This window comes from Microtus pennsylvanicus, chromosome 3, assembly GCF_037038515.1.
Source record: "Microtus pennsylvanicus isolate mMicPen1 chromosome 3, mMicPen1.hap1, whole genome shotgun sequence".
Classification (NCBI taxonomy): Eukaryota; Metazoa; Chordata; class Mammalia; order Rodentia; family Cricetidae; genus Microtus; species Microtus pennsylvanicus.
The window spans coordinates 792052-1080409 of NC_134581.1; the positions used below are offsets into that span (position 1 = coordinate 792052).

General features: G+C 45.7%; 3 protein-coding genes across 6 annotated transcripts; 1 reads left to right on the plus strand and 2 right to left on the minus strand.

Moving 5' to 3' along the window:
- Positions 1 to 2531: 2531 nt before the first annotated feature.
- Positions 2532 to 57084, minus strand: Limd1 (LIM domain containing 1). Of its 2 annotated transcripts, none has more exons than XM_075964028.1 (9): positions 56969 to 57084; positions 55226 to 56883; positions 31957 to 32058; positions 15530 to 15597; positions 14825 to 14887; positions 7333 to 7463; positions 6840 to 6891; positions 6156 to 6224; positions 2532 to 4723 (listed from the first exon to the last, which is right to left on the minus strand). In XM_075964028.1, the coding sequence occupies exons 2-9, from the start codon at positions 56604 to 56606 to the stop codon at positions 4586 to 4588; spliced, it is 2004 nt and encodes a 667-aa protein (XP_075820143.1). In that variant the 5' UTR covers positions 56607 to 56883; positions 56969 to 57084; the 3' UTR covers positions 2532 to 4585. The 2 variants fall into 2 exon arrangements, with proteins under 2 accessions (XP_075820143.1, XP_075820144.1); XM_075964029.1 differs by lacking the exon at positions 56969 to 57084 and having other exon boundaries at positions 55226 to 56670; positions 56774 to 56855.
- A 12682-nt stretch (positions 57085 to 69766) lies between these two features.
- Lars2 (leucyl-tRNA synthetase 2, mitochondrial) lies at positions 69767 to 180602 on the minus strand. 3 transcript variants are annotated; one of them, XM_075964033.1, is made up of 21 exons: positions 180428 to 180593; positions 175446 to 175697; positions 168124 to 168252; positions 153352 to 153443; positions 151597 to 151657; positions 127292 to 127381; positions 125795 to 125938; positions 120157 to 120264; positions 119635 to 119794; positions 107592 to 107696; positions 102617 to 102732; positions 98786 to 99069; positions 97205 to 97303; positions 94815 to 94952; positions 83232 to 83332; positions 82657 to 82839; positions 81241 to 81410; positions 79756 to 79833; positions 78592 to 78703; positions 74632 to 74759; positions 69767 to 72765 (listed from the first exon to the last, which is right to left on the minus strand). In XM_075964033.1, the coding sequence occupies exons 2-21, from the start codon at positions 175677 to 175679 to the stop codon at positions 72586 to 72588; spliced, it is 2712 nt and encodes a 903-aa protein (XP_075820148.1). In that variant the 5' UTR covers positions 175680 to 175697; positions 180428 to 180593; the 3' UTR covers positions 69767 to 72585. The 3 variants fall into 3 exon arrangements, with proteins under 3 accessions (XP_075820148.1, XP_075820146.1, XP_075820145.1); XM_075964031.1 differs by having other exon boundaries at positions 69771 to 72765; positions 180496 to 180590; XM_075964030.1 differs by having other exon boundaries at positions 70984 to 72765; positions 180019 to 180602.
- An 82024-nt stretch (positions 180603 to 262626) lies between these two features.
- On the plus strand, positions 262627 to 264447 carry Tmem158 (transmembrane protein 158). The gene has a single exon (XM_075964034.1). The coding sequence runs from the start codon at positions 262928 to 262930 to the stop codon at positions 263789 to 263791; it is 864 nt and encodes a 287-aa protein (XP_075820149.1). The 5' UTR covers positions 262627 to 262927; the 3' UTR covers positions 263792 to 264447.
- Positions 264448 to 288358: the final 23911 nt, after the last annotated feature.

The following is a 288358-nucleotide window of genomic DNA, read 5'->3' on the forward strand; positions in this document are numbered from 1 at the left end:
GGGCAGATGACATCCACCAAGGCAGGTGCTTGGGATAGAACTTGGGTACCCTGCAAAAGTATAGTAGCTCTTTTGTTGTTTACAGTCTTTCTGCCAGTTTATCCTTGTTTAACTTAATTTTCACTCATATAATATTCACTCATATATAGGTGCTTTTTAAATTGTTTTGTGCTTGTATTACTTTTACCATAATCTGCTTATACTTTATCTTGATCATTTTGATGTAACTAAGTCTCTCAGTCTTAAAACCTGTCAAACTGATCAATCACTCAGTGTTTCTCTAAGCATTTTATTTAGGAGGTGGTAGCGCATCTCTTTAGCCCCAGAACTAGGGAGGCAGACACAGGTGGATCTCTGTGAGTTCAAGGCCAGCCTGGTCTACAGACCGAGTTCTAGGACAGCCAGGGTCACACAGAGAAACCCTGTCTTGAAAAACAAACAAACAAACAAACAAACAAAGTCAACCCATACAGTGTTACCCTATTTTTCCAGAAAAAGAAACTAAACTTAAAGTCATGAGCTCTTGATTCCAAAGCCAGCCAGTCAAGAGCTGAGTGAACCCCCAGAGGTCCGAGGTCACAGCTGTTCAGTATGTCACCTCATTTCTATCCCTGATTATCCCTCAACTCACCAGCTCTGGGCTCACTGGTCATTTCCTCTTTTAATAAAATGGGAATTTAGTTTGTATCCTGCTTCATAAGGCTTTAGAAAGAATCCTTCCAGTTGCTTAGCCACTGCCCTGGCCTGCAGAGCTCCTTCTCAGCCTCTCTAACAGGTACAGACTCAAAGTCTGGCCTTTCTTTACCAGCTAGGATTATAAATTAAGGCCTTTGTGAACATGCAATGAGACTGAAGGACGGGAGAGTAGTTCATACAGAATTAGGCATTTTTCTGTATGCATGTGTACATATGTACATATGCATGTGAGGTCAGCGATCAGCCTCAGGTGGTCTTGTCAGTTGCTGTCCACCTTATTTTCTCTTCTGCAGTGAGATGTTCATCATACATTCTGGCGAGACTGGCCATATCTGTGCCTGTTTACACTTGGAACAAAGGATCACTTAGTACAATTTTTTCCATTACAAAGTTACTTCAGAGGCTACCTGAAAACAAAATTAGGACTGATTCTTAGCCAAAAAATAAATAAATAAATACAAAAAAAAGAAACTGATTTTCTGGCAGATTTTTTTTTTCTTTTTTTGGGAGGTGGGGTTCAAGACATGGTTTCTCTGAGTAGTTTGGAGCCTGTCCTGGAACTCACTCTGTACACCAGGCTGGCCTCAAACTCAGAGATCCACCTGTCTCTGCCTCCCCAGCTGGGATTAAAGGCGTGAGCCACCACTTCCCAGCCCTGGCAGTTTTCATGTATGTGCAGGTATGTATGTATGCATGTAGAACCCAAAGGACAACCTCTGTATCCACCTCCTTTCAAACAAGGTCTTTCAGCCTGGGCTCACTAACTGGGCTAGACTAGTAGGCCATCAAGCCCCAGATATCTGCTTGTCATTGTCTCCCCAGAACTGGGACTAGAGAGAACACCACTGCATCTGACATTCTTAAACAAATTATGAGAATTGGCCTCAACTCTTCATGAAAACACTTTACTGAGTTATCTCTCCTCCTAAGACAGTTTTGTTTTTGTTATTTTGGTTGAGACAGGGTTTCTCTGTGTAGACCTGGCTGTCCTGGAACTCACTCTGTAGACCAGGCTGGCCTCAAACTCACAGAAATTCACCTTCCTCTGCTTCCAGAGTGCTGGGATTAAAGGTGCATACCGCCACCGCTCAGTCCTGAGGGTTTTTACAAGTGTATTGTACAGCCAACCATAATTTGCAGTCAAGTCTAACAGTGTTGTTTGCAAGGAATCTGTCTGGTAGACAGCACTTTCACTGAGTGAGAAAAGGGTACTACAGAACAGTATCTAATACATGCAAAGGACTGTAGATTCTGAATCTTCTTAACAATCCTGTTTTGTATTTTGTGTGTCTGAAGGCCATGCAAACCAAGCCATGACAGTATTTTAAGGTGTTCAGAATGCTTTTGAATGTTTTGATCCTTCTGCCCGCCACCTGGATTCAGCATTGTATCCTCACAGGACTCAGCTGAGAGGAAGCTCACTTAGGCACTAGCCAGGAGAATGGAAGGTCCTGTTATGCTGTTAACAGGTAGCCAATAAGTCAGTCAGGGCTGAAGGTTCTTCTGAAACCTAAGGGCAGAATGAGAAAAGGGAGGGCAGAGTCTAGCCTGGGTCTGAGATCAGTCTCCATCTCCTTAGTTTTATCCAAAGTACAAGCATTGTACAGGAGTCTTGAAAAAGCTATTTCTCTAACTTTCAAGCCAGAGTATCCCAAGTTCCTGTGTTTTCTTCCTACATGCTTATAAATATAATCTCCCTACAGCTCTATGTGGCCAAAATTTATAGTACATTTAAAATCCCAGATAAGTGGACATCTCTTCATGTTTTCTGTGCATGGACCTGAGATGGAGAAAAACAACGAATAAAAGACCCCTAGAGAAAACAGTCCTAGGGCTTCTAGAAAGTCTGCAAATTCCTTTATTGTTCTTTTTCAGTAATATAAAATGTGTTTGCAAATACATCTGTATCACCTCAATCAGGAATTTCATTTAAAAAATCAACCACAGAGTTTTAAACTGATTATTCAATTTGACAACAAATACCCTATACTTCTGACATTGATTCCAATGAAATTTTCTTCAGTCATGTTGACTCAAAACCAGCACCTCAAGGATGGCAAAGATATACTGACTCATTTCCTTTCCCTGCCAGCTTTGCCAAAGACAAACTAGATAAGTTGAAGGGAAGAAAGGGGCCTGGCTTCAGGGTCTATCTCCTTAGCCCCATATATTCCTAATTTTGTTGTTGTTGTTGTTTGTTTGTTTTAAAGGGGGTATTTCTAGAACAGGAAACAAGGAAGTAACATCTGGCTAAAAGATACCAAGAGAATGAACCTTATAAAAAAAATAAAGATTGTCCTGGTCTCCCGCGCCAGTTCTGAACTTCTCACAGGCAACGGAGGCCAGCAGGATCAAAACAGCCTACATGTAGAGCTGGGGCCCAGTCAAGAGTCCACATTCACCTGTGGCGGGGCTCCACTGGCCATGCTTCATCACCCACGCCAGCTGCTGGGTGCCCAGCCTGACTGGCAGATGTGAGATACTGCAGCCCTTCCTGCCACGAGTTGTGGGGCACTCCTTGAAGATACAAGGACAACTGGAAAACCATTTTGTTTTTGTTTTTCCAGTTTCTCCCATTTGAACTGCCAAGAAGACACTGGCCTCTGGCCGCAGGAAGTGATAGGCAGGGTTAATAATGTTCTTTAGTGCTGGGTGGATTTTTATTTTTTTCTCTTTAAAGTTTTTCGAGTGGGGCCAGGGCCTCCGGTGTTGAGGATAGTCTTGAACTCCTGCTTTACAAACCAGTCTCCCAAATGGCGGAAGGACAGGCGCCCACACATCTAGCCTAGAAGTGGTCTTAACATTTTGTCAGTGTGTGGTCTCCCTCTTTGCGCGGCTACCCCAGGAGCCAGCATGTAGAGGCGCATGGGGCCGGAGTGCTGATTTCAGCTGCATCTAGTCTTGAAAGGCCTTGCTGTGCAACTATACTGCTTAGCTGCAGTAAAGAGTGGAAATCAGCCACTGCTGATACACCAACAGTCTCCAATATGATGGGCGGATTCCACCTAGATCCATGATTTAGTGAAAACTATCTGTGAGGTATGTTTTGTGTGTGGAAAAAAAAAGTGGAGAGAAATAATGAAGGGGGAAAAAAACAGTAAAAAGCAGTGTACCTTATATTGGTTTCTTCAAACCGTATGAAGGTGCTGAGAAGTGGGCAGGAGAGAGAACCCTGAAACAAGCTCAGGAACATCCTCAGGCACTCCCTCCCTCTGGTGCTAGCTTTGAGAACTCACACATGAAACCCTCCTTTCAAAAGGAGCTCTCTTCCAGGATGTGGAGCTCATGAGAGGCTGAGGCTCACCTCAAGACAGCAACTGCAATGTCAGACTAGAGGAAGTAAACACAGCACCAAGAAGTATACAGGAGCTGGTGCCTGCACCAATTCTCTCAGAGCTGGCTGTGTGAGACAGGGCAGGCTTCTGCCACAGCTCAGCTGCCTAAGAAGTAGGAGGAAAGGCAGAGGCACACCGGGGAGACCCAGCCTCCCGGATGTCAAAGCTTGGCTCTGGTTTACCAAGCTAACTCCAAGAATACAAAGCTGCTCATCCCATCACTGCCTCTTTCTAGCAACACTGTGAAATGTGCTCAATCCAAAAGCCTGTCCCCAGGAAACACGAACCATTTCCAGGGAGTAGGATGTGTCCAGTTTACACGGGCCCGGCCTTGTGTCATATGCCACGTGCAAGCAGAGCATCTTCCTGAGTGGTTTAGTGAGGGTACAGCAACGGGGAAAAGCACTGGAAAAACACACAGACTTGATGGGGAGTGCACACTGCTGTGGTTGAAAGTCCCTCCTCTTCCTGTGCCCCAGCTCTGGGGAACCCCCAGAAATACCCCCAGACCCTCCATGGGCAGCCCTGGCCCTGCATCCCCACTGTGTCTCTGGCTAGAAGTGGTGCTGGTGGACAGCCGCAGGTGAGGGTCCTTTCTCCAGCCTCTTGACGTGGCAGGAGTGACAGAACAGGTGGTCCTCCAGCGGGTAGCAGCGGTGTCCATCCTCATCATTGAGCTCTAGACCACAGTCCTGCAAGGAGGCAGGAATGTCATGAGAGGAAAACAGACTGCAAGGGTAACACGAAACCACAGCCCACCAACTCAACTCAGCAAAGGATGCTTCACAGCTGTGGGCAGCGGCCATCCAATGCTGCCATCTAGTGGACTGACTGGAACTAAGATGTGGCTTCACAACAAATACACACCAGGCTTCCAAGACAGAAGACACAACGAAGACTGAAAAATATCTTATAGTTTTTATATGGACTACAGGTTGAAATAATAACATTGTGCATCTTATGGGCTGGTTAACTTATCCCACACTCCCCCTTCTGTTGAGTTAATAGTGTCTCATGTAGTCCAGGCTTGCTGTGTCGTCTGTAGTCAAGGAAGACCTTGAACTTTAGACCCTCCCGTCCCAGCATCCTAAGTGATGGAGTTACAGGTATGAACCACCACTCCTAGTTTTTGAGATGCTTCATTCTGAACCCATGGTAGGCAAGCACTCTACCAATAGAATCACATCACCAGCATCCCCAACCTGTTTCTTCCAACTATTCAACTATGGCTACTAGAAAAGGAAGAGACACACATAATTTCAATTGTGGCACTCATTTTTTGTTGTTGTTTTGCTTTTTTGAGACAAGTTTTCTCTTTGTAGCCCTGGCCATCCTGGAACTTGCTCTGTAAACCAGGCTGGCCTTGACCTCAAGAGATTTGCCTGCCTCTGCCATCACTGCTGGGCGAGGCACTTGTATTTGTAATGGTCAACCAGGGTCATGAGTGTACAGAGAAGATTGTTAAGTCTTCACTGTCTTCTCCAGACTCATGATGTACCACCAGCATGAGCCCTTCTGCTTCTTCAGTGCTAGCATCCACTGAAGACCCATCCACATGCTACCAATACTCGCTGCTCTCCCTACCTACAAGACCACAAGTGAATGGAGTCTAATTGTAAGGATGAATCCACTCGGTGTGGCTGGAACTGGTGCAGTGACCTCTAGCTTTTCTTGCAGTCATGCAGCACCTACGGATATCACACGGGGCACAGAGAGCAGCCCCTCCCCCACCTTTATACCCACCTTGGGTATAATCTCCTGGATTTCCAGGGCTCGGTTCAGACAGAAGCTTCTGACAGACAGAGCATTCGGTACCCAGGATGGAAGATCATCTCCCCCACCCTCACCATCCTCATTATACCCCTAAGTGATGGTCTGACTCTGAGCCCCACACTACACAAAATTCCGAGTTCTGTAGCTTCAGGGATGACAACTGCAAGCTTCAGAACTTTCTAGTTTTGAATTTGCAGAAAATGACATAGACCTCCACCCAAAACATCTGTTATTACCCCCATAAAACAGCTCCTGGAGAACAGACCTCAGAGAGATTTGGTGACCACACTAGTCCCATGACACAGGAGGCCTTTAAAGGTAGGCTCTGGGGATGGAGATGGGGGGGCCTACCTCACAGTGGTAGCACTCCACGTGGTAGTCTCTGTCCATGGACACAACACGGATGGTCTCATCTGAGCCCTGGGACAAAAGAAAGGCAAGACATGCAAAGAGACCAGTTAGAATTCCATGGAATACCACCAGCAATGGGAAAGGGTAGGAGAGATTGTGGGGTAATAGAGAAGGCCTTTGGGGAGGGATATAAATCAAGAGTGAATACTAAACACTTCTAGAAAAAAAGACCAGATTCAGTCGATGTGAGAGTCAGGCCAGGGTGGTGTCAGAGGCACTACCAAAAGAAACACCAATGGCGATGTACCTTTCTCTTTTCTTTTGTTTTTTTTGCATGTGTGTATATATATATACATGACTGCATGTGCACAGGCACACACAGGTGTGCACATGCATGTAAAAGTCAGAGGCTTATGTTTGGTGTCTTCTTCCTCCATTCTCTATTTTATTCACTGAGACACGGTTTCAGGGATATTTATTTTTAAAAGGTGAATAAAAGACAAGTATTCTCTTGCTCTAATCTAAGACAAACAGGCACAAGAAGCACACAGAGCTAGGAAGCCAGTGCAAGACAAAGGGATAGTACTGGGCACTGGAGGGTTACCCTGAAAGGTGTAAGAACAGGTTACAGGTCTTCTGAGTGAGTCAAGAAGACCTAGGAGCAGATCGAGAAAAGCATCTCACCTCTGGTGGAAGGATGGGAAGCCCACAGGCTGCGCACTTTGGGGCCAGCACCCTGCAGGAGCAAAAGAGGGAACACAGTACACACTTGTTATCAGAATATGAATGCCAACAAGGGCCTGCCAGGGCCCTCCATGGCTAGCACTCAGGATTATGTGGCCCTGGACTCACTTTTTGGAATATGAACATTATTCCTGGCTGCTACAAGGCCATCTGGCTGCTTCCTGTTCCCCTAAGAATAAAGATGAAGCTGGCTGTTTGCTCCCGTCACAGCTGGGATGGTCAAATAAGCAGAGTGGTAGGAGCTAAGCCTGATTTGGTGCCTGGGGAAATTGGTCAAAGCTGGAGTCATGGGCTTGCTGGATTCCTCTGATTACAGTTTTGTGTTCTGCTTTATCACCAAACAAACTTTTAAAGAGTTTCTACAACCTTCCATTCTGCTGAGCTCAGTGGGGCCTGTGTAAGGTTGCCATCTACTCCCTTCCTCTCTTCTTACTTGTGGTAATCCCGGACACAGTAGATCTTGTTCTCGGAGTCCACGGTGAAAGGCACCCCATCCAGACACTCATTACAGATGACACAGCGGAAACAGCCAGGGTGATAGGACTTCCCTAGGGCCTGCAGGATCTGAGGACACAAAGGAAAAAAACTCACAGAGATGAAGGGAAGGAAGGAGCAGGAAGAAAGAGGAACACGTAAGTTGAGGAGCCACACGCACAGCTGCACCATAGCACAGGCTCCACCTAGCCCAGAGTTTCGCCTGAACAGACCAAGAGAGGGCTGGTCTGCTCAGCCGTGTGGATAGGAGAGGATCAAACAGGGACCTTCGCAAAGTCTCAGCTGCCGAAGGGGAGGAGATGCAAAGCTCCTGTCTGATTCCCACTCATAGCAGAAACTCGTTCCTTCCTAAAAAACCATGCTAGGCAGGGCTAACCCTGTCCTGGGATGAAAACTTCTGGGTAAACCAGCTAAAAAGAATCTATCCTGATATGGAAAGCAGCAAGCATTCCAGATGGAACTTGGAAAACTTGGACAAAACCTCCTAACACTGACTCCTGGGACCCCTTCCATTCAGCTTTGATTCTACAGTGTGACAATCTAGACACCTGGCCGGAGCCCTGATCATCTCAGATCCAAGTGTAGCAGACTAAGTCCCTTTGCTGGGTTGTTTTTGTTTGTTTGTGGGGTTTTTGTTGTTGTTGTTGTTGGTTGATTTTCGAGACAGGATTTCTCTGTAGCTTTGGAGCCTGTTCTGGAACTAACTCTTGTAGACCAGGTTGGCCTCAAACTCACAGAGATCCACCTGCCTCTGCCTCCTCAGTGCTGGGATTAAAGGCATGCACCACCACCTGGCTCGTGTGCTACCACCGCCCAGTGTTGTCCTTGTTTTTAAAACAAAATGAAGGAAAAGACCAAAGGGCTTTCCCTTCCTCTCTGTGTCATTTGATTTGGGTGTGATGCCTTGAACTACCAGAGCCTTTCCGAAACAAAATACTAAGACACAGAGGAGAGGAGGGCAAACAGAGAAAAGAGAAGTCCAGGGGAGGGGAAGTGAGGAGAGGGGAGGAGAGATGAGAAGGGGAGGAGGAGAGGAGGGCAAACAGAGAAAAGAGAAGTCCAGGAGAGGGGAAGTGAGGAGAGGGGAGGAGAGATGAGAAGGGAGGAGGAGAGGAGAGCAAACAGAGAAAAGGGAAGTCCAGGGGAGGGGAAGGGAAGAGAGGGGAGGAGGGCAAACAGAGAAAAGGGAAGTCCAGGGGAGGGGAAGTGAGGAGAGGGGAGGAGGGATGAGAAGGGAGGAGGGATAAGAAGGGAGGAGGAGAGGAGGGCAAACAGAGAAAAGAGAAGTCCAGGGGAGGGGAAGTGAGGAGAGGGGAGGAGGGATGAGAAGGGGAGGAGAGGAGGGCAAACAGAGAAAAGAGAAGTCCAGGGGAGGGGAAGTGAGGAGAGGGGAGGAGGGATGAGAAGGGAGGAGGGATGAGAAGGGGAGGAGAGGAGGGCAAACAGAGAAAAGGGAAGTCCAGGGGAGGGGAAGTGAGGAGAGGGGAGGAGGGCAAACAGAGAAAAGGGAAGTCCAGGGGAGGGGAAGTGAGGAGAGGGGAGGAGGGATGAGAAGGGAGGAGGGATAAGAAGGGAGGAGGAGAGGAGGGCAAACAGAGAAAAGAGAAGTCCAGGGGAGGGGAAGTGAGGAGAGGGGAGGAGGGATGAGAAGGGGAGGAGAGGAGGGCAAACAGAGAAAAGAGAAGTCCAGGGGAGGGGAAGTGAGGAGAGGGGAGGAGGGATGAGAAGGGAGGAGGGATGAGAAGGGGAGGAGAGGAGGGCAAACAGAGAAAAGGAAAGTCCAGGGGAGGGGAAGGGAGGAAAGGGGAGGAGAGATGAGAAGGGAGGAGGAGAGGAGAGCAAACAGAGAAAAGGGAAGTCCAGGGGAGGGGAAGGGAAGAGAGGAGAGGAAAGGAAGCAGTAAGGTGGGGGGAAAGGACAGGATATGGGGAGGAGAAGGGAGGAGAGGGGAGGGGAGGGAAAAGGGAGTTGAGGGGAAGAGACAAAGGAAGAAAGAGGGTAAGAGGGTGTTGAGGAGAAAGGAGAGGGGAGGGAGGAAAGAGAAGGGGAGCAGAGGAGAGAAGAAGAGGGAAGAGGAGCAGGAAGGGGGACAGGGTGGAGGAGAGAGAGGAGGAGAGCAGGGGAGGGAAGAAGGAGAAAGAGGGAGAAGAGGCATTGAGAGGAGAGAGGAAATAGAAGAAAAGAAAGAGGGGAAACGGAAAGGAGAACAAGGAAGGAAGGGGCATCTTTGGCGAGGTCAGTGGGTCAGTAACAGAACTTACCGGCAATGGCTGACTTATCGCCTAGTCCTATAAAGTCCTATTCACAAAGTGTGGTTCCTGCATCTGCAACTTTAGCACTACCTGGGAGCTTGGTTTTAAAAAAAAAAAAAGCAGCACATTCTCAGACCCCACCCCAGATCTCCTCATTCAGAATCACCAGGTGTAATGTCTAGCAGGTAGGTGTCTTAAGATGGTGAGATGCCCCTGGTGGTGGTGGCGCACGCCTTTAATCCTAGCACTCAGGAGGCAGAGGCAGACGGATCTCTTTGAGTTCCAGGCCAGTCTGATCTACAGATCATGTTCTAGGACAGCCAGGGCTACACAGAGAAATCCTGTCTAAAAAAGAAGAAAGAAAGAAAAAAGGAAAGGAAGAAAGAAGAAAGGACGGAAGGAAGGAAGGAAGGAAGAAGGAAGGAAGGAAGGAAGGAGGGAGGGAGGGAGGGAGGGAGGGAGGGAGGGAGGGAGGGAGGGAGGGAGGGAAGGAAGGAAGGAAGGAAGGAAGGAAGGAAGGAAGGAAGGAAGACTAGATGCATGCTATAGGAGTCTGAGTTTTCTGTAATCTGCAGTGGAAAGCATCTTTGCTGATTCAGTGAGAGATTTACCTCTGCAATTGTCTGGGCCATAAAACAGCAAAAATAACAAAACTACGGCATCACCATGAACAGGAGCACCCAATCCCAGTCTGCAGGGAACACAAGGAGCAGTAACCAACAGCAGGTATTAAGCCATGCAGAGAACCATCCATCAGGTCTAAGGAAGGGGACCTGGAACCTGGAAACGCTCTGAGAGATGCGCTAGGATTCAGGTCCTTCCACTGGAAGTCTGAGTAGATAACTCCACAACACACTCCACAGCCAGCACAAGAGGACTCTGTTGTCTCAGCTTGGCTCTCACACTTCCTCCTTCCCTCCTGGGTTTTACTGCCTCTAAAACCCTTCACCTGCAGCAAACTGCCAACGAGGAACACTTGCCAGGCTTCCAAAGTCCACTTGGCAATTGGAATGCACTTCCTCTCAAAGGCGAAAAGAGATTCTTAGATTGACATAGTCCACTGCTTCTAAAGTCAGATTGAAAGAAGATACCATTTTGCTACATCCTGGCGAGCTTTTCAAATTCTGGCATTGAAGAATGGAGCCTATTTCAGAATATAACACATTTTTTTTAAAAAAAAACACAGTATTTTCAAACAGACATTTTATACAGAGTTGGATAGCTGGGGCTCTGCTTTAGAGCTAAGTGGGTGTCTGCAAGATTCTTTATGGGGAAGAGATGTCTCACTAGTTAAGACAGAGGACCTGAGTTCAGTTCCTAGCACCCACATCTCGTCACTCACAACCACCTATAACTCCAGCTCCAGGGATCCTGATACCCTCCTCTGATCTCTGTGAACACTCATATACATGTGCACATACTAACGCAGACATATATACATACAAGGACAATGGAATTTACACATATCACCTCACAGACACACATGCATACATACAATTTTTAAAAAAATAAAAATATTTTTCAAAAAAATGTTTTAAAGTACTCTACATTATTAGAATTCTTGGGAGCAGATGAGAATTATTTTTTATTTGTTCTTTTCAGATGAGAATTCTTAAAGCTGGGAGTCACTCTTAGGCAGACAGGTATATGGATATGGCACGTCTGCACACACACACACAGAGAGAGAGAGAGAGAGAGAGAGAGAGAGAGAGAGAGAGAGAGAGAGAGAGAGAGAGAGAGAGAGAGAATGGGCAAAAACGTCACCTTCCTCAGTGTGGTGGTTTGAATGAAAATGACTCCCATAGACTCATATATTTGGATGCTTGATCTCTAGTTGATGAAACAGTTTTGGAGGGATTTGGGAGGTGTGTCACTGGGGGTGTCTTTGAGGCTTCTAAAGCCAGGGTCAGTCCCAGTTAGCTCTCTCTCCCTCCTACTTTTAGACAAAGATGTAAGTAAATAAACTTTTAGTTACTGCTTCAGTACCAATCTGCCTGCCTACTGTCATGGTCCTTGCAAAGATTCACTATGTAGTCTTGGCCTCGTGTATAGACCAGGCTGAACTGGTCTATATTCATGAATTCATCCTCTGGAATTGTAAGGCTCCAGTAAACTGTTTCTTCTATAAGTTTGCTTGTTCATGGTGTTTTTTCATAACAATAAAAAAGTCATTAAGATGCTCAGGGAGGCTTTGGCTAGCAGTGAGGCCACAGCTGTCACAGGCTAAGCTGGGCTACGTTCAAGGCCTAGATGACAGCGGGTTCTCCTCATCAGCAGGAGGGTTCTGTTCACTGTTGCTTCATAAATGTTAGTTATAACCAGAAAGAAAGCACATCCACCAAAGACATGTATAAGGACTGAGAATGTAGCTCAGTTGGTAGAGTGCTTGCCTAGCATGCATGAGGTCCAGGGTTCAATACCCAGCAACCCAGCACCAGACCAGACATTGTAGGGCATTCCTTTAATCCCAGCACTCAGGAGGCAGATGCAGGTGTATCTCTATGAGTTTGATACTAGCCTGGTCTATAATAGCGAGGCCAAGACTACATAGTGTTTCAAAAAATCAAAATAACACACACACACACCACCACCACCAACAACAACAACAACAACAAAACTAGCACCACATATAGCCAGCGGTGATACATGCCTGTAATCCTATCATTCAGAAGCAGAGGCAGGAAAATCAGAAGTTTAAAGTAATCTAAGCCGCTTAGCAAGTTTGAGATCAGCCTGGGCTACATAAAACCATCTCAAAACAAAACAAACAAAACAAAGGGAAAAACAAAAACCACATGCACAAGAGTGCTCTGAAGTGGTAGAAGCTTTATGTACAAGTAACTCAAAAATAGTAAACACCCAATTTCATGCCATACAATAAAATCTACTTAGAAATAAAAACAAGAGATGGCTCAGCTGTTAAGAGCACTAGCTGCTCTTCCAGAATCCTGAGTTCAATTCCTAATAACAACATGGTGGCTCACAACCATCTATAATGAGATCTTGTGGCCTCTTCTGGCCTGTAGGCATACACACAGGCAGAACACTATACATAATAAATTTTTTAAAAAAGGAAAGAAAAACAAAGAAACTATTTCTATAGAGACCAATGTGTGTGAAATCTCATTATGACTTTTTTTTTTTTTAGACGGGTTTCTCTGTGTAGCCTTGACCATCCTGGAACTCACTAGGTAGACCAGGCTGGCCTCAAATTCAGAGATTTGCCTGCTTCTGCCTGCTAAGTGTTGGGATTAAAGGATTACATCATCACTATCCAGCTCATGACATATAGGGATATTTTATTTATGTTTTAATAAATAAAGCTTGCCTGGAATTCAGAGGGCAAAACTAAGCCACTAGAGGCCAGGCAGTGGTGGCACACACCTTTAATCTCAGTACTAGAGTCACATGCCTTTAATGCCAGCACTGGAGGGGAATATAAAATGGGGGAGAGGGGAGACAGAGGCCCAGGGTCTGCAGTCCCCAGTCCTGGTAGAGGTAAGACTTCTCTAGTGGCTTGAATGTTTCCCTTGCTGCTCTTCAGCTTAAACCCCAGTATCTGTCTCTGGGTTTTTATTATTCGTGGTACAGAGACACATTTCTAAGTGAGGAATGACAAACCCTAGAATGGCTCTCCAGTTCAACTTGTGTGATGTTCTGAAACCAGCAAACACAGATGGCAATGGATCCAGGAACAGTATTGGCCTCTGTGGATAAGGATTTCAAGTGGAAAGAAGCAACGGGGTATCTTATGAGGTTCAGACAATGTCTTGCATCTTAATTTGGGATATGGTTACATGGGTAGGTACACATGTAAAACTTCACTTAAGATTTGTGCCTTTTATTCTGAGTTATTTCATTTTATCTTTTTCTTTTTTTCTGAGACAGGGCTTCTCTGTGTAGCTTTGGCTCCTGTCCTGGAACTCGCTCTGTAGACCAGGCTGACCTCCAACTCACAGAGATCTGCCTGCCTCTGCGCGCCCCCCCCCCAAGTGCTGGGATTAAAGGCACACACCACCACCACCTGGCTCTGAGTTTTTTCTTAATAAAAAAAGTAAAAGAAAAAAATAACAATGATTGGCAGTTCCCTTCTCCAGAATGGAATTAAGTCATAAGCACAAAAGGGAGCGAATGTTTCCAGCTGAAATTATGTCAGACCACCATTTGCTATGACCAGAATTTTTTCCTACCACTAGGACTGAACTCAGAGCCTTGGGCTTGCTCTGCAAGCACAGCGCTACTTCCCAGTCCAGAAAAGACTGGCTGCCATAACCTGAACACTCCCCAGAGGAATCCTCCACTAGGGCCAAACTGCACATAAGCCAAGGGCTGGGTGGTGGTGGCACACGCCTTTAGTCCCAGCACTCGGAAGGCAGAGGCAGGCGGATCTCTGAGTTTGAGGCCAGCCTGGTCTACAAGAGCTAGCTCCAGGACAGGCTCCAAAGCTACAGAGAAACCCTGTCTTGAAACACAAAAACAAAAACAAACAAACAAAGACATAAGTCAAGAACCCAGGGAATGACTTCAACCAGTTGTTGGCCTCTGAGCAACCAATATAGCTGACCATTTTTTGTTTTTGTTTTTCTCCCAGTATTAAGGATGGAGCCCAGAGGCATATGCATAGTAGATCATAATTCTGACAATGAATTATATCCCCAGCTCTTAAATTCTTAAAAGGCCAGTTTCCAATGGTAAACAATTTGTTGCTATTCTTACTTATGAAACAAAGACTGAGACCCAGACAATCTAAAAGAGCCAGCGGCTAAGCACAGAATGGGATATTGAAAACCTGGATCCTGTCTATCTAATGCCAAAAGTTTTCTTAGGAATGGCTTGTGCTGGAAGGAAAAAACACATTCATCTGACTGTATCCAGTTCCAATGTAGCTGAGATTTCTGCAAGTACAGCCAGATGCTCCCAGCACCTCACTGGGAAAGGCGAGGATCACAGAGAAATCAAAGGAAGGCCAGTGTGGGCAGAATCACTCCAGCGAGCATGGTTAAAATTGCATTGTCCAAGCCAACAACAGCTTCTGTTAGAGAAGTGGCTGCCCCGGGCAAGGACTTCTTTAAATAAAACCAGCAGTGACCACAAACCAGAAAGAAAACATTGTGTTCAATTATTAGCTTGTTTTTAGCCTCCTTCCAAGGTGCTACGATCTTGCTGAGCAACACTCACCATGTCCATGATCAGATGGCCACAAAGGAAACACCTGTCAGCAGACTGCTGAAAGCCAGAGTACTACAGAGAAGAGAAAAGAAAGATGATTCAGCTGCCTCCCCTCCAGCAGCGAATGGTGAGGGATTTCTGAGAAAACTGTGGTTCCCCTGAGGGTGTGCTGCTGAGTCACAGGCAATCCTGGGCTACCCACCCCAGTGACTGCATCTGGGCCCCACATTGTGTCATGCTTGGTATGACAGATGACCTCAGAGAGGCTTAAATCTGTCATCTCAAAGAGTCACAAAACAAGATCCTTAGACTCACTTGGAAATGTGGAATAAATTAAGTTTACGGACTCCACCTCAGACTTACTAAGCTGGATATAGGGCTAGGGCTTGGCATCTGTATCCTAACATGCTTTTTCAGGGCTCTGAAGACAGCACATGGTCTCATACACACACACTCTCTCTCTCCCCCACACACACACATGGGGGTGGGGTGGGGCAGGCAGCGATGGGGTGGGGAGGGCACATTTGTACATGCATAAAGCTTTGGGGCTTGTCTTCTACTTCAGGACTCAAGTTACCCAGGCATCCACCAGGAGGAAATGGCCTCTCCCAGTCCTACCAGGAGTGCAGAGGAACTAACCCCTGCCATCTGGGCCTCTCAGGCTCCTCCTGTCCTAACCACCCTCACCCTACGCAGTCTGGGTTATATACTCACCAAAAAGTCTTCCTCGCAGAATACTTTGCCATTGACAAAATAGAAAGCTTTTCCTCTTAACTTCCGGCCTGAAGTAAAAACAGGAAGATGGGGTAAAAGGAAAAAGGTTAATTCATAATAAAGACAGTTTTAAAGAGAGGGCCCCTAGCTCTAACCACACAAGAGATGCCGACTGTTGATAGTTTGTTATTAAAGGATAATATTAGTTGGATGTGGTGCTGGACACCTATATCCTAGCATTTTGAGAGGCAAAGACAGGAGGATCACAAGTTTGCCAGCCTACGTACATAATGCGTGACAGTGTGGCCCTCAGCAAAGAACAGACCAAGTCCAGGAAGAAGGGTCCCCTGACTGGTGCTGTTTAACAGAAAGACTTGAAACCAACTTGGGGTTCACCATACATCTCCTTCTAGAACTTCCTTTCTGCTTAGAAAATGTCAGTGAACCTTGGTGACAGGACAGAGGAGACACACGCCAGCACAGGGCACTGGCAGCAGCCTCTCCTGAGGTACTAAGGACTATAGTGGTATATTATTTATGTTTTTTATTTTTTATTTATTTATTTATTATTATTATTATTTTGGTTTTTCGAGACAGGGTTTCTCTGTGGCTTTGGAGCCTGTCCTGGAACTAGCTCTGTATTTTTTGTGTTTTAATAAATAAAGCTTGCCTGAAGATCAGAGGGCAAAGCAGCCACACCAGTCAATCATACAGACCAGGCAGTGGTGGTGCATGCCTTTAATCCCAGCACTAGAGAGGAATTAAGATGGGAAAAGACAGCTCTCAGCTCAGTCTCAGTCTGAGGATTCGTGGAGGCAGGATCACCATTTCAGTCTGAGGCAGAGGTAAGAGCTAGTGGTTGGCTGCTTTGCTTTTCTGATCTTCAGCTTGAACCCCAAAATCTGTCTCTGGGTTTTTATTATTTATGCTACGAAGGACAGTTACCCAGGACAGCCTACCAGAGTGCTATAAAATGGTTAAGTATAAAAAGCCATAAGGGCTGGGGGGGAGGTGGCACACACCTTTAATCCCAGCACCAGGGAGGCAGAGGCAGGCAGATCACTGAGTTCGAGGCCAGCGTGGTCTACAAGAGCTAGTTCCAGGGTAGGCTCTAAAGCTACAGAGAAACCCTGTCTTAAAAAAAAAAAAGCCACAAGGGAAGGATGTGTTGTGTTTTCTCTTGATAGGAGTGGTGTATGGGACTTCAAAGCATCAACTCTTAGATTAGACTTCTGATTCTACAAAACTGAAACACTGATTAGAAAAACATTCTCAGTTGGGCATAGTGGTGCCCGCCTTTAATCCCAGCCCTTGGGAGGCAGAGGCAGGAGGATCTCTTTGAGTTAGAGGTCAGCCTGGTCTACAAAGCAAGGTCCAGGACAGTCAGGGATGTTACACAGAGAAACCTTGTCTCGAAAAACAAACAAACATACAAAAGGAAAACATCCTCCTCAATCAACGCTTTTTTGTATGATATGCCTCTAGTGTCCAACTATAGACAGACCACAGGCTCCTGGAAGTCCCAAAAGCCTAAGGACTTCTTGCCCTGGATAGAATCAAGATCCTGAGGTCAAGGAGCTACCCTGACAGCAAAATCACCAATGTCACAAGGCATGGTGGCAGGCCTGTCGCCCCAGCATTGAGGAGGCTAAAGAGGGAGAAGTATTGAGTTCGAAGGAGGGCGAAAAGCAGCAGCAGAAAGAGAAGCTGTTACACTATCTTCACAATAATCTCATATTAATAGCAACCTAATATTATCACATAATAGAAAGAAGTCAATTCCATCTGTACTCAAGAGAATGTAAATTAGAACCAGAATAAAATTCTATCTTTATCTCAAAAATTGGCAAAGTAATAAATCTGGCTGGGTGAAACCTACCTTTAATCCCAGCACCCAGTAGGAAGGAAGAGGCAGGAGGATCCGAAGTTCAAATTCAGTCCAAGCTACCTAGCAAAATCTTCATAAAAATCACATCAAAAGAAGAAAGGAAAATTGAGACAAGGTCTTACCATGTAGCCCCAGCTAGTCTGGCCTAGCTTACCATGTAGCCCCAGCTAGCCTGGAGCTAAGTTTGTAGACTAGGTTGGTCGCCAACTCATATTCTCCAGACTGTATCCCAGGTGCTGGGATTAAAGTAGTGGGCCAACATACCCAGCAAAAAAAAAAAAAACCCACTTTACCAAATCTGGTAACCACTGCAAGAGTAATCAAGGAAGTAGCCACTCCGAGAGCCACCTGCCAGGAGCCAAAAGCCCTGAGATCCACGTGCACAAGGACACATGCTCTACAGATAAAACCAAAGCACCTTCAATGCCCTGCAGATGGAAAAACTATAAACCCAAGAAGGACCTATAATTATATTGAATGGATGTGACACTAAACATTGATCAAAGCTAAAAAACTGGATCTATACATATCATTAATTAAACATGCAGTATCCAGAGGCTGACACTTGTCCTCCATCAAGTCACACACTGTTCACTAAGTCCTAGTCCAAGCTGGTCTATGGAGTACTCCTCTTTCCCTGATTTGTACTTGACTTCCCAGAGAATGAACCAGTTAGAGATGGAACCAAAGGTCACAGGAGCTGTGGTTGCAGGTGGAACACTAGAGGGAGCAAGGAAATAGGACTTCATCTCAAACACCGCTCTGCCTGAGCTAGAAACCAATACTTGGTTTGAATAGGTGTAGAGGAGCTGGGGCGATGGCTCAGCAGTTAAGAGAACTTAATGCTCTTGGGGAGGACTCAGGTTCCATTCCCAGGCTCACAGCAAGTAGTAACTCCAGTTCCTCTTCCGGCCTCCATGCATGAAGGTAGTACACATACTTACATACATGTAGGCAAAACACCCATATACATAAAAAAAATAGAGGAAAGAGTAGTTCTTTCCTAAAACCCATAAAAACCATTAATATGCAAAAGTATTAAATCTCCTAGTGTGCAAACAAACAGAAATGGGGGGGGTGGTTGTAACATCATCAAAGATTATGAAGTGTTCATGATCCCTGTCACTGTATATTTTCCTAAGCTACTGAATAAAGTGTAAAGTGACAAACTCTTCCTGGAAAGGAAACTTTAAGATGTTTATCTTGACTCTATGAGGCTGAGACTTGGCTCTTGGACAGAATAAAAAAATGTCGATAAATATTTACTCAAAGGAAGGATTACATAAAACAGAGTGTATCTAACTGATGAGCTGTTATGTAGCCTTTTAAAATACCAGATGAATAATGTTTTAATGGCACCAGAAGATGTTTGTGCTATAAAAAGACAGAATACATCAGTGAGTGAAGACAGCAAGCTGGACCTGTGTATTCATAGCACGATTCCTTTCTGTGAGCACTCCACTGATACACAGCAGGAAGAAGGGGAACAGTGGCCAGCGGTGGTGGAAATTAATATGGAAATGCTACTTGATGTATTTCTAAAGTACTTGACAATTGGTATTAGAAAGTTCACTTTTGGCCTGGCGGTGGTGGCGCACGCCTCCAATCCCAAGCACTCGAGAGGCAGAGGCAGGCAGATCACGGTGAGTTTGAGGCCAGCCTGGTTTACAAAGCGAGTTCCAGGACAGCCAACCAGGGCTACACAGAGAAACCCTGTCTCAAAAAACAAAAAAAAAAAACAAAAAAAAAGTTTTATTTTTAGAATTATGTATAAAAATACTTATTTAATTTTTAAAAGACCATGTTATTTATTTTTAAAAACATACTGTGATGTGAAGAGAAAAAGAAAAGTAAGATTTAAATGTTCCAACCATGTAAAGAATCAATCCCTGAGCACCTGCAGAATGGATGGGTTTGTACTTTCTTCTTTCCTACGTTTCACCAAATGATTAACAACAGGCAGGCATTACTTTGATTTCTTTTTTTAAGACAAGGTCTTGCCATGTAGCTCAGGTTGGTCCTGAACTCACTAGGTGGTAGCCCTGGATAGTCTTGAATATTAAGTACTGATCATCTAAATCACCAGCTGGCAGCCAGGTGGTGGTGCATGCCTTTAATCCCAGCACTTGGAAGGCAGAGGCAGGTGGATTTCTGTGAGTTCAGGGCAAGCCTGGTCTATAAGAGCTCGTTCCAGGATGGGTTCCAATATAATAAAACCCCATCTCAAAAAACAAAACAACAGGGGCTGGAGAGATGGCTCAGTGGTTAAGAGCACTGCCTGCTCTTCCAAAGGTCCTGAGTTCTATTCCCGGCAACCACATGGTGGCTCACAACCATCTGTAATGAAGTCTGGTGCCCTCTTCTGGCCTGCAGACATACATGCAGACAGAATATTGTACACATAATAAATAAATATTAAAAACAAAACAACAACAATAAAAAGGAACCAACCAACCAATAAACAAACAAAACAGCTGACTAGACAATTGCTTTTCCTGCCAGCCCTGGGCTGAAACATCTTGTGCCCAGACAGGAAGGGTCAGGGAAAAGCTCAGAGCTAGTTTTCTCCATGTCTGGTTTTTCTCTATTGTCAATTTAAACGTTAAGCACTCCAGAGACCTAAGAGGGTAGAAATGGGTCCTCACTTCAGTTTAGAAACCAGATACAACCTTCAAATTTATTTGCTTGTTTTTTGTCAGAGGGAGGAAAAAAAAATACCACCTGCCTATTGTCTTTTATGTGTCAAGGTTTTTCTGGAGCCTTTGTATAGTTTTTCTAATTTTTAAAGATTTTTTTATTTTTAAAAATTTTGTGTACATGTGTGTGCCTGTGTGTATATGTATATATGTGTATACATATATAAACATATGCCATGCATTAAGGGCCCAGGGAGGTCGATGGATATTACAGCCACTGGAATCAGAGGTGCAGGCAGTTGTGAGCTGCCTAAAATGTGTGCTAGGACTGAACTCAGGTCCTTTGCCCAAGCTTTGTACATCTTAAGGCGCAGCTGTGAGCCTCGTTGCACGTGTCCACTGCTGACTCTGTCTTGTCACCTGCCTTCCAGGGAACTAATAGTCCTTTTCTGCTCACACTCATCTTCTACTCCAGATTCCGGGTTGGGGGGAGGATTCACTAGACTGAAGCAGAAATAAAATGCATGCCTATTACTATCCATGAACACAGCGGCAGTACCAGAATGGATCCCTTCTGGGAGTAGCATGAAGCCACACCTCAAGATCACTCTCAACGCTGGGGGTTTCCTTTTGTTCTTAAAAACACACTTTCCCTCAACACAGCGCCTCGTATATGACTGCTGAGCTATACCCCAACCCAAAATATGGTGATTTAGTTAAATGCTATGATCTTTATGTCATAAATGAGGGATTCTAGGTTCATCCAAGTAGCAAGTGGGCAGCTTTAACCGATTCCGAAGGTGCCTGATCAGCGGCTTCTTTAGGCCACCCCACACTCCTAATTCTTGTAGAACACAAATCCACATTCTCCCATCCTCAGTGAAAGCAAATGAAGCTTTCACTATTTACAGTATTTTTTACTCAATTCTGTCACAGGTAAATGTAATCAGAATTTTCCAATAATACATACTTGCATAGAGAAAGACTGCCTCTAACTCACCCGTGAAGGCAAGCTAAAACTGCTACCTGTTTAGAGAAGAGAGGGATAAAAGGAGACAGGCAAGTCAGGAAACAGCAAACAGCCAGTCTTGAGGGCAAGGAGAAGAGAAAGCTTGATCCAGCTCATATATATACTCACAGTTAGAGCACAGAGCTACCACTAGGTGGTACTAAACCCAGGCAGGAGCAGGACAGACTGGGGAAATCCACCGAGGAGAGCCCCAGCCTGGCAGGGGTAACAGGAGGTAACATGGATTATTTTACCAATCTTGCAATAATGCGACCCCCTTTAGGCATCTGCGTCTAACTTACTACATGTTTACTGTGTCTTTCTTTGATGGGTAAACAAATACTAAAGAAGTCCAACTTAAAGCCTCCAGCTCAAAATATTAGAGCTGATATTCAAATACAGATCTCCCCAGGGCAAAAACAGTCTCTTCACTCGACACAATCTCTCATTTCTGTTCCGTAGGGATTATCTCTCAGAGTGTGGGACGTGGGGGAGGAGCAGGTACCTATATCCATGCATGGCTGTCTACACATGAATTTAATTAAAGTAACTTTAACAGTTAAAAGTATAACAAGTACTTGATGGGCCCTGAGACCACAAGGCTGTAGGACATCTGTATTGTCAAGCAGCCTTTGCCAGGGACATTTTCCCCAGCTCTACATCAGCAGGGTTGGGCTCTCAGCTGTCTTTTTGTTTGGTCCTCACGTGGTTCCAAGAAAACTACCTATCTCTCTATTCTCATCTAAGGGCACAACCTCCCCAATATACTACCCCGAAACACCATCACACTGGGATTAGGGGTGCAACATAAAGTTTGGGAGATCACACACTTTATTCCATTACAGGGAAGATGTTGGATCTCTTGGTATCAACAGAGAAATCTCATCTCCACTCTGCTCTTCTAGGCAGTGAGATGGGCCAGTTTTTCCTCCTATAGCGGCTCATCCTTAGAGGCCTGCCATCAAGGAGCTGTGACTGCTGACAGACAGAGGACAGAGCAAACACACGGTGAGCCAGCTTCAGGACGCTTTAAAACAGCCTGTGTGTGGGCTATGGAGGTGACCAGGAGAGAAAGACTACTTGCCGTACAGGCACAAAGACGTGAGTTCCCGTCTCCAGAACTCAGGTTAAAAGCTGGGTGCTGCTATGCACACACTGGTAATACAAGGTCTGAGGTATGGTAAAGACAGGAGGAATAGCAGGGCTTGTTGGCTACCAACCTAGCTTCAGGTTCAGTGAGAGACCCTGTCTGAAGAAAACAAGGCAGGACACAACAGAAAGAATATCAACTGTCCTCTTCACAGGCACACAGAGTCACATCTGTAAACATACATGTGCATATACCCTCCCACCCCACATACCACCTATGGATCCGTTAGTGCCAGCCCCATTCCAGAATTTCTGTTTCTGTAAGTTCCAGCTACCAATGACGGACCAATCCAAGGACCACTGAGAACCACTGGGCCAGAATGTCTCTGACCTTCCTCTGAGCCAGGATTTCACCAGGTGTAATGTGCACTGTGGTCACAATCATAATATTGGATGATGAGCATCAATCACACACGTCAGGATGGAGATCAGTGCCACAGCCTTGGAATTCTAGACTCAGAGTCCCCTGTTTTCCAGCTGGGTGTGGTGATGCATTCCTGCAATCCAAGCACTTAGGAGATTGAGACAGAAAGATTAGGAATTCAAGGCCAGTCTCGGCTATTTCAAAAGTTTAGGGTCAGCTTGGACTAAGTGAGACTCTGTCTTAAAAAAGAAAAAAAGCTCTCATAACAGGACTCCTCCTCCCAGAAGGACATAGCTGGAGATATAAACACTAGCAGTGCCCCAAATAATGACTTCCCTGAGTTAGGGAATATAAGTTAAAGGGGGTCTTAATTTTTCTATTACTACATAGTTTATAAAATATTTACTGATAAATGCACAGAAAAACCATTCCAAACTACTTCCTGTACATAAAGTGAATAAATATTTCACATTTGTCTTCAGATTACTTTAATAGAAAAGCAGTATGGATGAGTGACAGGGACGCCATTGACGGTGTCACACAGAGGCCATCTCGTGAAAAGCAAAACAAGGCTTGCAGTGACACCAGAGTCTGACAAAGCGTTTGGTCGTTAGCTAAGGCTTCACTACAAATATCTCCTTGATGGGGAAAAATGCAAAGGTTCCCCAGCAAGGAGATGAGTTCCTGAGAAAAGGAAGTAAAAATTAGCAGTCATCTAGATTAGCTTATGTCTGTTGTCCACAGTGGCTAATAGACACGTGGCTATTTCCATTAAAACGTAATCAAAATAAAGTAACAATAAAAGTTCAGTTCTGTGTGGGGCGTGGTGGCACACGCCTTTCATCCCAGCACTCGGGAGGCAGAGGCAGGTGGATCTGAGTTCAAGACCAGCCTGGTCTACAAAGCGAGTTTCAGGACAACCAAGGCTGCTAAACAGAGAAACACGAGAGAGAGAGAGAGAGAGAGAGAGAGAGAGAGAGAGAGAGAGAGAGAGAGAGAGAGAGAGAGAAATACATGAATAAATTTTAAAACAACTCAGTTCCAAGACAAGTGTGGTGGTCCACACCTATAATCCCAGCATCCAGGAGGCTGAGAGAGAAGGATTGCCACAACCTTACACAGCAAATTCAATTCAAGCTCAGCCTGGGCTAAGAGAAAGACTTGTCTCAAACATGGACATTCCAAGGACTTACAGTCAACTGTAAGGAGAGCATTGTGTCAGCACAAAACTCAGATGATCTGCTTCAAACAGCTTTTCCCAGAATAGCTGAGTTCTTAAGCATACTGCTAATAACAAAGTAAGTTGTTGCTACTGTTGGAGACAGCAAGTTACTCTAGCTCAGCTAGCCTGGAACCCTCAATCTTCCTGCCTAAGCCTTCTGATCGCTGGGATAACAGGTGTGAGCCATGATGCCTGGCCAATCAACCGTATTGATTAAGCTCAGATAAGCAGGTCTCACTTGCACTTCACAGTCTCCCCTGGCCCTGGTAAGCCAAGATCTAGGGCAGAAAGGTGGAAACCCCTTGCCTGGAGTTGTCTTGCCTTTGTCCTTGTCTTTTTCCAAGAAAGAGATGCTAGCTCTTTCTCTAGCAACTGGAAATGACAAAACTAGGAAAGCTGGCAGAGAGAAAGCCCAGCACAGTGCCAGCTCCTGTTAGGTCACTGCCATAAGTTACCAAGGTCAGGTCCCTTAGTGACTTTCCGCTTCTGCAAATGAAACCTACTGAAGGAAAATAATCAGACCCGCCACTATTTTCTTCTTTGTCCATAGGTTCCATGTCTCTAATCCCTTCTCAGTGTCCAGTGGTACAGGGCTGGGCAGTGGCCACTGCAGGGAGTGTTGTGGTGTGGAGTGGCCTTGCTCTGGCCACTCCTATGGGCTCTGCATTTGCCAGGGCTGCTCAGTGCCCTGAAAGCCTAGCCGGTTCCTGGATGCTGAGCCCCGCCCCTTCCTGGACTACACAGGAAGATCTCTTCCCCTCTAGTTTCTAACTGGCCACAAGGCTGTGCTGGTTTTGAGTCATCAGGTTGACAGGATCTAATGCAGCAGGAGGCTCTGAGGATGGTGAAGTAAGAGTCAGGATGTCAGGCATCCTTCTAAGTGAAAAAAAAAATGGGTATAAAAGCGAGCACATATCAGGATTTTCACAGGGGAAAAACAACGTCCCCACAAGTACAGGTGTTTTCTGTCTATTCCTGGTACTGAGCTACATGGAGTCTGCTTCCATGTGCATTTTTCTTTTTTACAATGTAACTATACTAAATTTGTGATGTAGAAAACATAAAATATGATAATAAACTTCAATGATAATTTCTCATTAACAAATGAACTCTGATTTTAAAAGGTGCAAAAAACGGAGGTTTTAACATGCACTCTTCAATACAGTAGCCACTGACTGCATGTTACAGTTTGAGTTAGATGAAAGATTCAGTGCCTCGGTCACCTTAGCCTCATTTCAGGGGCTCTGAAGCCACAAGTGGCTAATGGCTGCTGCTGTGAACAGTGCAGGTCTGCAGTGGAGGAGGAGCCGGAGGGCTGGAAGTCTACAAGATAGACGATAAGTAAGGCCAACTCCGTGGACACAGACCAAGTTACTAGGAGCCTGAGGTGAGCCCTCGGGATGCTGACCATGGATGTGAGCCTTTGGGCATGTGTCAAGAATCATCTCTGCAGGGGAGCCAGGAAGCCTGTGTTATAACAGGCTCCTTGAGGCTGTAAGCCACTCACAGAGGAGGTCAGGACCACAAATGCAGTAAGTAGTAACAACATGAGCTGTGGGCCACCTAAACTTGAGCATTTCCCAACTCCTCGCTCACGCTGAGGCCCCACATCCCCTTGTATGAAATGAGTATGGCTGGGAGGCAGCAGACAGGCACGATGGGGTGAGGACTTCACGGCGACACACGTTACAACAGCACTAAGGAGACAGATATCCCCACGAGCAGGTGCAGAGATGTCAATGAAGGTGCCAGGAAAGGGAAAAGGAAAAGAGCCAGAGGAAGAACAAATATTTAAGAGGACATCTCAGACACCGAGAGGGGAAGGACACTTGGACAACTGAGAGAGCCAAGGACACCCAAGAGTGGAACTCCAGGACCTGACGTGATATCTGAGGCATGAGAGACTCCCCTTAAAGTCAAAGAGGCAGGGGACACACGGGGGCACACAAGGTGCCACCTCTGGTCTGAGCCGACAGGGAAAAGATGACTATTTCCACACAACTGTTTAATAGGAGGTTCTTAAAACGGAGACACAGCAGCAAGTAGAGGTTTCACCAAAGCAACTTCTGGATGTATTTCCGAAGCCCCCAGACTAAATTACACGTAGCAAGCATGAAGAACAGGATCATCTCTCACAGTTAAGGACTTCACGGTCTCTGGGTCATCCAAGTCTAGCCTAGAGAACCATGGCTGGTCCTAGCCTCATCTGTGCCCCTGAGATGAACACGGGGACCCTGAAAACACACCAGGTCCTGGTCGCCCATCTTGTGTCTCCTGCCCAGCCCTCACTCACCGCTTCCTCACCCTGCCTGCCTACTCTCCCCTTCTCACATTCTTGACCTTCAGTGCTCTAAAATCTGTCTGACTCACTCAGCTCACACGTAAGTGCTGAACACAGTGAAGAATGCTGGGACAAGTGGGGACTCAAAGGCCACAAAGACCAGACCTGCGTCCTTCTGTCTCCTACAGGAAGAGCTTCTCATTCCTGAGGACCACTGCCTTAGCTCTAGTCTAGGCCACTTTCCTCACCCCCTTCAGAGGGGCTGCACACCAAGCCTGTTGTCTGACTGAATCAATGGCTTGACCAGAAAGTCAAGGCACAATGGTTACCCAGTGCCAGCCTCCTCCTTTGGTTGGTATATTCTCTCAGCAAAGGGAGCTGAGCTCAGGAGGGAGGAAGAAGGGTTGAGGATCCACAGGGTTCTGGATGAAGAGACGATCAAGCTGTCTGGGATGACATAATTAACAAGCCAGGCTGGGCTGTAAAATGAGGGCAAGAGCAGAACTCCCTGGCCTATGACAAGGATTTGGTGAGGCATCCCACCCAAGGTAAGCTAGAAGTGACAGCTTGGAATTACCTAGGAATGTTACAGGAAGGGCCTCCTGTGAGGCTTATGGGCTTGCCACAAATTTGTTGGTTCAACCTCCACAAACTCAGAATATGTGAGTGTTTCCAAAGCTGTGTTGGCAAGCACTTAAAAAGTCAAGGAAAAGGGTCCCAGAGGGGCCGTTTGAGAATTTGTAAGGAAAAGAAAATGGATAACAAGAACCTTCTTGGACTCGGGAGATGATTCATTTGGGAAGGTTCTTGCTGTGTCAACATTAAGACCTGAGTCTGATCTCCAAATTCACATTAAAAAACAAACAAACAAACAAATAAATAAATAAATAAAAATCAGGCACTGTAGAGTGCTATAACCCCAATACCAGGGATTTGGGGACAGACAATCCAGGGGACTCACTGGCCAGCAGCCTAACCTAATTGAAGGCTAATGAGAAATCTTGTCTCAAAAGACAAGATGGATGGACCACTGAAAAAGCTCAGTTTAGTGGTTAAACTATGCTGGCCACTAAGCTTGATGACTCAAGTCTGATCTCCAGAAGTCACATGGTGAAAAAGGAGAACCAACTCCTACACGTTATTCTACAAGTGTGCTGTGGTATGTGCAGCCCCACCCACTCACCCACACAAAATAAATGTAGAAGGAGAAAAAAATCAAGGTGGACATCTACCACACAAACATGCACATACACTCCAACCCTGGCAACAACAACAACTTACTTTTTCTGACCCTAACTGGCTGGGGTGATCATATAAGGCCTTGCCCACATTCCCCCTTTGTAGCCTATTGCAGAAACTGCTAAAGGGGATCCACATGATCCCCACAAGTCAGCACACTCCTGTCTTCTCACCCAAGCCCACCACTACCACAGATGAGTGCTAGCACCCCACTAGCCAAGTTTCTAGATAGTGTGAGCCAGCACTGCCTAGAACACTCTCACTTTCGTGAACCAACAGCTTCCCAAGAGCCTCCTGTTAGGGCCACAGCAACCATGGGCGGGTAGGGCATGAGGAAAGAGAAGTAAAACTGCGGTACATATCTCCATGGCAACCGAACCCTCAAGGGCTAAGGAGCTCATCAAGAAACAACAGAACTTGAACAACCCACGCAGATGCTCACATGTCCACTCCCTGAATGCCGACTTCTGGGAAGGAACTCCAAGGAAACAGCTCAGTGAGGGGAAAAAACGCAATAACTCATACGCCAAAAGGAGCTAAATGCCGTAAGGCTGTGGTGTGACTAAGTGGATTACCACGTGAGTACAATTGCAGCTGCTAAATAAAAAGAGGATGCACTATGGGTATATTTTGGTCACAACTCTGAAAAATGTGCAAATGTGGATAAAAATTGGAAGGGAAACACCCAAGTGAAGACAGATGCACTATAAGGCTAAAGCAGCAGGCATCTTCTGTCTTTAAATTGTTCTCTGTAGTTAGTTACCATGTGGTTCTCAGATCTAAAAATGAACTAAACACAGTAATTCATCAAGAGGTGGGTGAATGTGCAAGTTTGTGCATGAGGATCGGCCATGGCGCTCAGTCCTAGAAAGGCAAAGGTCTGCCTGAGTCTTGGTGGAATGCCTTGTGTGTAGCTCCCCAAACACAGAGTGGGCAAGAGGGAGCCTGCTGACAGCCTCTCATTTCTACGAAGATACGAGACCTTCTGACCAATGCTCAGAATAGAGCGTGCGCACTGTGGCTCCCTGACCACAAGATTGCTGTGCAGGGTCTTCCAACTAGCACTGTGGTCATCTGACTCCTCCTTTAATGCTGGGACAAGGACCCAGCAAGGAGGCAACGTGGCCATACTCTTTTAAGTTGTCATTTTGTCTTAGTCTGTTTTCTATGCTATAACTAAATTCCCCAGAGTGGATAATTTATAAAGAAAAAAGTTTATTCGGTTCACAGTTCACAGCCAATTGGAAAGGCTACACTTAAAGAAGGTTTTCTTGCTAAAGGGGATTTAGAGATAGTACAAAGTAAAGGTAGTACAAGGCATTTCAGAATGACAGAGATCTGTCCTCTTCTTATAAAGCATTTGGGGAGCTCCATCCTCATAAGCCCAACAAAGCCTAATCACTACCCAAAGGCCCTCACCTCTGAATGCTGTCAACAATAACTCTGGCCATTGCACGTCAACTTGAATTTTGGAGGAGAAAGACACCCAAGGCAGAATACAATGTAAGTTATATTCAAAACTTAAAAAGAGCCCGGGTTCACCTACGTCCACAAGTGTCTGTCTATGTGCCACCATTTGAGGCAGTCTAAAAAGTCCACTAAGGAATAGATGCTATTCAAATGGCCACAGGTAAAAATGGCTGGATGTCTGTGTTCCCCTATTATATGCAAATCTCCAAGGTGCTCATACTAGGAGACAGGCATTGGGAGATGAAACCTTGTGAAGGAGGCCAGAGCTCTGGGATGACTCAGAGAATCTCCTTCTGAGAGCTTTCATCCCTCTTCTGTGAGGACTCCAGGAAGGCCATCTGTGAACCAGGAAGCAGGTCCCACCAAACCAAATATGCCGGTGCCTGACCTTGGCTTCCCAGTCTCCACTGTGAGCAGTCAACGCAGCCACTTGGTCCATGGTGGCTTTGTTACAGCAGACCCCCATAGTCCTTTCCTAGTTCAAACAGTAACTGCCTGAGATTAAGAAAAAGAAAAAAAAAGGGAAGAAAGGGGAGGGAAAATCTCTACTTGGTATGTTTCTTTTCTCTGGTAAACAGAGCAAATATTAAGAAACGGTTATTAGTTTTCTCAGGGAAGAGCACACCAATTGGTCACTCAACAGCAAACGGTCAGTCCTAAAAACAAAAATACGAAATAGAAGTAACATTATACAAACTAAATACCGTAGGAATACACACCCACACTGGCAGGCATATGTAACAGCATTTAATGAAAAACAGAAGCCATGAATTTGAAAGATTGCAAGGAGGGGTATATGAAAGGGTTTGGGGAGAGGAAAGGGAAGGGAGAAATAATGTAAATAAATATAAACTGTAAAAAGTAAAGGTAATAAAATGATTATATTATAATTTCAAAAATAAAAGAAAAACACTTGGAAAAGCCAAAGACCAAAGATAATTTTTCTTTTGAACGTGCTGCCCAGGTTATCCCTGAACTCACTATATAGCTAAGGATGACCTTGAACTCTTGATCTGCCTGATAGGACTGATTATAGGTGTTCGCATCACACCTAATTTTTGTGGTACTGGGACTTGAACCCAGGACTTCAATACATGCTAGGCAAGAACTCTACCAACTGAACTATATCCTCAGCCCCTTAAAAATAAATTTTAAAGAGACTCGGTGACAATGTCCATATAGACAAACAACAGTCACAGGTCAAATAATAATTCAACTAATGAGCGCACTGGTATATGCTACTGTGAGAATGCAAACACCATGTATATCATGGACATCAGGCGTGCTGAAGGAAAAAAGTCGCTTAGTAGATGCAAAACCGGTCAGTCTCCACAGCAGTAAGTAATATCTGCATCTCTAGCAGACACAGCTCACATTGTTGTCTAGCAGTCACATGCTCAACCTCAGACACAAGACAGCCTGGAGACTGAGAGATCCCATGACTCTAGAAACACAGGAGATTGCCTGCCCCATCTCAGAGTGCAACAGAGCCCAGAGACAAAGAAGGAAGGGAGAGTCAGAGACCTGACAACTCAGGACATGCAGAATTGCTGATCCATCTCAGGTTTTCCGAATTTTCCCCTAAAAACTAAACAATGATAAATGCACAGACCTTGAGCTTGCAAGCATGTTTTAGGAGAAACTGCAGTGGAATGGAAGAGTGAGGGTTAGAAATCTTGGGGACTGTCGGTATAGTGGCAGGCTAGTGTGTCTTAACCAGCATTAGCCCGGGAACCTGAGGGAAGTCTGCCAGGTCAAGCAGTGGTAAGCAGGCCCACCTGGCCTTCGCCCTGACCCACCTCACCCCAGAAGCTTCTGAAATGAAACACACAGTATTTATAATGATTATTTTTGGTTATCAATTTGACAAGATGTAGAATCACCTGGGATGCAAACCTCTTAGCGCATCAGTGAGGGAGTTCCTAGATCAGGTTAACTGAGGTGGGGAGACACAGTGTGAAGAGCAGCATTCCGTGTGCTGGGGACTGAACAAACAGAGCTTCTTACCCATGTCTTCTCTCTGCTTCCTGGGTATAGAAGCAATGTGACCAGCTGACCTATTATGGACAATACTCTCCGACTTCACGCCCAAATAAGCCTTTCCTCCTGAGAGGCTGCCTCGTCAAGTGTTTTGTTACAACAATGATGAGACAAATAATGAGGCACTGAATCGGTGCTTTAGGTTTAAACCGCATCTTTAAGCCTTATAAATTATATCCTTTGAGCAAAGTAACTTAACTATAAGTTCATTATACACATGTACACACACATACATATGAGGTGGGGGAAGGAGAGAAAGAGGGCAGTCAGTGTTCTAGGAGTGACTCTCTTAGGAAGCCCACATGTCTTAAGTATCTCTCTCTCTCTCTCTCTCTCTCTCTCTCTCTCTCTCTCTCTCTCTCTCTCTGTGTAGACCAGGTTGGCTGAACTGAGATCCACCCCCATGTCCCCAACCCAAGTGCTGAGGGCCGGGATTAAAGGAATTCTGTGCACCACCAGGGCCCAGGCTAAGAAACGACTCTCAGAGCAGAAAGGAAAGATGGGGAAAGGGGAGAGAGAAAGAGGGGGGAACTGCTTTAACAAAAACCTCCTTTAATCCTCAGCAGACGCCAGAATCAAATATAATCCACGACTCAGTCAGATGTGCGAACACCCTGCTGGCAGACTCCACAGTGACCAGATGCCGCCAGCTCAACGCAGTCAGTGTCTGCTCTTACAAACACTGGACACAGTGATGGCCTCGGGTGTATCGAAGGCCCCCGTGTGTCCGTGTGATGTAGGCACAATCACAGCTCATGCTCAAGCAATGTTCTTCAAATCAAAGCGGAGGGACACAGTAGGTGCAGTGACCTGGGTAGGTGTCTGTGAGCTGGGTGACCCCCTAGGGGTGATAACTGACAAGGCACTGAGCATCTCTTCCTGAGGTCTCCACTGTACATTACAAACCTAATGTTATTAGGACTAGTCTGAAACCACCCAGCTTACCATCACCATCTTAAATACTTAGAGGTAAGTCACCTTGCTTCATTAGCCTTGTGTCAGAGGTTGAGAATCCTTGTTCTAAGGATTCTGTCCAGGTGGAGTGTGACTCTACTGCCTGGGGTGCAGGAAGCTCTGGGTTCCATCCCTACAGTCTCACCTCTCCCCACCCCCACGGCTGCACACTTACTGCAGGCTGCACAGGTGAAACACGCGTCATGGTAGAGGTCCCCCATGGCCTGACAGGCCTGGCCAGCTCCAAACACGCCTTTGCCGCATTTCACGCAGGCTCCTATGAGGTAAGAAGAAAACACCAAGTCAGGAGAAAACTGGGATTTGAGTCATGAAAAAGCCAAGGAATAAAGCAGAATACCTTCCACAATACCACATCCATGGATTTCTCAGTGCTCAGTCCTTACAAGTGCAGGAAACAGCCACCATCAACACCCTTCACAAACACACACACCATCCCCACACCTGTCCAGAACTTTCAAAGGCTCCGACTATTCAAAAAACCAAATTCTAACCAAACCATGACTATAACATAGCTCAGTAAAAATAAATGACTAAATCTAATCTCAAAAGTGTTTGGAATATGTTTAAGTATACTGAGACAGGATCTTACTCTGTAGTTCAACCTGGCCTGGAATTCACTATATAACCTACAGTGACCTCAAACTCATAGCAATCCTCCGACCTCAGCCTCCAGAGTACTGGGATTACAAGTATGTGTCAGCATAACTGACTGAAGTTTTAATTTTATGTGAATTATATGTATGTGTTTCAGAGATCTGCCAGCACTTGGCAGATAACCAACTTATTGGATTGTATCAGAGTCCCTATTTTGATTGATTGATTGACTCTTTGTCTCTTCCTCCTGCCTGCTGATCTGAGCACTAAACTCTCAACTACTCTAGGGCACCATGACTGACTGACTGACTGACTGATTGACTGATTGAGGTAAAGTCTCTCTATATAGCCCTGGACGTCCTGGAACTCACTATGTAGATGAGGCTGGCCTTGAACTCACAGAAATCTACCTGTCTCTGCTGTACACATGCTGGGATAAAAGATTTGTGTTACTATGCCCAGCCAGAGTTCCTATTTTAAGTTAACAAACCAATTACTACCAAGAAAGTCTAAGCTACTACATTCTTTATAAAATGTCCCCCATACCAACCCCTCAGGCAAAGAGGAAACATTACATATACACAGGTATCACACATTACCTACATCTGCCAGCCTAGACCCAAGAAGTGAACCTGTCTCATTAAAACTCTGGGGGGTGGGGGGAAGGCCAGAGCTGTCAAATCTTACTCATTGGATGGCATCTCCAAGGGGACCCTCATGCCCACCAGCCTCCCAGGACGAGCCAGACAGCAGGATTTCCCGACTCTCTGTACCCTGCCCAGAAATGTTCTCCTCTAATTCTTCCTCATCGGAGGCCCGCTACCTACTGCCTCCAGACGCCTCCACCTCTCAGGTCCTGACCTCATTTCTTTGAGCGGCAAGCATCGTTCCTCACCATGTGGACTGCCAAGCACAGACACAAAGCAAGGAAGGAAACTACATGTTCAAACTGTTGCTCGTGGAGTAGGGAATATACCATACAAAGACACATCAGTAGGACAGATATGTGGTGTGGATAATGAGAGATAAATGGATAGTAAAGTTCCTCCTGGAGAGAAAAGATAGAGGAAAAGAACACGCAAATTGTGATTCACACCCTGGAAATCATGTGCCTATCATACAGACCTTCATAAAACAGGCCCTACTATCTCCTCCCCACAAGCCGGTTTCTAGAAAGGTCACCCTGCTAGTAGGTTTGAAATATGGAATCTGAGCCCATCTTATCTCTGTGTAGCTACTCACGATATGCATGTGGGCATCTCATGAAGAGACACGGCTCCTTCCTCACCTTGATCATCTGTCCTGCTCAGGATTCAGACCTAAGAACCATGCCCCTGCCCTCCCAGTGCCAGCCTGGATCACCTCTCATTTTGCCTTGCTGCCCCACGCCCACCCCAAAAGTCATCTCTGCTCAAAACCTCAACCACAAGGCCCTTTCCATAAAAACGCACCCTTCTGCAGTGTAGCAATGTGACCTGTCCTTTTGCTCAGTAATCTGGACAGCATTGTTTCAGCTATAAACACTTCTCTCTCTTGGAGACAGACTTTCCAGAAGCTGCAATGGGATGAGGACAAAAGGGACTGATTCAGCCTACCCTGAGGGAAACTATTCTCCCACAGTGGGCAAAGGGCCCCACCTTACCTGAGGTCCTGTTTGGGGCTTACTAATTGGCCCGTGCTGGAGCTCAAGAGAAGAGAAAAAGAGCAAGCTGTTGACATTCCTCTGACTTACTCAATCTGAGGCCACCGGAGATGCACAAACCCCCAAAATGAAGGGAAGTGTCGACAGCTATCACTGAGTCAACAGGAAGGTGAGTAAGACACACGCTTTTAGGGGACGAGAGGGGAAGGTGGATGCTTTCCCTGCAAACTAGCCTCCCTTAGTCCGGTCTCCAAACTGAGACACTGACTAATTTACTAATGTATTTCTTTCTGTTCTTTGAGAAAAATCTCTCTATAGCCTGGCTGACCCCAAACTCTTATCAACTATTCTGTCTCAGCCTCCTGAGTGTTAGGGTCACAGGTATGAACCATAACTGTCCTGCATAGTTTTTGTGAAGTGTGCTATTCAGTAAACTGTCCACATTTTTTACATCACTTGTGTGTGTGTGTGCGCATGCGTGCGCGTGCGTGCGTGTGTGTGCACGTACATAGCATGGTACACATAGAGAGGTCAGAGAAGAACTTTGGGAGTCTGTGCTCTGCTTTCCTTAGGGTTAGATCTTCAGGTCACAGGACTTTAGTGGTAAATGCTGTCAGTCTAACTGTCTGCATTTAAAGTGTGATCTGATACATGTTGACACTGATACAGCATCAGCAAAATGAAGAAAGCCAGCACACCTGCCATCCCAATGAGTCCTGTCCTCCCCTTATGTAATCCACTCTCGCGCTCCCTTCCACAGGCAACCATGGGTCTGGTTACTATCATCACAGATTAGTTTGTGTCAAGAGTTTATATAAATGACACCTGGACGGTACCTCTTTATCTGGTTTCTGTCACTGCATAAGTATTTTGGGATTTACTCTTGTCCTGGTGGATGTCGATAGCTCCTGTTTGCTCCTATCTGCTGCCATGCAGTATCCAGGCGTGGGGCAGACCACAGGCCATCCAGGCGTGGGGCAGACTACACTGCACTTGCCCTCTCGTCCAGTCATGGAGCTATGTCCCCCCTTGGGGGCTTTCCCACACTGCTGCTGTCCACATTTAGGCATGAGTTTCTGTACAGACCTAGACCCAGACTTCTTTTTCACTGGAGTGAAGCCCTAGAAGTAGACCGGCCAGGCCGCACAGCTGATGTAAAAAACAAAAAGCAAGACGAGAAACGGGGTCTCACATAGCCCAGGCAAGCCTCAGACTATATATACGTGTACCCAAGAATGACTTTGAATGCCTGCACTTCCTGTTTCCACTGTTCCACATACTGCGATTACATATTTATGTGTGCTAGGGATGGAACGCAGGGCCTCTCGGGAATTCCAGCATGCTAGGCAAGCACTCTATCAACAGAACCACATCCTCAATCCCTGGCCAACTGTCTCCTGAAGAAGGGAGATCATCCCACCAGCATTTCGGGAGACTTAGTTTCTCCACACACTCGGCGATACTTGGTGTAGATAACTTTTAATGTATTCATTCTAACAGGTGCAGGGTGGAACCTCATTGTGGCTTCCAGCTGCATTTCTCTAGCAACTACTGTTGTGCCTGAGTCTCTTGAAAACCTTTGGTTCCTATGATTTATCGATTTATTTTCTTTTCTAAATTTTGGGTTGTTTTAAGCCAAAGATCAATCCAGTCTCTGGTGCTCCAGCCTCTGAATGAGAATCCACTAAACATGTGCCAACCTCTGCACTATTTTTAATATTAGTATTAAATACACTATTTAAACATAGTGTTAAGTATATATTTAATAATAACCTGACACCCCAATACAATCACCATTTGACAAACAAAGAACTGAAGTTCAAAGATGAAGCAAAAAGCTCCAAAACCAGGCTCACTCAACATCTGTGACTTTTCTGGTTCACTGTACAGTGCTCATAAGGGCTGAGGAAGTAAGAGATAAGAAAAGATTGCTGTGTGGGTTTCCTCCACGATTGAAACATACCATCCTGTAAGGAAGCTCTGTAATTAGGGAGATAAACAACTCAAAATAGCTTTGGGAAGTGCCTGAAACTGACCAGATTTACCAGGTCCCTCCCTGCCAGAGTAAAGCTGTAAATACTCTCAGACAAGCCAAGCTAGCTGTAAAGAGGGCTCTTAGATCAGACCCTGAATAAAATCTGTCTTCAGGCCCCTGCTTCATGGGGCCATCTAGGAGTTTGAGCACTGAATAAGTTGTTGAAAGAGCATTAGTTCAGCCAGTGGACATTAATATGCCATTCATCATTTTGGTTTATTTTCTTCTAGGATCTTGGTAATAGAATGTGTCGTTTAGCTAAGAAGACTCCAGAGGATGAGGCTTCCCTAGGAGACTACACAACCTGTCACAGACTGGGGAGGCCTAGGCCTGCTGGGGTAATCCACTCACTGAACTCTGCAAAACAGGGACCTATCCTGTGTCACCCTGCATGCACCTCTTATGTGAGAGGCCACAGTTGATGGCCAGGGCCTTGGGCAGCTAGTGGTCAGAAGTTTCCACATGATGAACAAAAACTGAGTGCCAAGCGAAAGGACCACTAGCACTTGGATTTGTTATACCATAATGTCTTTTGAGAGGCTAAAGCAATGTCACAGGCCTCCCAGGGAGCCTCTCGACTCAAGTTCTCCCATTAAGGAAACCTGATATTTGGCGATCACTGTTGTTATAATTGCTGATGGCATGTTTGGGTTCCACGTTAGTGGTTATGATGATTAATATTGTCAATGTGACAAGACTTAGAATCCCCCAGGGGACAAACATCTGGACATGGCTGTAGGGGAAGAATAGGTAAATCAAGCTAAGAAGATTCATGCTAACTGTAGACAGCATCATCCTGTATGCTGGAGTCCCAGATGAATGAAAAGGAGAAAGGGAGCTAAGCACCCTCACCTCTGCTTCCTGAGGGTGGACGCGATGTGAACAGCTGCCTCAAGTTCCTACGGCTGTGACGTCTCCACCATGATAAACTGTACCCTCAAACTGAGCTGAAATAAGCCCTCCTTCCTTAAACTGCTTCTGTCAGGCATGTTGTCATGGCAACAGGAAAAGGAACTAATACAACAGCTTTGAGATACACAGGTCCCAGGGGCCTAACGCTCTTCATACACAGCAATGCTTCCCAGATTGCTTACATGTGTAGAAATTTTTCTGGAAATAAGAAAGTATTAGTGGATCCTCAAAAATACTTAACAGGCTGGAAAGATCGCTCAGCACTTAAGAGCATTTACTGCTCTTGCAGAGGACCTGGGTTTGGTTCCCAGCACCCACATGGCAGCTCACAACCATCTGTAACTCCAGTTCCAAGGGATCTAACCGCTCTTCTGACCTCCTTGGACTCCTATATACATGTGGTACACATACAAATACTCAAGCACAAATACATAGAGTAAAATAAACAAATACTTCTTAAAGTCATAACTGACAAAATTTATAGATATGGCTTATAGTAGGATAGTGTCTCGGCCCCTGCAGCAGCTCCAGGAAGAGTAGCTGAAAGTCAATAACACAGTAAAATGGACCACTGTCTTAAATAGATCCTAAAAGTTCCCATGGCCCACATCAGGTCCAAGTTGGATGGCAACTTGTGATGGAAAGGCTTTAAATAAGATGATGTCATCAGGAGAAGCTAAGGTCTTGAACTCGTGGCCAAGCTGGGCTGGCTGTATAGTGAGACCATCCTCAAAAGAAGCAAGCTTAAGCCAAACCAAAACAAACCAAAACAAAAACCTGCAGGTGCCCTCAGTCTAGCTCACTGGTTTGTCACACCTTGGCTTCCTGGTCAATGAGGAAGGGCAACTCCCTGCTCCTACCGCTGGATGTCACACAGCCATGAACCCTATCGTGTGCTCAAAGGGACAATGTGAGGTCAGGGCACCCAGTCAAGGATGGTGTGGTGGTCTGAACAGGAACAGTCTCTAGATTACTACATTACTACATCTGAATGTCTGGTCATTAGGGACTGGTTCTATCTGACAGGTACAAGGAGGTATGGCCTTGTTGGAATAGTGTGACCTCGTTGGAGGAAGTGTGTCACTTGGGGTGGGCTTTGGGGTTTCAGATGCCCAAGCCAGGGCCGGTGGCTCTTTGTCTCTTCCTGCTGCCTGCTGATCTGAGCACTGAACTCTCACCTACTCTCGGGCACCATGTCTGCTTGTATGCCGCCATGCTTCCCGCCGTGACTAAACCTCTGAACTATTAAGCCAGCACCGATTAAACACTCTCTTCTATAAGAGTTGCTGCGGTCATGGCGTCTCTCACAGCAATAGAATATTGACTAATACAGATGAGACATAAGAATGCCAGAAGAGGATACAAATCCGAGAATGGATTTTCACAAAGCTTTTTCTCAGCTAAAAGCTGTCGCCTGCAGTCCTGGGCAGCTCTGCAAGTTCTGGATGTCAACAGGTTCCAGAAATGGGCCACACCATTGGATCAAGGCTGGCCCTCCTTCCCACCGTACTTACGGTCATGAAATACCTCAGAGGCAGCTGGCACTGGGTGTCTACCTAACACGACAAGTATATCACCTCCTCTCAATGTCAGCGGTTCAGGCAAAGTGTCAATGATGTCCAATATCACCCCCAGAGAGTCAAAATCAAAGTTTATCAGCCGATCCTCCGAATATCCAGGCAACACAACATAGCATCACCTGCTTCTATGGGTGTCCCTGCTTCTGCCCTCTCCCAAGCACTCTGCAGTCCCTGAGTCAATTGGTGAGGCCATCATTAACCCACAAAGGAAGTACTTAAGGCCACTTGGGGCTACAGCCATTGCACCAGCCTGCTTTCTTCAGCTGCCACCAAACACATGGCCTCAAACCCAGCAGAGGCCTCACTTCACAGTGGGAAAGGAAGTTCGGAGGGCAACTTCTCAATCACTGTGAACTTGTCCTTGCTCTCCAGGTACCGGTCTCAAAGTTCTCCCACTCAAAGGAAAACGGCTTTAAGACATTCCACCTTGCTTCTTCCACTAAGCCCCCTCACAGCCAGGCAAGCCCTCCAACTTCTGCACACAGGCTTTCAAGGGAGCAAAAAAGGTAAATAACATTTCTAGAGGGCAATTTGATACATTGTTTTCTTTTAAACTCACACTCTATGTGACCCAATAACTTCACTGACTTCTTCCTGAGGAGGAAAGACACACAAGATGCTCACAGAATCATAACAAGGCTGGAGAGGGAGCTCAGAGGTGAAGAGCATACACTGCTCTTGCAGAGGACCAGAGTTCCAGTCCCAGCACCCGCATCTGGAAGCTCACAACTGCCTGTAGCTCCTGTGCCAAGGGGACCCATTGAATTCCTCAGGCATCTGCACTCACATGCATGAAGGAGACCCCACCCCTACCTTGCACAGCAGGGCACCCTCCTGGACCCGCAGACTATGCACAAACCATACCGAAACACCTGTTTTCACAGAGAGATCCTTTATTAAGCAGGGAAGAAAAGTTAAAGTGGCTACTTCCTGACTCGGGCAAAAAAACCACACCAGCAAATGACTTTTTAGGTGTAATTTTTAAGAGAAAAAGGGGCAGTCTGTGTTAGAATAGGCCAGGATACCAGGATGCCGTGGTATACTTTGATTGAACATGTTAATTAGGTGAACCAAAGGGTGGTTTTGATTGCTGTATTAATACTTGAATAGCTGGACCATTAATACTTGGATAGTCAGCCTCAGGAGGAGGAAGTGGTCAAATAAGGGAACAGACCTTGGTGGGTAGTTTTAGGAATGTAATCTAACAGTTTTAGGCAAGGCAGAGGGAATGGGGGAGAAGGGCAAGGCCTGCCAGAGCCACGCTTGCCACATTAAAGCTAGTTAGAGTCCCTTCAACGTGCATGTGCACACATGCATACATGCACACACACACATAACTTAAAATAAAATAAACCTTTAAAAAATTACAAAGACTGCTGGACAGTGGTGGCGCACACCTTTAATCCCATCGTTTTGGAGGCAGAGGCAGGCGGATCTCTGTGTGTTGGAAGCCAGCCTGATCCACAGAGTGAGTTCCAGGACAGCTACACCATGGCTACACAGGGAAACCCTGTCTCAAAAACAATAACAACAACAATTAAAAAAAAACTATAGGGACAGAAGAAGATTCATGGATGCAAATCTGAGGACACATTAACATTGTTAATCAATAATAAAATAATAAATAACGTTGTTAATAAAATCAAATAACATGGGTCTCTCCCTAAGTTTCTTCTTAGAGCAAAGAGTCCTGCTGCTTAGACCCCGCTGGACCAGTTTCTGTGCAAAGCATGGGAGGTCCAAGGCTGACACTGGAATCATCCTGCATTTCTCTTCCCCCTTACTCATTGGGATAAAGTCTCATCAAACCCAGAGGCTACCGATATGGCTAGTCTTGCTCTGGGGATCCCTCTACACCTTCCAAAGCTAGAATTAGAGGCAGACCACCACTCCTACTCGGGATTTATATGAATTCTGCAGAACCAAACTCCAATCCTTACACTTGCCTGTGGGGCAAGCACTTTAATCACCGAGCCATTTACCCAGCCCCCATGATTATGAGACTTTAAGATCGGTTTTTATGCAACCTAGGTTAGAATAGAGGGCAAATCATTCAAGCATTTTTCCTTAGGGAAATACTGCTTACTAAGACCGCCTGGCTTAAAGACAGCAGAGCAAATGAGCCGTACACAGTGCACAGACATGTCAAGCCATCTTTCAGAAGCGCCTGGAGCAGCAACCCTGTCCAGGAAAAAAACTGGAAACAGAGATGGGTTCCCAGGCACAAACGTCCCAGGAGGAAGGGACAAGGGTCTCAAGGCAATACAACTACTTATTGGTCAGAGCTTTTAGAAAGGCTGCTGGCTGGACGGGGGACTCTTACTAACAATGAAAGCTGGTCCTGGCCACCCCTTGGGAGCATCACTGTTGTGAGGGGGAGGGTCAGACACTCTAAATCTGAATCCATGGTTACTTGCATAAAATTAGGATCAGGCTATCCCTGAAAAAAAAAAGTGAACCAGGAAATCAGAAACCAGATGGAAATGGCTTTTCCAACAAGTGACTAGGAAACAAACAAACAAACAAAAAAATCACCTCATTCCTTCTTTCGTAGGTTCCTTCAAACAGGTCCCTCTGATATAGGATTACTGTGCTAAAGGCATTTGAAAACACACAAGTAGGAGCTGAGGATGTAGCTTGTTGGGGTACAGAGTGATTGTCTAGCTTGGCATTCCAGCACTGAAACACACACACTCCACACACAGGTACACACACACAAGTATACACATGCACGAGTATCTGTGTACATAGTTGAAAAAGATAACGAAACAAAAACAAAACCTGTCAAAGGGCTGGCGACATGGTGCAGCATGTGAAGACTTGAAATCTAATAATGGAAGCAGGACGACCTGAGCTCCATCCCCAGAATCCACAAAAAGGTGGAAGAAGAGAACCAACTCCTCAAGTTGTCTTCTGACCCTCACACATACCTGCCATCAGTGCCCCCACACACAAGGGAAAGGAAGATGAGGGGAGGGAGAGGGAAAGAGAGAATTACTACCTGAAGTGTGTGATCTGAGAGTTAATATTAGTAATTTAAAAAATATTAATTTAATTTAAAAAAGGAATGAAAGAGCTGGTGCCACACGCCTTTAATCCCAGCACTCACACACTGCAGGCCAAGGTAGGTAGATCTTTGTAAGTTCGAAGCCAGTGTGGTCTTCTGAGTGGGTTCCAGGACTGCCAGCACTGCACAGAGAAACTTTGTTTCGAAAAACCAAAAACCAAGACAAACAAACAAGGCATGAAAGACTCTGTTTGCCAGTGCCAGTTATGGAGGGTGAGCAGGACACTTGACACATTGTAACAAACAAAACTGACAGAGCTTATGGGTTCATTATTAGTTATTTGCACTTTGTGGAAAGACAGATGCATCTGCCTATGTGTCTGGCATGGTGTGTTCAAGATCCCTACAGAGATGGGGCATGCGTTCCTAAGGACATCTCAAACAAGGACGTTAAAAACAATGCACGAACTATTCTCACTTCGGGTCAGAATGTTTGTTGCCCTGTTCAGCTGTGTTAGCACTCTTCTCTCATCCTTAAATTTAGTACTTCATAAAGCCACCTTTCAATTTCATTTATAAAGGAAATTATCTTTTCACATTTATTTATGTTATGTGGCATGTTGTCCAGAGGCCAACTTGCAGAAGACGGTTTTCTCCTTCTGTCACGTGGGTCTCAGAGATTAACAAACATTTATACCCACTGAGCTATCTTGTTGGCCCTATAAAGGAAACTCTTTAAGTAAGTCAGTTCATATAATTTTATTTTTTTTAAACTTTACTCACACGTTAAGCTTTGCTTAATCTCTAAACTGGTTGTAATTAGATACTTTGAACAATCTGAGCCTCAAGGCCATACACACAGCCTTCATAAAGACACCTGGGTGTGGTTCTCTCTCAAGAAACTGCCAGCCAGTTTGGGAGTGTGCACTCTCCTTTGTCTACCTGTCTCTTTGTCTAAAGCAGTGATTCTCAAACTTTCCTAATGCTGTGAACCTTTAATACAGTTCCTCATGTTGTGGTGACCCCCAACCACAAAATTATCTTGGTTGCCACTTCATAACTGTACTTTTGCTACTGCTATGAATCATAATGTGAATATTTTATATGCAGGATATCTGATCTGTGACCCCTGTGCAAGGGTCATTCAACACCAAAGAGGTTGCAAGCCACAGGTTGAGAAAAACTGATTTAAAAATTTATTAATTATTAATGTGGGTATAATGATGTGTGTGTGTAGGTGCCCTGCAGCCAGAAAAGGATGTTCTGGGATCCCCTGGAGCTGGAGCTACAGGAAGTTATAGCCACTTAATGTAGATGCTAGGAACCAAACCTGGGTCCTCTATAAGAGCAAGAAACACTCAAAACTGCTAAGCCATCTCTCTATCTTAATGTCTCTCTGTCTAGAAATTTAATAAGCTACTAGATTTGCTTCACCCTGGCTTGTGCTTTCTGTTCCAAGATACATGATCTAATATATAGTATTGATTTGTTAGCAGTGAATCGCATGTAAACACTATATGAATTCATTTACGCTATGGTATAGAACAAGCAAAACTACTAAATGGGAGCCAGTCGGATGGCTTATAGAGGTGAAGTGCTTGCCGCCTAAGCCTGATGTGATGGCCATTCTTGACTGTCATCTTGACAATATCTGGAATTAATTAAAACCCAAATAGTTGGGCACACCTATGAGGGTTTTTTTTCCTTGCTTTTTTTTTGAGGGATTTTTTTTAATTAAATAATTTGAAATGGGAAAACAAACTTCTAATCCAGATCTTTGAGGCGGGAAGATACACCTTTAATCTGGCTCACACCTTCTATTGGCAGCCTATAGACGAGATATGAGGAAAAGAAGCAAGCTGACTTTGTCTGCTTGATCTCGCTAGCAAGTGCATTCCTTCACTGGCATTGGTACCTACTGATCTGGGAGTTCCAGCATGTCCTGAAGACCAGCTGAGACATCAGCATCATGGACTGAACAACTAGTAGATTCTTAAACCTTCCATTGGTAGACAGACATTGTTGGACTAGCTGTAGCACAGCCTCTACGCCATTCTAATAAATCTCCTTTATAGACAGACAGACAGGCAGGCAGGCAGACAGAAGATAGATGATAAATGGATGATAGATAGATAGATGATAGATAGATAGATAGATAGATAGATAGATAGATAGCAATACAGATAGATAGTAGACAGATACACCTAATAACCTGAATTTGATCCCCATAACCCATATGATTGAAGGAGAGAAATGAATTCTAAAAGTTGTTCTTTGACCTCCAAGTGCATTCTGCAGTATGTGTGCTTCCAAATACACAAATAAATAACAATAAAACTATTATTAAACGGGGGCTGGAGAGATGACTCAATGGTTAAGAGCATGTACTGTTCTCCCAGAGGACTCAAGGTTGATTCCCAGCACCCAGATCAAGTGCCTACAACTGCCTGTAACACCAGATCCAAGGGATCCAATACTTCTGGCCTCTAGCCTCCTTGAGCACCTGAACTCATATGCACATAACCACATCCAAACACATACACACAGCTAACATTTTTTTTATCTTAACTTTTCTGTTTGTTTATTTTTTATTTGTTTGTTTTGTTTTTCGAGACAGGGTTTTTCTGTGTAGCTTTGGAGCCTGTCCTGGAACTCACGCTGTAGACCATGCTGGCCTCAGACTCAGAGATCTGCCCGCCTCTGCCTCCCGAGTGCTGGGATTAAACTTAACTCTTAAAATGATGTTAAAATAAAAAATCAGAAGAGTGATTCATTACCTGTGAATGGGCAGTAACTTGGAAGAGGCAAGTGATAACTTTCTGAGGAACAGAATTACTCTCTGTCTGTTAAAAGCCAAAGTCACAAATTCCTAGACTCTCCTCCCATGGAGGATGGGTATGTGGCAGGCTGTGACTGCTAAGAGTGGACGGAGCATATCAGAAGTGAGCTGACACCAAGTACCTTCACAGGGGGGCCAGATATGTGCGGGAACGGAAGTATCTGCTTGCAGCATCTCCTACCCCACCTTTATTAACTTGGACAGAGCTGTCTTTTTACACACAGCGCGCATCCACCTCCAGGCATGGGTCAGACAGAGAACTATAGTCATGGACCACAAGCAGCAGAAGAGGGGTTGCGGCCAGCTCCAGCCTATCCAATGTCTCACACTGACTTCTAGCTGGCCAACAAGGGGCCTCTGTCAAACCCTTGCCACCTGAGAGCACAGCCCCAGCTCTCTCAGTCCAAGTCCTAGACAACAGGCCTGTGGAAGCTGCCTGGAACACCACCTCCCAGCCTGTGCCCCAACCTGGCTACCTTCCCTCCCACAGGCCTCTAGGGAGGCTTAAGCCTAGGCAAATCTTCAGAGCCCCACAGCAGGCCAGAGCATACGCAAGTAGGACCCTTAGCCTGCAGACTCTAGTCAGCCAGTTCCCAAATCATCCTCTTTTCTGTGCAGGAAGCACTAGCTCTGGCAGACCTGACATGTGGGATGAGCGGTCTTGGGTGTCCTGCCTCCACTTACTGAACAGAAGGGCGCATTGAAAGAACTGGCACGTTGTCTCAGCCATAATCACCACCTGAGAAGGCAGGGCTGCAGACCCCTAGACCACGGAGCACACTCCAAGGGAGCAGCTGTGATGTGGGAGTGATCTCTTTCTAATCTGTTGCTTTCCTTGGTTAATTAATAAAGAAACTGCCTAGGCCCATTTGATAGGCCAACCCTTAGGTGGGTGGAGTAAACAGAACAGAATGCTGGGAGAAAGAAGGTGAGTCAGGGAGTGGCCATGGTTCTCCCACTCCAGACAGATGCAGGCTAAAGATCTTTCCTGGTAAGCGCACCTAGTGGTGCTACATAGATTATTAGAAATGGGTTAAGAGGCTGAAACTAATGGGCCAGGCAGTGTTTAAAAGAATACAGTTTCCGTGTAATTATTTCGGGTAAAGCTAGCCGTGCGGGCGGCCGGGTGCTGGGAAAGTAGCCCGGCGCTCCTAACACAACACAGCTGAACTCCTTCCATCGTTGCCTCAGGTGGGTGGCAACCCCAAAATCTTTAAGAATCTGTGTCTTTTGAACACATCAGCTCACATCACCTTTCAGATGAGATAAGGTAACTAACAATGATCTGGTACTTTTGAGAATACCAGCAATGCATCTTAAACAGCCAGGGAGCCAGGGAGCCATCCCCCATCTGCCGTAGTCCATAAGTGAGAAAAGCCAGGTACGACCTCGCATTTTCAAACAGCCATACTTTAAAGAGTAAAACCAAGTGAAACTATTTTGAATAACATCTTACTTAGCCTGTCATGTCCAAAGTCTCATTTTAACATACAGTATATATACATATATATAGATAGATAAAGTAATGATTTGACAGCAGATTATGTAGCCTAAATGACCTTGAACTCTGGTATCTTCCTGCTTATCTCTCCAAAATACTAGGATCACCAGTATGAGCCACAACATTCAGCTCATACAGAAATACTAATAACCTTTTTTTCTTTCCACCAAATCTTCAAAATCCACCAAATCGTTAACATTTCATGCTTAGAGCACATCTTGGCTCAGACAAGACACCTTGTGATGTATTTAACAGCTACATGTCCTCACTCTCCCATGCTAGACAGCTCAGATGCTCATTTTACTTATGGGAAAACGGAGGCACAGAGCAGACAGATGTAAGGCCCACATGCTTGTGAGACTCTGTGTTCCCACAAACAGCTCCAAGCCTGACTTGGTGCGGCAGGAATGTTTCCTCAGAGAGTACCACATGTGCCGGCCAGCACGTAGCTCTGCTTCATTCCAACCTGAGGAGGGTTTGGTGAGCTTGTCTCTGGGGCTCTTCAGGGCTCTCTAAGGGACCAGGCGAAAGCTATCCTACCCACACCCTGCGTGAGCGCCTAAGCTGCCTGCAGCTTCCTTGACTTCTTTCTCCTCTGTCCAGTTACCCCACATCTTGAGTCATTCTTTCCCCTACTCAGAGCAATCTTCAGAAATTACTTCCGTCACACATCTCTTTCTGGATAGCCAACCCAGAACCCAGACACATGGTCTCAGGAACCTGGTCTGGTGACGGGCCAAGGAAGAGAACCTTGGAGTAGCATGGTGGGGGGTTATGCCTTCAGCTGCTCTCCTTTCACCCCATCTCTGCCTCCTAGGTTACTGTAGGATCCTTGGCTGGTCCCCCTAGTCTCTTGGGAACACAATATCTCACTCTGAGATGTCAACCACCCAAAGAATACTCCAAGGAACTAGAGAAGTTAGAGAGATGGCTCCTGGTACTTCAGGAAAGTCTCACTCAGCCAGTGACCTACACCTGGTTCAGAGCTGGCCAAAATAACACAGCACAAACCTCACAGGGAACCCCACACCCTGTGTGATTTCATAGATATAAGCAAATTTATCATGATACTGTGCACACATGTGTTTCCACCTTCCCTGCCAGGCTGCTCCACTGTCACCAGCTTCTCTGCAAGCAGAAGGGGGAAAACTCTGAAGCACCCAACACACAAACTTCTCCTCTTTTCTATGGGATGTACATATACACATGTCAACCAACACACACACACACACACACACACACTCTGAAGAGTCTGCTGGACCACTGTCATTCTCAGAGATGGAAACGCCCTCCTAGTCAACAGCAGGAATGTGAAGCTCACAGCCTAGGAAAAGAAACCAGATTAAAAAGCCATGTCATCTGGTCCCCAAAGACGAACAGCCTAAAAGCAAAAACTAAAGCCAAATGCTCAAGTTCTCACAGTCCAAAAGCAGCACACAGAGGTCCTGCTCCCCAAGCAGCTGGTTAACAAACTTCCTGGAGCCAGCCACAGCTGCCCCTGAGGTCCAGCTCTCTGTAAATCGCCATTGTAGTGAGTCATAAGGAAGCATTGCTAACCGCGGTGGACAGAGAACCAGACACACGCTTCAGTAGAGTCAAAAACCTCAGGGTGTGTCCTGACCATCTTGTGAGGCAGCGTACTCCCACCCTGCAGAAAGGCAAGCCTGGAGGCTCAAGAAAATGTGGAAGCTGCTGGTCAGAAGGTCACAGAAGCAAACCTACTACTGGCATTGTTTAAAATGGCTACCACCTGTTGTCCAGCACAGGGCTGCTGTAATATAATCACCCTGACTCAGGGTCCGCATGATGGAGATGAGGACCTTGTATACCAGGTCCTCCAAGGACCTTAGTCATTCTACCTCCCAAATTTTAAAAGGCAAGCGGCATCATGGCAGGCTTCCAGAACTTTCTGTGCACAACAGCCTTCTGATAAGTTTTCCACAAACCTCCAATAATCAAGAGTAGCCTGTTCTCCCTCTCCCGAGACACAGAGACAAGTCACATAGAGCAGGGAGGATGAGGAAGGAACTTGACCAAGTCTACACTCACAGCTTATAAATCTTAAAATCATCTCCTTGAAACGGTCAAGCAGAAAGTCTCCCACAGCATGATTCTCAGATCCCATGTCCAGCTGGTTTCCCCAAGAGAGATAAAATGAAAAAAACAAACTGGAGTGGATATAAATATTCTCTGGCCAATATTCCCTGCTTTGGAAATTTGGGTGACCCTTTTCATTTAAGGGTAAAGCTTCTGTTCAGCGGGCCAGATATACTCATCATAGTTTTATCTAAATTTGGATCCTGTCTCTCTGGACACTGCCCGGGGACAAGTATACAGAATGCCTCCAAGAAAAGTGTGGTCTAGAACGCTCCAGTTATGCCTGCAACACACTGGGTTGTCACATAAGCACTCCCAATGGTGTGGCTCGCTCATGGGGACTCCTTGGACTTTCAGAACACTAGAAGGAGGCCCAGCAGAGCCTCTTGGCCAGCGGGTTAGGTAGATCACTGAACTCCTGTGTACCCCACTTTCTCCATCTGTAAAAGGAGACATAAGAGGGCCCTTGAGAGCATTAAACACTAATACAGATAGGATGCTATGAAAAGTAACTTCCTGACAAATTCTGCCAATTTATTAAGTGTGCTAACTCTGGAAAAAAAAAAAGCCCAGTTCCTTCCCCTTCCTACCTTAAAGATCATCCCTCCAGTTCTCCCACTCAAATCCACTGGTGTGGATCCCATCTACTTGACGTGAGGCGTGGGGACACATCAGAAAAGACCAGTGCAGACAGTGCGAGGCCTCAGGCCATTACCTTGTGTCAGTTCATCAGTTCAAGGCCCAGCATGTCTAGAGTGCCATTGATGTCCAGGGACAAGACAGTGAAAAACAAGGACACCAAGCACCACAAACTGGTGGCCCCAGCTGTTCCTGAACCAAGGATTATTCTTAAGGTAAACCCTGAATCCTTTCTAACACAGTTAAATAGTTTTTATAATTAGTTAATTAATGCATACACACATACACAAACACACGCACAAAGACACATGTATGCACATTTGCTTATGTCACGGCATGCACATGGAGGTACAAGGACAATTTATGGATTTTCTCCATTTCTATTGTGTCAGGTCATTAGGTCTGGCAGCAAGCATCTATAACCATTAAGCCATCTCCCTGGCCCTCTAATGCACCTTTAATTGTGTTTTATTTATTTATTTTTTTGAGACAAGGTCCCTTGATGTACTTTAGGCTGCCCTTACATTTAGAGTAGTCCTCCCACAGAGTACTGGGATGATAGATGTGTAACACCCACTTCCTCTTTTCAATTATATGTTTTCTAGCCAGGTGTAGTGATGCATCCCTTCAGTCCAGTGGTTCTCAACCTGTGGGGTGCAGCCCCCACAGGGGTCACACATCAGATATTTACATTACAATTCATAACAGTAGCAAAATCACAGTCATGAAGTAGCAACAAAATAATTTTATGGCTGGGGGTCACCACAACACGAGGAACTGTATTGAAGGGTTGCAGCATCAGGAAGGTTGAGAACCACTGCTTTAAACCAGCATTCCAGAGGCAGAGGCGGGTGAATCTCTGTGAATTAGAAGCCAGCCTGGTCTCTATAGTGAGCTCCAGAAGGGAAACACTGTTGCAAAAAAAATAAATAAATAAAAATAAAAAATAAAAAAACCCTAAAAATATTTATGCTTTCCAGAATACTTGTCATTGAAATGGAAGTAAAAACAAAGCTTTCACTAATTCTGCAGCAATTTGGACAGGAGATGGGTCTAGGCAACCAGATCCACATCTCTCCTGGTAGCTGCCACAGTCCACAGTGACCAATGATGCTGTTCAGACCCTGTTGACTAACAAGCTAAAATCCAGACGTTGACCACAGGCAATGCCACACTTAAGGCCTCTCTGGGTCTGACCAGACACTCGGAGGCTATGTTGGCTTAGCAGAGACAGGGACTTGCCCGGCATCAACCCGTGGGCTACTGGGAGCATCACCTGACTTCCAAGTGAGTTCTTTCTTCCATAGTCCTGCCTCCTAGGTAGGCAGCAAGAATGGTCATGTCAAAAGATCAGCTTCTTGCTCTGAAAGGTGGGATGGGAGGGTCTTTCCTGGTCACACAGGAAAAGAGTAGGAACACACCCTCCCAACACAGGGAGGACCTCAGAGAGAAGGCATGACAGGACAGACAACTGCCGGTGGGGACCCAGATCAGTTAGAGCTCTGCCTCCAGAAAATCAGGACACCTGGAGGGAGATCAGCGGAACAACCAGGGCAGCTCAGGAACACCGGTGAGTGTGGGATTCAAGGGCCTTGGGGGAAGCAAAATCCTACCACAGGTGTCAGACCTGACTCTGGTCCCTGTGTCCTTCCCTATCAACTCAGCCAAGTGCAGACGGCCCAGCTTTCTCTGGTCAATGTCCCCAACCCTGCCATGCCCATCGCTCAGATGACCCAAACACATCATGATATGTTCTCCCAGATTCCCATATCATGACACTCCACCTCAAACCATGTTTTCTGCCACACATTCCAGAGGACAGTGATGACTGTAAGGGCTGCAGAAGCTTCTGGGTAATGCAATGCTCTAAGGGTAGGCTGTGCTTGCTGTGAAAAGCCGCCCTGGTCTAGAAATCTGGAGGTGCTTCTCTGTTGCAGATCCAGCCCATGCCAAGTTCTTGCCCATTATTTCCACCCACGCTGGAATTCAGCCCCTCACTTCATACCTGCCACAAAGTCAGATAAGACGTGCTGAAAGGTCACAGGACAGAGTGGTTGGACTGGGTGCCTATAATTCTAGCACTTGGGAAGTGAGAGAGGAGGGTCAGCAGTCCAAGACCATCCTCAGCTAAGTTAGCCTGGGCTACAAAAGATCCTGTCTCCAGAAATTAAAAGAAAGGCAAAACAAAATGTCACATAGAGGAACTGACAGACAGCTTGCGCTGTCTTCTTGTCTAGGCTGCTCAATCCACCTCCTACACAGCCACTAATATGAAACCAGTGGGGCTTGCTGGGCTCAGGCAGAGACAGAGCCATCCCAGGGGAAATCACATCCTGTGTCCTGGTGCCTGCACTACTAAGCTGAAGACAGAGCCAGTCTCTCTGGGTCTCTGTAGGTGGGGAGGGGTCCAGCCTCTACTAATGGGCAAGGAGACTCTGCAACCTGTGTTTTCTTTCCTTCAGGCCCTCAGTCAGGTACCTAGCAAAGGGGGACAGAGCGTGTGTTCTCCTGGGTCGATGAATACAGGTATATACCTAAGCCAGAACTGGTAGACCAACTAGCCCCGCCCCACGAAGGAAAAGCAGTGGCTAGGGTGTCTGTGGGCAAGTCACTGAACCTTTTCACCTCTGTTATGACAGAGGACCATGGTGCCTACGCCATTGTCTGTGAAGGTTAGCAAGCAATCGTGTATCCCAAGCACTTCACCCAAAGCCTGGCCTTCGGTGGACCGCAGCTGTCATCAGAGCCAGGGTACCCAAGGTCACACGCTCTTTCCAGCACCAGAAGAGGGGCTGTGGTAGTTGCTTCACTGACCCAGACGCTACTGTGAGACTGGCAGACAGCTGACACCTGTCATCAGCCCATAGGGGGACACTCCACCCAAGGTCACCTCTTCCCAGAGTGACCCACACACAGTGGCTGATGCCTGGGGAAAGTGTGTGAAAGCCAGGTCAGGATAACATTGGATTTTGTAACCTCCCTATGGGGTCAGATGTGTACCCCAAGAGTACCACTTAGTGAGCACCCTCCAAAATAAAGATTCAGAGTTAGCTTCCAAGAAAGGCAGACTGACATGAGTCTTTGTGTTCTTTTTCCTTAGTAAGGGAGGAGAGGGCCAGAGTGAGGAGGAAAAGTTGGGGCCTATTAAACAAGTTTACGACACCCTCTTCACCTCCTCTCTGCGGCATGAACAGCTTCATGAAGACAGAAGCTGTGTTCCCTTCCAAGAGCAATGAGCATCAGGGAAGCTGGGAGCCCAAAAGCATCTCTGGCAACATCAACAGCTTCTTTCACCATGAGAAATGAAGTAAATCAGGCAGAGAAAAATAAATACCACATGCTGTCATTCACACAAAGTTTAAGGGTTGATCTCAAAGAAGCAGAGACTAGACCGTAGGTACCAGAGTAGAGCAGGGACTGCGTGGGGAGGAGAGAGATGGGGCCAGGGCTGCATTGGAGGGACAGCTTCTCACGTTTGACACAAGGGGGGATGGTGACAATAGCTGGGGACAAATGACTGTATATTTCCAGAGAACAAAGAGAGGCTTGTGAAACAGAAAGAAATGATGAGGGTCCAAGGTATGGCAATGCCAAGTGCCCTCACCTGCTCTCTGAACTTTGTGCTGAAATCGTGTTCATGGCCTCATATATATGCACAATCATTTGGGTATCAAATCAAAATGAAAAATAGGAAGAGTGGAAAGAAACAGAGCTTGTCTATACACATAAAGGAACCAGGTGTGGTAGCTGATATCTATAATCCCAGCACTCGGGAATCTGAGACAGGAAGGTAATTGAGAGCTACAATCTAAGCTATATTGGCAGAGGTTTCTGTCCCACCAGGTTGTCGTTGAACTAACAGAGGTCCATTTGCCTCTGCCCCGCAAGTGCTGGGATTAAAGGTGTGTGCCACCACACCCAACTACTGATCTTAACTCAAAAAAAAAAATTAAAAAATTACGTACACACACACACACACACACACACACACGGACATCCATGCACAGTTCCAGAAGTACCCTTAGTGCTGAGCTAATAAATAACCAAAAACTAGGGCCAGCAAGATGGCTCAAAAGGTATAGGCACTTGATGCCAAGCTTGCCCCCAAGGCCCACAAGGTAGATTGAGAGAATTGACTCCCACAAGTTTTCCTCTGACCTCCACACATACATGGCACTCAGGTACCCACCTACCTCCTCCCCCATTAATATAATTCTAAAAACCATTAAATAACCAGAAACCAGGCATCTTCAGAATCCAACAGCATTCACCGCAGTAAAGGGGAGAGTCATCAAACTCTGGCCCAGAGTCAGATACCCAAGACACACCTTCCGTCTCGCTCAGGAAGGTATCTCAGATAACACACCAAACATTAGTCTCTTTTGCTTCTAACTAGAGTTCTACTGACTGATAGAGAATTCTTCAGCTCCCTCTGGCAAAAGTGTTGCACCATGAAATAATATTCTACCCAGAAGTATTTCATATATACCGAACCTTGCAAGTGCTGAGACCAGGGGAAGGGAAAAGGCCCAGCCAACTGGTTTTATAGGCAAGGGAGGTGCTGCCCAGGGAAGTCCATGGTCTGTTAAGACTTGCCTGCCGAGTCCTTAAAGGGAGGAATTTTTCTACCACATGATCAGTCAAGAGAAATTATTACAAAGACACTCCAGCACCCAAAGCTGCACAGGGCAGACTCTGCCTGGAATGTGCTCCGCAAACTCAGAGCCTCAGCCCTTTCCCTAGAAAGGCCCACAGTCCCTTGCCTCCTTCAGTCTCAAATGCCAGCTGATAATTCACTTTATGATTCAATTCAAAACAAGTAATGTCACCTGTAGGACAAGGCTTCACCCCACCCTCTCCCTAGTACGTGGTCATTTCTTTCCACTTGTCCTGTATTCACGGTTGACCTACTGTGTGCTCCCAAGGCCTAGCTCAGAGGACAACCCGAGACAGGAGAGACCAGTGGAGTCAATATCATTGCTTTGATGATGAGCATAAACTAGCACTCCTGAATCAATAAAATGTTTTTTGTTCTACATGCTTTAAATTAAAAACTAAGTAAGTTTAAATTAAAAGACCCACAGCATCTCCAGCTAAATATTATTTTTCAAGGCTATGCTCTCCAAACACGATGGTGAAGTTCACAGCAGGATAATACTGTGTGCTCTTAAAAAAATAAAATAAAGTAGGAGCTGGAGAGTTAGCTCAGCAGCTAAGAGCACTTGTTGATCTTGCGGGAGGACCACGGTTCAATTCCCAGCACCCGCATGGGGGCTCAAAACCATTTATAACTCCAGTCCCAGGCAATCTGATGACGTCTTCTGACTTCTGTCTGCACCAGACACGCTTTTGGTGCACAGGCATATACACAGACAAAACACCCCATTCATGAAATAATAAAATAAATAAACCTAGGAAGAAGCAGGTAACAGCAACTACACTAGTTCCCAGCGCTGCTTATAATGAACAAACCCCAGTAGTACTGTGGGCTGCATATATGCCCATGGCCCAGCTCCTTGGACCCTCCTGGGGACTCAGGACAAACCTGTTCATTCAGAGAGCGGGAGAAATCCAGCATCTTTCCCTCAAAGGGCTTTGCCTGCCCCAGTACTGCTCTGCTTGGTAAGTCTTGGACTATGGAGAAATCTTGAGCCCATTACTTAGAAGCCAAAAATGGATAGAGAGAAAATTAAAAAGATGAAAAAGCCACAGACTCCTAAGCACAGGCTGTCTTTCCAAGCCGCTCTCCCGTGAGACAGACATTGTTTTCAACAGAGGAATACAGAAACTTTCTTGCTGCCTCCAAACACTTTGGAGAGAAAAATGTTAAAGCCAGCAGTCTCAAAAGGGTCTGAGTTTTCAGAAGAGAGAGTGAAATCTGCCAAGTTGGAGTAAAAGCCTCAAGAAGCTTCTTCATCCTGTGTCACACCTGTGGGTACCACCTTGTCAGCAGTCACCTGATAAAGCCAGCTCTGGTGTCTCTGCCCAGCAGGGTCACCTGCTGATGTTGGCTGGTGCCTTGGGGTGGGATAAGTCGAGAGGCACCTGGTACAGGGGCTCCAGTGACCCTGTAGAGTTCTAACCTGAGTTCTTGCTGCAGCAGGTCCAAGGTCTAACCAGCATCTAGGCAAAGGTATGATGCTGGTCCAGGTCTACCTGCAGAACCAGCATACTGAACAGCAGACAAGTACTAAAAGCCACACATTCCTTACACTCACACACGTGATGACTTTGAGGAGAACCACACATCTGGCCCTGGGAAAACCACTCCCATTCACACCCAGCCCAAGCCTTTCAAGGCTCAAAGTGTTACCTCAAGTCCCTGAAACCCAAACTCACAGCATTTCCCCTTTTTTGCGGGCAGCTGTAAACAATCCCACCCTGCTTCACACTGCACACCCTGCACACATGAATCACAACGCCCACATGCGATGGCTGCCTTCTGCCCACAGCCGCCTTCAAGTCTCTGAACAAGCAGAAACACTTGAAAATAATAGAACACCTCAAGACCAGCCATAGCATTCTGGTGGGGACCCCATCACCCCACCGGGGGCCATTCCACAAGCATCTCACTTACCAAAGTAATCAGCTTTGGGATGAGCGTCCATCTCTTGCTCCAGACGCTGGGTAAGGGCTTCTAGTTTCAATTCAGCAGTGGAGGGTCCAAGCTCGGGGCTTGGTGCGAGGGTCTGGCAGGGCAACCTCACCTTGGTGGGGGTGGAACTCTCTGAGAGCAGAGGTCCCAGGCTACTGTCGGTGGACCAGCTGGGAGGACCCTCTTTACAAGATAACTCAGATGGAGTGGACATCACCGGATGGACAAGGCTGGTGGGGCTGGGCTTGGGACCAGTGCCAGAGTCTATGCACCCAGGCTTCGGACCCAGCCCGGGAGTCATACCTGGCTGGGTACTGTCCTTGACAGTTGTTGAGGATAATGGAGCGGAAACAGAGAGGTAAGACTTGGGCCCATCCTGGAGCCAAGGCTGAGGGTCCACAGTAGGTTTGAGGACCCTGCCTGAAGCCTCACATTCCAGACCTGAATCTCTTCTCAGACGAGCTCCTTGGCTAGTGCTGTTAGGGACCAGAGGTGCCGAAACTGTTGTGCTCCTCGGTTGAGCAGGGGCTCCATTCTCTAAGCCCAGAGAGGAAAAGCCGAGGTTGACTCGCTGAGAGGAGGCAGTAGACCAAAGGCCTGTTGGCTTCACATTGCTGTGGCCACTAACGCCACCATCCTGGCCACCGATGCCACTTTCAAAAGACCTGCCAGAGCACATGGGGAGCTGTGGCTGGTAAGGGTAATGGTCCCCGCAGGACCTGGGCAATGGGGAATCATTCCCTGGGCAACCAGGCCACACACTCTTCACACTCAGATTCATACTGGAGGCTGCTTCTGGCTTATCACCCCACTGTGGGCTTGCCAAGGAGAAATTGTCATAATAGTCTCCGTGAGTGAGGCAGGAAGGGTCTTCACAGGGACCCAGACCGTGCAAAGCAGGCCTCTGGGAACTCACAGGCGCCTCCCTGGAACCACAGTTCTGACTGCCAGGCTTTGCACCATGGGCAGATGGCCTGGCCCTCTGCTCCTGAGATGGGTATGAGGGCGGCACAGCCACAGGGGCGGTGGTTAAACCAGGTGCCACTGCTGGCGCAGCCAGAGGGGGCTTGGCTGCACCATCTGCGGTCAGCTTGCTGCTCACACCCTGCCGGCTCCCACCGTTGACAGGGCTTCTGCCAGCCCTAGACAGGGCCTCCTCCTGTAAGAGCTGCTGTTGCTGCTGCTGTTGCTGGAAGTGGATTTTGGCCATCTTGGTCGCGAACACCCTTCGGGTTTCCTCAAACTCAGGGTTGTTGCTCGCACCTTTGTCCACCCGGAAGAGTCCATCCTTGGAGGCCTCGTACATGTTCAGGTCCTCGATGAACTTACTGGCCTCCAGGCCCAGGTCGTCATATTTATCCATATTGCTTGCAGATCAGTATCCGGGGGCCTAGCCCCGGTATAAGGTGTGAATGGGGTAGGGAGATCTGGGGGGTGGGGAGATCTGGGTTTTGGCGGAGGTTCAGGTCCAGCCCAAGGCAGATAAAGACTCCCACCTGCCCAGCATGAAGGTCATGACTCCAAACTTACGGTCCAACCAGAGTTGAGGCCTTCAGGCCAGCGGGCTAAGTTTACTTCCAGACTTCTTTTCCCCGGGGAGCGTCCACGTGGGGGCAGAGTAGCCTTCAGCTGTGCCCGGCCTGCTTGGAAAAAGTTCTCTTTTATGAGACAGAAAACCAAAAACAGACGAAAGAAGACGGAGAAAAATAAGGAGATAAAACAAACCCACGTCCAGGTCGGGCAGCCGAACTTGCAAACCCACTGGGCAGCGGCTGGCCAGGGGCCGGCGGTCGGGGCCGGCAGAGCTCACGGCAGCGGCGGCCCGCGGCCCATTGTCCGATGGCGGCGGCCGGCGGCGGGACGCGGAAGTGATCGCGAGGGGAGTCAATCCCCGGAGTTTGCTGGCCCAATGTGCCCGCCCCGGGCCGTGCAGGGGACCGGCGGAGACGCGGAGGGCGGGACGGCGCGGGAGCGGGCGCGGGCGCCCCCTGCAGGCCTGTGCTGGGCACGCAGAGCCTTGGCGTCCCGCGCCGAGCAGCGAGAGAGACCCGCAGTTTGCACCGGGCTTTCGTGCGCGCTGCCTGAGAGTCAGGGAAGAGCCGAGCCTCCCTCTGGTCCTCCCGCGTGTGCCCCCACGGGCTCCACCTCTGGCCGCGCTGGGGGAGTGTCCAGGGAGGAGACAAATGTGCAGCAGTTCGGTGTCCAGGCCCCTGGCTGCTCAAGGCCGCCGCTTCTCCAGAGAGCCTGATGCCAGGCTTGGGGAACAAGACTGGAAACCTAGGGTGTTGCTGTGGCCCCGTCTTCTTTGACAGAGAGGCAGATAAAGACGAGAGTCCCAGAGGTCCGCATAATCAGCAAAGCACAGAAGGAGGCCCGGGTCCTCTGAAAGGAAGAAAAGGGGAGTGGTTGTTAAAGTTAAATGATGCCTTGGAGCACACTTGTGTTGGACGTCTTCCCTGTGCCCTGAGAAGCTTGTTGTCCATTCGGGGACTCTTGAGCCCCAAGCTAGTCCAGGGTGTCAGTCCTGGCTTCTCTGCTCCCCCCTCCAGCACCCATGGTCCAGGCAGGATACCTTACCCTACCTACACAGCTTCCAGGTGACCCGGGATATTTTACATTTTTTACATTACAGCAGCCACAGTGATCTACAGCAAATCCCGGGTCTGTCACTAGTGAACTTCAACCCTCAAGACTTACTTGGGATTTATTTAGGAAACGTGGCTTCACTCCTCCAGGTCACTGTGCCTATGCTCCCGATTTGGAATGGAACTTCCTAGTACTGCCTAGTGCCTGCTGGTGACCTGGTAGCTCTTCTTACCTTCCCGGCTGAAATCACCTCCCCATAAAGTTAACCCCCCCACACACACACCTCACCTTTATTTCCTGCTTGGTTTTTTGTTTTGTTTTGCTTTTTTGTTTGGTTTTTCGAGACAGGGTTTCTCTGTGGCTTTGGAGCCTGTCCTGGAACTAGCTCTGTAGACCAGGCTGGTCTGCCTCTGCCTCCCGAGTGCTGGGATTAAAGGCGTGCGCCACCATCGCCTGGCCCTGCCTGGTTTGAAGGCTATTTAAATCCAGGGTATACCGAAGACGCTAATCTGCAGACTTCCTCCCATCTACTCTACACATCTCCAGACTGCTTATACTGCCGAATGAGATGTAAATGCATGTAAATAGTTGTTGGCTTGTATGTTTTTATCAGGAATCATGACAAGGAATTGACATCTGTATGTGTTTAGTACAAACACATTTTTCTATTCCATTTTCCACCCTTGTTGGTCAGATGCAGAACTCTAGATATGGAGGGTCAACTCCAGCTGTATCTGTATGTCCTTTTTGTTTGCCAACTGGCCAGTTATCCACTTCATTGCACCATACTGTATATGCTCGGGGTTTGGCTAAACATTTATGTCTCGATGAATCTCTATAGGCCTGGGACAAGGAACAAGTAAGATAATACGTATGAAAGTGCTTTATATTCTGTAAACACAAAGAACGGCTCACTGACCTTTAGACTCTGAAAGTCCAGGATGTTTGTTGAGAATTAAAAGTCCCAGGCTCCAGCCCCAACCTACTGATCCCAAATCTGCATTTTAACAGTATTTCTGGGGTGGGAAGAGCATTCATGTGTATCTGCGTGCGTGCACACGCACACACATACACACACTACATGATGAGTACTTCTATAAAGCAGTATACCGGAATTAAGTTTGAAAGATTTATTTTATTTTTTAAATTGTGTGTGTGTGTGTGTGTGTGTGTGTGTGTGTGTGTGTGTGTGATATGCATACAGAGGTCCTTGGAGTCCAGAGAGGGAATAGATACCTCAGAGCTGGAGTAATAGGTGGTTGTATAAGTACTGTGTAAGTACTGGGTATTGAACTCCACTCCTGCACAAGAACAGTGTGTGCTTTTAACTGCTGAGTCATCTCTCTTGCCCAGAATTAAATAAGAATCTCCCGTACCTGGAGCTACAACCCAGTGGTAGAACACCTTCTGGGCACACATGAAGATCTGGGTTCCATCCCCAAAACAACAAAAATAACAGCAGCTTGTGAAGATGGTATCTCTATACACCATCATGTATATGATCCTTGGAAGTACTGGAAATGGGCTGGAGAGGTGGGTCAGTAGGTAAGAGCACTAGCTGCTATTCCAGAGGACCTGAATTTTACTCCCAGCACCCACATGGCTCACAACTCTGCAATACCCTCTTCTGGCCTCTCTAAACACTGCATGCATGTGATACACAGATATACTGTAATCAAAAGACCCACACACAATGCCCAAAACAGTCAGGAAGCTATGAATGTTTTACTGTCGCGGTTTAATGCTGAAGAGACCAAGGTTATTCCAGTTCTGCTCACAACATTTAGAATCCCAGTCACACCTATTTAATGTAGGCCAGTTTTGTCTGTTTCGTGTTCTTGAAAACATCTGCGGACTGTTATCTCAGAAGATGTGTTCAGGGCTAGTGAGCTGGCTCAGTGGGTATCGGCACTTACTGCCAAGCCTGATGACTTGGGTTTGATTTCCAGAAACTATATGGTAGATCCAACTCCTACAACACACACACACATTGAATGAAGGATTGATTAATGGATGACTGATGGATGAATAGTCTTAAAAGATCCGTTCGTTCTTGCCTATCAGTTGTTTAAAAAAGCAAAATACTGCTAGATCTGGGGGTGTCATCCCAGCTACTCAAGAGAGTAAGTCAGGAGAGTCCTAAGTTCAACACCTGCCTGGACTACAAAGTAAGTTCAAGGCTAGCATAAACAATTTAGTGAGACCCTGTCTCAAGATTAAAAATAAAAAAAGGGCTGGAGATATATCTCAATGGGAGATCGTTTACCTAGCATAAGTGATGTGGGATGTCCTTCTGTATATGTGTTGCTTTTATTGGTTGATGAATAAGGCTATTTGGACAATGGCTTAGCAGAGTAAAGCTCAGGATATCACCCAGTGTTTCAGTTGACTTCCTGTTGCCTGCAAGATGTAGGACCCTCAGCTACTACTCCAGCACCATGTCTGCCTGCATGCCGCCATGTTCCTGTCATGATGATAATGGACTGAACCTCTGAAACTGTAAGCAAGACACCCAATTAAATGTTTTCTTTGTAAGAGCTGCCATGTTCATGGTGTCTCTTCGCAGCAATATAAAAACCCCAACCAAAACAGTGAGTTCACCATGGTAGCTTGTATTTGTCTTGTTCAAGTCCATGTGAGCAGATGTAGGTATTGAGAGGGAGAGCTGGGTCTAATCCACTCAAGCCCATTTCCTGCGGAAGCCTTCCCAACACCCCTCTCCATCACCATTTCTCCCAGACACACAGGGAACTTCTTCCTTGTTGACTGTATCCATCCTCTCCTCACTGAAGCCAAACCATGGACCTTTGACTGTTTGCTTCACTGTTCTAACCCAGGAACTCAGAATAGTACCCGACACATGACAGACTTACTCCCCCCCACAAAAAAAGGTGAAAAATAGGGACTCATGGTGGAAAAGCCATCACAGGTGTTGCCACTTACAGGTAGAAAAACTTAATTGGTGACTCAAACTTGTAGAAAGAAATGAATGGAAGCCATACTGTTATCCTTATAACCACATGTGTCTCTGCAATCCTCTGTAAGTCTTAACTGGTTATCTTGCAACGATCCAAATATTTGATTTGTGAATGTCAATGATGTTTAGTCAGACGTATGACTTCAGTCATATGCGATGGTCTACGCCTGTAATCCTAGAATTTGGGAGGTAGAACAGGAAGATCAGGATTTGAAGGTCATCCCCTACTACATAAGAGCATTTGAGTACTACCTGAGCTATCTGAGACTTTGTCTTAGAAAACAAAAGCAACAATAATAAAGGATAAGAAATAGTGCGATTTCATACAGTTTGCATGTGTATGCACACTTAGATGTATGAAATATCTGTTTCCAAACTGAGCACAATGGCTTACATATGTAATTCCAGCACTCAAAAGGCTGGGCAGAACACTCTGCAAGAGTTTGAGGCCAGCCTGAGACGCATAGTGGGTTCAGGTCAGTCTGGACTACAGAGCGAGACACTGTCTCAAAAATACAGAGAGGCAAGCCAGGTGGCGGTAGCTCACCTTTAATCCCAGCACCCGGGAAACAGAGGCAAGCGGATCTCTGTGAGTTCGAGACCCACCTGGTCACAGAGTGAGTTCCAGGACAGCCAAGGCTGTTATACAAAGAAGCTCTGTCTTGAAAAATCAAAACAAATAAAAATAACAAATCAAAAACCTAATATAAATATATATGGGGGGCTTAGGATGTAGTTCAGTGGCATGTATGACTCTTGGTTTGAGCCCTATAGTTAAAAAAAACTGTTTATGTGCAGATATATGTTTTTAATATAAAGAATTAAGGTCTCAAGGGCATCTGAAAACTTATGTCTTGTAACCTCTATGCAGGTCACTATGTCCATGGAGCTAACAAACCCACGAGGCAAAGATCCTCTGGCTTGAATAGACCGCTGCTTACTTTGCAGTGAACTGAAAGGGCCTTTCTATGGCTTTTGCTTGGCTGTAGGAAACATCCCTGTACACAATGCTGTATGTGTCCCCAAGTATGCTCTACTGGAGGGACAGCTCTGAATGGAATCTTTATACTTCAGCTGAGGAGATGGACGAAGAATTAGCCATTAAGGTTTTTCCTTTGAGCTCTTTCCATCCTACTGATGCCCAGAGCGGGCAGGAAGTGCTGGCTGTTCCAAATCCGCTTCCTGAACCTTGGGCCTCTCTGGCCCCGAGCCTCCCTGAGGAACAGCCCATGAATGGAGAGAAGCAGCTGCCTTGAAGGCCCTTTCCTGCTGCCTGTAATGTGTCTTGTTTCCTCATTCCCTACGCTGGAATGCTGCCAGGTCAGACCCAGAATTTAGGATTGTGACCTTGTTCTCTCTCTCTCTCTCTCTCTCTCTCTCTCTCTCTCTCTCTCTCTCTCTCTCTCTCTCTCTCTCTCTCTCTCTCTCTCTCTCTCTCTCTCTCTTTTAATAGCACCCACCATGGCTGGGGAGTTGACCCAGTTGTCATGAGGACCTGAGTTTTCATCCTCAAACCCATGTTAAAAAGTCAGGCATGGTAGTGCACACTTGTGGTCCCAACTTGAAGCAGTAGATCCCTGAGGTTATGGCCAGCCAGGCTAGCCTACTTGGTGAGCTCCAGGTCAACTCTGTCTCAAAAAGCTAGGTAGATGGCTCATAACGTTGAACTCTGGCCTCCATACTCACGTGCACATAAGAACACACAGAACAGTAAACCAGTATGACTTCGAATTCAAAAGGCATAAATGAGCACACAGTAGCAAAGGAGATGTCCTTTCTACCACAAGCCAAGTCAACAGTGCCCTCTGCAGAATCTGTCACAAACACCTCCCTAAAGTATCTGGAGATATGTTCAACCATTTTTAGAAAGTTGTATAAATTCCCTGTTTGTGGTATTTTGTACCAAACAATAATTCTAGAAATCTCACATTGCCCCATGTGCAGCTGATATTTCTCTCCTTGGTTGACTCGGGAATCTATCAGCAGTCTCTTCCTCATAGACACAGGTGATGATGCACAATGAGCCTCCCTGTGTTCTGCCAAGTCTTATGTCAACTTGACACAAGCTAGAGTCATTTGAAAAGAGGGAACCTCAATGGAGAAAATGTCTCCATAAGACCCAGATGTAGGACCTCTCTCTCTCTCTCTCTCTCTCTCTCTCTCTCTCTCTCTCTCTCTCTCTCTCTCTCCTTCTTTCCTCCCTCCCTCCCTCTTTCGCTCTCTCCCTCCCTTCCCTTGTTTTGGTTTTTCAAGACAGGGTTGGTGTTTTCTTAATTAGTGATTGATAGGCAAGGGCCCAGACTGTTGTGGATAGTGCTATTCTTGGACTGGTGGTCCTAGGTTCTGAGCAGCCATGCTGGGTAAGCCAGTAAACAGCACCCCTCCATAGTTTCTGCATCAGCTCTTCCCTCCAGGTTCCTGCCCTGTTTGAGTTCCTGTTATGACTTCCTTCTATGACAGACTATGATGTGGAAGTAAAAGCTATAAATTCTTTCCTCCCCAGCTTGCTTTTGGTCACGGCGTTTCACCACAGTGATAGTAACTCTAATTGAGAGACCCTGTACAAACCAAGCCAAGCCATCTATGGGACAGACACTGACCATTTAGGCACATGGACAGCATTTAATAGCTTTATGACTTTTGACTTGATGGTGGGTTTATGGGGGTAGTAAATACATTTTCAGCTTCTGATACTTTCCATATAGGGTGGCTTTGTTGGGAACATAACCCCATTCTTGGCAAAGGAGTGCCATGTTCTCAGTAACTCTGTGATGCATCAAAAGAACTTAGAATCTTTCTGAACATGTAGATCTTCTTTGTTTCCCTCAGAACACCCTAGTCATGGTCAGTGTAAGAATCATGGATCTTAACGGCTAGCAGTTCCCTGGCACCTACTGCACTCCAACCAGCCCAGCCCAGAAGCCTCATGACTTGCTTCTTTGATAAGGATCTGAGTGGGTTGTGTGGCTATGGAAGCCCACCCCCACTACACACACACACACACAAAAACACACACAATTACCTCCAGATTGTGTCGGAAAAGGTTTAATTTTTCAGAGGCCATCCAACCTCCCTTGATCTAAGTACTTCACGGGTCCTCTCTGAGCTGTGGGGTCAGCTGTCCTGACTGACCTTCACTCTAGTTGACTGGCTGCTCCTTCCCGTGGCCTGTACCTAAGAGAGAACTGATACAGCTGAAGAACCATTGGCCCACTGCAGGTCCTGATCACACTGTGGGATCAACCCTTGCTGCCTGGCTGCTGGGTCTGGACCTGTAACAAGAATCGGGTCAGCTAACTGCTTTACCAGAAACCGGGGGACAGGAATTAGTAAGAGGAATGAACATACTTATTTTAGGCCAAAACAGGGAGGGAAAAATACCTAGAACTGGGAATGGGGCAGCATTTCATTTTCAAGCGTTTATTCAGCATCTCAATTCAGACCCCCAGAAGGCAGAACTGGGAATGGGACAGCATTTCACTTTCAAGTGTTTACCCAGCATCTCCTTGAGGTTGCGTCTGCAAACACAGCAAGGCAGATCACTGCTGCCCCGTAGCAACCCAGATAACAGAAGCAGATACACCTCAGACTGCTGAGGGGGTGAAGTGTCACTCTCTGACTGTGTCAAGGAGGAAAGGATACACTTCTCAGGGACAAGCGACAGGAGAGACAGGCATGGCCAAGGAGCACACAGTGGAGGAAGAACGCTGTGGGAATGACATTTAAACCTGGGGCACGCTAGAGACAAACAAGGAAGAGTCAAGGCAGGTGGTATCAGCAAAGATATGGTTCGATTGTGTTTGAGGGTTCTTATGTAACCAGATAAAATATCATACAGCAATATAACTGTAACAGAAACAGAGATACTTCCAGGGAGGAAAAGGCTGGAGCAGAGAGTTAGTAGCTCAAAGAACCCCACTGAACAGTTGGGTTCTCATGTAGTAGAACATGTGCCTTTTGGCTCACATGTATCATGTGGGCTTCTCCTTGTATGTCATTGTTTAACAACTTCATGCATTACAGGTCTCATTAGGATTTTAATTCTCTATCCAAGGGAGAGAGTCTTAATAGTATCCAGGTCACCTTCAGACACTCAGGCCTGAGCCAGCAGACAGAATTAACTAGCCTTAGAGGTAAGGGTCAGGTTCAGCCACTCTCAGACAATGGGAGCACCTGTGTACAAACACCGCAGGAACACTGTTCTATCTGAACACATGGGGAGACGGGGAACAATCTGTTCCATCTTCCCTCAGGCCCTGGACTGGGCACTTACCTCACAACTGGAACTGTCTTAGTTCTTAAGAGTTAACTGCCCCTCCACATCAGGAACATGGAGTGAAGCACATTTGAGAACAAGGTCTATTGCTGTGTGTCATATATGTGATGTGTGTGTGGTGTGCTATATGGGGGTAGGGAGTGTATGTGGTATAGTGTGTATGTGCACGTGTGTGTGCGCATGTCTGGTGTGGAGGGCTGTGTCTACATGTGAGACATGTATGTATGTATGACTAGATATCTATGTTGTGTTCATATGTGGCTTGGAATATACAATGTGTAGGTAGTATTGTGCATGTATGTATGAGTGCAGTATGGCACGTGGACATGTTGGGGTGCAATGAGGATAGGAACACATAGAGGCATTCAAAAGAGTGACCCACTTCTACCTTGCAGAAACAGTCATGCCTCTTCAGATGTAGAAATCCAAAAGATTCCCCAGTTTTCCTGCTGTCTCCATGCCTTTCAAAAGTCCCAGCACTCCAAATTATTATCTCCACAAACCAATATGTGGGTCTTATGAAAGACAGAAAGTGGGAGGACTGGGGACTGAAGAGCAAAACTTTGGTGTCAAGATCAGCACAAAGAACGTCTCTGTCACACATCTCTGTGGGACATAGAATGGGGTCCGAGCCAGAGGGTTTGGCAGAGAGCAAAGGACTTTTGGTTACACGGCTATTTCAGACCACACTCAGCAGCTCCCGCAGATTTAGGTTGCATGGCTGGCACTCGGGTGTTGCTGGTTAAGCAGCGTAAGCAGATTCTTTAGATATTTACAGGGTAGCTAAAGACATTGACAGACAAGACTTAGAAAATTAAGAACGGTCATGTGCACTGCTGCCCTCCAGTGCAGCACTGTTGCTGGGAGCAGCTGCCCAGGCCCGTGTAACTGGCTGACCTCTTTATGAATGGACTCTTGCCAAAAGGAAATAGGCAAAAGGGCCGTGTGTAATTTGAGAACAAGTTCTCAATCTCCTTCTGGCTCGCCACCTCCCCACTTCTCTGTAGGCCACTGGAATTACCTTCGGCAACCTCAAAAGCCAGGGTTTATGGATGGTAGCTGCTGGGACTCCACACCCTCTAGCATGCTGGAATTCATAAAACTCCCCTCATCCCATTCCCTTTTCCAGAGAGTTATACTGACCGGGGTGATGTTTGCTGTGTGAGAGACACTGGAGTTCAGCGTTGGCTGATGATGCCATTATTTTCTCTCTCTCTCTCTCTCTCTCTCTCTCTCTCTCTCTCTGTGTGTGTGTGTGTGTGTGTGTGTAGGTACACACAGGTGTCCTCATCACCACTAGACAGCCCTGGATCCCCGGAGCTGAAGTTACAGGTAATCGTCAGTCATTTGCCATGAGGAATCTAACACAGGTTGACACAAGCCCTCTTAACCACAGAACCATGTCTCTAGCCCCCACACAGCCAACACTTTACACCTGAGGATGACTGACTGACAATGGAGGCACCGATAGACTGTTAGGAGTCATGGGCACTAACGCAGTAACTAGAGGGGCCCATGCTACTTCCTGGAAACAGTATTTACTGACAAGCTGATCACTAACAATGGGGACACTGGGTGATACTTAGGCTTCCAGCGCTCAGTTCAGCCTGTTTGTGATCCTTACTACCGTAAGTTCTGTCCGTTGCCACTTGACAGAACCCTCTGGCCTTTTCTAGTAGGACTTGGTCCTACCCTTGAGGAGTGGCATCATCCAGGGTAGTCTGCCTCTTTCCAGGGGAGTGCCACCAATACTTCTCACACCCTTCTCAATATGCCTGTGAACGGGGATCCCGCTTAGGACCTGAGTCTGGGCAGGCCATGCCTTAGGAATCCCAGATACACTCTTCAGTGTAGAAAGGATGTCCTAGGGAAATTTCTAGAAGCACTGCTAGCAAGCCCCTTCCAACTTTTCACACTTTTCTCAGTAGTACGTGCAGCCAAGCCAGGGTAACTTCCTGATGTCTGAGTCCTAGTGACAGTGTCCAGGGGAGATGCACTCAGATAACCAGGGGTAATGACCCTCAGACCGGGAGTCTCAGGCCAGGGGTAATGACCCTCAGACCGGGAGTCTCAGGTTCAGGGGTAATGACCCCTCAGACCGGGAGTCTCAGGCCAGGGGTAATGACCCTCAGACCGGGAGTCTCAGGCCAGGGGTAATGACCCTCAGACCGGGAGTCTCAGGCCAGGGGTAATGACCCTCAGACCGGGAGTCTCAGGTCCAGGGGTAATGACCCTCAGACCGGGAGTCTCAGGCCAGGGGTAATGACCCTCAGACCGGGAGTCTCAGGTCCAGGGGTAATGACCCTCAGACCGGGAGTCTCAGGCCAGGGGTAATGACCCTCAGACCGGGAGTCTCAGGCCAGGGGTAATGACCCTCAGACCGGGAGTCTCAGGCCAGGGGTAATGACCCTCAGACCGGGAGTCTCAGGTCCAGGGGTAATGACCCTCAGACCGGGAGTCTCAGGCCAGGGGTAATGACCCTCAGACCGGGAGTCTCAGGTCCAGGGGTAATGACCCTCAGACCGGGAGTCTCAGGCCAGGGGTAATGACCCTCAGACCGGGAGTCTCAGGCCAGGGGTAATGACCCCTCAGACCAGGAGTCTCAGGTTCAGGGGTAATGACCCTCAGACCGGGAGTCTCAGGCCAGGGGTAATGACCCCTCAGACCGGGAGTCTCAGGTTCAGGGGTAATGACCCCTCAGACCAGGAGTCTCAGGTTCAGGGGTAATGACCCCTCAGACCAGGAGTCTCAGGTTCAGAGGTAATGACCCTTCAGACCAGGAGTCTCAGGCCAGGGATAATGACCCCTCAGACCGGGAGTCTCAGGTTCAGGGGTAATGACCCCTCAGACCGGGAGTCTCACGTTCAGGGGTAATGACCCCTCAGACCGGGAGTCTCGGGTTCAGGGGTAATGACCCCTCAGACCTGGAGTCTCAGGTTCAGATGTGCAAAGCTAAGTTGTTTATCAACAGTGACCAACTTTCTTACAGTTGAAAAATGTACACTTGACAGACCCTGGGGTATATAGACAACAGGTCTGTCTTGGGAAATCCAATGGTACAGGGCTGGCTCTAATAACACAGTGGAGCTGAGCTCGAATGTGGCTCTGCCTTCTCTGTGTGGTCTTGAGCAATGCCCCTTATGTGATAAAGAAGAGCCTGACACACAGCCCACAGTAAGGGACAGAAATTACTGCTGCTGTTGACAGAGTTCACAGCCCACAGCATCCTGACAGCAAGTGCTTGCTGGCTTAGCTGTGCTCTTTCAGAGACGGAACAAAAACTGGAATTCAGGTTCAGGGTGTGAGGGTCAGGGAGGTAAGTCATAGGCATTGTGTTCCAGCAGGCCTGGCCTCTTCCCTTAGGGTATCATTACTTCCTTACCTACCTTCCTTCTCCAAGGGCGGAGACGAGGGTGAGGGTCATCTCTGGGAGGTCACTGGCCTCAGCTGTGGAACTGAGGCCTTAGTCTTGGGCCTGTCCTGCCCTCAGCTGTCCTGTCTGGGGCAGCACCCCCACCCCCACCCATTCACTGCTGGTCATCTCAGATTCCATTCTCCAAACTCAACGGCCTGGATATGAGCCTTTGGCCGCCCGCAAAGCAAGCAGCTGTTTTCTGCTTGCGCTTCCTCATTGGCCTCTCCTCCAGTCCCTCATGAGCTCTGAGTGTGACTGATTCCCACTCGGAAGTACTTCCACTCATGATCCTGAAGCAGCACCAGGCTTCTGCAAAAGGTGCCCTAGTGGAGTGGAGAGCCCAATACAGCTCCCCATACTGTTGTCTCGAGCCACAGGAACAGTCTTGGCACAAGGCTAAAGGCTTTCTCTGATCTCATCTACAAACCTGACTGCTGGCAGATGGTCAGGAGGCCTTATTCCCTAGGGAAACAGGCGCACCTTCTACAAGATCCCAAGGCTACCCTGGGTAAAGCCTTCTTCCTACTCAGAGCAGGTTCCTAGGCCAATGCTGACTTCAAGCGCTGCTGTGACTCTCTGGATTCAGTTCCACAAAAAGAAAGAAACATTCCCTAACTGTACCCATATTCCCAGAGAGGTGGACACCCTGACTCAGAATAAAGTGCTATAATAGCGGCCAGGCTCCTGATTAATGTGTACCTTCACAACATCATACTGTTTTTCTTCATTCGCTTAGTATCCCAGGAGGCTTCAGACACACCATCTTCCTACCCAAGCTCCCCAAAGCTGGGGTTTAGGTATGCACCACCACACTGGGCTGACATTGCACAGATTGATATCTTTCTATTGTTGAAATACTTGATGGCCAAAAATATAAGAAAATACAAAATCATAAACAGAAGGGAAGACCTGCATCAAATGATTTGTGGGGCTGGAGAGATAGCGCAGTCCTTACAAGAACTTGCTGCTCTCGTAGTGGACTTGGATTCCCTTCCCAGCACCCACATAGGGTGGCCCACAACCTCCTGTAACTCCAGTTCCAGGGGGTCCAATGTCCTCTTCTGGCTTCTGAAGCCACCTGCATGTATACGGTATACACACACACACAAGATGGCACACACACATATACACAAATTAAAAATCTAAAATTATGGTGATGCGTGCCTGAAATCCCAGTACTCAGCAGGATGAGGCAGGAAGGAAGATCTGTCAGTTCTAGGACAACTTGGGCTGTAGAGTTAGGCTGAATCAAAAGGTTAGAATCACATTGCCTAGGGTATCTTACTTTTAATTGTGAGAAAATTTCCATGTCACAATTTAAGACCCCGTCTTTAGCTGACTGCCTTCTCTTCCCCTGCCTGGATGCTCATATTTGCAAGGACTGTTCTCTGAAGGAATGTATTCTGGCTGGGCGAGGAATGCCTGGGCAACGGACCCACCTCAGTGTTCTGGTGCTGGGAGTCAGTTTCCCTTTTTTTGGCAGATGCCCACTCTGGCAGCATTCATGTAGGGCACCAATTTTTCTTACTCAAAAATCCTCTTTACCGACTTCTCCAGAGAAATAACCTTCACCCACTTGGAACCTGAATCTCCCAGGAGCTAGAAGCCTTTATGTTAGACCTACAAGACCAAGCCAGGCTCTTGGCTTCTCACCAGCCAACCACTTGCCCAGACAGAGTAGGCACCACGACAGTGTTTTCCCAGACTCTGAGACTGACTAGTTTCCCTTGAGGAGACCCTGCCAGACTGCTGGGAAGGCTGACATTTATCATGTTGTCATGCATCAATCAAGACAGGCGTTTAGGTGAGGGCCCAGTGACACAGCAGGACAGCATGAAGAAGCCAGATGTGAGTTTACACCCTGCCTCTTCTGTGTATTAGCTTTGAAAACTAGGCAAATTACCAAGTTTCTCAGCTGGCTGTGTTTTTGTTCTGTTTTGTTTCATCTTCATGAGAATAATTCCTACCCTCTAGGGCTCTGTAGAAACTGAGATAATGAGTTTCTGACTCAGATCACACCACACCCCAGGCACTCACCCACAGGGAACAATTTTCTGCCCAATTGTTCCATCATATCTACCGTCCCCTAGGAAGTACCAATGAGTTCATGTTTTCAAGTTTCATCTTCTTGGAGAGAATGTTCTCCAACGCCCAGTGTATCGGTCCAGAAGGCTACAGACTTTGCTGGTCCAGTGCTTAGGGCAGAGAACGCCCAACTGAAGGACTGGCTACCCCTAGTTCATCAAGGCCACCAAGTTCATTCCTGGAGAAAACAACACAACCAAAGCCCTCACCCTATCTTCACGTACTCCTGTGTGTCATGGGACAGTCACCTGCGTCAGCTTGGGGATCCTCTTAACTCTCCAGAACTGAAGCTCTGCCTTCCTCTCTGGTCCAAATCTCTCCCACCTCTACTTCCTCACAGTCCTGGGCCAAACTCATCCCAGGTAAGATGAAAATGAAGGAGAAAGGACTGGGTAGAGATTATGGTTCAGAAACATTCATTTATCCAGTGTTCTCAAACTTTGGTGGTAGGATCACTGGTAGTTTTTCTTTGCGGCAGAGTCTAATGTAGCTAAAGATAGCGTCAAACCAGGGTCCTTCTGCCTCTCCCACGCTGGGATCACAGGTGTGCTGCCACAGTTCCTCTGGTAGAGCTGCTTTGCTTTTCTGTGTTGGAGATGGAACCTAGGGCCTGGCCATGCTAGGCTCACCCTCTACCCCTGAGCTATAGCCTCAGCAGCCTCACTTGTAAAAAATTCTAAATCCCTTATGATGGCTACAATTAAATTACAATTTCTAGGCATGGACACCCGGCAGTGTCAAGCTCAAGATCCTGTGCATGAGCCTCTCTTGCTCATGGGCCTGGATGAGCCCGGCCTAGATGGAGGTCAAGGTGACGTATGTTCAAGGTGACAGACCATAGGCATTCCAGGGAGGCAGCACAGAACCAGGGCCTGGAATGGTGGCGGACACTGGTCTGTTCCAGATGAACCCTTAGATCTGGAATACAGGGCTGCTCTGAGATCACAGATACGTCTCAGAGTGCTATACACTTATGACACTAAAAGTCATCTGAACAGTAGGAGACAATGACAGCCATCTCTGGCTGGCACTGGATTGTAGACACGGAGCTTCTGCATCCTGAAAAGGCTAAGTTCTTCTCTCCTCCCCACAACTAGGCATCGAGCCCTTGCTCAGACCGCATCTATAAGAGCACTTTACGAATGACTCTCATAACAATCAGCTTTGTCTAATTTACTGGTGAGATGGCTCCAGTCCTGGCCATCTCCTAAACAGCTAAATCAGAGCAGCTTGGACACAGGAGGTGACACTCAGGACACAACAACTCCTCTCTGGTGAACTTGCTCTTGCTAGTGACATTCTGGGGGCCAAACTGATGGCATCACTATCTGAGGCCCATGTGAGCCGTGTGGGGTTCAAACCCCTGCTGGGCTGTGATGATGGGGCCCTTGCGGGGATCAGCAGCTCAGAACACAGTTTCGCTCACCACAGAGCACACTCCACACACGGAAACAGGGGCTATGATACGGTCCTTCTGTTCCAGTTCAGAAGTAAAGCGAAGTCCTAACCCAGAGCATGGACCTCAGACTCAGAAGAGACCACCCGGCTGGAGGGGAAGAGACCTATGTGACACCTATGTGAAAGGTGCTGGAGACACGCAGAACAACTGTAGAGACGCCAGTGTCCACGTCCCGTTCCACAAGTGAGACCCTGAACGTATATCGAAGGGTTGTGTCTGTCCTGGGAGCCAGAAGTCCAGCCAGCACCACCTGGACTCCTGTGCAGCTCCTGAGCCTGCTTGGCCCCTGCTGTCTGTGTGACTGTGTGCAGAAGTGCCTGAGACACACAGAGCGTGTGCAGACGCTCCTAGCTGTCTGCCAGCCTTGCTCTTCTCCTTGTTCCCACCCAGCAGCATCTCAGGTAGTTCCACACCCTGTGTGGGAGTCCTGCTGACTCCAGTCTGTCCCGGAACAAGGCCGATGGCCCTGATGTTTGTCTTTTCTCTTCTCCTAAGCTAACATCCTTTCCTTGATCTGGGCAGAGGAGGGTCCGTGAGGCCCTGGTCACTCCTGCACCAGGAAATTGATGAGGGCAGTCCTGGGGGAGAGGAAGGACTTCTTGATGCTTCTCCCCTGCAACAGCCGGGTGCCCAGCTCACTCTGGAGAACCAACTCGTGGACTTTGTCCTGGTCCTGGGCAACTTGTTGGGGCACAGAGATCTTGCCGTAGGCCTTGTTGTTGATCTGAGAAGGAAAAGAGCAGAGAGAGTGAGGAGAGTCCTCAGGGAGGCGGCTGTCAGGGTGCTCTGACTCCTATGCTAAGGACTCTTCCTAAACATGGGCTTCCTAAGTCCACGTCTGGCACAGGTACAGTGTGGCAAGGCTTGCTGGCAGCCTGCAGGGACTTGCTGCTTCTCAGTCTCCAGGGTGGGTGTGATGCTGGCACTTTCCACAATACACGTTCATTTTGTTTATTCTCTTCCTTCTTGTGTGCTTTTCTGTCTGTCTGGGCTTTAAGCTCCTTGAGAACAGGAACCCTCTTGTCCCACTGGATTTTTTGTTTTTGTTAAGACAAAGTCGTATCATGTATCCCTGGCTAGCATCCAACTTACAGTGGTCCTCCTGCCTCAGAATATCAGAGTAAACCACTGTGCCTGGCTTTTGTTTGATTTTGCATCCCTATGACCTAGCACTATGCCTGGCCTAGAGTCAGGATTGGACGTGGGTGAGCTGCTTCCTTAACTACGAATGGTGTAGCCTCCGATAAAACAAGGAAAACCACATTTGGACAAACATGACCTAGTTCCACTGCACCTATCTTCCAGACGATCAGGTAAAAAGCCTGTCCTGGTCTCCTCACCTTCTGCCACCTAAGCCATTAACAAATGTTCCTAAAACTGTCTCACATTAAACACATCGATTCTGCATAGAGGGGAACCTACAGGGATCTAGTTTTGACATTAAAGGTTTACAGGAAAAACAAAACAAAACAAACTACTCTTTCTGGGCCTGGTGGCACAGGCCTGTGATTCCAGATACCCTGGAGGCTGAGGCAAGAGGGTCAAGCTCAAGGTCAGTTTTTGGGCAATTTACTGAGACCCTGTCTCAAAGTAAAACATAAGAAGAGGTTGGGGCCGGGCAGTGGTGGCGCACACCTTTAAATCCCAGCACTCAGGAGGCAGAAACAGGTGGATCTCTTGAGTTCGAGGCCAACGTGGTCTACAAGAGCTAGTTCCAGGACAGGCACCTAAGCTACACAGAGAAATCCTGTCTCGAAAAACAAACAAAAAAGAAAGAAAGAAAGAAAGAAAGAAAGAAAGAAAGAAAGAAAGAAAGAAAGAGAAGAAAAGAAGAGGGTTGGGAATGCAGCTAAGCAAGACATTAGTTGCCGAGAATGAATGCCCTGGGCTCTAGGTTCAACCCCAGAACCTAAAAACAAACTAAAACAAAAAATTGAACCTTGAACTTCCCCTCCTTCATTACCCTTATATATTGAAAATGGTGCAGTTTGCCAAAAATAAAAAATAAAAATAAAATGTGGAAAAGCATTTTATGTAACTTTACTAAAATATGCTTGACAGAGACATTAATTTTTTTATTTTATTTTACATGAGTGGGTGGTTTGCCTGCATGTTTATCTATTCGCCACATGCGTGCCTTGTGCCAGTGGAGGCTGGAAGGGGCAGCAGAGCTCCTGGAACTGTAGTAACAGGGAGTGTGAGCCACTACATGGGTCCTCTAGAAGAGCATGCAGTTCTCTTAACCACTTAACCGTTTCTCCAGCCCTACAGAGGTATTATTTACTGACAGACATGTGTCACCTTCTATGTATCTCCCTACCCCGTCCCCTCAAGCCTACCAGGTGCCCCTATGCAGCAGGAAGACACTGCAGTCATTAAGGCAGACCAGGCTGGTATTTCCCCTTTCTAAGTCCTTCCAGGCCCCGAGAGTTGAGGCTTGCATGCTTCTGGGATACAGTGAAGGAACACGGAAGGGAACACAGACCTCTGTGCTGTAGGGCTGGCTTGGGGACTGGGTCAATGGGTCACTGGTAGGAAAGGGACGGTCTGCAGACCACAGTCTAGCACCACGGCTGTAGGAGTCACTCACCAGAACGGCCATCTGAACCATATCAGGCTGCTGAAGGAACTGTGAGTCCACCGTGGGCCAGGCCTGCCGCATCACACCAGTGTCCCAGGCATAGTGGTCACAGAGCTTGCTTGGTACCAGCGCCAGGCCTGCAACACAAGGCACTGAAGGTCAGACCACTCTGAACACACAGAGGACTCATGAACAGGGTGTAAGGCTGCCCTTGGCTTCGAGCCTTCCGAGGAAGCTAGGGATGCCATAACGTGACATTTTCCATGAGGCTGCGGACCGGCCACTCCGAGGGGTGCTGGTGCCTTTTGTTTTGCTGGCTTCTGTCTTGGGTTCCTGTGCCAGCATCAGAGTTTCTTGTTAATTTTTAAAACTTTTCCCTATTTGACATTCTTGTGACTTATGGCTTATCAGCGGGGTAGAAGTGAAGACTGCTTAGAGCCTGAGAACCAAGCGGTGCCCTGGTGCCCAGGGAGGAGCTGACCTCTTCCCACAGCTGGTCTGTGACCCCATGTTCCACGCAGCCTTTCTATAAAAATCATGCAGAGATGTGCAGATGGGTGGACATGGCACTCTGAAATGAGCGGAAAAACAAGACTGCCGATGTTCTGGGGTTACCCCTTCGCTGGGGAAGGAATGTCTCCTGAGAACTGGCCCCTAAATACAGGCTGTCTTCGCAGCTTCTCCTGTCATGAGTACCTTGGTCTTTGGTATCAAAATCTTCTCTGGTCCTTTTCCATACAGAGTGCACTGGACAGAAGGAAGTTCTCAGCCCTCCTGAGAACTTAGCTCTCACCCTACTATATATTCTAGCCTCTGGCTCAGCGTAGGCCACATGAAGGTGGTCAGGTATAAAGCCTCTCAAGGCTTCTTTCAGAGAGTGCAGGGGCTTCTCCCTTCCATCTTTTAGGGCTAGGAATGGACCCCTCAGACATGCTAAGTATATGTTCCACCATTAATCTATACCTCAAGATCCCCCTTTTCTTTCTTAAAATATTTACTTTTATTTTATACGTATTAGTGTTTTTGCCTTCATGTGTGTCTGTGAGGGTGTCTGACACTGGAACTGGAGTCACAGTTGTGAGCTGCCATGTGGTTGCTGGAAATTGAACCCAGGTCCTCAAGAGTAGTCAGTGCTCTTAACTGCTGAGCCATCTCTCCAGCCCCCCTTTTTATTTTAAAAACACTGTTTTACAGGTTTCCACAAGAAGCAGTTATTGCTTTTATACATACATATTTGTGTGTGTATTACAGTTGTGCTGGATGAGCCTGGGCTTTGCACACGCTAGGCAAGTGCTCCACACATACATGTGTGTATGTGTGTTACAGTTGTGCTGGTGATGAACCGGGTGCACATGCTAGGCAAGTGCTCCACCATGCGACACTCACAGCTCTGAAATTGGAAAAGATATTGAAGTACAGAGTTTGTCCCGTACTGTGAAATCAGTTCAAGAATTTTCTCTTGGTTTCTTTGAAAGGTTTCATTCTCCTTCCTATTTAACTTTCAAATTTAGTAGTAATTTTGTTTATAATATAAAAAATTATCTTCAGTGCTGGAGAGATGGCTCAGCGGTTAAGAACATTGCCTGCTCTTCCAAAGGTCCTGAGTTCAATTTCTAGCAACCACATGGTGGCTCACAACCATCTGTAATGAGGTCTGGTGCCCTCTTCTGGCCTGCAGGCATACAAGCAGACAGAATACTGTATACGTAATAAATAAATATTTTAAAAAATTATCTTCAAAATCACAAACTTTCCAAACTAAGTTTGTCTGCATAAAGCTTCCTTCCCTATTGATTTGTAGGTTTTCCTACAAAATATTATTATACTGGGATTGGTTTGGTAGCATGAACACTGTCCTGAGTCTGACGTTAGCATTGCACACACACACAGGATCAGCTTTATTCAAACATGTGTTAGTAATCGCTGGCTGTGCCCACCACAAACTCTCCGTCTTCTCACAAACCCAAACTCACAGTCCTTAGGTGGGCCTGTGTTGTGGACCAACCACTGATAGTGCTGACATGTTCTACCCCACTGATCTCTGCCTCGACTCTGGCATATTCATTCAGTGCAGCTTTGTAAGTTTTCCTACCTGACACTCAGGTGATCCTGTATTGCCAGGTACTGGCAGGGAAGTGAAGACTCCTTAGAGCCAAAGTACAAGACATGACCTCCCCCTGGTGCCCAGCTGGCCCTGGCCTGAGCTGTTGTACTTCTCAATGGTCTTAATGGCCTTTTGGCCACTGCAGAGAAGATTCCAACTTCTTCCTCCTCTAAAAGTAAGATGGAGGTCACCAAAAGCAGATAATCATGTCTTTATTTGCTGAGCTGGTGGTGGTTTGTCCTGTGACCCAGATGTAACGGGAAGGTTTCCAAAACCTCCGTATGGAAGTCATACAGGATGTCTAGGAGATGAAAGGGTCTTGGATGAAATGTTCTAGACAGAAGCTGTTACACATTCCACTGAAAACACAAGGAAGCCCAGATTTCCTGGCATAATCAGGATGCTTATTTATAGGTACAGTGTTTCACCAGGCTTTCCCTGGATGGTGCGGCTCGGCTGCAGGGGGTGGAGCGCGGGGCCCTGCATATGTGCAAGTTTTTGCCACTTTGCTCTTTTAAGTGAAAATACCCAACATGCGCACGGCAAACACAACACAGCCAAGGTGACAGGTCAAAGAGGGAAGGTCTGGGTGCAGAGATAGCGCCAAGGCTCTGGCACGCAGGGCTGGCATGCAGGGCTATCACGCAGGGCCAGCTGCACCCCTTCCATCCCCACCTCTGGAGAGCTGACCTTCTTGTAGAAAATAAAACTCCCCCATCCCACCGAGAGTACAGGACGCCAGGCTGCCTTGGTGGCCCACAGTGATTGCTGGGGGTTCTGGGGGGGGGGGTCACAGTTTTTGTGTATGGCAGCCCTCTCCTGGTGGCCCACAGTGATTGCTGGGGGTTCTGGGGGGGGCGGTCACAGTTTCTGTGTATGGCAGCCCTCTCCTGGTGGCACTCTTGGGCCTGTCTCTAGTCTCATCTCCCCATCCTGTCTGTGCTAGCTACTTCCCCTGAGTATGCCAGGAGGGCCTGAACCTGTGCTGACACTGATTGCAGCGGCCTTGGCAATGTCAAGAAAATGCACAGGAAGCAAGGCCACTTCACGCTGACCTTTCCCAGAGACATGAATTTGCTCGCATGCTTTTGGAAGAACAACATCCCCATTGCATCAGAGGCCGGGGTGTGGCTCAGTGGTGGAGCTGGTAGAGCTCATACTTAGCGAGCACAAAGATGGACTCAATTTCTAACACCAGAAACTAACGATAAACATACAAAACAACAACAACAAACCCGAGACAAAAACAATCAGAGGACCTGGTGGAATGGAGACTCGGTGTCTGGACGAACATTTGTGGAAGTGGCTTGGACAACAAAACAGATAAAATCTGAACTTAACTCGTGAGTTCACAATGAAGACAGGTCAGGGATGAGTGGATAAGGCAAAAGTGTTCGTCAAGCAAGCTCGATGATCTGAGCGTGGATGCCCAGAACTGATACAAAAATTGGACACAGTAGTCCAAGCATCTGTAGTCCAAGACGCTGCTATGGGGACACAGAAGGCAGACACCAGGACATCTCTAGTAGCTCTCAGGCCTGCTAACCTGGCTTACAGAGTGGTTAATACCGGTCTCAAAACAAAGTAGAAAGACGAGGACCGACACCCAAAGGTTGTCCTGTGACCTTCACATTCATGGCACATACACGCCCACACCTACAACAAAGCATGCATGTACACATGTGCGTGTGCGAGCGCACACACACACACACACACACACACACACAGAGTGAGTGGCTGAACCCTCAAGGGACGAAGAGCACTCTGACTAAGACCTTTGCTGAGCTACACAAATAATGATCAATGAGAGGCCTGGGCAAATGCTCGTCAGTAGTAACTAGTTAGACAAGGACCCTCTTACGTACCTGCCCAGAGCTCTGAGGTTATGTGAGGAGCCATGGGGGCAGCCATCACCAGCAGGGCACACAGAGCATCCTCAAACTCAGGGCTGTGGAGAACCACTCTCTCAGAGGCTTGCTAGGGAAGAGGAAGGAACATTTAAGACTGGGGTACAAAATAAGCAGGGGCAAGACAGGCCATGAATGAAGTAGAATCCGGAGACTCAGCAGGTGGGAGAAACATTCTTTATTACCGCTTTGAGTCTCATACTCAGTCCTCACAACTGCCCTTCAAGAGCAGGGTTTGTTCCTCATCTGACAGAGGAAGAAGCTAAGCCTCAGCAAGGAGGAAAACTGTTCTGGGAACAAGGTCAGAACTTGTAAGCACCCTGCAAGGTTTCCTGTGTGTTGTGGCCCAGGGGAAAACGCAGAGAACTGTTGCCTAAGGTTTTCCTGGGGAATACCAGGGTGTAGGTTCTCTCTATCCACAATTATTGACAAGTTCTTCCTTAGCAGAAAAAACTGGAGTTACATGTAGCAAACCGGTGAGGGGGCTGGAAAGGACGGCTCCTTCATCACTGGGAGTAACAACTCTGCTCCATCTAGGTTAAATAATACAAACAGTAACAATGCCACAATGCCAAGGAAACTGCCTGACATGCGCAGGAAATCAGGCAGTGGGGGATTAAGGTTAGAACAGAAAGGGGCCTAAGCCTGGCCCTGGCTTTGCTACTACTCATTCAGACATGGCATCTAATCTCCGGGGCCTCTATGTCCTCTCACAAAAGACTGGAGATTAAAAAAAAGGTTTTAAGCTAGAAGGCAGAAGCAGGAAGATCATCATAAGTCAAAGGCCAGGCCAGCCTGCGCTATGTAGCAAGACCCTGTCTCAGAAAAGTAAACAACTTTGCTCAGACAACCTTTAAAACCTTGGGGCTGGAGAGAGGGCTCAGAGATAGAGCACAGGCTGTTCAGAGGTTGAGTTCAACTCCCAGCAACCACATGGCAGCTCATAACCATCTATAATAAGATCTGGCGCCCTCTTCTGGCCTGCAGGCACACATGCAGACAGAACACTGCAGACATAATAAACAAATCAATCTTTATCCTTGAAGCAGTAAGTTCCTATCCTAGCACTTCTAGCACTTTCCCCCTCCCTCCCCAGTTACTGAGTGGGGCCCAGGTACTTACCAAGAGGGCACTGCTGAGTCCCATCAGCTGAGAAACTGCAGAATTCAGCGCAAAGTCCTCTGTGAAATGGGTGGTTACCTGTTGGCAAAAAATTGATTTTTACTAACTTTCTTCAGAAATTCTTTTTAGCTTTCCAGAAGAAAACTGAATGATAAAAAGAAGCTAAGTGAATATAACAAAAGATACTTATAAATACATTTATTGCCTTGAATATGCCTAGATTTTATGAGCACGAAGACTTTTAAATTCAAAGTCAATGCTGTTTTACTGTTAAGACTGCCTCTCTTTCCACATCTGAGACCGTGTTGCTTCCCACAACAGAGGCTTAAGGAGACAACGCTGGCTGCTTGAGCAGGGGGCAGTGGACAAGCAGCATAAAGACAACAGTGGATAAAGCAGGCGATGCGGACCACTGTAGAGCGCTCACCTAGCTCTAGCGGGAGTGAGGCCTGGAGCAAGATTCCCCACCACTGCAGAAAAGAAAATGCCACACCTTTGAGATGCCAAGAGTTCCCAGCTGTTGAAACAACTCATCAAAGATCTGACCTAAGCTCCAGAGAGAACATGCATGGTATGAGAGCAATAATTTGGCACCAGTCGGATCCCCAGAGTCGGATGGAAATAGAGATAAAGAAATGCCATTAGACAGGCATGCTAGACCCAGAGTCACTCGGTCAGGTCACAAAAACCAACAGAAACCCTGCTATGCCATTAATGTCATCTGAGCTACAGTCCAGGCGAGAAGTGGGCTCGGGTGACTTCACAGGCTTGAATCAGCCCCCTTTTCTTTTTAAATCAGGGAGGAACCCAGGCGTGGGCACGGGCTACCACCAACCTACATCCAACCCTAAATTAACGAGTAAAAAAAAAAATCAGCCCAAGAAGAATTTGTGTTATCAGATACCCATGAAAAATAACCTCGTATTTAGAGAGATTAACCTAAAACAAGTCCTTTGGACACTGTGTACCCAAGTAAGCAAGCGGACAAACTCCCAATGAGAGGGAGCATGGATCCTCGTTAGCTGTAGGATTCTAAGCAAGACATCTGACCTGCCTGGGTCTTAAACTCATCTATAAAACGAGAAGGTATTTTATGGCATTCTGTTTCTTTCATCTCTGTACCCCTGTTAACACAATGTGCCATGTCTCATCAGAGATTGGCTTCATCTGCAGGTCAACTCCAGAGACTCAGGAAATAGGTGGCTTCCTAAGGTCACGGTAGAAGAAGGTGACAGGGTGGGAGGGACAGCCATTCTTTAGAAAGCATCTCTTTCTATCAGGAAGTCTCAGTAAAACAGCAAAAACAGTGGCAGCAATTAATCAAGGCATTGGGTCTATCTCACAAGGAAAGAAGACCCACTGGGCCTTCAGGGTGTGCAGGCTGCGCAGACCACTGGGCCCTCAGGGTGTGCAGGCTGCACAGAACACTGGGCAAAGGCTCCCTCAGTGCAGTGACACAGTTACCCAAGGTCTGTGGGTTCTGACCTGAGCTATGACTGCGTTTTTGTACTCCCAGAGGCTTCGGGCCTTGGTTTTCTCCTTGTTGTTCAGCAGCTGAGGCTGGGGGATTGACCCAGAGGTCCTGGCCTCAATGAATCGCGTTGTCAGGGACCACAGCCGCTGCTGCCATCTCAGTACTCCAGGGAGAGCGTCCGCTGCATTTTGTGGCAATCAAGAAGACAGAGTACTGGTAAGAAGGAATGAGAAAAGCCCCATGGTCCTTCCAGAATCCTCCCTAACCCTAACCCCTTTTGGTCTCCCTGGTATTCTGAGCAGAGGCAGCAGGGCTGCTCAGCAGTTGCCATCTGGACTGGGATGGGCATCAGCACCCTGCCTTCTGGTCAGCAGGCTTACTCCGACAGACAGGCCTTGGGGCCAACAGCGTACACAAGACAGTTGCCAATACTAGGGAAGCTGGGCCCTCATGAGGACAGGTGGCAGTGGGAGTGGTTGTACAACATGCTAGGGAACAGCCTGTGGCACAGTGTGAGGTCAGCTGACAACCCCTCACCTTGCCAGAGGTGTGTGTGTCACTGAGTCTAGCGGTTAGACAGTGGTTGCTCTGACCTGGGGAAGCAGAACAGCACACTGGTGGTCCTGGATCAAGTAAGTGGGGCTACAGATTCCTGAACCCCGTGGCCACTGGGTTGGGCATTCTCAAGAGAGGGGACACAGTGGGGACAGCTGTGAGAAGCAGATATGGGGACCTGCCCAGTAGAAAGGGGAAAGCCGAGCCACTGCCTTCACTGCTCTGTGTGTCCCGCCTGTTTCTCCAGGCAGTTTGTCAGGGTGGTACCTGTCACCTCTGTCCACACCCACCGCCACAAGACGTAGTGAGAAACCAGCCAATCCTGAGATAAAATGGATTCCTTTCACTTCCCACATCCACATCCACGCAGAGCTCAAGGGCAAAATGAAAGCTTTGGAAAGACAAATCTCCCAGGGGAAGTGAAGCTAGCAGGGAGTGGCTGATGTTACATGTGATCCCAGGGTCCAGGCATCATGTTGGTGAGAGGGGAGGACTCTGTTCTAGAAAACACTTTCAGGAAGTGTGGAAAGAAGAGTTGCTTCTGCAGCTCAGCAGGCCTAGGTAAGAGCAGGGGGGTCGGTCTTCAAGGAAACAGTTGTCCAGAGACCACGCTGTAATCAGCACAGAGCTTGTGCTGGGTCCCACTGCCAGCAAGTGTATGGGGAGCAGTGGAACCCCCTCTCCTCTCCCCACCTAAGGACCCGAGGCCCCTGAACAATGGAGAGCTAGGGTCTTAGAGAGGGACAGAAGGCTGAACAAGATGACATCTAGAATTCGCCACTACTGTTTCCAGTAAGACATTTTCCTCCTCAGTTCTTTTAGAGTCCAGGGCAGCCCGCAGAGGAAGCAGCAGCCGAAGGAAGGAGACTCACTCTTTACATCCCACAAGATGTCCTTCTCAGGAGGGGCTGCGAAGAGGATGTAGAGCCGGATCGTGTCAATCCCATACTGAGCCACAATCTCTTCGGGGTCCACCCCATTGTGTTTGGACTTGCTCATCTTCTCCCATGTCACCTCTAACTTCTCTTTTGTTTTTGCACAAATAGGAGCAGGACCTAGAAGCCAAAAGACTACTTAGAACAATGTACAATTCCAAATGGGTCCTGAACAGGGAGCTCAGGAAAGCAGAGCTGCACTCAGCGTGTCAAGGAAGTGGGCCTTGTGGGAAAAGGTCCTGGAAGACTCCATGTTCTGAGTTCAAGGCTCTGTCCAGCAATGGACCGTCAAATGAGGCTGGACAAGGAGGGATGCCCAAGCAAACACTATGTTACACAGGATGGGGCTTGCTAGGAGGGGATAACCAGTCCCGGGAGCAGCCTGCGGAGGCCTGACCAGGATCTGTCTTAGCCTCTGCACCCAGCCAGGACCTAACAGATGCTGGTTTCCTAAGAGCTCCTGAACCTGAACTTGGTTCTTACCTGTTCCAGCCAGACTGGGCCCACCTTACCTGTGAAGTCGATATCCTCCTTCTTCAGACACAGTCCAGATGGAAGGCGGAATGTCTGTCCCTTGATAAGGCCTTGTGCTAGCAGTTTATGGAAAGGCTCCCTGAGGAAGGATCACAGGGGAAAAGGGGGTGTATGTGGGGCTGCAAGGACATAAGGTATCCAGAAGTCATCTCTATAGACCACACCTGAAAGTTAGGCTCCTTAGATGCAGTGGTAACACCAAGTCAAAGCAGCAGCCAAGGTTAAGCTCAGATCCACTTTCCAGAGGTGAAGAAGAAAGAACACTGGCCTCAGCTCTGGAAAGCCTATGAGCCACAAAAGTCACTTAACTTGCTCTGGGTGTCCAGCATACCAACCTAGAACATGGGAGCAAGAGAAACTTTTCTCAAGGTGTCAATGGGAAGATGGAACCAAATGACCGCATGAAAATATGCGTCACTGGGTGCCGGCTGCCCATCAGGCCTGGAGCACTGAAGGCTGTCTTTGTGAAGGATGCTTACTATTCCCCTCAGCATAGCACATGCTTAGATTCTTTTAAAGTTTAAATCTGACAAGTTGGGCAGGAATAGATCATTTCTGTTAAAATCTAAATAGTATCTACTTTTTTGTGGTAGTTTGCGTAAAAATGGCCCCACAGGCCAATAGGGAGTGATACAATTGGAGGTGTGGCCATGCTTGAGTGGGCGTGGCCTTTTTGGAGGAGGTGTGTCACTGGGATCAGGCTTTGAGGTTTCAGAAGCTCAAGCCAAGCCTGTAGTTCACTTTTACTTGCTGCTGTCTGTCAATCCAGATGCAGGATGCTGTGAATATTCCTTTATACTGAATGAAGATGTGTCACTGTGGCTGGCAGGAAGAGGTTAAGAGGGACTTCCGGGGACAGAAAGCTCTGGGGAAAAAATGAGAGGTTGCCAGCCAGGTGGAGAGAGAGTAAGACATGCAGGAGGAGAGGTAAAAGTCACAAGTCATGTGGCAACACGTAGAAGAATAGATATGGGTTAATTTAAGTTATAAGAACTAGTTAGAAAGAAGTCCAAGCTAAAGCTGAGCTTTCATGATCAATTATAAGTCTCCAGGTCATTGTTTGTGAGCTGGTGGCTCAAGAGAATGTCCAACCACAGTAGACCCATGGCAGCTCCTTCTCCAGCACCATGTCTGCCTGTACGCCACCATGCTTCACACCATGATGGTAAGGGACTGAACCTCTGGATCTGTAAGCCAGCCCCAATCAGTGTCTTCCTTTATGGTCAAGGTGTCTTTTCACAATAACAGAATCCCTAAGACACTGTTCTTTCTGGCCCACTTCAGTCTGCAGCAGCAGCTATCAACGGTTGGGTGTGTCTTAGTTACTTTTTTGTATTACCATGACACAACACCATGACCAAGCAATTTATAAACGAAATCATTTAATTTGGGGCTCATGATTCTAGAGGGCTAGAGTCCATGACATCATAGTGGGAAGCAGTAGCAGACAGGCAGGCATAGTGGGTTCTGCGGAAGAGCAGCCAACACTCATAACTGCTGGATCTATTGTCCAGTTCTGTCCTCACACATGCCTTTCCTGGCAAGGTCTCACTCTGTAGCCCTGGCTGGACTTGAACTCTCTATGTATATCACACTGGTGTTGAACTCACGGAGATCTGCCTGCCTCTTCCCCCTTGATGCTGAGATGTCTTTAGACATGCACCACCACCCTTACCGCAATGGTTTTATTCTTAAGAACCACTGAATTATTTTTTTTCCCTCCCATTTCATTTTGTTTTGTAAGAATCTGCCCAATTCTATTTTGATGCATTTCAGCAAGTAATTCCAGACACCATCTTATGTGGAGTATCTAATGCTGCTCTGGACTGCAAGATAATATTCATGCACACAAGCCTTCCAACATCCTAGTTCTGGGGTGCAAGTTCACTAACATGAGGGGCAGGGCAGGTGGGGGAACTTCTACTCAGGGAATCCAAAATTAACAATCTAAATGGACCCAACAAGCTACAGCCCTGTTAGCCTTGCAGGTTAATCCCACAGGATCTTTTACTTTATGTTCAAGGTCATCTGATTTAGGTGGGCAGTGATCCAAGAGAGTCCCACAAAGGTCCCGCCCACCAGCTGTGGGCGGGCAGTTACAAAGAGGAGAACGTTTTCTAGTAGACTCAGGAGGGCAGATAGGGCAGCCAAGAGATTGAGAGGGATGAGGACCAGAAATAAAAGATTCCTGCACCACAATCTCAAGGTCCAAATGCTAAATACATGCTCTGGCTGAGATGCAGCCCACTTTCCTGCTCTAAACTCTTTTAAATGAGCATCAAAAAGAGAGAGAGAGAGACAGAGAGACAGAGACAGAAAGAGAGAGAGACAGAGAGAGAGAGAGACAGAGAGAGAGAGAGAGAGAGGAATGCACAGGGGTATACAAAGCAATGGCGGGAGATGGGGTCCATTTACAAAGTGAAAAAAGAATCCAGTACAATCAACATTAAAATATAAAAAAATATAAATTCTGAGTATCATGTTTGTGAGGCCCCATTCAAATGACTATATTAGTTAATGTCACAGGACCAAATGAGCAAGCTACTGTGTTAAGATAGAAGAGATTCCTCTGTGTGCACAAAAGTCATCAAGCTCAAAAACAGATTTTGCTTAAATTTTTTTAAGATTTATTTTATTTTTGTGTGTGAAGGTTTTGATTACATGTATGTATATGCACCATGTGCATGCCTAGTGCCCAGGGAGGTTAGAAGAGGGCAATGGATTCCCTGGAACTGAGCCACAGATGGTTGTAAGGCATGATGCGAGTGCTGGGAATCAAATCCAGGTTCTCTGCAACAGCAACCAGTGCTTTTAACCACTAAACCATCTCTTCAACCTATCTGTTTGCTTTTTGAGAAAGGGTCTCACTCTGCATCCCAGGCTAGCCTCAAACTCAAGTAGCCCAGTTGGCTTTAAATTCCTTTGCATCCACAGCAACTAGTAAAACCGCATTGAAAGTACCCTTTGTGGTTTTACACAGAGGTCACCCATCCAGTCAATTACAAACTACCACAACCTTTAGCCCCTTCTAATAAGGACCATTCTCTTACTCTCCTCTCTGCTCCCAGGGCACCGAGTCCAGGTGATGGTAGCCTGCTTTAAAACATACATCTTATGGCCACAGAGGTGAGACCCAGAGGGACGGTGGGATGGAAGATGGAGGGACTGGGTAATCACTGCTGCTCAGCTCCTGAGCCGTCCTTGCCTTCCAGGGTGGTGCATCTGGACCCTAAGCTAATTACGAAGCAACACTGGGAGGATTTAAAACAGAAAAAATGCACGACTTGTGGGAACGCAGTTCAGGAATGGAGCTGTGTGAGAATTCTGAGTGCTTGGAGGAAACTCTTCAGAAACACACCATTATTCTTGGAATGTGCTTTCGTGCGTCTCCCATGTGTAGTGGATAGGAGTGAGTTTACTTCAGCTGTTATTAACATACACCTCTGTCTTAGGCAGGGTTTCTCTTGCTGTGAAGAGCCACCATGCCCATGGCAGTTCTTATAAAGGAACACGTTTACAGTTCGGAGGTTCAGTCCATTATCATCACGGCAGGGAGCATGGCAGCATGCAGGCACCATGTGGAGCTGGAGGAGAAGCTGAGGGTCCTACATCTAGCAGGCAACAGGAAGTCAACTGAGACACTGGGAGGTATCATGAGCATGGGACACCTCAAAGCCTGCCTTCACAGTGACACCCTTCCTCCAACAAGGTCATACCCACTCCAACAAAGCCACACCTCCCAATGGTGCCTCTCCCTATGAGACTATGGAGTCAATTACATTCAAATTACCACAACCTCTAAGGAAAAACATATTTTTGCCACACGTGGCTTGTCCTTGTGATGGTACACTTTATTCAGGTGACTCTTCTTAACTCTCTGAGTTTAAATTGTCTGATGCCCTGAATAAAGTTGACTATTGCATGGGACTTTAGTTTGCCTCATTTTTAGCCGCCCCCCCCCAACTCTCCCAAGCTCATACTGTCACACAGAGGTAAACAGGTATTATCTTAACTAGCTTCTTATTGCTGTGATAAAACACCATGGTCAAAAGCAACTTGCAAGGGAAGGAAAGAGTTTATTTCACTTTCACATCCACATTGCAGACCATCATTGATGGAAGTCAAGGAAACAGCCTGGAGGCAGAAACTGAAGCAGACACTGTGGAGGAAGGCTGATCATTGACTTGCTCAGCCTGCTTTCTCACACCATCTAGGATGCCCCTGCCCAGGGATGGCACTAAGCACAGGGGGTGGGACCCTTCCACACCAATCATTACTCAAAAAAAAAAAAAAGAAAAGCCCTATATCCTTGTCTATGGACCACTCTTACAGAGGCATTTTCTCAATTAGGATTTCCTCTTCCGGGCTGGAGAGATGGTTCAATGGTCCAAAGGATCCTGATTCAATGACCAGCATACAAATGCCAGTTCACAACTGTTCCAGGGGATCCTATACCATCACACAGACAGACATACAGGCAAAACACTGATGCACATTAAATAAATCTTAGAGACAGAGAGAGATTTCTGCTTCCCAGATACATCAAGGTTTGCATCAAGTTGACAAGAACCAACCAGCACAGTCCTTGCTGAGCAGGGAAAGGCGGATACAGACACGTTTAAGACCAACAGCAGATTAAGTAGTGCCCTACAGAGTAGGAATGCTGCCTGCAGCACCAAGAGGTACCTCAGTGAGCTCCACAAGGATGATCTGTGTATGCACAATTGCATGTTTTTAGCACAAGTCTGTCTCATACTTATTCAGTGTTGCTGTTACTGTCTCAGGTGCCAGCATGCCTTCAACAGGGTGTGAGGTTTCCCACTCTTCTCTCACACTGGGCATTGGTTTTTGTCACACTTAGGAGAAACTCAGGAGCCGGGCATGCTGTCACAAACCTTTAATTCCAGCACTAGGCAGGCAGAGGTAGGCAGATATCTGTGCGTTTGAGTGAGTTACAAAATAGCCAGAGCTACACAAAAAAACTTTGTCTCCAACAAACAAACAGGAAAAAAAGAAACTCAGGGGTGTGGAAGTGTGGCTCAGCAGCACAAAATATGCTTACCACACACAAAGCCATGGATTTACACCCAGCACCCCCAAAACATTCTATGGTGATTAAAATCAGTAGCATCAAGAACCAGGGGAACAGCCTGGGCAGTGGCGGCACACAGCTTTAATCCCAACACTCGAGAAGCAGAGGCAGGTGGATCTCTCTGAGTTCAAGGCCAGCCTGGTATACAGAGCAAGTTCCAGGACAGCCTGGGCTACACATAGAAACCCTGTCTCGAAGGAGAAAAAAAGACTCAGGACTGAGCATATGGCAGCATACCGCAACCCCAGCTACTCAGAAGGATGAGACAGGCCTGAGATTGAGGCCAGTCTAGGCTATACAGCATGGCATTTTCTGAAAGGAAAATGAAAAAGACTCAAAGGTAGGGAGTTGGGAAATTTTTATTTATTATTCTTATTGGTATTTTGTTTTATATAATCAAGTGACACACCACTGCCACCTCCTGGGAATATGTAGAATTGCAACTCACCAATGAGCCCCCTAACTCTGGCTAAGTACTCCTCTGCCTCATCTTTTAAAACTCCTCTCTCTCCCTCCCTTCCCCCTCCCTTTCCCCCTCTCCCCTCTCTGTCTTTCTCCTCTCTCTCTTCCCCTCTCCTCTCCGTGTTTAAATCAAATTGTCCAATGACAATTAGCATTCACAATGAAAAGCACACCAGTCCTGGGGTGGGTACAAGTTGATGGCATAGCCACGACGGGTCTTCACGACCCAGCCACCCGGTGCAAACAGCCATGCAAACAGTATCTAGTGTGGCCTCCACTGCCTCCGGACTAGGTCGGCTACTAGCAGAATCATTTACTTTTGTTTCAAAACTACTTCAAAGAGTTTCTGAATGAGGGCTCCAGGGCGCCCACCCCGGCCCCTTTCCTCATAATTGGCAGGTGTCCTGTGGGACAGGAGTGTTCCAGGAGCAAGGCTCTGATAACGAATGTGTCTCAATTTCTGAAGGCTATGTTTCCAGACCTCTGAGGTCATCTGGACTCCAGCTTCTCGCAGTTGTAGCGCAGCAGGCACCGTCTCAGACAAATAATTTAGCATAGGGATGATCAAACTTGGCATGGGGAAAGGGGTGGGAGCTGGAGAGAAGGCTCAGCAATTAAGAGCTCTGTTTGCCCTTCTGGAGGACCCAGGTTCGATTTCTGGCTCCCATATGGCAGCGCACTGTCTTTAACTCCAGTTCCAGACAATCCAAATGCCCTTTACTGGTCTCCAGGGCATACACGTGTGGTGAACAGACATACATGCAGGCAAAACACTGACATACATAAAATTTCTAAAATACGGCACGAGTGCCATCAGCCTGGCTATGGTCCCCCAGGGCCCCGAGTCTCAGCAGTTCTGCAGATTTCTCCACACCAACCACACGTGCAAATACGGACTGAATGAAGGTGCCTCTCTGACAAAGACAGAGCTGGCCTGCTTTGACCAGGAGAGTGCAACTCCTGCACCTCTGATTCTTCTGTCTCCTGACCCCTCCAACTGCACCCCTGGGGGCGGATTGTTTTCATCTACAGGGATGCTTAGTCTGTGTAACATAGTCAGCAACACAATGCTGGAATCCTCACCATTTCCAGGTTAGTCCAGGCTCCTCCACTAATCAGAAATTAGAACTACTGACACCTGCTGGGCATTGAGGCCACCTCTGTCCTACTTCTAAAGAAACAAGGAAGAGAGGAAGTAAGCTCAGGAAATTCCAAGCACAGATTGACAGGCTACAATAGGTGTCATTTCTATGAAAACTGAAGATCTAGACAGCAGCTGCCTGCTACCCTGATTGGGCCAGGTGGCTGCTTATGCAGAACAAGAAAGAAACCAAGCTGAGACCGGCCTCACCCAGAATTACCAGAAACTTTCCTGGGTCTCCCTTTTGCAGGCTACATACTGTGAATGATAGCTTTTAAAAGTTATTATGGCTAGGCAGTGCTAATGCATACCTTTAATCCTAGCACTCAGGAAGAAGAGATAGGTGGAAATCTGTGAGTTAGAGGCCAGCCTGGTCTACAAAGCGAGTTCAGGACAGTCAGGGCTCTTTACCCAGAGAAGCCCTGCCTCAAACAACAACAACAACAACAACAACAACAATGTAATCACTGCAAAAACCTGGGCTGGGTGTGGTGGTACACACCTATAAATAATCCCAGCACTAAGAGAGGAAGAACAAGAGTTCTTCTGGCCTGGGCCAGGTGGTGAGTTTAAAACAAAAACAAAACACATACACAAAACTTCCATAAGACTGCAACAGTAACAGGACACAAGTCACAGCTGGCAAATCTGTTTTCACAGATACAAAATGCAAAGTAGACCAAGTTGCATAATGGGAACCACAAGCATTTTAACTAATTATTTAATGGGGCCCAGTGACATCGATATGTTTTGAGTCCTTCTGATGCAGATCAGGCGTTTTTCACCCAGAGACATCAAGGTCTCTGGAGTAATGAGCAGAAAGCCAGTTTCAGAACACAGTTATACCCAGCACATTTTTCATATGGTAGAGTTCAGATCCCAGAGCTGGCAGAGCTTCCAGCACCCTCATGCTGATGAAGCTGAATTTCTGTCTGCTTTACAGATAAGCTGAAAGTTACACATAAATAATCTTTTGTTTGAGCAGGGCTAATCCTCCTGCCTTTATCTTCCCAGTAGCAGTATTCCAGGCATGTGCATAAGTCATAGTTTTATCCCTAAAAGATTTTAAAATAGGGACAGAGAAGGTGGCTCAGTGGGAGAAGACACTTGCCACCAAGCCTGAGGTGGCTCAGTGGGAGAAGACACTTGTCACCGAGCCTGAGGTGGCAAGGGCAGCCCTGGAACATAAATGGTGAAAGAAGAGAACCAATCCCTGCAAACTGTCCTTTGAACCCCATACAAACACTGTGGCACACACACACACACACACACACACACACACACACACACACAAACTAAATAAATAAATGCAACAAAAGCAGTTTAAATAGGTCCTCATTACGCAGTCCTGGTTAGCCTAGAGCTCCATAATTCGCCTGCCTCTGCTCCAAGTGCTGCCAGTGCCAGCACTCCCAGTTAAAAAGTTAGAAAAAAGAAAATACATATAGAGCTGTTGACCCAAGATTTCAGTGTTAGGACCAATGCTTATGAAACACTTTCCCCTGTCAGCTGTGGCGGTCACACCTTTACTCCCAGCACTCGGGAGGCACAGGCAGATGGATCTCTGAGTTCAAGGCTATCCTGGGCTACAGAGCGAGTTCTAGGACAGCCAGAGCTGCACAGAAACCCTGTCTCAAACAAACCAAACAACAAAGATGTACTCCCCTATCCTGCTAATAATAATAATAAATTAGAAAAATGGATGAATGCTTTAATAATTATGATAATCTATGTAGAAATAAAAAAGAATGAGAAATATGTATGCTCCAATGAGGAGAAAAACATCAAAATATTCCATTAAATCAAAAGACACATGTAATATATGCAATATTTACAAATGAGGGGTCAGGCTGGGCACTGTGGTACATGCCTGTAATCCCAGCACTTGGGAGATGGAGGCAAAAGGACCAGTTTAAGGTCATCTTCTATTACAAAGTAAGTTTAAACACAGGCAATCTTTCCCTCTCCCTAAAAAGCGGAAAATTAAGACACACATAAAAGGGGAAGACAAACAGAATACTTTTGTTCTGGAATATGAAAAGAAACAAAAGCCCAGGAAACGGATGGAAGATGGGGGTGGGAGGAGAGGTACACTTCCTGTACTGTTAGTTCAACAGGACGGCCTGGGATCATCCCGTCAGCAGCGCACACAGAGAGTCTAAACTATTGTCCTAACAGAAAAGCCAGCGCAAAGGTCAGACTGGGCATAAAACACACCACTTAAAATGTGCCGTTGAGCTGGCAAAACCAAAACGAATAAAGAAACAACAAAAAACTCAAACCTCCTCTCAAGTCCTGAACACTCAGAAAGTACATTTAATTCATCTGGTTCTACTCTGAGGCATCTATGGGACCCGAGTAATCATGACTTCTAAGCAGGACAGGGGCACAAAGACAGGAGATCTGGAGACCAAAACCCTCTGGTACAGAAAGGGAGCAGTTCCCGGTTGGTTAGCATAGGAAAGTCATTAGATTTCTCCTCTTTGACCATGGTGATATAAGGGAAAAAAAAACTTTGCTGAGACTCTACAGACATATGTTGATCTTGTTATGCTTTCCACAACAAGATCATGACTTCAAGGTGGGAGGAGAGAACTGGTTCCACAGAGTTGTCATCTGACCTCTGCACGCTGTGACGCAGGCACCCTCCCCACATCATACACAGACAATAATAATAATTATAGTGAAGTCAGAAGTGATACATTCATAAAGAAAGTAATTAAAAATATTCTACGGAGTTATCTGGGGGAGGGATGGTGGAAAGGGGCTTCTTGTGTGCACCAAGGTGTCAGTAATGTAACATTCTACTCCCACAGTGACCTTGGAAGCCTGCATGTTCATTTTACATTTTATTCTTTGGTTTTTAGAGAAAGGGTCTTTCTATGTAGCCCAGGCTGGCCTCAGATCATGATCTTCTTGCCTCAGATTCCCAAATGTATCGTATAATATATTAAACGTATTTTATGGAGGAAAAGCATACACATATACCTGAGATAGTTTCTCTGTGTGACCTAAAACTCACATGCAGTCACAGCTGCCCTCAAGCTTGCAGCCATCCTCCTGCCTTTGCCTCCTGAGTTCTAGGACCACAAAGTATGCCACCCTTCCATATGTCTTTTGAATGTTATGAGGAAAACATGATAGGTCAATGGGGAAAAAAATCAGTGGATTTAGAATGCTACCTTCTGCTCTGATACACAAGTACCAGGGTGACACATCAGGGAAGCACAGTTTGCACAGTGACAGATGTGTGAGATCCTACAAACCACAGAGCAGCACAAGAGTCCTCTTTACTTCGCAAGTAAACGTCAGATGCACTGAAATCTGGATCTCAGGCAAGCCCAAACCATTCCACACCAAACTGAATGAAAGAAACAAATAAGAAAGGAAAGGGACATGGCTGCTCCTGGAAAGGTGGAGGAGAAAGTTTATTACAGACACATGGGAGGGCACAGCCAGGGGCAGAGACATCCAGGAGAGTCCAGAGTAGACATGACCAGACTGAGCTGTGCCATGTGAGAAAGGGGAAGGGAGAAAGGGAACCAAGTGCAGGAGCCAAGAGGCCCAAAGATACAAAAAGAGAGTGGGTAACCAAAATGGTCAGATTGTACAGGGAAAAGCAACCCAGTCCCCGGGCTGGAGAGTTGTGTGGGGACAATGCCTGCTAAGAGGGCTCTGTAACAGGTAGGGGCTGATGGACTGCAGGAAGAACCAGGCAGCAAGGTCTGCTTTGATATGTTCCTCAGCCATTTGTCCCAGGTCTGAAACCTAACACAAATGATTAATAAGAGTTTTGTGTGAATGGACCTTGCATTGTAAAGGCCTACGATGGCTTCTAAAGTATATCTGAGAAGCAGAATGTTTTTATTCACAAATTTACTTTGACTCAGAACAGTTACTTGCTTCTAGTTGCTGCTTGTGAACAGAATTATTTATCAAAGTGCTACAAATGTTCACCTGCGCAGGCCTTGCACCTTGCATGGGCAGTGCAATCGAGTCAATCCCACTGGCCAAGGCATGGGTGAGCCAGCCCTGAGGTTGTGAGCACGGAAGAGCTGTCCCCATTACTCACCTGCTATGTAGCAGCATGGGCGGGAGGGAAATGCCCTGTGTCCCATGTCCCGCATCCCCCCATCATCCCAGGTAGGTGGGAAAGCTGGCCCTGAGGTCATAAGAGTGGGAGAGCTGGCCCTGCCCCTTATCTACTGCAGCACTAGGGAGAGTGGCCCCTACGCCATGCCCGGGAGCTAATCCTGCTGGTGTAGGTAGGGGAGAGCTGACCCTAAGGGTATGAAAGCAGGAGAACTGGTCCCATCCCTTGCTCACTGCTACAAGGGGTGAACTTGCCAGGGCAATGCAGGAGAGCTCACCCTAGTGGTAAGGACAATGGAGAGCTGGCAGGCTGACCAACCCTGCAGGTACCCAGGTCCAGAGCCAGAGTTATGGGTTGGCCCACTCCAATTTCCACCCCATTTGTGATCCTGCAGACCCAAAGATGCTGGATCTCCACAACACAGGGCAACAGCAGGATAATCAAGAGAAGCTTCAGTGAGGGCCCAGCATTTATAGAGTGGCAGAAACCAGAGGCCTTAACCAGACCCATGACTCTTTGAAAAGAACACTGCAAGTAAAGATATATTATATGGAAAAAAGGGTTTACTGTGTGACTCACTATGTCACACTACAGCTCCCGTGGTGAGGTTTTTCCACCCTTTTCTTTTTTCCCTTAAATTTTATTGGGGGTGGGCGTTGCAAGGGCAGAGGGTGGATACGTAGGGATGGGAAATGAATGGGATTGAGATGCATGATGTGAAAGGCACAAAGAATAAGTAAAAAGAAAGTTAAAAACAAAACAAAAATTCTCACCTGTGCTTTACCATCTGTTGGTCATGGCAAAAATGACTGAAGAATCTTGCATAGAACAAGTGCATGACAGCGTGCTCTTTTCCTCCGACGTACAAGTCCACAGGCATCCAGAAGTCTGCCAGGGCTGAGCTGAAAGGACTAGAAGAGAAACGGGCGTTTTACAACCTTCTGTGCCACAGCGCATAAATTAGACCTATTGTAATTGCATATGCCTTGAAAAGAATTACTGTCAGAAAAAGGTGACTCTCTTCTAACAAGAGAAAAACACATACAAAAGTGAGAAAAGAACCATTGTTGACTGGATCCACGCGTCGTTCGCTGGCCTTTGCACAAGGTTTGTGGCACACGCACGTTCACAACACAATAAAAATGTAATTTTGAGCTGCTGGTGGTGGTGCACGCCTTTAATCCCAGTACTCAGACGCAGAGGCAGGTGGATCTCTCAATTCAAGGCCAGTCTGGCCTACAGAGTGTGAGTTTCTGGACAACCAGGGCTACACAGAGAAACCCTGTCTCAAACAACCAAAAACCAAAACCAAACAAACAAACAAACAAAACAAACCAGTAATTTTTGTATAGAACAAGAACAAAAGAAAACAATACCAGCAACAAGGCATCTCCACAGGATGTTTATCTGAATGGTGATCTTTAATTTTTATTATGATTAGACAATAAAAATGTTTCGTTCTCACCAACAGAGGGCAATAGCAGCACTTGCAACAGAAACTAGCATGGTAGTAAATGTTCATTTTAAAACAGAAATTCAGTCTGAGTTTTAAAAGTGCTTTGAAATAGCCAGCAAGAGTTTAAATATGGCTTACTAAAGGAATAAAATTTATAAATGTCCCGTCATAAAGTATCGCAGTAACACCCTCATCTACTACGTCTTGACCAACATGGTTTTACCAAAGGTCAAACTTCCTCCTGCTCCTAATGTACACAGAGGAAAGGACTCTCCAGGTCCTCTCTTGGCTGGCTGCTGCCTCGGGAAAGAGTCACCGTGGCTGGGAACAGACCTCTCTGTTGTTTGAAGTCAACTGAGGGAACTTTGGCTTCAGATCTGTGCTCGCTGGTTTCAAAATCTCAGAGTTTTCTCCCCAGTGCTGTGAAGAACTTTCCCCCTAGCATGTCCTTGGCTGGCTAGCTCTGAGGCGGGAAACATTAACTTCTAGTGGCAGTTAGTATAGGTCTCTTTTGTAGTCACTACTGTGACAGCATTCACAAAATCAAAAATAAGAAAGAAGCTGACTGGTCAATAGCTGAACACGCTAAGGTTAGGTGGGAAAGTCAAATTGAAAATGCTGGGAGGAAGAAGGGAGGGACGAGGGGAATATCCAGTAGATGCAAAGAGAAGCAAGACGGGCATGCCATACTAGAAAAGGTGCCGAGACACATGGTAAAGCACAGATAAGAAATATGGGTTACCATAAATGTAAGAGTAAGCTGGTAGCAAGCCTGAGCTTTGGCTGAGCATTTGTAATTAATGTAAGCCTCAGTGTGGTTATTTGGGAGCTGATGGCAGGACAGAAACTTTGGCCTATAGACATCACCACATCCGGCCAACCTTGTCACATTTAATTCTACATTCTACTCTTTTTTTTTTTTTTTTTTTTTGACATCGGGTCTTGGGCAGCCCAGGCTGGCCCCTGAACTCTTGATTTTCTTGTTTCTGCCTCCTGAATTTTGGGATTATACACATGTGCCAACACTTTGGCTTCCACTTTTACTTTATTTAAAAATGTTTATATTTGTCAATGATTTCTAGTGTCTCCCTGAGTCCAAAACCAGGCATCCCTACAGTTCCTAAGTGCGGTGATTTCACATCTTCCTCTAGCTATCTTTTCAATTTGTATTATAGTTGGGATTTACTAGGTTGAGCAATCCAAAATAATAATAATTTAACATACTCAGTTGAAAAAAGCCTTCTCCTCTGGTGTCAGGGATGGAATCCCAGGCTTTTCCAAGCTAGGCAAAGGCTCTGTCCCTGAGCTTCCCCAAGCTAAGAGTCCGAGATGAGGTGCGCGGCTGACAGATAATACCTACCACTGTGTCTGTGGAACTACTCTGGTCCAGCCCGATATCCAGCATCAGTACAAGGGTACATCTGCCCACCTTGTGTTCTGAATGGATATGTGCACTTGGCATTCTTTCCACAGTCTTCCTGAGGCCTCTGGAGCTTTGCTGTGGTCCAGGGCTCCTCTGAATTCTCCTTCTACTGTCTCTGGGTACCAGATACACATACACACGATGTGGGTGTTTCCTCTGCCATCTCAGCCCTCTCTCTCTATCCTCCCAGGCATGTTCCTAGCACCTCGCTTGCATATCTAATTCCATCATGGTTTTGCTTCATGGAGGATGTAGTGTTACCTGTCACATAGTAGGGACATTACCTGTGAGTGTTGTGGGGGTCAGTGTATCTGAAGTAGTACCACGCAGAGTCCACAAAGGTGTCCATGGTGTCCGTCTCTCTCCTGGCTGATCCCTTACACCTGAGAAAGGAAATTTGTCAGCTGTTTTTTTTCTAGAATTCAGTGCCATTTCCCACCAGCTGTACTTCTGAGGTGTTGGGCCTTCGAATATTTCACTTCGAGCAGCATAAGGGTGAGTGAGGTGAGCTTGGAGAACTGGGAGAGGGAGAGGGAGTCCCCCAAGAGGAACAGAGAAACCTTTTATTCATTAAGAGCGTGAGTACTTTAAATTTTCAATTTAAAAAAAAAAAAAAGAAAGGGTCCCTCCGGCCGGAGTTGTCAGATAAGTCCTGTGTGCCTACAGAGAGGGGTGCCCATCTCCACAGTGATTCTCTAAAGTGAAGCCAGGAATTTATTTGGATTGCATCTTATATTTGACCATAGACACTAGTTTGGGAAGTAACTGGAAGATAGTGGCACCTTCTCCTCTTTGCCCAACCTGCAGAAATGCTAAGGAAAACAGAGGCCCCCTACCCAGAAACAATCACATGTGGCTATCACTCACCATGCTCACTTCCATTAATGTCTCCTTGGGCTTGAAGACAACTGGGTGTTACCACCAATACCAAGCCCTCAATGGGCACAATGTCACCAGGTTGGTCTGGATGCAGTAGAACTAGGCCAAAGGTGTCACACAGATACTATCTCATCAGGCTGCCAGAACACCAGGGACTCATGAGACAGAATACCCCAAACCCTACTGTGTAGGAAAGGAATGAGGTTCCAAAGAAACAGGCCCAAGGTCTTAGAACTCAACAGGAAATATATAAAGAATCCTCAGCTGCTGGTCCCAAGGCTACTGTCTGTATCTCTGTGCTGTCTGCTCTATTGCACTGGCCTGGTTGCTCATACTTCTGGACGCTCACCCAATTCACTCAGAGAGTAAGGTCAATTCTGAGGCCTGGGCTCTGCCCTCCAGAAATTCTGTGGTCCTGTCAAGAAGCCATATTACCACACAGGGCTGCAGTGTGGTACTGAATGTGAACACTCCTTCACAAAGGAAAAGACAAAAAAGAAATGGTTTGATGCTCTGTTTGGTCAGCTGATAACAGCATCATGAAAATCATACTAGAAACCATTCTACTTGTCTTGGGAAAATCCAATCCCACTTCAAAATGAGAAAGGAAAAAAAGCTGGTGTGTCTCAGTGGTGTAAAGAATGAACGCACTGGCTGTCTTTCCTGTATTCCATGATTGGTGCTCAGACTTCCATGCTATCACAGGCTCTGTACTGGGAAACCATAACAGGAGAGAAACAGCCTTTCTTGCTTCAGGGAAGTTCTGTGGAATAGAAATGGCAGACAGTGCAATATCATGAGAACCTGCAGTCTTTCCCTCCACTGGAGCAGTGTTCCAGGGCCCTCTGCAGAGGGTAGCTCAGGTTCTAGACTGTTGTCTCAAAGGTTCCAAAATTCCTTTGATATTCCTTTTAGGTGGTAAAGAAGGCAGCATTCAGCACCCAGTGAGAAGAGGTGCCCTCAGGGTGCTGGCTGTGGCTCCTCACCTTGGGCAGGGGCAGTTCACCCACTCTGAAGCTGAGGCCAGTGGGGAGCCTCCTTTGCCAGAGAAAGATGTGATGCTGGGCAAAGTCACAGGCAAGTCTTGCAATGGCACAGGCACGGGGCCACAGGCGGGGCAGTGGACAATGGGGATCGGCGTGCCCCAGTAGCGCTGTCTTGAGATCAGCCAGTCTTTCAGTTTATCACTCGTCACGTCTCCGCCCACCCTCATCCCACGGGCCTTCTGAGTCAGTGCTAGGAAGGCATCCTGCCGGGTCATACCTGTGAACTGGAAGAGAGGAGAGTCAGCTGTCAGAAAATCTCTGCCTCAACATTGCATCAGTATGTGACTAGCACAAGGGTCTGGTTCTGTGCAGGGCCACACAGGCACTCCACTGAACCCTGGATGCATTTATCATTCTATAGGTCCTTTCCTCCTTAAGCTAACATTAAAAATCACATTTTGCAATTGCACTGCTAGGAAAACAAGATTTTTGATCCTGAAAGTTCAAGGTTTTTTGTTTCCAATTAAAAATATATTTATTGAGTGTTTTATCTTTATGTTTGCCTGTGTATCACACTTGTGCCTGGTGCCCATGGAGGTCAGAAGAGGGGTATAGATCTCCTGGAACTAGAGTTACAGACAGTTGTGAGCTGCCATTTGGGAGCTGAGTGGACACAAGAACAGGTCCTCTGGAAGAACAGAAATCTCAACTGTTGAGCCATTTCTCCAGCTCTACTTTCAAAATTCTGAAGATTTTCCAGTAGCCTTAAGAAGCAACGTTGAACATGGGCACTGTGCCCACTGCATGTGATGGGCAGCTGGCCCTGGGTCTGTGGCCCTCCCTTTCTGCCATGCCTTGTAATACCTGAAGAGAGAATTACTACCAGTGTCTAACTACCAGTGAGGAACTGTACAATATGTATTTTTAACAACTCTTTCCTAAGAGGAAAATATTCAGAGAAGAAAAGTTCAGTGTCACATCTTAAGGCAAGCAGGGGGCCACATCTGCCTCAGCCTGAAGAGACAAACCATCCTCTGTATTTAATACTCCTATTTCACAGACAACAGGGCTGAACATCACTAGTTCAAAGGCAGAGGTCTCTCTTCACTGATGCTCTCCAGAGGCCGAACTAATTGGATGAAGTGAGCCATAAGACTGGCTGACATTCAGAATGTGGGCATCTGGGATCAGTCCTGTCGTATGCCATGGCTCAGAGGCACAAAGATCAATGTAATCTGCTCATGATCTCAAGGAGCTCATAATCACAGACATGTCATAATAAGAGCGCTCAGCCATGCTTACCAAAGTAACCCCTCTTACCACTGAGGTGAAGGGTTTCTCAAAGGGTTTATTGTAAAGTAGTGGCTATGCTCTGGGGGAGAGATTCCCTAGTCTGTGCTACTGACATCATGTAGCTGTGGTACAAAGCTCTCCTCAAAGTTTGTCTTCTCGTGTGCCACTGTCTTCTGCTCCAGAAGCTCATGAAGAAAACAGCGTTTCCTCCACCCCTCATTGACAGAATTTGGCTGAGTATTCAGCAGAGTCAGGAGGAGATGACTCAAAGACTATCGATAGCTATCTGAAAGCAGACAAAGAGGCTAACTAAAGCTTGGAGTCCCATCCAGAGACATGGGGGGGGGGTTCTCTGGGCCCAGAGAGACAGCCTCATTTTAGCCATGGATATCTCCTTCTTCACTCCCTTGTAGAACCCCAGGCTCGGCTCTGCCATACCTCCAACAGGCTACACATATGAGGGCCAAGAAAAAAAGGCATTAATATCTTAGAACATGATTTATGTTTGGAGATACAAACATGAATTCAGGCAATGTCTCTCTTTTTAAAGGGGAAGGCTGGTCATTATTCTCTTATACATGGATGGATGATATATATATATATATATATATATATATATATATATATATATATATATATATAGTGAGAGAGAGAGAGAGAGAGAGAGAGAGAGAGAGAAGCAGACAAAATGACAGACAGTGTAGTAGTTGGAATGTAATTGGTCCCCATAAGCTCATAGGAAGTGGCACTATTGGGAGGTGTGGCCTTGTTGGAGTAGGTGTGGTCTTGTTGGAGGAAGTGTGTCATTGGGGCTTTGAGGTCTCTTTTGCTTAAATTTTGCTCAGTGTTACAGTCTACTTCCTGTTGCCTTCTGATCAAGATGTAGCCAACACCATAGTTGCCTGCAGGCCGCCACGGTCCCTGCCATGATGATAATGGACTGAACTTCTGAAACTGTAAGTTACCACCTCAATTAAATGTTTTCCTTTATAAGAGTTGTGATGGTCATGGTGTTTCTTCATAGCAACAGAAACCCTAAGACAGACAGGCAGATAGAAACAGGAAGGCACAAAGACAGGACACCCTTATAGCTAAGTGGTCCCAAACCTGAAAACACTTAGATCTTCTGATATAACAGGACCAGAACCAGGGGGACAACCAGTAATTGCTTCTCCAGTGACTCATCATTGGCCCAGTTTGGGACAATGATTTTTCTTCTCCAGTGACTCATCTTTGGCCCAGTGTGGGACAAAGCTTCTTCTCCAGTGACTCAACCATGCTGAGGCACCAGTTCCCAGGGCTCGTGTTTGAATCTTCTGGGGAACTGCGACTACTCCTGATGTCTATCACTATGTCCTCACTATCATTGATCATTAGGTTGAAATATCTGGGTGGAGACCCAACCATCAGATTGTTTTGTTTTGTTTCTTGAGACAGGGTCTCACATAGCCCAGGCTGGTCTCAAACTCTAAGTAGCCAGGACAGCCTTGAACTCCTGACCTTCCTGCCTCACTTCCCAAATGTTAGGATTATAGGTGTGCACCACCACACTCTTCTTCCAAGCACCAATATTTGAAAACACTTTCCTGGTGTTTCCACTGTGTAGTCAAGTTTAAAAATGAACACTCTAAGCCAGTGCCCTCAAGGGCTCTTGTGTGACTAGGGTAAGGTTGACAGTCCACATTCCTAACATGGATGCCACACTGATGTAGGGACCAGACTTTGAGCAGCAAGGCTCTGAGCCAGTGATTCTCAACAATGGTCCCTGGACCAGCACCACCACCAGTAGCACCAGCATCACCACTATCAGCACCACCTGCACCACTACCAGCACCAGCACCATAACCAGCAGCACCAGCAGCACCAATACCAGCACCACGCAAACTTTCTGGAAACAGAAACTCTTGGGAAGATAGGATCTCTGATATGTATTGCTAGTCGGGGTTTTAACAGGGCCAGCATGATGTTGATATATACACTCCAGTGTGAGACTCACCTGAGCCACTTCCCACTTTAGCCTCCCACCCCAAAAACTGCCTCTTCCACCACACTCTTCCGGTTCAGTTCAGCACAGGTGGGGCTCACATCCTGCCATGTGTACCAAACCAAACAAGAGATAACCTTAACTATGCCAACACAAGTCTGAGCATCTGTTCCTTTCTGTGAGTGAGATAAACTTTCTGTGGAAACAGCAGACAATCTGGAGCGAGCCAGCATCTTCCCCAGGAAGAAGAGTCATCACCTCTTCAAGAAGCCAAAGATTCTCTGCAAAGGTCATTCTCAAGCAAGATTCTCAAATGAAGTTGTTCTAGGGTTGGATTGGATTTCAAGCTAAGAAACTTCTAGCGGTTGAAGAACAGTCTTTTTTTTTTTTCCCCAGAGAAACCAAGCAAGGCTGCAAGGCTGCAAGGCTGCAAGGCTGCTGGGGTAAGAGAGAGTGAAAGGGCAGCCTCGATTTGACGGTAAGAGCATGTCTTCACAGCAATCTCAGGGTCTTGATTCACAAGTGAGCTATCAGGCACAGGCCAGGGCACCAACCTCAGCAGATCCACTCAATCTCTCTGTGCCATCTGGTGAAGTTTCAATGACTTTAGAGTAGGGCAGGCCCAGGGCTTGGGCTATCCTGGTGTCCTCTGAGCTGGTGCTGGGGATTCCTATTCAGAGGGAAAAAACACAAAACATCATCTCCTCTTAAGCGCTCAAAACAAAGAATCAGGCAAGACTGATAAATGGTGTTAGCTTCCTGGAAGGAAGCCAGGAAGCCCCACCACACAGGGTACTGGGACACAGCCTTAAGGAGTTTGACATCCCAGCACAGATGATCATCATGTCGGGATTATTTCCTTTAGGTCTTTGTCTCTGTTTTTTCTTTTCTTTTTTTTTTTTTATTCTTAAAAAACATAGTTGCAAGCCTAAAAATCTACCATAAATGCTACTGAAACGTTTCATTACAGGTGTGAGGGGAGCCTCTTGAAACTTCTCAGTGGCTTCCTGGTGGGAAGCAGTACTGACTGCCCCAGCATCTTAACACCCTAAAAAGATCCACCAAGACTGGACCCTGGAAGCCAGCACTGGAGACTGTGCTGTACCCCCGAGAGCAGCAGAGCATCCTGAACAGGCATTTATTCTTGAGGAAATGAGGTGGGGCACAAGAAAACCCACTCACCCAGAGGGGAAAACCTGCTGTTCTGACTTCAGCTGTGCACAGAAATAGGTTTGGTGGCTGGTTCTGTAAGACAGGCTCTGAATGTGGTCCTGCTGATATGTTGGGGTCTGAGCATAGCACAGCGAGCCTTCTACATCATTCTGGCTTATTGTAATAGAATCAGCGGGCTGCTTCCTGCCACCCGGCTAGCTTTATTATACCCGAAATAATTACACAGAAACTGTATTCTTTTAAACACTGCTTGGCCCATTAACTCTAGCCCTTACAGGCTAATTCTCATATCCCGATCAACCCATCTCTAATAATCTGTAGCATCAGTCTTACCAGGAAAGATTCAGCATGTCTGACCTGGCAGCTTGCTTCATGGCGTCTGCCCAGGAGAGGGGAGCATGGCCTCTGAGCTCACTTCCTCTTCCTCCCAGCATTCTGTTCTGTTTACTCCTCCCACCTATGTTTTAACCTATGAGGGCCAAGCAGTTTCTTCATTATAATTAACCAATGACCTTCCTCCATCATTTCCCCTTGGGTTTAGGGACATCATTTAGGGGTTGGGAGGTTGGGGGAGGAATTTTATAAGTTCAGGGATCATTTTGAAAAAAAAAAAGAGGGATGATGGGATAATAGATTTGTAATTGTTTGTTACTGTTTTTAGACAAATATATTGGTATCGATTCTTGTATATTGACACAAAGTTAAATTATATTGACTATTGTATGCATGCATGTTTCTACGTCTGTTTAAAACATTTTTTATGTATTGACATATATTGTATTGATCTATATTGTATATATTTACCATATTGCAGTGTAAATTTCTACCTCTGATTAAGATACTTATATATTGTTTGTGTATTGATATATATTTACCATACTGCAATGTATATTTGTACATTGTTTATATTTGGAGGTCATTGTCCTCATTTGTTTCACAGTCGTTTATTGTCTTAGTCTTTAAGTTAGATAGGTATTGAGAATTATATAGATCAATAGTATTCTAAGTTTGTCATTTATAATTAGACTAATCAGGTCCTTTAGATACATAGAGATATACTCAGTATAGATAGAAAATCTTCAACCTCTTTAAAGAGCTGTAGAAAATGGCCTTTAATCTCTGTGAGTTCGAGACCAGCCTGGTCTACAAGAGCTAGTTCCAGGACAGGCTCCAAAACCACAGAGAAACCCTGTCTCGAAAAACCAAAAAAAAAAAAAAAAAAAGAAAATGGCCTTTAATCTAACTCAGAGTTTTGTGGTAGTGAGACACAATTGCTCCTGGCAACACCGCTCTATTCCCGAGAGAATGTTGAGCACCAAAGACACTCCACCTGGAGCCTTTCTATTTGGCAGAACTGGCCTTTGGGCAAAGAAATGCCCATACCTCAACCACTGACAGAGATACAGAGCGTGCATCAATGGATAAAACAGGACTGTCATATCCTGCCAAGACAGGGTAAGATAGTTTTGAAAAGTTGCCTGCCTTTGAAAATGGTATGTCAGTTATGTTAGGCCTTAGCCAAAGTTGGTTGACTCAACATTGCAAATGAGACTTTGGGTGATTGCCCAGGTAGTCAGTTGTCTCTGTGATTTGTTGCATGTTTTGGGAGTTGTTTTACTGGACTTCCTAATTACCCAGGTAACATTATTTCCCTTCTCAGATCTTCGATGGGGTTGAAGACTATATAAATGTAGTTACTTTTTTCTCATGACTTGGCCAAGTTATTTATTATACAAGACCTAAGCTAGTTAGAATAGGACATTTGTACTTATTGTATATAATTTCGTAGTAGGTTTAGAACTCTCTTACTTAAACAAAAGGGGGAGGTGTTACGGGAGGTCCTTCCGCTCCTCCAGCCAATAGCCGCTGAGATACCAGCCCATTGGGGCGTGGTTTCCCTCCCTTTAAAAAAGCAGCTACTTCCCTTCTCACTCTCTCTTCCGGAGACTAGACGTCTTACTGATTGCGCAAGAGGGCTGTTGTCTGGGACGGCGATCTGTAAGTTTTTTCCCCTTTAAATAAATACCACCCTATTAATCATAATTCCAAACTGGTGTGGGATTGTTTATGACTTACGCCTTCACTGGCTCCTTCCTGGACCACTTCCTCAGCAGGGACAAACATAATATCTCCCAAATTTGCCAAACGTCTCCCGGTGTTGAGGGTCATGGAAAATGTTGACATGCATACAAACATGACCCACTAGTGAAGGGTCCCACCAGAGGAATGGCTTACGGTCCAGAGGACACGTCTGAAGCTCTACAGTGCGGGGCAAAGCTGAGTTGTGACACCAAGCACAACGCCAAGGGAACGAGTGTCAGTGGATGGAGGGGTGAGGATGCCGGGCAACAGCAAACAGTACCAACAAGTGCTTATAGTCACTACCAGGTCTTCAATGTCCAGCGTAGGGTGACTCAGTGACAGCCCAAAGGAGACACTGTGGCCACATTTATCTAGTCACATAAAGAGTACTCTCTAGGCAGGGCAGTGGTGGTGCACGCCTTTAATTCTAGCACTTAGGAGGCAGAGGACAGCCAAGGCTGTTACATGGAGAAATTCTGTCTTGAAAAACCAAAAAGAAGTACTCTATAACATGATAAATTCTAACTGTGCAGGTTGGATGGTGAAAATTCTGCTTTGTTTCTTACTTGTTTCTGTTTTGTCCTTAGAAGACAAGAAACAATACTTTAGAAACTACTAATTACACAACTGAGGGAAATAAAACATCAGAAAAAAACAATTCCCCATGCTTCACCTAAAAACATCTAAATCCTAAGAACTTTAATAACGCATCAGTGACTTAGCCCAAAATGTCAAACACCCCTTGTCTGCCCAAACAGCCATAAGATTTTCCGCACTGCTTCCTTTAGGTGGCTGTTTAAAACATCTCACCAATTATACAATACATGGTTGTGATGGTCGGAAGTGACCTGAGAGCTTGGTGCAGCTTTTCCGCTTTGACACCTCTTCATCAGGACTGACCTGAGGTCATCGTAATATGAAATGTTATTTGCTCTGCACGCTTGCAGTCATATGGGAAATGCGGTCCAGTGCCACAGAGGCCTGCTGCTCCGCTGCATGGCTGTGACAGGAAAGAGCTGCACTGGGGGATTACCCAGGGATGAGGATGCCTCTGACTGTGACTCTGTAGATGACTGCATGGTTCTTTCCTGAGGAGTTCAAGACCCGGCCACATGGATCCGATGCTCGTGGAACTCCCTTCTCTGCACTTGCTGGCAGTTTTGTGAATTTTATTTTTGTTTGGTTTGGTTTTGTGAGACAGAACCTTACTATACAACCTAGGCCAACCTCAAACTCAAGATCCTCCTGCCTCAGGCTCCTGAGTGCTGGGACTGAGTCACTAACCTGCTGTGGATTTTGAAATTAGATTTTTAGTCTATGTTGTATTATCTCCCATATCAGGTGTCCAAGTGTTCAAAGTTAACTCACAGCCCATGAGCCTGGGCTTTTCAAATACTCAACAGCAACCAGGAAGGCATGATATACCCAATATGCTTTATTAAAAAAATTAAGAATGTATTTACTCATTATTATTAGTGTGTGTATATGTACACGTGCAGGCACATGTGGACATCTGGAAGACAACATTCCTAATCAGGTTTCAGTAACTACTCAGGTTGACGGGTTTGAGTGACAAGCACTTTTGCACACTGAGCTGTCTTACCATCCCTCCACTATGCTTTCAAATACACAATTTTTTTTTAATCATTGTTTGTATGCTTGCTTTTGATTTTTAAGGATGTGTTTTACCATGTCGTATGGGCTTTAAACTTGTGATAAGAGACTGGAGAGACAAGGCAGCAGTCAAAATAATTTGTTTATATAGAGGACCTGGGTTCAGTTCCCAGCACCCACTCACAACCATTTGTAACTCCAGTTCCATGAGATCTGATTCCTTTTTCTGACCTCAAAGGCACAAGGCACATACATGGTACACATACATGCATGCAGGCAAAACACTCATACACATAAAATACATAAAAAAAACCACCTTAAACTTGTGGTTGTCCCACCTCAGGCTCCTGGATGCTAGGATTCAGGTGTGTACTGCCATGCTCTGGAATATGTAGTTCTTAACTAAATAATGCTTACATGGAAGGTGAGTGACTGGGGTTGCAGCTATGGTAGACTGCTTTGCTAACAATGTGTGAAGCCCTAGATTTGATCCTCAGCTCCAAAGAGAATGAAAAAAAAAAGGAACACAAAGTTTCACTGAGAAGCAAAAAAACATCACAGAATCAATGATAAACTCGAAGTGACAGCAAGAACAGTGAACCCTTTGCCCTTAAGCCGGTATAATTTATTAGCACGGATGACATGTGAACATTCACATACCTATTTTCGAATCTAGAGAACCTTCTAAGTCAGCGTTGGCCATGATAACGACGGGGACCTCCTGCTGCGTGAGCATGTTCACAGCCATCACTGGTGTGAGGCAATCTGAAAACAAGAGCAGATCTATCAGACAGACACACCCCAGAGCAGACAAGTGAGAAAAAGCAGCACAATATCATCCACGCTGCGTGCTAATTGCTACAGCGCTAGTCCTTTGAAGGGTATTAGCAGATAATTTACACCAGAGGACATCAGAAGATTAAGCAAGCATGAGAGAAAAGTTTAGTCCTCCCACACGCACAGGGAAGAAGAAAGGTGTTTCAGAGTTCCAGATGGAAAAGCCGTCTCATTACCACCTTTTACTTCTCGAAATTATCTCCAGCAGTGAGAATAATAAAACACACAAAACCTTCCTGGAATAAAAGAGGAGACAGGAACTTCTAAAGCAATGGATGATGATGTGGCTAGCAAGCAGAAAGCGAGAAAAGAGATTTCCAGACACCCAAAGACAGAACAGTTCCTCTCCAGGCACCCTGTTCTTAGGAGGTGCTGGGATATTGTGTTCTTGCAAGACGAAGGGCTAAATGGAGAAAGAAACAGGTATAGGACCCAGGAAACAAGAACCCAGCAAAGAAAAGCCACAAGAACACTCAAGAAGGAAGTCAGAGGGAACTTTGGAGACATATAGCCAAGGCCTGGAGGGTGACCAAATCAGACCTGTACCAAACAGTGTCCAGAGTATCTTCAGGAAAATGAAAGAACTGGTAAGATTGTCTGGAAGGCTGGAGTTTGGAGAAAATTCTATTGAGAGCTTTAAAGAGCTGATAGAGTGTGGAAAGATTCTGCCAGAAATTCAAATACTACAAAGTGAAAGAAAGGGAGAGACACATAGAGACAAAGAGACTACGAATTTTAGAAAAAAATAATAAAAAGTTATATAAGAATGAGACAGTAAGGCTGGGCCTGGTAGTGCATGTCCATAATCCCAGTCCTCTGGAAGCTGCGGCAGGGTGGTAAGTTTGAGGGTATCCTGAGCTACATAGTGACTTCTAGACTAGCCTGGGATACACAGAAAGAGCCTGTCTCAAAAATAAACAATTAAACAGAACAATGTAATAATAGTTTATATGATCCAGTTACCAATATTTATGAAACAAATGACTTGCATTTTATCCAGCCATTGTATTATCTTGAATGAGCAGTAGCAGGGAAAGAGCCAATCGTGTTGACATCCTCAATGAGTATATGGACTAGAGGCTTAAACACCCAAGTCCAGAGGCACAAGAATAGCAACTGACAAATGCTCAATTTACTTGTGTTTAAAAATTAAAAATGAAAAGGGGGATATAACAACAAACACAGAGAATCATCAGGTCATATTTCAAAAACCTGTACTCCACAAAATTGGAAAACTTAAAGAAAATGGACAATTTTCTGCATAAATATCACTTAAATCAAGACCAGATAATTAAACAGACCTATAACTCCTGAAGAAATAGAAACAGTCATAAAAAGTCTACCAACCAAAAAGAGCCCAGGACCAGATGTGGTTTCAGCTCAGAATTCTACAAGATTTTCAAAGAACTAATACCAATACTCTTCAAAATTATTCCACACAATAGAAACAGAAGGAACATTGCCAAACTCTTTTTATGAGGCTACAATTACCCTGATACCCAAACCACAGAAAGACATTACTAAGAAAGAGAATTACAGACTGATCTCACTCATGAACATTGATGCAAAAATACTAAATAAAATACTGGCAAGTCGAATCGAAGAACACATCAGAACAATCATCTACCATGATCAAGTCGGCTGTATCCCAGAGATGCAGGGATGATATACAAAAATCTGTCAACGTAATCCACCATATAAACAAACTGAAAAATAAAAACCACATGATCATCTCATTAAATGCTGAAAAAGCTTTCAACAAAATACAACATCCCTTCATGATAAAGGTCTTGGAGAGAGCAGGGATACAAATCAAAACAAAATAAGGGCAATATACAACAAGCCATCAGCCAACATCAAACTAAATGGAAAGAAACTCCCAGTGACCCACTGAAATCAGGACAAGACAAGGTTGTCCACTCTCTCCATATCTATTCAATATAGTTCTTGAGGTCCTAGCTAGAGCAATAAGACACTAAAAGGAGATCAAGGGGATACAAATCAGAAAAGAAGAAATTAAACTCTCACTATTTGCTGATGATATGATACTTTACATAAGCGACCCCAAAAATTCTACCAAGGAACTTCTACAGCTCATAAACACTTTCAGTAATGTAGCAGGATACAAGATTAACTAAAAAAAAATCAGTAGCCCTCCTGTACACAGATGATAAAAGGGCTGGGAAAGAAATCAGAGAAACATCACTCTTCACAATAGCCACAAATAGCATAAAATATCTCAGAGTCACTCTAACCAAACAAGTGGAAGACTTGTATGACAAGAACTTTAAGTCTTTGAAGAAAGAAATTGAAGAAGACACCAGAAAGTAGAAAGATCTCCCATACTCTTGGGTATGTAGAATTAATGTAGTAAAAATGGCAATTTTACCAAAAGCAATCTACAGATTCAATGCAATGCCTATCAAAATCCCAGCAAAATCCTTCACAGATCTCGAAAGAACAGTACTCAACTTCATATGGAAAAGCAAAAAACATAGGATAGCCAAAACAATCCTGTACAATAAAGGAAATTCTGGAAGCATCACAATCCCTGACTTCAAACTCTACTACAGAGCTACAGCACTAAAAACAGCCTGGTATTGGCATAAAAACAGACAGGAGGACCAATGGAACCGAATCCAAGACCAGGATATCAATCCACACACCTTTGAACACGTGGTTTTTGACAAAAAAGCAAAAACTATCAAATGGAAAAAAAAGCATATTTAACAAATGGTGCTGGCATAACTGGATATCAACATATAGAAGAATGAAAATAGACCCATATCTATCACCATGCACAGAACTCAAGTCCAAATGGATCAAAGACTTCAACATAAAGCCAACCACACTGAACCTCATAGAAGAGAAAGTGGGAAGTGCACTTGAACGCAATGGCACAGGAGACCACTTCCTAAATAGAACCCCAGTAGCACAGACACTGACAGAAACAATTAATAAACTGAAAAGCTTCTGTAAAGCAAAGGACATGGTCAACAAGACAAAACAACAGCCTACAGAATGGGAAAAGATCTTCGCTAACCCCACATTAGATAGAAGTCTGATCTCCAAAATAAACAAAGAACTCAAGAAACTGGTCATCAAAAGAACAAATAATCCAATAAAAAAATGGAATACAGACCTAAACAGAGGAATCTAAAATGGCTGAAAGATACTTAAGGAAATGTTCAACATCCTTAGTCATCAGAGAAATGCAAATCAAAACAACTCTGAGATTCCATCTTACACCTGTAAGAATGGCCAAGATCAAAACACTGACGACAATTTATGCTGCAGAGGTTGTGGGGTAAAGGGAACACTTCTGCATTGCTGGTGGGAATGCAAGCTGGTACAGCCCCTTTGGATGTCAGTGTGGCGATTTCTAAGAAAATTAGGAAACAACCTTCCTCAAGAACCAGTAATACCACTTTTGGACATATAAACAAAGGATGCTCAATCGTGCCACAGGGACATGTGCTCAACTATGTTCAGAGCAGCTTTGTTTGTCATAGCCAGAGCCTGGAAACAACCTAAATGCCCCTCGACTGAAGAATGGATAAGAAAAATGTGGTACTTTTACACAATGGAGTGAGTACTACACAGCAGAAAAAAATAATGACATCTTGAATTTTGCAGGCAAATGGATGGAGCTAGAAAACATCGTTTTGAGTGAGGTAATCCAGACCCAGAAAGACAATTATCACATGTACTCACTCATAAGCTCATAAGTGTTTTTTAAACACAAAGCAAAGAAAACCAGCCCACAAATCACAATCCTAGAGAACCTAGACAACAATGAGGATCCTAAGAGAGACATACATAGATCTAATCTACATGGGAAGGAGAAAAAGACAAGATCTCCTTAGTAAATTGGGAGCATGGGGACCTTAGGAGATGGTTGAAGGGGAGGGGAAAGGTAGGGAGGGGAGCAGAGAAAAATGTAGGGCTCAATAAAAAAATAATAAATTTTCAAAAAAGTTAAAAAAAATTACTTGTGTTTATTTACAACATCACCATTAGTAAGAACAGTTACAGGCTGGCCTTTGCAATTCACATTAAACAACACTTGTTTTAAACTTTCATATAGTTATATAGACAGATTCTATAAGCCATCAAATTAAAATCAGTCCAAGAATTAGGATTTACTTCAAAGAGGTAAAGGCAGGATCCATGAGGAAGGTAGGGCAGCGTGGCATTCAACATGGGCCCTGGAAGTCGAGGTACAGCCAGCACTCCTGATCCAGCTGTCAAACGCCCGTTGTTGGAGCCAGTGTTGAACACCTCATCTCCAAGCAGGGATCCATATTTCTAACTCCATGTTGTCTTTGTTTTTTAAAAGAGGAAGTATGTATTTGCAAATTCTTCAACTTTGATGTGACATTATTAGGAAGTAGGGAGGTGAGCGGGCAGAATAAGAGCAAAAGTCATCAGTGATAGTCGATGTGGGGAATGGAGAAACAGCTCTTGTCGTCAGCTACCAGTTGACCTCCACATTCACCTCCACCAATGACTGTTGCTGGACAGAATGTTTAGCTGGCTACGCAGTAATCAACAGCATGGCCCTGCCTCCTTTGCAGCTAGGTGTGGCCATGGGCTGTATGCAGAAGAAACTTCTAAGTCAGGCCCCCATAGGGAAAAGGCAAGCTGGGCATGGTATGCACCCTTGTATTCCCAGCATTTGGAAGGTTAGCCTATTACAGCCTGGGTTGCCTAGTGAGTACTGTGCCAGCCACACTATATAATGAGACACTACCTAAAAGTTAAAAAAAGCAAGCCGTTTCCCCCAAGAACTGCTCCTTTTTTACTGGACATAGACAACATGTAGGGCAGCTTGGAAAACTTGAGGACAGATCAAGGGGGCAGAAAGAATACTGGCTCCTACCATCTCACATGGTAGGCTTGTCAAACCCACTCAGCTTTTTATAGGCAAGAAAGAAACACCTGTTTAACTAGGCTATGTCATGCCATCAAGTAACACACACCTAAAAAGTTACAAGTGGCTGCACAAAGAGGCCAGTGTTAGCTGCAGTCGTACCGCTGGTATTCTTTGGCTTTTTATATATGACAGATTGTGTGTGTGTGTGTGTGTGTGTGTGTGTGTGTGTGTGTGTGTGTGTGTGTGCAGCTGGAGATTGAACCCATGACTTGCTTGTATACACTAGGTAGGTACTCTACCGAAAGCTGAAATGAGTCTTATCACTTATATATATATATATTTTTTTTAGAGGGCTAGCGAAAAGGTTCGGTAGCTGCGAGCATTTGCTGTCCTTCTACGGGACCTAAGTTCAGTTCCAGTACCCCATAATGCAGCTCAAACTGCCTGTAACTGGAGCTCTGGGGGGGTCTGACACCTTCTTCCTGCCTATGAGAGCACCCATATACACATAGTGTATACACATATACTGTAAAAAAACAATTATTAAAAAGAAATAAAAATTGATCTTGAAGTTTTATCATTCTACACTTGGTAAATCAGAGAAAACTTTAAGAAGGATGACACCTGCTGGTGAGGCTGTAGTAAGACTCACTAGTTATGGCACTAAAACAGTAAGGCCCTTTCAGAAGCTAAAAAAGCAACAAGGGATGGAGCTAGAAAAAAGATCATACCTTTGAAAAGAATCCCACTCTTGGGCATGTCTCCTCAGGAAAACTTTATAAAAGCAAAACCCATATGGACATAAATGTTCACAAGAACTGTTTTCCGTAAACACACACGCACACCTTTTTTTCTTTCTCTTTCTGGTGCTAGGAGTCAAACCCAGTGCCTTGCAGATGTCAGGCAAGTTCTCTACCATTGAGCTACATTCTAGTCCTGAAGAAGGATCTCCAGCATAGCCTCACACGTTGAGCTACATTCTAGTCCTGAAGTAGGATCTCCAGTATAGCCTCACACGTTGAGCTACATTCTAGTCCTGAAGTAGGATCTCCAGTATAGCCTCACACGTTGAGCTACATTCTAGTCCTGAAGTAGGATCTCCAGTATAGCCTCACACGTTGAGCTACATTCTAGTCCTGAAGTAGGATCTCCAGTATAGCCTCACACGTTGAGCTACATTCTAGTCCTGAAGTAGGATCTCCAGTATAGCCTCACACGTTGAGCTACATTCTAGTCCTGAAGTAGGATCTCCAGTATAGCCTCACACGTTGAGCTACATTCTAGTCCTGAAGTAGGATCTCCAGTATAGCCTCACACGTTGAGCTACATTCTAGTCCTGAAGAAGGATCTCCAGTATAGCCTCACACGTTGAGCTACATTCTAGTCCTGAAGTAGGATCTCCAGTATAGCCTCACACGTTGAGCTACATTCTAGTCCTGAAGAAGGATCTCCAGTATAGCCTCACACGTTGAGCTACATTCTAGTCCTGAAGTAGGATCTCCAGTATAGCCTCACACGTTGAGCTACATTCTAGTCCTGAAGTAGGATCTCCAGTATAGCCTCACACGTTGAGCTACATTCTAGTCCTGAAGTAGGATCTCCAGTATAGCCTCACACGTTGAGCTACATTCTAGTCCTGAAGTAGGATCTCCAGTATAGCCTCACACGTTGAGCTACATTCTAGTCCTGAAGTAGGATCTCCAGTATAGCCTCACACGTTGAGCTACATTCTAGTCCTGAAGTAGGATCTCCAGTATAGCCTCACACGTTGAGCTACATTCTAGTCCTGAAGTAGGATCTCCAGTATAGCCTCACACGTTGAGCTACATTCTAGTCCTGAAGTAGGATCTCCAGTATAGCCTCACACGTTGAGCTACATTCTAGTCCTGAAGTAGGATCTCCAGTATAGCCTCACACGTTGAGCTACATTCTAGTCCTGAAGTAGGATCTCCAGTATAGCCTCACACGTTGAGCTACATTCTAGTCCTGAAGTAGGATCTCCAGTATGGCCTCACACGTTGAGCTACATTCTAGTCCTGAAGTAGGATCTCCAGTATAGCCTCACACGTTGAGCTACATTCTAGTCCTGAAGTAGGATCTCCAGTATAGCCTCACACGTTGAGCTACATTCTAGTCCTGAAGTAGGATCTCCAGCATAGCCTCACACGTTGAGCTACATTCTAGTCCTGAAGTAGGATCTCCAGTATAGCCTCACACGTTGAGCTACATTCTAGTCCTGAAGTAGGATCTCCAGTATAGCCTCACACGTTGAGCTACATTCTAGTCCTGAAGAAGGATCTCCAGTATAGCCTCACACGTTGAGCTACATTCTAGTCCTGAAGTAGGATCTCCAGTATAGCCTCACACGTTGAGCTACATTCTAGTCCTGAAGTAGGATCTCCAGCATAGCCTCACACGTTGAGCTACATTCTAGTCCTGAAGTAGGATCTCCAGTATGGCCTCACACGTTGAGCTACATTCTAGTCCTGAAGTAGGATCTCCAGTATAGCCTCACACGTTGAGCTACATTCTAGTCCTGAAGTAGGATCTCCAGTATAGCCTCACACGTTGAGCTACATTCTAGTCCTGAAGTAGGATCTCCAGTATAGCCTCACACGTTGAGCTACATTCTAGTCCTGAAGTAGGGTCTCCAGTATAGCCTCACACGTTGAGCTACATTCTAGTCCTGAAGTAGGATCTCCAGTATAGCCTCACACGTTGAGCTACATTCTAGTCCTGAAGTAGGATCTCCAGTATAGCCTCACACGTTGAGCTACATTCTAGTCCTGAAGTAGGATCCCCAGTATAGCCTCACACGTTGAGCTACATTCTAGTCCTGAAGAAGGATCTCCAGTATAGCCTCACACGTTGAGCTACATTCTAGTCCTGAAGAAGGATCTCCAGTATAGCCTCACACGTTGAGCTACATTCTAGTCCTGAAGAAGGATCTCCAGTATAGCCTCACACGTTGAGCTACATTCTAGTCCTGAAGTAGGATCTCCAGTATAGCCTCACACGTTGAGCTACATTCTAGTCCTGAAGTAGGATCCCCAGTATAGCCTCACACGTTGAGCTACATTCTAGTCCTGAAGTAGGATCCCCAGTATAGCCTCACACGTTGAGCTACATTCTAGTCCTGAAGTAGGATCTCCAGTATAGCCTCACACGTTGAGCTACATTCTAGTCCTGAAGTAGGATCTCCAGTATAGCCTCACACGTTGAAAAGAAGCTGCTGGATGGCTTGCTAGGCACCTACAGCACCAGAAAGCAAGAGGAGAAGGACGGAAAGTCTGAGGCCAGGTTGGGAGTTACACAGCAAGAACTCATCTCCCAAAGAGGAAGAAGGAGCTGGAGAGATGGCTTAGCAGTTAAGAACACTTGCTGCTCTTCCAGAGGACCTGGATTCAGCTCCCAGCACCCACATGGCAGTTCACAATCATTTGTAACCTCAGTCCCAGAGGATCCAATGTCCTCTTCTGGCCTGCACATGCACTGCATATATGCGGTACATAGTCATACACGCAGGCAAAACATTCATACAATACACACAAAGTAAAAATAAACGAAATCTGAAAAAAAAGGGAGTGGAGGAGGAAGAGATGAAAGCCAACTGCTTACCCTAAAAGGTAAGATCTAGAATACACAATGCTATGCATGGAATAAAATAAATTTCTGGAACTTGGATGATGTCCCTTTCCTGGTGCTCTATGTGGTTCCCAGCTCTTTCTAGCCATTGGGACCTTACCACAGCCTCGTGGGGATACAAGGATTACTAGAAATGGCTTAATTTAAGATGTAAGAACTAGCTAAGCTATTGGCCAAACAGTGTTGTAATTCATATAGTTTCTGTGTAATTATTTGGGTCTGGGTGGCTAGGAAACAAACAAGCAGTCTCTGCTTACACAACAGGAGAATTTAAATGGGAAATTGAGAGTGACAAAGTCCCTTGTCCTACCATGACCCTTATGCTCACTGCTTGACACTTATCACCCTAAAGTCCTGGCAGTGGAGGAAGCCAGCTAGCAATGGTAAGCAGTGATACAACAGCTGACGCTGGAGTAGGTGCACAGGCTGAGGGGACAAAGGAACAGGCCCATGGCAGAGGTGGGTTCGTAGCAGGCATGAGAAAACAGCACTATACTCAAAACATGTCACCCTGGTCTTGTGGCCAGCATCACAAAACAAAACCAGGGTCTCGATGTACTAACTCATCTACAAACTGAACGAATTGATTCAGACTGAATGAACTGAAAAGGGAAACTCAGTGCCGAGCATAATCTTCCATCTGGAATGACTTCAGGACTATTGAGAGAAGGAGAAAGCAGTTCGGGAGCTCTTCCAAATGAAATGTTACATATGGCTTTCCATTTACCAAAATGAAATGACCAAGCTAGTCTGGTACACTAGCACCCAAGTAGTCTCAAAAATACAGCGAGCCATACATGCTGAGATACTGTGGTGGGTTAGATGAGGACGGTTCCCACAGGCACAGAGATTTGAACACTTGGTCCTCGGTGCAACTGTTTGGGAAGGATTAGGAGGTGTGGCCTTGTTGGAGGAGGTTGAGGTTTCAAAAGCCCAGGTCATTATTAGTTAGCGCTCTCCCTCTCTCTCTCTCTCTCTCTCTCTCTCTCTCTTTCTCTCTCGCTCTCTCGCTCTCGCTCTCTCTCTCTACCTTGTGCCTGTGGATCAGGACATACGCTCTGAGCTACTGCTCCAGGGGCACCTTCCCTGCCATGATAGTCATAGACTCAACACCTGAAACGAGAAGCCCAATAAACAAACTTCTAAAAGTTGCCTTGGTCATAGTGTCTTAGCACAGCAACAGAAAAGTAACTAAGATAAATTCCTCTGTGAAGGTGCATTGAATTTATGGTATCTTCAACTCAGGGGCTGTAATCTTTTATAACTTATTAGCTCATTAATTATTAAAATTACTTCATCTTGTGGCCCCAAATGAACTATGAGGGGGGAAAATATATGACCTGGATACTTAAAGTATTTAGTTTTTAATATTTACTTTTCAACCATCACAGATTCAAGGAATCTCAAAATAACTTAAAAGGTTAAACCTGAGTTCTCCTTTCAAACAGTTGAAATTAATACTTTCTTTTTTTTAAGCAGAGTTTTAAAAAAAATCTGAAATAGTTATCTTTATTGTCAACTTGTCTGGTTTTTAGAATCACCATGAAAATATATTTCTGGGTATATCCGTAAGGGATTTCCAGAAAGACTTAACTGAGAGGGGGATGACCCATCCTGAATGTGAGTGGCACTATCACCCCGGCTTGGGTCCTGGACAGAATAAAAAGGAGAAAGCAAGCTAAACAGCAGCGTTCACTTCTCTCTCTGCTTCCCAGCTGTCTCAGTCAGTGTTCTATTGCTTTCAGAAGACACCAGGACCACAGCAACTCTTATAAAAGAAAACATTTAACTGGGGCTTGCTTACAGTTTCAGAGGTTTAGTTCATTATTATCAAGGCAGGGAGCTGGTGGCAGGCAAGCATGATGCTGGAGGAGTGGTCATACTACTCCATACTACTCCATACTACTACATACTGATCTACAGGCAGAGAGAAAAAGAAAGACCACCCCCAGTGACTCACTTCCTCCAACAAGGCCACACCTCCTCATTCTTTCAAATCATTCCATTTCTTTCCTGGTGACTAAGCATTCAAACACAGGAGCCACCACACTGACTGTGGACGCAATGTGACCAACTGCCTCATATTCCTGGTACCACAATTTCTCTACTCTCAAACTTCCCTTGAGTTTCTTTTGCCAGAAACATAATGAATACAGAACCTGAGACATGGGCACAGAGGCCTTAAAAGCACACATGGAATTCTAAATTATATCTTTTCTTTATTTTAATATATAACAACAACAAAAAGGCAAAGGCAAGAGTCAAGACCTGCCTTGTGTTGAGTGTCTTCCATCCTAAGCCCAAAGGTACTTACTATAAAAACCTGTCTTTGACCCAGGAGACTGGGCCCACAGCAGGCTCCTAGGAAGGGCAGGTGGCTAGAGTTGACCTCACTGCACTCAGGAAACAATCACTGTCTGAAGCAGAAGTAAGTGGTCATGACACTGTATCTCCAGCTTACATCATCCAAAACAGCTAGAGAGCCCAATAATTCAGATGTGCGCAGCAGATTAAAGTTCACAGTGTACAAGGAAGCATAAGGATGAGATTTTTTGCAGAGATATTTAAACCTTCTTCAGAGACCTACATCTATCTAATCAACAAGGGCATCCTTTCACCCATTAGACTCTATACCCTACACCCGCTCCCTGGCTGGCTCAGTTTTGTGTCTAATCAAAGGTGTGCAGTCTTACCTTTGCCAAGGAAAAGGTCAGGAGTCCCAGCAATAGCAATTGCTCAGGGAAACCTAGAGCAGGTAACCGAATGCTGCCAATTTTTATCCTCATGTTTTAAAAATTTAGTGCATTTATTTATTTATGGGGGAATGAAAAATGGGAGTGTATGCAACAATGTTTGTGTCTGTGTGTGTGCGCACGCAAGCACGCGCAAAGGACTTATAGGCGTCTAAGCTCTGTTTCCACCATGTGGGTCATAAGGATTGAACTGAGGTCTTCAGGCTTTATAATGCTAAGCACCTTCTTACACCAAGTCATCTTTCCAGACCTTTTTCAGTACTTTTATTTGCAGGAGGAATTTAAAAAAATTTGGGAGCTGATTCTCTCCATATCAGAAAAAAGCTTTAAATACTGAATCAGAAGGTAAAGAACTGAGCCTCTCTGGGCACGCTCTGAATGCAGAGAGGCTGGGACTGAGGAAACGCAGGACAGACAACTAAATGTTGCCAGAGCTGTTTTATACTCAGGTTTTGATATAAAAAAAAACCACTAAAAATTACAGCTAAGGTGAAGAACATGAAAAATGGCAAACACATGGGGAGTGTTTGGGTCTTGTGGACCCAGCTGAAGGAGGAAACTCCAGAAGCCTGTGCTTCACCACATAGCTCACCTCTGCCGGAGACTAGTGCCTTCTGCAAGGCTTCCTTCAGAGAACTGCAGCCATGTAGAAGCCTGTGGTTAGGAGAAATGGCCACGTGGGAAATGCCATAAATGGCCTCAGGGGTGGCTGTATATGCTGTCAGTTTCTCTCCTGTGTCTTGTCCATCAACCTGGGGGGATGAAACATGACATTTCATTTTCAGTCCTCCTCCTGAGCTATGTGGCTCCCCACTCCACCCCTTTCCTCATTCCCAAACAGCCACAGCAGCTTCTGACCACAGGACCAGGAATGTGTACAAGAGGAGGGGCCAGGCAGGAGAAGAAGGGGGTTGCTCTGTCAGTCCCCTCTCTGCAGTCAGCACCAGGCATCCCAAAATGAAGATAGGGAAAGCTGGCTTAGGAAGATGCCCTCCTGGTTCTCTTTGTGCTGGGCAGTGCTATGGTCAGGTGCGGAGCTGCTGTGCATTCAAAGGGCTCCAAAATGCAAGAGAGCTCTGTGGGCATGAACACTGGGGTGCCAGGGTGTTGTCACCTTTAATGTGAAGTCTAGATGGCAGCCTACACAGTCCCCAATCCAGTGGGCCTGCATGCCTTTTATTCCGTACCACTCTGGGAGGTCTGCCAAGGCATCCCGCATGGCCTGCGGAAATAAAAAGAGATCAGAAAAGCAGCAGTGGAGACACAGAAGAAGGTTCTGGACATCAGGCTCCCTCATTCTCGTGCCTCAGTAGGGGTGGAAAAAGACAACAGAGGCGCTCAATTCACAAACCATCTGCTCGGCCTGACCTATCTGTTCAAGGCTCAAGGTTCCGTGGAAGAAAGAAAGCTGAAATGGACAAAGACCCCAATTCACTTCATTGCTGAATGTGTTTACAGCATTCTCTCCCTCGGTCTGCAGATGAGCCCCACAGCTCTCCCCATAGGAGTTCCAAACTGCACAGAATATTCCAGTTGACTGCTGCCAATTCCCACGGAATTTTGTTATCATCCTCCCCAGCAGCACTGGCCACACCAGCAGAACCTCATCCTGTGAATATTTCCTCCTCCTCCTCTCCCTCCTCTTCCTGTTCCTCCTCTACCTCTTTTACTTCTTTTTGTTTGTTTGTTTGTTTGTTTGTTTGTATACAGGGTCTTAGCTCAGACTGACTCTGAGTTGACAACCCCCTGCCTCCTCCTCCTCAGGTGACATGTTTAGCAGCCAGTGGTTTTGTTTTCTTCCCAGATTGCATGTCAAAGGTAGGAAAACTGGTGGAGGTGCCTTAGCCTTAAAATATGCAGATGGAAATGAGGCCCAAACATGCAGACAGGAAGAAATGTGAGTGTTTTCACATGCTAGCTCTGGAAAGATTCTGGCCTAAAATCTAGGCAAATCTATGAATGTTTTTACAAAGTGAATTTTTTTTCCAGTTGACCAAATGACACCAATATCTTGAAGCACCAAACAAGCTCTTTTCACTTCCCTGTAATAATAAATGCATTTACTCAAGGCTAACTTTGGATGAGCAGGTCTTCAGGGACGGCCTCACCGAACAGCAGAGCCTAAGACAGAACAACTACGCTCACTCAGTGTTTCCTGGCCACAGCGGTCCATCCTCTTTCTGTGGGGGCAGTCCTGGTCTCATTTCACTTCTCTACCCTTGGCAAGTAGTTCCTCTTCCCATCCAGTAAACCACAGGTATAGAAACTCAGTTGGCTCACAGAACCCAAAAATTTGGGGAAACGCCAGGTTTTTAGATTTTTTTTTTAAGTGCTATGAAATCCTGGGGGGTCAGGCTTGGTGGAACATACTTATTATAATCCTGGCACTTGGAAGGCTGAGGCAGGGTGATCTAGAGTTCAAGGTTAGCAGGCAACCCTGTGTATAGACACACACAAATAAAAGAGTCCACAAAAAAACCAACCAAACAAATAAAAAACATAGCTCTCACCTCCCAAGGGAGAAGAGATGGATTATTCTGGAGTCAGACATGCGTGACTCTGGCTCAAGAACACAGATTTAGGATACACCAAATTCCATCTGCCAGTACGGTAAAACTCTGATGAAGCTTTTATAATAACAGAACGAAGAAAGTCATAAGCCAGGGCACTTTTTAAAGAGATAGGTGGGAACATCAGGAGGGCAGCAACAGCAAAGAAAGGGAACCTCAACCTCAGGCTGCAGGTCCTAGTGGACAGCATTCTTAGCCCTTGGTCGGTTGAAAACTAAGGGTCTGTTTATACATTCCAAAGATAAACTAGAGTTCTGCTTCTACATTGTCAAGGATGTCGGGTCAAATACAGAGGGAGCAACAAACAGCTACTAGGAGGGCTAAAGCTACCCCAAGAAAATGTGGGCTGGGTTTGCAACGTTTTAACCTCTCCACATGTCTGGTTTGTAGAAGACTCTGTGGAAGGACAGTCCTCTGCAGCACCTTTCTTCATTCACAAAAGTAAATCTGAGGAAGCTGGTACGTCATGAGATGGAAGAAGGCATCTCCCTGTGCCCTGTTCAATGGTCTTCCAGGCAGGGCACAGTGTGGAATTAAACGATAGTTCATTTAATAAGGGCAGTTAGCTAAAACTGACAATGGGAATGAGACATCTCACAGAGCAGAACCCTGTGTCTCCCGCATGGAAAACGTCATTCATCCTCCTCCCCTCCCACAAGCTGCCCATGAGACAGCGCCCACACTCTCTGCAACCCTAGCGTGCACTTTCTCCCACCCTGACTCTCTGTCGGTCAATGGCTGAGATCATGCTTACAGCTCACAGTGAACAACTCTGAAGGGCTGGGCAGGAGTGAAAGGAAGAAATAAAACACACTGCACAACAGCCTTTAACAAAATGCTTTTCTGTTTCAGAGTTCCCTTTAGACTCTGACCTCATGGGCAGCCTTGGGGCAAACACAGAGCTCTGAAGATCCCTGGGCAGACAGCACTCAGGCCAAGCCAGCACCCACGGCTCATTCCTCCTCCACCTGGACAGCAGAAGCTGAAAAGCCCACGTCCACTCTGCTCTCTCCCTTAATGCTGGGGGTGGCCATGTAACACAAAACCTGAACGGAATTCTACTGGGGGCTTTCCAGATAGAAGGGCTTGTCTGCACTGTTCCTGCTGCTTCTGTCTGGAGTGGCGATGTGGTATCTGGAGGGAGCTGCAGTCACCATCTAGCAGCCACGAGATCACAAGCAGGAAAAAGAGGCCGAGAGAAGCACTGGGATGCCCAGTCGGCGGCCTTAGAACAGGCTGGTCCCAGCACTGGTTCTCATGGAGAAGCATCGGTTAAATCCCCACAACCTGGGTCTTCAGTAGCTTGCAGCTGAAAGCATTCTCAGTTGGCCCCATGTCGCACCCTTATCTGCACAGCTGGACTTTCACTAATTCATGACAATTTCTAACATACCAGGTTTTCAAAAATCCTATTTCAGTTGATCTTTAAGAGTCTGGATCAAACTTTCCAAGTTCCTATTATTTTTCCCTCTGCATCCAAGGATGTCTGATGGCCATCTCAGACTCCAAGGGCTATCTCTACCCAAGAGAGTGGTCTAACCCTGGACCTCCCATCAAGTCAGGTCTTCCTGGATGTTGCCGCTACCTGCACCCTCTCATCCAACAGATCATCAAGCTCAGGGGATTCTTCCTCTTACTAATTTTCTAGTCCCTTTCTACTTCTCCTTCCTAACTCTAGAGTGCATGTTGGGACCATTCCACAATGTTCTACTGAAAACAAAATTCTGGTGAGATGGTTCCACAGTTAGCAGCGCTTTCTGCTCTTGAGAAGGCCTGAGTTCAGCTTCTAGCACCAACTCTGGGTGGCTCACAACCATCTGTAACTCCAGTTCCATGGGATCTCGAACTTCTGGCCTCCATAAGGCACTTGTCCTCACGTGCACATAACTACACACATATACATAATCTTAAAAATACATAAATCTTTTTAAAAAAGAACTACCCCATGTTTCTGACATCACTCCCTTCTTTACAGTATTTCATTATTTCATCCAGTTCCTGTGCTGCAGTCACAATGCGTCACTTGACTGTCCCAATCACCTCTCCAGACCTACTTTGAGCCTTCCCAGATGGCTCAGGTTTAACTTGGTGCGTTCATCTCTTCGCTTCTCAACCCCAGCACACACCTATCTGCTAGGGCCACTCAGTATGGAGTCCCTGTACAGGCTGGAGCTGTCGTGAGGGAGTGTCTTCACAACATAAAGCTGGTTTTATGGTCTATTCCACTCTTGCTTGTCCCTCTTCAGCCCAAACACTGAAACTTTCCTGTCTGATGTTCTCTTCTGGTCCAGATTTCCAGTCGGTTCATTGTTATAGGTGGTTTCTGCTCTCCTGAAATTTACCATGATCATCTTTTCTTTTTAAGTCCTGTTCATTTATATAACAAATGCCTTGGTATTATCAACTAACTTCAACCCCTTGGTTTCTATATCTAAACTTTTTTTTTTAATTAAGGCTCACAGTATCCTGCAAAAGACATGGTATTCTTTACTGCATGCTGGGTCCTGCAGATGACGCCCTTCAGGGGTGCTGGATCATGCTTGACCCCCTTTAGATCTTTTGTTCTAGACTCTCTATTTGAGTCTCTCAGAGGCTTGCTTTTAATCTTCGGTAAGGTCATTATATTCTGTTCTTGTCCTCAGTCCTAGGGTGTTATCCATGCTTTCAATCATGGCTTTTGGAGATTCAATGCCTGTCTTAGCCAGGCAGCCCTGGTTCAATGCCTCCCTTAGCCAGGCAGATCCCAAGGGTTTCTCTGTGCCACACAGCCCTGGTTCAATGCCTCTCTTAGCCAGGCAGCCCTGGTTCAATGCCTCCCTTAGCCAGGCAGATCCCAAGGGTTTCTCTGTGCCACACAGCCCTGGGTCTGCTTCGCTCTCCCACCAGAACCACTGCCTGTGCCAGCATCATGGACTCTCCCTCTTCTCCCAGTTTTCAGTGTTGACCTCCTAAGAGCTTTTTCAATAAATCTGCACAGGAGTTCAGCAAGAACCAAGAGTTACCATGGCAACTCTGCATTTCCGCTGAACAGCTGAAAATTCACAGCTGACAGTTTAAAGAAGAATGCCTCTGGTGCCAGGTTATTACATTTCCAACTCAAAGCAGAGGCCAAGGCACAGCGCTAACCAGGTGACCTTCCAGTACTGCCATTAGAGGGAATGGCACCCCTCCTTTCCAATGCGCTACCTGGAGGCTTGGGAGAATAACTGTCTCAGGAACATGGCGGATCTGAGGCTAGCAGAGAGGACCTGCACAGAAAGCTACACTCTCAGCTTTGCTTTCTGCCAGGCACTGACTAATAAGCTCTTTTGAACTTTTTCCAGATCCATGCCCAGGTCAGCTGTACAAAACTGAACTAAAATAAAATGACCCTCACTGCAGTCTCTGGAGGGAGGACAGTGAGGGTCTGCTGAGCTGGTGGGGTGTGGTTTGGGTTTGGCCCGGAATGTGGGAATCAGAAGCTGCCTAGAACTCTGTGCTTTCTCTCAACGTGAGCCCTGCACACAATATCTGACCTGAGTTATCTGCAGATGAGAACCAGACTTTGTCCAGGCATGCCATGGGCTGCCTTTGAGACTTAACTCAAAATAGAAGCACTGGGTATTACACACATACAGAACTTCGTCCAGGCCATTGTGACTCAGTAAGCAACTCTGCTTCTACTGCTGGCTTTGTCTTGAATCTCTGAATATGGAAATCAGTCAGAAGGTGCTTGAACCATCATCATCAGCTCTAATCACTCATCTTACTCATCAGGAAACTGAGGCCCAGGGCAACCTTCACAGTTACAGAGGCACAGAAGGGTCACATCTGGAGCTTTGGACTTGACCCAGCTCACTCCTACCCTGGCCTTCTCTTCTAGAGACCAGTCAGCTCTTCACTCTAGGACACTATAAGCGCCGGTACAGAGAAACTAGAACCCAACCCCTCCTGAGCTTCACAAGGACTCATTCCCTTTTCCTTCCATGGATTCATAATTACAGATAGAGTTACTGTTGCTTTCTGACAGCTCAGGGAACCTGTAATAACCTCCGGGTGCCTTTCTTGTTAAAGCTTCCTCTTGCCCACCACGCTGTACTGTGAACAACATTGGGGCTCTCTGCTTCCCAGGCTCCTTCAGCAGAGCCACCGGTGTGTCTGCCCACACACTGGACGTTACCAGGAGTCTCTTACATCACTTACCTTCGCATATGCAGTTGTCTTAATGAACCACTGTCGGAGATATTTCTTCTCCACCTTGGCTCCAGAACGCCATGAACAGCCATATTCATTCACTTGCTCATTGGCCAGCACTGTTTGGTCCACTGGATCCCAGTTAACCAAGGCCTGTTAGGATGCAGGAGACGGGGTACACCGTGGTGAATGTCCTGTGGAGGGGCCCCTAGAGAACAGTGTGGCTCCAAGCCTGAGGGCATCTTTAGGATGGGCTGCCTGGCCAATGGGCCACTAGTAAGCTGTGGCAAGGACACATGAAATGCCCTTGTTAGAGTAGACTAGGGGAAGATGGAAGCCTTTGGGAACATGTCTAAATCGACCCTAGGTTTTCTTGAATGACAGGATGAACATTTAGGATTTGAAATTTTAGAACACTTTGGAAAAGAAGAAAAAAATGGTTATCTATTTAATGTTTAGAAAAATAGGATTACTGCAGAAGAAATAAATATACTGCTTTTTAATAACAACACTGACTTTTACGAAGGGATAACCAGGTGCTGGTTTCCATGCTAAGTGGATTACAGCTAAGTGGTGAGCTTGACAGCTGAGCTACTCCTGCCTTAGTCTTCCAGGAGCTTACGTGTGCCCTTTTCGTTCTCACAGTTGGCTTTGTGGTGTGGTAGGAAGACTCATCCTCAGAGAATCATGTCACAGAGAATGAATATGAGGAGCAGAGAAGCAATAAAACACACCTAAGGTCTCAGAGACACTGGCAGACGGGGAGGAAGTCAGGTATCCTTTCACCAGTGCCAGGAACTTTCCAGCCCTTTGAGACTGTGCTAAAGTCAGCAGTCAGCCCTTTACGGTCGCTTCAGTGGCTCTTTCAAGATACGTTGGGACCTGACTGGTTCTGGATGTCTTCCACATCAGCACAGAAATCAGGGTGGGGAGAGGTCAGCTAATTCATGAGCTATAATCTGGGTTGTGATTCTATAACTGCAAGTAATATAGTCACCAAAAACTTGAGACTATGCCATCTGGAATCAGATGGGAAGAGGAGCATGGGACAGTTTATTTCCTCCAACATGGGGTCCCCAAGGTCTTCACCTCAAAAGTATAAAGAGATGACCAGGATATTAAGAATCTAGGACCTAAAACTTTTAGGGTCATAAGCCAAAGAAAGTTGGCCCATCTGTTATTACCACTAACACCAGGGAGACACAGGAAGGGTTTTACTTAGTAGGTAAAAAGAAATCCTGTTTTATTTTGGCCGTGCTAGGATTATTGCAGAGGAGCCTACAACCCCGAGGCACATGCATCTTTGGACAAATCTCACTTTGTAGCTCTGGCTGTCCTGGAACTCACTCTGCAGACCAGGCTGGTCTCGGACTCACCAAGATCCACCTGCCTCTGCCTCTCAAGTGCTAGGATTAAAGGTGTGGGCCGCCACACCTGGTTAAAAGTGATGATTCTAAGATGGAGAAAATTCATAAAGTTTTAAAAGGGTAGCTAACATGAATGTACCTCCTTTTGATAGGCCAGTCCAGCTTCATAGAGTTTGATAAATAGGTATTGAGTCCATTTGTAGTAATCTGGCAAACAGGTAGTGATTTCCTGCCAAAAAAGGAAGAGGCATAAATGCACAGTCAGACCCCACAAGCACTGCACCACACATACCACAGCTTTGAGATTCAGTTCTTAAAAGCAACTAAATGTCCAAGTATTTACCAACTTATCTCTGCTAACTCTCAAAGTGAGGGAATAGCCATTTATTCTGGGAAGAAAGAGATGGTGTTATTGGAATGTCTCCTCCATCTTTCCTAGATATTTACAATGATAAGAGACTCTCAAGCCCTTTGCCTGTCACCCATGACTAACAAGTTACAGTATAGGAAACGGATATGAACTTTTTTAAATAAATATTTCATGTTTACTCAAAATTGTATGCGTGTAGTGTGGGGTATGTGCACGAGTGCTATTATTGATGGAGGCCAGAAGAGGTTGCCGGACCCCCTGGAACCGGAGTACAGATGGCTGTGAAAAGCCAGAACTCAGGTCCTCTAGAAAAGCAGCAAGTACTCTTCACTAGCGAGCCATCATTCCAATCCAGCCTTGGACATTTCTGCCTGGATAAACATATGCTGGGGAACAAGACTGTAGCTCATCTGGAAAGCAATTATGTCAAGACTATTTCATTTCAAACTAAATCTTGTGTCTACATAGAACCTACGATTTGATAGTTTCCATAGCCTCATTATTCTCCCTTTACTGTATAATATGAATCAAGCTGTTGTCTACATGGGGAAATTAATCAAAAATTCCTAAAGTTTACATTTTGCCTGAAAAACACTTTTAAATATAAAATTTAAAAAAATGGAACTTCATTAACTGATGAGGTTTGACATTGGTGAAGTCAAAGTAACTTACAACGGTCATGCGTTTCTCTTTTTCTAGTGCTGCTGAACTTTAAGTAAAAGCCATGGATAAAGGGCTGGGCATAGCTTAGTGACAGAGTGCTTATTTGCCTAGCAACCCTGAGACCTTGCAGTTAATCCTCAGCACTGCCATTGGCAGAAAAAGAGAAAAGGAGGTTTCTGTGGAACAATCTTTGTACACTGTAAATATGTATCACTCTCATTGGTTAATAAAGAGCTGACAGGCCTTTAGCTGGGCAGGAAGAGACAGAGCAGGAGAGCCAGACTAGGAGGATGCTGGGAAGAAGGGTAGAGTCTCAAGAGTCACCATTCAGAAACAGAGGAAACAGAATGTGTACAAAATGAGGTAACAAGCCACGAGACACATGCTAGAACACAGATAAGAAATATGGGTTAATTTAAGTTGTAAGAGCTAGTTAGTAATAAGCCGCAGCTATTGGCCAAGCACATATAATTAATATTAAGTCTCTGTGTTGGTTATTTGGGAACTGGCGAACAGTGATGGAGGAGGGTCATCTTTCTGTTGTTTCATTGGTTAAGTAATAAAGAAATTGCTTGGCCTCTGATAGGACAGAAAATTAGGTAGGCGGAGTAAACAGAACAGAATGCTGGGAGAAAGAAGCTGAGTCAGGCAGTTGCCATGATTCTCCCACTCCCGACACAGCCGCAAGTTAAGATCTTCCCTGGTAAGCCACCTCGTGGACTACACAGATTATTAGAAATGGGTTAGGTCAATATGTAAGAGCTAGCCAATAAGAGGCTGGAACTAATGGGCCAAGAAGTGTTTAAAAGAATACAGTTTTGGTGTAATTATTTCGGGGCATAAGCTAACCATGCGGGCAGCCGGACGCCAGGAATGTAGCCCGCCACCCTTATTACAACAGAACAGAAAAGAAAAGTCTGTCTACAGGGGATAGTGGGAAAATGTTTCTCAAATGGCTCCACCTGTAGCTGATATTCCTACAAAAGATAGACTTTATCCAAGTGCGGACCACTTCTATATTCCTTAAGATGAACAAATAAGGAAAGCTTCAAACCCAGGAGGAAGGCAAGTATAATAGGAAGTGGTAACCTAAAAGGGCTGTTTTTCTTCTGTTAAATTCATTCATTCCTTTTGAGGCAGGGTCTCACGTAGTCAAGGGTAGCCTCAAACTTTGAACTTCTGATCTACCTGCTTCTTGAATGCGAAGTTATAGAAACATGCCAGTCACTACGCCCAGATTGTGTGCTGCTGGGGATCTAATTAATCCAGGGCTTCATGTACGTTAGGCAAGCATTCTAGCAATTGAGCTGCATTCCTAGCTTTCCTTGGTTGTTTTATTATTGCTGTTTTGCTATTGCTGTTGTTTTAAGTAGCAGAGCGCCAATATTAAAAAACGATATTTTCGGGCAGTACTTGGGATCAAACCCAGAGACTCAGGCATGCTAACAAGTGCTCTAACACTGAGCTATAAATAACCCAAGCCCAGAAAACAGTTTTCTTATTTTAATGCAGAACAGAGCCTATAGCTCAGCAATTAAGAGAACTGGCTGTTTTTCCAGGTCCTGAGTTCAGTTCCCAGCTTAGAACTGTTTATAACTGTAGTCTCATGGAATTTGGTGCCTTTTAGTAGTGTGCAGGCATAAATACAGGCAAAATATCCATATACATAAAACAAACAAATGAATCTTTTTTTAAAGATGCAGAATAACTCATCTCTGACCACCAGTTCCATGTCCCTACAATGACACACAGTGACAAACCAGCCATTCTATTGGTGGTCCCAAGCAGCCTGGCCCCCACCAATGCCTAAGCTATGGTTTCTCTGCTACATACATGAATCACCAGCTCCCAGGAACTGCATAGGCATCTGGTATACAGGGGTGCCAGGCACGAGAGGAACTCTACCAACTCAAGAATCTGACTAACAGACAGGGAGTGTTGTCTCCTCAAGTCAACTTCATCAGTGCTAAAGCTGACACCTCAACCCTTCACCTACTAGCACGGCACAGAATTGCTCTCTTTAGCTTCTCTGGTCAAATATCTTTAAATCCACTTTTAACCTGTCAGGAGCCAGCTTCTATTTTGTTTCACTCATCATTTTATGCTTTCCAACACGGAGGGACCCCAAAGTGCTGCTGAACTGGGAATAAGATAGACATGTGAAAGTCTGTCTACAAAAGCAAATCTGTATATCTCATTTAGGTTTCACAGTTGAATTGTGTATATAGTCACAAGTACACAAGGAAAATAGATTGAATTGAAGGGTAGGGTCGGTGAGGGGTGGGTGAGGATTATGGGAAAATTTCCTTAGACCTTGCTATTGTAGAAATATCTTTTTTTCTTTTTATTAAAAAAGTCTTTATTGACTATGGTTTTTAAAAAGTATGTAAAGCAAATATGAATAAAATGAAACTATGAATGGGGCCAATTAACACTTTATTTTGTATTTAAGTTGCTCATAATAAAATATAAAAAAATTTCCAATGAATATACTATAACAAATTAGAAAATGAATTATAATGACTATGTATTACAATGAGAATATTTTATAATACACTCTCTAAGCCCCTGAATCTGCTTCTGGACACTGAAGTCACATAGCAATAGAACGGCATTACCTTCAACCAGGTTTGTGGTTTTGGAAATCAGTTTTACTGAAGTAGAAGAGCCAGGGAAGAAAGAGAGGAGCAGGAGAGCTTCATCTAGCCAGCCATTCACCTGTGTTCCTTCTGGGCACCAGCCAAGGTGAAAGAGGGAGTTTGGGCCCCTTTCTTCCTAACTTCACATTTGGACTTGAGCTGTTTTATCTGTTGCTTCTGCAACTGCCATCCAGAGGAAACCCGTGTGGTCACAGCCACTGCTGTGTGGTCACGGCCACCACTGTATGGTCAGAGCCACTGCTGTGGGGTCATGGCCACCACTGTATGGTCAGAGCCACTGCTGTGTGGTCAGGGCCACTGCTGTGTGGTCAGAGCCACTGCTGTGTGGTCAGAGTCACTGCTGTGTGGTCACGGCCACTGCTGTGTGGTCACGGCCACCGCTGTATGGTCAGAGCCACTGCTGTGTGGTCAGAGTCACTGCTGTGTGGTCACGGCCACTGCTGTGTGGTCACGGCCACTGCTGTGTGGTCACAGTCACCACTGTATGGTCAGAGTCACTGCTGTGTGGTCACGGCCACTGCTGTGTGGTCAGAGTCACTGCTGTGTGGTCACGGCCACTGCTGTGTGGTCAGGGCCACCGCTGTGTGGTCACGGCCACCGCTGTGTGGTCAGGGCCACTGCTGTGTGGTCACGGCCACTGCTGTGTGGTCAGGGCCACTGCTGTGTGGTCACGGCCACTGCTGTGTGGTCAGGGCCACTGCTGTGTGGTCATGGCCACTGCTGTGTGGTCAGGGCCACTGCTGTGTGGTCAGGGCCACTGCTGTGTGGTCAGGGCCACTACTGTGTGGTCACGGCCACTGCTGTGTGGTCAGAGTCACTGCTGTGTGGTCAGAGCCACTGCTGTGTGGTCAGGGCCACTGCTGTGTGGTCACGGCCACTGCTGTGTGGTCAGAGCCACTGCTGTGTGATCAGAGCCACTGCTGTGTGGTCACGGCCACTGCTGTGTGGTCACGGCCACTGCTGTGTGGTCAGGGCCACTGCTGTGTGGTCAGGGCCACTGCTGTGTGGTCACGGCCACTGCTGTGTGGTCACGGCCACTGCTGTGTGGTCAGAGCCACTGCTGTGGGGTCACGGCCACTGCTGTGTGGTCAGAGCCACCGCTGTGTGGTCAGGGCCACTGCTGTGTGGTCAGAGCCACGCTGTGTGGTCAGGGCCACTGCTGTGTGGCCAGAGTCACTGCTGTGTGGTCAGAGCCACTGCTGTGTGGTCAGAGCCACTGCTGTACAACTGCCCAAGGAGGCTGGGCCTCAGGAGAGTGATGCGGTCTCCCCGCTGAGCCTTCCTACCTGTGCGAGGCCAGCTTTCTTACTAAGTCAAGTAACTTACAAGCAATGAGAGTCACACATCTCTTCTGGAACCTGCCATCATTCGCCCATTAGAATAGAACAAAATGAAAACAGTGAATTCTCATCCTCTAAAATCATCAAAGGCATTTTTTTTGAAATTATGTCACTTAAAAGTTTTTAGTTTAAACAACTGGTTAAAAAGCAAAACCTCCTTTTCTGTGCTCACTGTACACAGTCTACGGTTAGAGAACGCAGAATTTCACGTGCTCACTGTTCACAGTTCTACAGTTAGAGAACACAGGATTTCACGTGCTCACTGCACACAGTTCTACAGTTAGAGAACACAGGATTTCACGTGCTCACTGCACACAGTTCTACAGTTAGAGAACACAGGATTTCACGTGCTCACTGCATACAGTTCTACAGTTAGAGAACACGGGATTTCACATGCTCACCATGAACTACTTACTCAAAACACAGTTCTACAGTTAAGAGAGCAGAAAATATTAACAGTCTTCCTTCCCAAATAAGACAAAGACTCTGCTCCCTGAGGATTACCTGACAATGGCTAGAAAGATGCTTTGTCACCAGTCTGTGCACAAGTGTGCTCACATGTGTGGGAACACGCGGACAAAAGTACACTTAAGTGCCTACCATATGTGCTAACACTACAGAGTTAACAAGGAAGACAGTCCTCCCAAATTATTCAGCTACACATGGATTTCATTTTTATTATTTATTTATTTATTTTAAATTTGGTTTTTTGAGACAGGGTTTCTCTGTGAAGCCCTGCCTGTCCTGGAACTCACTCTGTAGACCAGGCTGGCCTCAAACTCACAGAGATCCTCCTGCCTCTGCATCACGAGTGCTGAGATTAAAGGCGTGTGCCAGCACCGCCCAGCCCTCCTTTTCTGTGCTTTGAGATGGAATCGTGTATAGAACCCAGGCTGGCCTTACACTCAGGGCACTCTTCCTGTCTTACCCTCCCACATGTTAGATTACAGGGTGAGGCACCATACACTCTTTTTAACTTTCAATGCTAATGGTGCAATCTTTATCTAAGGGTTTATATTATTTCATTTTAAGTCTGAAGCCACAGGCAGATCAAGGGAACTTTAACCAGGCCATTCTCTAGTGGACGGTCCATAAAAAGTAACAAAGGAGATTAAATATCATTTAGTAGTGTATTTACTCAGCTTCTCTCCTAAACCAGATGTGGTCACTCTGTTGAACACGGCTGGTAAAGCACCAGGAACCTGGCACGAGAGAGACAGGGGTTTGCTAGGGACAAGTGATTTATTTTAGCATCTAGATTTTAAACAATTTAAAATATCCCTAAGTGGATTCTCCTCTATATCCTGTTATTATGTTTTATCGCCATTGGTTAATAAAGAAGTTGCTTTAGGCCAATAGCTTAACAGAGTAAAGCCACGCAGAAAATCCAAACAGACATATACAGAAAGATTAGGCAGCGCTGGAAAGAAGCCATGTAGCTGCCGCAGGAAACAGACTCATGGAAACCTTGCTGGTAAACCAGGGCCTTTGGTAAAATATAAAATAATAGAAATGGGTTAATTTAAGATGTAAGAGCTAGCTAGAAATACGCTTAAGCTATTGGCCAAACAGTATTGTAAATAATACAGTTTCTGTGTGATCAGATTATCTGGGGTCTGGGTGGCTGGGAATGAATGAGCAGCATCTGTACCTCATTTCCCCTGCTTTCAAATAAGTTCACACAGCTGGAGCGATGGCTCAGCAATTAAGAGCACTTACTGTGCTTGCTTACAAAGGACTGGTCCCAGCATACATTTTGGTAAACCACAGCTGTCTGTAAGTCCACTTCCAAGAGATCTGACACCTCTTCAGGCAAGCACTCTGCGCACATACAAACATGCAGGAATCACTCATACACAAACAAGCCATGCTGCATTAAGGTTCCACTGGTTCAGCACAAATATTTAAATGCACAGCTCTGAAAACAGCTGCAGTTTGGCTTCGCTCCACACAGATCTCTATCAAGCTTTTACACCTGTGAGCTCCAGAGAGCACCATCTAGCTGTCTGAGATCTCAGGAAAGTGACTCCTCCACATTGTAATCTTACAGTTTACTCTGCCTGGGGTCAGCGTAAAAAATATTCCACAGATTTATAGGTAAACACAGAACCCCAGGCAGAAGATAGATATGCTCTCTCAGAAACACAAAGAGGCTCAAGGCAACCTCTCGGAAACCAGCCATTTTCACCCGATGACCTTGAATAATTTAACCTAACAATTAAGCCAGTGTGACCGTGACTTCTGGCCCAGGGATCTGGCATTGATGATGTCCAGGAGGTGGAGGCACCAAGGTTTGGTTATGTCTGTGATACAGGAGGACAATGCACTGTGTGCTGGAATCACGGCATTCAGGATCCACCTGGTGCTCCACTCAAGTGTGATGTCAGGAAGGACACTCAGAGGCCCCTCAGCAGTCTCTAGGCAGAAGAGGGAATAGAGCGTGACTGATAGCTTGGCACAGTTCTGGTTTGGGTCTGAATCAGCTCTTCCTGTTGTTTTTGTCTAGGGCTTTTTCTTCTCCTCTATAGAAAGCTAGCAGCAGGAGGCTGAGGCAGGAGGATTGAAAGCTTGCAGCCAGCCTCTCAAGCAGGCTGCCGGATTATGAGGATGAGAGGAGGAGCACAGGACTGGAGGCAGAAGTGGAGCCCCGGGGCCTGGATGGTCTGGGCCACCGCAGGCCAGAGAGCTCCCTCTGACACAGATGCTGCAAGAGAACCAGCCTGCCCTTCCAACAGTGTCAACACCTCATTAAACAAAACACTCGTTCCAGGAGTTAAGGGTCATCATATTTACAAAACAGACAAGGCCAAAGCCAAATGTGGTAATAAACACCGATAATCTCATACTCAGGAGGCCGAGGCAGGAAAATTCCCTTGAACTTGAGGCCAGTCTGAGCTACACAGTGAGTTTCAGTCTAGCCTGGGCAAAGCAAAGCAAAGCAATTCTAGCCTGAGGCAGAGTTCTAGACAATTTTATAAATACAACAGGCTTTTAAAGAAATGAGGGGACCATTGTTCTGGAATCCCAGTCTGGCTTATTCACAGCACTCCATCTGAGGAAACGCCTCCCCAACACACCACACAGTGATTGAAGAAACCTGTGTGCAGAGTCTCCAAAACTCCAAAGACAAATGGAGAACTGTGCGTCATGAGCAGTTTCCAGACCTGAAACAGCAGCGGCCTTTCAGGATTCACAGTGAGGTCCCCTGCTCAGTGGCCTAGGGTCAGGCTGGCTCAGCATCACACTCCTGCTCTCTTTTAACTGACCAATGAGAAGAGCTGACACAGGGTCAGCTGCTGGGTCTTTTTCCTAAGACACATGATGGAGGAAGGCCATTGGTTAAAAAAATAAAGAAACTGCTTGGCTGGCCCTCATAGGTTAAAACATAGATGGGAGGAGTAAACAGAACAGAATGCTGGGAAGAAGAGGAAGTGAGCTCAGACTCCACAGCTCTCCTCTCGGGGGGCAGATGCCTCAGAGAGACACACACGCAATGAAGCTCTGACCCAGGATGGACGTAGGCTAGAATCTTCCCGGTAAGCGCACCTAGCTGTGCTACACAGAATATTAGAAATGGGCTAGTCCAGGTGCGAGAGTTAGCCTAGAAGAGGCTAGATAGAAATGGGCCAAGCAGTGTTTAAAAGAATACAGTGTCCGTGTAATTATTTTGGGGTATGAGCTAGCCAGGCGGCTGGGGTGCTGGGGACGCAGCCCTGCCGCTCTTATTACTACAAATGGCACCCAGACGTGTGGATAACTGAACCCACTGAAAGCCTGAGAAAGCTTGGGAAAGAGTAAAGCATGTTTTCTTGATAGTGACAATTTCTCAGGTCTACTCTGCTTGCTAGAGGCAAGCAAGCACCTCATCTAAGAGAGGCTTCCCGACTCAGCTTTAGCTGCAAAACCCTGCAGCTCATTAAGAGGTCCTGCCACAAAACACTTAAATGGTGTTGACGAAAAGCTGAACGCATGCTTTTCGGTTTTCAGCCATAGCAGGAAAAAAGCTGCGCTGTTTAAAAATGCTGGCTTTCAGGGCTGTCCTGCCAGGGCAAACTCTGACTCTTACACAGGCGGTTCATGCGGTTTGCAAGCACAGGCTGCTGAAGCTCGCTTGCTGGCAGGGACCTTGAAATGCCATAGAGTTGTGGCTATAAACATGGCTACAGCCAGTACCTCAGCCATGAGGCTGGAAAGCTAAGGAATGGGCTGGATCCAGCCGCCAAAGCAACAGCTTTAGTCCTACCAATATTGCTTGGTAAATTAGAGACTCATGTGGTCAGAAAAACAGAGAGAGATACAGTAAAGAGAGCGTCAAAGACAAAGAAAATGTTTAAATGATTTACAGCGTGTTAAAAATATATGCAGACTAAAAGTTAAAATTCTTAAAGTAAAAAACAAAAATAAGGAAGAAAGAGAGTAGTTGGGTGTGGTAGTACACACCTTTAATCCCAACACTCGGGAGGCAGAGGGAGAGTGACCTCTGTGACTTCAAGGTGTGGTAGCACAGACCTTTAATCCCAGTGCCTAGAAGGCAGAGACAAACAGATCTCTGTGAGTTCAAGGTGTAGTAGTGTACACCTTTAATCCCAATGCCTGGGAGGCAGAGACAGGCGGATCTCTGAGAGTTCAAGGACAGCCTGGTCTACAGAGTTATTCTAGGTCAAAGATACAGAGAACCTGTCTCAAAAAGCAAAAAGTTAAAAGTAAAAATAAACAAAATAGAGGTTAAAACAAAGCTGTACAAAGATGGAAAATAGACAGAGAATTTTGATACTGTATGCTATTATGCTCTCTTTGAATTGTTTGAATGCTGAAGAAGGAGCAACAGATGCCAAAAGATATTTGTTTATAAATGCTGCTGAACTAATCCAACATAGATATTTTGAAAATGCCTTGAATTTGAAATTTGGATCTAAGGACATGATGCTTTGGAAAGGAGTTTCTTATTTTGTTTTCACAGAGGATGAGACCTGTTCATTTCTTCTATTCCGATTTGGTATGATGGACCACGCCCTCCTGAAGGGTTGCTGTGAACATCGTCAGAAAATTGCTTTGCTCAACTGCCAACTGAGATGAAAGTAGCACACAGGTTATACCATGAAAGACCTAATTAACGACGCCCCCATTCAGCAGGAAGCAGTTTGGACAGAAAAAACTGCGCCCATGTTCCCAAATATGGTTTATAAATGTTCTTTTACATTTAAAGGGGGATAGGATATAGGTATGAATAATTTGCATTAGTATAGATTTTGCTTTATTGATAGAGATTTAAGGTCAATTTTGTTATATGTATATGTATTTCTGATCTTTATTAAGGTATTGTGATTGTGTAGTTCACTTAAAATGTAATATATATAGCTTGTTAATAGATAATCATAATAGTCAAGCTTGTAGTCATGTTAGTTAAGATTTTCTCGATGTACATAGATATATTTTAGATAGGCATTCTTCATATCTTTCAAAGATTATAGAATATGGCATTTTAAATGTTTTAATAACTTAGGACTTTTCATGACAATGAGACACATCTGCTCCTGGCAGCACCAATCTACTTCAAGAAGAAGATGGGCATCGAAGAGGCACCTTATGGAGTTTTGATAGCCATTTGGGCAAGAAACTGCTCTTGCCTGGACTATTGCATAAAATGGACACAGAAAACCCGCAGAGAGAGTACTACTGAACTTGCCTAAAGGTGAGATGATCTTTCGGGGTTCCTGATTCATGAAAGAGTCTGCGAGACATTCTGCAGGACACAACAGATAGTGACTGAACTGACTTTGAATTTTCCTGCTTTATGGAAATGTCTGCTGGATACCATGGGCCTGAAGGCTGAAGATGGATGCCCCAACGGTACAGAGGAACTTTGGGTGACTGTCCATGCAGCAAAATGTCTCTGTCATTTCTAGAGTTTAAAAGTTGCTTACTTTTTGTTTGCTTAGGTAATATTGTATCTTTCTGGAGTCTTTGATGGAGTTAAGAATAGTTAGTTATAGTTATAGTTTTCCTTAGTTATGATAAAGATTATTGTAATTTTTACTTGATAACTGTTTTGTTATATGTAATTTTGCTATGTTAAAGTTAAAGCCTTCCTTTTTTTTTGTTTAAACAGAAAAAAGGGAAATTATGGAGGAAGGCCATTGGTTAAAAAAATAAAGAAATTGCTTGGCTGGCCCTCATAGGTTAAAACATAGATGGGAGGAGTAAACAGAACAGAATGCTGGGAGGAAGAGGAAGTGAGCTCAGACTCCACAGCTCTCCTCTCGGGGGCAGACACCTCAGAGAGACGCCATGCCCCGCTCCCGGGCAGACACACGCGATGAAGCTCTGACCCAGGATGGACATAGGCTAGAATCTTCCCGGTAAGCGCACCTAGCTGTGCTACACAGAATATTAGAAATGGGCTAGTCCAGGTGCGAGAGTTAGCCTAGAAGAGGCTAGATAGAAATGGGCCAAGCAGTGTTTAAAAGAATACAGTGTCCGTGTAATTATTTCGGGGTATGAGCTAGCCAGGCGGCTGGGGTGCTGGGGACGCAGCCCCGCCGCTCTTATCACTACAGACACCAGTGGGCAGTGGGGGCTAGGGAAGAAAGGGAAATGGATCCGCACATGCATTCACTCACGACTCGACTCTACAGACTCACAGAGTACTGTCCAGGGCAGCGTATGATAGGACAATGGCCTTTCTTCTACCTCTGAGAAGCTTTACAGCCTCACTGTTCCTCAGCAAAGTCCCTCGGCATCCCCTTCCATGTCTATCCCCGTGGGAAGAGAAGCAAGGCTGTTGGCCTTCACCAGCTCCAGGCCAGGGCTGCCTCTCCTCCTCTCAAGGTCCTGCTGCACTCCCTCTAAACTACATCTTTCCCAGTGACTCCTTGACATCTTCAGGACCACACCAGGCCATGTGCCCCCCCCTTCTCCCTCCTCCTTTCTGGACCATCGTCCCATGACTCCCTCTTACTGAGATCCCACTGCACTTTCTCCTGGCCTCTTTCCTTTGTTCCCCTTCTTCCCACCTGCCAGTTCCCATTCGCCACTGTCCTGCATCAGACCCCCGATACCCTCTTTGCAGAATTGAAGGAAAAGCTGTTAATATCAGGGTCATTAATCTTGAGCCTACATCGGTCTGAGCACTCATTTTTATGCAATTATGTTTCTCCATGCAGAACTACCTTTAGATTGAAAATGAACATTTAAAGAAAACCAAAACTTGTGAATGCTAGACACTGCACGTTTATACAGTGTGTGTCTTCTTCTTAAAGGCTTTGCTTTCCAAGTCCAGGGCCACAAGCCAAGTTCTTAAGTGATATGAAAGGTTTGAAGTCTACATTTCTTAAAGAAAATTTAGAATATTAACAGCAGGGAGATCAAGGCTTGCAGCTTTGAAGACACAGTCTTTCTTACTGAAAACAGTTCATCTTCAGAAGTGTGAGCACATGTGTATTTGAGTTTTACCATGTACCTGGTAACTTGACAATTTCCTCCCCCCATTGTACTCAAGATCATAGGAGCTACTTATATGCAGACAAAAAGTAACAATTTGCTAAATTTCTTGGTAATTATTCTTTGCCAACTGACTTCATCGTGGCAATCTAACAAATGGACAGCGTTGCTAACTCGACATTTAGGACAGAACACTCTCCATAGAGCTACAGAGAAGATTGATTAGTTTGAGCTGCAATCTGTTGTCAGTATAGGTGAGCAGAGACCAGCACTCCATCTTTCTAAAGGGAACACCGATGTAATTTGAAACATCCTCAAACGGTGAGTTCAACAGGGCAGAAGCTGTCGACGGATACTTTCATGAGGCTAGTCTCTAGGTTTCCTGAGAGAATGAAGAAATTTCTTAGACGTGGATGAGGGCCAGGAGATGGAAGAAAACACCATTTTTATAATACACAATTCAGACAGTGGTGGCCACAGAGCTATCTGCAGCTCCGCTAAGCAATGAGTTGGAGAAACATGCCACAGCGTGAGCAATTTCACCTGAGACAAAGATCAAGAAATGAAACCATAAACTTAGAAAAAGTCACAGAAAATTGCCTTGATAGAACAACAGAAACTATGTGTGTGTGTGGGGGTAAGTGCACACGTTCACGTGTGTGCTCACATGTATGGGGGTAAGTGTACACATTCAAATGCGTGCTCACATGTGTGTGTGTGGGTAAGTGCACACGTTCACATGCGTGCTCACGTGTGTGTGGGGGTAAGTGCACACGTTCATGTGTGTGCTCACATGTATGGGGGTAAGTGTACATGTTCACGTGTGTGCTCACATGTATGGGGGTAAGTGCACACGTTCATGTGAGTGCTCACATGTGTGTGTTTGGGTAAGTGCACAGTTCACGTGTGTGCTCACATGTATGGGGGTAAGTGCACACGTTCATGTGAGTGCTCACATGTGTGTGTTTGGGTAAGTGCACAGTTCACATGTGTGCTCACATGTATGGGGGTAAGTGTACACGTTCATGTGTGTGCTCACATGTGTGTGTGGGGTAAGTGCACACGTGCACGTGTGTGCTCACATGTATGGGGGGTAAGTGTACACGTTCACGTGTGTGCTCACATGTATGGGGGGTAAGTGTACACGTTCACGTGTGTGCTCATATGTGTATGGGGGGTAAGTGCACACATTCACGTGTGTGCTCACATGTATGGGGGTAAGTGTACACGTTCACGTGTGTGCTCATATGTGTGTGTGGGGTAAGTGCACACGTTCACGTGTGTGCTCACATGTAAACAATGGGCATCTTTTGTCACTCTCCATTTGACTTTTTGGGACAAAGTCTCTCACTAAGCTGGAGCGCATCAGTGTGGCTAGGCTGGCTGGACAGCGAGCTCCAGGATCCTCCTGCCCCATACTCCCCGTCCTCGATCAGCTTTTATGTAGGCGCTGGGAATCCAAACACAGGTGCTTTGTACGTGTACAGCAGTCACTTTAGTGACTGAAACATTTCCCAGCTCCCAATCCAGTGAACTTTTTATTTTAATTTTAATTAATTAACTTATTTATTTTAGACTAGGGTTCAAGTAGAGGAAGATAAAAGGCTCGTAAGCATGGCCCAGTTGAACATGCAGAGGTGCCAAGACATGGTCAAGACTTCATGACAACCAAAACATGTCAGTCCCAAAAGATACTCAGCAAAATCACTTCAGTAAAGACAAAGGCACCACCTTGGCCCCCCTCCCAAAGGTGAGTTCCAACCACAGGGGACACCCAAAGGAAACACTCATTTTTCTGATGGAGCACCAGAAACCCAGGGCCAGAGACTGGTCAGACGAACGGGTTTCACTTGTCAGGACCTAAAAGGAGACTGTCTTGTCAAATACTTGGAGTGCCTGCCACACGTTGTCAAGGCAACTGGCTCTGCGCTCTCCCAGTGGAAGCTTCTCCCCAGCCTGGCTGTCAGGCACTCGCCTGCCTCAAGGTGTTTTTTGTTTTAAGATGTTTTTGATCCCTTTAAAATTAAAAATTTCATTTAAAAATATATCTGCCACTCTGTAGGACTTGCTATTTCTAGTATCTGGTATTTAGTCACGTATGTAAATAAAGTGCCAGGACCTTGGCGCAATGATGACTTTTCATTCTGTAATCGTGACCATGGCATCTGAGTGAACTCAGGCTGGAAGGATGCAGGGCCCGTGTGTTAGGGATGAAGAGGACACTATTCCTAAATTGTAATCCAGTCCAGGGTGAGGAAGGAAAGGCCAAAACAGGTGAGGCCAAGTGATGTGGGAGTGTCATATATCAATTTGTTGATTCCTTTGGCTAAGCAATAAAGAAACTGCTAGGCCCATTTGATAGGCCCACCCTTAGGTGGGTGGAGTAAACAGAACAGAACGCCGGGAGGAAGAGGAAGTGAGCTCAGACTCGACAGCTCTCCTCTCCAGAGCAGACGCCTTCAGAGAGACGCCATGCTACCTGCTCCAGGGAAGACGCACGCTATGAAGCTCCAACCCAGGATGGACTTAGGCTTAGAATCTTCCCGGTAAGCGCACCTAGGGGCGCTACACAGATGATTAGAAATGGGCCAGAGCAGTGTTTAAAAGAATACAGTATCCGTGTAATTATTTGGGGCATAAGCTAGCCGGGCAGAGCCAGGCGGCTGGGGTTTTGGGGACATAGCCCCGCCGCCGCATCCCTATTACTACAAATGACACCCAGACGTGTGGCTAACTAAACCCACTTACAAAACCTGAGAAGGCTTAAAAATAAGGGAGAGAGCATTTAACACAGATTTTTGCTGTTTGTTGGTGGCGTGCTGTAGAGAGATTTCCTGATTCAGCAACAGCAGCAGAAAAAAAGCTGCGTTATTTTAAAGTGTGGCTTCCCGGGGCTGTGCCGCCAGTGCAAAATCTGGCTTTATGTTTGTGTTCCCGCTTGGGATCTGAAGGAGAGTGCTCTGAGACCTTGACGATGACTCAGAGCTCCCTGCCTGCTCCTGGGCAGAAGGCAGAATCAGGCTTAGGCAGGCGGAAGAGCATGGCGGATTCCTGCCGCCATACAGGGACGTGTTTTCAGACTGCGCAGTGCTCTGCGTGTCAGATTTGGATGTTACTTGGATGAAAAGAATTTCTGTGCTGCACGCTCAGTTTCAGAATTAAAGTGCTGAGTGCCGCTCCTACCTGGTAGCCCCAAGAGGCTTCCTGACTCAGCTTTAGCTGCAAAGCCTGCAGCTCATTAAGAGGTCCTGCCACGAAACACTTAAACGGTGTTGACGAAAAGCTGAACGCATGCTTTTCGGTTTTAAGCCATAGCAGGAAAAAAGCTGTGCCGTTTAAAAATGCCAGCTTTCTGGGCCATCCTGCCAGGGCAAACTCTGACTGTTTGAGGCAGGAGGGCCGGCTACCGAGAGAGGACTTGAGTGTCGTCTGTTGTAGCTTGCTGGCTGGCAGGGACCTTGAAATGCTATAATCACGGCTGCGACCTGTATATCCGCCATGAGGCTGGAAAGCTAAGGAATGGACTGGATCTAGCTGGCAAAGCCACGCCTTTAGTCCTACTGAGATTGCTTGGTAAACTAAAGACTCATGTGGTCAGAAAAACAGAGAGAGATACAGTAAAGAGAGATTCAAAGACAAAGAAAATTTCTAAATGGTTTACTGTGTGTTAAAAATATATGCAAGCTGAAAGTTAAAGTTCTTAAAGCAAAAAACAAAAAAAAGGAAGAGAGTTGTTGTGTGTCTTAGTACACACCTTTAATCCCAACACTTGGGAGGCAGAGGGAGATAGACCTCTGTGACTTCAAGGTGTGGTAGCACACGCCTTTAATCCCAGTGCCTAGAAGGCAGAGACGAACAGATCTCTGTGAGTTCAAGGTGTAGTAGCAAACACCTTTAATCCCAATGCCTGGGAGGCAGAGACAGGCGGATCTCTGAGAGTTCAAAGACAGCCTGGTCCACAGATATACGCTCAAAAAGCAAAAAGTTAACTTAGGAATGTCTCAGCTTAGATTCTTAAGCGCCTAATGATTTAAAGGCGCAAATCAAAAGTGCTCCTGGATAGTAAAAAATTGCAGATTCACAATAGGACAGATTCAGACCACTAAATGAGTCACACTGTTGGATGAATGTACGTAGGCTTGGGAGAGAGAAGAAAAAGAATATAGAGAATAAAGTTAATGGTTTAAAAAGAAAAAAGTAAAAGTAAAGTCTTTAAAGAGACAGAGTACAGATAGTTATAGATATAAATAAAAATAAGCCGCGTAAAGATGGAAAATTCACAGAGAGTCTGGATTATGTACATTGTGTTTTCTTTAAAATTTTTGACTGTGAAGGAGCTAAGTACAGAGAGACATTTCATTATATGGGCTGCCAAGTGGAACCAGAACGGATATCATGAGGGTATGATTTCAGAATTTGGATCTAAGGATATGATACTTTGGAAAAGAGTTTCTTATTTTGTTTTCACAGAGGATGAGACTCTATGGATTTCTTCTATTCCGATTTGGTATGATGGACCACGTCCTCCTGAAGGGTTGCTGTGAACATCTTCAGAAAATTGCCTTGCTCAACTGCCAACTGAGATAAACCTGGCACACAGGTTACACCCTAAATAATCTGATTAACGACGCCCCCATTCAGCAGGAAGCAGTTTGGAGAGAAAAAACTGCGCCCATGTTCCCAAATATAGTTTATAAATGTTCTTTTACATTTAAAGGGGGAAACGATATAGGTATGAATAATTTGCATTGGTATGGATTTTACAGTCAATTTTGTTATATGTATAAATGTTTCTGATGTAACCTTTACTTGATAACTGTTTTGTTATATGTAATTTTGCTATGTTAAGGTTAAAGCCTTCCTTTTTTTGTTTAAACAGAAAAAGGGGAAGTGATGTGGGAGTGTCATATATCAATTTGTTGATTCCTTTGGCTAAGCAATAAAGAAACTGCTAGGCCCATTTGATAGGCCCACCCTTAGGTGGGTGGAGTAAACAGAACAGAACGCCGGGAGGAAGAGGAAGTGAGCTCAGACTCGACAGCTCTCCTCTCCAGAGCAGACGCCTTCAGAGAGACGCCATGCTACCTGCTCCAGGGAAGACGCACGCTATGAAGCTCCAACCCAGGATGGACTTAGGCTTAGAATCTTCCCGGTAAGCGCACCTAGGGGCGCTACACAGATGATTAGAAATGGGCCAGAGCAGTGTTTAAAAGAATACAGTATCCGTGTAATTATTTGGGGCATAAGCTAGCCGGGCAGAGCCAGGCGGCTGGGGTTTTGGGGACATAGCCCCGCCGCCGCATCCCTATTACTACAGCCAAGGAATGAAGAAACCCAACATAGCCCTGGAAATGTGAAATACGTGAGCTGCTATTCTTTGATGCTAAAGCATGATGGCTGCTCGCAAGCTCCTTCCTTCTCCCTGTCTCCCTCCCTCCTCCTTCTGTCAGTGTGTGTGTGTGTGTGAGTGTGTGTGTGTGCAGGTACACAACCTGTACATTCATATGAAGCCAGAAGAAAACACTACCATTCTCTATCACTTCCTGCCTATTCCTTTGAGGCAAGGTCTCTCCTTGAATCTGGAACTCGTCTTATAAGCTAGGCTGGAATCCAGCAAGCAAAAATGGTCCTGCTGTCTCCACCCCACTCCAAGCTGGGGTTATAGGTGTGTGTTGGACACACAGCTTTTTATCTGAGTGCTGGGATCTGAACTCTAGACCTCATGATTAAGCAGCAAGCACTTTTACCTGCTGAGTCATCTCTTGAGCCCCTGAATTTTTCAGATGAAATTACAACATGATGAGAAAGCAAGAGAAACAGAAACAGAGACTTGTGTTGACAAGGGGGTGTCACACAGCCCTCAGTGCCAGCTGGGTCTTACTGAGGCCGTACGGTAGAGATGGCACTGTTAATAGCTGCTTTCCCTTATGCAGGATGTAGAGTATCAGTGCTGTCTCAGCAGTCACCCAGCCTTAGCCAGGCTGTAAGGCATTGGTGAGTACAAACACCGAGTAAGTGCGGTACAGCAGCTCCGCTGCCCTGGCTCCTGCTCATGCAGCCTCTCCAAAGCCCTGCAGTCAGCTGCACTGAGTATCTCTTAGCCACAGCACACGAGTCTTTCACTGCCCCCAAAGACACCCTAAATTGCACTTATAATTCAGGGTCCTGTTTCTCAAGCTGGGTAACTTAGGTCTACTCATCAGCCTCCTGCACTGTTGGTTTTCAGACACAAAGAAGCCATCCTAAAACTTTCTGATACTGTTGGTTTCAACGGCTGTGCCTTGCTAAATCAGGCCACTGACCTGGAAACAAGCTCAGTGTCATTTCCTTCAAGGATTAATTCATCCTTCTGGGCTTGAGAGGCAGAAAAAGCAACACCTTGTCCTCATCCAAACCCTGCAGATGTATATTTCTCCTGAACATCGGCTGAGGGGCCTATTTAACGTATCGAAGTGGACCTAGCCACCAGTTCCTTCTCAAGCGTCTCTCAGTCTCTACCTGTTACAGGGCCCTCCTAGACGGCACAACTGCCCCCTACCCAAGACTCCTCCAGCCCAGGGGCTGGGCTGCCCTTCCCTGTAATCCAGCCATTTTGCTCCTCCTGCCCCCTTTCCTCTTTTGGTCAACCCTTCACTCTTTCCCAGTCTCCTGGCCTTTGCCACCTCTCTTGGTCAGCTACTTCTCACTCCTCTTCCTTCCCTCTTCTCCTCACACGGCCCAGCTGAGTATAGCCATGTCCACTCTGGACTCTCCCAGATGTCTCTGCCTCTGGCTCTACAATAAAGTACAATAAACTTTCTCCCCCGCTTATCTAGGGGCAGTCATATCTGGACTCCTGAAGCAAGCCCAGGGCTTGACTGTGGATCTCTGCATCTCTTCCATCAGTTACTGGACGAACGCTCTAATGACAATTTAGGGTAGAAACCTATCTGATAACAGGAGAAGGCCAGTTCAGGCACCCTCTCCACTATTGCTAGGAGTCTTAGCTGGGGTCATCCTTGTGGATTCCTGGGAGTTTCCCTGGTCCCAGGCTTCTCCTTAACCCCCAAATGGCTCCCTCTAATAAGTTATCTCTTTCATTACTCTCCCCTCCATCCTGCCGCAACTTGACAACCACAATCCCTCGTGTTCCCATCTCCTCCTCCACTCCAGCTCCCTACCCCTCACCCACCCACCCCTGCCCTCAGCTTATGCAGGAGACCGCATCTATTTCCCCTTCCCAGGGAAATCCATGTGTCCCTCTTCGGATCCTCCTAGTTACCTAGCTTGTCTGAGGCTGTGGATTGTAGCCTGGTTATCCTTTGCTTCACATCTAATATCCACTTTTGAGTGAGTACATACCATGTTTGTCTTTCTGGTTCTGGGTTACCTCCCTCCCACTCCTGCCTATGAAGTGAACAGCTCTGTCTGCTCTCTGGCGTGCTGCTTGCCATAATGTGTTAATTCCTCTCGGGGGACTCAGTCAATCATGGATCGTCCCAGGCTGTGATGTGTTAATCCCTCTCGGGGGACTCAGTCAATCACGGATCGTCCTAGGCCGTGAGCTAGGACGATTTTTTTCTCGTTGTGGGTCGATTACCTCAGATATTTGCTGCACTAATGGGAAGCAGATTAACACAGTCTACACCTTTTAGGAAGCCGGCCAATTGTTCCAGAAAGCAAGTGCTCCACAAATAAAAGCCTCTTCCCCAACTCCTTTCTCTCCTCTTCCTCCCTTGCTTCTCTTTCCTCTTCTGTTAGTAGATGCTGAGCTGGTTGTATTCAGCTTTCAGTTTCTTCCCAACATTTCCCACACTGCTCTGGAAATAACACCTGAAAGAGGCAGGCACAGGAGGGGCTGTCCTGAGACAACACTTCACCAGAAATGCACTAATTCTAGGAAGGCATGTTCCACAGTCCAGAGCATTCATCTTTTCCCGTAAGAACGGTGAGAACACAGCTCAAGAGCTCTCGCCCAGGGAGAGTCAGGAAGAACGAGACTATGGCCCAGCTACAGGGCTCTGTCTCTTCTGCCGGGGCACCAGCTAGCACTGACCCAGGGAGAGTCAGGAAGAACGAGCCTATGGCCCAGCTACAGGGCTCTATCTCTTCTGCTGGGGCACGAGCTAGCACTGCTGAGCCATCTTATTTTTCAAATATCTGGCTACTTGTCACTTAGCCATCTGCTGGTTTTTACGAGACTTTGGGACTATGGCTTGTGAAAGGCGCAGCTTTATCTCGTCAATTAAATAAACTGGCCCTCTGCCTCCCCATTTTGTCCCTTCTCCTCCACTCAGGCTGATGGGTCTCTCCAGTCATTCAGTCAAAAAGGAAGAAAGGAATGGAAAACTCAGTCCAGGAAAGGCTCTGAAACAAACAAGGAGAATGCAACATTCTAAACTGTGAAAGACATTGTAGGAAGCAAAAATAAATCTTCATTCAATATCTGTTTGCATTCCAAAAAACCTTCTGAACATACATGGGTCTATGATGAACTTAACAGCAAAATAATGAAAAGAAAAGGCACCTAGCTAAAAGGCTTTTCTGTTCTTGAGAATAAAGATGGGGCTGGACGAGGTAAGAAAAAATAATAAATCTAAAAATACAAAAACAAAACTAGTACTAATACTAAAAACAACATTAATTCTGCATAAAGATGGCAAGTTTTTCCAGAAAGTAGAGGAAAACAAGATTGGAAGAACAGTGACCAAGGCGGGTCAGGAATGGATGGGCACTGAGCTTATAGAAAGCCAGTGCTTTTGAAGACCCTGGGCAAGGGCCACAGGGAAAGCCCCGCAGAGCAAGAGCACTCACACTCTAAACAGCAGGCAAAACTAAAATCAAAGGATCTACACTAGAGTGGATGCTGATGATAGCGTTTAGTCGCCAGGGCAGAGAAAGAGACCACGAGGGAACATCTCTGCTTGAGCATGAGGTTCTACCTCCTACCAAACTGAAACTTCTGAAACAGAGCCACAATACCTCACCACCGCCACCCCTAATGTGCATCTAAAGGGCACCTGTGTGGAGATGCAGAGATGGTCTGGTTGGCCATGGACTCTCCCATCAAACACGATGGAGCAGCTGGAGGTTACACAAATCCGCACAACACTGCAGGTGTGGAAGGGGATCTGAGCAAGAGCCAAGCTCCAGCTAACAGCGTCACATCGGCGTCAGCTTCCTGCCTGTGACCTTATATTATGCATGTATGTAAGCACACCACAGAAGTGGAAGGCCCTCAGAGAGGATCAGATCCCCTGGTTGTGAGGGGCCATGTGGATGCTTGGAACCACACCCTGATCCTTTGTAATAGCCTCCCACAGCTGTTTTAAAAAGTTGAATTTGTGTAAATGTACCATTAATCAGAATGTTAAAAACAATGACATCATGAAATTTGCAGACAAATGCATGGAACTAGAAAAAAAAACCATTCTGAGTGAGGTAACCCAGACTCAGAAAGACAACCAAGGCATGCACTCACTCATATATGGATATTAGATGTAAAGCAAAGGATAACCAGACTGCAATCCACAGCTCCAGAGAAGCTAGGAAACAAGGAAGACCCCAAGAGGATTGCCCAGGGAAGGATAAATAGATGAGATCTCCTGGGTAAACTGGGGGGAAGGGGAGGCAGTAAAGGGAAGGGGATAGGAGAGGAGAACATGGGGGAAGAGGGACAGAGTGGGAGAGCAATAAAAGAGAGATCTTGAGAGAGAAACCTGGTGCTAGGGAAACTCCCAGGAATCCACAAGGATGACCCCAGCTAAGACTCCTAGCGACAATCGGGAGGGAGCCTGACCTGGCCTTCTCCTGTATTCAGATTACTAAATACCCTAGCTGTCATCATAGAGCCTTCATCCAGTAACTGATGGAAGAGATGCAGAGATCCACAGCCAAGCACCAGGCTGAGCTCTGGGAATCCAATCAAAAAGAGGGAAGGGGAATATATGAGCAAGAGAGGTCAAGATCATGATGGAGAAATCTACAGAGACAGCTGAACCAAACGTGTGGAAACCCAGGAACTCTAGACCGACAGCTGTGGAGCCTCCATATGTGGGAGACAGTGGTGAAGCTTGATCTATCTGTGAGGCCCCTGGGAGTGGGACCAGGATCTACCCCTGGTGCATGAGCTGGATTATTGGAGCCCATTCCCTGTGGTGGGGATGCCATGCTCAGCCTTAATGCAGGTAGGGAGGGGCTTGGTCCTGCCCCAACTTAATGTGCCAGACTTTGATGACTTCTCAAGGGAGCCCTTACCAGTTGGAAGGAGTGGAGAAGGAGAGAGTCGAGGGGAAGATGGGGCGGGGGAGAGCAGGAGGAGGGATGGGTAGGAGAACTTTGAATGGAATGAAAAAAGTGTGATTAGCAGTCAAGAGTGTTTTCTGCTATTCCAGAAGACCTGTGTTTGATTTCCTGCAGCCACACAGCAGCTCACAACCATTTGTAACTCCCGTTTCATGGGACCTGACACGCTCTTTCGGCCCCCACAGTCAGCAGGCAAGTGCACAGATGTATATACAAGCTAGACACCCATGCTCATTCTTCTTTAATTCTAATTAGAAAATAAGTGTGAGCAGTTCAGCTCAGTGGTGGTATGCTTGCCTAGCATTACAAAGTCCTGGGTTACACACACACACATACACACACACATATACACATACACACACATACACACATACTCACACACATACCCACACACACGCACACACACATATACACATACACACACATACACACACACATATACACATACACACACATACACACATACTCACACACATACCCACACACACGCACACACACATATACACATACACACACATATACACATACACACACATACACACACACATACATACACACACACACACACCACACACACACACACACACACACACACACACACGCACGCACGCACGCCAAGAGGGAGGAGGAGGGGGAGATGGAGTTAATGAGAGTGAGAGAGAAAGTTATGAAAATCAATACTAACAACCTTTCGCTTCTCTGGGACTACAAGTTTGTCATCATACCCAGCAACCCTACAACCTTCTAGCCATTTGTGATGGGTGTTATTACTATGACAAAGGCCAACAGCCCATCTTTGCCTTCAGTGATACACCAAATGTCACCCCTGAGAGGCTCTCTGTGATGGCCAACATTTCACTTTCTAACAACAAATCCCTACTTGGTGCTCAAGGCAACATCATCAGGAGCAGGAAAGGAAAACCCAAACCAAAACAAGCAGAGGCCTCTGTCTTCCCCTGCTGTACTCATTTCATCTCAGTCACTCAAGAGGTGGCTAGGGAGGGAAGGACTTGAATTTGCATTTATCCCCGAGGCTTCAGTAAACCCCACTCAGTCTGTAGAGGGGTGAGGTGCTAAGAGGGATCATGGCGTGGATGGGGCCTTTCACTGAAGGACAAACAGCAGCTTTACCCAGCAGCTTACCCTCCAGTGCCTGGGCCTCTAAAGGTGACCCCAGGTAGTCCTCTGTGAACTGAGGACGACTCTGGGATTTCCCCCTGGCTTTCGTGTGTAACTGTTTGACAGGGATACAGACCAGAGACTGTATGTGGCAGAATCACTGTGGGCTGTGTGTGAACCGATTCTAAATACAGAACGAAATATAAATAAATGGTCAGTTAATCACCCAAAGGACCTGCAGGTTAATATTTAATCACTTTAATGTGGATTCAATAATCCTTTCAAACTGTTTCTAGGAGCCAGAAATCCTTGTGCAAAGCCTTTGCCACACACAGGCAGCACAGCCCATTATGAAATCAAATAAGTTAACTCTCTTAGCTTAATCCCACAGAAAATTACTTTTTCACAGACAAAACACCCACTAGGGTTCTGCTGCATTTGTGGAGTGCTAAGCCGTCTCTCCTGTGACCTGTCGGCTCCCCTCCTCCCAGCACAAACAGGAGGTGGAGTCCCATGCAAGCAGGTCTTCCCCTGGGCAGAGCCCCCAGAAAGAAACACACAGACTCACCCTGTCCCAGCTGAAGCACAGGCCAAGACGGTCAAGCTGTTTCTTCATGTATTTAATATTGCTGTGGAACAAAGGGAAGCAGGTTTACTCTGAGAGTGGTCAGGGACACAGACGGATTACATTTCAAGGGTGTTCTGGAAAATTTAAAAAGTCTAGCTCAGTCAAGGAAGCCTCAACTGTTGCTTTGCCCTGGCAGACACACACACACACACACACACACACACACACACACACACACACACTTCTTAACAGACAAATTGGGAAAATTCAAAAGAAAAGACACAGTCTTCTGTCAATCAGAACCTAAAACTGCCCCAAAATTGGGTAGCAGAAAAGTGCACTAATCAATTTAGTTCTTGTTGCTGGGAATTAACTTATGCCGCGTTTTATCTGCTTTATTAGAGCTGTCATTTCCCCCTTTGTTATCACTTCCACTCCTTAGAATTAACTGTATGATGAACAGAGAGCACAATGAAGGGGCGTGCGTGGGTGTGGGTGTGCGCGCGTGTGTGTGCGTGTGTGTGCACATGTGTGTGCACGTGTGTGTGTTGGGGCAGGGATAGTGTGTGTGCACGTGTATGTACACGTGTGTGTGTGCACGTGTGTGTGGTGGGGGCAGGGATTGTGTGTGTATGTGTGTGTGTGTGTGTATGTGTGTGTGTGTGTGTGTGTTGGAGGGACGGAGTTGTTGAGGGGTGGTAAAAGTGCTGGATTCATAAGCACAAGGACTTGAATTCAAATCCTCACAATCCATGTAAAAAGCCAAGTATGGCTTGCATGCTGAAACCCTTGCACTGGGGCAGATACAGCCAAGCAAATTTTAGAGCTTACTGACAAGCCAGACTAGGCAAAACAATAAGCTTCCTGCTCACTGAGAGACGCTGTTTCAGGACAGTAAGTGATGCAGGAAGACACTTGACAGTCCTGCTCTGGATTCCGGACATTCACCTAACACAAAGAGGGGAGTGGGGGTGGGGAGGGGAGGGGAGGGGAGGAGAAAGGAGAAGAGGCAGCAGAGGTTCCAAAGACAGGCCCTGGACCTGCCCCTCTACATGTGAAGGGGGAGATTCTGCTGTAAGGTGTTCAGGACTTCACCAGCAGGGAGAGGCTGGAAAGCCTAAGCCATGGGGCAGAAGAGAAAGTCACACCCAGCCTCGGGTAGTTACACTAAGTTGTTCCTGGCTCATAAATTATGAAAACAAAAACTAAATTTTCAGAGAAAATCGGAAAGTAGTGTTTGGATATAGTTCAAACTCGGGTCTGGAAGACAGGAAACCTGTTGAAAGTGAACAAATGCAATTCTCTCCACTTCGGTTTCTTTATAAAGGTAAAAGCTCCAAGAAAGACTAGTTTTGTAAATAACAAACATCCAAACAACCTCTGAATAAACAAACACCAACCTGCTTTGGTATTTCTTAGGAATGCAGAGTATTAAAAGGCAAATATCAGGAGCTGCACAATGGCTCCACACGCAGGCAACAAAAGAGAACTTACTTCCAAGGGTTGTCCCATGACCTCCATATGTGTGCTGTGATACATGCACCTCCCCATAACTAACAACTAACTAACCAGCTAACTAACTAACTAACTAGACAAACACCAGTGCGCACCATCCTGTTTACTTATCTCTTGGCGATTTGCCAATGTTGTGGTGGCTTTTGTGTTTGTTCTTCTGGTCTCTTTTAGGCATAGGCTTAAAATAATGTTTTAAAAGGTTTCTATATACAAGTGTTTGAGCATGCCTTAAACCTTTACCTCTGAGTCCAGCTTTCTGGGTGCAAATTCCTCTCGATGGCAGCATTTTCAGCAGGCAATCCAAATGCATCCCACCCTATGGGGTTGATAACCTGGTGTAGCAGAACAAAGAGAAAATGACGAGAAAACATGAAATCAGGTTTATAAAAAGGAGTCATGCCTCACCAGGGAGGAACAGCTTCTCCTCTGCCACCTTCCTCTTGTCCGATGACTTCACATGGTATCTGAGTTTCAGGAGGGACATTTGTCATGATACCGCCTTCCTTCGCCTACCACTGTTTTTCATTTTTAACAGAGCCCTGTTAACAGGGATTCAGAAACTTTCAGAAATGATAAAGCTAGTCTCTTCAAAGAACATGTCTATTGAAGAATAAAGAATATGTTCCAAGTACAGGTGTAGAACCTCTATCAATCATCCCATAATACCCGAGACCATCTTCATAGCTGGACAGTGAGGTGGGAGTGATATTCAGAAAGCTTCATAGAAAGCCTTACACAATTCCCATATGAAGAAAACTTGGCCTAGAGGAAGCTAGAACACTGCCTACACTGGCTCAGGAAGAGGTACTCCAGAGTGAATGACGGCTCATTACAAACCACAGCAGGGCTGGAGGATGAGATGGCACAGTGATTACAGTGCTTGCCACAGAAGCAAGGGAACCAGAGGACACAGCGGCCCACCTCTAACTGCAGCTTCTGAAGGTGGAGACAGGCAGCCCTAGGAACAAGCTGGCTAGAAACCTAGGTCCTGCCTTGTTGCTCACACACCTTTAACCCCAGCACTTTGGAAGCAGAGGCAAGAACATCTCCATTAGTTACAGACCAGCCTGGTCTACATGGTGAGACCACATCTAACAATACCACCAAAATCCAGAGAGACCTCGATTTGGAAAAATAAAATGTGTAGGCTTTCAAAGTGTCCATCTCACGCCATAATTTCCAGTTATGGAACCGTGATCTCCAATGTGGCAGCCATCGGTCACATTTAAGTTTAATTAAGACTAAGAAGGAACTGAGTATTAGGCCATTTCCTTGGAGGGAGGATCCTGTTGTTTTACCTTCTTTACAGTGGCTGTGCTTTAGCCTTGGAGAATTCTGTTCCCCTAGACAATGGCTTTGTTGCTGCCGCTAAAAGTAGTTCTAACTAAATCGCCATAGTTTTAATAAAACTCGAGATTCAAAGGCTAGGGTGACAACCTGGGGGCTTAAGAGAGTTATAGTAGCAACTGGCTAACTTTCTTTACTGGTGTCCCAGAAGGCAATCCCTTCCCTGCTGCCCCAACTAAAAAACCCACGCTAAGCTCCTCCCTGTTACTTCCTGTCAACCAGTTGCTGACCCCACCTCTCTGAACCCACGTTAATTTTATTTAATTAACTCAAATGCAACACGTCTTTACATAGTTAAAAAATGTAATGAACAAATGTAACACACAACACATCTTTGCCTGGTTAAACAAATATTCCACAATAGGATCCCTGCAGGCTTTGCAGCCAGCAGAGAAATAATCCAGGTAATGGTGCTCGACTAAACCTTGAGAGTATGACGTCAGTTGTTTATTTAGCCATATTTAAGCACAGCTCAATGTTGAAGAAGAAAAAAAAATGTTTTTTGATAACAATTAACTCAGTCCCCTGAATATAACAGAGATTAGAACATGTTTAAGCTTCTTTCACAAAGGAGATAGGTACTGTTGACTCAGACACAGAATCCAAGATTTAGGATCTAAGGAGAATGACGGAGGTAAATATAATGCCTGTGGGGGTCAGGATCAGCCCAACTCTAGGATAACATAGAAGTCACTCAGGCTCTTGTAAAGCAGAAGCGACATCTCTCATGAGGATGGGTTTCATGGCCTAGAAGCAAGACTTAGGTAAAGGGTCTGGGATGAGTAGAGCATAAACTCTGGGCAGAGGCTGGCAAAGGATCTCCTTCCTTGGAAGGATGCCTGTGAGTCTAACTTTCCTGGCTTCTCCAGTGCCTATTTGTCTACCCTTGTGCACAGTTCCATATCCATAGCTCTTCTGGAGTCAACCGGAAACAGATTCTTTTTCTTTGTTTCTTCACTGATGTTTTTCAAATTAAAAACATAATACAGTTGGAACTGGAAAGATGGTTCAGTGGTTAAGAGCACTGCTCTTCCAAAGGACCCAGATTTGATTCCCAACATCTACAAAGAAAGCAGTTCACAACAGCTACAACACCAGGGCATCCGATGCCCTCTTCTGGCCTCTGTGGGTACTGCATGCACACGGTACAGGCAAAATACTCATCCAAACACATACAGGAACATGTAGTTTCTATGGGAAGAGAACCTGTTATAGATAATATTTCATGACTTGACCTTTTCATTTAACAGTATATCATAGGCAGCTGTACAAAATCCAAAAGTGCTGATGCAGCGTTTCTGAGTGAGATGGGAAACTCACAGCCTAGAACTTAAGATGCTAGAGATACCATCCCACATGTTAAAACGGCCACGATCAAAAACACTGATGACAGCAGACGAGGCTATGGAGTAAGGGGAACACTTCTCCACTGCTAGTGAAAGTGCAAACTTGTACAGCCCCTTTGGAAATTAGTATGGCAGTTTCTCAGAAAATTAGGAATCAATCTCCCTTAAGACCCAGCAATACCACTTTTGGGCATATACCCAAAGGATGCTCAATCATATCACAAGGACATGTGCTCAACTATGTTCAAGCAGCATTATCCTTAATAGCCAGAACCTGGAAACAACCTAGATGCCCCTCAACTGAAGAATAGATAAGGAAAATGTGGTACATTAACACAATAGAATACTACTCAGTGATTAAAAAATGACATCTTGATATTTGCAGGCAAATGGATGGAACTAGAAAAAAACAAACTGAGTGAGGTAACCCAGTCACAGAAAGACAAATATAGAATTACTCACTAATAAATGGATATTAGACATAAGACAAAGGATAACAAGCCTACAGTTCACAACCCCAGAGAACTTAGACAGCAAAGAGAACCCTAAGAGAGACACACATGGATCCACTTAGGAAGAAGAAAAGGACCAAGATCTCCCGAGTAAATTGTGAATGGGGGGGAGGGCAGGGAGAGGGTAGAAGGGGAGAGGGGAGGAAGGAAGGGGAGTGGGGAAAATGTATGGCTCAAAAAAAAAACACTAAAAAAAACCAGAAAAAAGTTCAAAGTCTCCTCCGAGACTCAAGGCAATCAATCATTAAAGTGTAACCTGTTTTTAGATGCTGGATGATTCAAGTTTAAAAGAAAATCAACCTAGGACGGTGGCACAGAGTTTGTTGTCTCACACCAGTGAAGATCAATGACACAGATTCTCATGGGAGTGTACAAGATGGAAGCAGGCTTTATTAAGAATTATCATAGAAAGTGAAGAACTTAAGAAAAAAGTGAGAAGAAACTCTTAAGAAAGGATGGAGTTTCCAAGACAGGAGAACCAATTCCTTTGTCCAAGTTTTGGGTTTTGTTTGTTTTGGTTTTTTGTTTTTCAAGACAGGGTTTCTCTATAGCTTTGGAGCCAGTCCTGGAACTAGCTCTTGTAGACCAGGCTGGCCTCGAACTCACAGAGATCTGCTTGGGGTTAAAGGCATGCACCACCACTGCCCAGCCTCTATGGCTAACTAGTGTGGCTGCTTTGCACTAACCTCCAGGCAAGTTTTAGTTATTAAAACATAAATAATATACCACCACAGTCATGACGATATGCAAGCTGTCCGTTATTTGGCTAGGGCCACTTCCTTCCCATTTGCAGGTGCCATGGCTTTGTTGGTTTTCATCTTGATTATCTACTGGCCATTGGTTAGTCACTGCTGTGGTTGCTATCTCTGGCCTTTAGGGTGTCCCAGTGCTGTTGATCACATGAGCACTCTTCACTCTGACAGCCACCAAGAAGCAGCTGCCGTGTTCTTAGTTACTGCCTTGTCTACACTACAGTCTGGGATCTCCTTCCTAAGCCGTACTTACTACATCTCAGACTGCTGTAATTAGCTGCATTAAAAGCAAGAACATGTAATAAGCAACTGTACCTAGCATGTATCTCCCAGAGGTGAAGGGTCTTTTGGAAGCTACCCAGTTAACCTGTTATCACTGGCCTTGTTTCTCAGAGCCTATTTGTTACTTCTACGGTCCACTTGGATATCACATGGATTTGGAAAACCCTTCCCTGGGTTTTTCTGAAACTAGACTGGCTACTGCAGAGGTAGGGATTCTTCTCACAAGGAGTCCCAGTGGTGGAACAACCTCAGGGTGACATCTGAGAAAGCAGAATGAGAGCTGAAGCAGGTCCAGGACCCAGAGTGCCTAGGCTCCTGAAAGATTTCCAGGAAATGTTAAAACAAAGCCTCCCTTTTTGCTGCAGTTGATCTAAGTCAGGTTTCAGTCACCAGGAGCCAGGAAACCCCATTAAACAAGCATCCTTGGCACACAGGCTGCTCAGGAATACTGCTTTATCCACAGAAGACGGTCTTCCTGTGTTTGCTTTTTTCCCCCTTTTCTTTTCTTTTTCAGGAACTAAAAACCTGGTTCTGGGTTATTCAGGAGTTCTTCCATACTTCCAGGCCTGCACTTGAGTTCTGTTTGTGCTGCGCTGAATTCTCCTAGGTTGCTTCCTGGGGAGAACAGGGTAGCTGTTGTGTAACTGTTCTGCAGAAAAGGGAACTTAATCATCACTTGGAGTCTTTGTCAGAACCACCAGTGGCCCTGGTCCAATGTTTCTGCCCATTAACCTTCTGTTAGGTGCTATCTGGATTTTTAGATAAAGTCAATACAGAAAGAGACACATCTCTCTCACACACATGACACATATAGACCCTACTTTATATAACAAACTTATCTCTTTCTATTTTCATTTTCAGATAGAATTAACATGAGAAGATATTCTTAGATCACATGTTATCCAAGCTGTCTATGAATATAAAGTTAGAAAATCTTAAACTTCCTTAATATTTCAAATTCTTCACAAAAATTAACAAACTCAAATGTCTAACTCACTCTGGGAAGTCTTCCCCATAACTCAGGGTTAGGAGCACTTCTCCTACCATCCACCAGATCACGGGACGAAAGGTCCCTGCAAGCTGAATTCTTTAAAGCAGGAAGGTTCCCTGTTCATAAGGTCTGGGGGTCACACGCAAAGCCCACACCCTTGCTGTAGGATGTCTCACTCATTACAATACACCCGAGTGTCTGTCCCTCTGGCAGCGGCCTGTGTCCTAGTAGATGGCATGCACTTGTATTCCAGCATTCAGGAAGCTCAGGCAGGAGGATCATGAGTGCAAGGCTAGCTAGGCATGGTGGTTCACAGCTATAACCCCAGCTACTCGGAAAGCTAAAGAAGTACTGAGAGCTCGAGGACAACTTGGGCAACATAACAAGGCCTCTTCTTGAAATAAAGCAATCTCTGGCAGACCGTGAACATTCTTGATTTCCTAAGTAACCTCTTCTTAGGTGTGAATGCTTCCTATAGATTCATTTTTCCAGATATTTTATCTATTTTTATTAAACCTACTTAAGATATTCTTTTAAATATCCATCATGTCAATTTCAAGACAGTGGGAATGTGACATCAAGGAAGGTGGCAGAAGATAAAAGTGGTAATTTTAAGATAATGAATGTAAAAATATTCGGAGGCTGAATCAAGAAGTCCCAGTTACTTAAATTAGAAATCAGTACACTTTAGCCAGGCGGTGGTGGCGCACACCTTTAATCCCAGCACTCAGGAGGCAGGGGCAGGCGGATCTCTGAGTTTGAGGCCACCCAATAGTCAACAGAGTGAGTTCCAGGACAGCAAGGGCTATACAGAGAAACCCTGTCTTGGAAGGAAAAAAAGAAGAAGAAAGAAGAAAGGAGTTGGGAGGAAGAGGAGGAGAAGAAGAATTCAGTACATTTTAAAATTTGAAAAACTACATTATCTAGTTCCTTTTTTATATACAATTTTTTATATTTATTTATGTATACAATACTCTGTCTGTGTGTATGCCTGCAGGCCAGAAGAGGGCACCAGACCTCATTACAGATGGTTGTGAGCCACCACGTGGTTGCTGGGAATTAAACTGAGGACCTTTGGAAGAGCAGGCAATAGCTCTTAACCTCTGAGCCATCTCTCCAGCCCCATTATCTAGTTCTTAAAACAAATACTCTCAGTATGTAAGTTGGACAAGAAGCCACAAAGACAGTGTGGCCACCCCAAAATTCAAAAAGGCAGGACAGCATCACTAGCTCAGACCTGACAGAAACACCATGGCCACCTAAACCCTGAGACAAAGGTAGCAGTGGGAGGGCCTAAGGCTGATGTGAGAGTAGATGGGCAGTGACGGAGGCAAGAGCCAGGGAGGAGATTCCCTGCTTTCTCCACCTCGAAGTCCTATGCCTCAAATACAGCCACAGTAAGAGGGAAGACTCATAATGCCCCCTCCCTCCCTACAGCAGTCAGTGTTTGCTAGAGGTAGATGGCAGAGACAGAGATAGATACTGGTCTTCTTCAGTGGTAATAGCTACTGGTAAGTAACCCTAATTAAAATCACTGGATCACAAAGCTAAAAAAATCACAACAAAAGACCAGTCAAGTAGTTGATCCCACAGCTTGATAAACACATCCTTATACAATCAAGTAGGAATGGAACTGTGTAGGAACACATCTCTGGAAGTCTCAAAGAGGAGTCAAAGCTAGCTACGACCATGGAAGATGGGCCACCCCCACGTGAGTTCTCAAAGGAGGATCGGAATTCCGTGAGAGGTCCCGAGAAGGAGTCAGGCTGGCTACCATCATGGCAGACCAGAAATTGCCAGCCCAGGATACAGTTGTATGCATGTCAGAGCTCTGCAAGTCAGACCAGAGCTGGAAAGAGTGAGGACTAGGAGCTGGGTCTGGGCTGGCATCTCGTGTACAGTCCTCCAGATCTGAGAACCTGGATGCTGCAGGGTTGGCAGGTGCGCTGGAGGCAAGGGACATGAGGCTGAGGGAGTCAAGGCTACAGCCTTACCTATGTTGTATTTATTTTACAAAAGAGGCAAAGTGGAATTTTATGTACAATTTTAAAATGTTTTAAGAGGATGGGGAATAAGAGGTCATTTGTCTTTCTCACGCAGGAATCAAGAGTGAGCTGAGCAAAGAGGAGGTTAGAGGTAGGTAGGAGGAGACTGAGGCATCTGGTCCCCTGCCTTTCTACCAGAGACAGGAGCATGCCTCCAGAACAGGGCCAGCCAGTTGGTAGCAATGGCCAGTTTCTCTCCCTCCCTCATAAAACAAGGCTTTATATTTGAAACCAATTCAGCTTTGGATGCAGGCACCATGGTTACTGCTTCACAAAGAAATGCTATTTTCAGTGTCTTGGTTTCTTTGGAGTGGAGTCAGGAGTCTATTTCCAAGAAATGAAAAATGCAGTGTTTAATTTCATTTAGCCAGTGTAATAAGCAACCGTTATTACAGATTGGATTTAAAATTCAAGTGACTACTTCAGAATAAGAAAAACACTCGTAGCATCTATACCCAAAGGGGATGCCTCTTGTGGGAACGCAGAAGAACCTGACTGGCAGGCAAGTCGGGCACTTTCCAATCAAGGTGCTAGGCCCACATGCCTTCTCTTCTTCAAACCACACCTGAGAGCGTAAGTCTGGAAATCCACTGCCTACCTCCTGATGCCACAGATTTGAAAGTCTGGAACTAAACGCCACACCATGCACTCTGGCCACATCACAGACATTCATCAACTACCTGAAAACTGAAGAAATATCCACAACCACTTGCTGATAACAACCCTGGCACCTGGCCTTTGTGGGTGAGTGCACAGCAATTACACAGCTGTTAGACACTGAGCCCCACCTTCCTCCTACACTGGAACAAGGCTGTGGGTTTTCTGCCTAGTGCGGTAAAGGGAATGAGTACTCTGATGCTTCCATCACCCTGCTCCTGGACCAGAAGGTGCTGGGGACACCAGCTGAGGTGGGAGGCAGAAAATTTATTTTCCAACCATCTGTGCATATAGTATATGAAAACACAACAAAAGCACCATATGGAGCTAGACTTTAAGTATGTCATCAGGCATCCTTGGAGTTTAAGGAGCAACCAACCAACTGGCAGCACAGTCTTTTCTGGCTGCAGAAAAAGAAGAATTTAATTCTGGCTTTAAATGGCCCTTGAGTAAACATGCAAGTCTTGGGAATGCTTTATTGTGGCCACTAAAATTGGGTTACACTCAAAATTGTATTACACTTTTTTGTTTGTTGGTCTTCTGAGACAGCCTCACACAATCCGAGCTGGCTTTGCTTTCCTGATCCTTCTGCCTCCCCCTCTAAGTTCTGGAATTTCTGGAGTGTGCAGCACACACTGCTGCACTACATGTATGAAGGGTTTTCTTGCTCATCATTACATGTGTGAAGGGTTTTCTTGCTCATCATTACATGTGTGAAGGGTTTTCTTGCCCATCATTACATGTATGAAGGGTTTTCTTGCTCATCATTACATGTGTGAAGGGTTTTCTTGCTCATCATTACATGTGTGAAGGGTTTTCTTGCTCATCATTACATGTGTGAAGGGTTTTCTTGCCCATCATTACATGTGTGAAGGGTTTTCTTGCCCATCATTACATGTGTGAAGGGTTTTCTTGCTCATCATTACATGTGTGAAGGGTTTTCTTGCTCATCATTACATGTGTGAAGGGTTTTCTTGCCCATCATTACATGTATGAAGGGTTTTCTTGCTCATCATTACATGTGTGAAGGGTTTTCTTGCCCATCATTACATGTGTGAAGGGTTTTCTTGCTCATCATTACATGTGTGAAGGGTTTTCTTGCTCATCATTACATGTGTGAAGGGTTTTCTTGCTCATCATTACATGTGTGAAGGGTTTTCTTGCTCATCATTACATGTGTGAAGGGTTTTCTTGCTCATCATTACATGTGTGAAGGGTTTTCTTGCTCATCATTACATGTGTGAAGGGTTTTCTTGCTCATCATTACACGTGTGAAGGGTTTTCTTGCTCATCATTACACGTGTGAAGGGTTTTCTTGCTCATCATTACACGTGTGAAGGATTTTCTTGCTCATCATTACATGTGTGAAGGGTTTTCTTGCTCATCATTACATGTGTGAAGGGTTTTCTTGCTCATCATTACATGTGTGAAGGGTTTTCTTGCTCATCACTGCTCTGATTTCCCTCCCCTACACCACCTAGTGCTCACTCGCTGGCACAGCACTCATTCAGTCTACACATGTCTGTGGCAAAGGTCAGTGCCACGCGGTCTCAAACCTAGACAGCCATATTCGTTCGGCTCAGCAGAGATGCCACCATCCATCATGAGCGAAACTTGGTACAGATACCTAGACTGCTTTCTTGAAATGTTGACACTCCCAGTTCTACCTCCACCCCTAGCAAACTCAAGAGAAGACTGCCATTACAAAGAGTTTACAGAGCACGCATGCCTGCGTCCTGCAGTTGAAATGCTACTAACAAAGGGAGTTATGGGGTCCTTCTTTGTCCCCAAGAAGTTAAAATAGTATTGGGCAGATGACAGCAACACAAAGAAATTGTGAGCTTAGTCAGGGTGGTCTATGGTTCTACCTCTAAGTGTTGCTAAACCTGAGCTACAGAATTGAATGACAGTCTATAGTGCAAGGGAAATGAAGTGGACCTTGAAGAATAATAAGGACTTAGAACAGGGGAGGATGAGAAGTACTTTAAGGAGACACCTGGGTGAAAAACACAAAGATGAGAACAAAGATATTCATTATAAAAAAAAAAAACTATGTACATCATTAAGGACTGTGGACGCAGGAGGCTTAGGCTGGCAGGTCAGAAAAGAATATCATTATAAAGGGGCTGGAGAGATGACTCAGTGGTTAAGTGCACAGCCACTCTTCCAGAGAACCTAGGTTTGCGGGCAAATAACCATCCATAAATCCAGTCCCAGAGGATCTGTCACCCTTTTCTGGCAACCCTGGGCACCAGGCAAACACTTGGTGCACAGACATACATGCAGGCAAAATACCCATACGTATAAAATAAAATAAAGGAAAACATGTTTACGTTATTATAAAAAGAAAACTGAAAAGCAGAATAACTTTCAACTTAAACTTATTTACAGGTAGTATGCAGGTTACAGTTTAAGGGTCCTGGATTAGGATTACAATCAGAGAGTCATACAGGCTAGCTGATCACTGGCATAGATACAAGAAGACTGTCCTGCTATCTGGTACAGGAAAATGTCAAGACTTGAAATCTGGGCCTAAGTAATAGCTTCCCAATCAAGGGAATCACAGTTTTCTAAGGACGATGCACCTGAGTCCTCACACCCTGGGCTGTAACAACCCTGAGCCACATCGCAGTGCCTTCCAGCCTTCCACCCAGGCATGGGGAAGGTGACCAGCTCACGGTGCAATGAGTGTGTGTGTATATGAGTACAGATATACACACGCATAAATTTATTCAATCAGTTCTGTGCTGTTCCTCTGAAGAACCCTGACTAATACACTGACATTTACTGTAATAACAAGTAACAGTTTCAAACCCAAGGCCCAGACTCAGCAGTGGGCAAACAGAAGGAATCACTGGCAACAGCAGCTTCACTGGAGCAGCCCCTGCAGCCTGCTCCCGGCAGAAGACTGTAGGGACTCCTTGATTAAATGGAGCTGAATCACTTTTCTGAGCAGCTCAGAGCAAATCAATCAGTATAAATCATAATTACAGCTATCATTTCTTAAGGGATGTATTGTGCACCAGACACATGGCATACTGCACCACCTAACATGACCTCATAGAAACCGGAGAAGAAATCAGTCAGTCTCAGTGTGTCTCCCTTTCTTCCCTCCTCTTCTCTCCCCTCCCTCCCTCCTTTCCTGTCTCTCTCTGCCTAAAGGGTCCTGATTCCTCATTCCTCATGTGCATCTTTGTTAATGTCACATCCTACCCAAGACAACTGGCTTCATACATCCCTCACTTACCTATCCCTTCACTCACCCATCTGCTGGCAGGCTTCTCGACATTCTGTCACCAATAATATGCTTTTGCTTAAATGTTCCAGCTTAGGAACGTGCCTGCAGCTTGCATGCACTGGATTAATTTTTAAAAGGACAAACGTAGTCAAAGTTAGTTACGGAATTACACTTTAAGGGAGTCCAGAGCTATAGCACAGTGATAGCATGCATTCCAAGCATGTGCAAGGTTCTGGGTTCTATCATTAGGGATGAAATGGGGATTAAAAAAACACTGTACTTTAGGCAAAGAACCAATTAATTCTATTGGCTTTTTTCTTTTTTTTTCAAGATTCAAAATTTTATTTTTATTTATATGTATGTGTGAATATATATGTATACCATCTGGTGCAGGAACCAGCGGAGGCCAGAAGTATCAGATATCCTAGAACTGGAGCTACAGTGAGTGGCAAGAGTTCTGAGAACTGAACTCAGATCCTCGGCAAAAACAGTCAGTGCTCTGAAGTACTGACTGTCTTTCTAACCTCTGGCCTCTTTTTAAGAAATACTGTAAAACAATGTCTAAGAAAGATATCTTCCCTAAACCAGGACTGTGGTGATATTTATTTGTGCTGTATCAAATAAAGCTTGTTTTATTTATGGAGCTAGCCACACTAGTCAGTCATTGAGACTAGACAGTGGTGGCATACACCTTTAATCCCAGCACTGTAGAGACAGAGGCAGGTGACCTCTGACAGTTCAAGGCCACGCTGGGCTTCACAAGATTCAGTCTAAAAGAGAAGCAGAGCTCACACCTTTGATAACACGCCTTTATTCCAGCACTAAGGGGGTGGAGACAGGGGTGATATGGCTGGACAGAGAGAGGAATATAAGGCGGGAGGAGACAGGATCTGGGGGCATTCAATCTGAGGATTCCTGGAGATAGGATCACCCTTTCAGTCTGAGGATTCGGTAGAGGTAAGAACTAGTGGCTGGCTGCTCTGCTCTAGTCTTTCAGCATTTACTCCGCTATCCGGGTTTTTATTATTAAGACCAATTGGAATTCGTTCTACACAGGATGAAAAATATTGTGGTAACTTTAAATTTCAATGGAACCCGAGTTCAGCAATATAAACCTATTAATTCTCAAGTGACGACACATGAAAACATGACCTCATTCTTATGAACTTCTGTCAACAAAAAATTCCCAACCAATTGTCTCAAGGGATATACTTAAGCTTCCTCAAGGCCTAGAAAGTGCAAGATGCCACCTGCATAGGGCAGGATAGGTTAATAAAAGCAATGGCCAGTGGTGTACCAATAAATGTAACAACTGATTCTCACGCAGAAAAGTCCCAGTTTGGTGCCAGGAGCAGTGGTACATCCCTGTGACCCTAGGACTCAGGAAGTAGAGACAGAAGATCATGAAGTCAAGACCATCCTTGATTACCTAGCAAGCACAAAGTCAGCTGTAGCAAACAAAACATATTTTGTGCTCATCTCTCTTTTCCTACTCTTGTACAGTCCAGGATCCCCTGCCAACAGCAGTGGGCAGGTCCTCCATCTCAATTCATACAACTAAGACAGTCCCCCACAGACATGTCCACAGGCTCACCTGACCTAGTCACTCACTTGTTGAGATTCCCTCCCCAGTGATTCTAGGTTGTGTCAAGTTAACTAAAGCTAATCACCAGCAGTTAGTAATTGAGAGCACTTGCTAGTCTTGCAGAGGGTCTGAGTTCAGTTCTCAGCATCCACATCTATAACTCCAGATCCAGGAGATCTGATGCCTCTGACTGCTTTAATCACCTGTACTCATATGCTGCAGGACAATGGTCTTGTATTGTTTTTTTAAAAAATGCTGATTGGCCAGTAGCCATGCAGGAAGTAGAGGCAGGGTGACCAGGCAGGAAGTAGAGGTGGGTGAAGAGAACAGGAGAATTCTGGGAAGAGAAAAGGCTGAGTCTGCAGGCGTAACCCAGATGCAGAAGAAGCAAGATGAGAATGCCTCACTGATAAAAGGTACACACACAAGAATAATGGGCTAATTTAAGATGTAAGAATTAGTTAATTAGAAGCCTGAGCTAATAGGCCAACCACTGTATAATTAATGTAAGCCTCTGTGTAGGAAGTAGAGGTGGGCAAAGAGAACAAGAGAATTCTGGGAAGTGGAAAAGCTGAGTTTGCAGGCTTCATCCACAGGCAGAGGAAGCAAGATGAGAATGCCATGCTGATAAAAGGTACCAAGCCACACTGCTAACACAGACAAGAATTATGGGCTAATATAAGTTATAAGAGTTAATAAGAAGCCTAAGCTATAGGCCAGCCAGTTTATAATTAATGTAGACTTCTGTGTGATTCTTTGGGACTGAACGACTGCAGGACCGGGTGGGACAGAAACCTCTGCCAACACACATGCATACACCAACATACACATAATTTCAAAAAATAATACATCTTTAAATAGAAGAAGAAAAGCTAACTATACTGGAACTGTTCAACATCACCCAAGGAAAAGGCATATCCTCTTTTTTCTTTTAAGTTCCATTTGTCTTTCAAGACCATTATCAGGTGGTTCCTCTTTGGGCCAGTGACTTGGCTCAGCAAAATAAAGAATCTTGCCACCAACCCTGAACTTGATCCCCAGGACCCACATAGAGGAAGAAAATGGACTGGGGCAGGCATGTGCCCCCTACATACATTACATATGTAATGTATTACATTACATACATAAATGTAATAAAATAAGATGTTTAGGGACTCTTCACCATTCCCCACAGTTATTGTTCCCCCAGTACTTTTTTCTTATAAAATTTTATTTTTCCCACTATAAAATAAATACGTTTTCATCAGAGAATATAGAAAACATCCAATAACAAGGGAAGAAAAACTAACAGACCAAAAAACAAAAAAACTCTTGTGATGTCCAAAACCACAATGTAGCCAAGGTTGGCCTTGAACTCCTCAATCTTCAAAGTGCAGGGATGACAAAGGTTTATCACCACACAGTTATACCCAAGGCCAATGTGTTAAAGGCCTTGTCCTCAGGCTGGTGCTACTGAACAATGGTGGGATCTTCAAGAGGTCGGGACTAGCTGGACCTGGTGGCACAAGCCTCCCAGCTACTTCAGAAGCTGAGGCAGAAGGATCCTAAGTTCAAGGTCAGGATGAACAACTTAGTCAAACTCTATCTAAAAATAAAATTAGGACAAGGAGTTGAGGATATGGCTCAGTGGTAGGACATTTGCCTGGTGTGTGTGAAACTCTGGGTTTGTTCCCTGTAGCAGTCACCAAAAGAGGCAGGGTCCAACGCGAGGTCTTTGGATCACTGGGGATTATGCCCTTGAAGAAAATCCTGGGAGCCCAACCCTTCTCTACTGCTTCCACAGTTAGCAGCTGTGCTCTGATGAGCCCCTCACCGTGGCTACACAGTACCCTCAGCAGCCTCAATGCACTGGTCCCTCTAATCACGCACTGTATCTGTAATACCAGGAGCCATAACAAGCCTCCTTTTTCTCTTGATAACCATCTCAGGTATTTGCTATAGAAGTTCAAAATTGACCAGAAGGCAGCACTTACCATCTCTGTACCGCTGGCTTCACCGCCCTGTACAGTGACTGTTTATAGGGGAGCAACCCACACCTATTCTAGCCTCCCCCAAGCCTACCCAGTGTTCACCCCAGCATAACGCCCACCTGCTCCCAGTTTACCCAGATGCTTTATTACAAGGCTTCTCTGCACATAAGGAAACTGAGCCATTCATGTTCACACTTCATCAGATAAGAATGAAGTTGGCTCTCTGCAGTATCCTGAACACGTCTAACCACACTCCTGTCTGAAGCCAGGCAGGCACTTGTCCTTACCTGCATGCCTCTCATTTTCTGGAACCGTGCAATGGTGTCACTGAGGGTGTAGACTCGTACATGGCCCATGTGCAGCTTGCCAGAAGGGTAGGGGAACATGGAGAGCACGTAGAATTTGGGCTTTGCTTTCTAGGAAAGAACGACAAAGGATGACACAGACTGTTTATTACATATTTTCTGGGAGCTCTGCATACACTAATATTTTGGCACTTTACTCAAGGTAATAATTTAACATTTTAAAAATCTCCTTAGAGAAAAAAAAAACCTCTCAGGCAGTGGTGGCTCACACCTTTAATCTCAGCACTTGGGAGCAGAGGCAGGAAGATCTCTGTGAGTTCAAGGCCAGCCTGGTCTACAGAGTGAGTTCCAGGACAGTCAGGGCTACACACAGAGAAAAAAACTGAAGGAAAAAAAAAGTTCTTATTATGTAAATTGACAAAAAAGTTAAAACCTCCAAAATCCAAAGGTCCTGGTTTAAGCTAAAGAACGTCCACAATAATTCAAATGTGGGCTGGAGAGATGGCTCAGAGGTTAAGAGCACTGATTGTTCTTCCAGAAGTCCTGAGTTCAATTCCCAGCAACCACATGGTGGCTCACAACCATCTGTAATGAGATCTGGTGCCCTCTTCTGGCCTGCAGGCATACATGCAGGCAGAACACTGTAAACAAAACAAATAAATAAATAAAAACTTTAAAAAAAATAATAATTCAAATGTGTAAGTGCTAACTAATCAGCCTTGATATCTTCAATTCTCCCTCTTCCAAAAGCAACTCTCCTAAAGCGGTTTCTAGCTACATTTTAAAGCTATATTTTTCCGAATGAGCCTCTAACACAGAGATCCGCATTATTTAAGTAGAAGAGGCTGAAGTACAAAGAGATCTCCATAGCCAGAGTTTCTTCCTCAGCTCCCCTCGACAGCATCCACCTGAGATCCATTGTTGACAACAAGGCCACCAGGCATCAGATGGGTCCTGAAGTCTCTCCTGTGCGCTGTGAGTTTCTCCTTCAACAGAAAAGGCTAAAGTGGAAAACCATGATGAAATCAACCATGAAAGGAACACCACTGGTTGTTTCCCAGAGGTGATAAATAGGCAAACACAGATCAGGGTCATATGATTCTCCAGCTTCCAGCAGCTGTGGCATGAAAAACACAGGAAATCTACACATCTGGCTAGAATGAAGACAGGACAGGGTAATGAAGTCACTGCCTCTGGGCACCTCAACCTTCCACTGGTAGGATGGCAAATGCTGTCAAGAGTTTGTGTACGTCAGAGAACAAGGTCCCAACAGAACGGGTCTAGTCACAGAGCTGGTTACTTTGGGAGACCTGGTACTTTTGGGGCTTTTCAGAAATTCTGCAGTGCTGAGCATAGACCTGGGACCTCACACATAGTAGGTGAGAGCTGCATCACTGCAGTTCATTCATAACCGCAAGTATTACATCACTGCAGTTCATGCATAACCGCAAGTATTACATCACTGCAGTTCATGCATAACCGCAAGTATTACATCACTGCAGTTCATGCATAACCGCAAGTATTACATCACTGCAGTTCATGCATAACCGCAAGTATTACATCACTGCAGTTCATGCATAACCGCAAGTATTACATCACTGCAGTTCATTCATAACCGCAAGTATTACATCACTGCAGTTCATTCATAACCGCAAGTATTACATCACTGCAGTTCATGCATAACCGCAAGGATTACATCACTGCAGTTCATTCATAACCGCAAGTATTACATCACTGCAGTTCATTCATAACCGCAAGTATTACATCACTGCAGTTCATTCATAACCGCAAGTATTACATCACTGCAGTTCATGCATAACCGCAAGGATTACATCACTGCAGTTCATGCATAACCGCAAGGATTACATCACTGCAGTTCATTCATAACCACAAGTATTACATCACTGCAGTTCATGCATAACCGCAAGGATTACATCACTGCAGTTCATGCATAACCGCAAGTATTACATCACTGCAGTTCATGCATAACCGCAAGGATTTGTGTCATCTCTATACTCATCACCCCGCCACCCATCAGGACAGCTATAACTAATTCTTAAATGACTGCTTGCCGGCCTTGGGGAAAGCACCTTCTAACAAAGGCATAGCCGTCCCCCAGCAGACTTTACAAATACTGTCCAGGTAACTGGAGGTCCCCTAACCAAGCCTCAAATCCTGCCATGGGGCATCTGGAAAAGTGACAGGTAACTGCAGCTGGTGGTCAATGAGGATGGGGCATCTACTGTCAGACTATTGTTAATTTTGGCCTTCTGGCTCTCTCTTTCTGGTGTCTGCTTCTTCCTTGAGCTTTAGGAAGCATCAAGACTTTACTTCTCTCAAAGCAATGAAAACAAACACAGACAGAAATTCACAGCCCTCTGTGTCTGTGTGGAAGGTGATGTTTTGACACTGTTGGCACGTATTTGCACAACTGATGATGCACAGCACCAACTTCTAACTGTTGATGATACCAACTGTTGCTGAGCAGGGGCGGCCTTTAATCCTAGCACTGGGCAGGGGGGCAAAGACAAGTGAATCTCTGTAAGTTCAAGGACAGTCTGGTCTACAAAGTGAGTTCCAGGACAGTCGGGGCTACACTGAGAACACCTCTCTCCAAAAACAAAACAAACAAACAACGATTAACCTGACAGGTTCTAGCAAAGTCAGGGCATGTTAGCCAACAGAAGTTAACTGAGGACCCAGCCTAACTGTGATTAGTTCTGTTCCATGGGCTCATGTCTGTGAACTGAAAAAGACAGGAAGATGAGCAGCAGCGAACAGTATAGCTTGCTTACTATAGATACCATGTGACCAGCTGCCTTTCCCCCCCAAGACTGTATGCTCCAAAACTGTGAGCCAAAATGAACCCTTCCTTCTGTTGTTTCTGCCTGATATTTGATCACAGCAACAAAAATAACTAATACACAACTTGAATCAGGGAAGCAGCAAAGAGGGTGTTTTGTTTGTTTGTTTGTTGGATTAGTTGGTTGGTTGATTGGTTGGTTGGTTGGTTGGTTGGTTGGTTGGTTGGTTGGTTGGTTGGTTGGGGAGGGCAGAATTTTGCTATGTAGCACAGTTTGGCCTCAAAGTAGCAACAATCCTCCTGTCTCTGCCTCCAGAGTACTGGGATTACAGGTGAACATCACCATGTTGTGTCCAGTTTCTTGCCAAGTTTTTAAACTTCAGCAAAGGTTTTAAATCCTTAGCAAAACCACAAACAACAGCTAACCACTGCCCCCTCCGAAAAGAAAACCACTAAAGCACAACTTTTTTCTGTCCTGTCTGTCCTCTAGAAATGAAAGGGGGAAGTAAGCACCACCACCCAGAGAAAGAAACACTTTTTAGTTTTTATCAGAATCTGGAGAATACAAAACTAAAGCATCCTCTGCACTGCTGGAAGAATAATGATTTAAATAAGCAGGGAATAGAAGATCTCAGAGTGAGGAGCTCCCGAGTCAGGCTGGTGTATACTCAGGGACCTCGCTGTTTTTAAGACTAGGTCAGCCCTGTGGTTTAGTTCCAGGACACAGTACTTGCCTAGACTAGGTCAGCCCCGTGGTTTAGTTCCAGGACACAGTACTTGCCTAGACTAGGTCAGCCCAGTGGTTTAGTTCCAGGACACAGTACTTGTCTAGACTAGGTCAGCCCAGTGGTTTAGTTCCAGGACACAGTACTTGCCTAGACTAGGTCAGCCCAGTGGTTTAGTTCTTTGATACAGTACTTGTCTAGACTAGATCAGCCCAGTGGTTTAGTTCCTTGATACAGTGCTTGCCTAGACTAGGTCAGCCCAGTGGTTTAGTTCCTTGATACAGTGCTTGTCCAGCCTGCACAAGGTAATGGCTTCACCCTTGGCACTGGGGAGAAGAAAAGGTGAGCGAGAGAAAATCCTTTCCCCTTGTAAACGAGTTCTTATGAAAGGTGAAACACCCCAATTTCTACTAAGTGCAAAAATAAAACTGTTTCCTTTACTGAATCGTCTCCTACCAGCAATGGGTTAGACCCCCATGGCTTTTCCTTGGAATCTTGAGTGCTACAGGAAAAGACGGTAATCACGCTCCATAGGAGTTAGAAAAGTAACTAAATCTTTGACATAAATTATTTGTAGGGTTTTTTGCTTTCTGGGACATGCTCTTGTTTTGTAGCCCAGGCTAGCCTCAGGCTTCTTGAGTGCTAAGACTACAGGCCACACCTGGCCTATTTCTAGTTTCTGACTTTCAAGTTATTATGTAAAGCAATTTTATTTTGTTATAATCACCATATCTTCTTATACTATTTATTACATCATATTAATTATCAACCTTGCTCAAACATTTCCTACATACAGCTTCTTCACTAGCCTTTCCTTTATCGTATGCTTGTTCAATGAAGATTAAATTAATGACAACATCAAATACTTCATCATAGACTAGCTAAGATGAACTCCAAACCTGAGTTAAGAGATAAGCAGAAAAGCAATGCTACCAAGCCTTGATCCTCGTGAACATTTTTGTTTTGCAGAAAATCTATTCAGCCTGCTGCCTGTCCCTGCCTTGTGCTTTTCTCTGTGAATTAAGTCATTTTCCTCTGTGACAATGAAACGAGTTCTATCATCTGGAGGTGGAAAAGAGAGGCGAAATGACAGGAATTTGTGTTATAATTGAGTAGGAACCTGACTGAAAGGGAAATTTTCATAATTACATAAAAGTGCAGGAATTCAAGCCTTTAAGAGAAAGTACGAATGCCGGCAGTGGGAAGAGGATGGCTTCTAAAAGCTGGTCCCATAGTTCCATCAGACTGCGATTAGAACACGACTTCTGCCTCTCTGGGGCCAGTACTCTAAAGCTGTAACAGAGCCCCCACTGGCATGCAAGGCCTCCAGTTCCCACCCTCACTTTGCCATGAGATGTGAGGCCTCAGACAAAATCCCCAAGCCTTCCTGGGCTCAGTCTATTCTCCACTGATGACTGATTCAGAGTTTCTGGACAGCAAGGCTCTCAGGGGGCTGGGAGGATCCCAGCTTGATGCATTACCCGGGCTTCAGTGTTTTAACCCCACAGGTGAAGACAATGCCTACTCTTAAGGCTGTTCTGATATTAAGAAACTCAACCAATGGAAGTGGTACATGGTAAAATGCTCACTAAGTGGAAGTTGGTCCTTTTGGGTTTTTTTGTTTTTGTTTTTCAGAGCTTTTCTCTGTGTAGCTTTAGAGCCAGTCCTGTCACTTGCTCTGTAGATGAGGCTGGCCTTGAACTCAGAGATCTACCGGCCTCTGCCTCTCAAGTGGTAGGATTAAAGGCATGTGCCACCAACTCCTGGCTTTGTTTTGCTTTTTAATGGTGGTTTGATGATGATGGCAAGACGCCTGGCTTCTAAACGCTCACTTGGGTGGATCTCAAATGTACATAATACCAATGTGAGGTGAACGCTAAAGCTTCATATCCAGCAGTGTTCAGTCAGCTTCTCGGTCGCTGGTAAAATAGCACACGATTTTCTATGCTGTGTTATTATTTATTTATTTATTTATTTATTATTTATATAACACTTCAGTGTAGAAGTCTTCAGCTTAAGAAATGTCCAGACACATTTTCTCATTTGATTTTCAAAACAAACAATGCGAGGAGCCAAGAACCATGGGGCTTAGGGGAATGGCCAAGTTTTCATTGTAAATTACTCAATTTTCCTTTTTAGTGTTCATATTGTTGTTATATACTATATCTCTCTTAACTCCAGATCTGTCCAAGCAATGTCAAAGTCAGTGTCATATCTACTCTCCAGTTGGATAGAAACAGTTCCCACCCTCACAGAAGGAATGAGTGTGACTCCAGAGAGAACCACGAGACAGAAAAGACAAACCCAATACAGTGTCAGCTGCAAGGACAACCCAGCTTTTTGTCCCTGGCCCCACCTAAATATTTCCACCAACACCTCTACTGTCAGGTTGCTACTATTACAAAGGGATAGTCAAGATATCAATAAAACAGTCTTCTAGTATTTTCTCTAGTCTAATTACAACAGGAGACATAGGACATCAATAAAACAGTCTTCTAGTATTTTCTCTAGTCTAATTACAACAGGAGTCATAGGACATCAATAAAACAGTCTTCTAGTATTTTCTCTGGTCTAATTACAACAGGAGACATAGGACATCAATAAAACAGTCTTCTAGTATTTTCTCTGGTCTAACTACAACAGGAGACATAGGACATCAATAAAATAATCTTCTAGTATTTTCTCTGGTCTAACTACAACAGGAGACATAGGACATTAATAAAACAGTCTTCTAGTATTTTCTCTGGTCTAACTACAACAGGAGACATATGATATCCCAGAGACATTAATGGCAGCTAAAGGCATGATACAACTGATTTGGGCAAAGGACTGGGACCAGAAGCCAAGGTCCATGAATCCACTGAGATGCTGCAAGGCTGGACCCAACTTTAGATCACACCAAAGAACAGGCTGGCCTCCCTCCCATGGCCATGACACTCAAGTGACAGAGCAGGCTATAGGCCACGTCTGGAGCAGAAAGGGGCTGATACTTCTCACCTCATATAACCTCCTGACAGAGTCACAGGCCTGTCCTGTAATTTCACATATGACCTGTTAGATCCACAGGTGCCATCCTAACACAAAAACCAAAAAGGACCCAGCACCTGCTAATACTTCTGTTTTGTTCAGTGTCCCCCAATCAAAGCATCCCAGAATATCTACTATGGGACTGCCTGTCACACAACCATGTACAATACTAACATGGACACAACCACCACACTGGAAAGGATTTTATGCCTTAACCTTGATCTCCTCCTTCACTCCCCTCAACAATCCTCCTGGGAGCCAGGGGGGTGCTATTATCACCCTCCACTTCAGATAAGAAAACGAAAGCACAGAAAGACTCAATAATGTGGTTTAACGTCACACCCTTAGTAACTTACCCTAAACCAAATAGTGTGAGCCCAGAGTCAAGTCCGTAGTTCCTCTACTGATATGGCTTAAATGTGCAATGTCCTCCGCAGGACCATGCGTCTGCACACTTGTCCCTCGGCTGGTGGGGCCATTTGGGAAAGTTGTGGAAGCATTAGGAGGAAGAGCCTTTCTGGAGGAAGTGGGTCAGTAGAGGTGAGCCTTGAGGTTCTACAGCCTAGTCCCCCTTCCTCCTAACACATGTGACCGGCCACCTCACATTCTTGCCAGACTGCCATACCTGCCCTGTCGTGCCATGATGGACTTTACTCCCTCAAACTGTAAACCATAACAAACTCTTCCTCCCTCAACTGGCAACACCAACAAGGGAAGCAGCTGTGTATCTGCCCTCTCAGCACACTCACGTCTTCTTCTGAGATCCTGGATGCCTGCTCCTTTATCTGTTGATGCCACCACTTCTCAACATCCTTCCTTGTCTGCAGGGTGTACTCCTTCGTCCACTTCCCTGTGGCACTGTAAATACTTCTGGCACACCCTGGAGTTATTCTTCTTTCCCACGGGATGACAGGTGGCCCACAAATGAGCTGCCTTTTCAGAAGAGAGGCATAAAAACTCAGCCTCTGACAAGATGATGCCATTCTCCAGGAAGGAAGACCCTAGAAAAGAGGGCCGAGAAAAGAAGGCAGAGTCAGAGAGGTGCGCATGTAGCTGCAGAAGGAGACAGACGCCCTGGAACCTTACTGGTAAACCACGGCTTCGTGGTAAAATACAAAATAATAGTAATGAGTTAAAGATGTAAGAGTTAGTTAATAAGAAGCCTGAGCTAATAGGACAAGCAACACTTTAATTAATATAGTTTCTGTGTGATTATTTCAGGTCTCTCTGTACACAACTTCCTAGCAGAACATTTTAGAAGTTCTCTTGAATTAGACACAAACTTCTTATTGGAAAACATAAAGGCAATCCATGCTCCAAATGCCAAAGATACAAAACACTCACAGAAACAGAGGAAGTCCATCACAAAGACAAGTTGCAACAGAACTTGCTGTCAGCATGGGAGGAGAGGGAGCTCCTCCCGCTAGAGTCTCTCAACTGCTGTTGTCTGAACCCAAGAACTCTAAGAACACCTTGTCTTAGCCTTGAGCTCAAATAAGAGAAGAGATCTGAACACAGGTCTCCCAAAAATTCTGAACTAAGTTAACATTTTTCATTATATTAGGTCCACACACTGTTCCAAGCACTACAGATACAGCAACAAGGAGTCCCAGGCTGAAAAGACAGAGTACATGCTTAGCATGTTTGAAGCCCTGGGACCCATCTCTAGCAAGTAAAATCATAAAACAAAGTGCCTTCTTTCACAGCAACTAACTACACAGAGGAGAAGCAGGTAAGACACAGATGAACACGTGACATCATAACAACTAACTACACAGAGGAGAAGCAGGTAAGACACAGATGAACATGTGACATAACAACTATACAGAGAAGAAGCACGAAAGACACAGATAAACACGTGACCTAACACGCAGCAGCATTGTCATAGAACTCTTTGGACTAAAACACCGTCCAGCAGTATAACCACCTGGGGTTCAAATTTTAATTCTGATATTTTGTTGGTTTTCTCCTCAGGTGAATGGCAGAAATGGCCTTGATAAAGAACTTCTAAGGGGCTGAGGTGAGAGTTCACCAAATATTTAGGATGTAGTACTAAACATCTAAAACTTTCTGCCATCTTGCATAATAGCAACAGGGTGGTAAAACGACCTTTCGAAAACAAGAGAGACATAAGGAAAGCTGGCATCCTAAACTGGTGTTAATCACCTGGTTATCTCAAAATCCTTCCCATATCTGCTAGGGTTTAGCCTGTTACATGAAGGCACTGGATCAAACGTTGCCATGCCAGGAGGGTTACTACAGGCTTTAAAAAGGGAATTCACGCTCAACACGACATGGCACTGGAGCACTGGCATTGTTTGCCCAAGTTCTTGACACACCAATTCCTACTATTTTTAACCCCTAAAAGCGTGACACACTGGAGCAGGGAAGATTCCCCTATCAGTGAGGTTTGAGTATTTTTAAATAGGTAAATATGACTATTGAGGAACTAGAGTGAACTACATACAGCTGCCTAACTATTAGCAATTCTGTATGGCCAACTTTATATAGGGAGGGCACTTACAATTCCTTTTAAGACTTAGACTTCTATATTATTAGAACTATGTGTTGAGTCAGAGATTCTATGGTTTTCTTCCATATTTGGTTATGAGCCTAGCGTTTTACAGCTGGGCCATCTCTCCAGCCCTATTTTATGGTTTTCTCACTATTCTGAACCCACTATAAGCCAAAGGCACCTAAACAGACATCTGACATTTCTTTCCTAGATGGCATATAAGGGAAATATTTGGACTATTCTCTTTCATAAACAGGAACAGGATAATAAAATACAGATTGACCTGAACCGGTTTGCTGCAGTTTGGGATTTGATGATTACCCATCATGTGGATAAAACGCCAAAGAATATTCACAACAAGAGCAATAGGAAGGCGCAGTGACACTCTGCTGGCTGAATAGTAAGCTTTGCATCACATCGGGCTCTCTAATAACTTCTCTGCTTACAGCAGTGAACTAGAAAACATTAAACCAGATCCAAGTATATACAAGAATTTAAAGCTCATAACGAGGGCTGGTAAAACGGCTTAGCCAGTAAAGGCTCCTGCCACCAAACCTGATCCCTAGGACTCATATGGTGGAGAAGAGAATCCATGGCACATGTGCCCACAAACAAATAAATAAATGCAATTCAAGTTCATAAAGAAAACATTGCATGCAGATTAGGAAGTAATAGGGAACTGTCTCTGTGGTGTGGGTGACTCAGTGGGTACAGCGCTTGCTGCATCACCATGAGGACCTAAATTCAGAAACCCAGCACCCATGTAAAAATTCCTACAGGTATGACAGCACATATGTTTGTATCCCAGCACTGGGGGGTGGGGACTATGGAAATAGGGGGACCTCTAGAGCCTGCTGACCAGCCAGGTTAGTTGATCACTGAGCTCCAGTTTGAGTGAGAGACCCTATTGAAACACTAACGTAGAGAGAGAGAGATAAAAGATGCCTAACACAGGGGGCTGGAGAGATGGCTTGTTGTATAGGAGCTCCTACAGATCCTACAGAGCACTGACAGGCAGCTCACAACCATCTACAACTCCAGTTCAAGGGATCCAATTTCTCTTCTAACTTCCAAGGGTTCCTGCACACATATCACAAAGATATATAAACTCATGCACACACATATACACATTAATAAAATAATACATATAAGATTAATTAAATTAAAATTTAAAAACCCTAAAATTGACCTCTGGACTCTATATGTGTGCATGTGTGTATGTACATATGTACATCCAAAAAATTAAAAATAACAGGATCTCACGCTATGGCCCAGCCTGTCCCCCAATTCTCTATTCTTCTGCCTCAGCCTCCTCAGTGCTGGGATTACATGTGTGCCACCACAGCTGACTCTGAAAATGACTGATTATTCAATGTATTTGAGAAAAATGTAAATTAGAGCTCCACCTCAAACCATAAACTGGCATAAATCCCAGTGTCTCAGGGAAAAGTGTGAATTTGAGACAATATTTCATGTTGCCCAGGCTGATCTTGAACTAGCGTGGAAGACAAGGATGACCTTGAACTCCTAGCTTGGGTTAAGCGATGAGACCCTGCCTTTAAACAAACAAGGGGCAGGAGAGATTGCCCAGCAGGTAAGAGAACACACTGCTCTTGCTAGGATCCTAGTTTGGTTCCATCACCCACAGTGGGTGGCTCATAACTGCCTATGACTCCAGCTTCAGGGAGATCTGAAGCCTCTGGGCTCCATAAGAACCCACACACATGTGCACATATATACACGCACAGACACATAATTAAAAATAAACCTTAAGCAAAACAAATTTGTTAAGAAAATCCAAGGGTTAGATATATAAAACAGATGTTCAGCATATCCTTGGGTTCAATTCCCAACACAAAAAACAAAATAAAACAAATAAATACAGTAAATACTGGGATACAGCGTAGTGAGTGGTAAAGTAATTCTCTGGTAACATTTGAGGCCACTGGTTCTGTCTCCAGCTGTGCAAACTAGCATTCTTACCTGAGATCACCCTCAGATTCTTATCCATTAGAACATACTAGAAACAAATGTCTGTACTTGTGCCTATGAGACTTCTAAGTTCCAACCCTATTTTCTTCTCTTACTGCCTATGCATAGTTCTGGGTCACTTCAAGTTCCTCTCCATTTAAGTCCTAATAGGCACTGCCTTTTCCTGGCATCAAGAGCAGCTGTTTTAGCAGAGGGTGGTTGTGGATACAGTGAATGGAAAAAGTGTGACTCACATCTCACACTTACAGCTTGGACCCTTTCTTCCTTAGAGCTAGCTCATCTTATTTCTTTACTTGCTGAAATGTTATCTCTTCTGTCTTTCCAAAGCATTGCCCCTTCCCCCAGGACACCTCTTTCAATTCAGCCCTGACCTGATCTGGTTTTAAGTGGGGCTTAAGGTTAAAGTAACTGAGAATATGAGGGACCTGAGAAATGGGCCCAAAATGATGACCATAAGTATGGAAACCTAAAGCAATAGTAGGAAACAGGTGAAGAACTAGAAGACAAAGGAGAAGCACATAGAACACCCATGTGCTCCCAAAAGAATATGCAAGAAACCTAATTAGAGGCAGAGGCAGGAGGATTACAGGGTTCGAGGCCAGCTTCATAAAACAGTTTCCAAAAATCGGAGGAAATCAAGTCAGGTCAGGAAGGTGGGTGCATGCCCATGATCCCAACACTCAGAAGGCTGAGCAGGAAGGCTGATTCTAAGTCCAAGACCACCCTGGGCTACCTATCAAGCTTAGAACAACTTGGAATACACAGCAAGACCTGGAATCAAAGAAACAAAATAAATAAGTAAACATACACCTCACCCCAACAAACATGTCTTGCAAAACACAATGTTAAAAAGCAGATGCTAATTCTAATTTCCTGCAGGACCTCAGGCAAGTTAGTTCCGATCTGTCACTCCGCGTTCTCTAAAGTTGTGAGCCAAGTGGTAGATCCAGATGACTTCTGAGGACCTGCCCCCAGATGTTCTACTGCATGATCTTTGACTGGGTCCAAACCCTCAACTCCGGAGCGAAGATCTAGGGACCCGGGTTAGGCGAGGAGTACAGGAAAATTCAAATATAAAGTCGTGTGAAGATGTGCGTTTCTCCGAGCAGAAGTCCGGAGCTGTCAACAGGGTCCAAGGCTGAAAGAACCTGAATACTAGAATTTCGAAGCTTTTCCGGGCTTGGAAAACTGCAAGGTTCAGGGACTGCCGGGGCCAGTCCGCACCTTCACCTCCTGCTCCTAGCGACTGGGGCTAAGCAGGGCCTGCCTCTCGTCCTCCGGCTGGGGGTTACCTGCTCACAGGCTCTGGCCTGCAGCTCCCTTCTGCATTACACGAACGAAGCCCCGCGAGTCACTATGGGCGCCGCCATGTTGGCAGAACAACAACTTTATAAGAAGCGGAGGCCGCGGACACAGACAGGAGAGGTGGAGCCAGGGAGGAAGAGCGCGATGTCAGAACGGAGGCGCTGGCTCCTCCCCCAGGCAGGCCCCGCCCCGGACCCGCCCCTCTTGGCCCGCCCCCCTGGCCCGCCCCGCCCCACCCCGGGCTCGTCCACTGTGCAGGCTTTCCTGACTGTACAAATTCTTCTTATCTGGTAGTCGTGTTATTACAATTGTAACAGAAACGGGGGAGATGCTAAAGGAAAAAGGCGTCAGGTGGTAAAAAAGAGATCTGGAGTGGTTCACGGTCAGGGCTTGAACCTTAGCGCCGCAGAAGCTGCCCACTGAGCTGATCTGTCCGACTTTTTGATCCATTGTGGGCCTGGTGATGTTTGAAGCTCTTCCATCCATCATATCAGATGATGTAGGTCCAGGAGGAGAATTGCCTAGCCCAGAGGAGAGTAGGAGTGAAGTATACTGGCAGACAGGAAAACAAGCTGCCTAAATGAACACTTTGCTTAGGAGTTTAATGTGCCCCATCACCCTGCACACATCGCAGCAAGCACTTCTGGCCTGTCTATAATTAAGGAATTTCAAAGGAGCAATGGTGAAATTCTGTCTTTTTAAGGGAGAGTTCTAAGAACACATTGAGAAATCCAGAATACTGATATTTGATATCGCAAAATGATTGATGTCCAGTAGAGCCAAAAACAATGTCTGAGAGCCATCTTTTCCTTCAGGGCTGACGTCAGCTGTAACTCCATAAACAATCCATCCCATCACCACGTAGTCTCCATCTCAGCTTTCTTACATAGATGAGTGGAGTCCATAGGGAGGCCAGCAAGTGTGCACACTCCTGCAGAATAAAACTTTACATTCTGGGTGCCACCCAGGGACACACCGGGACCTTTTATCCATTCCCAAGACTGAAAACAAACAAACAAAAAAAAACAAACACCAAAAACAAACAAACAAACAAAACAGTTTCCTGTTACCTGAAAGCTTGAAACGCCGTTTTATTCTAGAACACTATCAAACCTTACCCGGAAACCAACCACAAATAAGAATCTCAGGTTCCACTCTGGGAACCTGTTTCAGAGCCTGCATTTTAAAAGGAGTCACAACGTTAAAGTCTGAGCTCAAGCCTGCGATTCACTGTACTGGAATGTGAGAGATTTTGAGCACTAATGCAGCTTTCTCAGTTTACAAATATATAACCAGAGGCTCAGGGATGGGGATGAGGCTCAGGGATGGGGATGAGGCTCAGTGGGTGACGTGCTTTGCCAAGAAGCACAAAGCCCTGGGTTCATACCTAGCACTGCATGACTACTTGTGGTCGTACAAGCCTGTAATCTCAGCACTTGGGATGTGGAGACAAGAGGATCAGAAATGCAAGGCAACCCTTCCCTATACAGTTCCAGACCAGCCTTGGCTACATGAGAACCTTTCTCAAAACAACAATGATCAGGAAAACCGAAGCCAAGGGAACTGATTGTCTTGCCCAAGGCCATGACTCAAATTAATGAAAGATTTGGGATTCAAATCTGGGATCTGTGTGTGTTTCAAAAAAACCTGAAATGTCAGCCCTTAGGAAGTTGAGACAAGAAAGCCTGGATCAAGTCCAGCCTGAGCTACAAAGCAAGGCCTTGTCTCAAAAACTTAAAAAAAAAAAAGCAAAATTTGGTGTCTCACTCTTGAAATCCCAGTAGTCAAGAGATTAAGGCAGAAGGATTGCCTTGAGTTAAAAGCCAACCTGAGTTACACAATGAGTGTCAGGCTAGTTTGGGCAACATAGTAAAACCTTGTCTAAAAATTGTTGTGGAATAATTTTTCGTATACTGTGAAGATATGTCAATGTGTCTTTTCCAAGGTGCTTTTTTATTGGTTTAACTTAACTTTAAAAAAGTTAAGTGGCCATTAGCTAGGCAGAAGATATAGGCAGGACAGCCAGACACAGAGGATGCTGGGAAAAAGACGGTGGGGTCACCAGGAGACACGGAGTAAGCAAGACATGCTGGAGGACAGGTAAAACTACGAGCCACGTGGCAATACGTGGATTAACAGAAATGGGTTAATTTAAGTTATAAGAGCTAGTTAAAAAACAAGCCTAAACTATCAATCACACTTTTATCGCTAATAATAAGTCTCTGGGTTGGGATTTGGGAACTGGCTGGTGACACAGAAAAGGTCCACCTACAAAAAAATAAAACCAAAACCAAAAGAACAAACACTAGTCTTCAGCCTGTCATATTGGTATCTGTTCCCAAGTTGGAAAATGCAAGAATATAACTTGCAACCTAATCCCCTCACTTTGAAGATGATGGAGCACGGCTTTCCTGAGGTCATATACCTAGCACATGGGAGAGCCAGGACTTCAACCCAGATTGCTTGACCCCTCTACCACCAAGATGGGGTGCTTAATGTAAGGTTACCATGGAAGCACTGCCCAGCAGATGAACTTACCACTCTTTTTTTATAAAATTATAAAAATTGATTCTTGGACTGGCTCAGCAGTTTAAAGTGCTGACTGCTCTTCCAGAGGACCTGGGGGTGAGACTGGGGGGAAGGGTCAGATCTCAAGAGCAGTAAGAGAGGAATGGGCCTGCCTTCAGCCTACTTTGTTGCCCTGGTAAAAGCAGCCCTTGGGTTAGCAGGGGTTACCTATTGGTGTTGGGATCTGGGACAAAGCCACAAGGGTGGTTAGAAGGGGTGGTTTGTGGGATCCACAGGAGATGTGGGCAGGAGTGAGAGAGGGCTACAGCTGGTGTTGTTTCAGTGCTAGGGACTGGGGAGATTGGGTCTGGAAGAACAGAGAGAGGAGAAGATCTGTGGTTTATCAGCCTTCCTGGTTTTCTGGCACGGATGGCCTGTGGTTTATCAGGGGGTACCTGCTGGGTACAGAGGCAGGGAAACAGTGATGAGTCTGGGTGGGAGGTTAGGAAAGGATGGTCTGTGGGACCCACAGGAGATGCGGGCAAGGGGAAGGAAGGCTGCAGCTGGTGTTCTGTTGCTGTGCTAGGGAGGAGACTGGGGGATTGGGTCTAGGGGAATAGAGGGGAAGAGAAGGTCTGTCCCTCCTAATGCCCTCATTCATACATAACCAGAATGCCTTTTTCTCATAAAAGGACATGTAACCTCCATCTTTATTCTCCTTCAAAACGGCTCTGTCCTCTTATGAAGTAAAGTTAACATTGACATTTTTCGAAGCTTATTTCAAGTGGAATTTTCCTAAAAGTCACTTGCTTTTCTGAAAAGTAGCTATTTTTACATCAAAGACAGTGGCATGAAAGTAAATCCTTTCACTCTTAAAGATCATGTTGCAAAGATACATTATTAAATAAAAGAGACAAGCTGCTAGCTGTGCAGAGTGTTAGATATTTTTTTTTCTTTTTTAAGAAAAGGAAGCCGGGCACAGTAGTACATACTTGTATTTCAAATAGTTCTGAGGTTAAGGCAGGAAGATTACCAGCTAAGGCTATATAGCAAGACCTTTTCTGAAAAATGCAATGCAAAATGGAAAAATAATTATAATAAGCCAGGAATGGTGGTACATGCCTATAATTCCAGATACTTGGGAAGCCGAGGCAGAACAACTTAATGAGCCCCGTCTCAAAAGGAAAGGTAAAAAGGGCCTGGGATGGAATTCTTTGCTTCCCTCTCATGGTTAAAGTGGTAAATTGTATGCATATGTATTTTATGGAAATTTGGAAAATGAAAGCATTCCTCTCTGCAGACTCCACAGGGAATGATTCCCCATCATTAAATAAAAACCACTGGAAGCTATCAGTCTGCTCTAAGCCTCTCAACAGTCCCAGGCCAGGTGGAGTCATCACACCAAAGTTCCAGATCACCAAGCTGAAACCAAAGCTCTTGAGTCGAACTGAGAAACTGGGACTTGAGAAAGAATGGGCAGGTTTCCCAACAGTCCCAGGGAAACTGGGCTGATAATAAAATTCCTTCTCTCTGCTTTAATCTTCACACAAAAGAAGCAACCTGAGATAATCCAGGGTTAACTAATCCATGATTTCCCTCTGCTCTGATGCCCACCCCTGCCTTGCAAGGAAAGAAACCTGGAAATGACTAACTTGCCTTTTGCATATTTGTTTCTCCCCTTTTGCCTTGGTCTGTGAAGCAGCCCCTCTCCTCTTCTGCTTGTTATCAGAGTCTTGACTCATAATCCAGCACTCATTTTTCCTGTATTCCATGAGAAATTAGGAAGTGGAAACTGGGAAAGAAAAGCAGGTTGCTACTAATTTCTCCCCACTGTGCCCAAAGAGAATATATAGAAAACCATGAGACAAAGGCCAGAAGATATTAGACCGAGCTATGAGATAGTTGACAATGCAATAAATAAATAAATGTAAAATACAAAGGTCTCACCTCAAAGAAAATAAAAAGTGATTTATTCTATAGCCAAATATGAGTGACTGTGTCAGGGAACACAGATCCAGATTATCCCAAAAATCACATTCCAGCATAGTAACCAAGACCAAGACAATTTTCAAATATACCAGAAGAAACACTAGGAGTGGGTTACAGTAAGGTGGGGAAACCTGCTATAGGCCTGGGATGTTATCTGATGGCATCTGGACATGGGAAGTAAGGGGCCTGTTTGTACATTCCCAAAGGACTCCCCCTGATAGTCACAGAATATTAGGTCACACATAAGACAGGCTGGTTCAGGGGCTGAGACAGCCCAAGATAATTCTCTATATTCTAGTTCCCCACAATCATTCAAACAAGCTTATAAAATCTTTCAAGTAGGTGTGGCTTTTGTGTGGAAACTTCAACTCAGGCAGTTAACAGGTACCAGAAGGGGAGGCTGCCTGGGCCTCAGGTTGTCTCCATTGTCTTTGATAATAGAGAGATGTGGGGAGAAGGGGTCGTGTGCCACAGCACTCCTGTGGAGACCAGAGGACAACTTTGTGGGCTTGGTTCTCTCCTTCTGCCTTTACACGGCTTCTGAGCTCCAACTCAGGCCGTCTTGCCGGTCTCTGGTATAGTGATTTTAACCCACAGACGTTTTCGTTAGAAAACTAGATTATAATGTGGTTTAGGAGAGGAACACTGAGAAACTAGATCGGTGAGGAAAAAGTTAAAGGAATTCTCACTATAGGTAGACCACAAGGAAGTCAAAATATGGTTTTAGGTTTTTTTTGTTGTTTTGGTTTTGGTTTTGGTTTGGTTTGGTGTTTTGAGACAGGTTTTCTTTGTGTAGCCCTGGCTGGCACCGCTGTGTAAACCAGTCTGGCCTCAAACTCACAGAGATTCACCAGCCTTTGCCTCCCAATTGCTGGGATTAAAGGCATACTCTACCTCGCCTGGCTGTTAAGATGTGTTTTGACTGTAACCATGACTCATCATCATGTTTATCAGATTTTCCCAGATAAAGAAGTGGAGTTCTTCAAGGTGATTTGATCAACACTGTTAAAATTCATGATTCACCCTGTTAAGAGGCTTAAATCAGAACCAGGGCTCTTTTGACGCAAGGGTTAGTCCTTTTTCAAACTTCATGGCATGGCCTCCTTCTCCGTACCAAAATAGACTGCCACAGAATAAGAATGGGAAAAAAATCCTTTCTTCCAATGTTTCTTTTTTTTAAGATTTATTTATTTATTTATTATGTATACAACTGTTGGGCCCAAAAGCCCCACCAAGGAGGAGGTCACCCCAAGAGACACTCACAGCACGGTTGATGCAATAGCAAGAGGAATAAAGAGGTCCCTCAGCCTGGAGAGGAGAAGGACGCCTGCTTTGTTTATTACAAGCTCTTTTAAAGGAAAAAAACCCACAAAATCAGGGAGGGAGTAGTACAGAATCAAAGGGAAAGTCCAAAAATTATTTGTCAACTATTTTGACTAGTTCATACAATGGTCAGCTAACTCTACTTGATCAATGTTATGGCGGTTACAAGGAGGAACACCTGCAGGTCGTCTCACCCCAGTTCCAGGGTCCGGGTCTATTGAAGAAAGACTACAATGGGGATGGAAAGTACTCAAAGCTCCCGTGCACGCGTGGTTGGTTACCAGGGTCCTGGTTCCCAGGAAGGGGGGTGCAGTAGTGCTAAGGTGCCTCAAAGTCTTTCACAACATTCTACCTCCATGTAGGCCTGCAGGCCAGAAGCAGGTGGCAGATCTCATTAGAGATGGTTGTGAGCCACCATGTGGTTGCTGGGAATTGAACTCAGGACCTCTGGAAGAGCAGCCAGTGCTCTTATCCTCTGAGCCATCTCTTCAGCCCCCCCCCCAATGTTTCTTTTCTAAGATATTTGACCACTGTATACCTCCCATCCATATGTCCTCACTTCTCACCATCCTGTGATCCTTCACTCGGTCCTGCTGTGGTTCATTCAGATAGTTCCATGAATATCCTAGCAACCAGGCTTTAAAGCAGGGGTTAGGCACACAATGATAGCAGAACAGACTCCCGATAGCCTCCAACCTGCCTTCTCAGTTCCTCTCTTACCTAGGTGTTCCTGCCTCTCTCCCTGTCTTTTGTATCTCTTGCTTCTCCCACCCGGTCTCTTTCCCTCCTCCCCACCCCCATCTAGAACAGAATGTGAAACCTGCTAAGATTGCCATGAAATGATCGCCAAATCGATTTCTGCTTGAAACACACATTGTTCCTAGAGCTTCCAGGACAAGAGCTAATAAGGACTCTTATTTAAGTCACATCTCGAGATTTCTGTTCACTGTAGTGAAATTATCTGCTATCCCACATACTCAACTGATATAGACTCTGCCCTTTCCCCTCTTCCCACACAGAAGTCATGTTGCCTGTTCTCTCAAGCATCTTTCATGTTCCTCCACAGCATCCTGTACCTGTTATAATCCTCCAGTCTAGGTGTTCCTTCTTTCCCCCCACTCTTCCACAATCTGGGGGCTCCTTCATTCCCCCCACTCTTCCAACAGCTTCTAGGCTTTATCACTACTACATTTATTTACTGTTTGTATCGGGTGTTCCTGCCATGGCATGTGATGGTCAGAGGACAACTTTTGGGAGTCTGTTTTTTCTTTCCACCATGTGAATCCTAGCAATCAAACTCAGGTTGTCAGATAGGACACCACTGAGCCATCTCGCTGGCCCTTGTTTTATATTTTTGAGATAGAGTCTCACCATGTTGCTCAGAACATTCTAGATTCTCCAGTCTCAGCCTCTTGAGTGCTGTGATTATAAGCACGTGGCATCATGCCAGCTGAGTGTGATCTTGTTGCATAGAGAGTTACAATAGATTCCCGCTAATCACAGATTCTTTATTTGTGACTATCTATTTGCTAAAGTTGATGCGTGACTCCAAAATTGATAGTATTCATGTTTCTTTTGAGGTCATTTATAGACATGTGCAAAAAGATTGTTTTTAGAAAAGAAAATCCAGCACTCAGGAGGCCAAGGCAGGCAGATGTCTGTGAGTTCGAGGCCAGCCTGATCTATAGAGCTAGTTCTAGGACAGTCAAGGATACTCTCAAAGAAACCCTGTCTCCGAAAGAAAAGAGATAAGAAGAGAAAAGAAGAGAAGGAAAAGGAAAGGAAGGGAAAGAAGAAAAGGAAAGGGAAGGAAAAGAAAGAAAAGCAAAAGCCCACATACACTTCAGTGCACATTTTTACCTGGAATGCGGCCAGCCCAATTGATAAAGATCCTGCAGGCATGGCTTAGACTTAAGACCATTTGGTGTTACCCACTAGCCCAGTACCAGACCCACCTAGTGACTGCTCAAAAATGGATGTTAACACCTGAGTGACCCCAACCATGCCTGGTACCCAGTACCTGGGCAGCATACTGGGTCCCAAGCAGCTATCAGTTTCAGAGGTGGGTATCCGGAGTCCTCTCAACAGCAAGCCACTGAGTTATGGAAGAGATCAGGCCGTCACCGTCTGATGGAGAGACTGAGCCATTCTAGGGCCACCAAGCCAGGAAGAAAGGATGTGGAAGTAAATGATAGGAGAACATGGAGAGAGCTAATCCTGGTTACTGCCAAAGGCTTAGGGTCTTAATACCCAAGGGCTGAACAAAGGACTGTAACACTTGCAAGACCAACAGAGGGCTGTAACACTTGTAGGAACAGTTCCTATTATACCCAAGGCCTGCCGTGATTTCTTCTGGGTAGAACAAAAGAACCATCATCCAACTTTCTGGGGACTGTCACCACCATCAATTTGCAGAAATGGGGGGCACTGAGAGGCTATCATTATGATAAGACACTATGAGGAAAAAACAAACTGGGGAGGGAAGATTAATCTGGTTTATACTTATATATCACAGTTCATCACTGAAGAAAGTCTTGGCAAGAACTCAAACAAGGCAGGAACCTGAAGGCAGGAAGAGAAGCAGAAGCCATAGAGGAGTATTGCTTACTGCCTTATTTTCCCAAGGTTTGCTCAGCCTGTTTTCTTATACACCCCAGAACACTGCTGAGGGGTGACACCACCCATAACAGGCTGCTCCTTCCACACCCATCACTATTAAGAAAATGCACCATTAGCTTGCCAACAGGCCAGCCTTTTAGGAAGCATTTTCTTTCTTTCTTTCTTTCTTTCTTTCTTTCTTTCTTTCTTTCTCTCTCTCTCTCTCTCTCTCTCTCTCTCTCTCTCCTTTCTTTCGTTCTTTCTGTCTGTCTTTCTTCCTTTCATTTTTTTCTTTCTTTCTTGTTTGTATTTCGTTTGTTTTGTTTTGTTTGTTTGTTTGTTTTGGTTTTTTGAGACAGGGTTTCTCTGTAGCTTTGGAGCGTGTCCTGAAATTAGCTCTTGTAGACCAGACTGGTCTCGAACTCACAGAGATCCTCCTGTTCCTGCCTCCCGAATACAGGGATTAAAGGCATGTGCCTCCACCACCTGGCATGGGAGGCATTTTCTCAATTGCGGTTCCCTCTTTCCAAATGACTCCAGCTTGTGTAAAGTTGACATAAAACTAGCCAGCACAGCCACACAACTGTGAAATATTTCAGTGTTGTCTGGCTCCAGAGTGTAAGATCTGACCCACCAAAGCCAGACTGTCTCTCGTGTGCTTGCTGCACAGATTTGCTTGAGGGGAGTAAAATGTCTGAAAAAGCCACAAGCATGTCACCTGGCCATCATCCCATACAACCAACTGTCCTCCCCACAAGCAAAAGGAGAGGTGAGAGGAGTGTTGCTGCCTACTTCTGAAGGTTTCTGCTTAGCAAGCCTCAGGTGTTCCAAACAGGCTTGGCATGTGTGTGTGTGTGTGCGCGCGCGCACGTGTGTGTGCATGTGTCTATATGAGTGTATGTGTATGTGTGTGTCTATATGCGTGTATGTGTATACCTCAGAAGCCAGAAGGGGGTACCAGATCACTTGCAGTGTTTCTCAACCTTCCTAATGCTGCGACCCTTTTATACAGTTTAGTTCCTCATGTTGTGGTGACCCCCCAAACATAAAATTATTTTCATTGCTACTTTATAACTGTAATTTTGTTACCATCAGGAGTCATAACATAAAATCTGATATGCAGGATATCTGTGAAAGAAAGGCTCGTTCAACTCCCCAAAGGGTCACCGCCCACAGATTGAGAAAGCTGCCTTACGGTTCATTACAGGTGTCTGTGCGCTGCCTGACACGAGGGCTGGAGTCTCCACTCAGGTCCTCAGGACTGAGCAGGAAGTGTTCTTGTCTGCTGAGTCATCTGCCAGCACCAGTGAAGTGTCGGCTATTCTTTCTTCAGCAAAAATCAGTTCCCTATTCACTGTTGCCTTTGCTCTTTGAAGAAAGGCGTGGGAACTGGATGGTCCATGTATTCGTTGCTTTTCTATTGCTGTGATAAAACAATGGCGAGGGCAGCTCATAGAAGGAAGCAGTTCCAGAGGTGGGAGATTCCATCACAATCATTTCAGGAGAGCTTGACAGCAAGCATGGTGGCAGGAACACCTGGGAGCTCACATCTCTAACCGCAAGCAGGAAACAAAGAAAACTCAAAACGGTGCAAGTCTTTAAGATCTCAAACCCCAACCCCAATGGCATACTTCCTCCAGCAAGACCACACATCCTAAACCTACCCAAACAGGGCCACCAACTGGAGACCATGTATTCAAATACCTGGTCCTATGGGGGCTGTTCTTGTTCAAACCACCACAGGTCATTTTTCCTCCTTGGTATTTGCTGACCTGTGGGCTAAGTCTGTCATTTATGGGCCAAAACCTCAGGATCACCTTGTCTGAGAGATATTGATGGAGAGATGGGAGTGGGTGTTTTTCTGGAAGTTGCTACCATGCACCTGGGTTTTAAGCATCCTAGGGTGAAATTCTTCTTTTCTTAGGAATCCAGTAGTGTAAAGGATTCATTACCAAACATCAGCTCCTTAATTAACTTCCAAAACATCGCGTTTTTTCCTCCTAAAGCCTTATGATTCTCAAGTGCACATGAAAACATCCCACTTGGAATGACTCAGACCTTAATTATACTTTGACACAGAGACAGACCTTGGGCTTAGGTTTTAATCCATTCATTAAAAGGGAAGGGAAAATCCTTCCAAGTGCTGCAAATCTCCTTAGGCCCATGATTGCTTCTAGAAAGAGATCATTGCATTTGAAGACTGAATTTATAAAACAGTATTAGTTACATTTGGCCTAAAGATATTTAGAATTTGTCATTATTAGAACTTGTTATGTGTTATCATTAAGTGGCTATGGACAACACACACTTATTTCCAAGTGTCTTAAGTGTGTCTTGCCTGTATTTTGGTGATTATCTGCAATTTATCCACAATCTTCCTGCTTCAGCTACCCATCAAGCTAACTGTTCCTTAAATCTGTGTTTATGTATCTTGTCTTCTGTAAATGAATGAAATCAAATGATCATGTTCCCCTGACCTTTGTCCAGCAAATACAGTTTTACACACAGTTGTGTGCTCAGCTAGATCCCAAAGATTAATGTCTCACTTTCCAGCTCAAATCACACAACAGACAAGAAGAACAGAGGCCTCAGTTTCCAACTCTGTCGAGTTTGTGGAGTGTAAAGATTGTGTGTTGTTAAGCCTTGTTTGCTGAAGGCTTGGTCCTCAGTGAATCTAATCACACTAGGGCTCTGTTCTAACCCATGAGTTGGGCCGTCATTGGAGATGATGGAGATGAGGCCTAATTGGAGATGCTCTACGCCCCGTCCTCTGCCCTTCTCAGTTTCCCAGCCTACATAAGGTGTGAATATAAATTACTGTCCTGTTGCTGTGATAAAACACCATGACCATGGCTACTTACAATAGAAGGAGCTTACTTTGTCTTATGATTCCAGAGGAATAAGTCTATCCTGTAGGGAGGCAGAGCAAGAAGCAGCAGGCACTGCAGAAGCAGGAAGATAAGAGCTCAGAGCTTCAAACACAGGCATGAAGCAGAGCGTGAACTGGAAATGCCGAGAGACTGCTGAACGCTCAGAGTCTGTCCTTAATAACAAACTTCTCCCAGTAAGGTTGCCCACCTGAAGTCCCCAAACAGAGCCACCAACTGAGAATAAAGTGTTCATAACTCGAGTCAATACAGAACTTTCCCCACTCAAACTGCTATCGTGAGCATCTCTGCTCCGCCATGACGTGTCTGCCATGACGGTTCTGCCTCATCACAGGCCACAAACAATGGAGGCAGCCCAATACGGACAGAAACTTCCGAAACCATGAGCCAAAATAAAGGTTTCCTCCTTTAAATTGTTTCTCTTGGGTATTTTGTCAAGGAGATGAAAACACAAATAGTACATGCAAGGAGAGAATTTAGTTTAATGAGTGCCGGACACTTGGAGGGAAGGTGGTAACTGGTCAGCGGATATTAATGACAATAACATATCCGTGTCATCTCTCAGTAGCTGAGGGATTGATGGTATGTGCTTTGCTTGTTTGTGACTTTCCAGGGACTGATAGCCAATACCTCTAAGTAGATAACAGTGACAAACATAGCTATATTTTGTTATTTTTAATTAATTCTTCAGAATATATACCTAAGGAGCACCCTAATGCCTATTTTTTCCAGCGATGGTGATTAAACCCCAGAACCTTGCACATTTGACCAAGTACTTATTCTATTACTAAGCTTCAATCCTAGTACTCAGGAACTGAGGCAGGAGAATCACAAGTTTGAGCCATTCTGATCTGCAGAGTAAGATTCTATCTCAAAAGAACAATAAATAAATGTAAGCCAAGGGAATACCTGGCTGATCACACAATAACAATAAAATCACTGCCATCGGAAGCATCTCAAATTTCTATCGGAGCGCAAGGGAAAGAATAAAAGACAGTGACTAAGCTGAGCTTTCATGGTAGGAGGAGAAGGAAGAGGAAACCAGAAAGGAGGAAGTGAGGGAGAGAATGAGGGAGGAGGAAGAAGGGGAAGAGGAAGGAGAGGGGAAGGGGAGGAGAAGATGAGCTAGAAGGAGGAAACAACCATGGGATGGGACAGGCAATGAGGTATTATCTTCCCAACTCTCTGCCCAGACAGAGAAATACCGTGCTAGAGCTCGCAATGAGTCAGAAACATCAGGTGGTCACCACAGTGCAGTCTATCATCAACCAGACTGTTGCGTAACTGTTTTAAAATAGAATAATCTATCCCTCCAAGACAGCTCTCTGTGGCAGAAACTTTATCACAGGTCAGGGACTATGGAAACAAGGAGCTATTTCATCTCTGTCACCCTCGACTTCTTATCTGCAAAAGAGGATAGGCAAAGCTTTGTTTTAAGGATGGAGTGAGCGCAGAGACGGATAGAGTTGAAGCAGTGCCCATCACCGGGTAAACTCTCAATGCTCACAGACCCTGATGCTACAGATGGGGCTGTGACTGGGGCTGCCAAGGTGTGCAGGGTAGAGATGTGCAAAGGCCTTGACTTATGAGTGATGGCAGACTGCCCAGAGCGTGTACTTGGTAACTTAATTCCCATGTCATCTATAGCTAATGTGAATATTCACATGCATAACCCAGGGACCAGATGGTCTGGGATGCAGTCAAGATTCTGCATTTCTAGATGACTTCCGCGGGATGATGAGAACAACCATCAGCTGCTTTGAGACTTGGAGGTAACACTAGAGAGTTGTAGAAGTAGAGTCTGACCACAGATGGCTCACACATCCTGTGAATTGTAGAGGCAAAGGTATATCTGACTGGATAGTAAAACTTAAAAAATAATAAGCATGTAATCTCAGGACTAAGAGGGCCAAAGCAAAAGAATCTTGAGTTCCAGAGAAGCCAGGGCTGCTACCAAGACCCCACCTTAATGCAAAGGGAAGGAGGCTGAGAAAGCAAAACAGAAGTGAATTACTTATAAAGCCAAATAGTAAACAAAGTGTTAATAAAATTTTGCTAGCCAGGGGTTGTTCCTATTGAATCTACTTGAATAAATACATTTAAATAATTTGGAATTAACCAATGGCTCTTCAAACGAAGGTTGTGAAAGTGTTTGGAAGACTTTTTTTTCCTAAGTGCTTACACCTCTCCACCTGTCTCTTGTTTGTATGTTAACTTTTCTCAACAAATCTAGAAGGAAAGAGCCCCTGGATTTCTGTGAATTGAACTAGTCATGCATGAACAGATAGAGTCATCATTCCATCCAACAGCATCTGAGTAGCTCATGTTAAACCTCTCTGGTCCTGGGGATAGAGAAGGAAAACTGTCGATGCATTTTCTCGGGGGCTAAGGGTTTAATGGTTGAGATGGATGACTGAATTCCCATCAACCATGACAGTGGCAAGCATAGCCACTGACGACCTCGGAGGAAGGATCCATCTCCCTCTGGAGTGGAAGAAGCAGGAAAATATGAAAAGGAATCCTGGAAGAGGCAATTTCAATATTTTCATAATTGGGCTGATTATTCTTCAAGTCCCTTAAATGGGGTCTAAGAGAGATGAGTAGCCATCAAAGTAAACTCCTCTCGTCCTGGAGAGATGACTGAGGTATTTTTGGCTCCTTGACACCTGAGCTCCACCCATAGCAGACAGAGGCAGTGGTTCTGAGCAAAGGACCCCAGAAATTGCACCAACCTATGCTCACATAAGCACAAGCATCTTGTCAGCACCTTCTATCAGCCAAGTGTAAATAATTTGTTGGTTCGGTTCCAGAGGAGCCAAGGAGTCTGAGTTCCCTGCAAACAGAGCTAAAGAGGGTTGCCCAGGGCTCCAGCTCACCGTATGAGTCTTTCTTGAGAGACATAACTGCTCTGAGAAAGAGGTCAATGTCAAGAACCCCTTGCCCAAGGAGACCTCTATCTCCAGTAAAAACGGCCCTCTAAAAAGAGAGCCATCTGTATTCATTACTTTTCTCTTTGGTGTGATCAATTATCACAAAAGCAACTTAAGACAGGAAGGGTATATTTCAAGGAAATACAGTCCATCTCAGAGGGGAAGACACAGCGGCAGGAACATGATGAGCCAGTTGACCCGTCTGCAGTCAGGAAGCAGAGAGAGGTAAATGAGGTTGCCCAGCTCACTTTCTCCTTGTATTCAGTGTGGAACCCCCATCTGAGGGATGGTGCTAACCACATTCAGGGTGCAGCCTTCATATATGATGAAATTGAAGGGAAGTTTCTTTGCCTGAAGTCAGAAGGATAGAATCTGAACCTCCTCACACTGGCTAAAGTAACTTTGAAAAAAAAAAAAGGAGTTCTCCAATTTGGTTCAGCCAGTCAGTATAAATGCTTATTTTACAAACAGCATATTTAAAAGACCATATTTAAAATGGTTTACTTTACATAAATGGTTTTCAAAGTATGATCCCAGGACCCAGCAAACCAATACTATCCAGAGACGTGTTAGAAATAAAATATCTTGAGGCTAGAGAGATGTTTCCACCTTTAAGAGCACTGGCTGTTCTTCCCGAGGATTCTGGTTTGGTTCCTAGCTTGCATGAGTCAGCACAACCAACTGTAACTCCAGTCCCAGGGGTTCACACGCCCTCTTCTGGCCTCTTACGGCACAGCATACACTGAGTGCATAGACATGTGTGCAGGCAGGCAAAACACCCATACGCATGAAATAAAAATAAAAATTAATCTAAAAAAAATGAACACTTTCTGGCCAAATCCTAGAGACATTGAGTCAAAAATTGTAGGTGTGGCGTGAGCCTTCCAGGGGATTGATTCTAATACAGGGTAAATTTTGAGAACCTCCTGTGTGTCACAGTGAAGTAATTACCAAAGGATGTTTAAAATTGATCAGATTTGATTTCAAATCCTGACCACCTTAGTTTTGTGATCATAAGTAAGTAACTTAATATCCTTCATGGTCTCAGCTTCCTGACTTGGAAAGAGAAGAGAGAAGTATTCACCTCTGTAGCTTTTCTATTCCCCCTTACACCCCACTCTGGGTGAGGAAAAGGAGACAGGAAAACCATGGCCTGAGGTCTTGACTCTGAAACCATGGATGACCCAGTATCTAGCATTTCCTGAGCCTGTGGTTCTCAGAAGTTCCTTGACTAACTTAGACACAGCAGGAGAGACATCAGAACACACAGCCTCTGAGACTTAATTTATACTGCCGGCCTCGGAGACGCTTCTGACATTGCTGGCAAACAGACTCAATATCACCAGTGTCTGCAGCACCACCCCAAAGTTCCCAGTCCCCCAACCCTCAGGCTCCTCTCTGGAGCTTCCTCCAAGATAAAACAAGCCAGGACACAGCTGCTTCCACCCCTAATTACGGTTTTCTTCATTTGCCTGCTTTTCCTTCTTTCTCGCTCTCATGTCAATACCAGAAGGAGGAGGTTGTCAGGGTAACACAGAGTGGAGTCTGGAACAGAGTGGAGGCGGGAAGTCCATCCTTGACCGAGCCTTAACCCTGTTTGGCTGAACACCCACTGGGTTCTCGGCTGCCTCTGTATCCTGGTAGCAAGAATGTGAGCATTTGACATTTCTAGTTTGTTTTCCCTATCCCCCCCTTCGATAGCATCTCCCACTCTCCCTCCTTCCATCTGCAAAGTCGCCATGACCCGTGTACATCTGCTTGAATTTGCTCCCTTAATGCTTGTATTGACTAAGCCTGATACTTCTCCCTGATTTAACCGAGGCTCTCCCAGTGGCCAGCCAGACTCTATAACCATCCTACAAAATATTGCCACCGGGAAGAATGAAGAGGGATAAATGTTTATTTAGAATCCTGAAATCACCTTTTTAGCCACCTAATTTTCAGTCATTATTGGGCCCTGACGCCGAGATGAAAGTAGCAGAGTTCGGGGAAAGGAGTCGCATTTTCTGTTTTTTGCTTGATTGAGGGACGGTCCTTCCCTCCAGTGACCTCCCAGGTCATCTCAGTGGACTAATTTGTCTCTGGTTTACAAAAACAAAAGCACACGATGTGCAAAAATCAGCCATTAAGTACATGCTTCTGTCTAGATAACAAACTCACAGTAGGCAAGCCATGACCCTCAACATATCTACATCTAATGCCCTAACCCCTAGAATGTGTGTTAATATAATTGGCAAAACACACTAACGTTGTTAGCTAGCTAACTTTAAAATAGGAGATAAGATTATTCAGGTGTGTACCCTACGTACTCACAAGGGTCCTTAACAGGAAAGAGGGTGACAGTAGAGGGGGACCTGTGAGAAAGACTGGTCATCGGCCACATTGAAGATGACATCCCAAAGGAGTATGACAGCCACTGGGAAAGACAAGAAAACAAATGGAACACAGCTCTGTTGACACCTTGCTGTGAGCCCATAGACTCGGCTTTACTTCTGATATCCAGGGCTTTCGGGAAACAAACCTGTAGCTGAGGGTGATGGTGCATGCCCATACTCCCAGCACTCAAGAGGGTGGATGCAGGAGGTCATCAGGGTCATTCTCAGTCACATAGTAGTGAGTTACGAGTCAGCTCGGGTCGTGTGAGACCCTGTCTCAAACAAGCACAATTAACTCGTGATGTTTCAAGCCCCTAAATCTGGGGTTGTTCCAGCAGCAACAGTGCCCACTGGGCATATTAGCAAAAGCAAGGAAGCCAGCTCTCCATGTGGCAGGAAAGCAGAAGTGGGTAATGACAATGGTGGTGAGTGGTGTCCCAGCTCCCCTCCCTCTGCCCCCTGCTTCCTTACTCTCACCCCTGGATTCAGAGCTTCCATTTGCTTTTGAAAGCTGCCTTACAATCGCAGGCCTGACAACTCTCTTCATCACACTGGATTCTAAATTGCACTTGAAGTAGCTTGTGAAATGCCAGCCTCATGATTAGTTCACTTCTGAGCCGCGAAATGAGGGTAATCAGAGGGAGGAAAGAGCTGACCATGTTGCTCTAGAGGGAGGAGAGGGCAGAGGATCTCTCCAGTGCAATTTTCTAATAAGGCTGTAAGAGCTAAAAAGCAGGCTGTTGTTACCCTGCAGGTCCATAGTCATTCCCCGCCCCACTGCTCCATCAACACAGGCTCCCCAGCTCACCATCGCAGCATCTGACCACGCTGCCTTGAGCAAAACCTCCAGCCCACCTCTCTTCCCATATAATCCCTGGTCTTTGAGATTAGGAAGACTTTTCTAACATGACTGTCAGTCACATCTGGCCAACACTTATTTAAAGCAAGTAGGTTTGATTCATCTCCCTCACCTCACACCTTGCAACAGTCCAAAGCCCCTCTAAGATTCCTAAGGATTTCTGGCGTGCGGATGGCTTTTCTAAGGTCACATCAACCTAGACTGAGAGTTACAGGGAAGCTAATAAAGCTTAAACTTGGGGCCCGCCCATGTCTGATACACTCCAGCAAAGTGCCTATGAGATCATGTTCTTGTAAATTTTGCCACTTTAAAATTTAATTTTTGAGAGTTCATGTAACCTAGACTAGCTCCTGAGGATGGCTTTGAACTTCTGATTTTCAAGCCTCTGCCTCTACAATGTACCAGGTGCTGGGGGATTACAGGTGTGCACCTGTAAACAAGATTCTTGGAATAGCACCCAGGCCTCCTGCATGCCAGGGAGGTACTGTATTGACAGAGTCAGATCCCCAGATTCAGTTGAATTCTATTCAGTTTTATATTCTGTTGCTTTAAGGGGAACTGCTCTTGGCACTCAGGCTTTTGCCTTCCTCCTCTCAAGAGCACAGCAGTTTCCTTCATCCATTACCACCGGGTGCTACTTTCATGGTAGGAATTGAATGCAGGGTCTTATGCATGCTAGCCTAAGCACTAAGCATTCCCAGGTTGTTTCTGGGTTCTTATCTGATCACTGCTGCCCTCACAAACTTTATTGGGTATTTTCCTAGCCCAGGTTTTCTAAGAGGGTTTCAGCTAACTGCTGTTGAAAGAGTAGACATTTCCAATAGATGCCTGTTTTTTCCAGAAGCAATAAATCTCATTCACTCATCCATGGACCTGGCACGACACAGTACTTGAGTGTGGTGGAGGAAACAGAGGAGGCTGAGAAAGGGGCTTTGGCTGAGCATCTTGGTAACGAGAGTGTGTTGAGGTGGTCACTTTTATTGTCCTCTGGAGAGTCCTGGAGCACCTAGTGAACTGAATGGCAGTGAAGGGAAAGGTACACTCACACTTTTGAGCCTACTTAGAGTCTAGCAGCTACTCAAAGGCTCCTGTGATGCTTCATTGGACACTTTTTTCATGCCTCTGTCTCTGCTTCTACACCCTAAATTCTAGGACAAAAGGCTTCTCATTTCTGTCTAAAGTGGGATTCCCCTTTGTATGCTGTGAATATCATTGGTTAATAAAGGAACTGCTTTGGGCCTATAGCAGAGCTATAGAGGAACAGAACTAGGCAGAGAAAACTAAACTGAATGCTGGAAAAAAGAAGGGTGGAGTTGGAGAGAAGCCATATAGCCCTGCCAGAGACAGACTCCAGAACTTTAGCCAGTAAGCCACAGCCACGTGGCGATACGCAGATTAATAGAGACGGGTTAGTTTAGGATATGAGTTAGCCAAGAATATGCTTAGGTTATTGGCCAAACAGTATTGCAAATAATATGGTTTCTGTGTGAGTATTTCAGGGCTGAGCAGTAGGGAAACAAACAAGCGGCCTTATTAGAACATCTGTCCCTCTGTTCTCAGTGTAGGGCCTGGGACTTCTCTTCAGAAGTCAGAGTGTTTTACCAGGCATGCACAAGCAGGAGAGCATGGCGGATTCCTGCCACCATACACAGAGATATTTCCAGGCTGCGCAGTGTGCTACGTGGCAGATTTAGCTATTTCTCAAATAAAAAGGGTTTATGTGCTACATGCTCCTTCTCAGTTAAAGTGGAGAGTGCAGCTCTCCCAGAAATGGCAGTAATGGTACCTCCGCCATTTTAAAAAGCAGAGAGAGGCGGGGTCAACACCCAGGGCCACTGCTACTAAGGTGCTTACCATTTTAAAAGCTCTCTAGGACAAAAAAGGATTACAGATACACAATGGGACAGATCCAGACATAAAAGATCTCTAAATGAGTCACAAAGTGTTTTAAAAATGTACGTAGGCTTGGAATAAAAAGAAAAAGAGTAAAGAGACAGTAAATGTAAGATAAAAAATACAGACAGTCATAAATTAAAGATAATAAAATAAATATTAAACTTGTAAAAAAAGTAATGAAGTAAAAAAATAAGCCATGTAAAGATAAAATATACAGAGAGAGTCTGGATTATGTATATTATTGTGTTTTCTTTAAATTTTTTGACTGTTAAAGAGCTATGTAACAAGAGACATTTCATTATATGGACAGCTAAATTAAACCAACATAAAGGTATCTTGACTTCAAAATTTGAGTAAAAAATATGTTGCTTTAAAAAAGAGGTTCTGCTTTTGTTTCCAAAGATGATAAAAACCCGTGAATTAATTCCAAACTAATGTGGTTTGATGGACCAACATCCCCCCAAAATATTTCCATAAACACTCCCAAAAATCACTTTGCCCACATAAAAGCAGTTAAAAAAAACTATGCCCAAATTCTCAAATATTGTATATAAATGTTTGTTTACACTTAAAGAGGGATATACTATAGAGATTTACATTAGTATTGACCTTGCTTTATTGATAAAAATTTTAGATCAATTTTATATATGTATATTTCTGCTCTCTATTAAGGTATTGTGTTTGTGCAGCTCATTTAAAAATGTAATGTCTAATTAAAATATAGGTTAATAGATAATCATCTATAATAGTCAAGCTTGTAGTCATGTTACTCAGATTTTCTAGATGTACAAAGATATATTTCAGATGAATAGTTATCCTTCAAATCTTTCAAAGACTACAGAATATGGCATTTAAAATGTTTTAGGAACTTAGGACTTTTCATGACAATGAGACACATCTGCTCCCAGCAGCACCAATTACTTCAAGAAGAAGATGGGCATTATGGAGTTTGCTAGCCATTTGGACAAAAAAACTACTCTTACCTGGACTGCTTGATGTTATGCTGTATGAACTGGACATGCAGGACTCACAGAAAAATAACTACTAAAATTGCCTAAAGAAGGTGAAACACAAAAGAAAAAACAAACAAACAAACAAACAGAAGGTGAGACAGGCCTGTGGGGTTCCTGTTTCATAAAAGAATCTACTAGACACTCTGTAGGACACAGAAAAAAGTAACTAATGGACTTTGCCATTACAAGGCAGAACAAATTGTCAAATTTCCTACTTCGTAAAAATCTGCTGGATACTATGGGCCTGTAGGCTCCAACAATACAAAAAAACCTTGGGTGACTGTCCAGGCAGCAAGATGTCTCTGTCAATTCTAGAGTTTTAAAAGTTGTTTCTAGGCTGGAGAGATGGATCAGCCATTAAGGACTAGGCTCACAACCAAAAAGAAAAGTTGCTTACAGTGCACTTTCTGTTAAGTTAGATAATATTATATCCTTTTAGAGTCTTTAATGGAGTTAAAAATAGTTATGATTATAGTTTTTCTTGGTTAAGATAAAAGATAAAGTAGATATAAATATTGTAACTGTAATTCTTGCTTAATACCTATTTTGTTATATGTAATTTTACTATGTTAAAGTAAAAACCTTCCTTTTTATTTAGACAGAAAAGTGGAGATGATGTGGGAAGCCCTTCTGTATATGTGTTGCTTTTATTGGTTATTGAATAAAGAAACTGCTTTGAGCCTATAGCAGGGCAGAACTAGGTGGGGAAAACTAAACTGAATGCTGGGAGAAAGAAGGTGGAGTTAGGAGAAGCCATGAAGCTGCTGCCAGGGACAGACAAGCTGGAACCTTGCTGGTAAGCCACAGCCACATGGCAATACACAGATTAATAAAAATGGGTTAAATTAAGATGTAAGAGCTAACCAATAAGAAGCTAGAGCTAACAGGCCAAGCAGTTATTTAATTAATATAGTTTCTGTGTGGTTATTTTGGGACTAAGCAGCCAGGAACAAACAAGCAGCCTCCTACAACACAATCCCTATTGGAGCTGTGTTAGGGCTGGCCTGGTAGAGGGAGGGCACTAGGGGCAGAGATTTTAAAAAAAGCATAGCAGCTGGAAGAAGAAACATCATGGGGCCTGGAAGGCGGGAAGAGTAGGGGAAACAGATTTGTGTCTTACTCTCAACATTCTCGAGTCCTGAGGACAAGAAGGGATTGGCAGAGTGCTGGTTATTAATGGTTGTTAGTGTGACAGGATCTAGAACCACCTAGGAAACAAACCTTTGTGTTTCTGTGGGGAGTTTTCTAGGTTGAGATAATTGAGGTAGGATGACCTACCCTAAACATGAGCAGTGCTATACCATGCCTGGGATCACACACTGTATAAAAATAGAAAAGGGGTGCAGAACATCAGCATCTAACTCTGCTTCCTGCAATGCAACCAGCTGCCCCATGCTTCTGTGCCATGCCTTCCTCACTAGGAGGGACTGTACCCTCAAAACCTAAGGGAAGACAAAAAAGGGCTGCACACCAAAAAACCCCGACAGGAATCTCTCAGAGCAAGATCCTTCTTTAGGGTCGAATAGGGGCATGCTTGTGGGTGTGAGGGAGAGGGAGAAGATGGGCGACCACAGAGCCCAGCCTCTGAGCCATTGTAAAGGATTGGGACAAGGCTGCAGTGTGTCTCAGTGATGGAGCGCTTGCTTGGCGTGCAGATGTCCCTGGGCTCAGACCCAGAATCCAAGGCAGCAGTGGGCACAGCTCTAAAAGTTTGGAAAGAACAAGAGCTACTCCACTTCTTTCACGGAAAGGAAGGGAAACCAGGGTTCCATGGAACCCTGCCACGGGGCAGATTGCAGCCAGATGAAGGTTAGGTCAACTGTTGGAAACAACTCTCGTCCCTGTATACTACTCTCTCTCAGACTCCCAAAGACCATGTAGGATCTGTCCCATCTTGCTTTCTTTCCTCTCCTTCCCTCTCTCCTCCCATCCCTTTGCCTCCCTTGCCAGCTTCCTTTCCTCTTCTGCTGGCTCTTTACTTTACCCTATAGATCAACTCAGCGACTCTGACTTTCTTAGTTTTATGTTATCTAGTCATTCATCCATCCAAATCTAATTTTAGCCCTTCCTGTGTACGGGTTTTCTGGGTTTTACATAGCAAATGCATCTGGTCTCACAAACCCGAGTGTTACCTTCTTAGAAGGAATGGTATTTCAAATTTTGTGGTTTAGCATATTGTCTTTATACATTTTCTGTCAGAGAACAAGAAAAAATAATGTCTGAAAAGATAGAAACACTGTGCAGTAGTGAAAGGAAGCAGGAGAGAAGACAGGAGCCACGGTGATACGCCAATGTTTTAGACCGCTCCTCCTTATGGTATACGGGAGTCACCTGTTTACCTCTGAGGACCTCTTCACCCCCCTCCTCTTGTAAGTAACACCTCATCCTATGACTCTGTAAGTAGACCCTCACCTCCATACCCCTGTAAGTAACTCCAGGAAACTCACTGGTTCACCGAGCTTGATTTGGTAGAATAACTTCTTTGGCCCTTTGTCAGTGCCCTATTTGGGTACAGCTTATCAAAAAAGCTCCCTATGCAGCTCAGCTTAGAAAGACAAGATCTCCAGGCTTACTTGATCATCGTTAACATTGGTCTTTGACTTTAGAATCCTTTGTACTGTTCTACTCAGATCACAAGGCCAGCTGGTCTCCTGTGGAAGCAAAGATTTTAAGTTGGGGGAAAAGTGGAATTTTAAAAAAAAGTATGGATTAGAAAACTTTTAATTAAAATTGTGTGTGTGTAGGTGTGCGTGTGTGTGTGCGTGTGCATGCATGCATGTGTGTGTTCATGCGTGTGTGTGTATGTGTGTGTGCATGTGTGCATGCGTGCTTATGTGTGTGTGTGCGTGTGTGTGTATGTGTGTGTGTGCGTGTGCATGCATGCATGTGTGTGTATGTGTGTGTGCATGTGTGCATGCGTGCGTACCTGTGTGTGTGCGTGTGTGTGTGCATGCGTGCTTATGTGTGTGTGTGCGTGTGTGTGCGTGTGTGTGTGTAGGCATGTACATACAGGGATGTCAGAAGACAATTTACAGGAGTCACTTCTCTTTGTCCCAGAGAGGACACTCAGGGGGTCAGGCTTAGTGGCAAGTGCCTTTACCTACTGAGCCATCTCCAAGTTTTAATTGACATTCACAGTTTACAACAAGTTCTGGCTTTAAAACACCGTTGTTGTGGGATAGTTGTACACCTGTGTGAAAATGTATTGCTGTGATTGGTCTAATAAAAAGCTGAACAGCCAATAGCTAGACAGGAGATAGAGGCAGGACTTCTGAGGAGAAAAAGAAAGAGATGAATCTAGGCCAACAGGAGATGGCAGGAGACAGAGAGGAAAGAGGGTGCAAGATGAAAGAGAGGTAAAGCCTGGAACTAGAATGCAGGCTAATATAAATGGGTTAATTTAAACTAAAGAGCTAGTTAGGAACAAGTCTAAGCTTAGGCCTAGTTTTCATAATTAATAGGAAGTCTCCATGTCATTATTTGGGAGCTGGCTAGCAGGACAGAAAGGGACTTGCTACATGCCTTAAATATTTAGAATTGACAGAAGCTTTAATATCTATCTAACCTATTATTTACCTAGAAGTCTCCTTGGGCAGAGATTACACAGCTGTTCCCAATTTATCTCTGGTATTATCACTAGATCTCTGGTCTCCTTTCAGCTCCTCACGCCATCCAAAAGACTTCAGATGTGACACATAGATAGAGTAACCTCTAGAAGACAGACGAGCTTATTACACAGTAAAATGGGACACCTTCAAGGGATGACAGTGGGCAGTGGCCAAAGAGACCCCGGAGAGCCAAGCACTGTCCTAATGAACATTTTAGGTAGGTTTTATACTATTTGAAAGTCTCTTGAACAGACAGTTTACCAATGGATATTTTCCAATCCGGGTGATTGACAGATGTACTTGGGTTGACTCTTGTGAGAGGGAAAATGTACGCTTTTGTTCCTCATCAGAAAGCCCTTCCTGCTATGCAGTAATCTCATAAGCTCTTGGAATCAGGCTTAGATAATTATCAATTAATGACCTTCCAGGCATTACAGGATATCACATGACTTCCCGGGGCCAGAGATGCCCTCTTTGCTAACATTTGAACTGCCTAACAGTATAAATATCATGGAGAATTATAACACTTTGCATTGCATCAAGATTGCCATGAACCATGAAAACATGGCCAGTCTATGCTAATACTGGAGCTGGAGACACCCGAGAGGATCTCAAAGCCTGTCCCTCTGCCTTCTGGAAGCTCTCCGGTACCAAGAACCAGTGAACATTTAATTCCAGAGTTGGTATGTCATGGAGTCTGACTTTTAGTATCTAATCATTATTCTTCCCAGGGTGTTGCTTCTGGAGAATTTGATTTTCTCCAGCTGGCACTTAAGCACAGGCCTGTGGAAGGCAGCAATGAATAATCGATGTGGTTTAAGCACACAGCTCCCCTGAGGGAAGGCACCCCTGGGTTCTCTCACTTCTCCTCACTCATTCTCTGCTCTACCCTGAGTGCTAGAAGACCTATCCTGAGGATGGCACAGTCAGAGGGCTTGGTGCCTTCTGTTCTCGTTAGGCCTACAAGTGCGAGTCAGTGTGAGAGATGCCCATGGTGGAGGAGAGAGGCCAGAATGGTCTTTCAGTATTTGGCCTCTGCTCTGGCCACTACAGTAGCCCTATGACCATAGCTGCTTTGGGGGTGCTTCCTCACAGTCCCAGCTCTCACAGAGCTCAGAGAATATCCTCCACCTCTTCTGGATTGTTCAGGGTTAGCATAAAGTCTGGAGCAGGAACTGAAGCAGAGACCACAAAGGAGCACTGCTTCCTGTCTTACTCCCCAGGGCTTGCTCAATTTGTTTTCTTATACAACACACCACTACCTGCCCAGGGATGGCACCACCCACAGTGATCTGGGCCCTTGCATATCAGTGCCCCACATCCATGCTATATAAGTAAAGTTTTCTGTTGCTATGCTAAAACATAATCGCCACAATTAACTTGGAGAGGAAAGGATTTATTTTATCTTAGAGTTTATGAGTCCATCGACAAGGAAAGTCAGGACAGAAACTCAAGCTATGAACCTGGAAGTAAGAAACAGGAGCAGAGGCCATAAAGGATTGTTCCTTACTCACTTGGTCCCCATGTTTTTTTTTCATACAGTGTACTTTCCAATACACCTCAGGACCACCTACCTAGGAGTGGTAGCCCCCACAATGGGCTGGGCCTCCCACGTCAATCACTAATTAAGAAAATATCTCACAGACCAATCTGTGACCAAAATGCCCAATGGGGACATTTTCTCAATTGATTTTTCTCTTCCCAAACGATTCTAGCTCATGTCAAACACAAAACTAGCCAGTGCACATACCCACAGGCCAAGCTGATGGAAGTAATCCCTCACTTGAGAGTCCCTCTTCCCAGGTGACTCTAGGTTTTGTCAAACTGAAAAAACTAAGTGTAGTTGAAGGTTTCAGCACCAGATGAATGCCAGGGGGAGGAGTAAAGGAACTGCTGACCACTACGTGGTATGATTAAGGGAAGGATTTTTATTGTAGATGAGAGAGAGAGAGAGAGAGAGAGAGAGAGAGAGAGAGAGAGAGAGAGAAACAACCAGAGACATTTGGAAGAGTCCAGAGCAGAGAGAGAAAGAAGTAGACTAAGCATGGTCAGGGCTATCTTCAAGAGAGGAAAGAATAACCAGAGACAGACAAGAGAGAGCAGCAGGAGCAGGGGAAGACTTGCTGTTATAAAGAAAACGATGGGAATCCAGGAGGAGGGAAGCCTGGAGCAATAAGAAAGTCTAGGATGCTAGAGTGAACTTTGGAATGTATAAGAGGTACTTATGATACTGGGGGAGCCTGGAGGCCAGCATGTGCTTTGATATGCAACCACAGGTATATATGTTTTTTCTGCCAGAGGTAAGGAAAATGACTCCTTTTGGCAGATGGGAACCAGGTTCACAAGTTTCTGAGAAGTGTTGGCTTTTATCCAACCATCAGAATCTTCCTAGAGTCCAGGTTGAACTCATTTCTGGATATATGGACTGCCTTTTGGAGTTTAAGGATTGGCGTTTCCTTTGTCCTGACACCAACCAGCACAAGTACCATGGTAGCAGATGCATCTCTCAGAACTGTGGTTCTTCTGCCTGGTTACAAACATCTGTGCTATCCCAGCCCAGTCAGGTTTACCCTAAGAATATCAGTGTATTCAGAGTAAGTACCTGTTTTGTAAATTTTCTCTGGAGAGAGGAATGAAAAAACAGAAGTTTTTTTATCCCAACTGCCTGTTCCCAAGTACCAGGTAGCTGATACTTCCCAAATTACAACACAGAGACATAATTGTAAATGCTCAACTGATAGCTTAGGCTTATTACTAACTAGCTCTTACATTTTTAAGTTAACCCATATCCCTATTTACACTTTGCCATATAACGGTACCTTTATTAGCATGGCACATCCATGTCCTGCTCCCTCTGTGTCTAGCTGGCAGCTTCTGATCCTGTCCTTCTCCTTCCCATCATCCTGAGTTTGGTTACCTCACCTATACTTTCTGCCTGGCTACTGGCCAGTCAACATTTTATTAAACCAATTCGAGTGACAAATCTTTACAAGATTTGTACAAGAGGATTATTCCAGAACAAACTAAAGGAGAGTGCTGCTCTTCTTAAAACTCAACCTAAACACGAGCTGGGAGTAGTAGTTCACAGTGCAGCATGTGGCTGCAACCCATCATGGGTTATGGAGTGTGCTTAGTCATCAAAACGGAGACTTGGAGCATGGAGGTAGAGACAAGCAGGATATACCAGCAGTCCATCCCTAAACAATCTGCTTCGTCTGATGTCTTGGGTCAACAAAAGCCTTCAGAGTTGCCATTTTGCTTCTGTTTCTCAAATTTTGAAGTTCATTTTGGCCAAATGGAACTGAGGAACTACATAGGGAACAAAATTTTGGAAGATGCAGTTCTCAGAAGAGACAAATTGAAAGAGAACAATTTAGCACAGGTACAAATCAACTCAAGATAAGACCTTATTTGGGATGTGCGCTCCAGAAAAGGAATTCGGGCCACTGAATGGGCTAAGCACCTGGGATGAAGCTGGTCTGACAACCTTCTCTGACAAATACCCTAAGAGAGGCCAACAAGCAGACCTCTGTTCTGGATCTGCTGGCTGAACCTGCCTGAACCTCTGTAGCTGAGTCTTAACTGATTTTTTCCATTTATAATCCACTATACCTCTATGCCCATGGGTGGGAAGACTAATAGCAACCAATTGTTAGGGCTCATGTGAGAATTACATGAGACAATGGACTCAAAGTCCCTTGGGACAGGAACACAGTATGCTGTCTCTAGGTGGGCCCTGTATAGTCCAGGATGGCCTTAAACAAGTTGTGTAGTTGAAGCTAGCCTTGAATTCTTGATCACCCTGCCTCTATCTTCCAAAAGCTAGATTTGTAGATGTGTGCTAACATATAAATTTTATTATATTAGAATTTCCCCTGCAGTGATAGAGTGCTTGTCTATTATATCCCAACAATAGAAAGAGAGGAAAATAACTTTCTCACTGCTGTGCACTGTGTAAATTAAACTGTTATTGGTTTAAAGAAGAAGATGACTGGCCAATAGCTGGACAGGATAATGTTACGCAGGAAAACCCAGACTAAGGACATTGGAAGAGGAATCAGGAGTCAGAGGAGTCACCAGAGAGACATGGGGAGGAAACAGGAGGTGAAAGATAAAAGAGAGGTATGCCACACGGCAGAATGTAGATTACTATAAACAGGCTAATTTAAGTTGTATGAGCTAGTCAATAATAAGTCTGAGCTATTGGTCAAGCATTTACAATTACTATTAAACTTCTTTGTGGTTATTTGGAAACAGCTGCTGGGACACAGAAAAACTCTGCCTACATCTCACTTGGAGCAATGACACAGTAGAGTAGTAGGAAGGAAAGAGAGCGTTGGCAAGGTGGCCTGGTGCGCTGTGTCCAATCTTTAGGACCAATGCAATTCCCTCAAACTGTCCTCTAGTTGATTTGGTATGATGGACCACGTCCTCCTGAAGGGTTGCTGTGAACATCTTCAGAAAATTGCTTTGCTCAACTGCCAACTGAGATGAAACTAGCACACAGGTTATACCATGAAAGACCTAATTAACGACGCCCCCATTCAGCAGGAAGCAGTTTGGAGAGAAAAAACTGCGCCCATGTTCCCAAATATGGTTTATAAACATTCTTTTACATTTAAAGGGGGAAATGATATAGGTATGAATAATTTGCATTGGTATGGATTTTAAGGTCAATTTTATTATATGTATATGTATTTCCGATATTTATTAAGGTATTGTGATTGTGTAGTTCATTTAAATATGTACTGCATAATTAAGAAATATAGGTTGTTAATGGATAATCATCGATAATAGTAAAGCTTGCAGTCATGTTAGTTAGATTTTCTAGATATATATAGAGATATATTTTAGATAGATATTCTTCATGTCTTTCAAAGATTACAGAATAGGACATTTAATGTTTTAATAACTGAGGACTTTTCCTGACAATGAGACACTCTGCTCCTGGCAGCACCAATCTCCTTCAAGAGGAAGATGGGCATCGAAGAGGTACCTTATGGAGTTTGATAGCCATTTGGGCAAGAAACTGCTCTTGCCTGGACTATTGCATAAACTGGACACAGAGAACCCCGCGCCGCTCCATATTACTACAAATGACGCCCAGACGTGTGGCTAACTAAACCTACTTAAAAAACCTGAGAAGGCTTAAAAATAAGGAAGAGAGCGTTTAACACAGATTTTTGCTGTTTGTTGGTGGCATGCTGTAGAGAGATTTCCTGATTCAGCGACAGCAGCAGAAAAAAAGCTGCGTTATTTTAAAGCGCGGCTTCCTGGGGCTTTGCCGCCAGTGCAAACTCTGGCTTTATGTTTGTGTTCCCGCTTGGGATCGGAAGGAGAGTGCTCTGAGATGGTGCGATGACTCAGAGCTTCCCGCCTGCTCCTGGGCAGAAGGCAGAATCAGGCTTAGGCAGGCGGAAGAGCATGGCGGATTCCTGCCGCCATACAGAGACGTGTTTTTAGACTGCGCAGTGCTCTGCCTGTCAGATTTGGATGTTACTTGGATGAAAAGAATTTCTGTGCTGCACGCTCAGTCTCAGAATTAAAGTGCTGAGTGCCGCTCCTACCTGGTAGCCCCAAGAGGCTTCCTGACTCAGCTTCAGCTGCAAAACCCTGCAGCTCATTAAGAGGTCCTGCCACGAAACACTTAAACGGTGTTGATGAAAAGCTGAACACATGCTTTTCGGTTTTCAGTCGTAGCAAGAAAAAAGCTGCGCCGTTTTAAAATGCCTGCTTTCTGGGCCATCCTGCCAGGGCAAACTCTGACTGTTTGAGGCAGGAGGGCCGGCTACCAAGAGAGGATTTGAGTGTTGTCTGTTGTAGCTCTCTGGCTGGCAGGGACCTTGAAATGCCAGTTGTGGCTATAAACATGGCTGCAGCCTGTATATCCGCCATGAGGCTGGAAAGCTAAGGAATGGGCTGGATCCAGCCGTCAAAGCCACGGCTTTAGTCCTACTGAGATTGCTTGGTAAATTAAAGACTCATGTGGTCAGAAAAAGAGAAATATACAGTAAAGAGAGATTCAGAGACAAAGAAAATTTCTAAATGGTTTACTGTGTGTTAAAAATATATGCAAGCTAAAAGTTGAAGTTCTTAAAAAAAAAAAAAAAGGAAGAGAGTTGCTGTGTGTACACACCTTTAATCCCAACACTTGGGAGGCAGAGGGAGATAGACCTCTGTGACTTCAAGGTGTGGTAGCACACGCCTTTAATCCCAGTGCCTAGAAGGCAGAGACAAACAGATCTCTGTGAGTTCAAGGTGTAGTAGTGTATGCCTTTAATCCCAATGCCTGGGAGGCAGAGACAGGCGGATCTCCGAGAGTTCAAAGACAGCCTGGTCTACAGATGTACGCTCAAAAAGCAAAAAGTTAACCTAGGAATGTCACAGCTTAGATTCTTAAGCGCCTAGTGATTTAAAGGCGCAAATCAAAAGTGCTCCTGGATAGTAAAAAATTGCAGATTCACAATAGGACAGATTCAGACCACTAAGTGAGTCACACTGTTGGATGAATGTACGTTGGCTTGGGAGAGAGAAGAAAAAGAATATAGAGAATAAAGTTAATGGTTTAAAAAGAAAAAAGTAAAAGTAAAGTCTTTAAAGAGACAGAGTATAGATAGTTATAGATATAAATAAAAATAAGCCGCGTAAAGATGAAAAATTCACAGAGAGTCTGGATTCTTTGTATTATTGTGTTTTCTTTAAAATTTTTGACTGTGAAGGAGCTAAGTACAGAGAGACATTTCATTATATGGGCTGCCAAGTGGAACCAGAACGGATATCATGAGGGTATGACTTCAAAATTTGGATCTAAGGATATGATACTTTGGAAAAGAGATTCTTTTGTTTTCACAGAGGATGAGACTCTATGGATTTCTTCAATTCCAATTTGGTATGATGGACCACGTCCTCCTGAAGGGTTGCTGTGAACATCTTCAGAAAATTGCTTCGCTCAACTGCCAACTGAGATGACCCTGGCACACAGGTTATACCATGAAAGACCTAATTAACGACGCCCCCATTCAGCAGGAAGCAGTTTGGAGAGAAAAAACTGCGCCCATGTTCCCAAAATATTGTTTATAAATGTTCTTTTACATTTAAAGGGGAAAATGATATAGGTATGAATAATTTGCATTGATAGAGATTTAAGGTCAATTTTGTTATATGTATAAATGTTTCTGATGTAACTTTTACTTGATAACTGTTTTGTTATATGTAATTTTGCTATGTTAAGGTTAAAGCCTTCCTTTTTTTTGTTTAAACAGAAAAAGGGGAAGTGATGTGGGAGTGTCATATATCAATCTGTTGATTTCATTGGCTAAGCAATAAAGAAACTGCTAGGCCCATTGGATAGGCCCACCCTTAGGTGGGTGGAGTAAACAGAACAGAATGCCGGGAGGAAGAGGAAGTGAGGTCAGACTCGACAGCTCTCCTCTCCGGAGCAGATGCAGGAGAGACGCCATGCTACCTGCTCCAGGGCAGGCGCACGCAATGAAGCAAGCCGCCAGGTCAGACATGCTGAATCTTTCCCGGTAAGACCGGTGCTCACAGATTGTTAGAGATGGGTTGATTGGGATATCAGAATTAGCCAGTAAGGGCTAGAGCTAAGGGCCAAGCAGTTTATAAAAGAATACAGTGTCCGTGTAATTATTTCGGGGCATAAGCTAGCCGGGCAGGGCAGGCGGCTGGGGTGTTTGGGGACATAGCCCCGCCGCCGCCCTTATTACTACATCTAGTCTCTATATTCATGTCATGAAAAAAGTGTACCTACCCACCTTCACACGCAGATAAATTAATAATTAAGAAATAAACCAAGGAATTGGAAATTTGTGAGATTGGCAATGGTCATCAGGAGGACTTTAATGGGGACACATTTAGAATATTTTATCATCATCATTATTATTATTGTTATTATGTGAGTCAATGAATTTAATGGACTTATAGAAGCACAGAGACCCCAAAAAGCTGCAGTAGCACAAAGTCCTTCCCCCCACACACACCTATTATGGGTGATGTAATGAAAACTACATCATAGAATTTCCCTATCCTGTATGCTCTAGCATCTCCAGAGAATCACATACAGCTTGTAGGGGCAGGAGAGGAATTTTATTCTTGTTAAGTTTGACTCTCTAAGGACTATAAAGCAGCTGAGACAGAAGTCAGACCTTTATTCCTCTGTCTGTGCCATACGGCATATCCAGCTGGCAAAAGCTAAGCAGCCTATAATCTGATAATAAAATACCAAACTGGGGCTGGAGAGGCAACTCGGTTGATGGAGTGCTTGCCTAGCATGGATAAAGCCCTGAGTCTGGACTGTGATGGTCAGAGTGTTATGGGGACCTAGTCCTCAAAGTTACAACTAGGCAGTGTGTGTTGGGGAAGGGGCTTTTGCCAGGGATGAAAATAGAGGTTAGTATAGAAGTATCATTTTCTATTTTTCCTTTTGCTCGTAACAGGTTTCTAACATGGCTCTCTCCCTCCCTCCCTCCCTTCTTTCCTTCCATCCTTCATTCTTTCCTTCCTTTTAAACTTTGTGTGTGTGTCTACAGGCATGTGCAGGCTAGAAAGACAACCTCAGACAGAGGCCATTCCTTACTTTTGAGGCAGGGTATAATGGTGAAGCTATTTTGAAAGTTTATTTTATTTTCAATTACATGTGCATATGAGTGCCAGGGCTTGAAGAGGCCAGAGGCATTAGATTTCCCTGGAGCTACAGTCACACATAATTGTGAACCTCCTGGTGTGAGTGCTGGAAACAGAGCAGTGTGCACTTTTAACTAGCGAGCTCACTCGGTGATAGTGTTGTGGGATAAGCTCTTTGACACCAATGAGAGTGTAAGAGAGATGTCACCAGTGGGTGGACCAAAACTAAGACAGTTCCAGTTTGTATTCTTATTCTACACTCTAAAGCCACAAGGTGAGGCAGGCAAGCAAGTGAGAGTTTTCAGAAGCACACTGGCAGCCGGCAGGTTGTTAAGGGCAACAGCCCATTATTTCAGCTGTTTCTCCGGGTCATTCTGTTTCCGGTAGCAAGTGAAGTCATACTTGGTAAATAAGCAGTAGGCAGTGGTTTAAGAAAATCACTAAATCAAGTCAATAAATCAGCATCGAATAATTGGTCTTCTCTACTTCAATCTCAACTTGGTGAAATCTAAGATCACCTAGGAAACAGACAGACCCCTGGCCGTGCCTGTGGGATTTATCTTGATGAGGTTAACTGAGGTGGGGAAACCTGCCACCCTATGTGGAACCACTCGCTGGGCTGGTACTGTAGACCTTGGAAAATCAGAACAGGAGAGATAAGCACATCATTCTCTGGTTGTGGTTAAGATGCTGCTCCAACTCCCTGCTGCCTTGACCTCCCCACCATGACTCCATCTTTGAACTGTAATCTTTGTCCTTTAAATTGTTTTTGTCAAAGAATTTTATCCTAATAAAGGGGAAAGAAATTAAGAAGGAGAATTTCTCATTTTTCCTGGAGCTCATCAGGTAGGCTAGGTGGCTGGCCAAAAAGCCCCAGGGATCCACCTGTCTCTGTTCCCCAGCGCCACAGTTAAGTGTTCACCATGATCAAAATTTTACATGGGTCCAGGAGATTTAGGAGGCTAAAATCCACGCTCTTCCAAGGCAAACACTTGGCCTGTTTTCATTTATTTTTGTCTTTTTATATGTATGTACCTAATTTTAAGTATTGGAAATATACAGGTTGGGTGGGAAATAAGCAGATCTGACTGCTGTAAATTGTTCAAGGTAGCCAAAAGAATTCCTGGAGGTCCTTTTCACCCACAGCCTCTGTTTCAAATCTAATTTCCTCCTCTTCTGGATGGTCCAGTTCCAGACGACATCCAGATCTCCCCTCTCCCCTCCAGCGTCTCTCTCTCTCTCTCTCTCTCTCTCTCTCTCTCTCTCTCTCTCTCTCACACACACACACACACACACACACACACACAGAGAGAGAGAGAGAGAGAGAGAGAGAGAGACAGAGACAGAGACAGAGACAGAGACAGAGCAGAAATGCTGGATTTAAATGTTAACCTATAACAAGAGACGAATAACCTAACTTAGGGTGCAGAGATGAGCATTCCCAGGACAGTGGGAGAGAAGCAGAAGTCCCTAGGGTTACCCCCAAGCCAACAGAGCCACCTCTCCAGGACACTTATTCTTGTTTGTTATTTGGTCTTTTGAGATGGGCCTAAGCTATCAGGGGATAGTCATTAGGGTCTCAGAAGGCCTGAGATCAGCAGTGTTTGCTCTTCGTGCTCTTCCCTTGGAGCTATGTGATTACTGCAATCCTTTACAGGAGAGTCAATAATCCCTTCCAGAAATATCTGTGTGCCGGATGATGCACCAGGTGCTAGGGGCTGATTGGAGGAGACAGGCAGGCTGACAATGACCGTCACAGGCTAAGAAAATCCTCAGGGAAGCCGCTCTGGGAGCATGCAGTGAAAGTGCTCAGGGTTGGCTTTCTTAATCTTTTAAGGAAAGTTACTTTCTATTTCCCATTACAAAACTTTGAAAGAATCAGCACCAAATTATCAGCCTGTCCACAATGCCCCATGCTTTGGTTTCTGGGCTGGCCTTCTGTTAGGGGTATCCTCTCTTTCTATAGACACCCCAAGCTCTTCATCAGCTGATTTCAGGGGTATCAGCTTCCCAGCTAGGCATCTGACACGGGCCTTGGCTCTGGGCAGAGTGGGTGGGCACCTACAGGTTAGAGGAGATGAACAGTATAGACTCACTCAGTCAAAGGAAAACCGGGAGACTAGACTCAGTAGGTCCGGGCCCGTTAGGAGCAGCAGGAAAGAGGAATAAATAGTATGAGGGGTGAATGCCAGGTCTGGGGAGAACCCTGAGCTTCATTCTCACAGATCCAAAGCATTCTACGAAGAAACTGGTCCTCTTCTCTCAAGCAGGCTTGGGAGCCTGTCTAGACTCACACAGGCTGGAGGCCTAACAGTCAAAGCAATGTCACAACATGAGCTGAATCTGATGCAGAACCAGGTCTGACGGACACTGGGGTACAGCTGGAGTAATCTGAACATGGACTGTGTTGATGTTTCCTCAGTCCACTAAGATGCTCAGTATGCAGACCGGATCTGCCAAGGTCCCACCCGTGGGACTGTGAGCCACATTAGAGACACCCAGAGAAGGCTTTGGGTCATATTCCTATACATAAGGGAATCTGCACAGTTTCCAAACAGTTTTCTCTGTTTTATAGAAAATATCTGTCAGAAATATCTAAAATCACTTTAGATTTATTTACTAAGCTTTCTGTTGGTACACACATTGAATATCAATTTCTTGAAAAATTACGTAGGTGACTCCCAGATGATAGGACCAACCTAAGGCAATGAAAGGAGGCTGGGTAGTACAAGAGGCCATTCAGCACCGCATCTTCCCCCCCCTACCCAAGGCCATCCAGATCAACACCGAGCCCAGGGGAGGGTGGAGGTCTGTCTCTTCCTAATCAACTCTTGTGGAGGGCCCAGAATGTCTCAGTAAGTGGCCAATTTTATCTGACTAACTTCTGTTATTTGATTCAAAAGCTTCTGTTTGAGAGTGGAGGTGCAAAGATATCCAAATGGCAATCCTGTCCCTAAGGCTTACACAGCAGACTGCACTTCACAGCGTTATTTTATTGATACATCATATTGGAGAGATGCCAACGTCTCCCGAGAGGGCAGATTTTCCTTTCCATCTGAGCCTGCCTCTCTCTGTGGGGAATGTTAGACTGTCCACCATAGTCGGAACCCACATACCTGTGGGGTTGGTGAAGTTTAAACTGACATTCTTACTTTACAGACTTTACAAAATAAAATTTTAAGTATATATTTTATAGAGAGCACATATTTTACTTCATAATTACATTTTTGCAAAGATACAAAATAAACATAAAATTTAGGAGACCAATATCCACAAAGATGTCAACAACTAAGCGTCTGCAAAGAGAGGGAGAAGAATGTCTCAGTGGTTGAGAGCACTTGTCTTGCAAAGGGCCCAAATTTGGCTCCCAGAGCCCATAAGTAGGTAACATCTTCCTGTAACTCTAGCTCCAAAGGATCTGGTTCCCTCTTCTTTCTGGCTCCTGCATCACATAAACTCATGTACGAAAACATATACAACATGGAAGTAAAATAAATAAATACATCTTTAAAAGAAATGGATACTTACAGAGCTGGCAGAATTGAAGAGACAGACATTAAGGTCCCTGGAGTTCACTGACCAGCCAGCATACCTGGATGGGTAGACTTCAGGTTCAATGACAGACCTTGTTTCAAAAATTTGTGTGACAATCTGGCCTCTACATATACATGTATGCACATGGGCGCACACGCAAGTAAATGAATGAATGAATAAATAAAAAGTAAATCCAAGTTCATGGAACAATAATCAAGTTATTTGTTAATTCATCTTCCTTGGCAGCAGCTTCTTGCAGAGTAGAGGAGTAATTTGAATATAGCCAGTACCAATACTTGAGTCTATTAAGGTGTGGGGCTGTGGTAGTTTGAATGTATTTGACCCCCATAAGCTCATAGGGAGTGTTATTATTAGGTGTAGCTTTATTGCAGTGGGTATAGCCTTGTTGGAGGAATTGTGCCACTGTGGGGGCGGGCTTTGAAGTTTCCTATGCTCAGGATATCACCCAATGACTAAGTCAACTTCCTGTTGCCTCTGAGTCAAGCTATAAGACTCATCTCCTCCAGCACCATGTCTGCCTGCATGCCACCATGCTCCCCACCGTGATGATAATGGACTGAACCTCTGAAGCAGTAAACAAGCCCCCTCAACTAAATGGTTTCCTGATAAGAGTTTTACTGTGGTCACAGTGTCTCTTTACTGCAATAGTAACACTCATTAAAACAAGGGATGTAGGAGTCTTCCCTCTCAGAGGGCAATGACTGACCATAGCCCATCTATGGGAAGCTGAGTCTGCAAACTTGATCTCTGACCGTTGCTTCATACTCTAATACCAAATTGGTCGGAGGGGAATGTTTTCTCCATTGAGATCTCCCTTCTCAAATAACCCTCATTTGCATCAGGTTGACATAAAATTAACCAACACTGTGTTCGATTGAACAGTCTCAAATGCAGGTCTACTTGGGTCTTGTTTGGAAATAGGGGTTTTGTGTGTGTAATTAGTTAAGATGTAGTAATCTTGCATTAGCACGGGTCTGGTGTCTGTCCAAGGCCGTGTGAACACACAGAGGCACAGATACAAAGGAGAAGACTTGAACTGATGAAGGCAGAAGCCAGAGTGATGGAGCTACAACCTGAGTACCTGGGGTTGCCAGATACCCACCAGAAGGTAGGGAGAAGTGAGGAAGATACTATCCGCAGCTTTCTTAAAGAGCACGGGGCACACTGACTGACTTTGAGAGCTTCAGAACTGAAGATGGATTTTTCATTACATCCCACTTGTGGAATTTTGTGATGGCAACTGAGCAGGCAGCCTCACCACAAGCTATAAACAGCCTGGACATGTTGCCTCTGGTGGGAATCATGGTGCCAAATGGAATGGACAGAGGACTGTCAAAGGTGGAGCCATATAACAAAGGCGGAGGGACAGGGTCTGTGTTTAGTTTTTTTGTTGTAGGCTGTCTGCTTGGTCAACAATCAAGAAGAAACTCTTTTTAAAAATCCTCTAGCCAAGCCGGGCGGTGGTGGCGCACACCTTTAATCCCAGCACTCAGGAGGCAGAGGCAGGCGGATCTCTGTGAGTTCAAGGCCAGCCTGGTCTACAAGAGCTAGTTCCAGTACAGGAACCAAAAAAGCTATGGAGAAACCCTGTCTCGAAAAATCAAAAAAAAAAATCCTCTAACCAAATAAATTCTGGAAAGCTTTGAAACGTGGTAACCTGCTGCACCTCCCAATTCTCTCCTCCAGAGAGAACAGCCTTGTGCCTGACCAGCTACACAGGAAATGGAGCCATTCAGAGCTGGTGCTGGGACAGATAATGAGGGAGAGAAAGGTTCACGGTTCTTCCATCTGGCAGGTGGGCACAGTCACAGCCACAGGAAAGGAGCACTTAGCAATCTGGGTCACTTCAGAAACCTCCCGCCAGAGCAGGCTACTGTCTCCAAGTCTACATGGAGAGCCATGTCAACCTACCCACTTCTTCCTGGGAGCCAAGAAGCGTCCTGGCCTAAAATGGCTCTTTTCCTTCTCAGAAACAGGTTTGGAAATAACTAAAGTACCTTGCCAAAGCAGTGACAGAGAATTCTTGTGTGAGTACCACCATGACTCCCGTAAGGAAACAAAAATATGAAGGGCACAAAGTCTTACCTCTGGCCAGCTGTTGATAAAAAAATATGAACTAGATTGCAAATTCTTAAGTTTTCCAAAATGAGTCCATTCACATTTTCTTGCCCCCTGCTCTTGCAAAAAACAAACAAACAAAAAGTAAAAATAAAAACAAAACAACAACATCAACACAAGACCCACAGAGGCTGAGGGGTTTGTTCTGCTCTGGGGAACATTGCTGGGCCTCACCCATGAGGGGGCTGTATCTGGAGTTCAGGTCCAGGTTTCATGTCCTTCCTGTGGTAATTTCACAGGTAAACATATTAGGAGGTGGAGTATGGGTGTCAAGGGCACAAGGCCATTGAAGCCCTGAGACAAATTTACAGGTTGGTCTTTACATGGAGGGAGGGGGTGCCAATGGCACTGGTGCCTGAGAAGTGGGAGAGGAGGCAGGAGTTAGTGAGAATGTCACAGGGGAGAGAGTGTAGATCTTTGTATGTGTTCTTCCAACACTGCCCCCAAGGATGCAGAAATAAAAGATGGGAAAGACTCTTCATGGCTTTAGTTAAGAGGAATGGGTAGGCTGGGGGTGGGGGTGTCAAGAATCTTGCCATTCTGACTGCACTAGCAGGGTTCAGTTCCTGTATCAGGACTGTCAATGCTCTCCAGGAGTTGTGAGATGTCTGTGCTGAGTTGGTACTCATTTCTTATGGTGGAACTTATTTCTTCTCCCTGCTTCAGAAAAAGTATGTGGAGCCCATAAGTTAGAGGCTTGGGTGATATCAATAAGAAAAAAAGAAGCTGATCACCAGTGTTCATTTCTGCTGTGTAGTGTGTGAGGTATTGAGAGAGTTACAAACTGTCTTTATTATGGGGATTCAAAGGAAATGGGATTCAAAGGGGAAAACACAGACTCACTGAACCCAGGACAGGGTGGAAACTGTTGAATCCCACCGCTCTGATCCAGGGAGATTTGAACAACAGCACAAGCTGGTTTCTGCTCTGACCTCCCAAGAGAGCAAGCATGCTCCTTCTCTGTGCTCTTCAGTCCAGATATAGCGCCTCAGGCTACACCCAATGGGCTGGTACCCCCAAAAGCTATAGGCTGAATGAGTTCCCACAACAGTTGTGTAATTTTCTGAGGAGACATGAGGAGACATATCCTTCCCAGATAGGGCACCAATGACAGGCCAAAGAAATGATGACACCCAAGTCTAGTTTAGTAGTGACTTGAGGGTGAAGGATACTTAGGGAAGGATGGATGACTGGCAGGCACAAGCATCACTGAAAAGCTCCGTGGAAGAGTATCCTCCTCCCCCAGCAACTGTTTTCTGTTTTTATAGCCCTGAGGAAGGACTTTGGGAGGCTTGTAACTTGCATGCTTTCCCTAACCATATGGCGTATAGGCCTTCAGAATTGGTGTGGGGAGAAAAATGGAAGAGTTCAGAGCTGTGGGCTAACAAATTCCTAGAATGATATAGGAAAACTTAGTGAATCATTCTGGTGGGAGTTTGGAAGACCAGGATGCTGATAGGATTGTGTACAATGGAGGCTGGGCTTGTGAGGTTTCAGAAAGGGCACTATCAGGAATTCAGCTGGAGATCATTTGTGTTACATTTAGTCACAGAATCGGACAGGATCCCATCTCTGTTCTGAAAGTGTGACTGAGGCTCATTCAAAAGTAATGGAAAAAGTTGTTTGGTGAAGGAAATTCTGAGACAGGGTAGCATTCAGGTTGTGGCATGGTTACAGTCACTGCCCTCCATCAGATTTACAATGAGAAGGCACAGATCAATAGGAAAAACATCAGTTTGTTGAAGAAGGAATTGGCAACAGAGTGAAAGTTGCAGCTGGGATGGGTGCTATAAAAGAGGGTAATAGAAGGGGTGCCTGAGGGCAGACACAGCCACAGAGAACTTGGGGGTGTGATGATGCAGATTTATTTGGATTTGTTTTTAATTTGAAAAAGGAGTGCTTGAGTTAAGAGACCCTCTTGTGGTGTGGGACCATGGTCTGTATTCTGTCAATTATATTTTAAATAAACGCTGATTGGCCAGTAGTCAGGCAGGAAGTATAGGCGGGACAACCAGACAGGAAGTAGAGGCAGGTCAATGAGAATAGGAGAATTATGGGAAGAAGGAAGTTCCTTCTGCAATCCTGACCCTACCACAGAAGAAGTAAGATGTAACTGCTTCGCTTAATAAGGTTCCGAACCACGTGGCTAACGTATACAAGAATAATGGGCTAATATAAGTTATAAGAGTTAATAAGAAGCCTGAGCTAATGGGCCTATCAGTTTATAGTTAATGTAGACCTCTGTGTGATTTCTTTGGTACTTAACAGCTTTGAGGACCAGGCGGGACAGAAACCTTGACAACACTCTTGGGCATCCTTCCTAAGCAGGGCCACTAAGGGGAGGAAATGTTTTCCTAAGTTAACCCTTGAAGGGACACGGTTGACAGGACAGCTGTTGTCCAAGGGGGCCAGGCTGTGTCTCAAGCTTTCCCTGGGGTCATCTTCATGGTGCTAGTTTTTCATACATGCAAAAATACAAGAATTCTGAGGTCACAGAGGTTTGCACCAAGGTTCCTGAAAGCCCCTGAGGTTGTGCATAGCAAGCTCAGATTCCCTGCATGGAACCCCAGGATAACTGTGGACAAAGTATAGATGTGAGGCCTAAGTTGCAATGGAGACTCCAGGATTTTAGAAATGTCAGAAATAGGCTGGGCAGTGGTGGCACATGCTTTTAATCCCAGCACTCGGGAGGCAGAGGCAGGCGGCTCTCTGGGAGTTCGGGACCAGCCTGGTCTACAGAGCTAGTTCCAGGACAGGCTCCAAAGCCACAGAGAAATCCTGTCTCGAAAAACAAAAACAAAACAAACAAACAAACAAAAGAAATGTCAGAAATACGGGATAGTCACAAGGCATGGAGTGGAGCCAGCTTGTGAAAATGGCTTTATGTTACACACACTGAATATAAGGGGCAAGGGTGCCAAAGCCCACTGGAGTGGAAATTATGTCATAACTGTTAGATCTCAAACCCAGGACAAATGGCTAACTGGGGTTCCTATTTAACATATGAAAGCCTACTTGACCGCCATGTTCTCGCAGCATCCCTTGGTCCCTACTTGTTACAGGATATGACTGGCGCCCTACCTTGAATTTTTCATCCCAGATGCTTCTCCCTGTGGCTCTTCCTTATATAATCCAGCCATTTTGGCTATTTAGGTATGTTATTCTTTTTGCCCTTTACTCTTCTGGCCTCTCCTAGTCTCCTGACTTTCCCCTTCCTCCTCTCTTTACATAGTCCAGTTCAGCCTAGCCATATTCACTCTAGACTCTCCCAGATGTCTCTGCTCTCCTTCATACCTACACCTCCAGCCCCACATGCTGGGCATGGACCCTCTCTATTTGGTGCTCACCCTGTTGGTTTCTGTCTTGTCTGGCCGGATCTTTCTTCCCTGCTGGAGTGGCATTGTCTGCTCTGCACCGTTGTACACTAGATATACCCAACTTGTATTAGTTTGTTTCATTCTACAAAAGCTCACAGTCTTGAGTCTCAGAAGAGACTTTGGACCTTTGAACAATGTTGGCATTGTAAGTGTACAGGAACGTTTGAAGTTGGACTGAAAGTATTTTTGAATTATCAGATGGCCATGTGTTTACGGGGCCAGGAGTGGAATGTTATGTTTGGGTGTGCAATGTTCCCCACAGGCTCTAGGTTCCCAGCTTATGGTGCTGTTCTGGGAAGTTGTTGGACCATTAGGACCAGTAGCTGCTCAGCTGAAGGAAATGGATCACTGAAAGTGGGGGAGTGAGGCATTAAAGACTTACCCTACATCCTGTTCTGTCTGTTTTTTCATCCACCCAGAGGCGAGCAAGCTCCTGCTGCTGTAGCTGTGAGTCTATCCTGTGTCATGCTTTCCTTGTCTGATAGGCAATGTTATCTCCAACTAGGGGCCAAAATGAACTGCTCCTCCCCAAAAAGCAAACAACAACAACAACAAAAGGGACGCAGACACCTCAGGAACTCTAAGTAGGGTACAGATCACATGACACTATCAGAGACCACCAAGGTCTGTGTAAGCACAGAGACTCCAAAGACACTGTGTACATATTTAAAATTAAGAATCCTTGTTGGATATAGCAGATCACACCTGCAATCTCAAAATTCAGGAGACGGAGGCAGGAGGCTCATGAGTTTAAAGCCTTCCCAGGCTTCTATTGAGTTCCAGGGTAGCCTGGATGTTCAGTCATACACTGTCAGAAATCAGAACCAAAGCCAGAGTTCTTAGGTGCAGTGAGGCTTTGAAGATGGAACTTCATGAGAGACCATCCCCACAAACAAGATTCATAACAGCTTTCTCACAAAAAAAAAAAAAAATCCTCGGGGGACTCTTTCCATAGTTCCAACGTCATGATTTAGGCTCCATTAAATGTGCCCTGTTTGCAGTCAAGATCACTTTTCTGAGAGCTGGGAAGATGACTTCCCTGCCCTGCCTCGTTAGAGCCACTGTTGAAAGAGCCAGGTTGCTAATGTCACTTCTCTGGCTCCTCCTGAGACCAATTTTCTGGACCTGAACAGCACCCACAGTCGATACCTCCTACAGACACTCAAGTAACTTCTGTGGGAGGAAAAAAATCACCTGCTTCCCAGAGCAGCCGCAAGCTCTTTCCCTGCCAGCTGTTGCAAGCACCTCAGAAATAAGTTCATCGCTTTAGAGGCCACAGAATTCTCTTCCAGTTAATTAGGGTTTGTGTTGCCAGCTACTGCCCACACAGGAGACAATCAGAATTGGCTTCATAGGGCAGACAGGCCGTCTTGCTGCAGCAGCAACAGCTGTAGCAGCAGCGGCAGCAGCAGCTGCTGCAGCAACAGCAGCCATTTAGCAACTTTCTGGCTCCTTCCTAAAGCAGATGGTGCCATGCACAGTAGTGTATTTCCACCTTCAGATGGACGAAGGGAGGGAGAGTGACAAGGGAAAGGGAACTTCTCGAGACAAGCCTCCATCCTGAGATGGGTGAGATAGTATAGGGAAGGGACCTTCCACATCTTACCTTTCAGACCAGCAAGGTGAGCTGCCCACTGCGGTCCAGTAGCCTGTGGGCTTCAACACACCCTCCCCTAGCATGCTCACATCTCATTTTATTTTGCGTCAGTTTCAATGCCAGGGAGGAGACCTGGTGACAAGCTAAGTGGCAGGAACACAATGTACAGGGAGTACACGCGTGCGTGCGTGGGAGTGCATTTAACAAAATGTTCTCATGTAAGGAGGCCTTGCAGAATGGAGAGTGTGTGTTGGGGGTGGGGTATGCTTCGATCCAATGGTGAAGTCAATGAAACCCCTGCCTCAAACAATTCTGCCTCTGTTAATCACACTTGAAGAAAGGTCTCTAGCCAGCTTACATGTCTGCCTGTCCTCTGTTCCCAAGGAGCTGCCCTTAGCCCTAGAATAATTATAATCAGGCACCCTTACACAGACACTCACATGCACCAGAACTATGGGCCTTCAGAGGACGATGAGCCGCTAACCTCAGTTCTTCCACCAACCCCAACCATGGTCCAGGGCTATCCAGAAACTGTGGCAGACTCCTGAGCTTCACAGCTCAGGAAACCACATTCCTCTCAGATGACCCCTGACTGACTCCTCATCAGCCCACCTAACGTCTCAGTCAAAAGCAAAGACCAAAGTCCATGGCCAGAGCCACGAGAGGGCCTCTATAGGAAGATAAGCAGGACGGTGGGCAGTGCAGGGCCATCAGTTTCAGTAATGCTGATGGACGTTGGGCCTAGTGGGCACAGGGGTGTCTTTTCTTACCTGGCACACAGTTCTACGTGGGTTTGCACAGGGATCAGACATAAAGAAGTGCTGGGGAAGTCCCTCGCTCCTAAGCATCAAGACCACAAGTGCCGGAGCAAACAGGCACACACAAGCGGTGGCACACACCTACAATCCCAGCACTTCCAAGGCAGAGGCAGATCAGAAACTCAAGGTCATCCTTGGTTCATGGCCAGTTTGACTCTAGCCTGGGATACATGAAACCCTGTCTCAAAAAAAAAAAAATACCACCCACAAAACATAGATAAGGCAGCTGGGTTCCAGACAGACAAATTCAGAGAAACTATAATGGGAACAGAGTTTCCAATCACTTCACACTGCTTACCCAGTTACCTCTCCCATCAGGGCCCTGATGACCAGGAAACCCGCATTTCCTTGGGCTGTTCTGAAGGCCCCACCCTCCTTGGCACCATGTTGAGTCTGGTCCCCCCCCCCAATACCACACTTTCCAAAATCTTGGATGCTTTCTCCCTGTGATGGAATGTAAGATTTCACCCCTTTACCCTTCACTCTGCTGGAGTTTCTTAGCTGCAGGTGGCTCAAATCTTCAGAAAGAAATGTCACCAGTTCTAAGGGATGGGTGAGCAAGTGTCATGGCCAACCCCTACCGCCCCCGCCCCCCGTGGATGCGTCTGGCTCTCTTCTCCTTAGTCATTGTAGCATATGCTGCAGCTGGGTTTTTCTAGCCCGTGAGACCCCGCATGTGTGTCTCTTCTCAACTCCATTCAGTAGTATCATATGACAGCTTGAGTTGGGCCATGGTGGGAGTATTTATATCACAGGAATTGGCGAACTCTCCCCAGCACCTACTGACATACGCCAGCTCTCCATGCTTGAGGCCAGGCTTCCCACAGAGTAACTCAGCACCACAGAGACAGGTCATCTCCTTTCCACAGGTTCACTCGCTCCAAATCTCAGATTTCTTCTTCTTTAGGGGATGCCCCGGAGCTATTTCTGAAGTAGGATGACATGCCACAACTTCCATCTCAAAGGAAATTAAGGCATAGTTTATTCCTGAGCCAAATGTGAGTGACATGTCTTAATAACACAGACTTGGGTTGACAAGAATAATGTATTTCAATATGGAAAGTCTTTAAAATCTTTAGTGTAGGTGTGACTCCCTCCCTCCACCCATCCCCCTACAGAGCTTCAGTTCACAAGACAGCTTACAAGTTCTGCTCTCTTGGATTTGAAGCAGCCCAGGCTAGCTCACCCCAGTCAACAACTAGCTAATTAATGAGATCGTCCTAGACACACTAGTTGACCTGCTTGCTGGCTACTTGTGCAAAGGATGTCAGATTTACCAAACCACTCAGCTGCTCTGGATTCAAGAATGTAAAATAATTGTAGGTTTTTTATGCTCCTAAGTATCGACACAGACAGAGATAGCATTCTTGTGATTTATGGTCACTTTCCATTCCTTTTCTCAAGTGCACATAGAAGCCAGAGGTCAATCTCTGGTGTCATTTCTCAGGACCCATCAACCTTGCTTTTTAAGACAAGGTCTCTCACTGAGTCCTGAGGCTCCACGATGCAGCTAGGCTTGCCAGCCAGCGAGCCCCCAGGATCCACCTGTGTCTGCCTCCCTAGTACTGGGAATAGAAACGTGTGCCACCACTTGTGACTTTTTACATGGGCTCTAGGGAGTGAACTCAAGTCCTCAGGTTTGTGCCGCAAACACTGAGCTATCTTCCCAGCCCCAAGAACCTTTTTTATATGCAGTCTATCCATCGTCGGTTTGCATCTTAATCTTTCAAAGTGATTCAGTTCCCTGTACCTTTCTCCTTGGCTATTCAGCCTGATGCTCACGTCTCCCGAACAACCTGATGTCACTGTTTCCATGTGATCTGAAATATGTCACCATCCTCCCACCGCCCCAGCTCCCAGCATCCAGAGACAACTGATGCAGCTCCCGCAGCGCTGCTGTCTATGGGGGTTCTGGGCTGGAGCTTTTTCTGCTATTTATGTGCCAATCCATCAGACATGTCCACAGAGGAAAATGCACCTCTGAGTCATCCGGAACCCATATTATCCTCACCCCACCCCCACTTCTGCAAGGCCGTTCAGTCGTAACCCCCAACTTCAAGTTCACCCAGGGGCTCTTGATGCTGTGGGAAGAAGCAATTTCCAAGGGTGTTCTGTCTTCCATTTCTTTCCACTGGTGATCCTTCATGTTGTCCATGCAGAGGCCCCCAGAGACATCCTTCAGCTGCCCACTCATTCCCACGTTCAGTCTTTACCAAATCCTATCAATTCTGTCTCCAGTATCTCTCTTGATTCCATCCAATTCCCAGTTCTGCCATCTCTGCCACCTGGATCCTCATATAAGCTGGCAACACTCCACACCTACCCTTGCCAAAGCTCAAACAAGCCAAATGACAGAGGTAGGCCAAGCATGGCGGACACACCTGTTACCCCAGGATTTGAGAAGTGGAGGCAAGATGATCAGTGGTTCAAAGTCATCCTCAGCTACTCAATGAATTTAAGGCCAGCTGCGTGAGACCCTGTGATAAAAAACGGAAACAAACAAACATAATTGCAAAAAGGATATATTTTCTTATAAAGAAGAAGAGAGTGTTAGTGGTCTCCTCCAGGCTTATGGAAGAAATTTCATATGTACCTGCTGAATTAGAAAACAAATGTCAGGTCTGGAGAGGTGGCTCAGAGGTCAAGAACATGTACTGCTCTTGAAAAGGACCAGAGCCACACCAGGCTGCTCACAACTGACCATACCGCCAACTCCAGGGGGACCAGATGTCTCTGTCCTCTGTGCACACGCACACACGTGTGCAAATGCTTACACAATGCAATACATACAATAATAAAAAACAATAGAAAACAAATGTGATTTTAACTTTTCCCTATTAGGGCAAACACTTAGCAGCGTAGACATCTTAGAGGTTAAAAGCTACAGTTAGAGAACAGAAGCTCCATCTCCAAAGTTCAGGCATCTTAGAAAACACCTTGTCAGAGAAAGCATTTCCAAAGTCAGATTTAGAATGTGGAGAGTGTCTGCTTTTGTTCAACTGCAAAGGAAAGAGGCAACATTCTCGTGATGGCAATTCTTTTACTGGCTCTTAGAAAGACCTGTGCTTTCCGGATCAAATCATATATCTTGGTTAGTAAATACCAAGGAGGATTTAAAACTTCCTCAATCTAAGACTTGGGAAAACAAATGACAGAAAAGGAACATGGCACGGGCTGTGAGGTGCAGCCTCAGAAGGTACCACTGCTTCTCCAGACCTAACTGTTCTCCGAGTCCTGTAACCGCAATGACATCACACACACACACACACACACACACACGTTTAAGTCACATCCTGGCCTATAGGACCCATTACCGAGTAGACTCAGCCCTCTGGAATGAGGTGGTCCTGTAACCTCCCCAGCTGAGCTCCTAGCTGCTTCTCCTTCAGATCTCAGACACTCCATGTACCTTCCTGACGCGCGCTGCCCTCACGCCTGGAATGCCGTCCCTCCTTGCCTGACTCATTGCTGTCCACCCGTCAGATCTCAGATGAAACATTTGCCGTACAGAGAAGCCAGCTGCGAACACTCCCTACGCCTTGGAGAACAGTGATACTTTGTGTTGTATCCTTTGATAGCGCACTAAACTTTTAGGACACTCACCACAATTTACAGTTTTCACTTTTGCTCTTATACGTCTCCCTGCCAGACTAAAATGTTCGCAAAGGTGTGAACAACTTCTGGCCTTTTCCTCTCTCCCTCCTTCCTACCTACTTTCTCTCTCCCCTCTCTTTCCCTCACCAACCCTCCCTCTATTCCCTTCTTTGCTATACTCTATGTAGCCTAGGCTGGCCATACACACACACACAGACCTCACCTTCCTGGGTCCTGGGATCAAGCCTGATATTTGATCTTTTCAGCATAGTACCAGCATCTATAACACTTCATAAAAATTCTAACAATTAATATTTTCTAAATGCTTACAATGTTCCTCACTCCATTCAGTCTGCTTTAAGGGTCTCCACATCATTTAACAAATATTTACCAAGTAATGGTTTGTGATGGTCAGGGAAACAGGTGCTAGGCACACATCAGGGAAGAAAGCAGACAAAAGTAGTTGCTTTGTGGGGCTGTCATTCTAACAGGGAGTTACACCAAGCAGGATGGTTAGTAGCTTGTATGGCATGCTGTAAAGTGTTATGTGTTAAAGAGGAAGAACGCAAGCAAAAGCAAGATTTTGAGATCATTTCTCCAGTTTTCACAGAACTAGAAATAAAAACTTGCTCAAAATCCAAGACCTTGGCTGTCCATTAGCAGATCCAAGATTTACACCTGGCTTTTGACACCACAGGCTTAAATTAACCATTGTAATTTTCCACTCCCCAGATAGGTGATCAATAGTTTTGGTGGAAGCCTACTGTGTAGCTCCATGGTAGACACTAAGGCTCTAGGATAGATACCCAGTACTAGGGTTGGGGTTTTGACAGAAGAAGGTATCAGTTCAAGGGTTGCTTGTGCTATTCAGAAGCCCGAGCATTGACAGTTATGGGAGACCCATTGGGATACCGACTATCGGTTTTCCAAGTATGCTCTGTAGGAGCTTGCAGCCTAAAAAGATCCTGTAAGTGCTAGCCTGAGAAGTGAAGGAGGATTCCCAGCTCCTCTCCTGTCTCTGCCCGGATATCCGTTTAGTGTGTTGGGGTTGGGATTCTGGGTGGCAAGTCTTCAGTGGCAGAGCGGTGGTGGAAGTCGCTGGTTTCGCCTCTCATTCCAAGTGGAAAATGAGATTGAGAATGGTAACCTGACATACTCAGAGTTCTAGAGCCAGCGTGGGGTTTGCACATGACACCTGTGTCCAGTCCCCGTGTTTTCCTCCACACCAATGCTATTGACGGACCATGAACCCCAGAGGGGAGGATTAGGGCTGTCAGGATAACACTGGGAATTCCAGCTGATCCTACCTCCTCTTCTTCTGAGCACAGAACTGGGCTATATTTCCCAATGTTCTTTCATTTAAGTTTTTCAGTATCCCTTGAAATTCCATGTGTGAGCATGTGTGACCGGCTTTGTTTTTAGGCCTGGCCCATAAATTCCTCCCACATAGGTCACCTTCATCTGCTTGACTCAGGGGATGCCACATGTCGGAAGTGACAGAACTGTGGGCAAGGAGCCTGGATCCCAAGTCACCACTAGCAAGAGAGCTGTCACACCACCCTAAAGCTCAAAAAATCTTAATACCCGAATCTAAACTATTTTCAACTTTTAAAAATTCCAGACAATTTTAAAATCCCTTTGTGAAGACGCAGAAAATCAAGAGGAACAATTCCTAAACTGATACGTCACCACATCAAAGTTTTTATTCCTTTTTCTTTGGCAGTGCTGATGTGTTGATCCTCTGGCTTCCCCCAGGTTAGGCAAATTCTCCACCACTTAGCAACATTCCCAACCTCGGTTTTTCACTTTTAAATGTCAAAATGCAGAAACAAAAATTGAAGGTGGGATGAAGAATTTGCATATACCATCTACAGTGTCTAAAGTATAGTGGATTTTTTTAAAGACTTATTTGTTTTATTTTATGTGGATGATGTTTTGCCCCAAATGTGTGCTCTGTACCTGTGAAGGCCAGAAGAGGACTTTAGAACCCCTAGAGCTGGAGTTACAGGTAGTTGCCAGCCAGGTATGCATGTTAGTTACAGGTGTGTATGCGCTGGGAACTGAACCCAGGACTTCTGGAGGAGCAGCCAATGTAACCGTTGAGCCATCTCTCCAGCTCTAAAATGATTTTTTGAAAGAAGAAGAAAATGTCAACTCTACAAAAGGAGAAAAATGAAGAAAATAGCTGAAAAGCATGAACAGGCAAGTCACAGAACATGCAGACATGACAATGAATACAGGGGAGTATATTTAACCCACCAATTAAGAAATACAGAAGAAAACAACACCACACTTTCACTTTTGCTAAAATTAACAGATCTTTCTTCCTTTTTCCCTTCCTCCTTTTCTGTTATCTTTTCTTTATTTATTTATTATTTGAGATAAGATCTCTGTAGCCCAGGCAACTCCAAGCAATCCTCATTGCAGGCCTCCTAAGTCATAGGATCTTAGACATGAGCCACCACATCAGGCTTGACAAATTTTTTTTCAGAGTCTTTGTTGATGATGATATTGGTATAGTGAACTAGACTCTTAAATTTTTGGGATTGCAGCTGATACGGGCATTCTGAAAAATGATTTGACAACATTTATCAAAATATTCTCAAATATTCTTGTAATTACCCATAGGAGCTCTTGCTCAGCTTCTAGTACTAGAGAAAGCTACCAAGAATTCATTGTAAATATAGCAAAATTCTAGAAAGTACTAAAAATACAACCATTGAGAATAGTTAAATACATGATAGGAATTCAGCCAAGAGATCAAATGTCATTGGGTGGTAAAATAAAGCATGTTGATAAGGAATATTTAATTATATGGAAGAACATTACAGCACGTTTGGTGGAAAAGGAATATTGAAAACGCAGAAATAAATCTCTGTATTCTTGCTAAGGGCAAACTGACATTTTAAGGTGTCCAAGGCAGACACTTGAATAACCTTCTCTTCCTGGAGAGCTAAGGGAAGAGGTGGTGGGTGTATTTCATTTATATTTTAATAAATAAAGCTTACTTGAAGATCAGAAAAGTAAAACAGCCACAATGGCCAGCCTTAAAGACCAGGCAGCAAAGACACACACCTTTTTAGTCCCAGTAGCCACACTAGCTTGCCATAGAAACCAGGAGGTAGTGGTGCACACCCTTAATTCCAGAACTAGAGAGGATTATAAAATGGGAGCAGAAAGTTCTCGGTCTGTTTCATTCTGAGGTTTCCTGGAGGCAGGATCACCATTTTTGGATTGAAGTAGAGGTAAGAGCCAGTGGTTGACTGTTTTGCTTTTCTGGTCTTCAGGTTGAACCACCAATATCTATCTCTGAGTTTTATTAATCATGTTTCAGGGAGACTGATGGATGTGGGTGTGGAAGAACAGTGATACAAGCCCAAGAAAGCCCAAGAATGGAGTTTTTTTCCTGCTCAACCCTTTGTGGCAGGCTGGGTCGTGACCAAGAAACAGATACAGTGATCCATCACATCCTCTTTTGACAATTATTTTAATTGTGCATTTATGGGGTATAGTATAATCTATGTAATTATATACATTATATAAAGATTGGCTTACGTCATTAACATTTTCATCTTCACAAATAATTAAAACATTTTGTTACATATGAAAACTGTACATGTGGCATTTGAATGCAAGTATACAATACATACTGATTAAATCAGGGCTCTACAGCACAATGGGGTGACAAGGGTTCAGTGTATAGTGTGTATTTATGAATAATTAGATAGAGTTTTTTTATAGATTTATCTTTATTATCTTTAATTATGTGTAGTTATGTGTGTGTGCGTGCATGTGTGTGCGTGTGTGTGTGCATGTAAGCTAGAACTGTCAGATACCCTGGAACTGGAATTACAGACAACTGGGAGCCAACTGATATAGGTGCTGGGAACTGAACTTGGGTCTCCTGGAAAACTGGAAAATTCTCTTAATCACTGAGCCGTCTCTCCCATCTAGAAGGAGGTTTGAAGTACTCCATCTCATATTTGAATTCTGCCTCTGTGACTGTGATCACGCTTGTCTGTGAGACCCAGCCCAGACATCTGAAAAGTGAGCACAATGCCCACCTTGTCAAAGAGTGAGATAATCTACGCAAAGCTCATGGTAACATCCCCAGTATGGAAAAGAAGCTCTAGAGCAATTTAAGGGAGATGACATCACGTGACCCTTGGTTATAAACAGACAGTTCTGAAGATTTCTTCAAAGATGATGAAGAAGCATTGAAGACATCGGTGGTGATGTGAATGAACATGGCCCCCATAAGCTCATAAAGAGTGGCACTCTTGGAGAGTGTGGCCTTGTTGATGTAGGTGTGGCCTTGTGGGAGGAAGTGTGTCACTGGGGGTGGGCTATGGGCTTCAGAAGCCCAAGCCAGGCCCAATGACACTCACTCTTCCTGTTGCCAGCTGATCCGGATGTAGAACTCTCAGCTGCCTCTCCAGCACCACGTATCCCTCCATGGCTTCCCATCATGACAGTAATGGACTCAACCTCTGAACTGTAATCCAGTCTCAATTAAATGTTTTCCTTCATAAGGCCTGCTGTGATCGTGGTGCCTCTTCACAGCAATAAAACCCAAATTCAGACAACATCCTAAACTGAGACTCATTTAGAGACTTGTTTTCCAAAACCCTGCAGAATAATCTTGCTGGAACTGGGTACAATCCTGTCACTTAAACACAAAGCCACCTGCTGCTTTTGCTCTTTCCCTGTTCTCCTACTCCCGCTAATACTCTTCTCCAGTATGACATTTGAGTAGATGAAAAGATGAGCGTTTCCTTTGCAGACATGAGAATTGTGTTGTTCCAACAAAAGCTGGCAGAACTCTGCCTGGATGTGTTGACAGCATTTTTACCACCTAGACATCTGCTAAAAGACTTGAGCATGGCTAGTTTTTAATTGCCTTGCCCACCCACATAGAAGCTGTTTGGAGCATTGATGGAGGCTGGTCAGGACTCCACTGGATGTAAACAGCAGCACAGTTCTTGGTTCTCTGGAGGGATGAGCAGACTTGGAATTTCTTCTCAGGTGGGAATTTCCCAGGAAGCAAAGAGCTCCACTTCATAATCAATAATCACAAGGAGATGTGCTGTGTGTGTGTGTGTGTGTGTGTGTGTGTGTGTGTGTGTGTGTGTGAAGAAAAGAGGAGGAAGGGGATGGAGGTCAATCAGCAAAGTCAGGAACAAAAGAAGAAGGGAGAAAAAATGGTAAGAGAGTGGGGCTGAAGAGAACTCGGCTTCTAAAAGCACACACTGATCTTGTAGAGAACTTAGGTTTTGTTCTCAGCACTGACACCAGGAAGTTCATAACTACCTATATAACTCTAGCTCCAGGGAATCAAACACTCTCTTCTGGATGCCACAGGCACCTGCATGTACACACACATACCCAAACACAGACAAACACACATACACAGAATTAAAAATAAGTCAAGAATTCAATAACCAGTTCCTTGGAAGCAACTTGCCGTGTTCTGAAGCAAACAGGAAGAGGGCATGAGATCGAAATGAACACCCAACACCCATACTTGGAGAACCTTTCCTGAGAACACTAATGCCCAGGTAGTAAGATGGTCAGGAGGAACACGTCTGGCCATGGGATGGACACCCTTTCTGCACAAAGGTACACATCAACACCCTTAGTTCGCCGTAAAGATGGTTCACAGCTTCAGGCCAGACTTGAGTCTCCATGATGGGACAACACAGGAAAAAGTGGTGGCTGATGGCTATATTCTGGAGCAGGCTGAGTCAGAAATCTTGTCACCAGGTCTGAGGACTTGAGCTCCTACTGTGGGCCTGGAACCAATCCCAACCAAGGATGACTTGGACATATTTCTTAGGGTACAGTCAAATGGCTGGGGCCTGTCTCCGGTGAACAAGATGAAAGAGGGCCATCTAAGACAGATCTCCCCTGGGAAAGTAGCATGTGGTTTACACCCATCCTTGAGAAATACGTCAAGGATACTGAAGGAACTTAATTTAGTGCACCATCCAGACACTCTCAAGCCTGTGTCTGAAGGAAGTCCTCTAAGTAAAGATGATGCTGTAATAGCAAAGGCATCTGATGAAACAAGCTACCTAATATGCCAAAATAAATAATAAAATAAATCTTTTTAAAATTTAATGGAGAGAGAAATGGTATATATAAAAGATTATTCAATGAGATGACTCCAACACCATCATAAATAAGACATTGTGTGTGTGCCCAAGAGTGTGTGTCTGTTTGTGTGGGGGTGGGTGTCGGTGGTCTCTTATACATCATGATGGAGGGAATGGGAATCAATAAAATTCCAACTCAGGCCAGTACTATCCATTGTACTTGCAGATGGCCAAGCAGCCATTGCAGTCGCTCTGGCAATACTTGTCAAGGCAGAGAGCCAAACGCTCCTTGGCACAGTTATTCTCAGGAGATGCCAGTGTTACTCGTGGTAGAAAGATGCACCTTATAATGATGTAGGGACAGTGGGTTATCTTTAGGGAACATGTCAGTGCTTGTCCTGGTAGAGTCGATGGCAGTGTGAAACCATCTGTTGATGGGGACTGAAGTACAATGAGAGCATTCACCATCATCCTCACTAAGGGGACCACAGAGCATCAGTTTACAAAAGTCAAGTGATAAAGAGAGGGCAGCCCTTTCCCCTTGGCAGGCCTCAGTAGCAGCACTGAGGGAGAGGGGCCATGTCTAAAGGGAATTAGCATCAGCCTCTTTTGTTGTTGTTATTGTTGTCTTTAACCTGGGAAGCAGAGGAGTACTGAAAACAGTTTGTTTTTCCTGAACAGGAACGGCGGTACACCCTCACCATTTCTTCCAGAGTTCAGTACACCCTCACCATTTTGTCCAGAGTAAGGACCTTGCTCATCCTGACATCTCATAAGACATCATAGGCTGTATAGATGGTGTTATGCCTGTAGAATCCAAGAGAAAGAAGTAGATGATTCCAAAGGGCCTTGGGAAAACACAGATGCCTGAAGGTAAGAAAGAAATACATCCCATGAAAATGAGATCCTGGCATTTTGGTGAAAGAAAGAAGGGAAGGGGAGGGGAGAGGAGGGGAGGAGAAAGGAAGAAAAGGGAAGGGAAAGGAAGGGAAGGGGAGGGGAGGGGAGGGGAGGGGAGGGGAGGGGAGGAGAAGGGAAGGGAAGGGAAGGGAAGGGAAGGGAAGGGAAGGGAAGGGAAGGGAAGGGAAGGGAAGGGAAGGGAAGGGAAGGGAAGGGAAGGGAAGGGAAGATCCATTCCATTCTGGAGAGGTACATTGCTCAACTTAGTCACTGTCAACAGGCAAAACTCCAGCCAGATCTTTCAATGTCTACCTACTTCAGAGACCTTTAAAACCTTTTTTGTTCTCAGATTTGATCAGACATTACCAGTGAAGAATAAGATAGAAGCACCCACTGGGCAGGGAATTTTACCTCCCTTTTCACTGTGTGCTAATTTGTCCAATAAACATTGAGAGGTATATTATGTTAGCTACTGTAGGAGGTGTGACAACTCATATATCGTATATTTCCAAATTGGATTTGTTGGAGTAAATAATCACCTCCCTGAGAGAAAACATCAATAAATGAACCATAGAAACAAAAGGTATTGGGGGATAAATGATGCCAGAAAAACCTAGGATACAGGAAGCTACTTGTGTGAAAAAAATATTTATCCTAAAGAAAAGAAAGAACTATGTACTACCTCAGCGTCTGCTGTGCTAACGCACAAATGGGGGGGGGGGGCAGGCCACAAGTAAATAAGTTCTGAGAATTTGTCCTTGCAGGATGTGATGACCCACGCCTTTAATCCCAGCACTCGGGAGGCAGAGGGAGATGGATCTCTGTGAGTCTGAGGCCAACCTGGTCTACAAAGTAGGTTCCAGGACAGTAAGGACTGTTACACAGAGAAATCCTGTCTCAAAAAACAAAAACAAACAAATGAAAGAAAAAAATCAAAGAAAAGGAGAGATAACTCAATTCTTCCAACTTGAAGAAAAGCAAAAGGGCTTTGAACTCAAGATGAAGACTAAAACATCTCATTGAAAATTAAGAGAGGATATGTGTGCAGAGCTTGCCATGGTGTGTGTGTATGTGTGTGTGTGTGTGTGTGTGTGTGTGTGTGTGCGTGCGCACACGTGCACTGGGCCCTTCTTCCAAATATTTGATGATACCTACTTAAATAGCTCTTGGGTGGCCCCTCCTGTGGATAGCTCAGTGTGTGTAGCCTGTTTGCCTCCAGTAGCTCTTGCAATCCAAGTAGATTATGCAGATACACCACAGGGACTTTGTTTTAGTAGCTGTGACCTCTGGAAATTCATGCCTGCCTGCTCTAAACACATCAACTAAACATTTCATGGGAAACCTGTTTGGATAACGCCCTGGACCCAGGAGAAGTGTAGCCCACAAATCTCCCTGCCCCCTCATCATCATCATCATCTCTCACATGTGATCTCTCTCTCTCTCTCTCTCTCTCTCTCTCTCTCTCTCTCTCTCTCTGCACTGTCCAAACTGTCTATGGCCCGGGGGCTCCAGGCACACTGTATACTCTCCAGGACCTGAAAATAATAAAAGATTTTTGTAGATTTGTATTTTTAAATAAAGTCCCACTGTGTGGAGAAATCTGGCTTTGTACTTGTGGCTCTGATGCTCCTGAGCGCTGGGATCACAGGGGTACATTCCCATACCCAGTTCATTCTGTGTTTTTCTAGTTACTGGAGGAGTGACCAACACAGAATCTCAATTAATATAGGAAAATTGTCACAGAATATAGCCGCACACTCACGATGGTCAAATCAATGGGAACATTGTTTTAGAAGAGTTGAAAAACCTTCTAGAAATGAAGAGAAATTAAAATATTAATAAAAATAATTGGAAAGCCAGTAGACACAGTTGAAGCTAGAATTAGTGAATTCAAATACAGATCTGAAGAAATAACTCCGAATGCAGCTCCAAGAGACAAAAACGTAGGAACTTTGGTTCAGCATAGAGTAAAAAGGTCTAGTGTTGATTAATCTTGGTTCTGAAAACTGGTACTGAGATAGAGAAAAAGTATTCAAAAGAATGAATGATAGAGGAGGATTTTCGCAAATCTTCATTTTCAGAAAGTTCTAAGAAAAAGTCTCCAATGGTGCATCTTAAGGTGGTTCGAGACAGTAAAACAGCCAACACTGAAGACAGATCTGGGAGCTGGAGTGACCTTCAGACATTACTACAGATATTGCCACCTGTAAAGCATCGCAGAACTACAAAAGGAAGGTTTCAAAACCAACAACTCACAGTATTAGAAGAAAACGTACGGTTTTATGTTGGGCCACACTCACAGATATATCCTGGGGTACAGTCACCACCCACAGTTGGGCATGCCTGTAAGGAATCTTTAAAGAAGACACAGACTCACCATAAAAGAACAATGTTAGACCTAGTGGTTGTCCTCAGAGTGGTGGCAGGAATAACTGTGTATAACTGGAGGTTTCTCTCCTGCCCACCAGTTCCCAAATAACCACTCTGAGACTTAATATTAATTACAAACTGTTTGCCCTGTTAGCTCAAGCTTATTATTAAATAGCTCTTACAACTTAAATTAACCCATTTCTTAAATTAACCCATTTCTATTATTCTACATTTTACCACGAGACTTGTGGCTTGCTATCTTACATCTTGCTTCTCCATTGGCTGCTCAAGTCTCCCTGTATCATTTCTGTTTGGATTTTCTGCCTGACGCTATTCTGCCTGGCTATGGGCCAAATCAGCTTCTTTATAACCAATGGTAATAAAACACATTCACAGTATACAGAGGGTCATCCCACATCAACTGTCAGCCAAGCAAAGACATATTTCTGAGCGAGTTAAAACAAAATTTTTCTGAAGTATAAATGTTGCTAAAATCTGTCACCAATATATCCTCAGTGAAGAGAGGTCTAAGGAAACCAGAGTATCCCAGAGCAAGAGTCTGGGGTGGAAGAAGGAACACCCTGAGATTTATTCCCCTGCCCTACCACACCCCTCTGATCCACCTCCTTTTTACATCTAGGAATCTTCTCTTCCCCAAATGCTGCCCTAGACCCCATCTATGGCTAATGCAGCTTCCCTCAGAGTCTCCGTGGCACTGTCTGTGAGCTTCGGTACTTTTTGACCTTTCCTTTTTCAGTTGTTTTCCCTCTTGCACTGTGTGCTCCACCAGGTAAGAGTTTACTGTTGATGTCTATGTGAGGTAAGCAATCAACACTGACAATGATCATTTCTTAGTGATGAGAATTTCACATTGATAGATCCATTTTTCTATTCTCTAGAAAAGTTTAAAAAATTAAAAAAGGGTTTTGAAAAAGAGACAGGGAGAACAATAGTCATAAATACTACAGGTAAAAATAGCGATTGCCATGGGAACCCTGGAGAAGGTTCCATGTTGGAACTAGCTAATACAAGACAGATGCAGTCCTGGGGCAAGCATCTAAACCATGTTTAAATACCTGGGTTTGCAAGAGCAGGGCTAGCTCAACCTCTTTTTCCCTTTCTGTTTTTCCTATCATTCAAGGAGCTTAAGTAGCTGAGAGGTGTGGTTTGCTCCTAATCAAAACCCCTAAAGGACAGGGGACCGCCTTGCGGGGCCAGGCTGGAGGCCTGAAGGGAACAGTGAAAAGGAATGGTTGAAGACACAGACTCAAGTCAGGCAGGGAGACGAGACAGGCAAAGGGTGAGAAAAGAGGAGCTCTGGTCGGTGTAGACCTCATTTACAATCTGTGTCCCCAGGGCAAATTCCTGCCACCTGAGTACTGGAAAGGAGCCTCAAGGCTGCCTGAGCCTCCCACACCATTTACCACAGGGAACTTCACAGTGGGGTCATCTCAGTGACCCGCCCACCGCTGCCCTGCTGCCGGCCACGGCAGAGCAATGCCCCTTTGCCAGTGTCCAATGTCTGTACACAGGGAAACAGGTGAAAGAGTCCCTGTGGGCTGGAAGGCACAGAACCAAAAATTCACTATAATACCAAATATGGCATAAAACTAAAACGGCTATAATTTAGGGCAAGCAAATAATGTGATATTTCCTTGCTCTGTAGCTGTGCAGTAATCCTACTGGTTTTACATAGAAAACTGTTGTTTTGTTTTGGTTTGATTTGATATTTCAAGACATGGTTTCTTTGTGTAACCTTGTCTGTCCTGGAACTTGCTCTGTAGACCAGAGTCTCGAACTCATAGTATTCTCCTTTCTTTGCCTTCCGAGTGCTGGGATTAAAGGTGTTCGCCACCACTGGCCAGCAAGACTGTTGTTTTTTGGGGGGGTTGTTTTGTTTTTAATAATTTATTTCTTTTGATTTTACATGCATTGGTGTTTTATGTCTGTGTGAGGATATCGGATCCTCTGGAACCATGCTTATGAGCTTCCATGAGTGTGCTGAATTGAACCCAGGTCCTCTAGAAGAGCAGTCAGTGCTCTTAACCACTGAGCCAACTCTCCAGCCCCAAGACTGTTGTTTTTAAGGCATGAAAAGGGTGGTACAAAATAAACATCTAACTCTACAGAAAAGAGTCAGAAGATGGGACATTGGGAGCTCCTGAAAGGGGCTGCCCCTGTGGGATAAAACTGAGCCCAGAAGAGGGCAGCAGCAGAGGGTGTTTGGTCTGTCCAGCAGTTCAGTTTTGTCTTGATCAAGTGTAATCACTAAAACTACTATGCAAATTGTTTATAACAGAATTAAATGGTGTGCAGAGAACTGGAGAAGGACCCAGTTAGACTGGAAAAACAGTTTAACAACTAAGTCGATTGACCTTATAGTGTAATGGGGCTAAATATAGGCTTTCTTTCCTCTTCTTCTTCCCTTCCTCCCTTCTTTCCTTCTTTCCTTTCTTTCATTTTTATTTATTTATTTGTGTGTGTGTGTATGCTCGCGCATGTGTGTGTGATGTGCATCTGTGTGTGTGCATGTGGAAGCCAAGGGCCAACTTCAGGTGTCTTCCTTAGTCACATCCACCTTGTTTTTTGAGACCGAGTTTCTTCACTGACCCTGGGGCTTGCGAATACAGCTGGATTAACTGGACAACAAACTCCAGGGAGCCACACTCTCCACCTTCCCAGCACTGGGGCTACACATACCTACCTCATGCCTGGGTTATAGGTAGGTAGTGGGGTCTGGACTCAGGTCCTGGTGCCGTGCAGTAAGCACTTTCCTTACTGAGCTGCCTCCTCTGCCAGCAACTGTGGTTTTGAAACCTCTGTGGATATATATACATCGTCTGATTTCCATTTTGTTGCTGTTGTTGTTGACACGTGATAGGGAGAGACTCTTGTTTTTTAGAACGGAGAGAAAGGAATTGGCTTGCACAACCCTGAAGTCTAGGGGCAGATACCGAGTTTTAATGACTGGGTGATCAGGTTTTTAAACAGCTCCAGCCCAACCAATCCCAAAGGAAAGGCAGGTTCTCAGTCCTAGATACCCTTAGAATTCTGGAATGGAGGGGAAAGTGGCCCAGCTTAAGTATAGGTGGCGCAGGGCACTTTGATGGGCTGGGTCATGTCCACTCCTGTCCCAGCAGATGGGGCTGAACGCCCTTCACTGAGAGTCTTACAGCTTAAGTGAAGATGTGAGAAACAAGTGGGTGCTTCCTCCATCCACTCTGTGGGCGTCAGACATGATGATTCCAACAGCTGGGAAGAGTTTGGAGATCACTTGGGAGATGCGCGTTCACTTATTAAATAATTTACACAAACCCAAGAGATGACTTGTGACCATCGCTAGACACTTCTCTCCAGGGTTAGATGTCATAAAACTCCACTTTGTTCACCAACATTTCAGAAACATGGGGCATAATCCACTAAACAGGCTTCAGCAAAAAGAAAGTGGAGTTTTTAAACGGGTCAAAGGTTTCACAAATGCTTGGATGCAGAAGACAACCTTGTTCGCTCTCCCCAGAAGCCCTAGTGAGAAATGACTCAATATCTCAGATCTTCTTTCAGAGGATCTGGATTTGATTCTCAGCACCCACAAGGAATCTATCTCGTTACCATCTATAACTCCAGTGCCAGGGGATCCAATGCCCTCTTCTAACCTTTGTGGGCATTGCACACCTATGGTGCATAGACATACATGCAGGCAAACATCCACACAAATAAAAAAATTAAAAATAAATTTTTTTGTAAAGAGAAGCCAGGCCTTGAAGGAGCAAGAACCCAGGACTGTTTGTTGTGATTCTATTTATTTGTTTGTTTTTGTTTATTGCTTATTGAGTACGCTACAGGGGGCAGCAGATTAGGCAGTAGCTAGAATACCACCTGTAGTCTTGTTTGGTTTTTAAAACCAATTTTATTTTATATATAACTTACATAAATAGGCTCATCTCTATCTATAATACATGAGAGAACACCCAAACCGTTACCTCTAAGGTAGAAGCAGAGGAGTCAAGGCCAGAAGACCCTGATGAATGGACATTCTCGCTGATCCATCCCTGTGGGTGGAAGCCTAGTCTGTCAGGCTGGCTGTGCAATGACACCTCCCCCCTCACCACAGTCACTGAGTGAGTCAGCAGAGGGATGTTTCCTCTAACAAACACACTGGCTCTGGTTTGGGTGCTCTACTCCTGGGCATGCTGAGGCAGGCCTGCTGGGCGTGGCAAGTGGGCTTTGGCCTGGCCAGCCTGGCTACTCCGGCTGGCAGTGAGAAGCCATCAGGGTCAGCTGCCACTGTGGCTGGCTTCTGAGGTTCCCTCTAGAATGTCATAACACGTAGGCCTTCTTTCTTATTACTCTGGAAGGATATCCAGATCATTTCATTTGGCACTTACTTTCTGTGTAACCTTGAATGAGCTCCCTAATGGCCCCCGCACCTCACTTTCTCTACCTATAAAACATCTAATAGTAACCTGTAATCCTGTAGAAAGGTTATAAAGAGTAAATAAAATACACATCCACGTAGAGCAGGCACTCAGTGGAAGTTAGATACAGAACGGGACCCAAACTTTCCCTCAGACGGGTAAATAAAAGTATGGCGGGCTGATGGAAATGGTGAGAGCCAAGTGACAGTGTAGGCTACTTGGGGGGCTATGCCACTGGAAAAAAAGGAGGAGGAGGAGAAGGAGGAGGAGAAGGAGGAGGAGGAGGAGGAGGAGGAGGAGGAGGAGGAGGAGAAGAAGAAGAAGAAGAAGAAGAAGAAGAAGAAGAAGAAGAAGAAGAAGAAGAAGAAGAAGAAGAAGAAGAAGAAGAAGAAATACAAAAACTATTAAGTAACAGAGAAATACTCAAAACGGTGAAAACCAAAACCAAGACCTGCACTTGTACATTACCTCTGACAAATAGGAAATACATTCAAAGCATGTTTTGTGGCAGGATTTTTAATTACTTTAAAACTTCCCTCTAATGAGTTTTATTTTTAATGGATCGCTTGACTGCTACAAGGCCTCACCAAACTAGAAAACAGGTTGAAAGAGACACCGCCCTTCATGCCTGACCTGACGGCAGGAACGTGTACCGGCAGCCGGGCTGCGAGAGAGGAGTTAGTGCTTAGCTCATTTTCTAGGTTTATTCAATACAGGATACCCATTCCACGGGATGGTGCCACCCACATGCAGAATGGGCTTTTCTACCTCAAGTAACCTAACCTAAACTTCCTCACAGATGTGGCTAGAGGTTTGTCTGCTAGGTGAGTCTAGATCCTGTCACATTGCCACGCAGTATTAATAATAAGGCATCACTTTGTGATATATTTTAAGTCCTGTTGAAGCTCAAAGGCACAGAATGAGGAAATTAAGTTATGATGTCTGCTTTGAGAGCAGAAGTAGTACCAGTGTGTGACTTTGTATCTACTATACTGTATCTAGATTCATTTGCCAGTGGCTGTTATTATTGCTATTTGTTATTGCTATATTAAGATAGAATCTTGCTACATATCCCGGGCTGGTCATGAACTCATTATCTTCCTGTCCCAGCCTTCTTAGTGAGGAGATTATAAATACGAGCCACCACACCCATCTCCATTGCTTATTATTTTTCAAGTGAAGGTCTAACCCAAAATATACTATAGAAAATTTTCAGCATCATAGTTCCTCCAAGTCACCTGCCCCATCCTCAGCCACATTTGAATCCCTGTCACCACCCCTTAACTGATTGCTCCTAATTGCCTACAAGTGAATAGAGGCTCTTCTTACCCATGAGTGTCATTCACGGGGTGTCCAATACTATAGCTTCAGTATAATTTGCTGAAAGTTTCTCATTATACAGAAAATTTATCATTTTTTTCTATTAGTGGGCACTTGGGCTGTCTTTGAGTTTATTGGGGATAAAGTCAGCTATAAACTGTAAAGCACAGACCGCCTTGTGGGTATGTCTTTTCATTTCTCCTGCATGAACATCTGAGGATGGAACTGCTGGAACCTAGTGGGAAAGTGGGCGTGTTTGATTTCGTAAGGAACCCCCCATTTCCCAAGATGGCTGTGCCATGCTGGGCTCCAGTCCACAGTTGTTCTGCTGACATTCTGAGTTCAGTTTGTCTAGGAGCATGGAACAGTGTTCCCAGGCCCTTGGAGCTCCCTGTGTCCATGTCTTTCATGCTCAGCCTTGGTGGCCATTGTCTTGTCTGTTTGTTGTTCTGCCGTTCAGAGTGAGTGTCCTGGTTGCTTGGTTACTGCCTCACAGCCCAGTGCTGTCTGGTCCATCTCTGTATCACCTCCCAGCTCTCCCCCTGCCTCAGAACCGGGCATCTGGCTGTGTCTGCTCTGGGAAGCCTGTGGATTCAATGATATTGATTCAACACCCATTAAAAGCAGCTGCTAACAAGACAGGGTGAGCCGGGTGTCTGGCTCTGAGGTTTGAGTTTTTTAATGTGAGCTAAGTGCAGCATGAATGATAAAAACCCAGAGACAGATTTGGGGGTTCAACCCAAAGATCAGAAAAGCAAAGCAGCTGGCCACTGGCTCTTACCTCTACCTCAGACCGAAATGGCAAGCCTGCATCCATGAATCTTCAAAATGAGACTGAGCTGAGACCTGCCTCCTCCTTTCTTATATTCCTCTCTAGTGTTGGAATTAGAAGTTTGTGCCACCACTTTCTGGTCTGTATGGATGACCAGTGTGGCTGTTTTACTCTCTGATCTTCAGGCAAGCTTTATTTATTAAACTACAAATGAAATATCACTACAGCTAAGGACTTGCTGATACATTTTACCAATTGCAAAAGAAAAAGAAAACTTAGTCACGACTCTAGTGGCACAGGAAAATGCTGGCAGTTTGGACAAACAAGATTGCCATCACCATTCCTCCTCACAGAGCCCTGTTGTTGCCATATCCTCCTGCCACCTCCAGTCTGCGTAGACATCACTTCTTAATTAAGATCAATATCTGAGTCATGGAGCGCTCTAAATGATGTGACTAGAGCTTGGGTAGCTGACTGTGCCTCACTGAAAAACATTAACAGGTTCACAGACAACTGAACTTAGAGAATTTAACCAAAAGCTTTTTTCTCCCTGATTCAGAAGCCTGACATGTCCATTCTGGTAAGACAGAGAATGCAGCACTCAGAGCATAGGCCAAAGCGGTGTGTGGGGGAGGAGGTCGGAGCAAATTTGCCTGGTGACAGGTCTACAAGATGCCCAAGGCAGTGGGGTGGGAAGTTTGGCTATGCTGTGAAAAGACTTTGACTCTAGGTGAGCCCCACTGTGATGTGATGAGTTATGGTAGCCACACTTGCTAGTGGGCCCTCAGGGAGTCTTAGCTGTAGGGATAAGTCCAGCCCGTTAGGGGGCGTGTTCGCCTCGGGCTAATGTTTACCTATAAATCTGGCAAGCGTGCTCCCAGAGCTTGCTTCTGCTTTCCTAGTCTCCGCAGGAACGGTGGTTCTGTAAGTCTATTTCCCCATTAAAGCTGTATATATTTTTACAATCTGTCTGCATTCATTTATGCCGTTACACTTAGCTCTTCTATCCATGCCTGTTTATCACCTCTGATTCTGAGCCTGGTTTGCCTCATGTGGTTGATAGGACAGAGCAGATGCAGAAGGGAATGATTTCTGAGCCCATGTGTTAGAAGCTCCTTGGTCCCTAGATTCTTCACTGCGTGGAAAAAACAATACCAAGTATGTGGGGACTCTCTTGGCAGAGGCTGCTCGTTCGTTCCTGGATGCTCAGACCTGAAATAATCACACAGAAACCATATTATTTGCAATACTGTTTGGCCAATAGTTTAAGCGTATTTCTAGCTAGCTCTTATAGCCTAAACTAACCCATCTCCATTAATCTGTGCATCACCACGAGGTCATGGCCTACCAGCCAAGTTTTGGCAGGCTTCAGCAAAGGCGCCTGTCTCCTGAAACAGCTGCATGGCTTCTCCCTGACTCCGCCTTCTTTCCTCCTCTATCTGCTTGGAATTCCCACCTTGCTCTATTCTGCTAAGCCACTGGCCAAAACAAATTTATTCATTAGCCAATAAAAGCAACACACATACAGAAGGACTTCCCACACCATTTCCCCTTTTCTGTTCAAATAGAAGGAAGGTTTTAATTTTAACATAGTAAAATTACATACAACAAAATAGTTATCAAACAAGAGTTATAGTCACAATATTTATATCTACTTTATCTTTTATCATAATAAAGAAAAACTATAACTATTCTTCAACTCCATCAAAGATTCCAGAAGGATATAATATTATCTAAGTAAACAGGAAGTGCATTGTAAGCAACTTCCAAAACTCTAGAATTGACAGAGACATCTCACTGCCTAGACAGTCACCCAAAGTTGGGGTACCCATCTTCAGCCTACAGGCCTATAGTATCTGGCAGACTTTTCCATGAAGCAGGAAATTTGAAGATCTGTTCTGCCTTGTAATGGCAAAGGTCATCAGTTACTTTCTTCTGTGTCCGGCAGAATGTTTGGCAGTTTCTTCTGTGAAGCAGGAACCCTGAAAGATCATCTCATCTTTAGGCAAGTTCAGTAGTCACTTTTCTGTGGGCCCTGCATGTACAGTTCATACAGCATACCATCAAGGAGTCCAGGCAAGAGCAATTTCTTGCCCAAATGGCTAATAAACTCCATAAGGAGCCTCTTCAATGCCTATCTTCCTCTTGAAGTAATTGGTGCTGCCAGAAGCAGATCATTGTCATGAAAAGTCTTAAGTTCTTAAAACATTTTAAATGTCATATTCCGTCAGTCCTTGAAAGGTTTGAAGATTATCTATCTAACTGAAATATATCTCTATATATCTAGAAAACCTAACTAACATGACTATTATAGATGAGTATCTATTAACCTGTATTTCTTAATTATACGTTACATTTTTAAATGAGCTGCACAAACACAATACCTTAATCAAGAGCAGATATAGATAGATAGATAGATAGATAGATAGATAGATAGAGATATATCAAAATCAATCTTAAATTTGTATCAATAAACCAAGATCCATACCAATGCAAAGTATTCATCTCTGTAGCAGGACTCCAGCATTATCACAGAATCACCCATGTGAATGGGCATAGACCTGACCTAATGCTCAATTCAGATGTGCACCTATGATCAATCCTCAAGTGACCTCAGTCCTGGCTGACCCCTTCACTGTGGCATTTATGAGAGACACTGAACTAGCACATCTGAAAAACTATTCTCCCAATTCTGGATCCATAGCACTGTGAGAAATTGCCTTAGAGAGAGGTGGTACCCCTGAAATCGTGCACTGTGGCACCAGGCCATCTGAGTATTTGACTTACACATCTTTTTGTTTTTGTTTTACAAGACAGGGTTTCTTGTAGCTTTGAAGCCTGTCCTGGAACTAGCTCTGTAGATCAGGCTGGCCTTGAACGTACAAAGATCCACCTCTCTCTGCCTCCTGAGTGCCCAGATAGAAGGTGTGCACCACCACTGCCCAGCTTGGCTTACACATCGTTAGCTCAGAAAACAAGCAGGGACTGATTACCGTCTTAGACCCTCACTGATGTTCCTAGTGAGAAGCTGCGATCCTGCAGTTCCTGGCTTCATTACTCTGTTGTGGCCACTGGAGTCCCACCTCACTCAGCACAAACAGGGCTGCCATCGCAGAGTATGGAGGGCGTTCTCCAAGAGAGCAGTGTTGTCTGTGTCAAGATCCCTGTGTCTCTCACAGAAGCCACGAGTCTGGCTAAAACTGGAGCATCTCTTCATTTTCAGAACAACCCAACCAGATCAAAACACGGCTCTCAGTTAAAGCACTTCTGACCCACTGTGAGGCAGACAGCCTGCCTGGAACATTCTGCTGCTGCTTGTTTACTCCTGTCTGAATGTTCTGGGATGAATGAGACACCCATAACCTTAGCCCCAAGTGTTTGAAAAGATTTCTGGATGCCTTGGGACAACTCAGCGTGTGCATTGTAATTATAGTGATTAATTATTGCTTTAAATATGATCATATTTCATCTGAGTCAGAGACCAGAGGCCAGTATACAGCTCAATCCCATGGCCCTCTCCAGTCCAACCCAAGGCATGCCCCTCCTTCCTCCCCTCTTCCTGAGCATCCCAAAGAATTTGCTAAATGTCTGCTGTATAGATCATTCTGAGAATGAGTTCAAAGAACAAACAGAACTGGAGATCTAGCTCAATCTGCAGAACACCTGCCTAACATGCATGAAGCCCAGGGTTTCATCACTATAAAATTGAGCAGGGTATTACACACACACCTGTAATCCCATAACTCAGGAGGTAGAGACAGGAGGATCATAAGTTCACAATTATCCTACTTTGAAATCCTACATACTGACTTTGAGGCCAACCTGGGCTACATGAAACCCTGTTCCAAAACAAAGCTTCTCACAGTCCCAAGGCCAGTAACAGAACAGCAGTGCACAGAAGTAGAAAGGAGGAGCCACCAAACGACCTCAAAATACCAGAGCTGGTCTGGAAGGTTTCTGAGGTTTCTGTGCATCTCTGAGCATCACTACAGCAAGAACTCAAGCATGGCAGAAACCTAGAGGCCGTGGAGGAGTGCTGCCTACTGGCCGCCTGCTCAGCCTGAGTTTGTTTGTTTGTTCCTTTGTTGTATATGACCCAGGACCATATACTTAGGGGTGGTTCCTCCCACAATGGGCTGAGCCTTCCCACATCAACCATTCATCAAGAAAATGTTCCACAGGGTTGCCTGAGGAACAGTTTGATAGAAGCAATTCCTCTACGCAGATAACTCTAGCTATGTCAAATACACCAAAAGAAAAGAAAAAAGAAAGAAAAAGCTTCCCACAAATCAAAAAAGTATTAGATATGAGAGTGGGGCCTCTCAGATGGTTTTAGTGGCTTTATAAGAAAGTAAATGTTGGGAGCAGTAAGACCCCAGATCCTGAATTTCTTGTAATCCCCTGATCTGAGTGCCTACAGCTGCTCTGAGCACAAGACCTTCAGGAGTTCCTGATGGCTGGAGAGTGGTTTCTGGTGGGTTTGGCTGGGGCGTGGCTATCTCAATATAATCTGCCCCTGAACACAATAAAGGGGGCATTCTTGGGGAATTCAAGGATGACCCGTGTCGCTGTTTCTCTGTCTGTGTGTGTTTGTGTATTTTAACCTCCAGCCCCTTGCCTGAAGCTCGGTAACTGGGTGCCAGCACACAGAGCGCAGACACCGGGGCATGGGGCGCGGCAATTGGAGGTCTCCACCGAGATTTTGGCAAATAAACCTGAGCTGGCATGTTTCCTGGTCTCAAGTAACGCCCTCTGATGCTCTATGGTATAGAACGAGCCCTCATCAATACCTCAGCTGTGTTCTTAGACTTCCCAGCTTTTCCAGAATCATGAGTCAAAGGCCTAGTCTTGGATATTTTGTTATAGCAACAGAAAGCAAACTAAAACAGAAAGCAAATGCTTCTACCTTGTTTTATCCAAGACACTCTGTAGAATGTGTATCCCTCTGCACTGGATGAGAAGGGAGGTCCAAGTTACACCGGTTTCCACAGCATGCCAGTGGGAGCCAAAGGGTAGCAACACATCCTATGTTCAATGCATTTTATTAAAGACAATGCTATGCGCGTGCCCCTTCCTAGCCCACACACAGAGGCACCTACTGAACCTGCCTTTGTTTGCTGAATTGTTCAGGGCCCCAGAACACAGAGAAGGATAAAAATAATCCCTTTAAACATGGTAATTTATTGCCACAAGCAGCTTCTCTACATTGTTTGCTAAATTGCCCTTTCAGGAACATGGGCAGCAGAACTGGCAGAGCCCACATTCTTCACTGAGCAGGCCCAGGTGGCCCTGCTTTGGGGTGTGCACACACCAGATCTTGACAGTAAATCAAAGCCAGCCTCCCTGACCTCAGCCCACACACTTTCTGGAACTGTCTGTGCAATGCAAGGAAATATTTTTCCCTTGAAGCCCAGAGCTTTGAACTATGATTTAAGATGGGGGAAGAAGCTAGGTCGAATGGGCCTGGGTTCGATTCCTACATACTCTGCTTCCTGACACTGCTCCTTGGACAGGTGACTCTCCAGACAATGTCACAGAAATAAAGCCCTGAACAAGGAAGGTATAGGAGTCAGGAAAGGACACAGTAAGAAATTGCCCCCATTCCCCTGTGGCCTCATTATGTTGGAGACTTGGTTGCCAGCCAGGCTTTTGGGAAGTGACTGGCTCCTGATTAAATCTTCCAACCTAAACAATTGATTAGTTCCTTGATGCATCTATAATATGATGCCTTTATCAAAAGGTGGTAAAGAGTAGTAGGTCTGCCCCCCCCCAGAGGAAGGAGGCCATTGGTGCTGTCTCCTCAGATATTTATATATTTATATTTAACCCTGGTTTTTTTCCGTGTTCTCCTATCCGCTTCCTGACCTCTGTCACGTGAACTGCTCTGCTCCACCTTGCTCTTCCTGACGTGATAGACTGGCACCTCTCAAACCATGAGTCAAAATAAACCTTTCTTCCTTTAAGTTGCTTTTCTCAGGCTCTTGGTCATGGTGACCCAGAAGCCTGACAAACAAAGGCAGGACACAGCAGCTAACATACAGCTTCAGTGGAGTGATGTCTTCTGTGACTATGCTTTATCACATAGTCGATGTTACCGTCCTTGCTGTGAGATTAGTCTGCCCCACCCCGATGCCAGCCATGAGGGCACCTGATTAGCAGTTATATTACCTCGTTAACTTTCATTAAATGAACTCTGAATTTGGTTTATTCTTGCCAAAGCAGGTATGTGCCAGGGACTGGAAGGCCTAATTAGATCAGATGAAAGTGATGTGTGCATATTTTATGCTTCCTGTTAAGCTGCTGAGCCTCCTCTCCAATGCATAGGCTGTTTGCATACCCTAATGAGAAGGTCACCCTCATCCGCTGCCGCTGGGCCTAGTTTAATCAACACCTCCCCTTCTATCCTCAAGTTCCTTTAGACTGGACATCCTCGCCCAGACAGACTTTCACACCTGTCTTAGCAATTGTGGGAGAGATGCTCTGAAGTGTCTTTTCAAAATCCCCAGTTAACGATCCGGTAATTATTATGGTGACTCCTCAATGAAGTGTGAAGTGCTCAGGTAACTGTCAGCCAAGAGGATCCCGAGACACCTGGATGAGACACACAGAAGAGAAAGGGGGAAAGCCAAGCCCGGCCAGGTCTGCCTTTCAGGGCTCAATGGCAACCCCTCTGGCCTGAGAAATAGCCCTGACAGATGGTGGTTCTGCCACTAGGAGCCCCTGATGATAGAAAGTGCTCTATGAAATCCTGAAATCCATCTGACTAGCCTCTGGCAACACTACATGTATTATAGGAAAACAATGATGGCAAAGCCATAGATCCTCTCCTTCACACAGCCAACTGCATTGCTCTTGGGCCCCTCCCAGATAATCCTCTCTTATTTGTGTCAAGAAGAAATGTTTCAGTCCAGTGGTTCTCAAAGTGGGGACCCCAGACTAGGAACACCAGCATCGCAGAGAGTCATCTGAGAACTGTTACAAACGGGGATGGGGCAGCATCTATGGGTCTAAGAAGTATCTCAGTGGAGAAGGTAACTTTGCAAAGGACACACTGTAGCATCAAAGTCCAGAACTCACACCCTATTATGGAGGAAGCATCTGGTTACTTTGATGGCTCTGGCCACAAAGGCCCAGGATACATTGTGAAGTAGGATGTGACTGAAAACAGAATTGCTGCTCAGGATATTGCTGAGAATAGGAGTGACGGAAAGACTCGGAGATTCCTAAAGCAAATGAAGTGGGAGGAGAATGAAGATACGCTGGGAAACATTCAAGAAGACAAGAAAGTGACACCCACGACAAGCACTAGAGGGCACGTGGACAACCCAGTGGATTAGATCATGGATTTTCAGTGGAATTGCTGCAGTACGGCCTCCTCCAATGTGACCTGTCTATCAGTAAAGACTGTCTGATCACCTATGTCCTGCCGTTCTATGTTCTATGTTATTCACACAGACACGGTGGTTCCTGCGTGGTGTCAAGCCAAACACTGGCAATGCCCTTGTAATGGCCATACACCACTCCGTATCATGAACATGCCAATACACCTGCATTCTTCTTCCTTTATTTGTGAACATTTGGTTTGTTTCAGGGTCTGTCATCATAGGGCATATATGGGACACATCTTGGAACTAAGCCTGTTTCTTTATTCATGAATAGGATCTCAAGGCACAGATTCACAAAAACTGAGGGATTGGGGTTCGAATGCTAAATACCTTAGAGAACAGGAATTTCACCTGCGCTTGGAGGAGCAAGGGAAATATAACTCAGAGAACTTATGAAGACTATTTCTTTCTTGCTGTTAGAGTTACAGGGTTCAAAGAGTAGAGTCAGGCAACCTTTGAGTGTGTGAACAGAGGAAGTAGATGGACTTCTCCATCACGATTAAAGCATTAGAAGTGGCGTCTTTTTGAGTGATCACCACTGGGTCCAAAGATAGCTAACATCGCAGAGGCTCAATCATCTGCCAGACACAACGGTGTTTATCGGATTGCATTTTGGGGAGCACAGATTCCAGTAGAAACCAGTTCTATTGCAGGAGGCAGAGGGTCACCTGAGGGGTAAAAGGAAAACTAGAGAGATGCTCAGAGCTGAGTTTGCTGCTCTTCCAGGGGACCTGGTTCAGTTGTTGTAACACATGTCAGGCAACTCACAACACCTGTAAGTCTAACCCCAGGGGATCCGACCTCCTCTTCAGAGCCCTACAAACACACATCTGGTACACATACACACAGAGAGACACACACATACCTATAATTAAAAACAAAAGATAAAATCATTTTTAGGGGGCAAAAGAAGGAAGTTTCAGTGAGTTACATGGGTTATTTGGCAAAAATTATGATTAGGGCTGAAGATGAGCTCTGGGTTTCACCCCTAGCATTCTGATCGGAGGGCAAATTTACTTCAGTAACTCATATTCCTTCTTCGTGATTTTTTTCTTGGCCTGTGACATGATCACTGAGTGGTCACCACAACATAAGACAGCGGAAGGCACAAATACCTCACTGCTGCCTGCTTTCTGTCACATTCGTACTTACTTCTAAGGCATCTAAGACTATGAAACTAAATTCGAAAGCCCACAGTCTAGCCACAGCTAGGGTGCCCAAGGCTCAGGTGCACTAGAACTAAAGTTCCAAATGTTGATGTTGGGTTTTTCTCCATCTCTCAGCTACGGTTGTTGGCTGTTGGTCTTCTTTCCTCCTGCTGCACCCTGGTTCTCTGTGGAGGGAAAGGGAAGGGTGGGCGGAGCTACGCCAAGAGTTCTCACTTCTGATTGGTTGGCTTGTGGAGCTAGACTTGTCCTCAAGGCAAATCTCTAAGACCACATAACTAAGGCACCATGATTGGTTCACATGCCCGCCACTGAATCAAGGCAGAGATACTCTCATGGGTCACCCTGACAGAACCATGTGGACGGGTGAGCAGAATGTACTTAAGAAGAGTACTTTTGCTTGAGGAAAGTGCAGAAGGGACAAAGAGCTGATAAAATCCCCGCAGACCCATGTCCACCCCTGCCTGTTTCTTTATACTCTTGAAGTTACCCTCGTCACAACAGTTATAGCTTTAGGATCCCCCCCCCCCCCCGTTTTTATGGCTTTGAGGAATAACTGATACACAGGTCATCTAGAATCCTTCATAGTCTGTAGGTAGAAGGCCATTCCTGGTAGCGTCTCCACTGTTCAGCATGGTGATGCTCCCCTCTTGGACTAGACGTTTTGAGGCCTTGCCCATTTCTGCGGACTTTTTTGGAACCTGAAGCTGAGATCTGTCCAATTTGAACGACATTCTCATGGCTGTGACTCCGGCTGTAAATTCAGCTTCTCAGCACAGGAAGAAGCAAGGCTTAATTGCATCAGAAGGGAAGCTCATTTAGCATGCTTTCAGCCAGGGCAATCTATCCTTCACCTTGAAAACCAAGTCGGAAGTGTAACCCTGGCAGTTACCAAGCCTGTCGCTTCACTATTCTCTCCTAAATGAATTACAAAAGCTCTTTGCTTTCACCTTGCAACAAGGACGCATTTTTTAGGTGCAGCTGTAAAAGCACAGAACATAACTAGGTTTAAAGAGGCCCGTGGCTGGCATCCATCTGGGCAGGAGACCAGGCTCAACCAGATGCTGTCTTCAACAAGGCCACCCTGGGCCTCAGTTTCCACATATGTAAAACATGGAGTTCATACAGCGGGACTTCTGGTATCCCTTCCAGTCTCATGACTGCTGAATCCAGATTTGCTTGGCCGGCAGAGATGGCTCCACGTGGACCTTCGTATAAGCCAGGAGCCTTCTCTCTCCATCACCCATGTGCAGTAATGGTCTGGGTGAGCAGCCCGGCTAGCCTTGAACTTGTAGCCTCTGCCTCAAGCTTCCCCAGTACTCAGGTACAGTCGCACATCACCAGGCTCAGCTCGGCTATGACAGTTTTTTTCAGAAGAAAGTACAGCAGCATAAGAACAGACTGAGCTACATCCAGGGCCGTGTCCCATGAAGGAGTACTTTTTGGAAGCAAAGGGGTTAGCCACACTCACCAAACACCCTGGCCTCTGAACTGATGGTGCTGCAAGAAATATTGTATTCAATTCTTACCGTAGAGCAGCCATCAAGCCCATTTTAGAAGAAAACTGAGACATAAAAAGGCAAAATACATCACAAGTCAAGTTTGCCAGGTGTCAAAGGCCACGCCAAAAGTCACAATTCTTTCAAATCATCCAAATCTGGCGATTATAACAGAGAAAGAGACTGGGGACATTGAGAAATGACCTCAACACAAAGAGCAAGCCAGGCAGGAACCCTCAAGAATGAGCATGCCCCAGCAATAGCACGCTTGCCTGAAATCACGTAACTGTCACTGAGTACAGAATGCAGGCGGAGTTCAGAAGGCCTGCGAGGCCGTAAAAACTGTGCTACAATGTTCCCAGCTCCCCCAAATGGGCTTTTGCTCCCCCATCTCCTCTCCACCCCTACAAATGGAATGCCAGTTACTTCATTTGAGGGGGATGTGGTGTCGTTTAGACGCAGCACGAGGTAGTCGCTTATGACGCTTGCTAGATGCAGAGGGGAACATTCTGTTGCTTTGTCTTTGACAGCCGCTCCGTCTCCCAGGTGTGCCAAATTGAAGCCCTTCAAATTCACAGCCAACGGTGCGAAATGGCATTTAAGTTCACTCTGAAGCAGATGCAAGAGCCACAAAACATGATTTGTTTCAGGCAGCATACAAAACTGAGAGAAATGCATATTACTAATCACAAAATTGTCTTTAAAAACAGATTCTATCTGACTCATCTGACAGACATTAACTCTTAAAAAATAGTGTTCATCAGCAAATGTCTCCCAGAAATACCCCCGCTGTCCCTGAGGTGTGGTTCACGATATGCCTCCAATCTTTTTTCTCTTCAATACCTCTAAGTAACATTAAAGTCATCATTTAAAGCCCATCAGAGGCTCATGGGAAAGCTTTTAGGTATGTAGGAAGCTCCAGGCTGGTTTGGTGGCGAGCTAAGCAGTCCCTGCTGAGTCCTGGGTGCTGACAAACATTGGCCAAACATTGACAACTGTGTCCCGTGCTTAACTCTGTTCTCTTGTGTCTAGAATTCCTTTCTAAGCTCTCTCAGGTTTTATGTGGATGTAGTTGGCCCATGTTGGTGCCATTTTGTAAACAGACTGCTTGTTCGTTTCCCGAAAGCCCAGACCCGAATAATTACACAGAAACTATATTAATTACAATACTGTCTGGCCTATTAGCTCAGGCTTCTTATTAATTGACTCTTACATCTTAAGTTAACCAATTTCTATCAATCTGTGTATTGCCATGAGGCTGTGGCTTACTGATAAAGGTTCTGTGCATTTTTCTCCTCTGGCAGCTACATGGCATCTCTTTGACTCTACCAACACTCTCTCTCTCTCTCTCTCTCTCTCTCTCTCTCTCTCTCGTGTGTGTGTGTTCAGATTTCCTGCCTGTTAACTCTGCTAAGCCATTGGCCCAAACAGCTTTATTCATCAACCAATAAAAGCAACACATCCCACATCAGTATTGTTTAATTTGGTTCACAGCTTTGTGTGTGTGTGTGTGTGTGTGTGTGTGTGTGTGTGTGTGTGTGTGTAAAAGGGGGGGTTATTAGATAGGCTCATACCATAGGTGCTACATAGACCAATGATGGCTGTATGCATACTGAAGAGGCCGAGAACCCAGGGGCTGTCCAACCCATGAGACTGGGTACTTCAGCAAATGTATAGCTCTCATTGTTTTAATAAAGAGCCAACTGGCCAATAGCTAGGCAGGAGGAGGTTAGGTGGAAAAGACAGACTGGGAAACCACTGGGAAGAAGAAAGACAGTTGCCAGTCAGATGCAAAGAAAGCAGGGCATGAACATGCTGCACTGAAAAAAGGTACCACTACATGATAGAGCGTAGATAAGGATTGAGTTAATTTAAGTTGTAAGAGCTGGTTAGTAACAAGCCTAAACTATTGGCGCAACACTTATACTTAATAATAACTCTCTGTACTGTTTATTTGGGAGCCAGTGGTCCTGATGACTCCCCTGCCGTCCCACCCCATCAGCACCAATCTGTCAGTGTAAGCCTGGAAGATACTCAGAGAGCTGCTGGCCTTTAATCCATGTTAGAATCCACCTGCAGGTAGCAAAGGTGGGCAGGTGGGAAGCATCACTATTCCCCCAACAGACTATATGTCAGTTGTGTTCGCTGTTGGGGAGGTAATCTTCCCTGGATAGCCTTAAAGACTCACCTGAAAGCGAGTCTCAGTTGATTCCAGATACAATCAAGTAGACAATCAAGATTAAACAGGCACATGCTAGAAGTCTGTACCTGAAAAAATCCTCACATCTCATCCCTAGGAAGAAGAAGGAGCCAGGACCCCATAAGTCCCTCTAAAGGCTTAAGGGCCTCTCCTAGGTCAGAGATCCCACCATCTCACCTGGAAAATATAAGCCTCTAGCACACAGGTCTTTGGGGGGCACTTACCCAAAACACCACAGTGGTCCTGGAAACAGTAAGGACAGAGTTTGGGTCTCTGAGTTCAGGAGGCCAACCCGTTAGCTGTAAAATCATAACCCAGAACTTTATCATGATGTCTCAGACTGTGAAACCATCCTTAAGGATTTCAGTGTGGGTGGAATTCATGAATGGAGACCGAGTACACAGTAGATAGCTGGAAAGCTGAAGAGCTAGCTGTCCGTGGCCCTGTCCAAGAAAATGGGGGAATAGCTCCACCCCACGGGTTGTTGGTGCTGCTGAGGGCCACATGGCATGACTGCATTTGAGAACAATGTCAAGGCAAGTTTTGCATTGTGGTCCTATTGCTATGTGCTGTACAAGGGACACTGTCCTTCCAGCCCCAATTTACTTCACTTTTGATCTCTTCTTCATGAAACATGATAAGGATATACTTCAAGTTCTTAATCCAGTAATAGACACACAGTGTTGGCTAGAGGACAGATTTTAGCTGGGCATATATTCCTTACCTCTTCAAGTTCCTTCCCGTAAGCTCCACTCAACACCGTGTTCCCTCTGGCTCTCTCTGAAGCACTCTCTGCCCTCCGGTTCAGCAGGAGCTGCAGAAAGTTCTTGCTAGAATCTTACTGGATGTTCAGCATGAAAAAAAAAATACAAGCAGTGGTCCTGCCCATGGCAGGAGTAGAATATCTGCACACGGCCATGTAATCTGCCAAGACAAATAAATCTAAGGAACCAGTTAAACTGACAACAGTAGCTTTGCCCCCAGGAACCCAGGATTAATTGCCAAATGAACTGTGCAGGCTGTAATTGCTGCCAGAATTCTTCAGAAGCCAGTGTCCCCAGAGACCACAGTAGTTGGAAGGACAAATGTGCCCACAGACCCTTGGAGATCTGGCTGAGGCCCCACGGGATCACTAGGCTAAACAGAAGCCAGGACAAGACACTGCCATAGTTTAGCCCCTCAAACCCCAGGGATTCCCAGGCCTGTTTCGACGGCCTGCTGGTGCTGAACCTGGTCAGAGCCATCTTTTCCCTCTTTCTCCTTCTCCTTCTTTTTCCTATTTGAGGCTGAGTTTTTCTGTGTAGCTCTGGCTGTCCTGGAACTCACTCTGTACACCAGGCTGCCCTCGAACTCAAAGATCCACCTGTCTCTGCCTCCCCAGTGCTGGGATTAAAGGTGTGTGTCACCATGCCTGGCTAAGAAAAACATGATTTTTGTAATTTCCTTTTCCCGTCATTGGATTTGAACCCAGGTCCCATTCATGTGTGATCAGTGCTCTACCACTAAGCCACATTCCCAGTCTTTTTCCCCTCTTCTAAAGCCTTTCCCCAAACGTACATCCAGTGCTAAGACCACACTTCTGTAATGAATGGGCTTTGACGTAGCTTAGACCCTAGCTTCTACACTCTTCACTGCTCATCCGACTTTTCTCTGTGTTGTCGGTTTGGGATATTTCATGGTTCCTTCTTGTTTCTCAGTCGACATCTGCTAATCATATGCCATCGCCGCCCAGAATTAGGGAGAGCTGAGGCATGACGGCACCTGCAGCTCCCGGAGGTGGAACTCAGATAACCCAGATCACTTTTCCAAAGCTAGTGTTTCAATAGTCAATAGGAGAAAAAAATAGCTAATACCAGAGAGGGACATAGGAAACTGTGGCTTATTTTTCCTAATTGCTTTTTTTTTTAAGTATTTTTGGTTGTTTTATAACAATATGTTCCGTAAAGAGTTGCCCATCCCTGTTTTATTGACAAAACACCCACCTCCTCCAGGATTCGAGATAATGGACAGGGTCTCATTAGCATTGTTTGTTTGTTTGATTGTTTGTTTGTTGAGACAGGGTTTCCCTGGCTGTCCTGGAACTCATTCTGTAGACTAGGCTAGCCTCAAAGTCACAGAGACCCTCCTGCTTCTGCCTTCCTCAGTGCTGAGATTAAAGGCGAGTGCCGCCGCCACCTGACATTTCACTAGCTTTTTTGTGCTAGAGACCTGAATTCAGGGCCTCATGGCTTTATCCACTTTATCTCCCTAGCTGTGCTTGTTCATTCAACCCCTACAGTGTACCGTGCCCAGTTCTGTTGAACGAAGCAAAGCCCTGCTTGGGAGAAGGGGCTTTCAAATGAGAGACCTGAAGCAAACCCGGAAGCATGCTGCGGGACAGCTCCCATGAGGGGGTGGGGGTGGTGTGGAAATGGGAATGGTGGTATGGAGATCGGTACCTGCTGCAGCAGAAGGCCGGGAAAGATCTCTGAAGAGCCAACAGTGGGGCAGAGATGGAAAGGAAGTGAGTGGCAACCAAGACAGATTTCAGAAAAATGAGGAAACAACTCGGGTAAAGGCCTGAAGCTAGAGTGCACCCCGTGTGTTCCCAGGAGAGCAAGGAAGCCCGCGTGCCACCAAGAGGAAAGTGACAGAGGTGACAAAAAGGGCAGGGACCCATGGACAGCCCAGCTCAAGTCTTACCCAGTGGACAGGTCTCTGCAGCGACTGGGAAGTCTATACGCCTGGCTTGTGTCCCATGTCCCTAATGAACTGAAGAGACGCACAGTTCTCTTCATCACAGTTTATAGTGATGGCTATGAAGAGAGTGAGCCCCGCATGGTGGCACTCACCTGTAAATCCAGCACTGAGGAAACAGAGGCAAAACCTGCTTTCTCCTGCTGACACAGTATCACACCGTGGTGCTGTTGTGAAGATGGGTGTCGTATGTAAGTAAAATGACCCTCAAGAATGCTACACAAAATAGTAGTTAATCAGAGCTGTTTTACAGGCAAAATCGTCAGGCAACAAGTATTAACTGAGCCTCTGCCCTGTGCTAGCAGATAAGACAGAAAGCAACTAATCTCCTGTTCTCAGATCCCAGTTTTTCAAAAAGATTGCTATCTTTTTTTGTCCCGTTAGAACTGGAGTCATGATTCTCTGGGTGGAAATCACACTTCTGGTTGGGCAGGGTAGCAGTCTCTGGCAGGTTCTGGGAATGTGGTCTGGATGAAGGAATGAACAACAATGATTGTTTGGCTCTCCAAACTGATTTTGTTTGCTTCTTTGCTTGTGATTGGTTGATTGGTTTTTGGGACAGGGTCTCGGGTAGTCCAAGCTAGACTTGAACTACGCCAAGCTGGCTTTGAACTCCTCATCCTACCTCAAATATCTGAGTGCTTTTACAGGTGTATGCCGTCACACCCGTCTACAAATAGAGCTGCCTTTTTCCATTCCACGCTGCTCCTCCCTGTTGAACAGATCCAGTAACGGGAGCTGAGACTTTTCTGTCAGCTTAGCAGCTGCACAGGAATCCACTGATATTTTAATTATTGTCTGCAGCCAGCAGTCAGCGCCCTGCTGGCCACTCAGGTTGTACCGGGTTGAGTAGCAACCAGCTGACCTTGCTTTTTAGCCAGAGACACTGCAAGAGATACATCTCTCCCCTCATCCCAGAACCAAAAGGAGGTGCCAAACTCAAGTCCCTGCCCCTTTCTCCCTGTGCATCTTCTCTGTCTGTGGCCAATTGGGGTCAGCTAGTTGCTGACTCCACCCCCAATACAAGCAAGTCTCAAGTCTAGGGGCTGTCAGAGTGCCGCAGTAGGGAGCCCTAGGAACTCAGCATGCTGAAGTCCCAGAAAATGTCACTGACACGTATTTTTGAATCCTGTGTGTTTCGCCGCCAATGCAGTAAGTCAGAGCAGGCAGAATTAAAAGTCCAGGTTTAATGAGCAAAGCACTCCTGGGTGATCTCGGGGATGGAGGGGAAGAAATAAAGTGGAGCTCTAGGGATTGGAACGTAAGTACTCTGTAGGCATGGTCTTGAGCAGCTACAGGGAGGAGTCACAGCTTGGTGGGTTTTGAGGGCAGGGTTTGGAATGGGAGGGGTGGGACCAGACTGGAGATTCCCAACAGACACCTGCTGTCATGGATGAAGAAGGCCTGGCTCACTTCTTGATGACTAGGCCTGTTTCAGCCTCAGGGACCACCTAATACCCCTGTTTTGAGACACACGTCAGCCACAAGGCTCATAGTTAAACAGTTCTGCCACAACAAGCAGTATATTTTGTTCCTGATATGCAAGACTAAAAGGAGAAGTCATTTTTAATAAGAACGTGAAACTGCACATTCCCATCTGGTAACACAAAGTGTAAAAAAAAAAATGAAAAACGGAGGTAAATCCTGCCCTTAAGGGAGGTCAACCTTTTCTACAGAGACCAAGGGATACTCCAGTCATATTGGGCTGGACAGATAGGAACTATATAACCAACAAGGCAGCACTGAGAAGGCAGGACAAATGCTGGCTTGCAAGCACTCATTACCACAGTCCCTTGCAGAATGGGTGCCAGGACTACCCTGTTACACGGGGAACTGAGACCGGCAGAGAATGACTTGGTACTTTGGGGACCTCTATTGCGAGACTGGCTCTCTCTCTCTCTCTCTCTCTCTCTCTCTCTCTCTCTCTCTCTCTCTCTCTCTCTCTCTGTCATTCCAATCTTACTCTTTGTTAGAAAATAATTTAGAAGCGGGGTGTAGTAGTGCACACCTTTAATCCCAGCACTCAGGAATCAAAGGCAGGCGGATCTCTATGAGTTTGAGGTCAGCCTAGTATACGTAGTGAGTTCTAGGACAGCCAGGGCTCCAGAGCTACATAGTGAGACCCTGTCAGAAAAAAAAATAAAAAAGACAAAGAAACAGTCTTGAGAAATTCAGCATCCTGTACCCTGTTGTGGGACTTTGATCCCTTTAGCCAATGGCTTTTGGAGGTTACGAATCCTAGGGTATGGTCTTATCTGCAGAGGCAACAATTTATAAGCTTAGGAAGAGGGTCTCTAGCTCTATTGCTCCACCTGGACCAGCCAAGAGATCAAAACCCCACAAGTAGGATGGTGGTGGCTCACACCTTCAATCCCAGCACTCGGGAGGAGAGGCAGCAGATCTCTGAGTTCTAGGCCAACCTGGTCTACAAGAGCTAGTTCCAGGACAGGCTCCAAAAACTACAGAAAAACCCTGTCTTGGGGGAAAAACAACAACAACAACAACCCCATAACAGTTCCCAGCAATGGCTATTATCCTTTCCTTTGCAGACCCTTGGGGAAGCTTAGCTAGTTTAGTGGGAGGGCCTCTCTTAGATTCACGAAACACAGTTGGCTGCAGACCATTAGGGAGTAAGTTAACATTAGTCTCCAAGTGTGAGGCCCAAGGAAAGTTTGTTCTCTTTTGTTTAGGCAGGGCTAGGGATTGAACCCAGGACTTCAAGTACACAAAGATAATAGGCAAGCACTCCACCGACCGAGCTCTGTGTAGCCCAGGCTGGCCTCCAACTCATAATTCTCCTCACCATCTCAATACAGGGATTTGGCTTGTTTGAGAGGTTCTCACGTAGCCCAGGCTGGCCTCTCCAAGGACGTTGGACTCCAGATTCTCCCACCTCCACTTCCCAAGTACTGGGATTACAGACTTGCATCATCACACCCAGAACTCAGATGGGCCTTTTAATATAAATTGTATCTTGATGGATTACTCTTGACAGCTCCCTCCCCTCAATATACATCCCAGACAACTCTGACATTCATGGGCTCTTAACATACAAATTGTGGTGTCTACATACTCACTAGACTGCAGTGTCCTGCAACATGAGCCACCTATGAGTGGGACTCTCAGTGGGGAGCCTCAAGCACCCAACCTCTGGGATTTACATTCCCATAGTCCCACCCAATACCACGACTCCTCGGAGTTCTTGAAATTTTTAAGAGTTCTCTTTCTGTAAGAATACCAAGCATAGGAGACACAATAAAGCCAGCGAGAATCCAAATCTGAGTCTTTCTCAAGTCTGCAGAAAGGTACAGGGAGCTAGTGGCGCAGAGCTCCTGAGGTTGCCTAGGGATATTCTCCTCTCAGTTTCTTCTGGGCAGTAACGGGGTACTGATGAGCCCTAAAGGGAGTCCTCGTAGGCTCTCCTCGGCATGACAAAGCGACTGTCTTGGGCTCCCAGCCGCCTTCTCTGCTTCCCGCCCCCGGGGCTCCCCTCGCTCCGCCCCCACGCCCCGCTTCGTTCCGCAGGTCTCCAGTTCCCGCCCCTGCGCGTGGAGCCCCGCCCTCCCCAAGTCTCCGCACCCGGCGAGCCGGGGGCGGGGAGCGCGGAAGGCGGAGCCGAGCAGGGGAATCCTCTCCCGGTTCGCCACGGTCCCGCAGAGCCACCCAGCCGTCCAACTGCTCCTGCCCGGGGGGCGGCGGAACCTCGACGGGCCGAGTCTGCGGAGGTCCCCGTGGCCCGTGAGTCGGTGTCGCCCCCAGCACGCTGGCAGCGCCCCGCCTCGGCCCTCCAGGCCCCGCGATTCCCTCGCAGGACAGTCGCCCGCGCGCCATGCAGCCGCCGCCCGCCCCACGCGCGTAGGCGCCCGCCACAGGCCATGCTGCCCCTGCTCGCCGCGCTGCTGGCCGCCGCCTGCCCGCTGCTGCCGGCGCACGGCGGGGCCACGGGTGCGCCCGGCCTTTCCGGGACGCCCCCGAACGCCTCGGCCAACGCATCCTTCACCGGCGAGCCCGCCTCCCCGCGCCTGCTGGCCTCGGCGGCACCAGCGCCCCCCGAGCGCGCGGGCCCAGAGGAGGCTCAGGCGGCGCCCTGCAACATCAGCGTGCAACGGCAGATGCTGAGCTCGCTGCTCGTGCGCTGGGGCCGCCCGCGGGGCTTGCAGTGCGACCTGCTGCTCTTCTCTACCAACGCGCACGGCCGCGCCTTCTTCGCCGCCGCCTTCCATCGTGTCGGGCCACCGCTGCTCATCGAGCATCTGGGGCTGGCGGCCGGCGGCGCGCAGCAGGACCTGCGCTTGTGCGTGGGCTGCGGCTGGGTGCGTGGCCGCCTGCGGGCCCCAGCCGGGGCTCCCACAGCGCTGCCTGCCTACCCCGCGGCTGAACCCGGGCCGCTGTGGCTGCAGGGCGAGCCTCGTCACTTCTGCTGCCTGGACTTCAGCCTGGAGGAGCTGCAGGGCGAACCGGGCTGGCGGCTGAACCGCAAGCCCATCGAGTCGACGCTGGTGGCCTGCTTCATGACCCTGGTCATCGTGGTGTGGAGCGTGGCCGCCCTCATCTGGCCGGTGCCCATCATTGCCGGCTTCCTGCCCAACGGCATGGAGCAGCGCCGGACCACCGCCGGCGCCCCCGCGGCCGCTCCAGCCGCCGTCCCGGCAGGGACCTCCACCGCCGCCGCCGCCGCCGCTGCTGCTGCTGCAGCCGCCGCAGCCGCTGCCGTCACCTCGGGGGTAGCCCCCAAGTGACCCCCGCTGCCCTGCGTCCACGCTGTGTTCGCGCTCACACGCGCCTTCCACGCGGGAGACGCGGCAGGTGCGCTTCGTGCTGTCCTTAATGTCCGTCCTTTTCCCGGGAGGGGACCGCGGAGAGGCCCCAAGGAGGTGGTAAAACGAGGTTTGTGCTGAGCTTCTGGTTCTGAAAAGCAGGGGCAAGCTGTCAGACTGAAGGGTGGGAGCCAAGCGTGGCTGGAGGACACAAGGAAAATGGGCTCTTCCCCCTGCGTTACCCCCTCCCAGCACCCACATACCCTTTATTCATGGCAGAAAGTGACCTGAACCTGTGTATTTGTTTTATATATTTAATAAATGTTTTAAATGAAAGTTTTAGTAAAAAAAAATACAAAACAAAAAGATTCAACTGCTATCGCTGTAGTAACAGGAGCTCTTTGTATCTGAACATAGTTGTACTTGAAGCTTCTTGGTTTGTTTTCTTATTTATTTTAAAAAAGGGTGGGGGGAGGGCGAGGGAAGGATTTGACACGGATTTATTGTTATTGCTTTAAAAAAAAAGAACTTTATGAATCTTTTCCAAGTCGATCTATTCAGTGACATGGCCTGGTGGGCGTTTCTTCTTGTATTAATGTGATTTTCTGGCTTTTAATACAGACATTTTCCTCCAGAAATGTGTATGCTTCCTTTATTCGCTTTTGGTAAAGGGCCCCAAGGTGCAAACGAAACACGAAGAAATTCCCAGAAAGAAGAGGCGCCATCTGTCTCCCTGGCTGGGACAGGTGAAATCACTTTCAGAATGGTTCCAGTGGGAATTTCCTCTCCGCTCTCTGGCCCCTGCAACGCACACACAACCTTCCTAGGTCGCAGAGGCTCATGGCGCTTGGCATAGTTTGTTTTTACTTGGTGCTCCTGGAAAATCAGGAGTTCTGTGAGCTAAGTGTCTTTCACAGAACCTCCTCAGTGGGTGTGGTGTATACGCAGTATATGTGTGTGTGTGTGTGTGTGTGTGTGTGTGTGTGTGTGTGTGTGTGTGCGCTTGCGCGAGCACGCACTTGTGTGGGGAAGCCAATGACAAATGTCTTCCCCAGTCACTCTCCACTTAGTTTTTTTTATGCTGGTCTCTCACTGAACAGGAAGCTGGCAGACTGATCTAGACTGACTAGCTAGCAAATCCCTGGGATCCTCCTGTTTCCATCTTCCCCAGTATTCAGATTGCATGTATGCAACACTAAGTCCAGCTTTCCATAGGGACGCTGGGGCTCTGAACTGAGGTGCCTGAGCCTGGCCCTCCACTAAACCATCTTCCTAGCCCTGGAAATGGCCGGCTGTAAGATGTGCAGATTGCATTTTGATAGCTTAACTTAAGCAGATGGCATGCTAGTATCCGATCCTGAGATGTTTAGAGACTTGTGTTAAACTCTCTGGTGTTGACCAGTTGACACAGGATTTGTTTCTTCTCTCCTCGTTTCTGTGGTAGTTTCAGATTCTTTGCATTTTCAGCAGAGCCAAAGTCCTGAAGCAACTTGATATAAAAGTAAATTTAAGAAGATTTTAAGACAGATGGGCTATCTCACATCTGTAATCCCATCACTTGGGAGGCTGACACAGTTGAAGGCTAACCTGGGTTACATGATGAGCCCCTGTCCAAAACAAACAAACAAAAGAATGCTTTCTCTTATTCCATTTCATCGCTGCTTTTGAGGTACTGAATTTGTTCAGGAGCTATATATAGCTCTCAACATGTGGTACCTGGGCCAACAATACCAGCATCAACTGGATACGGGCCCACTTAAGGCCTCAGAAGCAGGAATCCAGTAAGTTGAAGCCCTAAGATTCCAAGCGCACATCAAGTCTGTGATGTGCTGTGTGCTTGCAGAAGGGAATCTTCATTTGCATGACATCTCTGTCCTCTTGAGATCTCTTATCAATTGAGTGAGATGCTTTCTTCTTAGAAATCTGAGAGGCTCATCAGAGCCTATTGGCTTCACTGCCCCTCTGGCTCCCTGAGGTCCGGGAATGTCTCTAGCAGAAGTCAGGCCCTGGGGTAGAGGGGGATCTTCCTGTCTCCTGGTCTGGACAACGGAGATGACCGGTGGCCACTGTAATACGTATCCGCTGAGGTCACTGGGAATCTTTACGTATCACACACCCAGGTAGGTTGGGAACTTCCCTCCTTCCCAGGATCTGGTAACTAGCAGAGAACAGCAATGACTACTCTTCTTGATCAGTTTTAACATCGCAGGACTTGTAATCCATGGGTCAGAGATGGAAAGGAAGCAAGGAGGTAACCAAGACAGATTTCAGGAAAACAGAGCAAACAACCTGGGGTAAAGGCCTGAAGCTAGAGTGTGCTCCGTGTGTTCCCAGGAGAGCAAGGAAGCCCGCGTGCCAGCCACAGAACAGTGACAGAGGTGACAAATCGGTGGCCAGGGACCCATGGACAGCCTATAGGCCAGGCCAAGTTCTTAACCAGCACACACACACAAACACACACAGTCTAAAAATTAACATCTGGGGTTAGAGAAACAGCTCACCAGTGAAAGGACCCAGGCTCAGTTCCCAGTACCCGTATGACAGCTCACAACCCTCAAACTCCAGTTCCAGGGGTTCTGACTGCAGGCACCAGGCATGCCATCTATGCAGCCAAAATACTCATTCACTATCAAATATAAATCTAAAATGAGAAAGAATGGAGAACTGCTAGTGGAGGAGAGAGAGAGAAGGAGAGAATTGACGGTCAAGGCAGTGCTAGAGAAAGAGGACAGAGCCTGCAAGCCCCTCTGTTTTGAGTAGAATCACCCACCGAGTAGAGGCATCAGGTCTTGACAAATTTAGCATGGGTTCTCCTTCCAGTGGGATGTTTCTGTAGCTCCCAGACAGGAAAGGAAGTAACAGCACTGTGGCCTATGGACATATGCACACGAAGCTTTCCAGTCTCCTGGGGACAGCTTGGGTGGCCAGTGATACATATAGTTAGGTCCTCAGGATAAACCACTGCTGTGTCCAGAGGCCGCTACATAGTTCTCTGTATTTACCAACAGAGCCATGCAGGCCCCAGTTGGCAGCACTGGTCTCTCCAGATGAAGACAGCTATCAGGCTCCAAGCTACTCTGCCTACTTTGGGAACCCCTCCAATGAGTGACCAGCCCCAGGCTCAATTGGGCACGGATCCTCAAGACTGACTCCCCCACAGCATTTCCGTGGAGACTGCCTAGAAATGACTTCCACTCCTTCCCTTCCACAGGCCCTTCTCAAGGGCCTCCCTGAGAAGCCTCCTGCATGTGAGCTCTGTCTTCAGCCTGCTTCTAAAATCCAGCCTCAGCTAGCACTATGCTTATGACACGCAGGCCTCATCTACCCATGTCGTAATCAGGCATTCTTGGTTACTTCTCTCATGGCTGTGACCAACACTTGACAAGAAGCAACCTGAGATGGGGTCGGTCTGTTTTGAGATTCTGAGAGGTACAGGGACAAGGAAACGGAGGGTGGTGACAGATGCTAACGGCCCTGACCCCTCCAGGACTACAGAACTAGTAAACTTTAGCTAGACTCTGCTTGGATGCCTAGTGGAGCCTGTTCTGTCCCTGTCATGACTCTCACTGCTGGATCCTCTGCTACCTCCACTCTGTCCTCTCCAGGGCTCTGGTCTTCAGATGGGTCTTTCCTAAGGGGTGGCCGCTTCTCCCATCAACAGTTCTGGCATTTCCTTCCATCTACGGAGCAGAGCCTTCTGTCTCTGGATCGGAGCCTTCCATCTGTGGGGGGCAGCTTTCTGTCAGTCGGGGGCAGCCTTCCGTCTGTGGGGGGTAGCCTTCTGTGTGTGGAGGTAGCAGAGGAATTTTTGTGCTGAGTACTACATAAAGATGTATTCTGGCCAGGCAGTGATGGCACACACCTTTAATCCCAGAACTTGGGAGGGAGAGGCAGGTGGATCTGAGTTTGATGGCAACCTGCTCTACATAGCAAGTTCCAGGGCTACCAGGGCTACATAGAGAAACCCTGTTTCAAAAAAAAAAGAGTATTGCTTATTTTTTTAATCAAGGCCTCCATTAGTTATTTTCCTTACTGCTCTGAGGAAAATACCCGACAGAAGTGACTTACAATCATATTTATTTTATCTCACAGCTTCAGGGAATTTCAGTCCATTAGTGGTAGGGAAAGTCATGGCCACCAGTTCTGTGGTGGCTGCTCATGCTGTATCAGGCAGGATGCAGATATGGAAGGGAGCCATAACTGGGCTATATTTTCATAATTCCAGGGCCTATTTCCATCCATCAGGTCCCACCTCCTAAAGGCACCATAACTCCCACCAAACAGCGCCTCTGATTGGGGTCTAAGCATTCAAACAAACAAACCCAGGTAAGTGAGTGGGGCCAGACATTTTACATTCAACCCAGACAGTCTCTCAAGTAACTCAGGCTGGCCTGGAATTCGCTCTAGCGCCCAGGCTAACCTAGAACTGCTCCATCAGCCTTAGCCTCCAGAGCCGAAATTACAGGCATGCATGATCAAACACAGTTTTAAATGTTCTGCATCTGCCATATAGGTCGGGCATCAGCCTCACTAAGCGCTGAAACCTATGGAAAGTTGAAGACCCAGAGGAAATGGAGGAGAGAATGAACATCTTTCACACCCTTCATGTTTCATTGTCAGTCACATCGAGCCCAGAGTGGCTCCCCCTCCTCCTGCCAGGAGCTTTCAGATGAGGCTATAGTGATATATCATTTGTATTTTAATAAATAAAGCTTGCTTGAAGATCAGAGAGTAAAACATCCATGCTGGTCAGCCTTACAGACCAGACAATGATGGCACACACCTTTAAACCCAGTAGCCACACTAGTTAGCCATAGAAGCCAGGCAGTGGTGGTGCACGCCTTTAATCCCAGCCCTAGAGAGGAATATAAAAAGGGAGGAGACAGCTCTCAGACACAATCTCAGTCTGAGGCTTCGAGGAGGCAGGATCGCCATTTCAGTCTGAGGTAGAGGTAAGAGCCAGTGGCTGCTTTGCTTTTCTGATCTTCAGGTTGAACCCCAATATCTGTCTCTAGGTTTTATTATTCATGCTACATGAGGCCGATAAGGAATAGAACACAACTCTAGAGAATGAACAGTGTGATTCATCTCCTTAAGCAATAACCACAGAAAAGCTTGTATTGTCTGAGTTTATCTGATTGCCGTGGGTATGAAAATGAATTCTAAGATACAATACACAAGAGGGACATTGCATCCAGTCCTACCTCTGCTCCTTCGGGCTGGGTAAAAGCTGTGGTCCTGAGACCCAGCTGTTGGGGTGGGGGCTACAGGCGAGACACTCAGAAGCTCTCCTACAATGGGGGCAGGTTCAAGCCAGACTTGGGGATTACCAAAGATGGAGCCCATGATGGGTCCAAGGTATTCACCACAATCCAAAAGTCATCTGTAATGGACCCTTGCTTAGCTTCAGCCCCTTAGATGGAGTGTCTTATATACAGAACAGGACTGTCAGCAGAAGGGGGGTGAAGGAAACAGGACCCTGCAGCTGTGGTGTGAGTCGGAGCTGCCTCTCAGCTACTGTGGATCCAGCCTGATCGTGGCACATTGCGTTGCAAATACAAAATTTGTATCCTCACCTTTTGTATTCTCTGTGGTCACACCTTCGCCACTGCAGGGCCCTCCCCAGAGAAGGGGGCACCTCGATGACATCAGGACTGGCTGCGAGCATGAGAAGCAATGCTCCTCTGTACTCTGTTGACGCGTCATCCCCCATCCATCCGACTGTCAGCCTCAGGTGGTGAGCTTGCTCTTGTCCTACTGAGATTCAGCTGACCCCGCTATACCAGCTGTCCCCAGTGACATCAGAAGGCCCAGTCATTTGCCTCCAGTAGAAACCCTGGCTCTCCAATAGTGGCCTGATAAACGGAGCCCCACAGTGTTTGGGGGTTTGCCAAAGCCACCACAGCCTGGTAATGAGATGAGACAGGCACTGGAACACCTGCTCTGCACCTGCCTTGCCATTCGTGAGTCAAGGGCAAAGCACTCCTCTGTCTGCCCCACAAAAGGAGGGTTCCATCTATCTTGGGCTGGTGCCTACACTTCTCCGTACTCTTTCAGGAACATGGACTCCGGGTGAAGTTCACGGCCATGCTGTGAGATGACCTGCTTCCAAGAAGTGTAGAGCTTCTGCCTGGGGAATGGGAAGGCTCTAGAGAACAGAGTGGTGATGGTTTCGTGGCATCGTTAAAGTAATTAATGTCACCAAATTGTGAGATTACCTTTAAAAGCTAAGTAGAAGGGCTAGAGAGATGGCTTTCTAGATGACTGAGTTTTGTTTCCCAGTAACCATGTTGGGTTTGATGAACACCCAGTCTTAAGGTGGCTGTAAAAGGTACTGAGCACCCAAGGCCCTGGGACAACACCGTTGCTGAGTTACCTCCCTGTGTTCTCTCCCCTGCTTCCATCTCCCACCCCTCTTCCTAAGAGAGTTTCCCCAGGGGTTGCTTCTTCCATCTGAATTTCCCATAATCTTTCAGGACCCCAAACTCACACCATGCAGAAACTCATTTATTCCTCGTACAAGGACGTAGAAATAAAAGCTTAGAGACCTTTAGCAACTTAATTAAGACTAGGCAACCCCAGAAAGCACCGGTGGAACTCTGACCTTTGGCAGCCCAGCCTTAGGAAAGATAGGAAATGTCACACTCTTGGTAGTGGCTTTGCTGGAACCTCAGAAGCAGAAGTAACTAACTTCCACTCCCGCTGAGAGGGGCCAACCCGCAAAGTCTACCAGGTTCTACCACCAGGTGGCGCCCTTCCGAGAGGGTCAGGCTGCTCTCACCCCTACTCTGGAGCAAATTGCTCTCTTGCTTGGAAGAGCCAGCCGAAGTGTGGGCCTTATGCTGTGTGCGGTTCTCCAGTTCCAGGCATAGAGGGGACACCAGCCGTCTGTGCTATTGACACTATGCTCACCTGCCCTTTCACGGCTTACTACTCCGAAGCTTGACTGCCGCCCAGGGCAGCAAACAGAACATCACAGCTACTTTCAATCCCTCACTGGGACTCAAGCACCCACTCCTGCCCAGGCTCATGACTCACGGGCAGGGTGGTTGCCCTGGCGACCGAATGAAATAGGTGCAATAGGGCTGAGCCCATGCGCAAGTCTCTAGTGAGGCCCCAGATATTCAAGAAGACAGGCCTGCAAGGAGGGTTCTCTGGTCACTTCCCAGCAGGAGACCCTTAAGAACTGGACCGCCTGTAACAGAGCATGCAAAACCCTCCGTACATACCTAGGAATTTATCCATTTCATTCATGTTTTCTAGTGTTTTGACATATAGATTTTCAAAGTATTCCCTAATGATCCTTCAAATTTCAGTGATATCTGTTTTAATGTCCCCCTTTTTATCTAAAATTTTATTTCTTTAGGAATTTCTTTTTTGATCAGTTTGAGTAAGGACTTTTCAATCTTGTTGATCTTTTCAAAGAACCAACTCTTTGTTGACTGACTTTGGGTATTGTTCTTTAAGTCTCCATATTCTTCATTCATGCCTTTATCTTTATTATTTCTTTCTATCCTCTTATTTGGTGTTTTGTCTAAGGCCATGAGATGTATCACTAAGTTATTAGAGTATTTTGAGATTCTTTAACATGTGCTCATAGTTATAATCTTCCCTCTTAGAACTGCTTTTGGTGGTTCCCAAGGTTCCAATAGGCTGTGTCTTCATTTTCTTTCAAGTATAGACATTCTCAAATCTCCTCCTTCATTGCGATCAAGCACCATGTACTTACATAGTTTCTGTAGTTTTCTTGTTGACCTGTATTTTTTATTCCATTATGATCTGATAAGATAAAACAAACTAAAAAAAAATTGGCATGAAATAGGAGGTAGATACTTAAGGAGACTGGGAACCAGCAGTAGGAGGGAAATGAGAGAGGGGATGGGGGGCAAGCATGATCAAAACACATTATAAACATATGACCTTGTCAAAGAACAAGTTAGAAGTGTTCTAGAAGACATAAGGAACTATTTCGATATTTTTAAGACTTGTTTTATTAGAATGTGCTCTATTTTACAGAAAGTTCATGTGCACTGCTGAGAAAAACTGGCTATTCGGCAGCTGTGGTCGGAATATTCTCTATCTAAAAATCCATTTTATCTATTGAGCACAGTTTAACTCTGGAGTTTCTGCTGATTTGGAGAGGAGTGGCTTTGGATAATCTATGTACAGGAGAGAAAGAGTGAGTGCTGAGGTCACTGATAGAAAACAAAGTAGACAAAAACCCACACATCGATAGTGAAGTAGCTCTTAGGGCATCCTTTCCGGTATCAGACAGCTATTAAAATGATGGTGTTGCATTTGTATTTCCTAGATTACAGCAGTTTCACACTAAATTCCTTGTGATGTACAGAGGTTCCAGTAAATTCCTGCAAGGCCTCCTCTACAGTCCATAGCAAACTAGAGAGAGAGCTTTATGGTCCTTCTTAGACAGGGACATCCTTCCTTGTCAGCATAGAGTAGGTAGAGTATAGAAAACAAACATCCGTCAGCTCACAAAAGGATTCCTGAGACCACACGAGAGTTGAGGCCATAGAGTACGACAGAGAGCAAGGTGTATGGGAGCTGTATGGTCCTCGGATTTAAAATAAATAAATAACAGTTGGCAGGGAGAAGACTGGAAGCCTTCCTGACAAAGACCAAAATGTAACAGATGGAACATGCTGGGGAGAAGCTGGTGCTAGGTGAGGGTGTGAGAAAATTCACAAAAGTCAGTCCTTTGGGCACATCACACCGATCTTTCAACTTCCTAACTCTGCCCATTTCCCCCTCCTTGGAAGTATGATATGATACTTCCTAATACACAATATCTGGTTCTGCACTAAAATTCATAAATAACAGCTCTGTGGGAAATGACTCACAGAATGCCCATGAAATGCTGTAAAGAGAAATGTGTCAGCCTGACAGGTCAAAACAGTCATCAGAAAACTGCAGGGCTGAGGATGTGGGTCAGGAGAGGTGGAGATGCCTAATGTGTCTGAGGCCCTGAGTTCCCTTCCCAACATGAACCACAGAAAGGAAAACTTAGGTGTGTGGTGCAGATCTGTTATCCCAGCCCCTGGGTGGTAGATACTGGAGAATCAGGAGTTCAAAGCCGGTCTCAGTTAACACAGGAGTGCAAGGCCAGCCTGAGACCTTGTCTCAAAGAAAAAAAAATGACAGAGACAGAGAAAAGGACAGTGTGTGTATGTGGGGGGTGCGTAGGAAAAGGAGAAAAGACAAGGAAAGAGATTTTCCCACTCCCTAAATCAGAGCAGTGTCTCCTTCGACTAGCAAAGTGGGAATCTAGCCAGCTGCACACAAAGTGAAGAGTATCCAGAACAAGTGTCACTTGGGGCAAAAGACAAGGGCTTTAAAAAAAAACATCAGATCATAACTGAACAGTCAAACGCTCATCCAAACAGTTCCTGGGTCATTGCTCACCTCAGTAGCCACAGTCAGCAGAGTCCTCTGGCTCAGCCTCAGAGAGAAATGAAGTCCTGACTAAGAACAAGAGGATGGAGTCTTGGACCTACTCTGGGGACATTTGCTGGTGTTTCTGCCTGGGACTGCTCATTTTGGAAACCACTATTATAGCGTCGGCATTCTCAGACATTTAAGGAGCATGAGATATTTAGGGAGCACAGGAAAATGTATTAGAGATTAGTAATTGTTTAGGGAGGTCTAATGATCACATTCAGTGTGTAAACAAGCAGAGGAGATCTGCCAACTTCTTATATTTTCCATTTATTGGCCGTGAGTACTGTTAATATTTACAATTGTTGGTTATTAAAAATGAAGTAACATGAAGTGGTGGGTGGCTAATCCTCTCCACAAAGTGCTTTAAATATGAAATAATCTTGTCATTAAACAAGATCTATGATGTAAAATTGTAACATCAGAAAGGAAGAGAGAAGAAATAGTAAAAAAAAAAAAACTAGAGGGAAATAAAGCAAGAATTTTTTGTTTGTGTAGCCCTGGCTGTCCCGGAACTCCCTATGTAGATCAGGATGGCCTCAAACTCACAGAGAGTCTGTCTGCCTCTGCATCTGTCATGCTGGGATTAAAGGCGTGGGCCACTACACCCAGTTAACAAGAATATTAATAGTGGTTATGGCTGGCAAGATGTCACACGTGATCATTTTTACACCCTCCTTCATGGTATTCCCTCCACCCTACATTTCCTAAAATTAAATCATGTTATGTTATAAGTTATTATAGGGATCATGGGTACCCATGAGGGTCAAGCTTTCTCAGATGAACCAGCATGGCTGTTGGTAGGCTCAAACGCCTCTTGAGCTCCGTTTCCACGGCAGCCAACAAAATGTTGATTTGCCATTTCTCTTCTTCATCCCAAGATGGCAGCCTGACATAGGGGAGAGTGTCTTGGCCGTGGGTAGCAATGTCAGGCTCTCACTGAGGCCACAGGTCCTCAAGGCTGGCATGGAAAAGCCATCTGAACGCTATCTTGCAGCTGCCCTGGTCATATCCTGGTGAGCTCACCAGCCAGCACCCCGCAGGTGGTGGGGTCTCCAGTAGCACAAAGATATTTCTCCATAGCTCACTCAATATGGCACGCAACCCTGTACATTACTAACCAGCGGTGTTGCATCAGCTCTACTGTGCTTTTCACGGCACTGGACACAGCAGACACAATGTGACCCAAACATCTCTGAAAGAGTTGAAAACCCCGGGGAAGAGGACGACCAGCCTGGGCTTCGTGGGTGTGTCTCTCTTCCCCCGCCCCAGGGATGTTGACTTTGATGGACAGGCAGGAAAACACAGTGTTTACATGCGTCCCTGACCTGCCTCCTCTTTCCCATTTCCAGTCTCAGAATCTGCTCTCCTTCCTGTGAGGTAGAAACTTCTCTCTGTCACATCTCCCATTTCCCCTTTCTGCAGTGATTCATTAGTGGTGATTCATTTTCTTCGAGCTTTGATTTTCGATGTGCGAAAGCCCCAGCCTTGGGGTTTTAAGCGTACGCTCTCTTTGGAAAGTCTGACCCTTGAAACTGTTGTCTTTCTGTAAGGTATTTTGTTTGGTTGTTTTTGTTTGTTTTGAGACAGAATTTCTCTGTGTCACAACCCTAGTTGTCCTGGATCTTATCTGTAGACCAGGCTGGCCTAGAACTCACAGAGATCCATCTGCCTCTGCCTCCCAAGTGCTGGGATTAAAGGCGTGTACCACCACCACCCAGCTTTTGCTGAAAGATTTTAAGTTGACTTCAAAACACAAAACAAGCAGCATCTTTGATTAACACTACCTCCCTGACAGAGGCTTACCTCTGCTCCTTGCCCTGGCTTCTTGGCACAAAGACCACAAAGAAGAAAAAGGATGAACTATAGAGAAAAAAATGTTTGTCAGATGATATTGAAAGTGTATTCTGTTGTTTTATTAAATAGATATAAATATAAATTTAACAAGAAACACAGATTTGTTTTTGCCAAATTAGCAAGTTTTAAAATCCTAGTACCTGACCCCATACTGGTGAGCAAATGCATTCATAAAAAGCACTGTGGAATGTGGTTCAGCAGTGCACCCCACAAGCTCCTCCAAAAGGAGACGACTGAGCTAGGATGGGCACTCCTGGGAATTGGGCCCCTGCACCCTTCACTGTAAGGGCGAATGGACACTTGGAAAAGGTTGTTCTGGACCACGTCTTGCATCTGAAGAGTGGGCAGGTATGAGTGCAGAGTTGCCATTTCATTTGAGGCTGCAGAGAGTCCTAGAGAGTCCTGCTACTCCCCGCTTGACAATGGTCCTTAGGAGAACCTTCGCTCTGCTCACAGAGATGATTCTTGGGACAGGAGATGCTTGGGGGACCTAGGGGATCTTCCCTGGGTCTGTAACCCCCTGTGAGTTTCTGTGATCTCCCTGCCTCTTTCCGCTGGTGCCTCATCCTGCAAAGGTGTTCAGACCACCAGAGCATCCTGAGTGAGACAAGCTCCCCAAAATTCTCTAAGCTGCTCCTGAAATGCTCTGCTTCTATAAACATATGGATCAACAAATTCTAGACCAGTACAGGAAAAGCATAGAAAACTGGGCCCATCCCTAAAACTCATGGCATAGTCTACTTTCCTGGAAAATGCCTGTGTCTGCGCCTGGCCCTTCTGAGAGTTCCCAGAAATGCATCACCAACCCCGTAACACAAACCAACACTCCCAGGTAAGTTCTGGGCAGAGGTGTTGCTCCTGAGCCTACCCGGTTTCATCTGGCGAGGCAAGCACACACGTGTTTGTGGAGCAGTTGCTGGACGAACAAGGCGAGGGCTAGATGATCAGGGATCTGGGTTTATAAGCAAAGGCTGAACTTGCCTTACAAGGCTGTTTTGTGCTGTGTGGGCCCAGACTTCACAGCAATTCCCACCTCCAAACAACCCCTTTTCTACACCTGTGATAACAGGCAGCCAGCTGGAGTATCTAGGATGCTGGATCCCAGAACTGAGTCAGGGGGTCCATGAGCTGCACACCCCCCCCCCAACAATAGCATCTTGTTGCTTATTTCTGCTATTTGGGAGTGGTGGGTGGTTTCCAAACTGCCTGAAGAAGGTCTCTGAGAAAAAAAAAACGGTTTGAAAGGCTTAGATGGGAGAGGAAAGCTGAGGAAATAAAAGGAACAATTCTGGCCAAAACCTCCGGAGAGTGACAGTTACTGCCAGTGTGGTCCACGCTTAATTCTAAACACAGTTCAGTGGTAAACGTTTTGTTCGTCTTGTTGCCTGAGTCTGGGGTCTCAGGTAGACCAGGCTAGCCCGTAACTTGCAATGTAGCCAAGGATGACTCTGAATATCTGCTCCTCCTCCTCTCTCAACCATCCAAGGGTATAGTCACGTACCACCACACCCGTCTCAGATCATACACAAAAAATATAACTTCAGACTTATTCCAAAAAGAAAAAAAAGGGTTCAGGGAGAAATCTGGGAACAGAAAGAGAAAGGCGTGACAAAGCCCAGGGATGTCTGACAGCGGTGCTCAGCCTCCTCCTCGCTCAACACAGAGGTGGGTGTGATAGCCCGGTGCACAGCCCCGGTGAGTAAGCAAAGTTCAGGAAGGTAAGCAGTCTGCCCAAAGCCACACTGCTGTATGGTCACAGGTCAGAATTCATACTAGGGTCTAAGCTTTAGCTGCTTGGTTTCTACGAAGATGCCAGTGTGCCTGATACCATATAAAAAGGACAAGACAAGGTGCTTACGCGGATAAAGTGCCCTGGTTTGGAAAGGAGGCAGACACAGGGGTAGGTCCCTCCTGACCAGAGCACCCCATCCCCCAGGAGTCTCCTGCTTCCTAAGGGTCACATCCTGCTGCCCTGCCTCCGACCCTCCCACCACCTTGTTCCTTTCTTGTAGAACCTTCTCCAGCGTAGTCTCTTCTGTTGATAAAAAGGCAAAATTAGATTAGAAAAGCTTCGATTCTGTGCCTGTTGCCCACGATTACCCCAAACTGAGCAGCGTGATGACAGGTACTGACTCACTGCCTGGCCACGCGGGAGTGTCCTTAGGCGCCTGCAGGCTGGGAAAATCCTGTCTATTTATCTTCCGGTTATATTCCGGCTTCCCTCCCAGCCTTATACCTCCTGGCCCTCCCTGTCCGCCCACCCCAGTGCAATAAAGGATCTTGCAGAGTGTTTGATACTCAAAGAACTGAGATGTTTTAATCAGCCACTCTGCTTTGTCGGGTTTTGATGGATCTCTTTGCCCAGGAGAAGGTTAGCTTAGTTCCGTGCCTTTTTAGGAAAGAAGCACCCTGCAGGAATGCTGGAGGTTTTGTCTGCATATTAAACAGGCATCACAAGATGACACCAGATGGAGGGGTTTGGCTCGGGGAAGAGTGGGATTCAAGCAGGTAGAAGAATTGGGGGAATGAGGAGCTGGAAGGCCCAGTGAAAAACAGGACCTCTCCAAGGAAAGCTGAAAGAAAGATTTCTCCATTTTTCAGAAGGGCGGTTGCTGTTGTGTTTTCTAAACACCAATAGGGCACCATCTCCCCAGCTCATCCCCCACCCCTTGTTCTTCCATAGATTTAGCCTTTTGTTTTGTTTTTTGCTATTTAGAGACAGGGTTTCTCGGCGTAGTTTTAAAGCCTGTCCTGGAACTCACTCTGTAGACCAGGTTGACCTGGAACTCACAGAGATCTACCTGCCTCTGCTTCCCGAGTGCTGAGATTAAAGGTGTGTGCCAACACTGCCTGGCCCCAAAACACATCTAACCATAATCATCCAACCAGCAGTCTTGTATCCATGGTGTGTCTCTGAGGAGCTAAGAATTAAGAAAGGGGCTCTTTAAACTATGTTTCAATCTGATGATGGTGGTCCGTGACTGTAACCCCAGCACTCAGGAGGTGGAGAAAAGAGCCTCACAAGTCTAAGATCATCCTTGGCTACATGGTGAGTCCCAGAGAGGCTCAGCTACAAAGTATGACTCTGTCAAGAAGAAACAAAACAAAAGCGAAACCAAACAAAACAGCTGGGCTTGGTGGTAGATGTCTCTAATACTAGAATTTAAGAAGCTGAGGTGGGAAGGTATTGAATTTAAGGCCAGCCTGGGCTACATAGTGAGACCCTGTCTTGGAAAAGAAAAAAAAAAGATTAATGAAATGGAGGTGAGGCTAGGTTTGTAGCTCAGCTGGCCTTAAAGTGTTTGATTTGCATGCAAGAAGCCCCGAGTTCTGTTAAACAGGGAGCAGTGGCTGCTGGGTGACAAAACTTCCCAGGGAGGCCTCTATCTACTTTAGGATAGGGAGCCCAGGACAGACCAGAGCAAGGATAAAACCAAGCCCAACATGGTCTACCAGTGAGCGTATGAGAGAGGGGTTACACACAGCAGCAGAAATGAATCAAAGGCAGCTGCATCACCAAAACCCACCCCAGCACGGTGACAGCTCACAAAAACTGGGAGCCTGGAGCACAGGGCACAGCGAAAGGAAGCTCAACAGCAGGGAGAGTGTTCTTTCCAAGGGACTCCAATCTTACCCCTCTTCCAGGAAGCTCAGATGGTATCTGCTTCTCCCAGGAAACTGATCTGGTCTCAAGAGCCTTCATAGCTTCATTCCGGGAGAGGATTCTAGTGGATCTTGCCAGCTTCAGGGACTTCCTGAAGTTATTTTGAGTTGTTTATCTCCCAGCTTAAAGAGCTTCCCTGAAGAAAGGATGGAATATTTCAACCCCAGAGGAAAATTTTACACAGCTACGCAAATTCCCTCCAGAGGCAGGAGGATCAGAAGTTCAAGGTCATCCTCAGCTTGAGGCCAGCCTGGACTATAAAGGACCTTATCTCAAGAAAAGGGGAAAAGGGGCTGAAGGGATGGCTCATTGGCAGCTCTTCCAGAGTCCTAAGTTCAATTCTCAGCAACCACGTGGTGGCTCACAAGCATCTATAATGAGATCTGGTGCCCTCTATGCAGGCAGAACGCTATATATATATATATATATAATAAATCTTGTGTGTGTGTGACAGAGAGAGAGAGAGAGAGAGAGAGAGAGAGAGAGAGAGAGAGAGAGAGAGAAGGGAGGAAGAGAGAAAAAGAGAACAAAACTATTTGGCAACAAAAACTTTTCAGAGATAGGAATCTTCCCTGGTGGGCACTATGACATGCCATTGTAAGTTTCACTACACTTGGGCCGACAATGTCCCCATTATGGGAACAAATAAGAAGTCAAGGCAATTTGCAAGCCTCGTTGCTTTTAAAATTGCATTTAAAATTATATCCTGCTGACTGGAATGTCTTTACACCGTGGCCCTGAAACCAGCAAAGAGCAAAGGGCACTTCTATCAAGGTACTGGGAGTCTGAAGGGAGAGCTATGGCTGTGTGGAATGTTCCTGCAGCCACACAGAGCAGAATCGGAAATGAAAACCCCAGCCGATGCTGAATTTTAGCGTCTAAACAGGATCCTGAGGACAAGGAAATTATTTGCTAAGACCCTGTGAAAATCAGATGTGGGAAAGGAGTGGAAAGCATAGAGATAGTTTTTTTTTTTTTTTTTTTAAATATTTTATGGTTTTTATTTAACTTTATTTTTTATGTGCATTGGTACAAAGGTATCAGATCCCCTGCAACTGGATCTTCAGACAGTTGTGAGCTGCCATGTGGGTGCTGGGAATTGAACCCGGGTCCTCTGAGAGAGCAGTCAGTACTCTTAACCACTGAGCCATCTCTCCAGCCCCTTTTTTTTGGTTTTTTGAGACAGGGTTTCTCTGTGGTTTTGGAGCCTGTCCTGGAACTAGCTCTTTTAGACCAGGCTGGTCTCGAACTCACAGAGATCCGCCTGCCTCTGCCTCCCGAGTGCTGGGATTAAAGGCGTGCGCCACCACCGCCCGGCCCATAGAGATAGTTTTTAAACATCTAGGACAAGAAAGGACGTGCTTGGTGTTAGAGTTGGATGCAAAGGAAATCAGAGTGGGAAGGACACAGAACCACTGTGATGGCTGACAGCCACCACCCGCAAGGAGTTTTCTCATTAAAACAGCCTCACCAACATCAGTCCTTCCCCATCTCAGTGCCTGCCTGGCCCCATATCCCTTGCTTCCCTTTCAGGTGACCAGTGGACACTATGCCTCTGCCCTTGCTCTTCTCCCTGGCCTCCACAACACCCAGATCAGCGATTCTGACTATGGCAGACGGTGTTTGTCAGCAAAGCCCTGCTTTGTTCTCTCTCTACCCTGCTCCACCGCCCAGCTGGGAGCTGGAGTAAGAGTCGGAGCTCCTCCTCTTTTCCCTGTCCTTTTCACTTCTTTGGGGACCCCAGAGATAGCACTATAATTACCGATAGGATTACGAAACTTAGCATGTATCATAGACATGGAGGATCCTAAGTTTTTAAATAGAAAGAGAGCCAGAAAATGGCTCAGCAGTTAGGAGTGCATAACGTTTTACCATTGGGTCAGCACTCACATCAAGTGGTTCACAAAAGCCTGTGACTCCAAGGGATCTGATACCCTCTTCTGGTTTTTGTGGGCACCCACATAAGCACACACAAAACAAATCTTTTAAAAAACTGGAAAGGGATCAGATTCAAAGTGGTGGCTCTGATCTTCAAGGTTGCAGATCTGATGTTCAGGGCCAGAGTCCAGTGATCAGATCTGAGCATCCTCTCGTCTCACCAGCAGAGGAATGCCAAGCAAATGGGAAATAAAATGCTGTTGTGAAGGCCGGTGTGGTGGCGCACGCCTTTAATCTCAGCACTCAGGAGGCAGAGGCAGGCAGATCTCTGTGAGTCTGAGGCCAGCCTGGTCAACAGAGCAAGATCCAGAACAGACAGGGCCACACAGAGAAACTTTGTCTTGAGAAACCATTTAAAAAGTACTGCTGTAAAATACAAAGGACAAACCTGCGGACACACCGGGCATATGTCCCAGTATGTTCCTGATTTCCCAGTGTTTGTCTTTACTTCTCAAGATGCTTGGATGGTGAATTACATGCTGTCTCTTTGGAATTGAGGCATGAGCTTGTTTCGTTTGGGTTTTGCTGTTGTTTTTGAGATAGGGTCTCCAGTAGTTCAGGCTGGCCATGAATTTGAAATGTAGCCACAGCAGGCCTCAGACTCTTGATCTTCCTACCTGTGCCTCCTAAGTGCTGGCATTACAGGCATGCACCCCAACACCCAGCTTGCACAAGCGTGTACAGAGAAGGTAACTCAGGTTAGAAATAAGCAGGTGTTTGATTTTCACTCACAAGATAGACTTCTCTGAACCTCAGGTGAGGTAAGGAGACTTAGAAAGAGAGGTAGGTCTTGCCAGGCGTGTGCACAGCACGGAACTGACAGTGAAAGAGAGAAGGTTGGCTGACTGGCAAGCAGACTTTGCTCGTCACACTTCTCACCACGCGCACCGAGCGCTGGAACAGTTCCTATGAACTCAAGATCTAACCGTGTGGTTCTGTATGCCTTGGGAGTAGCTGAATCAGGAGGTAGCCTGAAAAGACCCCTCCCCACAGCAGACACCGAATCCTGGGAGGGTCCCCCCACCACGAGCCACAAGGATAGGGTTCACAGATACCAGGAGCACCTGTGATATGGACCATTATTTGTTCACATTAAGTGGAATAAGCCAGGCTCAGAAAAACAAAGTCTGCATTTTTCTCTCATATGAAGGATTTAGGGGTGTGTGTGTGTGTGATCCCAACACTCCGGTGCTGAGATGGGAAATGGTAACAGATGAATCCTCCAGTAGCTCACAGCCCAGCTCAGAGTGCACCAGGCAATAGCAAAGAACAGAAAGATCCTGTCTTAAACAAGGTGGAAGGTGAGGACCTCCACACATGGGCTAAGGCATCCCTTCACATACACTGTGCATACACACACATACTCAAGCACAGGTAAATCTTTTAAAAAGAACAAAACATGATAAACTATATATATGAAAATGTCATAATAAAACCTATCATTTTGTGTGCTAACTTAATTTTAAAAGTAATAAAAACAGGAACTCTGAAAGAAAGACTAAATGCATAAATGAAGGAACAAAAGAGAATGTTTTCTTACAGAGAAGCACAAAACACACAGGCTGAGCTGCAATGGGAGGACAGATGCTTGCAGCCTCCTGCTTGTCTTCCCTTGACAGATTTTCCCCTGGTTCCTACTCTGCCGTGGAGAATGGCATTTTGTTTTGTTTTTCTAGATAAGATCTCCAAAACCAGGTCTCCAGACAAGACTCCCATAATAAAACCATCACAGTTGTGACCAAGGAAGATCAAGATGACCAAGAATAAACAGAAGTTTGATGTCAGGGAGGAGACAGAGAGAAATTCCAGGGCTCAGCTCACTTTCTCCTTTCCTTCCGTCCTTCTGGGCAAGGGTGCAATGTGACCAGCTGCTGACGACTCTTGCGGCCTTCCCCGACATGAGGATGGTACCCTTCAAACTGGGAGCCAGAATAAGACTTTTCTTCTTTTATTGCTTTTATTTTTTAAATTATTTAATTACGTTTACCCATTTTATTTGGGGACAGTGCACGGGGGCTACACAGGCACGCCTATGAGGTCAGAGACAATCTGCTGGAATCAATTCTTTCTCTCATACAGATCCTGGAATCAAATTGAAGCGCTGTCAGGTTTGGCAGCAAGCATTTTACCTGATGACCCTCTTCGGAGGCCCTACTGCTCTGCTTTGTCAGGTGTCTAGTGACGGTAACAAATCTAGTAACTACGTCACGCCTGCTCCCCCTGGCCTCTGTAGGCCAAGGGAGCCGTCAGGAGCCCACACTCTTTCCTTACTGGTTGACGTCATATTTCTCTACAGTCACAGGGATGCATCTACATCATTAAGACAAAGATTGTTGGGGCTCATTTGAAAAGATCAGGATTGAGCCATTAGAAAGGGAATGTGTCCCCAGGACAAGCCAGGTCCAGGAAGCATGTCCCCCAAACAACAACAGAAACAAAAACTGACTCTTCCACCCAAACAGCAGAATGTCCTGGCCAGTCAGTTAGCCACGGTGAGCGGATGCAGGCACAAGCTGGAGAGAATTGTTCTGGAAATGCATGGGCAGCATTTTACCCTAACCCAATGAGGATAACTCCACAATGAAGGATGCTGTAATTGTTTTAAGAAGCGGCGGAAGGGGGGAGTTGATTGGGGGACGGGGGGAATGGGAGGCGGTGGCGGGGAGGAGACAGAAATCTTTAATAAATAAATAAATAAATGACCAAAAAAAAAAAGAAGAAGAAGAGCAGAGGAAGAGAGAAAGACACCATGAGCCAAAGCTCATGTGAAAGGGTTTTTATTGGGGGAAAGTCAGTGGGAAACGGGGAGGGGAGACCAGCCTTGGGCAACAGGAGTGGTGGAAGAGAAGAGGAGGGGAGAGAAGGGAAGGGGAGGGAGAGAGAAAGAGAGAGAGAGAGAGAGAGAGAGAGAGAGAGAGAGAGAGAGAGAGAGAGAAAGAGAGAGAGAGAGAGAGAGAGAGAGAGAGAGAGAGATGGGAGGTGGGAGGTGGGCAAGGTCTACCTTTTAAAAAGTATGGTAGCCAGGGTGCACAGAAGGTGCTCTCAGTGGCCGCAGCTGAAGACGCATCCTGTCAGGACCTCAAGGGCAGGCCAGCACAGATCCTGAATACTAAAAGAGCCCACATTGTTGTATTATTCTATTATTGCCAGGGCTGCTCTTTTTTCATCTCTTATCTAAACTGAATTCTTTCGCTGGCTCACTAAGTTCCCCAACACAGACTTGGCAATCCAGGTCATTTTTTTCTGCTGCTATTCTTAACAAAACCTGATGGGCCTCAACCCTGGTGAGAGCTTGCCTGGGGGTCCTCTCTCCTGTTATAATGGCCAAACCTCTTCACGCTCCCATTTATTTCTTCCCTATAAACAAAAGCAAGACTTAGGTGCTTCTGTGGACATGGGCCAATTTGTGAGCTGAAGTAATCAGGGCTTGGCAGTAATTACAGACCTCTGTGTTCAGCAGAGACCTACCCACGGCGGGTCACTGTATTAAAGAAAGAAAAGGACAGAAAATTATATCTGCTTTCCAGGGATGGGGCTGTGTCTGGAAACGTACACACTGTGGGCTCTTTAATTTTAGCATGTTCTGAAACAATAGCTTTTAAAGTACTCTTGCAGCTGTGACTTAGTTTCCCAAAGTGCCCTTAGACGGGGCCCCACCCACACTCCCTTGAAATAATAGAGTTTCAAGCTCCTAATCTTCATTTCCTGGAGGCAGACGGAAGCTGGTGGCAATGAGAGCCACAGGGTCTGGAACACTCATCCAGGTCATTCCAGGTTCTCTGGACAATACCACAGCTAGAATCTTCTCTGTGCACTGGGAGACTGGCCAGGGACGTGAGCACAACACCCAGGGCCCGTCCCTCTTGCCTGTCCTCACAGGCTTCCCGCTAAGCCCCTTGTGGCAGCCCTCCGCCTGAAGAGAAACTGAAACACGCCTGAGTCTGTGCTTTCCCTCCGGCTGACTCACCTAGCTCCCTGCTTTCAGCTGGAACCTGTCCCAGGAATCAGTCTGTCCCTCACATCTGTGTTTCCCTCTGCCTCATCCACTGGGCTCACTCCTTCAAGGGTTGCTTAGCCTCTCTGCTGCCAAGCCCACCACTCTCCTGCTCCCAACAGAAGCACAGGCCTGGTGAAGGATTCCTCAGGCAAACACTTGGAGCAGTGTTTTCACCGACCTCCTTCAGAACCTGGGTCTCTGGGAGGAGGGATCAGGGACCGGCTTTCCCTTGTGACCCCATGGACCGCTGCATGCCCTGGAAAGAGAGAACCGGTTCAGATTGTCCCCACACTTGGGAGGGGAGGGGACATTCCAAGTTGGAACCCACAGATAACATCTTCTCCTTCCCTTCTTGATGTGAGTCCCAGCAGCCAAAGAGGCCACTTCCAGGACCTTGCCAGCTCCAGGACACTCAGCGTTTGCAAATCAGGCATGCCCACACCCCGCTTCTGACTCCTCCTCATGTTAGTCCAACTCCCACAAAACCAGCAGCCAGGGAGAGATCAGACACGATCAGGAAAAATGCATGGGTGTTGATAAACCAAGCAGAGAGTGAACCAGGCCCTAGCATGTGACTCTGACCCATCCAGCATCACTACATTTAACAAATGTGCAGCCCAGATACCCAAATAAAAATGAGCCTCAGATAAACAATTGTTTTCATGTGTAGGACATGCACAGTTTGAGACAAACTTACTGATTGTTTGTGGCTTCTCCTGTCTGCTGTGTGGCAGTTCTGACTTCAAGAACAGTCAGAGCCAACCAGGAAGCTCAGGAAAGCCACCAGATTGTAAAGAAAGACACAAAAAAAAAGACGTGTTAAAAACACTTAAACTATCAGGCTAATGAGATAATGCACCCCTAGGGATTAAAATTTCCCCCAGGAATCTCATGCTAGGGGAAGGAGGAACTTCCTCTCAGGAAGAGATTTCATATAGTTTTGACAACTGGTTAGACGGAGATGAGCCACATCTTAACCAGAACTGTTTAGCTATAAATGGTCTCTGGCCCTCTATTTAAACCGACTTCATGTTAGGACTATGAAGACGGACTTGGTTTCGGGGGGGGGGGGGGGAGTGTGTTCACTAGCTTCTATTTCTCTCCTCTGTGACCACACTGTAAATCTCTGTTTCTCACTATTACTTACTTGTCTCTTTAATTAGCATGTTGGTGACAAATGGTTGAGCCTGGCTTATTGGGACTACATGACTCCAGACTTTGACCCTAAACACTGCAGTAACGGGTGAGTCCTGGAGCCGAAGGAGCATCTGCCTGCCCCAAGGTCTAAGAGTGGATTAAGAGCAGGGTTTGGGTCCTGCCAGGTGAGCTGCCTGCAGGTGGAGGCCTGTGAGGAGCCCACTCACACCAATCCCGACAAGGTTACTCCAGAAGTGGCAGATGACCCACAGTAGCAGCCACAGGACACCCGTGTTCTGGCATCACATGAAACTTCTCTGGCCACTTCTTTACCTCAGCGACACTGTGAAGATCTGGAGATCTGCTGAGCTGAGTGTAAGGAGACTCTCAGCAAAGGTGACATGGGTCTAGTCTAATGAAGCCTCTAGAGGAATGTAAGGGGCTATATGCCTTTGACCCACACAGCCCTGCCAAACTCCCTTCCCCCAGATGTAAGAGTCTGAGAGACTGCTACCACAGGTGTTGAAGCATCCCCGAGAAACAGGAACTAAGATGCCCAGAGAAGCAAAGACAACGGTGAGCAGAGCTTCCGACTATCTACAGAAGGGTTCTCGTCGCAGTCCATTTGTGGGAAACATGGGCACACTATCGGAATTGAGAAAACAGTCAAGTGCTATAGCAAAAGAGGGAGATGGGGATGGAGCTGGATTTGCTTCCAAGCCACGGGTTGGACAGAACAGACCCTGGCTACTCTGTTAGCTAGGAGTGTCTTCTTGCTTCCCCCTTTTAACCCAGAAACACAGACATACTTTTCCCATTACAACTGTGACCCCATTCATTCCAAATGAGAGGCAGCCCCAGACAGGGCAGTTGGTCACACCTGATTAGAAGTGACCAACAGAGTTGGTAGAGGAGACCAGAACTGCTTCCAGCTCTAGAGGCGCAGCCACATCCAAAGGAAACCACACAGGTTCCAATTCATATACTTCTAGCAGGCGCCGCCCTAACCTGCTCATCCCACAGACAGACCACGTGCCCTGGCCTCCCTCAGACTGCCCTCCCACCCTGGACGTAGTAGCTGCACCACTGTCCTCTTTGCTGGGGCTGTTCTAATGACCTTCCATGCCTTGTCCTTCCTTCGTTGTGTAATAGTCCCTAAACCATTGCGTGCGTGGCAGGCAGTGCAACAGGGTGCTAGCAGATGGAAGCCAGGATCTCAAGCCCTGGGTCCTGGGTCCAACCCTGTGATGCCTGAACTATGGCTGTACACAAGCCAGAAACTAGGCTGGAGACTTAAAAACACACGCACATAGACAGACAGGGACACTGGTCATCCTTGGTGTAAGAATGCCCACTTTATTGTGCTCGGGGCAGCTTATATAAGGCTCTGGCCACGCCCCGGTTCTCGGGATCTTTCAGCTGCAGACTCATCAGAACCCACTCTCCTGCCATCAGGGTCTCGTGCTCAGAGCAGCTGCAGGCACAGGTAAACAAGGTGTTTTGCTCAGTTCAGTCCAGCAGGCAAAGGGTCTGAGGCAGGCAAAGTCAAGGGACCAGGGGTCTGCAGCCCCCAAGACAGCCCCAACTCTGCTACTGAATAAGTTTGTGGACACGGTCAAGTTAATCAACTTTCCCTGGTGCTCTTATATGTAAAATGGAGCCGTTAACTCCTTGGGAGGTTATGGTGAGGATCAAATTAAATAATGTGTCAAGCACTTAGCAGATGGCCAGAGAATACTGGGTAGTGATCTACCCTTCTACTAGCCTATATATGCATCATACATCACCTATAATTTATCTACTTACTTTTCTACCTGCTCTTCCATCTATGTATCTATGTGTTTTTCTTTACATTCCTACTAATCTATCTATCCATCATCTATCTATCCACCATCTATCTATCTACTACCTATCTATCTTATTGTTTATCTACCTACCTGCCTGTTCATCCATCTATGTATCTATGTGTGTTTTTATTTACCTATCTACTAATCTATCCATCCATCATCTATCATCTACCATTTATCTACCTATCTATATCATCTACTACCTATCTATCTCTTTATTGTTTATCTACCTACCTGCCTGTTTATCCATCCATTACTGAACCAACCCGGCCAGTCTATGATAGTTTTACCCCATAGTAATCACAGCTACCCAGAGTCCAGCACAAGTTGATACTTAATGCTATCAATGTGACAGGATCTAAACTCACCTAGGAGACCAGGCTTTGAATAGGTCCATGAGAAATGATCTGGATCAGGTCTGGTCTCTAGGCATCCCTAAGAGGCATCACACTGATGAGCTTGGTTGAGATGGGAAAACTCACCTTAAATGTGGGCAGTACCACACCACAGGTTGGGGGCTTACACTGAATAAAAGGGGAAAGAAAGCTGAACACCACACTTCATCTCTGCTTCCTGACCATAGACACAATGTGACCCGCTGCCTCAGCTCCTTCCCCATGCTTTTCCTGACACAATGACACACATCCTCAAACTGG

Coding starts and splice junctions, on each gene's coding strand:
- Lars2 (XM_075964030.1), bottom strand. Junction 81,411..82,656: donor CATCTTGTGGGATGTAAAGA/GTGAGTCTCCTT, acceptor CACAAAATGCAG/CGGACGCTCTCCCTGGAGTA. Junction 79,834..81,240: donor AAAACGCAGTCATAGCTCAG/GTCAGAACCCAC, acceptor TTTTGCCAACAG/GTAACCACCCATTTCACAGA.
- Tmem158 (XM_075964034.1), top strand. CDS start 262,928: ATGCTGCCCCTGCTCGCCGCGCTGCTGGCCGCCGCCTGCCCGCTGCTG.
- Limd1 (XM_075964028.1), bottom strand. CDS start 56,606: ATGGATAAATATGACGACCTGGGCCTGGAGGCCAGTAAGTTCATCGAG. Junction 14,888..15,529: donor TCTGCGAGGAAGACTTTTTG/GTGAGTATATAA, acceptor TCTTCTCTGTAG/TACTCTGGCTTTCAGCAGTC. Junction 7,464..14,824: donor GCCATCTGATCATGGACATG/GTGAGTGTTGCT, acceptor TTGTGTCCTCAG/ATCCTGCAGGCCCTAGGGAA.